Genomic DNA, 234,333 nt, shown 5'->3' with positions numbered 1-234,333 from the left:
ACAAGCCTGCTAACCTGAGCTGGGTCCCTAGGACATGGTAGAAAGAGAGTTGTTCTCTGACTTCCTTGTGAGTGGCATGGACATTCACACACATACACACAAGGGTGTAAGGAAGCTTCATGTATACAATGAATATATATATATATATACATATATATATTCCATTTCTCACACACACACATATTCCATCACTCTTACACATATACATTCAACCATGACTTTTATCATGTAAGCAGGTGTGTTTATATAACTTTATTGTATATGTGTAAAATTTATAAATGGTGAGTTTTAGAAACTTTCTGCTTCTAAATGGCTGGTCTTAACTTGTTACTCCCAGAACTATGTAAGAACAGACTAGCCTGATTCATTTGGACTGCCAACCACATCATTTCCTTCTTCCATTCAGCCTATCAATCCCCCGCCATCATCCATGCCTGAGACACAGAAATGCACTGAACATTTAAGGGCTCCGATCACCCACAGTGCCCAGCACAGATGAGACCTCTAAGTTAGGCAGTGATAGACCAGGAGGATAAAGAAAAGCGAGGAGGAACCAGGTTCTCAGACCTTTATTTGAAACTTAAACCTCCCAAAGGGCCTTCCTCTGTGCCATCCCGGAGTGCATCAAACTCTGCCACTGAAGAAGCTACATGTGGGTACTGGCATCCCAGAAAGACGAAAGGCGGGGCCCAGGGAACCCGCCCCCTCTCTCTTGCCCCTGGCTCTGGCCGATGACTCGGTGGCTGGCACCCAGCTGCAGTCGCACCCAAGAAGGGCATGAGCCCCTGCCCCAGAGTTGATTCCCCAGCGCCCGGTGTTGCCCAAGGCACAGGGTGACTCCTCCCCGAGGACCCTCCCCTTCGGGGCGCGCGTCACTCTCCCCACCCCTGGGTCCCGACCCCAGCGGTTTCTCGTGCCCGAGTCACGCTGGGACAAGTCGCGGCAACCTGTCCAGGAGCCGCGGACCTCGGGCGCCTTCAGCCCAGGTCCCCATGGAGCTGCGGGTCGCCAACTCCAATGGCAGCTGCGAGAACGGTGCGTGCGGCTGTGGGGGTGGGGGGTGGGGGACGTAGGCGGGCGCTGCGCTTCTCACCTTGTCCCCACCATCCTCGCCACCTCCTCCTCACCTGCTGGGGCCAGAAGGCTGGGAAGGGGGAGGTCAGCATCATATATTCCCACTTGGTTCCCAAACTGTCCGAAGTTCCGGGTCTGCCGGAGATGTCACCTCCAGTGGCAGCTGCAGGGAGCTGAAGCAATTGAAAGAAGAAAAACAGAGCGCACTGGGGCAGGTGTCCTGTGAAAGCGGTGGGATAGAAAACTCAGGGGTACTGTCAGCTCATTGCAGGCTAGCCTTACACCTGCTGACGTATCTTTCCATCACCTAAACCAGAGAGTGGAGGAGCAGAGAGGCTCCACATCCCAAAATGACACAACACATTTTGAAAAGGGAAAGAAAGAACTTCAGACAGTGTTCAGGAATTACTCTTGACTTTCTGGAATTTTCTTAACTATGTAGACCTTGGTCCTATCACCGTTTAATCCCAGAAAAAAAAAAACACTCTAATATGAGGGCAGTTGTTTTATCTTTATTTTTGTTGTGCTTAGACAAAGACGTCTAAATTGTACAGAATAGCTTAAAATGTGTGATCCTCCTGCCTCAGTCCCTCTCAGTCAGGAAATAGAAGCCTGTGTCACTGGGCCTAGATTTTATTTTTAAATGTATTTATTACTAGTGTGCATATGTCTATGTCTCTCTCTCTCTCTCTCTCTCTCTCTCTCTCTTTCGTGTGTGTGTGTGTGTGTGTGTGTGTGTGTGTGTGTGTGTGTGTGTTCTTCTCTTTTCTTTCTTGCAATGGAAACTGAACCTAGAGCCTTGTATATGCTAGGAAGGCATGCTAACACTGGCCTTCATCCCCAGGGCATATAGTTGGCAATTTCACTGTGCCCATTCTAGAGATGCAGAAACAGAGGCTCTGGCAGCTCTAATAATTTGCTGCAGCATATACCACAGTGGGGAATATGAACCACCTCCTGGATTCAGACTCCTGGCCCTATGTGGCTGTTGTTCTCTGTTTCATCTAGAACTTTCTCTGCTTTCGTCCTGTCTTTGAAGCGCAGCCTGTGTGGTGCTCTGAGTCCCTAACTTCTGCCCTTCTTCATCGAAGAGCTTGAAGCCAGCACTTAAATGTTGCCTGAACCTCACTCAGTCTTCAGAGTAACCAGGCGGGCCATTTTCAGCCTCACTCCTTATCCCAAGTAGACATCTGTGGTTGTAGAACATTCTAGAGACAAAGATAAGGGTTATCCTCCTAGTACCTTTTTTTCTGAATCAAGTTCCCTTGGCCATCAGCTCTCTGGTTATAGCTTTGCTGTACTGGGAGAAAAGTTCCACTGATGTCCTGAGCTCAGGGGCACTGGCTGAGGTGAGCCCTCTAGCTCCGCCCACTATCAGTGAGCCGGATGAAGCAGGGGAAAGGTGAGGGAGCAGACTTTCTTGCCCGCATTTCCTGAGCTCAGGGAACTCCCCAGATGAGGTTCGTGGACAAGGATGCCCTGAGCCGGTGGAACAGGAGCGAGCAGGGCAGAACCGGTCTGATTGGGAGGAGATGATGACTTCTTTTCTCATAGCAAAAGACACACAAACGTCCCGCTGAATTTCAGCCCCAACTCCAGCAAATCTGTTTTCTTTATGGGACCTCAGTTTCCCCAACAGAAAATACGCGGGTCAGATGGGCTGTTTCGTTTGGTTTCCACTTTATTGCTTTTTTAAAACAGCATACAGAACGGAGGATCCTCTATGACAATTCCATAGACATCAATAATTGTGATGTCTCATATTTGCTCCCCTTCCACTTTCCGCTGCCCTTCCAACCCCTCACTATTTTTTAATGAATGCCTCCTTTTCTTTCTTCTGGTACCTGGGTGGGAACTCCCTACAGCATTGCCCATCCTAGGCTAGAGCTCTACCATTGAGATACATCCAAGACCACCTGGGTTTTCTGAAGGGCTCTTGTACCGGTTCTCCATGACTCTGGGGACACATTCAAAAGTCAACTTTGGCTTTATTCTGCTCCACCAAACTGCTACTCTGCTGCAGATGTGCCAAATCTTAAGCTCCCTGGTCTTGGGTTTGGGAAGCATCTAGGCAGAGTCGGAACTCCAGCATGGTCTGAAAGGGATCTGCTCTAGGCTTAGGTCCCTGACACTGAGGTCTAAACACTTGCGATATATGGTAGAGCTGAAACAGGCAGAAAGGCCAATAGCAAACATGATTGTGGGAACTGAGTAAACTGAAGAATTTCAAGGGCAGGTCTGTCTGAGAGTGATCCAGCTGCTACTGCCCCAAGGCTGTCATGGCCAGAGAGATGAGCTGACCCCTCTGAGCTTCCAGTACAATCCCAACTCTGAATGTTCCTGGGAAAGCACCCCAGTTTTGGGACTATTTGTAATGGTCAGATCTTAATGTATAGACCACAATGAAGATGGATGGATCCTCCACGTCCCTGCCCTGTGGGCAGCCTGTTTATCATGGGGCATGGGGTTTACTTTTGGCTTCGCCTTTATTACAGGTCAAACAAAACCAGGGTGGGTATGGCCATAAACTTACCTTTATTACAGTGTCCCCTTAGGAAGATGATTGAACTCAATCTCTTCTACTAAGGGTCTGGAAATGGTCTCTGTGACTGCTTCACTGAATGGCTGTTAAGAGTCCGCAAGGTAAACTCTAGAGCAGGGGGCCATGTGCATGGTAGCTGGCAGAGTCTCGGTTGTGCCTTCTTATGTTGCCCAGGATGTGTATAGCTTTGTGTGCCACTGAGGGTCTGCCCTTTGCTCCCAAGACTGCCCTTGGTGTCTGTGCTAGTGAGACAGGTGGGCAGCTGGCTCTGGGACCTGAGGAAAGAATCAGGCAAGAAGAGTGACGTGACGAGACAGATCTGTATGGGACTTTGGGAACACTGATCCAGTTGTGCCCTGAAAGGGTCCACAGCTGCTGACCTAGAAATAAGTCCCAAAATGGTGAGGTCCCAAGGACAGGAACCTCACTCCTCAGCAGGTTGGCCAGGGTCTGGGTAGACTCTGTGAGGTGACTTCCTACTCCAACTACATCCGGCATGAAGGTGAAGAAGCACCTGAGTGAGCTTATTACTGGAGAGCAAAAGACCGGATGTTAAGAGGGGTCCCTGAGGATGTGACAATGGCTAGGTTTACCTGGCTGTGTTTAGCAGTGCGGGAGGCATCAGTACCACAGGTTGGCATTTCAAAACCAGACAATCTGTATTAGTCCAGGTTTCCTAGGGCAACTGTCTCTATAGAATGAATGTACATTAAAAGAATGTTTGAAATGAGCTTATGTTGCAGTAGTGACAACAGTTACATTGCTCCTCGGAGGTTGAGAGCTGGGTAGTTACAAGGTCCTTGAGGCTGGGTGCCTCAGAAGTCAGGGCACTTCCACACTGACTGTCTTGCCCTGGAAAGCATAAGAACCTGCTAGTTGCTCTGTCCATTGAGATTGAGTGTCTCAGCCCTCCCAGTCTGCTGCTCAAATCCCGGAGAGTTCTTGCAGAGCAGCTGGTCCTCAGTGTATGAAAGAACCCCAGAAATGCTGGATCTGTCACCCGGGAAGGAATCTGCTATAGGAGAAACAAGGTAAATGAGCTCCAAGCATGAAGAAAGGCAGAGTGAGCAAAAGGCCAGTAATCTTCCTTCTGTCGTGCTCTTTTTTTAACCTGGGCTGCCACCTGAAAGTGGCAATTTCCATGTCAGTTAAGACAAACAGGACAAGTCCTCAGGTAAATCCCTATCCCCCAGCGAATTCACTGAAAACTGACATTATAACCAACCACAATCTTTGTGTCCTTGAGCAAGTAAACACACAGGCTCCATTTCTTTGTCTGTGGAATGGGGATTTTAAAAAGTCACCTATTCCATAGGAGGTCCTATAATTTGCTAAGTCCATGCAAATGATGTCCTTGGTGAGAAAACAGCTCAAAGCATTGAGGATTGGAAATACACTTTCTCTTTTCGTTCTGGTCTGGTGTTTGGGTAGAAACATGAAGTCCAAGTCAGAGGTCAATTCCAGCATCCTTAAGCCATGCCCACATCCTCAGTGTTGCTTTCACCATGCTTTTCCCTCCAGGTTCCATAGTCAGCCTCTACTGCTCCTCTCAAGAGGTCCTCTGTCAGATTGTGAGAGGCATCGGCCCTGAAGAGCCCTACAATGCCACTTTGATCACCTGGCAAGAGAGGATCAGGAAGAAGTATGGCTTCTACATCGGTGTGGGCCTCGCCTTCCTCTCCTGCTTCCTCATTGGCACCAGTGTCATCCTTAAGAAGAAAGGCCTCATTCGGCTTGTGGCCACAGGGGCCACAAGGGCAGGTAGGCTCCTCAGGCTCTAGGGGATGGGCAAGGGGCACCTGTGGTGGATGGCTTCCCTTTCCAGGGACTCAGGTGATAATCTGAGGATGGGGCCTCCAGTGGGCACTGGAGGCTCATTGTCAACCCTACTGAGAATCCCCACTGCCATAGCTGGAAACCTTCCTTTACAATCCAGTATTTCCCAAGAATTCCATGATGTCTACGTTAGGGTAAAGACAGAGAAGCTTCAGGATCAGACAGGAGAATCAGTCGCTCCAGGCTTTACCTCAGCTTGAATTCTTACCAGCCAGCCCTCCTGGAAAGTCACAACTTCTCCTGTGAAATGGGATCACAAATGCCCCAGCCCACATCAGGTCATACTCTCAGGGGCCCATGCACATCCAGGCAAACTGCTGCCCAAGTGCCAAGTCTTGCTCATTTGGGAAGACTGGGTGTGATTCCCTGAAATAATCCTCAAGAAAGGAAATTACACCGAAAGGAATTTATACCATCTGTTGAACTCAATCAGGTATGGCTTGCCTGCCGTGTACTAGGTGCAGTGTGAGACCTGGGGACAGAGTCCTGCGGTACATCTGATCGAATGAGAGAGACAGACAGCCCATAGGAAACCATCCTGTGGTGTGCTGAGTACCTCTGTTAGGAGGGGTGATACCGGTTCCTATGGGCATAGTTTGGAATATGTAAAGCTCAGATCTGGGTGCAGAAGGGAAGTTTTCTATAAATGTTGATTCTTACATTGAGACCTGGATGGTGAACCAGCAGGGAAAGGGGAGCCGAATCAGAGATGGGAGGAGCAGCAAGTGCCGAGGCTTAGAGGTGAGACCAGGCTAGATGGGGACCGGAAGGCAGTTCAGGATGACCAGAGAGTGCAGGGGCCGATAAGCCAGCTCAACAGGATCATGTAGAGTTTGAGTCGCATTTGGAATGGGAACAAATGGGAATGAATCACATTCATGATTTGCAAAGGATCCCTGGTTGCTGGGTAGAGACTGGATTAGAGTCCTGGAGTAGAAGCCATGGGAGGGCATTACCATGGGCGAGAGGTAGGACAGTAAAGGGATGTTGTAGATTCCAGGCATAGTTTGAGGAGGTAGAACTCACCTGCTTTGATGTTCCCTGCCTCCCAGGGGAGGGTAGAAGGATGTGACTCAGGCTTCTGTAACTTGAGCAACCAGGAGATGATGGCAGCAGTGTTCTGCAGTGAATGCAGAGGGAGAAACAGGTTTGGGGAAGATGGCCTGTTCTTGTTCGGACCTGTTCATCGCCTGACTCTTTCCCACGAGACGCTGTGCTTTAGACACAGGCTGTTCCGATTACAATTCTGCTTTCTTGATTGCTGTTAGTGCAGCCTTGGGCAAGAAATGTGTTTTTCTATACCCCGGTTTCCTCATCTAGAAACTCCACAAAGAGCAGCATCAATTTGACAGACTAGTGATGGAGCACAGCACCTATCCTAGCTTGCATTTTATTGCTGTGATAAAACACTGTGAGCAAAAGGAAGTCAGGCAGGAACTGAAGCAGTAGGACAGGCCACTTACTGGCTTGCTCCTCATGGCTAGCTCGGCATGCTTTTTTTTTTTTTTTTTTTTTTGACAACACAGACTGCCTTCCCAGGGATGGCATCAGCTACAGTGGCTGGACTCCCACATAAAACATCAGTCAAGAACTATTCCACAGACTTACCTCCAGACCAATTTGTTTGAGGCAGAGACCACTACTGAAGGTCTTGTTCTCAGATCGCTCTAGCATTTTGAGTTGACAAAACACTAACCAGGACAGTACCATCCCAGCAGAGATAGAGCGAGAAGGATCGTGAAGTCAAAGCCAGCCTACACTACGTAGTGAGTTCATGCGTACGATCTCTCTAAACTCCTGTCGAGGTTGTCTAGAGCCACGGAACTTACGGAATGCCTCTCTATATTAAGGGAACTCATTGGAATGACTTACAGTCTGCAGTGCAACTAACCCAACCATGGGCAGCTGTGGATGGGAAGTCCAAGAATCTAGTAGTTACTCAGTCCCGTGAGCTTGGGTGTTTCAGCTGCTCTTCTGTATATGCTGGAACCCTGAAGAAGTAGTTCCAACAGATGTGCTGGCAAGTAAGTGCAAGCAGGGGAAGAAGAGTGAGTCTTCCTTCTTCCATTGTCCTTATGTAGGCCCCCAGCAGAAGGTGTGGTCCAGACTAAAAGTGTACCACCATGCCTGGACTTGGAACTTGCTCTGTCTGAGGCTGGCCTTGAACTCAGAGGCTTGCTTGCCTCTGTCTTCTGGGATTAAAGGCTTGTAGTACCTTGCCTGAGCCTAAATGTTTCCTGGCCACTAGGCCTCAAGATCTGGATCAAAAGCGTGTATCATCCCAAGTCAAGATCCAGAACAGAAGCCTGTGTCTTCCAGACTCAAGATCTGGAATCCAAGGCGTGCCCTCCATTTCTGGATTGTAGTTCATTCTAGATATAGTCAAGGTGACCACCAGGAATAGCCATCACACCTGCATAGTGAGATCCTCTGTTAAAAAAATGAGAGGGGGAGAGGGGCTCAACAGTTCGGTGGTAGAATGCTTGTCTAGTGTGTACAAGGCTCTGGGTTGGGTCATCACCCTTGATATATAAAAAGGAGGGAGACAAGTAGTATCTGAATAGTTATTCAGATGTCATGTACAAGATGATTGTGTCTTATGTAAAATGATCAGAAACAAAACTGTTGGTGTATCAGATTTATTATTCATATTTAGGAGTATTTTGCATATGAATGAGATATCTTGAGGATGGGACTCAAGTCTGAAAGTAAAACTCCTTCTGTCCCCCCACCCCTTTACCTTTCACAAAGAACTGAAGGTGATTTTACATGGCTAGTTAGTAACTTGGTGCATGAAAAATAAGTTTAATGCTATGGGATTTTCTATATGGTGTTATGTCAGCATTGGGATTTTGGTAGGCATTTTACTTTAGGGGGCTTAAGACCAGGGCTGCTCAGCTATAACATTTTTAGAAAGAGCCATGCCCTCAGCTCTAGTACCACAATCAGCATTACCTAAGCAGGTGGGTCTAGGCGGACCCACGATGTATTCCATGATGAATGACTGGGCTTGGGATATAGCTCAGTTGGCAGAATGATGACCTGGCTTATACAAGGCCCTGGGTACCATCTCAGCATCACATAAACCAGGCATGATACATGCCTGCAATCTAAGTACTTGAGAGGTAGAAGCAGGAGAAATTCAGGGTTGTCCTGGACTACGTATGAAAATCTAGGCCAGCCTGTGTAAGAGACTATGTCTCAAGGAGGAAAAAAGAAAAAAGAAAAGAAAAACACTGGGATATGTAGGGATACATTTGAGGCAAGGGTCATTACTGCCCTTCATTCATTCACACAAGTGTTTGGCAGGCAGTGACCTTAAGAAAAATGTCTGCTTATGCTCACTGAAGAACAGAGCAAGTGTGATTGACTAACCATTCAGAAAGATGGCGTCCCTAGGATCTGCCCTGCCCTAGTCTCCTGTCTCACAGTCTTCTGAGACTACAGCTCCTAGGTAAAGTGCATTTAACATGGCATGGAGAGTAACACTTTTACAGACCTAATAAGAACAAAAGAATTTGTGTTTAGAAAAATCAATGTTCTAAGAATAGCCACCTCTCCTCAGGTCTTTCTACTACCATCATCGTTGTCATGGTTGTTTCATACTGTTCAGCACTGGCTAAGCTGTGGGTTCTGAGCAAAGCACACAAAGTTCTTGATGCTCCTAATGCCACGAGGGGAAAGAGCTGAAGATGAACAGATGAGCTACATTTTTAAGTGACAAGAGCCGGGAAGGGGAATGGCCACCTCAAGGAGAAGCAATAGTAATTAGAGACCAGACTGGGCACCTCTGGGAAACAGCAGAGACCCCCATAGTGGGTTTGGATTCAGACCAACACTAGAGGAGAGCACACAGGGAGACACACAGATCAAGAGCTTGGGGGCAGGAAAGAGCTAATGATTCTTGAATCTGAAAGTACAACCAGAGTGTTTGCGGAGGTAGATGGGACAAAGCCTCTGCCTGTCCCCATAAGGATTAGGGCTTTGTTTGAAGGGTAAGTAGAAGACACTGGGCAGCTATATGGAGGAAAGTGGTACAATTTGCCTTTTTTCAAAACCACTGGCTGCCATGCAAGAAACAAGTTGCTACCGGAATAAGCATATGGTCACGGTATCTCGTAACAAAGCCATTGCTTCTCTTGGCCAGACATGATGGAGTAGGAGGTGGGGGCAGTTTGCTTTTTGGTGACAGAATCAGCCATACAGACTTGGATGCAGAAGGAAGGGGGAGAAGGGCCTCTGGTTTCTAGAAGTGTCATTTACTGAGTTTCATTTAGCAAGTAGCAGAGTTGCAAAGGAATGTCAAGAGTCATGTTGAGGGCAGAGATCGGGGCATCTGTAAAAGAAGCGACAGATGCTGATGAGTAGTTAGACACACAGCTGGATTCAAAAGACAAGTCCAAGCCACAGATAGGAAACAGGGCCACTGGATATAAATGCTAAGAAGCAAGTTCTGGGGGACAGTTAAGGGAGTCAAGGCAGGACCCCACAAGCTGTCACCAACGCTTAACTTTGCATCTATTCCCTTCTATAGTGAACGGAGGCTACGGTTACCTGAAGGACCCAATGTGGTGGGCTGGCTTTGCTACCAGTAAGTGGCTTCTTTCACTACCAAGAACAGTGATCTATTGATAGCTGGAATGGAGACGAAGGGAAAGGGAGATGAAATTGTCCTGTCTCTGTTATAGACACTGGGAGCCCAAGGCCAAGCTCCTTGGGAAAATCTTGTCCCTGCAGACATCTTATTCTGAGCAATTACTTTCTCAGCCCCCAAGGAAGTCCCTTCTGTAAAGATAAGGATACAGGTACAGAGGATTGAGGTGGAGCTCATGTGGGAGAGCATTTGCCTAGTGTGCACAAAGCCCTCGGTTCAGTCCTTACCTTGGGCTGAGCTAGCCTACTCACCACCTGTCTTCACACACAACACCCTGGCTGTGCTCTCAGCAGGCAAATGGAAAAGGTTCTTGCAGGGAAGGGCAGACTAGAAACTCAGACAATTGGAAAGTTCCTTTTGGTTCCTTGATAAAAGCCATTTCTAAGCTGCCTGTCTTGGACTATTATTGTCTTGGTTTTGTTTTCTTGCTGTGATTAAAACACTGACCCAGAGTGACTCCAGGAGAAGAGGGTTTGGTTGACTTCCTGGTTTCTGTGAAGTTACTTTAGGTTCTGTCCATCACAGAGGAAAGCCAAGGCAGGAACTCAACAACTGAAGCAGAGGCCACCGAGGAGTGTTGGCTATTGGCTTACTTCTCCTAGCTCACTCTGTGTTCTTATAAACCCCAGGGCCACTTGCTAAAATGTGCAATCAAAAAGATGTCCCATGGACTTATCTCCAGGCCAGTCTGATGTGACACTTTCCTTCTCAGATGAGAGTAGATTGTGTCAAATTGATTAAAACAACAATAACAATAACAACAACAACAAATACAAAACAACTAATCCACATAACTGTCCACAATTCCCCCGAGTAAAGACTAGTTCATGGACCAAGTGGTACTCAAAGAATCCATAATGGTAACTACTTCTTTATTGAATTTTCTAGAACCTATTTTAAAGGTAGAGATGAAAACATGTCAGCCTAAGATACATACTGAACAGAGTATGTACTGAAAGCTAAAGGACATTCCAAAACATGGCAGTTTCTCAGCTCACTGTGAGCTCAGGGACTAGGGCCTTGCCACCTTTACAGTACAGTGGGAGAACACAGCAGAGTGGGTCTGACCTTGTCTCAAGGAGACAGCATCCAGAAGGGATCTTAAGGAGTGCTGGTCTTGGGTTTTAGGTACAGTTGAACTGACCGACGCCATCTCTGCCCAGATTCATCTGGAATGGACGTGGTGCCTTGGAGTCACCCTGGCCTCTTTTCTCCTCTAATTTCCTAGTGTCTGCTGGAGAAGTTGCCAACTTCGGGGCCTATGCGTTTGCACCTGCGACAGTTGTCACACCGCTGGGAGCACTGAGCGTCCTCATAAGGTCACTGTCCCCTCTTTTGACACCTCTGGCTATTTCCTAGTTTCAGTTTCTTGAGAACCTGAATTTACCAAAGTGGGAGCAGCTACCCCAAGCTAGTCCAAGTCCTGGAAAGAAGGCACATGCTATTCGGAGCTCCAGGCCCTCATGGATGGCTGCCATGGGCCTCAGTATCCCCTCAATGAACCAAGAGCATGAGCCCCAGTGTTCTTTTGTTTATAGTGTGTATGTAGTTTTTGTACATGTGAATATGTATAGTTGTGTATACAGATGCATGTGCATATGTATATACTTCTGTGTAAGCTGTCTGTGGAGGGCAGAGGGCAGAGGTCATTGTCTTCCTTAGTTTCTACCTTAGTTTTTCAACAATGTCTCACACTGCCTGGAGCTCACCAATTAATTGTGTAGGCTGTCTGTCCAATAAGTTCGGGAATCCTCTGGTTTCTGCCTCCCCAGCACAAGGATTATAGGCATAAACCACCACAGCTTGTGTTTAGGTGGGTGCTGGGGATTTGAACTCAGGTCCTCAATGCTTGCCATCTTCCCAGCCCCAAGTACTAAGCCATGCTCAAACCTTAGCAGCTATGGATCCATAAGTCTTGGAGTCAAGCCTTAATTCTTCCATATGCAAAATAGAATGCTAATGATACAGACCCAGAGAGCTAAATGGGGCTACAACATATCCAGCGGATTTAGAAGAAATGAGCTCCAAGCATCCATGGTGACAATTTACAGAGGAAAAGTACACATTAAATCATCTGAATGTAATCTGTGTACTAACTTACTTAATCCTTCCACTCGTTCCCAAGACCCAGAGGGGTTAACTACTTTGGCCAAGGTAACTTTCCAGCAAGTTCTACTTCTTGGTCTATTTCTTTTCCTTGAGTGGTAGAGCAAACCTTCTTCCACTTATGTATGTCAATATGAAGACAATGTTGTCAGACCAGGATCCACCTACGGAGTATAATTCCAGACGCCAAGTGTTAGCAGCCCAGCCTTGCTAGACTATGTTGCCTCTCAGTAAAGACTTTGCAAACAACAGTTTTAAAAACCAAGACTGTTAGAGCTGGTGATCTAGGGTAAAGTACTCGCCTAATATGCCTGGGTTTGACGGCTACCATCCCCAAACCAACCAAACCGATAATTCAATAAAAAAATTACACCTCATCTTAACACCCCATTTCTCTCAAGCTATGAACATAGGTACTTCTGTGGGAGTCCTTAAGCCACATCTGAGGGATACTTTCATTTAGGGGCTACCTCTGGAGCTCTGATAAACCCCAGCCAACCACACCTGGCACCCACAATCCCTTCTGTGTTGTTTTTCCACTTGGTGATAATTTCGAAACATTTACAATTGTGAGGCAAGTAGATTCCTGACTCTCAGTGCATGACTGGCCTGACTGGTGTCGCTGCTCAGTCCCAAGCACTTCCCAAACCTGATGTGTTTACAAATTCCCACTCCTGGGATGTTTTGAGAGGCATAGGATCCTCCACCGCTTGGTGCTGCCTGTGTGAAATAGTTGGGGCTCTAGCCTTGCCCAATTTGCATATAGTCCCAGGACCACTTACCCTGGGTTGGCACTGCCCACTGGGATCTGAGCCAGTCCATATCAATCACCAATCAAGAAAATGGTCCACAGGCTTGCCTTCAAGCCAAGACTTTTTGATGCTACCCAGGGCAGCCAATACCTTTTTAGTGTAAACTAATGCCACCTTCGTAATGCAAGTGAGGCTCATTCCCAGCCTGCCCAGGCCCCCATTTTCTTCCTAGAAGAAACAGAAGGAACAGAAATGATACCACCAAGCTACAGGATCTTGCTCAGGAAAGACTCTGGAAAGCATAAAGGTTCTCTTTAACATAAAGGGAAAACCCACTAGCTTTGTAATAAGATCAACGTATTGTTCAAAACCTGCCTTTGCCGCTTACCAGTCAAAGGACTTTGCTGAATCATTTAAACTTCCGTGAGCTCAGTTTTCCTATCTGTAAACTGGGAGCAGTGCATGTGCTAAGTCATATAGTTGTCCAATTGACACCAACACAGTACCTCTTAAATACATGGCCCAAGACATAGTGTCTATCATTAACAGTGTGGTGATTTATATTGGCATATACACGTGAAGGAGAAGTAGATTCATATTCTATGACCCAAGGAACAGAAATGGAGCAGGAAATAGAAACTGCCAGGAAGAGCATTTGAAGTAAGTAGTGTGAATCTGCAATGTACTCATTTGGCTCGTTCCCTGCTATGGGAGCGTATGAGCCATGGTGGAAAAACATCTCCTAGCAATACTGCAGGACAGTGCGTTCAGCCGATCGGGAGTCGGACAAGAGCACTTTGAAAGGCTCCCTCAACTTGTCTTAGTTTGCTTTTTATTGGTATGATGAGACACCATTACCAAAAGTAACTTGGAGAGAAAGGCCTGACAAATTACAGACCGTCATGGCGGAAAGCCAAGGACTTAGAAGCAGAAACTAAAGCAGAAGTCACATAGGAGTTTGCTCCTCTTGGCTTGTTCAGTTTGCTTCCTTATACACCCCAGGACTACGCAGGGATGGTACTGCCCACTGCTCATCCACATCAATCCAGAAAATGCCCTCATAGGCTTGCCTACAGGCCAATCTGATGGCAGCATTTGCTAATCTGACGTTCCCGCTTCTCAGATGACTCTAGCTTGTGTCAACTTGACAATAAACCAACCACGAACTTTTGGATTTGGGGACAGTTTCCATTTCAAACATAAAAGAGATCTACATGCTTCTTCTGCTTCTCCAGCACACATTACAATCCCCTAGAAATGTGTTTCTACTTTTGAAAGTTTGGGGTTGGACGGAAGGAATCTAGGAAGCTCTTTACAGAGAGAAGTAAGTTCCAGACTCTTGTTCTCCATAAGTGTTTACTCGGCCCCCATGTGTCTTTTGGGGGCTGGGATAGGCACCCCCTTCAATCCCTTTCTCCCATCCTCCTATACAGTGCGGTCTTCTCCTCCTATTGCCTGGGAGAGAGCCTGAATCTACTAGGGAAGCTGGGCTGTGTGATCTGCATGGCTGGCAGCACAGTGATGGTCATACATGCCCCCAAAGAGGAGAAGATCACGACCGTTGCAGAGATGGCTTCCAAGATGAAAGACACAGGTAGGCTTCAAGCACTGGGTTTGCAGAAAATGCTAAGGGGTGAACTGTGTATAGACGGCCTAATTGGGCTCTGGCCATCTTCATGCTGCCCCCTTGAGGAAAAGGTGAACAACAGAAAGGAAGCTGGGTGGTACCTGTTAGCAAGGCTTCCTGGGTTGATGTGAATACAAAGTATTTCTTGTTCATCATGCCCCAGGCATGTCTCTAAACACACATTATTTTTATCATTTTATGCAAGACGATACATCATCTCATAAAATAGCTCTTCAAGATAAAGGGAATCCCATTGTTTGATCCTTTTTTTTTTCCAAATGAGGAAACTAAAGTCTTAAGAGTTTAGTAACTTGCATGAGTTACTAGAAGGTCTGAGGCTGGGACTAGAACCCACATGTGTCAGGTTAGAAGCCCGGGGCCCTGGATACTATCCGATTCCTTCACTGAATAACTTGTACCCATCTTTCCTGAAGGGTTCATCGTATTTGCTGTCCTTCTGGTGGTGTCTTGCCTCATCCTCATCTTCATTGTGGCCCCACGTTATGGGCAAAGGAATATCCTCATTTACATCATCATCTGCTCGGTGATCGGATCCTTCTCTGTGACAGCCGTCAAGGGGCTCGGCGTCACCATTAGGAACTTCTTCCAGGGCTTACCAGTTGTGCATCACCCCCTCCCCTATATCCTGTCCCTCATCCTGGGGCTTTCCATCATCATCCAGGTCAACTTCCTCAACAGGGCACTGGATATTTTTAACACCTCCTTGGTCTTCCCCATCTACTACGTCTTCTTCACCACAGTGGTGGTGGTCTCCTCCATCGTCCTCTTCAAGGAGTGGTACACCATGTCTGCTGTGGACATTGTGGGCACCCTGTCTGGCTTTGTCACCATCATCCTGGGTGTTTTCATGCTCCATGCTTTCAAGGATTTGGACATCAGCCAAATCAGCTTGCCCCACACGCACAAAAACACAACTCCAGCCCCTGCCCCAGAGCCCACAGTCATTAAACTAGAAGACAAGAATGTCCTTGTGGACAACATAGAACTTGCCAGCACACCATCACCACAACAGAAGCCCAAAGTATTTATGATCCACTCTTAAAGCCTGGAATACATGAGTAAGAGGAGACATCCAATGGTCCAGCCTGACCTCTTAAGATCATAACTACCTGGTTACTTTCAGCACATCTGTTGCCGAGGGCTATTTTTTTTCCTCTGATATACTGATTTATACCTCACTGCTGTTCCTAGAAGAAAACAAATCCCTACCCAATAAGGTAGGTGGCAGCACTTCCTGGAGATACAGCCTTGGTGACTAAATGCACAAGTTTCTGTCAGAGCCAGCAAGCCCTTAGAGCCTCTTCCCTCTGGTTCCCTCAACACCACCATGTTGTTGGTTGAATTTGACCTGCTGAATGTAGCCCAGCTCAAGAACTTCCCTCAGATATTGGTCATCAGGAAATCCTTTCTACCAGTTAGCCTGTCAAGCTGGACTTCTCAGTCCTTAGCCCCAGGAATGGAGCTTGTGAGGGACTGCAGAGCAATCTGTATGCCTCGTCATGCCACGGTGTATAGCAAGCACATGCCGAGTAGCCTGGTGTTTCTTGTAGACGGAAGCAAGACCCCAGCTGACTTTCTTACTGTGAATACCACCTGAAGTCTCAGGGAAGTTTCAACTGGCCTGTTCTCCAAGCACTCCAGCCTGGAGGTCACCTCTTGTCTGTGTCTCCAGTGGCAGGCACCACTACCCTTCCCTCCCTGTGTCCATCTGTCATTGACACATGTAGGCTGTAACCTTAGAACCAACAGCAGAGGATGCCTCCTAGTCCAGCTCTGTTGTTCAAACCCACGTTCACTTAGCAGCCTCTGGGACAAGAACAGCAGACTGCTGTCGTGGTGGCATTTAGCAAAATGCATTTTCTTTGCATCGAGAAGTTGACCATAATATGACTTGGAGAGGCAGGGGAGAGTATAAGAAACAGTGTCATGGTTGTCAGAGTGGAGTCATGGGCTCTCTGGAAACCTGGATGTAATGTTTGACCTGATTCAGACCCGAGAAAGGACCAGACCTGAAAAAGTATGGGGGAAATTCCGAGCTGTATCTAGTGGAATTGGATTCGCATCCCAGTGACCAAGTGGGAGGTCAGGCTTGACATAGCCTTGTTGGCCCAACTGGAACTGAGTTTATCTCCGTTGACAACTTAGCCGTCCACACAGGAAACAGCATGCTGTAGCTCCTTCCCCTGCTCTTGGGGCCACCTTTGGTGACCTCACCATTTGGCCAGAAGCAGGCAGAGAATAGCAGCTGGAGAGAGAAAATGGGGTCCTTTTCTTCCTAGCCTCTTATAGCCATGTAAGTGGAAGTGTAGGCTTGACACATGGACCATAAGAGAGTGAAGTTAGGAGCCAGTTTGAGGGAAAGGGGAAACTCGATCTTCAGTTCAGGTAGCACTGCCGAGTTCCCAGCCTACATCCTGTGCCCCCATCTGATCCCCACAGCCAGGTCAAACTGTTTCTAGCCTTGGACAAGCTCTTAGGGCAGATCAACACTCTGGGCCCCCGTACCCTCCCACCTCCAATCCCCAGTATTTTAATGAATGTGGATTTCTGACTGTGACTGAAATCAATGCAATACATTGGCTCTTGGGGGTGGTGGCAAACGGAGGGATTTGAGAGTGTGGGCTCTGGGGTCAGTAATAAAGACTTCGGAGTGTGTTTACTTGACAAATGTCCTGACCTTCCCTGAACATGGAGTAAATTCACTCTACTGGTCCCTCTCTCATACTGCGATGCCAGCTCCCGATCTCCAAAGCAAAGCCCTCCTGTGTCTTCCAAGATCTGCCCTCACTCAAGCGGGGAAGGTTGCTGTATTTCTGAGTACCAGTCACTCAGACAATGGCTACGTCTTTAGTAGGGAGCCAGGCGTGTGGCAAAAAGCTTATGAAATAAGAAGGATGCTGCTTCCCTAGCATCAGTGTGAGGGTTCAATGAGGTGCCTATCAGGGTATTATTACTGTGAGAGACACCATGACCGTGGCAACTTCTATAAAGGAAAACATTTCACTGGGGCTTGCCTACAGTTCAGAGGTCTACTCTATTAGCATGGCGGCACACAGGCAGACATGGTGCCGGAGAGGTAGCTCAGAGTTCTGCATCTGGATCCACAGGCATCAGGAAGAAAGAGACACTGATCCTGGCTTGAGCTTCTGAAACCTTAGAGCCTGACCCCAGTGACACACTTCCTCTGACAAGGCCACACCTACTCCATCAAGGCCACACCTCCTTTAATGCCTCTCCTTATGAGTCTGTGGGGGCCATTTTCATTGAGACCTATACAGTAAAGCTCCTGTGGTTACCAGTAATCTTAGAAAACCTCAAAACTGAGGCTGGGAGGAAATGAGTGTGGTAGTGAGAGACACTAGCAGTATGAACTGACTCTACACAAGCCCAGGGACTTTAAAGTACACACAACCTGGCCTCCCTTTACCTACCTACTCAGCCCATGAGACCCACACTAAGTCTCTCCCCTTCATTAAATCACACCCCCTAGTGAAGAGAGGTGGTCACAGAGTATCTCAGCTGTCTTCTAAAGGCAACAGTGTAGAAGAATGTTCTAGAATCTAAAAGAGTATTAAAGCCTTTGGTGATCCAAGATCTAATGAAGCCAGACCATCTTGAGCACAGGTATGAAGCAGGCAAACCTCTCTACTGGCCATGGGAAAATGTGGGGCTTCACTGTGGCTCAGGTCATGGCCTACTGGGAAGACTGGTCGTCTGTGTGAAACCCCTAAGACATTCATGTCACATGCCTTAAGTGGTCCAGGCAGTGGGATACCGAAACAATTCACACGCAAAAGAGCTGTCCAAACAGATAGCATTTCCTAATGACAATTTGTTTTAATTAAATACAAACAAGGAGGAAAAAAAAACAAAAAACAAGAAAAAACAAAACAAGGCACCACGGCCCATTCAAGTATTTTGCATAGATGTACAAATATTGTAAACAATCAATAGGAGGACATGAGAGGAGAGGACTATTTCCTGTGAACAATCTCCCGAATCAAAAGAAAATTCACATTTGCCCTGGATCCCAGACAGACATATACACAGTCATACAAGAGGACACTGGGTGCATGACTTTGGGCTGCTGGGCTTGGGTTCTACAGAACCTCTCCCTAGCAGGCTTCCCTGGGAGAGGGGCACCTTTCCAGTTGGTGTCCCTGGCTTGTGTGTGGAGTCCTTTTGGGTCTGTCATGACACGCATTTGACAAAATGACTAACCTCCAATTTTAAGAATACAAGTCTCACGCCCACTTTGTCAAATAAGCAAATTCATTGAGCCCAGAGGAGACACTGAAGGATTACTGGAGCGTGGCAGGGAGCTACTGCAACAGAAGGGACTGTTGAATTGCAGAGAGCATCCAGACCCTAACATCTACAATGTTTTGGAGCAGGGGTTAAAAGGGGCTTTTCTCTTACGGGTGGAAGTCACCAAGGCTAGAAGGAATAGGAAGCAAGCAGGGAGTTGCAATGTGGAAGGGATTAGCCAAGGCTACACATCTTACAGAGATTGGGAGCTGAGGTTTACAGGTCAGAAATGGCTTTGCAGTTCTAAGGTTGGCAGGGGCTATGGCTGAGGGATGTAGATCAGTTGGTAGGGTGGTTGCCTATAGACACATGAAGGTCTGTGTTTGAACCCAGGACCACATGAAGCATGGTAGCACACACTGGCAGTCTGAGCACGCGGGAAGAAGCCAGCACTCAGGAGTTCAAAGGTCACCCTCAGTTTTCTTTCTCTACTTTTGAAGTGACTTGAAGGCCAACCTAGGATACTTGAGATCCTGTCTTAATTTTTACTTGTTTTTGTAGAGTTGATTTTTTTTTCTCGGTGTGGCCCTGGCTGTCCTGGAACTTCCTTTTTAGACCAGGCTACCCTCATACTCAAGAGATTCACCTACCTCTCCTGGGACTAAAGGTGTACACCACGAAATCCAGCTCCAAACCTTCCCTCAGCCCACTGGAGCCTTGGCTTCGACCTATTCCAACGCCTTCTGACATCTCTCTTCAGTGGCCAGGAACAGAGACGCCTTGGACAGTTATTTCTAGTCTTGCTCACTTTCTATGCATAAGAAAAGGCCTTTTCAGTCTTGCATGCCCTCACAGACTTGGTGTAGGTAGACCAAAGTGTTCTGTTGCAAGCGCCCCCTCCTCCCCGTGTGGTAATATTCTTTCATCTCCTAAGTGACAATCCTTTGGGACGAGCCCTGTCTTTGAAGCCTAGGTACACCTGTACGGGACCCTTCACAATGCAGACGGGAAGGGATTCCTACCTGTGACAGCCTCCCTGGCTTTTGGAGAGTAGCTGCCAGCATTTCTACCGAGTTAAAAAATCCTGCCCTCTTACGGTTCACAGTATAGTTTTATGGGATGGAGGTGGTACGAGAGTAACGAAAGAGAAAAAAGCCGAAGTGATTGCCAATGAGCAAGGAAATGGGTCTTTTTTCTGATGTGGCTCAAGGGAAAGAAAGTGGAGGGTTTCTAACTTTGTGGTGAGAATCGGGGTGGCCTCTGTCTCTAGGGCCCAAGCTGTAGTTACTGGGCATCTGGTAAAGCACAGAAATGAGACACTGACACAGGAGATGGACCAAGGCCTTAAGTAAGATTTTGGATCACACTCAGAGAGTGTGAACGGCACAGTTACCCTGAAAAGAAAAGAGATGTTTTCCTGAGATCTTTCTACCCGCCAGCCATGTATGCTGTATCTCTCACTTGTCTCTGTGAGGAGATAGAAGGAGGCCTCGGGGTGGTAATGGGGAGTCAAAAGCTTGCCTCTTCCTCTGGAGGGTTCCAAGAGCTAACAACCGCTCGCTGCGGTTGGCAGGAAGGCCCCTAGAGAGCCCTCTGGAGTGCTATTAGCACCTTTTTTGGGGGTGGAAGATGGCCTCTTCGAGGCCAGGCCTGGCAAATGTGTGAAAACTGTTCTAGGAGGCAGAGCACCAAGCAAGAGGAGGTCCATGCCAGTCCCATTCCCACCTCCCAGCATCTTCCAAGACAATCACATAGGAGCAGTAACCAGGAGAGAACTGATGGAAGTGCTTGGTTGAAGAGAGTTAACTGTGACTGTCAACTGTGATCTGTTCATAGTCAACAATCTCACCTCAGAGCTGACCACCAGGGAGGGGCTGGTGCCCCTGCATAGACGTTACTAATAGCCAGGATTCCAAACATGTCAGTCCCCCCTCAGTATAACTGTGGCTGTCCTGGAGAACCTTACTTAGATATAGGTCAGGAATAAGGAAGGAGGCCCCTTATCCTGTTTGAGGCCATAAAATACAAGTACACGCAGAGCTGTCTGTCTGTCTGTCTGCCTGCCTGTCTCTCTCTCACTGTCTCTGTCACACACACACACACACACACACACACACACACACACACACACACACACACACGCCCACTCGGCTCAATGCTCTTGCGATCCAGTGCAGAAAGTCCAGTGGCTACCCCATGAGGCAGGATCCTGATTTGGAGGTCACTAGCATATAGTCACCAGCAAGTCAGGACTGCAGTGGTCCACCACCAAAGCACCATAGGCTAGGGATGCTGAAAGAGGAGGAGAAGGGGACACATGGAACACTGGGATGTACGGCTGGGGATTCTAAAAGTCCTTAGCAACCTTTGGCATCACGGCTCAGAGGGGACACAGGCTGACCGCTCCCCCCTGCTGTCTACACTACTTACAAATAGTACCTGTCTGAGTCAGAGTGACCCATGTAAATATGGGAGTGGGAATGTGAAGAATGGCGGGGGGTGAGGGAGCATGGCTTGTCACATGCAGCCACATAGCCGGGAACAGGCACCTTGACCAAGCCTTGGGGCAGGGATGCAGCTTCCTCGGGCCATAAAAGCTAAGAGACAGTAAGGCCCAGCCTGGGAGGCCAATCACTGAAGCTCCTGTGTGTACCTGCCAGCAGAGGACCCAGATGGATACCTTCTCCAAGCTCGGCACAGGAGGACCCCAGCTCAAGACTTCCCTGAGCATTGTTGGTAGCTCTTGGCTAGCGGGCTGAGGGAGAATCTTCCCCAAACCTCCTCCACATGTTTCCCTTTCCTACCCGGGCTGTATATTGCACAGGACAACACTTAGAAGCCATCGGCTATGAGACCCTCTGGGTCTCAGAGGAAGCAGGAGGCACTAGGGCAAGAAGGGAGATTCTGGGGATGAGGTGGGTTCCAGAAGGCTGCAGAAGCTTCAGGGTGGCCAAGCAGGCTTCTTCCTTCTGGACCTTCCATGGCATCCGGAGTCTTCAAGCGAAACAAGAAACTTCTAGACACGTCTAGATCTTGGAGCTGGTTATCCCTCCAATCCTCTGTGATCGGTACTCAGGAAGCTAGAAAGGAAAAGAAAAGATGTGACCTCAGCAAGTCTGGACTGCAGTGGTCCGCTGGCCAATGGAACATTGGGCAACTGGCCTCTTGTTCTTGACAGCCAAGAACAGAAGTGGGACCATCAGAAGTCTGTCCCTGTGGCTGCTTCGGGGCCACCAGCCCTTGCAGTGAGAGCATTGTGTGGCCACCCTGAAAGCTGGAAACTCAGCCCCTCCCCCTAACGTCATGTTTCAGTACAATAGTTTCCTAGTGCTTCATGGGAATATGGGTTGGCAGCCAGCTCCCTTGCCTCACCCCTTCTGCCAAGACTAAGCTAAGGACATGACAGCCAGAGAGAAGCATGAAGGACAGGGACATATGTTGACAGGATTGTATAAACAAATGGCTTTGGGCTTCATAGCAATATAATGAGGTTGGCCCCGGCTGCCTCTTAGGCCTTTTTAAAAATTACCTTGAACCACCTTGCTGGCCAATCTTAAGCCTTCTTATCAAGTCAAGGATTTACTCAAAGTGGTCTATCTGTTCAGGTGCCAGCGAAGCCACCAGAGCTCAGTGACGACTTCATTCTCATATAAATTCAAACCTCCCTTTGCTCATGGGAGGTAACAGCCAAGCAGACCTCCAAGCAAGGCTGTGTGCACTTCTGCTTCTGTTCTAGAACCTCAGTTTAGACCACGAGAGCACAGAAACTGCTTTCTCAGCCACACGCTTCTCCTCTGGTCCTTCCGCGGACTCACCTTTGGAACAGACACTGCTGGAGGCCTGGGAGGCTGAGGACCAGTAGTAGGGGGATGAAACAGGGAGGTGCCTCCTGGCCTGGGAACAGTCCTTTGGCCCGGCACAGGATTCGCTGGGAGTGCCTTCTGAGGTGGTCGAGGCCTGGAGAAATCCTGCAGGGAGCAAGAAGTCTTACTTGAGGGGCTCCTTTCGAAAGAAAAGATGCCTAATATCTTATGCATCACAAACAAAATAACCAGATTACATACTAGATTGTCCATGTTTAAAGGACTCGCCTGTGGGTGGGTACGTAATGTGGTCACATACTAAGGAAAAATAAGACCTTTTTGAAAAGCAAGTTAGCGGTCTCTATTAAAATTAGAGTTATGGGCACGGTATGATAAGGCATACTTAATTCCAGCACTCAGGAGGTAGAAGCAGGTGGGTCTGTGAAGTCAAAACCCTGTCTCAAAATTAAAAAAAAAAATTTTGAAAAGGTCATTTCCTGATGTGAAAAATCCTACTTCCCGTTGACCATGTTAGAGACTGTTAGCTCAGGGGCAGACGGCTGTCCCTGTGCACACACGGTTTATAACACCAGAGAACCTAGAAACTTCCAAAATGTCCACAGTGGAAGAAAAATGTAAACTTAGTCAGTGACATGGGCAACAGCATGTGCAAAGGGCAGAGCAGGGGATCTGGGCTCATGAGGACAGCCGCCTGCGAGACAAGGTGACATGGACCCAACTGAGGAGTGTGTACACAAAGGAGACCGCCTACGGAAATGAACAGAAGTGGGCGGGTATCTATGATGCTGGTGAGGTTTCCTTCTACAGTGTGACAGAGAGATGCCATACCTTTACTTTCTCTCATGCTACCTTCTGTGGGCCAGTCCGGCCCTACTTCAGCCTAAGTTACTCGGGAGGGAAGAGTGCGGCTCCTTTGATCATCTGCCCTATGAGTGGTATTGATGGGTTTTCTGGCCATGTTGGGAATCACGGTCATTCCATGGAGACCTCTCCTTGAGGAAGTGAACTTAGCCCACAAATGCTGTTGCCTGTAGTCCTACCCCAGGCACAAGGGATCTTGTTGTCTTGTTGATTCCTGTCTATCCAGCGGGGTGCCCTTACCTTCCATGCCCTACAGTGAGAGACAAGATGTCCATCCACGATCTCTACTCACTTTCCCTTCCCTTGCAGATTGTGAGATGTAACAAAAAGTATTGCTATTTTCCAGAAATAAAAACCAGATTTCTCCTCAAAAAAAAAAAAAGAAGTGGGCGGGTATGATGATTTGGGAAAACAGAATGAGAGGGGTGGGGGGGTGGAGTGTGTGTATGTGTGCATGACAGTGTATGTATATGAGTGTGTGTGGACATGTGTATGTATGTGAGAAAGAGTGTGTGTGTGTATGGTGTGTGTGAGTGTGTGTGGACATGTGTATGTGTGTGAGAGAGAATATGTGTGTATGGTGTGTGTGTATGTGTGAGAATGTGTTCATGTGCAAATACACATGTGTTTGTGTGTGTGAGAGAGTGTGTGTGTGTGCGCGTGTGTGCATGTGTGAGAGCATGTTTATGTGCACTACACATGTGTGGGTGTGGGTGTACATGGGGCTCCTCTAAGCCTAAGTTTATTTTAACTAGTTTATTTCTCTTCATATCTTTTATCGCTACTAACATAAATAATTTACCAGACTTTTATTTTTTGTCTCTAGCCATCTCTGGCTAGAACTAAATAGAGGTGGGCAGGGCACCTTTTCTGTCTGATTCATGGAGACATCACAGGCTTTGGGGGACAGCTAATACTCAGGAATGAGGCAACCCAATACCATAAATAAATAAGCTAATCAAATTTCTCAAAGCAGATACACATTTCTATATGACTTGAATTTTTTAGAATAAAGAATTGTGCAGTTTTGAGCCGGGGTTTTTCTACATAGCCCTGGCTGTCTTGTAACTCACCATGTAGATCAGGCTGGCATTAAACTTACAGTAATCCATCTGCCTTGGTCTCCCGAGTGCTGGGATTACTGGCATACACCGCCACACTTGGTATTTGTGTTATCTTTATCATTTATATATGTGAGTTTATGCCCTGTATGTTCAGGTGCCACAGAATCCAGAAGATCCCAGGGAACTCACTGATGTCAGTGCTGGGAACCGAACCCTGGTCCTCTCCAAGGCAGCAAGTGCTCTTAACCACTGAGCCATCTCCCCAGCCCCACTACTAGATTTTTTTTATAAAAAAACAAATATATGCTTTTTTGTTATTAGAAAAACAAAACTTTTAGGGTCAAAATCATGGCCTGCCCCTGAGCTGGTAGGACTTGAGAGAAGCCAGTTCCTTGACCTGCCTAAAAGGGGAGCTCTCGAGTTCCGTGATAGACACAAGGCGAGTATGCAGGGGGGGCAGACACACTGCAGAGTTGGTTTTCCTACATGAATGACTTCTCAGGGCAAAACCTGAAGCTCAGAAGGAAAAGTCAAAAATGCCTGAGGCCAGAAAGCCACTGCACACCCTTGAGCTCTACCCTTTTCAGGAGGGGTGCTGATCTGGGAGGGTACAGGATGAAACCCCCAGTGCACCAGAGAGCTCAGGTCTTGCAGGGAAAGACTACAGGGTATAGGCAACAGTGCAGAAACTGCAGAGTGAGCCCCTGGCAGTTGTTATCTGTCTTGGAGCCTTATCGGAATGTCTGCCCCAGGCCTCCCAGCACTGAGCCTCCTAAGGAAGCCAGGCTGATACCAGAACCTAATCCTTGGTGGGAGAATAAACAGAGCCAAGACTTAACAGCACAGAGGAGGATTTTTCTACCCTGAGCAAGCAAGGAGAACGTCATGAGGATCTGTTAAACTATGCCCCTCCAAAGGCAGCATGGCCAACTTTATCCAGAGTTCATTCACATCCGCTAGGCGTACCTCCCTGAGCATGCTTAGTTTAAGGTCATAGTTTACAGAGATTAGAGCTGGCCCATTTTGGGGTATGCCTAGCTCATGGAGCAGTGTTTAAGTGATTAGGTAGGAATGAGTCTGGTTATGCTCACCCTGCACCATAACGGTTCAGATGCACCCTATCCCTCCTCTGCATGGATCTGTATGTCACGCCCTGGCCGCACACACAGGAACTTGTGAGGGGCAGTTTCCCAGCACAGAACCCAACCTGATACCCTCACTGTCTCATGCCCTAGGGACCATCCCAAACCTGAAGCTGACCATGTGGTTGTTGTGATCAGAGAAACTTTGGCCCCGGGGAACCCTTTGGACCATACCAAAAGAAAGCAAATACAATTAGTTCTAGAGGCTACCACACTGGGCCACTGCCCAAGAAACGCCTATGTCTTCACAGGGGAACTTAAACCAGAGTATACATACTATAGGGACAAGCCACTGTGTTATAGCTCCAAGTTGTGAGTGCCAGCTACACAGAAGGGGATAGTCTAGACCCATCGCCTCCAAGAGAACCCCTCAGGCAAGTGAGGTATCATGTTGTGCCCTTCAGTAAGACTTTTTGTGAGTGGGAGCTAACTAGTGGGTACACTTTGTAGGGCTGAGTACAGTAAGAGAGGCACAGAGTACTAAGATCAGCCTTTCTAGGTGAGAGAAGTCCCTTGGGAGAAGTGTTACCTAAGGTCACAGCTGAGGGTGAAGAGGAATAGGCCAAACAAAGGGATGTGCGTGTATATGAGGAAAAACAGCATCTGCGATGACCTGAAGTGGACAAGGTCTTAGGGAGCTGAAAGAGGTCAGGTTGGGGTACAAAGTGGGAAATCAAATAGGAAATCAAATAGGAAAAAAGCATCACGTGGCTTAGGGACTGTCCAGGAGAGGAGATGATGATGATGATGATGATGATTGATCGATCGATCGATCCATTGATCGATAGTTATAGTAGCAGCAGCAATAGTATTTTGGTTTCTCAAGACAGGGTTTCTTTGTGTAGCCTTTTCTGTTCTGGAACTAGCTATGTAGAACAGACTGGCCCCAAACACAGAGATCCACCTTCCTCTACTCCTAACCACTGGAATGAAAGGTGTGCACACCTACCTCCGGTTTGGGAAGATGCCCATTGGATTCACCAGAACAAAGAAAAGATGATCAAATCCAATCAGTGCATCACCCCAGTGCCCCTCATTGGCCTGTTATGAGCAATGTTCCCAGCCTAGGGTCTCAGAGAACCCACTTACCTGGGACAGTAGGCAGTTCGGTGCAGGGGGCATGGGCCGGCTTGGGGGAGGTCTTCTGGCTGATTCCTTTCTTTCTATCTGAGCTCCAGCTTCTGGTGAGCTCCCAGCAGCCCTGTTCAGATGTGCTGGCAGTGGTGCAGGATGGGATTCAACTCGTAGGTAGTCCGGAGGGGGCCGGGGAGGAGGGTGGGAGGGCTTCCGGAGAGTTTCAGGGGTGTTAGTCACCTGTATGAAAGAGACAAAGAGCAGCTGAGATGAGGAATCCTCTCTATGTGTGTCTCAATGAGGTGACCAGAGCCTCATTGGAAGGCAGAATAGACATGCTGACCTCCGGATTCCAGGCTGCAAAACCAACTGACAAGCCCCTAAGATAGCTTTTCTTACCAAGCCCATGGGCACACATAAGCACTTAAGAAAGCCTAACAGGGATTAAGGGAAATCAATCAAGTTCAGTGGTGCAAAGCCCTTACCTTTCGCTTGCCCTGGGGTGTCTGCAACTTGAAAGTTGGGTTGGCGTGGCCAGTTCCACCATTCTGAGACACCCTGAAGGGACAACTGGAAACAAGGAAGAGGGGACAGGGGAGAGGGAGATCTTTAATGGTGTGTGTGGATAAGCAAATCCGACCTAGACCAATGGACAAATCTAACCAACCCTCCTCTGGAGAAAGTGGGCTGATCCTTTAAAACCCATCTCCTAAATTATAAATAAGTACACATATGGCCACTGGAGAAGCCTTGCACAAAGCAGATCCCCTCCCTCCCCAATAAGAAGACAGAATATCACTAACCATCATGTACCCCGACCCCCACCATCATGGATATAGAATGATGCAAGGCAGAAAAAAAAAATCCCTTCCAGTGCAAGTACACTTAACAGAACTCTAGAGAATACGCCCCATCAATATCTCAATGAATTAATCATTTGTCTTCTTGGGTTAATGTCTAGTTATCTCTGTGACTGATTGAGCTTATCATCCCTTTCTGTTGCCTCAGCTTCCTGCACTTTAAAAATAAGACATGAGTTAACCAGGCAGGGATGGTAAATAGATTTTATGTCATTCCCCCAGTTTGAACTGGCTAAGGACTTTCTATTGGGAAGAATTCGAGTTGACAACCAGGCTCAGTAGAAATCGATCACAGCCATTACCTAATAACGTTTGCCATGGTGACCGAGCAGGACAGAAGGGGTGAGGGTGGCATGTTCCCTGCTGTCACCATCCAAGAATTAGACCCATCACCACCAACCTTCCCACAAGGGCTGGGCATAGCGCCCCGTCGCACCTGAACTGTTGCCGCAGCTTAAAAGGGAGAGCTGAGGGCTTGCCCAGTTTGTGGCTCTGTCTGTAGCAATGACACAATAGCACCAGGACTGCCAACACGAAGAGGGCAGAAAACACCCCAGCAATCACAGGACCCGCACCTGCCGGAAGTCAGCACAAGTGAGAGAATTAGAGGCCGTTGGTTCAGGTTACCATAAACTGACAGAGCCTCGGTTGTCCTTCAGATATTTATGACTGATTTCAAACAAACTCGAACACACGAGACATGCACGTTATATAGTATCGGCGCCCTAATACTAGCTTAAAGAGCCAGGCCCATGCACACGCTTTTAAAGACAGTCCCCACAGGCATTTCTCTTCAGCTGCAGAGATTCTTCCCAAAGCAGTTCAGACCCCGTCAGTTTCCGTCAGCTTCCGGCTAATGGATTTTTATCAAGTCAGCCTGCATCACGATTTTCCTAGACACAGAGCAACGGCCAGAAATACTGGCTCAGACGCCTTAGGACTAGAACTCTTTCCCTCACGGTTGGGCCCAAAGCCGTCTCCATGGTTCCACGAGTCATAAATTTAAACAGACATGGATGCCCGCATTGGTGAAGCGCCCCTTGTTCTTCCTTCCTGTCTGTTTTTATTTTGCTAGAGCCCAGACTGGCCTCAAAGTTACAGCAATTCTCCTGCCTCAAACCTAAGTGCTAGCTAGCTACTACCACACCCTGTTTTTACCTTTATACCTTTTTAAAAGTACTTTTGCCATTACTCAAAAAACAAAATCTGGAAACCACAGGGGCTGAGTTCCCGAGGCCTCCCCTAAGAACTATAAAACTTGTCTGTTTTCCCATTTCTTAACCTTCATTTAACAAAAGGCAAAATAACCAATAAATGCACCCCAGGATAGTGTCCCTAACAGGACTAATTACTAGTTACTCCCCCAAATAATTGTGACTACCCAATGACCTATCGTCTCCCTTAATATCTCACTCCCCCTCCCTCCCCTTAGTAAAAGGACAGGAAGATATCTAAGCCCAGGCCCAGGCCCCATAGGAAAAACTGGCATCCTCCCACTCAGCGTCTTTCTCTTGGGTCTCTGTAACAGTCAAACCCAACCTGTAGGCCACAGTCTCTACGTATCTCCTCACAGTTACGAATAAAGCCTGACACTTTTGTAGACAACAGTGCCATACTGCAATGTCAACAGGCTGGAGGTTCCTGCCAACCAACCCCTGATCCCCATGGTCTCCTCTCGCAAAAGCAGAACACTTACTCTTAGGGGGCAAAGGCCCACTGTCAATGCTGCCGCCATCTCCTGGGGTGTTACAGAAAGGTGGAGCCCAGCCAGGGAAGCAATGACAGTTCTTGTTGTTGTTGCAGACCTAGAGTGAAGGGCCGCAGATGTATCGGCTCCCAAGATTGCTGTCACCTCCCACAGGGCATGCCCCCACGACACCCAGGACCCCAGACCTCTGCACGGACACACGTACCCCATGACCATTGCACTTTTTCCCACAGCCTTCCGTCTCAAAGAAGGAGGTGTTCCTGCATTGCCCCTCGAAGCAAATCTGCAACAAGGAACAGCAGCCATCAGAGGAGCAGCAGGGACGTGGGGGAGGCTTACGGGGTGGGAGGTTTGTCCTTAGGATGAATGGGAACCCCAAAACGTAGCTCTGGTTTATATATTTTAGTGAGACACACAAAAGGCCTCCAAAGGCGGGGCGGTGGGTAACTGAATTCTGCTATCGCCCTTGTGATTGGGGAAGGAATAGCAAACATTGCTGAAATGTTACATCCAGCAATTAGGAGATGTTTACGGTCTAGCATCATGCTGATTATATGCCATCCAACAATGAATGTGTTCTAATTTTAGTATCATGCCTAAAAATCATGAACGTGGCAGGAGCTTACTCTGTGCTGGGCATATCATGGGGGTTCCTCTGTGTTCATAATTTTACTAACACAATTAAATACGTGGGATCGGGAGCGCCCTTTTCCTTGGGTTCCCTGACTCTCAGTCCGCTTCTATTTCGTGTAATAGCTTACGGCATGGATGATAGTGAAGCCCGTATTTACTCCTAATCCACAGTCTATAGGGTGCTTATCGGTGGGATGCTATTACCCTGGGAGCCACGCATCATTCCTCCAGAGCCCACACTTCTCAATCTCTGTCTCTGCCTCTTGGTTTCTGAGTGAGGTTATGGAGGGACTCACATGGTTGTGGCCACACTTGGTCCCGGTCATCACCAGCCCTGGGTCCAGCATGTCACCCTCCCCTTCTTCCTCCTCAGGACCCCGGTAGACATGGGTGCCCCGACAGTGGATCCGCCTCCCGTTCAAGGTAATGGTGGTGTCAATAGATACTGCGTTGGATTCCAGGGGCCTGGCCTGGGTGCTCTGACACTGGATCTTCCCACACTTGGCATCCCTGGGCCGGGAAAGAGAACGGTATCAGAGGCTGGGGAAGAGCTGGGGCATTGGAGAGCTTCTGTCTGAGCCAAGACAGCAGGCTTCGGTGGAGCAGAGCAAAGGACCAGAGAGTGGGCTGGAATCCAGCAGACCCAGAAAAGGAGTGTCTTAGCAGACCTAAGCCAAGAGCTCAACTTAGGATGTCCGAACTCCAAGGACAACTGAATGACATGAATACTCGGTCATCTTTATCCCACAACCATTTCCCAAGCACGCCAACCATGAGCTGGGTCTCCTTCTGCCTCCCATTCGTCGTTGTTCTAAGGGTTGAACATTTTCAATCCCTATCAGTCTTCCCTCCTACACAGCTTCCTTGACTTACATTATTACCTCTTTCTGTCCCAGCCTGCAAGACCCCTGACTGCAGCATCCACGGGAGGAATCCAGATCTTCCAGCGGTGCCTTTAAATCTCTCGGGGTCTAGTTCCTGCTTTCCTCTACCCACGCTCAGTTACATGGCTCCCTTTCCTTTCCTTTCCTTCCCACACACTGTAGCTATCTACTGTACTATCTCTACCCCGTCTCTGCCTAAAGCACTGTTTTACACGCTGGTTCGACTCCTCACTGCTGCAGAACTCAGCTAGAGAACTTCTTGGGGGAAACCTCCTAGGCCACTAACTATTACTCCATTACCACCTTGCTCTAGACACTCAATTCAGCACCTTGCCTGTGGTAAATCTGCAACAGTGGTGGGCAGAGGGGTGAGTGGGTGGCTGGGATGAACGAATTAGAGATGGTTTCTTTGGACCAGGCATAATTTTAACACTCAGCAAAAACCGGTCTGTGATCCACGACGCTGATGAGCTGGAACATTGTCATCTCGGATCACAGCCATCTCCTGCCCCACTTTTTATATGAGAGAGAGAGAGAGAGAGAGAGAGAGAGAGAGAGAGAGAGAGAGAGAGAGAGAGAGAGAGAGATAGAGAGAGAGAGAGAGAGATATTCCTGCTCTTTTCTTTCCGGAGCTGGGGACTAAACCCAGGGCCTAGCGCTTGCTAGGCAAGCGCTCTACCACTGAGCTAAATCCCCAACCCCCCTGTCCTGCTCTTAAGAGAGCCGCCAAAGCAACCTTGATCAGCTTCCTAGGAAGCAAAGCTGCCCACTCCTCTTTGTCCCTTCCTTAGAGCCAACTGGACAGGTAGAGCACAGAGACAGACTTTAACTGAGTTGTGTAAAAGCCAGTGGGAGGCTGTCCACACCAAGTCAGGTGGGAATGAAGAAGACAGAGCAGGGCTCACTTGGTCACTCTTCCTCCCACTCTTCCTCCCATCGGGTCAGCGTTGTGGTCTCACCTGGGGCTGCACTTCCTGTATTTGCCATTCAAGCCTTTGCCGCAGTTACCATAGGTGTCACCAGCAGCATTCACCCTCTCGAAGCAAAGATCAAGAGCAGGCCTGGCTCCTAGGTGTGGAAGAAACATCTGTCAGCGCAGAAGCCCGCCAGAGGCTCCCCGTGGCAGAGCTAGCCCTGGCTAATGGCGTGACACTTCCACATTCTCAAGAGTGATTCAGGGAAAAGGTTTCATGGAAGATTTGTGTCTTTGGCAGCGGCATGCTAAGCCGGCTCATTAATGAAGAAGGGCTGCCCTATTTCCGGACCGTAAAAGATTAATAATTCATGTCCCAAACATTAAAAGAACTAAAACACATCTTTGGAAATTTTTTCTTCATATCTACCTTGTTTTCCCTCTCCTATATCACGGGAAAGAAACCATCTTTAGCAGTGCGTCTATGAGAAAAATGAATCGTCTTCTCTATCTTCTACAGCCCTCAGATTTGATTCTGGGGCATCTTCTTGAGAGAACACGATAAAGGATGGAGGTCTCTTCTCTTCTCTTTCTGCTCTGCACTTTGCGGTTCAACTTGGTTTGTTGTACACAGAACTCAGCCCCCACGTGACTTGAGGGCACAGCGGATGCTGCTGCAGCAATTAGCAACAGTGTAATGACATCTTTAACAACATCTTCACATCCCTGAGCAAGTACACTGGGAGGCTGCTTCTAAGGAGTGTAAAGCCCAGCTTCTGAAAATGGGGGCAGATGGAACCCCACACCTGAATGGGGTGGGAGCAGGAGGAGGCTCAAAATCTGACAACACTAAAGGGATTCTGAATGTGCACTGACCCAAAACTAATTACTACAGAATGTGTAATGAATTCAGAGCTCACCCATGTTGCATCCCGTGACTTTGCAAGAGTTTGGTTTTCAGCACAGCTGCACGCTGCACATAACCAATGAATGCCCCTGAAACCAGCTCAGACTTGAGGCTACTTTATATAAGGACTGGTCATGCTTTTATGCTATGTATTTTGTCCCTTAAGCATTGGGTTCGTTAAGGAAAACAAAGAATGTTTTCCCTGCTGTCAGTCCTCAGCAGAGAAACATCAGATTATTGTTAATATTAATTAGAAAGTTTGATTTATAAAGTAGCCGTTCGAGCTCCTGACTTTAGATTCTTTAAAACAAACAAAACAAAACAACACAGGAGCTGAGCGTGGTGCCCGCCTTTAATCCTAGCACTGGAGAGGAAGAGGCAGGTAGATCTCTGGGAGTTGCAGGCCAGCCTGGACTACATGGTAAGTTTCAGGCAAGCAGGCCACACACTGAGACCCCATCTCAAAAAGTAAAAATAAAAATCCCTGAACGAATCAGGATTTGGGGGTCAGATTAGAATTTCCCACAATTTCTGGTAAGGCCCTAAACATACTTCTGTAACTTTTGCACCACGTATCGATGTGGGTTGGTGTCCCCGTCCCTAACAACTATAAAATCATAATGTCAGTCAACTCTGAAAACCATAAAAGACCCTCAGTGTCCTACACTATCAACTATTTAGCCAAGACTTAATTCTGTACGTGAAAAAATAAACAAGCACACCGGTTTGTTGAAGTGTATGTTTGCTCCAATAAAATTATATATGGAAGATTATTTTAAGATAAATTTCGTTATGATTTATGATCAGTAAATGACGTTTGCTGTATATACCTATTTTCATTTACTCACAAATTGCTCATATCATGGAAAATCTTCTCAGGAAAAAAAAGGATACGTGGAAAAAGTGTAAGCCCTAATGTAATTAATAGAACCGGCAGGCACATTAAAATGTATCTCTAAACTGCTTTCTACGGGGTCCTATCTGTTTTCTCATCCCTTCCACAATGTCATATTAGGATAGGTGTTGTGATTACCACATCACTTGGCGTCTTTGAGATCTGATACATAAAGAAATTCCACTTTACAGCAGTTAAAATTTGCTTTCCCAGAATAGGACTAGAGTTAAACGTTTTTGGAGCCTAAGGGTCTTTTTCATTTTCTTTTCTTCTCCATTTCTGCTTCATTGGTGTGTTGGGGAGGGAGCATTTGTTATCTGTCTGCCCAGTGTTCAAACTAAAAGCTTCAAGGGACGATGAGAAATACTGTCACCCGGCTGCCTTCGAATGTCTCCCTCGAGCTAAGAGGATACGATGTGGTATTTGAAGGCATTCTAGGCCATGCTAAGTGGCCAGCGGGGAGACAGGCTTAGAAGTGGTGAGTGGAAGAGAGCGTACTCTCCAGGAGGGTCCTTACCAGGTCCCCACAGCTGCTGGCACTGCTCCTGATAAGTGAGGCACATGCCATTGTAGCAGTAGGCCTGGCCACCCTCGCAGGGGGTGCCATCCATCTGGTAATAGTTGGTGGGGCAGTGGGGGGACTTGCCCGTGCAGAACTCGGGGAGATCACACTGCCGCACCTGCTCACGACACTGGGTTCCAGGAGCCACCAGCTAGGTTGAGGAACGAGAGGAGAAAAGTAGTCATTTCCTCCTTGTCCCCCCGACCCCCTTTCAGCCAAGAGCTCATCGGCATCCTATCTGGGGAAGACACTTTTCCATTGCTTTGATATCCCAGCGCTTATCGCACGCTTTCAATGAGCTCAAGCCACCGCTGGCCTTCGCACAAACAGTGACAGAGTACCTTCAAAGTTGTGTCCACATAGACAAGCTCAATGCAATTCCTGTACACAGCAGTTGAGAAGGAATGGTTATGTAACGATCTGTAGTTTTCTCTGTGCCATTATAACCGCCTTTCGCTGAAGTGTTATTAGGACTTTATTTAGTTTGCACGATAGTCTTATATAATTAAAGAATCGAGACAGTATATTCAAAGTCACATGGTATGGTATGTGGCAGACCAGTTCCCGGATAAGGGTACATACATGCATGCACACATGCATGTACCCACACAGAGAGAATTAGCATTCATGCAAAATTTCAATTTACATTATTGTTCTATTCATGTAAGTTTTTTTTTCAAGATTTATTTGTTTGTTTCATGTATGTGAGTCCATTGTAGCTGTCCTCAGACACACCAGCAGAGGGCATCGGACCCTATGACAGATGAGCCACCGTGTGGTTGCTGGGAATTGAACTCAGGACCTCTGGAAGAGCATTCAGTGCTCCTAACCGCTGAGCCATCTCTCCAGCCCTCATGCAAGTTTCCAATGTACAACATTCTTGTTTTGTTCTTGAAACTAGCCTCCAACTCATTAATTAGCACAGATTGGCCTTGAACTCATGTCAATCTTCCTGGCTGAGCCCCTAGAATAACAGAACTGTAAATGTGTCTGGCCTCGTCCAGCCTGTGCCTCCAAACAACACAGCCTCACTGTTATGAAAAGCACGGGGCTGAGTGCTATGCGACTATTTATGTCATCAGACCCTCACGTGAAATTGTCCATGAAATTGATATTGCTTCTTGTATCAGTGTTTCTAATACTCATGCCAGTCCACAGACGGACAGACAGCTGAGACTCGGGCAGTTAAAAAATCCCCCAAATTCACACAGGTAGGGGTTGACGTCAAGGAACCCTTTGTGAGACTCAATCTGAGATACTGGAGTGGAGTGAAAGGTCACTCCATGCTTATTCTTCAGCCTTGGTCTGAGACTTGAAGGACTCAACTCAGCACAGACTTCTGGGGGCTTTCATGTCAAAACAGAAGGTGTCCAGGTTCCCCTGAGCCAGGCAAGGACACCTATGACTCAGGTAGGCCCTCCCCTGATTCCGAGTGACCGTGCCACCCACCAGCTCTTCTGGAGAAAAAACCCAGCAGGCTCCTCTGTTAGCCATTCCTAGTCTGAAAGGCTCAGTGAAAGAACAAATGAAGACCCACTAGGAGGAAGGATGAGCAGGGCCAGCAGCAACACAGAAGCCCTGGGACATGTGTGCACTTAACCACTACTGGTTCCTGTCTACCCAGAATTCCAGATTACAGCCCCCTCTCTGGCTGCTAAGAGCAAGCATGTTCAGTGGGGTACCATACGTGAACACCATGTGTTCTTGGCAAGCTGAGGGTGGGATAGGCCACAGCTCCGTTCTCAGACTTCTCTGGTTAATAACTCAGACTTTCAGATTAATAACTCGAAAGTTCAAATACCATAGTAGTAGTGTGTGTCTAACAAATCTGCACGAATGTTAGATGTATATAATTAGAAAAAATATGTATTACATGACCTCTAATAAAGCCCAGGATAACCTTTATAACAAAAAATATTAGTATGTTATATATGATGATGAAATTAAAATATTTTAGGTAATATTTTATAAAGACTATAATTAGTCTGCTATCCATTTGGGTCAGATTTCAATCTCCAAATCTGTTAGTTTTTTTTTTTTTTATATTTTGGGACTTCCTGAATTGTCAGATTTAGATTAAAAAGTTCTCAAATTCGGTGCTATATGACTATTAATGGTAATAATTTATTTCCCACGTCGGTATTAGGAGTGCGTGCTTCAGAGTCAGGGAGAACTGGGTTCAGGTCCTGATGGAATCTGGAATTCATCACCCATCTCCTAATGACCCCATTTTCCTTACCTTAAAATGAAGGCAGTAATGTGTACCCCATGGGGCTGTGGTGAAGACTGAATCAGTTAACATATTCTCATCCTGGTGCCCGACATCTCCCAAGATGGTCACTTACGTTCATCAAAATCATGTTTGTTTGTTTGTTTTTTCATGTATTCAAGTAAAAATGAAGCCTTCCTGGGCCTGGGAGCTGAGGCTTGTGATCTCTCCTACATATGCACATATATATGTATGTATGTAGCCCTATGTAAGATATATCATATATAGTTACATAAAATGATATACATACATATATACACAATATGCGTGTGTTCTTTTTATTTTGATTTTATATGTACATATATGTATATCTTTTATTTACATATCTGCTTATATATTTATATATTAACATTTATATAATTCTATCATACATATATTATATATATATATATTACATATTATATATAGTGTGTGTGATTTGAGCACAATGAGGTCCAGGATAGAAAACCGGTAGGCTTAGTTAAAGGGACATTCTCAGTTCCAAATACACACACACACACACACACACACACACACACACACACACACACACATCCTTTTTCCCTTCTCTTCCTCCCAGTGATGGGGTTGAACCAGAGCCTTGAACATGAAAGCACAGATTCCTACCACAGTGGCCAGTGGTAAGGACCACCCTCCCTGGCCTTGTGTCTAAAATTTTTGACACAGGCCAAAACCCAGCCATCACCCACTCGGCTGTCACCCCAAGGTCTGAGGCAGAGGAGACGCTTACCTTACACTGGTGGCAGCAGGAGCCATGGGCACACTCGGCCCCTTCCTTCAGAGTGCAGTTGGAGGCATTGCAGCAAGGGTTCTTACATTCCTACAAAGGCAACAGGCAGGGAGCTTTTGGCCTCTGCAGCATCAGGGCAAGAGGCGGCGCCCAGCAGGGGGAGTCCTTGCCTCCTCCATGGCCTGCCCAGCATGCTCTGCTTTCTGCTCCCTAGAAGGCCTCACTAGAGCATCGCATGGCAGTCCTTTACCAGGGTAATGAGCATTTGCCAGAAAAATACACGGGTGCTGCATCCTTGGCGATACCACAACTTGGATGGGGCTATGTGGTGGTTCAGAGTAGGTATTATCCCATAATTATGTGGTCGTACTGAGCTTGTAAAATCCTACCATCCACGATGTCCTTAAAAGAATTCCCCTATGCTGAAGGGCCAGGGCTGACCTTTGCTTTTAGTTCATAGTCCTTGGTCTTTCGCTAGATATTTTTTTAATTCTGCAAGTTACAGGGTTATAGTTTTAAAAGGAGGTCAGAAGGTGGCTCAATGGGTAGAGGCATTTGTCGCCAAGCCTTGACAATTTGAGTTTGATCCCTGAGTTCCACATGGTGAAATGGGGGGGGGGGGGGGGGACGACACATACACGCACGCACGCACTCACACAAACACACACTAAATAAGTGTTTTTTTTTAAAAAGCCAAAAGAACATCTCAGCAGACAGAGTATACCTCAGTCTCACAGTCACGTGTTGCTTACAGTTCACCAACTGTCAAGCATAGGTTAACACACTTTCTCATCCTTCAAAAAATAGACACGAAACAGTATAGTTCTGCTTTTTTTCTTCTTCTTCTTCAGAAAAACATCTTTCTCATAGGAATGACGGAGCTAGGGTGTGTGCTCTCCACACTCGTTCTGAGGCTCTGAAGGAGGAAAAGGCCTATCCACCAAGAGCTCTCCTTCCTCAGCAGCTCTTCCCTGAGAGCACTTCCAGCACGCCCTTCCAATCTTCTCTTCTCCGGGCTAAACAGCACGAGCTTGCTGTCTTAAGGCTCCTCACCAGGCTCATGGTCATGAGCTCATCCAGCTGTGTGGCCTCCAGAAATGAATTCACTGCAGCTGGAGGGCCCAAAGAGGCCATCTGGGGCTCCTCTTGTGGGGGAGGGAGAGATACGTGCCCTGGGATTATGGTCTGTGGCTAGAGCAGTTGCTCAAAAGGGTTCCACCCTGATCCTGGATATGACTGTGCTGACCACAGCTGCAGAGGCCATAGAAACGGTCCACCTGGCAGACGCACTGTCCGCATCTCACACACAGAGGGCCTTCGCTAGTCACGTTAACAAGTGCTGGCCGCTATGAAATCACCCATTGTCCTTTCCAAAGGAAATTATCTGTCAAACCGTCCTTTCAATAGGAACAATTTCAGTGTCCTTAAGCTCTGCAGACAATGCAGATTTGTCCCCCCCTCTAGTGTGGCCCTGACACTTACGTCCTCTTCTCCGCAGTCACATTCTTCACCGTCTTCCAGGTACCCATTGCCACACCTCCGGCCTCCATACAGAGTCCTCGTATCTGGCATGTTGGAGAGACACATCCCACCTCCTGACTGCAGATACCTGTCCAGCTCCTTCCTGTTGCACGAACTGAACACTTTGGGGAAAGGGTGCCTGGCAGAGAAGGAGGAGGCATTGGGCGAGCTGAAGCACACCAAACAGCTGGCTGTCCTGCCTGCCCCTCAAGAGGCTAAGCTCGTTTGAATGGAAACCCCACACATGCCCTCTGCCTCACCAGGACATTCATCAGTAACGTAACGTGAACTTAGAGTTCTTTCACCCTGAACCATGAGACGATGAACAGGACACACCGTTACTTTTTTTTTCTTATTAAAAATGAAAAAAAGGCGGTGGAGAAACAGAACAGTAATTTCTGTCTGTTCCATGAGGGAGCTGAGGTAGGTAAAGGGTGAGAAGTACATTGAGACGGGTTTCCATACTGAGAGCTCAACAGAACGCCAGATGGTTGGTTATTTTCTCATGATGAAAAACAGAACCAGAAAGCTCAAGACTACGTGTTTAACTTACTCATGGGCTAAGGAACTGATCTTTGTTTTCATAACCAACACCACCACCCAACACACAAATGCGTGGTCTTTATTTACCACAGTAGAATGTATGAAGGCACCACAGTCGCCAGCTACTATGGAAACGAATCAAAAGCACACCGGTCCCTTATCCGCAGCTGCCACCCCTGGTTTTCCTTACCGCTAGTCAACAGTGATATGAAAATATTGAGTACAAACATCCAGAAATGAACAAATCCTAAACGTGAGGTAACTTTTATTATCATTACTATTTCAAACATTCTAGTTTATTATGAGTTGGTGTTTTTAACCTCTTAATGTGCCTACTTTATACATTAAATTCATGTATATAGGAAAATCACACAGAAGCACAGCACGAGATGTAAATATCAGAAAACGGCTCTATCACAACATGGGTCTGTAAAGAGACCCTGGTAAGGCCCTGTGCTTAAGTCTCTAAAACAATTAAAGGTTAAACATTGAGGGCTTCCTCCAGTACTACAGTAGGCCCCCAAGGAATTTGCTACTAATCATTAAGCTATGACAGTGTGTGAATAACTTAAAAATAATTAGAGTAGGAATGGATTTAGCGATCAGCCATTTGTCTACACACACTCTATTGGGATTGGCAGAGAGAGAAGTGGGCTTAACCATGAACTCAAACTCAAAAGGTACGAGCTAGAGGCTTGGAACGGAAGAACAAATAAGGATTCGACTACATTGCCTTCCAGGGAGTGGCTCAAGTCCTGGAGAACGGTATGATGTACACATTCAAACACAAGATAACCCTGTTCTTTCAAAAGCTCTGGTTTAGGGGCTGGGGATTTAGCTCAGTGGTAGAGCGCTTACCTAGGAAGCGCAAGGCCCTGGGTTCGGACCCCAGCTCTGAAAAAAAAAAAGAACCAAAAAAAAAAAAAAAAAAAAAAAAAAAAAGCTCTGGTTTAGAAAGTCCTTTTAAGTGTTGGGAGTCTCAGTATCCTTGTTTCAGGGATTCCTTTAGGAGTAAATGGATGGCCCCCTTCTCCTCTTATTCTATAAACTACAAAGCTTCCAAAGAGGAAAGACCAAGGGTTATGGTTCTCATCAAAACAGGCCTTCAGCAAAGCTTCTCGAAGAACTGAGCATATGGGTGTGGTAGTAGTTGACGTGAGAGGGTTAAATTCACAAGCTCAAGATTAGACTGAGCAAGACTCTCTCACATGTGATCTCAAAAACAAAAACAAGATGAAAGAAAACAAAACAAACAAGCAAACAAAAATGAGTCTGAGCCAATTTTATAGCTGAAAACTACAAACTATTCATCAATCCAGGGCTCTAGATCCTGCTTTGAGGAATTTGGCGTCCTGCAACCCATCTGTCCACTTCTGCTTCATGTAAACATCATTTAAACTGTCTTCATCAACAGTTTGAAAGTTTCACTGGGTCCATCTAGGACTGCTTGGGTCAGGCTGACCCTGCATCTCTCACGCCACTCTTCTCCCCACCTGCACCCTTCCGGTTGACTCACCCCGTAGCAGCAGCCATGATGCACCCACCATCGGCTGCGCTGGTAGAACAGCAGTGTGCAGAATCATGGCTCATGCCAAAGTTGTGGCCAATCTCGTGGGCCACGGTGGAGGCTACACCGATGGCATTCTCGGAGTGGTCCTGTTCAGAGAAGAATTTCAAATTCAAGACCAGGGATTTCTTGCATGCTTTTTTTTTTTTTTTTTTTTTTTTTTTTTTTTTTTTTTGCTTTTTTTGTTTGTTTTGTTTTTTTGTTTTTTTTGTTTTTTTCTGAGACAGGGTTTCTCTGTGTAGTCCTGACTGTCCTGGAAATCACTCTGTAGACTAGGCTGACCTTAAACTCAGAGATCCACCTACCTCTGCCTCCTGAATGTTGGGATTATAGACATGCACCACCACTATCCGGCCTGCATGACTTTTTATTGAGTGACCTTGACAGTTCCTCACTGATTTCCCCTAACACTGAGCGTACTGGCTCTTCATAACTTGCTCTTAACAAGTCTAAAGGCACTGTCTTCATTAGAAAAGCAAATCCTCAAGACTGTTACCTGTGTTCTTAAAAGATGCAGACCTGTTGATGTAGCTCTTAAACATCACCTTGACTTGAACAGTAGATACGCTTGGCTCAGTGTTTCCTGAGAGCATCCCAGCAGAAAGGGCCATCCCAGACATAACCTGGTACAGGTATCATCAAAACAAATGGAGCTGGTGCAGTGATGTAAACCTACAGTCCCAGCCAACTGAGAGGCTGAAGCAGGAGGGCTAGCTGAGCCCAGATGTTTGAAACTACCCTGGGCAATGTAGTGAGACCCATCCCCAAAACCAAACAGTAGAACAAAAGCAGCCACAAGGCTATTTATAACAGGCACAGTTGCACCTGACTTTGATACTAGTACTCAGGAGACAGAGACAGGAGGATCTCTGTTAGAGGAGACACACACACACACACACACACATATATATATCCTGGTCTATGTGGTGAGTTCTGACATAGTGTTCTGTAGTGAGACCCTGTCTCCAAAACATAACAACAGAAAGTGTTTACTAAATATATAATTGTGTTCCTTTAATTATATCATTTAATGTTTATTCTTGTCCTAAGACCATAAGCCATGAAGCTACCTTTACAACTAAAGACAGGCATTAATTCCAAAGTCGCATGGCTTTGGAATTTACTCTAGAATCTGGGGTTTAACATTCACGTTACCTTGTCAATAAAAATACACGATGGGTAGAGGGATAAAATAACACATGAGAGCAGAGAAGAGGCTTGCTTCATATCCACTCCCGGTTAGAAGTCAAAATACAGAGGCTAGGGATGTAACTGTAGCGTACTAGAGTAGCATGCGTGGAGCCTTGGGTTCGATCCCAGCACCACACTGAACTTGGTATGTTAGCCAACTCTTGTCAACCCAGCACTCAAGAGATGGAATCGGGAAGAAGAGAACCTCAAGGTCATCTTCAGTCTGTGGTCAGCCTGGTCTACACAGTGAATCCCAGGCCAGCAAGAGCTACATAGCCAAGCAAACAAAACAAGAAACCTGCTCTTGCCAAGTCAGAATTTCAAAAGACAGCAATTTCCTCACTGTGACTCTTGAGACAGGCTCTCATTTCACAATGCAATACCTAAGGACTCAAGACCCAGACTTGAAACATTTCCACCCTACACACACACACACACACACACACACACACACACACACACACACACACACACACGCCGTCCTCCAGCTCCTGCTTTGTCTCCTCCAGCCCTTGTGGAATAACACAAGACAGACCTGGAGGTCTATTTTTACAATTGCTTACAAACGAACACAAACTACAGTGAATGAAATTTTACCCCTGGCTACTCTCCTTAGGACCTAAGAACTTCATCTGAAACATTTGCTCTTTTTTAATGCTTTTTACTTCTGCAACTATATATAAATATCAAATCAGTTTTTCCAAGCCGGCCTCCTCTTTTGGGAGCCATTGTCCCCTTAGGCAACACCACTGTCTTGTCTGAGACCTACCATGCTAACTCCTCCGGACTGGTACACAGAACACATGGCCATGAGGGGGGCCAGGCCAATGGTGGTGCCTTGGAAGGACCTGCCCCTGCAGGAAGGAAAAAAAAGACATGTAATTCAGGTGGGAGCTGAGAGAGTTGCTCCCCTGGGACAGGAGTGAACGGCTACTGTGCTGTGCACTGACCCCACTGACATTCCCAGATTGTCCTCAAGGGGACAAGCCTGGTAACCCAGCAACTGGACAACTTTCAGGATACCACACCTCTCACCTCCCCTCACTTCCTCCCTCAGTAGCAGAGAAGAAAGGTCACTTTCTCTCAGAATGTGTCCAAGGTCTCCAAAAGGAAGAAGGCAGGGCTTAAAAAGCTGTGCCCCATTCCTGATTCATAGAAAATGGTCAGAGACAGGGGTCACTGGGAAGGGTGTGGTCCAGGCTGTGATGCCCAAGTGAATCATGTCCATCTTCGCCGGTGGCCAGGGGCTCAGGCCTTACCGTCGGTGGCATGTGTCCTGGGGGCAAAAGTGGGGAAGCTGGACAGCAGCTGCGGGGCTGATGCCGTGGTCCACACATCATGAAAGGACCAAAAAAAGTAGCTGAGTCCCTTTCAGAGCCTCATAAACTGCAGCTGGGTGCAAGGTTAAGCTGTTTCCGCCTTCTGCACTGCAACGATGACCCTAACCTGTCAACGGCCAGTTCCCCCTGATTTAACATATCCCTCTCTCAGTCGCACCCACCCAGAGTAGGCGAGGAGGAATAAACGGCTGTTTAATAAAGGTTTGCTCAATGAATTCAATATATATAGGGGGCTGTCACCTAGCACCCTGACCCCATCCATGTATCCGTGTGTCTGAACGCCCTACTTGGCATTTCACAGGCTTGTCCTTAGCTCTGGGGAAGCTTTACTGTAAACAGATTCAAGGTGTTCAATCCACAAGTTCAGGCCAAATGTTTCAGTAAACAAAGACTTTCTCAGTGAGTGGCCAGTCCTCAAGTGACCACTGAGAGTCCAGGCTTTAGGGACAGGCAGATGTTGAAAATCCCAGTTATTATGAAAGGGTAAATCAAGGCACCAAGGATGAAATAATTCCTGACTTGGCTATGTTTAAAAACAAACAAATAAGTAAAGGAGTTTATTCCTCTATGTGCCTTTGTTGAACCCTCCTCAAGGCACCCCGGAAGGCCAACACTAATATACACTAATCACCCTTAGTAGGTTGTCACCTAGCACCCGACCGCATCAGTGTTCCTTTCCTTCTGAGGCTGCTGGGAAGCTAACACTGCACTTGGCCAAATGTTTCAGTATTTCCTCTCGCCGAGCATGAAGGTCCCTACAGTCTACCATTTTGATCTTCCCAGAGACTCAGCCCTGAGTTCCCAGAGAATGAAGGACCTGAGGACCCATCTCCTGTAGCCTGTGGTGGGAGGTCAGCTGACATGCTCAAGATTGTTTGTTTCAGGCTATTGGCTGTGACCAAGAGTCATCCACTCACCCCCCTAATGTACACACGCAAGTGCTTCAGCTGCTCAGCTGATGAGGGGTAAGGCTAATTTCCTCTCATGGATAGAAAACACATCAGAGGACTATTATCATTCTTAGGCTTTTAAACATTCTTTCATGGTGTTCTGAGTCTGAGAATGCCTGGTGATCTGGCCCAGGGAGCAGGGGAGGTCTTGGACAACCAACATTTGCCCCTGTGAAAGGAAGGGTGAACGTAGCACCCCTACGGCAGGAAGAGGCCCTACAGCCAAGGCTGATGCAACAGGACCAGAAAAGGGCTGCTTACGTGATTAGCTGGGCATTGTCATGGCTCTTCTGGGTGAGCAGCTTGCGCCTCCAACTGAGAAAGGACCAGAGGGTAGAGTACGGATTCTCTGAGACTTCACACTTATCCCCGTGTGTCCACACCTCCAAGCCGACAAGCGCGATCCGGATGCTCAGGGAGCGGTAAAACTGAAAAGACACAGAAAGGCCAGTTTCTCTCACCACCTGGCCTAGGAGCTCAGAGCACAGATGCTGGGATTGCTCTCTGCCCACTGGCTCCAGAAAGTGGGAAATACTGTCTTCGGAGAGATGCATTCCGGTGGTCAAATGGGGGTATCTTGGCTTACAAAACAGAGGCTTAAAAAAGGTAGAGGTAACAGCACCCTAAAGACATCAAGGTGTTCTTTGATGGACCTGACCTTGATGCTACTGTGTCAGTGATTGCGTGTTACATGTGCATGTGTCCTGTGTGTGTGCATATATACAGGAAGCCCAAGGTCCAAGGTTGGACCTGTCCCTGTCTCCCCCACCAGACACATAGTTACAGGCATATGCCACCATGCCTGGCTCTTACATGGGTGCTGGGAATTCAGGTCCTTATGCACCCAGCAGATACTTTACATACAGGGTCGTCTCCCCACCCCACCAATGACTTAAAGAAAAAGACCCTCATATACATGGAGGCCACAAAAGGATAGATCTCCTCAATCTAAAAGTGGTGGGTTCCTTCCTGGCTAACAATAGTAACTGGTGTCCCACTGCTCATCCAGCACTTGTCATGAACAAGGAAGGTGCTGATGTTTAGAGAGGTTGAGAAATTTGCCCAAAATCTCAGCAGAAAGACTCTGCAGCCAGAATGAACCAGGTTATGCCCCCAGGGCCCTCGTGACCTTCTGCTGCTGAAGAGCCTAGATCATGTAATATGTATATAACAATAAACTACACACATGCACACATGTACACACACGCACATACATGCATACACATGCACGTACATTCACACACACAACAGACACGCACACACACATTCAGATCCTTCACTTGCGCCAGGAAACTTCAGTCTATATGGGCTCCCGGTTCTTCTGTTTTTGCCCCATCTATCACTACAGAAAAACCCAAAATATCTGAGTTTGCTTCATTCAAGGGCTTTTGAAGGGCTTTTGGCTTTTCTTACAGTCCAGAGAAAACACTGTGGATCGGGCCCCTGATTCAGCAAATGTGTAAAGTCCTTCCAGTTTTAGCTTTAAAATGTTCAATCCAAATAGCTGGCTCAACAAATTTCAGAGGAGCTCATGTGCCTCACCCTACTGGGAATGATAAGCCTTGTGTGCTGGGAGGGCAGCCAGAGGCTTGGAAGAATGACCATCATCCACAAGACACAGGGTTTGCATCAACACCCAGGGTGTGCGGCTACCTTCTTTCCCCTCCGCATCTTTTCTTTCTCTGTTGTCGGGACTGTCTATTTGTTGGGTGTGTTTGCTGACATCTCACTTCCATTTCTCATCAGTACCTAGAGGTCGGCTCTAATCACCCAGTGCAGGAGGAAAATTCCTAGAGCCAGACAGCCAAGGCCTCCACCTTTCCAGTGTCGGTCTGGGACAATGGTTCCTACACAGGTGGCAGTAGCTTCCTGTCTCCTTGGGGAAAACATATTTTTCCAGATGTTAAGTGTTTGGTTACAGGATCGATAAGAACGCTATTGCTGGTGAGCTAGGAGCTGGACACAGGACTCTGCTGTGTCTCTAGGATCCTTCCCTCCAGGAAAGGCCAGTGTTTGACTTTCTCTTGTTATATATCAGTGGTCTATTTCCACAGATGCTGAGAGAAAAAACACAAGGCTGTGAACTTTTCATCTAGCGACTTCACAGCAACCAACTCTGCCTTTTAAGCACTGAAAGTTTTATTTATTTATTTATTTATTTATTTATTTATTTATTTATTTATTTATTTATTGTTTTTAGAGACAGGGTTTCTCTTTGCAGCCCTAGCTGTCCTGGAACTCACTTTGTAGACCAAGCTGACCTCCAACTCCAACACCTGCCTCTGCCTCCCCGGTGCTGGGATTAAAGGTGTGCATTCCCATTGCCCAGCTTGAAAGTTTCTAATTTCTATTTGTTACTGGCTGAACCACCTCTCCAGCCCAAGATCTGTGATCTGTGAACCTCTAGCAGGCGAAGAAAGCCTTCAAAGTTCTACAGTGTCCTGAAATGGTTATCAGGGTCTCAAAGAGACATGAGACCCAAGGGCTGGAACTGTCATCCAGTGACAAGCATAAAACCTTAGGTCTACCCACCAACACTGCCCCTTAAGAGGGGGCACGTGACCAAAGCATGTCAAGGCTTACTTTTTAAGGTCCACATTGCCAGCCTGTGGAGAGGGGCTGCCATTGCCAAGTTACCGTCTCTGTGTTTTGTGCTGGAACTTGCTTTCACCTAGAATACTTCTGGGTCTGAGAACACCCCATTTAGTAGAGCTCAAACTTCTGTGAATTTCCTAAGTGCATGTTTTAAACAACCCTGACTTCCTAGAAGGGGGGAATCCTCAAACAGTTCGATACATCAGCTCTAGAAAGATGGCGTCTTGACTTTTAAAGGTTCTGGGCACACCTGACCCTGGCCCACTTCAATCCTGCTTAAGTCAAAGAATCACCGGGCTTTCACCTGGAGGAACACATCCTCCACACTTTCTTATATTGGGCTCTTCCTTGTCCAGTGTTCCTCAAAAACCACTTCATTTGTGAGAAAGGTCATGGGGTCAGAGCTGGGGGCACTTCTGTTTCCAGCCATCTGCTGCCATGTGGCTTTTATATGGGCGGGGTCACAAGATCTCACTTTTGAAACGGAATTCCATCAGAAAACTATAAACATGACCGAAAGCCACTGATGTGAGTCAATGCTTGTACTTGATAAATTAAACAGCGCAAAACAAAGCTCCCACAGGCAGAAACCAACGAAAGACAAAACCCAACCCAAGAAGCTGAGTTGCCTGCTTCCGGTTGATAGCTGAGGGTCCCGAGGGTCAGCAACAGGAGCTCAAACGCGTGTGACCGTCTGAGGTGCCACAACCTCCCCCAGAAAGTACACACCTGGTCTCACCTTATCAACATAGTTGGCAATCTCCATGAGCTTGTGTTTGGTGGCATCCTGGTCATGCCGGTTCTTCTGAAACTAAATGGGACAAAGAGAACCAGGTGAGACAGACCCTTCCACAGTTCTCATCCAAGGGTCTGTGGTGTGCAGTCATTTTTCAGCAATGGTCCTTCCCACGACTCACGGAGGGAAGGACCTGACTGATCTCCATCCTGGCTCTCTCCATCTCCCGGCTCAAGGCAGCAAACAGAGGAGAGATAGTTATCTTCTTTTAACCCTTCAGGTAGTTATTTTCCTGCCTTTACATTACAGTGCTTCTGGCTACCTCACTGGTTGATCAGAGGAGGGACTGGTCTCTTTGCTTTGCTCATCAACCCCATAGGAGGCCACTGTCACACGCCTTACAAGGCTTTCTCCTGCATGTGGTCAGTTATCACTGATCTAATGGTTGCTGGACTACTCTACAGACAAGCTGTCGTGCTTAGCACAAAAGGGGACACACAGACATGAAGTCTTGATCCCACACTACAGGAGCTTCCGTTACAATGGGGGGAGAGCCAGAGATAACTATAACAGCAAATCCTCTACTTAAGAAGCACACAATTTAAAAGAGCTAAGAAACTCACTGAGAACTTGCACAGACTAACTGCAGTGGAAGGCCATGAAAATGTCACGGAGAGGGTGCTGCCAACAGGACCACGTGGCATCAGCAACAGGTTTTGCCTTCCACGCGATTCCAAGTGGCAGTGCCTTCTATAGTGAGAAAGATTCTTAGACTTCATCACTGTGGAATCAGACATTGCTAATCGAGCATGAGAGAGAAAATTGTGCTGTACTTGATTAGAATGTCTGCCTAGAGTCCCATGAGGAGGCCTCATAGTGACCACTTCTGTCTGAAAAAGGACAGACCTCTTTCACCTTCAATAATGAAGTAAGGAAACTTGTCAGGACGGGAAGATAAAACGATTTTAGAATTATAACCTGCCGCTGCCCCAAACGATGGACACGTCTTGTCTGCTGTTATTTTTACACAGAATCTGGATGCCTAGTGAATTTATTGTTAGGTGGGTACTCTGTAGGTTCAATTTCAAGCCGTCCCAGGTTTCCTCCCCCCAGATCCTCCAAAATACCCAAACAAGACAACGAATAAAAGGCCGAATAAATGCCCTAGAATATTTGTTTGGCAAAGGCTGAGTCCCAGCTCTGGTATACCATTTCCTCTCCCTTGTATAGATTCTAGAACATTCCTTGACTTCCTTGGAACTGACACTCACCAGAAAAGAACTCCATTGATCTCCTCACCTCGTACAGAGTTACATTCTAGGACCCTGCTGCACAGACCTTTGCAAAGTGTTTAATCTAGAAGTTTCTATTATCAAGGCCACCTGACTTCTAAACTGGTCCTGTGGCGAGAGTATTTCTATTTATTTAGTAAATATTTATCACAGCATTGGGATGAGATTTCAGGCTTCCAAATACATTAATCCTATCCTCAAACAGTAAGGCCCAATAGGGCCACTGTGGTTGAAACAGTGTATCATGTTTTCCAGAAGATTCCGAAGCCAGAGTTGGTGAGCTTATTCTATGAAGCTCTTCAGAGTAAACATTCTTAGGCTTGGTAGACCGTGGGATGGTGGGTCAGAACTGCTCAGTTCTGCCTTGGTGGACCACAACTGCACAGTTCTCCTTGTTGGCTTAGAAGCTTCCGGGATACCACAAATCAAAGGGTGTGGCCCTGCTCCAGAATAATACTCACAAAAACATGTGATAGGCTCACATGGGCCATGGTTTACAACCTCTGGTCTTAAGACAATGTGCTTCAATGCTACGCTTTCTGAGGCAACCCTGGACTTAAAACATGGTAAGCCAGCCTTTCCCAGAGACCTCACATCCCACTAGTACCGTCAAAGCCCATGACAGCCCTATGTCTAAAGAAATTCTCCCCTTCTCTGACATAAATCCCATCCTCTGCTCCCCTTACATCCTCTTTCACTTAATGAGTAATGTCCGGAACCACCCAAGTAGCTCTCTTATACTCCTCTTCCCCTATGGCCTGGACATGCTGAGAACGTCCTAGAAGCTCCCAACCAAGCCCAGTCAGAGAGCCACTGCTGGCTCACTTACTGCTGTCAGCTCTCTAGATGGCAAGGACACAGCCTCACTTCCCTCACTTGTTTTCCCACTCGAAGACCCCTCTGGCTGCTGTGAGTTCCAATCCCGGAGATGGGTGCTGTGTCTTAGCACCAGATGATGAATTACCAAGACTACGTCCGTCCCTTGATTCATCTTCCTGCGCTCTCAGACTAACGGCCAGGAGTACATTTCTGCCAGCAGAGCTCTGGGTTGCAAATCTTGCCTGGCCTATTCCAACCCTGACATGAATCATCCAAAGCCTGCAGCTGAAAGATGTTTGTGACCCCGAGGACCAAGAGATCCCCTTACTTAGCAGGAGGTATGAATCACGGCCCTGTAGCAAAAAGGGGTGAGGATGCCTATGTGACTGGTGCTTCTTAAGGGATACTTCATCCCCCACCCCCACCCCACCCCCCGTAACAGTAAGGTTCTCTGTCTGGCCCCACAGCCATGGAGGCAGCTTCACGAAGAGATTTTCCTTCCTGGTTTGCTATGAGTCTAGATGCCAGGAGGCAGACCACGCCCCATCTCCTCCTTCTCTGTGCCTGCTGGAGACTTACAGGTAGTGGCTTTTAAAACCCTACACTAAGGAGGACCCATTGGGCAAAAGAATGATACTTCTCCTTTTAACTAGAGCGGTGGGCTTTCTCAGTGCCTCACTCTAATGGAGTCCCAGGACATTTTATCTGATTAAAGCATCTCGTAGCTTAGGAAAAATGGCGGAAGACCTTGTACCAGACAACACTAAACACTAAACTTAAATGGAGAACTATCTGGGAGGAAAGGCCTTGCTTTCTCCCAGGAACCTTCACAAGACAGCCAAAGGTGCTGCTGTGGGGCAGGGCTAAGTAGGGTACCTGGCTGGCTTTGAAAACAACCTTACTGCTCCCCCATCTACACATCAGCCTGTGGAAAGAAAACAAAAATCCCAGAACCCACCCATGCCTGGCTTCTGGAAAAAATATAAGACAATCACTTTAAAAAAGCTAAACTCTTCTGAAGTAAACACTGTTCCCTCCCTAGAAAGCCCTCCACTTCCACTCCTCTGCCCGGTGAACTCCTCCTGTCTTTAAGAAGGCTCAAGGGCCTTCTCTTCCTTCCTCTAGCTCTCAAAAATCAGCTCTCAAACCTGGGCTTGAACTCTCCGCTGGCACCGCCCTGATACATACTGTGGGGCTCAGGGAAAGGTAGAGCTGTACAGAAAGAGGCCTTTGGGAAAGCTGGTAGGCCCAAGCAGAGAGGACATGAGACTATGACACAGTGGTGACCACCCCCCACCCCTTCATGGAGGACAGAGAGTTTTTGGCTCAGTGTTCAGCCAGAGTACAGGAAAGTGTGTTTGGCTGTGGTCATGTCACCACATGATATGGGACTTGAAGGTAATACGTAGTTAATGGGAATATGGGTGGTGGGTACATGGAAGGCCCCCCAGGAGAAAACAGAACTTCTAGACTCCAGGATAAGTTTCCATTCAAACTTTGTTTACACACCACCTGCCATCTTCAACATTGGCACGTCGGAGAGGCTCTACCAAGGCTCCAAACCATACCCGATCTATCGTGAGCATTTTACTCATCACCAAGGGCCCATTTCAGTGGCTATCGTGCCTAGAACTACAAGGGTTTTGTGCTTCCACAGAGAAGTTCAGAATCAGGAGCAGCTCTGGCTCACAGCTGCATCCCGATGCCAACCACTGTGTTGGTGCAGCACAGAAAAATCAGGAAGCCGCCCGAGAAACTGAGAGAAATGTTGAGCCAGGTGGACAGGTGTTTGTGAAATCTTAGGGCCTGTCCAATTCGAGGGAAATGAATCAAGGGACTGTCCTTCTCTTGTAGCTCAGCGCTTCCCAAGCTCACCTGCTATGCATCAAAACCACTCCGATGTCTTATGAGACCATGGACTGTGGTACCCGACCCTGACAATCTGGGGTTCAAGAGATCTGGAGCGAGGCTCAGAGATTTGCAGGATTTACATATGCTGCTGCTCCGGGGACATTTTGGAAGCACCAATGTGGTTATAAAAATAGATACACATCTGCGAAGATTGTATGTGGCCAGATGTGGCAGTCACCTGCTGCCTTTGTAAAGTGGAAGTCTACAAGATTCTCTAAAGGATTACAGACAGTCCTAGGAGCAAGTGTCAGAACCGTAGGACCATGAGATCCTGTCTGAGCAAACCATGCCTCTGTGTCCATGCTTGGAGAGCCTTTCTTTGGCTTTTTGTTGTTTTCGTTTTTTCCTTACTGTTTAAAATGACTAGAAGAGCCCTTGGTCAGATTTAAAGTCAAAGTTATACAATAAAACTTAAAAAGAGATGAATGTGTCCATATTTCCCCAGAGCACCCCGAAAGCTAAATGGATGTTTTCGAGGGAGAATTTTGTTTATTTGTTCTGGTCTGGTTTCTTGCTGAAATCCATTGCTGACCCCTTACCTCTGCGTAATCAGCCACCAGATAAAGCTCCACGTACTTCATAGAGTGTAAATCTTCCCGTTTCATCTAGGCAAGAGACAGAAGCAGGTCAGTGCAGGAGAAACGGCTGGTTCCAGCTCATCCCAAAAGCAGCTGAGAAACCGCACTGGTTAATAAACTGTGAGCTTTTTTCCTTCTTTTACTTGAGGTGCTAGGGACAGTCCTGGCTATAGCCCACCATCTCCATCTGCAGCTGGTTACTGCTCAAGGCCTTTCAGAGCCATGGGATTTAATCCTCTAGTCCACAAAAACGAAGAAGCCAAACTGGCCAGGACAGGCAAAATCGAGGCCAACACCCCACAAGGGACCATGTCGACAGCTTACTTCCTAAGTAACCTTGAGACCACAGACCTCCGTTTTCAGTGCGAACAAAACATAGTTTGTACATCGAGTGAGGTGGCTATTCCAAGAGAGGAAGTGGACATTTTTTTAAACTTTATACGTTTTTTTAAATCGGTATCTTAGAATATTTTAAATACAAACAGTGGTTCTCTTATGACAGTGTTTCACTCAACAATCCCAAGAGAGGGGTGTGGGGGCCCTTCCCCTCTTTCTTACCCATCCTCTCTCAATCTAGAAAACCTCAGAGTAAGGGTGCACAGAGAGGACAAGCTCCGGTCTGCCTGGGAACCTAAGAACTCACTCTGCGAGGTTGCTTTTTGGTCTGATGTGTAAACTGAAGGGTCCAGTCCTTAGAGGTGGGCCTGGAGTGCTCGAACCCACAGTTCCCCGGGGGCAGCTTGAGATGTTCGGATCTGTAAATACGGTGTTGGTTGTCGCTGTTAGGGACGGGCTCGATGATGTAGCTGAGGTTACTTCTCACTATAATCAGTCCTCTGTGGATAAGAGAAACGGAATCTCTGGTCAGTGCTTCTGGAAAAGTCCTTTGTGTAGATTCAGATGTTCATGCTTCTTCACTTCATATTGAGCCATGAGCCCCTCTGTGAAGTCCTGATGCAAGCTCAGACCCTCTGTGGGGAGATACACTGTGGGGAACAGACGCTCAGAGCACTTGTAGTTCCCTAAGTCAGGCTTTAGACTAGGACTCCTAAAGGCCAACAAATCAAGCATGACCCATGACAGTCATAGACCCCATAAATGATCATAAAACTTTATAGACCCAGAAAAGGTAACATGTGATCAGAGAAGGCACACTGGCCTGCTGGCAAGATAACCGGCCTCTAGATTTAGCTCCGCCACTCGATGCTCACATGCTCCTCAAGAAACATCCCATGACCCTGAGGCTCAATTTCCTCATCCCTAAAATAAAAATGATAAGGTACTAACTCATCAGGGCTCTTGAGTGATAAGTGAAAGACAAGTGCCCTTGTGCCTGGGAGCCAGGCGGTACTTAACAGCCAGCATTCCTAGTCATCAACAGTCCTGTGCCAGCAGCAATCTGGTGAGGCGACACCCATGACTAACCACTTAGAACAACCTTTCACCCAGGACTGAACTCAAAGGTATGTGCTGGGCTACTTGACTTCTTCACTCACTGAGATTTCACTAGGGTCTACATATCATTCAAACACATATAGTCTTATTGCTGGTATCCATAGGGGCTTGGGTCTAGATTCCTACAGAAACAAAAATCATAGCCACCCCAAACTATATATAAAATGGTATGTTATTGATACATAACCTACTCGTGTCTTCCCACATATTTTATATCACCTCTAGGTTACTTATAATACCAAATGAAATGTAAATGCCGAGTCAGGAGTGGCGATGTATGCCTTTAATCCCGGTACTCAGGAGGCAGAGGCAGGCAGATCTCTATGAGTCTGAGGCCAGCCTGGTCTACAGAGTGAGTTTCAGGACAGCCAGGGCCACACAGAGAAACCCTGTCTTGAAAAACAAACAAACAAAAAAAATCATACAACAGACAAAGGTAAATGCTAGGCTTGGAGAGATGGCCCAGCAGTTAAGAGCACTTTGCTTCTCTTTCAGAAAATCTGAGTTTGGTCCCAGCAGCCATGCCAGACAGCTCACAAACTGCTTCTGACTCCAGATCCAGGGAATCTGAAGTTCTCTCTCAGCCTCTACAGGCACTGCATACACATGGTGCACATGCGCGCGCGCGCGCGCACACACACATACACACACACACACACACAAGTAAATAAACAAATAAATAAATAAATAAATACGATTTTAAAGATATGTTATATATACTATATTGCTTAGGGAATAAGGACAAGAAAAAATTATATATGATGAGGAAAAGGTTTTTTTCCAAAAATATTTGATTCACAGTTGGTTAAATCTATAGAGGTTGAAGGCAGGAGCATAGAGAAACAACTGTACTCATGGTTGGCAGGAAGGGAGCCATTCTGAAGATCAGTCTGAGCATGGGAATAGTCACTGGGGGATCCGTGACCTATCCCGAGCCTAGGCAGACACCCACACATTAGATGCAGCTGCTTATAGTGCTGTACTACTGAAGCCTCTGTGGCTCTCTAGGTCCAGCGATGGCTTCACAACTATCAACGGAGTAACACCCACAGGGCAGCTCCCCGTCGCCTCATCCGCCGAGATCTATGGTGTGCCAACCTTACACTGTGATGTAGGAATGAAAAGACAGTAATGTCTGCCAACTGTGCACCACATGGTTAATTACCTATCAGTAGACTGTGTCTGAGGACGGAAGAGGGCCAAAGGCCTCCTCTGCCATCTCATCTCCTCCTGGGAACACTGCTGCAGTCAGGCCAATCAGGTGGTGACTAGCCACCCTCGGAAGAGTGTTGCTGGCATTATCAACTATGGCCATGAATAAATATAGTCTGCCCTTCTGACCCACTCTCCAAACTGCCACCTCCCGTACATAGAGATAAAGAAGACAGCCAGGCAATGGGTTCCAGATTCTGGGAAAGATGAGCCCAGGACTGAATCCCCAGGACCCTGGCAACAAGTCACTCCAGGTCGTAGCCCTTTGAGTATTCCATACCAAAGGCATTCTCGGCTCAGCCTCTGGTACCATGAGTGACCACTCAACCTCCACCCACCACTCTCCCCTCTCAGGATGCCCACCCAGGTTTTATCCTTTAGTAAGAGCCCATGATTCTCTGGGGACAGACACCACAGACTCAGGTGGGCAGTAGATCTTTCCTGACCCCATGCCCCGCTGACCTCATTCCAGTACGAGAAAGGCCATCAACTTCCTGACTGCATCCTGGCTGACACAGCAGCTGCCAGCTGGCCTATGGGGAGACACCTAAAAGCTAGAGTGGAGGACAAAGAGCAGGATCACAGCCATTTCCCTACTCTGCACAGGAAAGAACGAAGGCCAGGGCAGTGTGGGCATCCTGTTCCCAAGCTATCTTTTCATCCCAGCTGACCAGAGCCTCTCCCATCACCCCAGCTTCCTATAATGGCTACAACATTGGCCACGCAATGAGGTAAACCATAGGCCGGCTGGTCATCCTGTGTGCACCGATGTTACACCCAGTGAGTGGAAAGTCCCCCATAGGAATCAGTGAAAGCCTGAACACAGAGCCACAAGGCGTAGTTGGCTTGGTATGATATGAACAAACCCTCGGCCAAATAGGTCAGTGACCAACTGGAACTTGGCAGCAGGGCTGATAATAATCAACGTAGTGGCTATAACTTATTGAGCTTTTCTATGGACAAGGCACCAAGTTGATAAGCGCTTAATGTCTCATATCAACTTCTCTGATCCTTACAAATATTTTCCCCATGACCAGTCCAAATTCACACAAGTAGTAAAGAGTTCAAACAGGGTGGACCTCAGTACTCTGGTTCCACATCCTACAACCTTCACCCTGACCTTTTATTGTCTTTCATAATAGCCCTGGAGAATGGTTCAGAAAGTCACCCCCATTCAGGGAACACTCAGTGCCCATGACTTCACAAGTAACAATGGAGGTAGGAAGATGTCCACAGGGCAGTTCTCTGTTACCTCATCTACTATCATCAAGACAGTGTGCATATGGCTGTAGTGATGGTGGCAGTGAGACCAGTCAGGAAGTGTTGATTGATGTTGGTTGTAGGTGCAGCAATAGAGAGAGAAGCTTACTAAGATGCTAAGTCCTCATTTTCCAAAGGAGCAGGGGGGTACAGCCTCCCCAGGAAGACTAACACCCAGCCAGCTCACGCCAGTTACTTTATTCAAACATTATACAAAATTAATTAGGGATGAGAATTGAACGTGTATATATTTGGTTGTGAGCCTAGCCCCTAACGGCTGAGCCATCTCTCTAGCCATAACATGCCTTTGGTCCAGCAATTTGAAATCATTAAGAGTATAGATTGGTCCAATTAGCAGCCCCTTTTAAAATTTAGGTTTGACCTCTCTCGTAGAGGATTTGTAATACCATCACAACTATAGAACTTATAACCACCTTCATTTTGATAATTTAAAACAATGAAAACAATTATTATTCATTGAGACAGGGTGTGTGTGTGTGTGTGTGTGTGTGTGTGTGTGTGTGTGTGTGTGTGTGTGTGTGCGCGCGCCCAGGCTGACCTGGATTTGCTTTGTAGATTAGACTGGCCTCAAACTCACAAGAAGCCTTTCTGATCCTGCCTTCGTATTAAAGCCTGTATTTATTTGTTCATTATCTATGTACCCTTGAAAACACTGATATCAATTCCCATTTCTTTCTCTCTTCTTTGGAGATTAATGTCTTTGATAACTTAAATCAGTTTAAAAGCAATTATCATTATTTATTAAGACAGGGTTTCTCTATATAGCCCGGGCCAACCTGGATTTGTTCTATAGATTAGGCTGGCCTCGAACTCACAAGGAACCTATCTGTCCTTGCCTTTATCTCCCAAGTATTGAGCTCAAAGGCCTGAATTTATTTATCTATGGAGCCTTCAAAACATTTATATCAATTCTCATTTCTTTCTCCCTTCTTTGGAGATTAATATTCCTGTGGCTAAATATGCTTATATCCTTGTTCTCTTTATGTAATTAATTTTTTCTCTATATTCAACTGTATTCCAATTCCCTTTCATTTATTGTATAAAGTGCTAGGTTGAACTGTAATCATTTCTTCCGCGGAAGCCCGTGTTTATAGAGACTGGTTGCTCATAGCAATGTGACATCCATTTTCAAGTCAGCTCTTACACGTTGCCATTATTTCTCCTGTGAGAGCCTCACATTCTAAGGAGACAGGCTGGCTGCTCAGAGTAGCTTGAAATTTTATCCATGTTAGCGCTCATGAGCATGGCTTTGTTTTCTCGCTGGATAAAAACAAAACAACTCTGCCCCAATTCAACTCTGGATCCCCACATTGATCAGCAGGACATACTTTTCCTAGAGCAAAATGGTTTTTGGCAACAGAAAAGCATTATCTTCTAAATGAAATTATACTAGCTCAGTTGGTAGAGCATGAGACTCTTAATCTCAGGGTCATGGGTTCAAGACCCATATTGGGCGCCAGTTTGTTGTAGAAAACATTTAATCTCAACCAGAGGTTTTTGCCCTGCCTTTGATCATTCAGTTCCTGGATAAAAGACACACAACTTTTATTATTATAATAAGGCTTAGCACTAGACCTGGGCAAATATCTACTCTCTATGTGATTTGAATCTATTTCCCTATCAACAATCCCATTTTCTAATTTGCCATGTTCCATCTGGGCAGCTCTTACCTCCAATTTGGCTAGCCCTCATGATTATATTTTTATGATTCACCTACCCCATGGTGGTTTCCTCCTCTCTCCATCTTCTTCTCCCCTCGTGGTTCTCCTCAGACCCTAAGCCCAATGAACCTCAAACCCTACCCATGTCTCTTCTGCCCAGCTATTGGCATTTGGCATCTTTATTTAACCAATAATTTTAAATTAAGGAGCAAGGTTATTACAATACATAGCAAAAGACCAAACATCAACAAGGATGCAACTGGCCTCTCTGTGGAATCTAGCAGATGGCAGAGGAGGGCTCCACTCTCCCTTATCCTCAAATAGTGTTTGTTGACAGTTAACTCACCATGTGCCACATAGACTGCAGATGCTACTCTCTTTTAATTTCCATAGCACATTGTAAGGCAAAAGTACCGAACTCACTTTATCAGTGAAGAAACTGAGGTTCAGAGAGATTAGAATCAGAAGCTTTCCCCTGTGGCTAAAGATTTAATGGATACAGTCTGTTTCCTTGGGAAGCTGCATCCACTAGTAAGCTCTAACCCTGTCATCAGAGTTCACAGGACCAGAACTTTCAGGCTATTCAGTAATCTTCAGAAGGTACCCAGGTTATCCCAAGAAACTGCTTGCTGGACCAAGTATCTGCACTTGAGAAGGCTGGACTGATCCTATGACAGGCTTCAAATTAGCAGTTAAGGAGATTAGACTTAAATCTCTGTTTCCAAGAACTGGGCAATTCCAGGCAGGTTCAGGCCTCAGAGGCTGCCCTGCCACCTAGCCCAGGACAAGAAGAATGGGTCAGCAGCAGTTTCCAGACCTCCCCCAGTAAGTTTCCAGCCCCCACACCCCAGTAATAAAATGTCCGTAGAAATGGACCCAACAAATTAGCACAGAGGCTACTTTGGAATTCCCTAATGTGCTTTAAATTAAGTTTGCAAGATCACTTGGGTGTCTCTCTATTCTGTTAATGAGAGACCCCAGCATGCTGGACTTCTGCAAAATAAAGCTCTTTGCATTTACATACTATTTGAGTCTAGGGTAAGTTCACGGTATCTTCAGTGAATCATGGGCCCTTACACACTAAGCCCATGGGCAATGCTCCACCAAGCCACACTCAGAGGCTTCAGGAGCTCATGCTCCTGACTTTTTCCATGGCATGTGAGCAGTTGTCTCAAGTAGGCAGACTCAAGCTTGAGCAATCATCTCAAGTAGGCAGTCTAAATAACTCAAGCTTGGGATAACCACTGAGGTATCCCTTCCAGCAACAGGATTCATCGGGCCCCTCCCCTTCCTGCCCTCACTATAGCCCTTGGGGACTCACTCCAGTCCTAAGAACCACCGGTCCTCCTCTGGGATTACTGGAGATTGAAAAGAGTTGGCACAACCTAGCATTTACAGTGGATCCCAGATTTATTGATGGTGAGTTTCTGAGAATGAGGTTCTGGGGGCTCTTTCTTGCTACCAGACACAAGTCACCTTATTTCTTCCCTTCTCCATCATTTATCCTAAGAGCCTCCACTGATCCAATTTGCTAAATGTTAGCTCTGGCAGAGGCAGAGATCAGAGGTGGGGGACAGAGAACCAAGGAGGCAAAGAGCCAGGATGCTACTCTCCAACCTATTCCTCATCATTAAGAGAATAAGAAAAATAAATCATAGAATAAGATCATGTGGAGGAACCCAGGCAGGCCAGCCAGTCAGGAAACAAAAAGCTCATTCATGCTTAACCCACAAGTGACTGAAGGACTCAGTCAAATACATCTTCAAGACTTGAGAGAGGTGCCACTCCCAAGGAAGTCATCCCTGGGACACACAGCACCCACTTTCATCAGGAGAGATCCTAAGAAGTAGCAGTCCTGGGTTCCTCCTCTCCACCACTTTCCCAACCTGTACCCATACTAAAGGATCATAGGGAACTTCCAGGTCAGCACACAGAGAAGAAAAGCACATGGTGCTGAGTTTCTGCTGGGACAGAGCACAGGCAGAGAACACAGGCTCAGTAAGGAGACTTCCTGGATTAAAATCTTGTCTCTTCTGTCTCTTGACACAGCCCTCCCACTGAATGGCCATATTAATAGTCTAAAGCAGTGGTTCTCAACTTGTGGGTTTGACTCCCTTAGGGTTGCATATCAGATACTTACATTATAATTTATAACTAACAAAATTACAGTTATGAAGTGGTGGTGGGAAGGGAAGGGTAACCATAACATGAGGAACTGAATTACAGGGGCACAGCATTAGGAATGTTGAGGACCACTGCTCGAAAGTAATTAGGCAATGCTCACTAACAATCAGGGAAGATTCTCTGGGAAAGCTAGCAGCCATGGAAGCATACTGTATAAGTGAGGTACAAACCATTTTGTTGGAGAGCCACTCAGTGCATCTACATACAGAGCACAGCCCATGTATTCTAGCCCCTGGGTTTCGGTGATCCAACCAAAGATTGTGCTGTCAAGGAGATGGAGATAATAACCCTCTCACGTGAACCCTTCAGATGACTTCAGTATCACCACTCCCATCTTACAGGGCAGAGAACTGAGATTTCAGGAATGGATCAGCACCGTCTAAAGGCTTTAGATATACAATCTTGGGTTGGATCCCTGGAACCCAAGGGATCCTTATGATAGACCTTATGTAGAAGGAGAGAATAGATTTCATAAAGTTATCCTCTGACTTCAACATGAACGTTGTAGCACACATGCCTTCACTCCCAATCATGTGCACACATATACATACATGCATACATATACATATACAATAATAAAGAACTGTGTTAGAAGGCAAGTTGGGTGTGCATGTGGAGAGCATGTGGACGTCAGAGGACAACTTTGGGTGTTGTTTCTCTGCTATTGTCCATCTTGATTTTTAAGACTAAGCCTCTCAATGGCTTGGTGCTCACCAGTTAAATTAGGCTGGCTGGCCAGCAAGCCCCAGATATCCTCTTGTTTCTGTCTCACCCAGCACTTTGATTCATAAAAGCATGCACCATCCTGCTCTGGGAACTGGGAACTGAACTCAGATCGTTGTGCCTGTGTGCCAAGTACTTTACCAACTGAGTTACCTCTCCAGCTGCAAGCTTTTAAACCAAGAATGCTCTGCCTCTAGAACCTAAACTTGTCACAGTGTAATGGTCCTGCCATCCAAAGACTTATTCCACTGACAGAAGGAATTATCATTAGGCCTGCAGAAGGAAAGAAGGCGTGGTTTTGGGGGAAGGATCGCCCGTTCCCAGCCTTGGTTCCTTCTTCCTACTCTGCAGGGTCTGACACAAACTCAGGGCTCTAGAATGATGGTTCTATAGCCATTCCAGTCCATGGTGTGCACTTTTGGACATACTCTCCAGTACCCATCTCTCCCTAAAGTGCAGGATTAGAGTCCAGAACCAGCCAGCCAGCCTGTGAAGGCAGAATTGCTATGAGAGCTCCATATCTTGGAAGAGAAAACTGCTCTGACAGAATATGATCCATTGACTGGATCTGTAAGGGTTATGCATTGTATGTCATTGAAAAACTATAATTCAGTTCACCAGACAGTACGTAAGAGTTTAAGGACCTGTTAAAGTAATCTGACAGATTCGTGTGTACCTAAGACTTAGTCCTAACTTGGAAACACATCATAAAGCTGATCTATATGCATGGGATGGTCTCACTTATACATAATAGACAATACATCCCAATCAGGTATAATCCAACAGTGACCCAGATGAGAAATGTGTTTGTGTAGAAATAGGGCAGGACAGATAACGTTCACTCGTTTCTAGCTTACACTCCTGTGTTTGGATGTTTAACTCTGAAACTGCACAATAACAATTTTCAATAAGCATTAGGAATTGAAACCAACCAAACACCTCTCCAACAATAGATGGGGACACACACACAGGCTTATTCAAAGAAATCATGGCTCAGTACTGGCTAACTTTTCCATAAATGATCATCAGACCTTACGCTTATACTATGGGTTAGTTATGCCTCTGTGCAAGCAAGATGTCATGGTAACATTTACGGACAGATTTTAAGTGCGAGGAAGGCTGCAGTGTATGGATACCTGACATCCTCAGGGCAGGTGATCCCCAACTGGGGATGCTATTTGGAGGAAGCTCTGGAGACTTCAGGAGGTCTGCCTGGAGGAGGAAGATCTGAGGGGAGGAGAGTTCTTAGGACTACTGTCTCCACCACCAAGAATGTTCTACCTCACTATGGACCAGGGATCAACAGAGCTAGCAGTGAGGTTTGGGACCCTTGGAAAGCCAATCTTCCCCGTTCAAGTTGTTTACTTCAAGCATCTAGTCACCAGCTGGCTAACACAAATGGTTTGCTGTATCTTTGTTAAGATCCACAGTCACTGATTTACCCAATTCCCAAGGTGATTAGGGTCCAAAGTTATAAAACATTATATTATGTAACAAGATTCCTTTTGCCAGGAAATGGGGGACATAAGAAACTGGTAGCCTATGACTGTATCTGGAAACAGGGTAAAATCTGGGAAGCAGAGTGAGAAAGTGTCTCTCATCGTGCCCTTAAATGTTTATTAACATTTAGATTTATTTTACTGGGTATTGTTCCTTTAATGATAAACCGATCTACAGAGTACTCTGGAGAGAAGAGCTCTTCACAATGGCTATGGCAGTGGTTCTCAACCTGTGGGTAGGGACTCCTTGGGGATCGGAGGGGCATATAAAATGACCCTTTCATGGGGATCATCTAGGACCATTGGAAAACACATATTTACATTAGGATTCATAACAGTAGCAAAATTACAGTTATGAAGTAGCAGCAAAGTAATTTTATGGTCGGGGTGTCACACAACATGAGCAACTGTATTGCAGGGTGGCAGTGTTAGGAAAGCTGAGACCCACTGCTCTAGAGGTTCTCCTGATTCTCTCATGTTGAGCTCGAAGAGGCTGCCTAGCATAAATCCTATCCATTTTCTCCAAGCACAGGAGCACAGTACCAGGAGAGATGAATGGTTACCATGGAGACCTTCCATGGGAATACGAGCCTTTAGGGGCCTTGGGAAGCTATAAGGGTTGGAGCGCCACTCTCATTCCTGCCTCTGCTCCAGGGACCTAATACAGACATTGTGTATCCAAGTCTCCAGCTCTTAAATCAGCCTGGCCCCAACCTCCGTTCTTTAGCATGTGGAGGGAGGAGAGGGCTGGGAAAGAAAAGCATGTGGACCTCACCAGACGGAAGCGAAGCATGCAAACCAGAAACACATGGGTAGCTTGGTGAGCTTCCCCCATCAGCCTGACTGCTGGAATGATTTACAAGAGGCCAAGCCAAGTGCGTTCCCACTGCTCTAGACCCAGAGGGGAGAAAGGAAGGGGGCGGGGAGGAGAAGGTCACACCTGCTTGTTCCTTTTCCTCCTTCCTGGGACAAGTCATTGTTTACTCACTGGCCACAGGTGGCCCATGGCTGGCTATAAACACCACTGAGCAGTCAGTTGGCTTGGCTGGAGGAGGCCACTTGAGTGAAGGATATGAAGCCACTGCTAATCATCTCCCAGCCAAACCCGATTTCCTGCCTAATTCCCTTGGGCAGCTCGCCACACAACCTTTCAGGGATGGGAACCAACTCATAAACAGACGTGAGGCCTGCAGTCAGAAGGGCCCTCAGTTATACTGATGGGGTGGGAGTAGGGGTGGGAAGGGGTAAGCTAGCTAAGTTGTAGAAGGAACAAATCTTGTATGCTGGTAAAGAGCTGCAGAACTAATGACACGACCATACCGATCGTTGACAGATGAGGATACAGAAGGCCCCCAACAGGACAATGTTTGCTTATCCTCAACCAAGGTAGGGCATGGGCATACAGCAGACACCCAAGATGAATGAGAGAAGCAGCGACTGATAAAGGGAAAGAACACTTCCTACCAGTTCCTGAGAGGAAACCTGTATTCCCAGCCCTGCCTTTGAGAAGAAAGAATATGTAACTTAACATTAGCAGTGGTGACAGTCTTCCCCCAGCATGTACTTGGCGGTATTGGCTATCGCCAACCAGAACTTTCTTTTCCTGTTGTTAATCCTAGAGTCAGGAGCTGTGCACTGCAGTGCTCAAAACCCAGGCAATTTGTGTAGATAAAAGTCCAGATTTTTCAAATAAGTAAGTAAAGAAACGGGGCCAGAGAGAAGGCTCAGTAGTTAGGAACACTGTGCTCTTGCAGAGGACCCAAGTTTGGTTCCCAGCATATAGATGGTGGCCCACAACCATCTACAACTCTACTTCTAAGGGATCTGATGCCTTCTTCCACCTCCCACCAGACACACGGTGCTCCTGGCTCAAACCCAGCTGGTTTGTTTTAGAGACAAAAAGGCCACCCTTTTTCCAAGTATCATCTGGTAGGAACTTTTCAGTTGCCTGTGTCCTGAAAGTGATCCTCTTCTTTCTCCCCACATCTTCTCTCTTCCCATTTCCTGCTACACAACCTTAATGTCCTTCAACCACAGAGTGAAGAACACTCTGGAGAACACGCCTGGAGTCTACCAGCGTTGCTCTCTCTCATTGGTTTCATTTCTAGGAGCTCATTGGCCCAGGAGGAACTGCCCTCCACCCCCGCACCCATGGTTACCCAACCCCTGGAGATGGCAAACACTTTGCCAACTACTGTGCCTTTCAGTACAAGCCAACAAATAGCCCAGGGTCCAGCCACCTGGACCCTGCCTTAGTTTCTCATCCTCTTGGACCACTATTCACCTACCCATAGTGATGGGTATCAGACAACTCAATGGGCCCTGTGTCCCAAGACTAATGAAACTATTCACACTAGCTACTCCTCAGCCTGCTCTTCTAACTCATTCACTTCTTCTCTGTACTAGCCCACATAGACCCAACTTCCTGTCTCTTCACACTCTTGTGCCTTTCTACTCTACTCTTCATGGTTAGCGCACCTCCTTTTACTGTGATGCGTCGCCTGCCCGTTACACAGCAGGTAACATTTTAGTGACGCTAACCTTTCAGTCATGATTGTCTCTTGATTTGTGGGCCTTATCATTCCTAAGTAATATAACGCCTATCTTCGTTTGTTTTCAAGATGTCTCTTTCTGTAGCCCAGGCTGTCCTAGAACTGGCTTTGTAGACCAGGCTAGGCTGGCCTTGAGAACTCAGAGAATCAGCCTGCTTCTGCCTCCTAAGGTCTGGGATTAAAACTGTGAGCCGCCACCACCCAGCAACAATTTATATCTTAATACAACACATTTGTCAGGAAAGGTACACGCGTAGATTATCTGGGACTTTCCTGGCACCTCACAAGCTTGACCTCTTCTTTGCAAAGCCCTTGCCTTGGGTTAGCCCTGCTCACTGTAGAGGGAAGGAACCAGCTGTCCCTAGAAGCTTCAGGACCTCTTACCTAATTCCCCGGCAGGTGCTGAGAGTGACGCTGGACTCATCCACTTTCCTCACAGTCCCGTGGTAAAAGCAGTGATCCTAGCAAACAGAAAGGAAGTACTGGGTCAAATGGCACTGATAGATGTGGCAATGTTAATGTCTCATTGATTGACAGGTCACAGATTCCTTCCTTCCCAACCCCGACCTTACAGCTCTTACAACCTGCAAAATGCTTCCAAGCTTCCACTTTGGTGCTTATAGAAACCCAAGACATAGCACAGGCCAGGCATCACCAGACCTACTGAGCGGACAAAACAATGTTGAGGCTCTCAGGGACAAAAAGATTTGCCAAAGATCTTCCTGCTAGGTTGGAGAACCCAGGATTTTCAAATCTGACGTGTCAGCCTTAGGAAAAGTCTTCTGAGAGAGCCAGTCTCTCAATGGCACCTCTGTAACTCCCTGTAGTGGGCTGAATAGTATCCTCCTAAGGTTCTCCTAAGCTAGACTAGGACTTCATTTGTAAATAGGGTTTCGCTCATGTAATTAAATTAAGGTATGGCCACATGGGTTAGAGGAGGTCATAAATCTAATGACTCATTGCTTCCTGGATGGAAGGACACAAAGAATATAAGGGGACAAACCAGCTGAACACAGAGGTAAAGAATGGAGTGATGTAACGCAGCCAAGGAGCACTAAGGAATTAGGAAAGGAAGTACTCTGCCCTGGAGAGCTCACAGAGCACACAGCTCTTCCAACTACGTAGTTTGGACATTTAGCTTCCAAAACAGAGAGAGAGAGAATCTATCTTTCCTGTCTTAACCTCCAAGTTCACAGGGCTTTGCTAGGGCAGCCTCAAGCTGAAAACTCAGCTCAAGATGCTCTTCCTTCCCCAAATTCCTCCACAGCTAAACCCTTCTTCCTGGGTCCCTAGCTCCACGAAGCCTGATGCATTCTCTAGTCCTAGTGGCTCATAGGCATGTGATATCCCCCAAAACCCAGCCAGAGACCTCCATCTTTATGAACACTGCCAAGCACCATCATATGCAGGCCCTGGGCAAGGCTTTAGTGCTGCAATGAGAAAATGGACACCTAGCTCCAGTCCCTGGGGCTTATAGTCTTGTGAAAGGTAGCCATTAATAATTAGGGAGCTGCAGTGGTTTGAATGAGATCTGCTGGCCCCAGCCCAGGCTTGAGTGTTTGAACACTCAGTGGTCCTCGGTGAGGTAACTCAGGTAGGCAGTACAGTGTTGATTTGAGGTCACTGGAGGACAGGATTGAAGATTTCATGGCCTCGCCCACCTCTCTATACTTTACGATTGAAACTGAAGCTGTGCTCTCTCAGCCTCCTGCTCTGGCTGCCTGCTGCTTTGACTCTCCCACCATCATGGACTATTGTCCTGGAATCTTACATCCAAATAAATTCTTGCTTCTGTAAGGTGCTTCTAGTCATGCTGTTTTATCTCAATAACGAAAAGCAGTTGATGCAGAAGTCAAAGGCATACAAATATTTTTGTGGTACCAGGAAAGTTTGATTGCCAAGCTAATCATAGCAATTAGGAAACAAGCACAGTGTTTCTGAGAGTGCCTGGGTGCCAAGTCAACTGTCGCTCTCCTCAGATGGTTAAAACATTCTTCCCAAAGAGGTCAGATAGCCAAAAACAGAGAGGGGGTAAAACTGGGAGGAAAGCTAGCCATGGTAGCACATGCCTTTAATCCCAGCACTCTGGAGACAGAGGCAGGCAGATCCCTGTGAGTTTGAAGCCAGCCTGGTCTATAGAGTGAGTTCCAGGATAGCCAGGACTACACAGAGAAACTGTTACGGTTTGTATGTGCTCAGTCAAGGGAGTGACTATTAGAAAGTGTGGCCCTGTTGGAGTAGGTGTGGCACTGTGGGTGTGGGCTATAAGACCCTCATCCTAGCTTCCTGGAAGCCAGTATTCTGCTAGCAGCCTTCAGTTGAAGATGTAGACCTCTCAGCTCCTCCTGCACCATGCCTGCCTGGATGCTGCCATGCTCCGACCTTGATGATGATGGACTGAACCTCTGAACCTGTAAGCCAGCCCCAATTAAATGCTGTCCTTTATAAGACTTGCATTGATCATGGTGTCTGTTCACAGCAGTAAAACCCTAACTAAGACAAAAACCCTGTCTCAAAAAACAAACAAAAACAAAAAACTGGGAGTAAAATCAGTGTCTTTAAAGGGCTTCCTCAGCACCTGGAAACTAAGCAGCAATCATAAATGCTCACGTATTCCCTGCACGACAGACATTTCTAACAATATCATCTCCAGACTGGGCTGTTTCCTTGTGGGGGGGCATCCAGAAAGCAAACCCATTGGGGGAGGGGGTAATTAAACTGAAGCATTTTGCCCCAGCCAGGTCAGCCTTCGATCCAGGCTCCCACATATGCCAACAGTGTACATGACTTCTCTGACCTTCCACATCTTTAACCTCCAAACTCAGAGTGCCCTTGAGAGACCTGCATACAAAGGAGCTAGCTAGACAGCAAACATTAGTGGCTATATTTTCATTAGATTCTTTCACTAAACATAAAGCATGGCCTCTGAGGACACAAAAGCCTACCAAAGGGGCTGACCCAGATCCACGACCTTTACTATTTCTATTCTACATCCTATTCATCAAGCCATACAGCCATGTCAGGAAGCACAAGCCAAGCCCACACTCAACCTGGGTTCCTTCTCTGAATCACAGGTAACTTTTCATCTACCAGTGGTCCATTGGCTGGCAGTGCCAGTCATACTGAGAGTTCTACACCCATTCATACTGACACACAGCCAGGAGGGAAAAGAACAGTAGTCTCCCCTTGGTATCAAAGTCTCCTGGGCTTTATGCCAGTCAGATTCATGACTTTGCTTTATGAGCACAAAGGAAACCAACTGTGGTAGAAGGTCATCATCCCCCAGTGCCTAGGAAGGCAGGCGACACACACACAGCCCCCCTGTAGCCAAGGGTCTCACTGCTTTCCAGCAAACCTAGGAAGGCAAGTAACAACTGTACAGACCAACTTCTAGCCAAGGGTCCCTCTGTTTTCAAAGGCCAGCCTGTCATGTGGCTTCTCCATCTGTCCCCGGACCCGTGGAACTAGAGGCAGATTATCAACAACCAAGTTCTGACCGTGGTCCTTAGAACTGGGGAATGAGACCACAGACCCCAGTGTGTAGCACACTGACAGTGAGAAAGACCAGTTCTCCCCGGGACACAGGGCCAAGCCTTCAGGGCTCTTAGTGGGTGGGGTGACTGAGAGCCAGGTAAGCATTCAGAAATGTGGGTCAGACACCATTCCAAAATGCCGGTTCCTCACAAGGATCGAGAAGTTAGATCCAGAAGTAGCTATGAAGAAGCCTTAGCCCTCTTTGGCTAACGCAGTGTGCACACCCCCATGCTCTCCGCAATGGTTTGTTCTACAACTGTCACATGCTCTTTAATTTACAAAGGGCACTAGCATACATGTCAGGGGTATTTGCCATAGTCTTAGCAACTAACACTCTGCTCTTTGCTATTTGACAACAGTTGGTAATTTTTACTTTTATTCTGACCACAGCTACATGAGGCAGATATTACTCCCACAATTCTAAAGGGGAAACTAAAGGTTAGTTTAAAGGATCTCAGCTTCTGGACTAAGATCGGCTGTAAAGAGCTTTAGTGACTCAGTTAAGCAGAGATGTGAACCCCAGCATCTTGGCGCTGCACCCCACCCTCTACCATACCCAACCACAGCAGAATTGGCACCTGACTGACACTTCCCAAGGCTTTCCTACCTGCTACCACCCACTGGGACGAGCTCTAGTCTGAGCCTTGCCAAGTAAACATAGCCATGTTATTTCTCCCTTCTCAATCCCCTCATCTGTAAATTATGGAGTTAGAAATTATATTTATGAATCCCCATAAAAACCAGTGACTCCTCTTATTCTTCCATAGCACTGACTCAGCTCATCTAATTTTTGAGATTTAAAAAAAAAAAAAATGAACTCAGTATGATCCAAAGGGTTGATTAAGGTCATCCAGCTAGTGAGAGCCAAGACTGCAGCCCTGGCTTCAGAGCCCAAACCTTGTAAGTCTTGCTGTTGGAACACATTCCCAAACCTGTTCCCCCAGTAATCTGACCTAGATTAGGGCTGTAACCTACAGGTCTAGCTAATGAGTCCTGATAAAATTCCCAGAATGCCTGACTAGTTTGGCAGCAGAGTCCTGTTCTCAGCATGTAAGCCAACAGCTCTGATTTACTCCACTCCTGCTTTTCCTTGATTTCTTAGTTTCCAAATGAGAAGGCCGACTGGGAGCCCCCTGGGCCTGGGTGGGGACTTTGCAAGAATCCAGCAGTGGTGGATAGAAGAAAACAATGATCTTTTCCCAGGGTTCAGTAAGGATGTGCTTCAGCCAAGGAGGCCTTCAGGAAGGAGGGGGAATTCGGGAGACCAGAGCACATCCTCTTCCAGAGTTCTTCTCTGAAAGACCCTTAATATGTCTCTGCTTGGTGCACAGCTTAGAGCACAAAGAACAAGTCAGGCTCAGCCATGAAGTCATTGCATTCCGCAGCTTCTCAGGCTGAGGGGGCCACCCCAGGGGGCTTTCACAGCAGGAAGCATGAGCTCATCGTTAACTTGTGCCCTGAGACCCATTCTTGAGTTGTGGGTATGGAAGTAGGAGAGGCTGAACTCGAGGAGGTTGGTTCCGTAAAGTTGTAATGCCTATGGGCTGCACGCTTTCTAAGAAGGGGAAAGGAAGGGGTTTTGTGGAGATGTGGGCCATTAATGGACCGTTTCCCTGATCCAGTACAGTCTGTCTACTGCTGTCACTGGTCACACTTCCTACTTCTTTCCCATCCAGGAAAGTCTTGGGAAGAAGTCCCATTGACCTTCACATCCAGAACCTAAAAGAGCACCCCCCCCCCCTTCAGGTAATATATCCTGCTATATAGACCTCTTAGAGCTGTGGTTCTCAACTTTTGTAATGCTGTGACCCTTCAATACAGTTCCTTAGGTTGTAGTGACCCCGCAATAAAATGACTTACATCGCTACTTCGCACCTGCCATTTTGCTACGGTTAAGAATTGTAATGTAAATATTTTTGGAGACAGCGGTTTGCCAAAGGGGTCATGAGTCACACTTTGAGAACCATTTTCTTAGCTGCCTCCAAACTTGAATGGGCCATCCTTTTCCCCATTCCTGGGCGCCTGAAAAACAGGCTAGGCCTGTTTGTAACTGATGATGGCTGTCTTGTTAGATATTCACTCGCAGGTAGAGGTATTTGAAGAATGGCTTGCATGGAGATCTAGTTCCAGTTACAGTCAGTGGAAGCCTGAGCAGCGGAGCCTCTCCTGTTCTCCTCCGTGTCACACACCAGAAGCCAAAACATACTGGAGCCCATGCTCTTCTCCTCCCTACACCTCCCAAGAGCCTCAGGAGCCTCGATCTGGTCCAGGGATTCTCTACTTACTCTGAGCCTGTGATTTCTGAAAGAAATCTCCAAGGGAAGAGTCAATGAACCATGCAACAGGTGGGATTTACTATCTTAAATGTCCACCCGTAGGGTGTGGTGAAATAAATTAAGATGCAAAAACTATTCGCAAAAGGATGACTCTTTGACAAGGTGCAAAACTTTCCTACTAAAAACAATTCCGAAGGGGAAATGTCCTGTTAAGACAACAGCAAATTTTCAAAACTTGATGGAGCCTGGCAGTGGTGACACATGCCTTTAATCCCAGCACTCAGGAGGCAGAGGCAGGCAGATCTCTGAGTTCGAGGCCAGCCCCAGCTACAGAGTGAGTTCCAGGACAGCCAGGGCTACACAGAGAAACACTGTCTTGAAAAACCAAACCAAACAAACAACAAACCCCAGTCGAACTTAAAAGGTATAATGTAACTTTGTTGTTATATCATTTTGGTAATATAGATTAGTTTATGTTACTATAAATTTGTATGCACAGTGATTAAAACTCTGCAAAACCCTGTACTTTAAAAAAAAAAAAAGATTGATCAACATCTACTTGATGATGAGTAAATTAATCCTTTCAAAGATTTTTAATGTATGGGAAATTAACACAGGCCTAATAATAGGTGTACTTTGTAATGATTCATACAAATTTCAGTCAAGTTACCCTCAAACATTCTGCCTCTCTCTGCTTTGCCATTTTCTCTGGGGAGCAACTATGAGAAAACAGAGTTTGCTTCTGTTTGGGTCCTAGGTCTTGGTCAGCAGAAGCCAGATCTTCAGAGGGGGGGACCACATATTTATTTCCACCCAGCCAGGGCAGCTACTGATGGACACATGTCTATGTGGCTCACCTCAGATTTCAGCGTGGTGGTCTGAGGATTGCCACTTGCGGTGTAGCAGGTCTCTGTGTAGGCTGGAGCAAAAAGGTGCCTGAAAAAAAAAAAAATGAGAGGAGACATTTGAACCTTTATTGATGGATTCTATCTTCCTGGTGATGGCACTCCGTGACTTTAACTGAACCAAGAAAGGGTACCCTGACTAGAAGGTAGTGGTAGAAGGAAGGGGACTAAAGAACAGAAAGAAAGCTAGGAAGAAATCTGCCATTGGTCACTCCCTCTAGATGGAATTGACAAGACGAAATCAATCATCTTGGTTTGTTTTTCTGGGTCCTGAGAAAGATCCAGAAATTGCAAACACAGTCACAATATCTCCAAGTCGGAGGACCTGATTGTAAAACTCAACTGGTCCTTCCAACATGGGATATGCTAATTTTTAGCATAGACACCTCATTTTTCTTTAACCTCGGCTGAATGTTTTTGGGTAGGGTTGTCAATCAAGGGGTCGTACCTGGTCCTGGTCTATGTTTAGGCATAGCCAATGGAGTGAGTGATACTGCAAGGGCTGAACAAATGTCAGGGATAGTTGTTGTTCACAGAGCTGCTGATGCCACCTGCTTAGACTCTCTGTGGATCAGCTGTCCCGCAAACAACTGCTTCTGCTTGACATCACTTCCCACTTACCTTTTACCTTTCCTAAATGTAGATACTGTTTCTCTCTTGTCACAGACCCTTTGAAACTGAGGTTAAGGATTCCTCACTGAAGGAGATACAGAACAAGCTTCCTAGAGTTCCTCCAAAAGTAAAATGCAAAATAAAAGAACCAAACAGATGTTTTAGCTAACAGAACTGATCTCCGGAAAGGCAAGGTCAGGGAGCTAAGTTATCTCTGATTTTTAATGGGACAAACCATCAGAAATTTAAGACTGACAGAAAGAAATGCATATATATATAAATGTGAAAAGTCTAAAAAGGAATTAGTTGGAGGGCATTTCGGAAATATATGTATGCCCAAGTCCATTTTAATGAAAAACTCATCAGTGTACCCCAGGTACATGTATTGAAAACAACTGGCAAGGCAGAAGTCCACTGTCAGTAGTGGCTATCTCAAGGAAGGGCAGATGTTCACAAGGCAAGTTACATATTGCTGAAATAAATAAATACTTAATCAAATATTTATTTTGAAAACAGAAAACCTAACTCAAAACTACTTCTTAGAAGAAAACACAGGCTGAAGCCAGAATGGTGAGTCAGAGAAGTCTGAAGAGACACTAGGTTTGGGAAGAGGAGATATTTCCCAGAGGAAGGGACATGGCTCCAAAGCCTAGGCTGGACTCTTCCCATCCCAGGATGCAGTCAAGACAGCAGATGCCTCAAGAATTAACATTCAGTCTTGAGGAGAAACCACCCAAGAGGGATATGTAAACCCAGAAAAACACAAAATCCAGCTGACCCAGAGGAACACTCAGCCACATACAGACTTTGGATCCGCTGCCAGCTTGCAGGATGTGTCTCCCAGCCCATCTCCCCTAAGCATCCAGAGATTCAGAGGGTAGGCATTCACAGGTCTGAAGGAATTCATCCGGTAGTCTCCCAATGAGCCCAGGCCCCACAGTTATGCCTGCTTGTGTCTTCCAGCACGCTTACTAAATGGAAGACATAGTTAACTAGAGAGGGAATTAATGAGTACTTCAGGGGCTTAGTGCACGGTCTCGGATCTGAAAGACAGAGGCTTTGCTCTGACCGGTATTGCGCCTACGGCCAGTAGCTGGTTACTTTCTCTCTCTGCAGTTTCCTCTTCCCATGGGCATTAGACCTCCTGAATCAAGCAATTTAATAATACAGGGAGCGAGATGAACCCCAGTCGTGGTAGAAAGGAGCTGGGTAGAAATTAATGATTATCACCATTGCTTTTATTTTACTCTCACTTTTAAAAACAGGGTCTCATGTAGCCCACGATGGTCACAAACTCATTATACAGCCTAGGATGGGCCCTGAACTTCTGACTCTCCCGTCTCCACCTCCCGAATGCTGGGATTACAGGTGCAGATGTGTGGCAACGTGTCCAGTTTTATAGGGTGCTAAGGGTCAAGCCCAGGGCTTCATGGGTGCTGGGCAGTATTTTCTTAGCAATTGGGCCACATTCCTAGCTCCTCAATAGTGCGTCTAACAAGGCTTAGGATGTAAGAGAAATGAATGGATTTCACCCGTGTCTCTTTTTAGCTCTCCTCGACTGTTAATTCACCCATAGATCGCTTAAGAGAGGAGAGGACAAGCGATTAGCTCATTCCTAGAATCTATTTCCTGGGCCGCTTTCACGGACTGAGTAATGGACGGCTGGTTGAGAGTTCAGAGTGTAATGGCGTACCCTGGGTGCCAAGGAAGAGATGTAAATCTTTCCCACAGGAAATGCACTTGAGGTAAATACACTTTGAGCTTATTCCGGGTTTTAAGACGGGGTTGGGGAATCACTTATCCTACCCGGTGGCATCATTAAAATGAACCAAAATGTATGGGATGGGGGGGGGGGTGCCAAAGAGAGAAATCCAAACTGAGCCTCTGAGATAGGCATCCACTTAGAGACTCTCAGGCACACGTGTGCAGAAGATGGCTTCTGCAGCCTCTCTGGGGGCTTGCCCTCGTCAGCGAGGGGCTCTTGGAGACTCAGCATTTAAAGAAGCTTAAAAAAAAATCAAATAGATTTCTCATCAGACTACATAATCCCTTGAAAGCAGGGACCACAGTTGTCTTTATAGACTCCTCCTGGCTCCCAAAGCGGGCAACATACATTTATCCTGAATAAGTGGATGACTGAATTAATGAATTAATGGATAAATAAGCCTCCTATCTAGTATAAAAACCTACCAGGTAGCCATTCAACAAGAGAAACTTCCAGAGATCGAGAGCTCCTGAAACTACTCACTCCAGTTCTGACTACATGTCCTTTGTAAAGTCCTCACCCTGAATTAAAAATGACTTCTCTTGGGGCTGGGGATTTAGCTCAGTGGTAGAGCGCTTACCTAGGAAGCGCAAGGCCCTGGGTTCAGTCCCCAGCTCCGGGAAAAAAAAAAAAAATGACTTCTCTGCATTCAGTACTTGTTCAAAGGATCTGACTCTAAGCCGGGCTGTGGTGACGCCCGCCTTTAATCCCAGCGGTTAGGAGGCAGAGGCAGGTGGAGCTCTGTGAGTTCAAGGCCAGTCTGGTCTACACAGTGAGTTCCAAGACAGCCACAGTTACACAGAGAAACTTTATCTCAAAAAACTAGAAGAGAGAGAGAGAGAAAGAGAGAGAGAGAGAGAGAGAGAGAGTTAGTTTTAAAATGCAGGTAAGTGGTGGCTCAGGTGCTAACAGACTCCCTGTGTGAGAACAAGGACCTGATTTGCAGGAATCAAGTGAAAAAGCCGGACCTAGAAAGCAGCACATGTCTGCTAACCTCAGTGCTAGGGAGGCAGAGACAGGAGGATCCCTAGAATTTGTGGCTGTGGGCCAGCCCGTCTAACAGAAATCAGTGGGCTACAGACTCTGTGAGAAGGCCTGTCGAAAAGCATAAGGTGAAGACCAACAGAAAATGACTGTTGATCTCTGGCTACCACATGAATAGGTACACAAGCATGCTTACTCCACACGGAAAAACGCAAAGGAGGGGGCCGCACCGCAGACCTACTACATCAAAAGGAAAGGCTGAGGTACAGCCTTCTGTCTCAACAGCTCTTCCCCACCCCACCCCCAGGTAATCTTGATATGAGAACAAGCCTAGACCCAAAACCCTAAACCACAAGTTTCTGAAAAAACTTCAGAAACATGTATACATGGTCTAATTGTCCAAGACCCCCCACCTTCCTGCCTCCACCACATCCTGGATTGCTGCAAACCTGAGAAACCCAACGAGTTTACTGCCCACCCTCTTGAACGCTAAGTCATGCTGCTTTTGCACCTTAACAGGACACCTGAGGGGTAGGGGTCCCTACCGCTTCCCATTTTGTAGACAAGGGGCCGGATCACTTGTCAGGGACCTCAACCCTGTTGGAGCTCGATTTCAGCCTTGGGTTTGTGAACCAGACTCTTTAAGCACGGATTCTCTGAGATGAGAACATGAAACTGTGGCCTTCTATCATGATCAAGGCACCTTGAATACAAAGATCTGCACTAAGAGCCATGGGGTAACAGCTAAGCACAGGGCAGGAGCAAGACAGTTTAAAGTAAGAAATTCTGGCCTAGTTCTAGCTAAACAACCTTTTCCCTGAATGGGCTATGGATGTGGGCCAGGAAGGTCCCTCCTAGAAGCAAAGGGGTCATGTTTCATCACCATCTGTATAATTTTACCAACGAGGACAAAGCCCTGCTTTCAAAGACTCTCCACTGTCCCCTAGAGAAGGCTGAATATGCCCGTGTGTGCAGGCAGGGGGATTCTGGCACTCAGGACAAAAGTTGTTGTCATCTTCCCAGAAAAGAGACCACATACACGGATGCTGAGTGGCCAGATGTCTCTTCTCCAACTACATCTTCCTCTCATCTCTCTGATAGGGGGGCTGGCTCAGCATGGTGACAGGAAGCTGACTTACCACTGGCATGCGTTAGGGTTTTCAGGAAATGATTTTGAGTGGAGATCCAGGAGGAGGGAAAGACTATTCAAGATTCCCACCCTCCCTCTGCCCCACTGACGCTGATAGATAAAACATTTGTGCTGCACTCCCTTATTTTCAATCCTGCCCCTTCTGCCCTAAGGAGACCCTGGGCAGGCTCAGAGTAGAAAAGGCTCTGCTCTGTCACGGTCCTCATGGTGATAACAGTGGCTGGCTCTGCAACCCTAAACAGGGAGGGACAAAACCCTTGTCACCCAGACCCAAAGTCCCCAAACAAAACCTCCATCTTGAGGGCTAGAGAGATGGTTCCGTGTTTCAAATCACTTGCTGTTCTTATAGAGGACCCAGTTAAGTTTCCAGCACCCACATAGTGGCTCATAACTGTCTGTTTCTCCAGTTCCATGGGACCAGACACTCTGTTCTGGCCTCTGTAGGCACCAGGTATGTGCATTGTGAACATATAATACATTCAGGCAAATACTAAGACACATAAAGAAAAATAATAAATCTTTAAAAAAACAAAACAAAACAAAACAACAAACAAACAAACACAAAACACCACCCTAACTCTTCTGAGGCCAACCTAAGAAACTAAGTTCCATCCCATCCCACCCATCCCACCATCCCTCCCAGGCCTTCTCCCCCACAGCAACTTGGAATCACTAGACCAGCCAAGGCCCAAAGCTCATAGCTTGCACACAGCTCTGAGGAGCTTTTCCTAAGGCTTGCGGCCTTCAAAAACCCATCACCACTTCCCACAGAACTGCTTCCACTAACTACTGTTGCCGAACTATTTGCTGACTGAAGTGTCAGATGGTTCTCTTGGCTAAAACCCCCTCTCTGGAGGGAAGAGCAGAGACCTAGCGAATTCCACACAGCATCCTCGTGGTGTCCCGCTCACGGTCCCCCCAGCATCTGATAGGCAAAGTGGTACGGAGATGGTTTTCAAACTACCTTGAAAAACACCCTCTTCCCATGTGCCTGGCATGAACAAAATGAAGAAGCCTGCTCCTTCCCAGGCTGTTTTCCTGCTGCCGCTCCCCGTGTGTCTAGTCCTCAGAGTACCCAAGAGCCTGTGCACATGGAGTGAGAGCCGGATTCTCACTGTTTCTTGCCCTGGGGCTGGGATAGGGGGTAGGAAGGGGTGGAGGGTAGGGGGTTAGGGAGTGGTTGAAGGTGGGTCCTCACCCTGCCCGGTTAGTCATATGGCTGCCTTTTGTTTTTTTCCTCACACTCTTAAGGTCATGGACTCCGGTCCAATCCCTCTACAACACCAGGAAAGGTTTTAAAAAAGAAAACACGAAGCCCCATCCGGCCCCACTGAGAATTATATTCTCTGAGGGACTAGTAAGAAATCGGTGTCTTAGATCTTTTTGTTTCCCAGGTGATGTTTTGTTCAGGCTCTGGGGACAGGGATGATCCTGCTCTGTTAGGTTCAGCTCAACTTTTAACCTTCGGAGTTCCCTCCCTAGCCTTTTAGTCTGCTCTCCACAAAGTCTCCAGAGAACCTAGAAACCAGTATGGCTTTATGTGTGGGTTTTAAAATGAATCTAATGATGGTACTGAAGGAGCCAGGGTTGTCCCCGGTTTTCACACTGCACTAGGACATTGTCTACAAATACAGCACCAGCTGTATTCGAAGCCGTGTGACCCGAAGGCTTCTGACAGCACACCTCGGACACACCCAAAAGGCTTTGGATTGAGAGCCAGCTGCAGGAAGGTCCTTCCAGACCATGAAACAAGTCAAGGATGACTATGGTTCATTTTAACCTTACACAAGGACTGGGGAGGAGGAGAGAAACTCTGTAGAGACTCAGACTTAAGAAGACCTACCAAAGACTCTCTAGACTCCATCGAAGTGGCCTGGCTTGGAGCACTACTCACAGTGAATAAGGGTATCACTCACACAACCCTGTAAAATCGGATGTTCGCATGTTAAGGCTTTAGTAAACGACTATATAATTGCAAATATTTCCATTCAGTAGAAAAAAATCACCCCAGGTTTCCATTAAATGTAAACGGTGCCGCCCATGGCTCGTGGGGGAGAGGAAGCATTGCTGAAAAGCAGACTCTGAGTCACTCTAATGAAATGACCTGTGCTAGTTCACATTTTGGGCAGAATAAAGAAAAAAATAAATCACACATATAATTTTCTTTTATGCTGGTCCTCCAAAGGGAGAAAACAGTAAGGAGGAAAAGAGAATCAAGTTCCCCCAAATCAGCCTGCACTTTGCTTGGTCTACCTCTGACTCCAAAGGAATGGAAACAGAATTGCAAAAGCCCCATGGCCAAATAAGGCACTGCTAATTCCAGGGGCTCTCAAGCACCAGCATTCCTCTGTGAGGGCGCAGAAGGGCCCTGGAAGGCTGAAGGTTGTTCCTATAGAGAAGAACTGAGCCCTCCTCCCACTTGAGCAAGCCCCCTCCTTCCCGTTGTCTAGGGGACCAACTTCCAAAGCAACCCTAAGAAGCAAGATGGTACCACCCACCAGCCCAGCTCTCTAAAAGACAAACTTATGGGAATGTTGTCTTTCCACTCCTGTTAAGGACACCTTTAAACAAGGCATTAAAGCAACACCCCTCTTCGCCTGTATCTCCTGATTTCCAAAGACCTCCCATCCCTCCGAATAGCTCCTGAGTGCTGTTTTTTATGTTATGCCCAAAGCAGGTCTGGATAAGCAGGGTTTATCCTTCAGCCAGGAGGATCATTATTTAATCCTCTCCAGGTCTCTCCCCTGACCATGAGTTTGAGAGCATCCATATCCATTAGTACAAACAGGGCCAACATCTCAGGATCAGACAAGCTTAGCTGGCGAGAGACCGGAGGGGCCCAGGAAATGGCTCGATGATAAGAGTTTGTGGGTTTGTTTAATGAAGCTGTACCTAGCCCATCCTGGACATTTATTGGTCAAGAATGGTTCCGGGAAATTGACTTTTCTCAGAAATACCAGATTTTTAAAGAGCGAGAAATACTCCCTGGTAGCAACCTGTATAGTAACCAGTATTTGGCAAATAATCACAGTAGCTGTTGATCAGATTAGCTGAGGCCGCAGAGGCCTGCAGGGGAGGGAAGAGAAGACTGCCATACCATGAAGAGAGGCTTTAAGAGTGAGCCTTGGGGGGGGGGGGGGGCCAGTCTCCAAGAGACCACTGCATGCACATCAGAGTCCCCCCACCCCACCTGACAGCAGGTCCTAAAAGGCCTATCATCCCTGGATCCTGTTCAAACCGAGCCCGTGCCGTCCATACCCTCTCTACAAACCTTTGCACGGGATAGAATCCGTGCGTAAGGCATCGACCATAAGGAAACAATCTTTATGTCCTATCCTCTCTGCCCAATCTTTCCCTTTTACAGATAAGGACTCCAAGAAGAGTAAAAGTAACAGATCGTTATGCAAGTTCTAATCAGTTTCCAACCTCAGTACACACGAGTGTGTGAAATCCTGGTGGCAGCTAAGTTAGGAGCCGGCAGAGGAAGGGTGTTCATCCAACATCATTCCTAGTGTGTGTTAGAGGCTGTAGAGAGCCTGGGTTCCTCACGCCCTGATTTCATCACACACTTACTTGAAGGGCTTGGCTCCAGGACCTACATCTGCAACACACCTCACACCACAAATATTGACTAAGTCAGTCAGACTCCAGGCACTGTGCTAGGGGACTATTGAGACTTAAGCCCTCAAAGACAGGTACCATTCCTACCCAGCGGGGGCCAGCCTCTCTCTCAGGATGCAGATCAGAAGAGGTTGTCCAGGAAAGCACTTGAAAGCAGCTGAGTTAGGAACCTTAGCCATCGGGGAGGAGCTGACAGGCCTTGTGAAGGCAGGTTTTACCAGAAAGTCCCTAGAAACTCAGGCCGAATTTCACAACCTGCCTTCCTTCTTTTTAGAACTGGTATGAAAGCCAACTTCCATTTTCTTGTATTTATAAAACTATGAGGGGTTGGGGATTTAGCTCAGTGGTAGAGCGCTTGCCTAGTAAGCGCAAGGCCCTGGGTTCGGTCCCCAGCTCCAGAAAAAGAAGAAAAAAAAAAAAGAAAAAGAAAAAGAAAAGAAAAAAAAATAAAACTATGAGGGGAAGAGTGCACATATGCATTACGTGTATTCCCGTGCGTAAGTGGATGTGTGTGATTGTGTGGCTGCTGTCAAGTTTGTGTATATGTGCTGAAGTCAAGGCTGGCCTAGACACCAGGAGCTGAGAGTCTCTCGACCCACTCTTCCCAACCACATTGCTATACTCCAGTTCTCAGAATCTAGTCTGACCTTCGCGTAGGCCCTAAATCTAGAACTTGGTTAAGGCAAGCAATGAAGGGCTTCCCGAAACAGGGCCCCTGTGGCCCTGCCGAGCTTAGATCACTCTTTCCTTTGTGATTCAGTGTCTCTCCAAAGGAATTCTTTTTCCCAGAATTCCTTTCTCCAGAATGGTTTTGAGAAAAAAAAAAAAAGGAAAAGAAACTATGCTTGATATAATGCAGCCATTATAGCCACTTGGTCCATCTGGACCTCTCCCGAGGGAGGCTGATGCAAGAGGAGAATATGAGGTCCCTGCCAGTTTTCTCCAAACACGCTACCTGGGGGGATGGGAAGAAACCCATGGGGACCCATGGAAGCCATGGAAAAGACTGGACAAGAGCTTTCAGTCCTTAGGTCATAGAGACCCAGAAAGACCCAGCTTAGTCAAGAAGCTGAGGAGCGCCTAGCTAAGCTTCACCCACTCAAAGGTATTATTGTTTGCCACAAAAGCCAATATGAGACACACACCCCCACCCCTAACCCCCCAGCAGGGCTCCCAAGTGAAGTCCCTACTGCTGGAAGGGCAAAGGGAGAACACTGGCCTGCTGCTGAGAAATGAAGCACTTAGGATTCTGGAAGAGTAAGGGCTGGGGAGATGGCAAAGCAGGAAACTGGCTTGCTGTGTGAGCATGAGGGCCTGCCTGCCTTCATGTGTGAGCATGAGGGCCTGCCTGCCTTCATGTGTGAGCATGAGGGCCTGCCTGCCTTCAGATCCCACTCTTCACTGAAAGACAGGGAGACAGAAGGATGCCTGGAGGCTTGCTCACCTGACGGTCTAGACAACTGGCGAGCTCCCAGCCTGATAAGACCTTATCTTTAGAAGCAAGGAGGCAATGAGCTAGAATGACAACAGATACCAACCCCTGTCCTCTACATGTGCAGGGGGCTTCCCCCATGAATACACGCACACACACACACACACACACACACACACACACACACACACACACGCACACACACACTAAAGTTCAGACAAGGAGGGGGACCTGGGGGAGGCAGGTGTGGATGATGGAGACAGAAGTTGAGTTTTTGCAGCAATTTCCCTAACAGGTCTTGCTACAATCCCACAGAGGTGGTGACTCTCAGAATGACGACAGTCATTTGCTTCATCGAATGAGCAAAACAAAGACCTGAGCAAGGAGTTGACCTATTCCAGGTCTCACCGAGAGTTAAGGACAAACCCCGGGGACTTGACACCGATGTCTCACTCGTTACTTGATGGGGAAAAAAAAAAAAAATCACAGGAAGGTCCCTGTGTCTGTCCACCCTCTCTTTCAGCCCTCTCTCCCCATCTCCATGACACCCACTCTCCATCTCACAAATCATCAATCCATCCTTCTCTCCACAAGGGTCACACTAAAGTATACTTGGAGTTGTCTGCTCCATCTGCCTCTTCTACCAACTCCCATTGCTCTCAAAATAAACTCCGGCGAGGCCCTGCCCTTTGGGAAATCATCCCTATATGTTCCCCACCCCCACCCCAGGCCTGTCTTCATTTCCTTCCTCTGCTCGGTCCTAACCACAGAGAATGACTTCTTTGCATCTTTTACCCAGTCTTTGGGTCTTTGTTTTTCTTACAAGGACCATGGTACACACACATTTAACCATCATGAGCAGGCAACACCGCACTCTTTCCTCACTCCACTGTTCTAAGAAGTCCCGAAGACCTTCATCTAGGTCAGTAAGTCACTTCTCCCAACAGCACCTTCTGCTTTGCTTCACTCCAGCTGCTCACCTTGCTCTATGGTAATCGTCTAGTGTCTTCTCCACCAGACATGAAGCCCCTTGATGACAGGGGATGTCCTCGTCCCTACTTAGCCCAAGAACACCGGACACACAGCTGACACTCACAGTATTTGCTGGGTGACAGGACAGAAGGAAAGAAGGACAAAATGAAGAATTCTCAAAGAAGGCTGGGGAGATGGCTCCACAGATGAAGTGTTTGCAAGGCAAGCACAAAGACCTGAGTCCAACCCCCAGAAAAACACATTTGAAAAAAAAACGTCAGGCGTGGTGACACACAGGCTTAATCTCACTCAATACTGGGGACGTGGGAAGATCCCTGGGGCTCACTAGACAGATACTTTGGGAATTTCAGGACAGTAAGAGGTCCTGTGTCAAAAACAATTACAAATTTAAAAAGGTGGGTGGCACTTGAAGACCCAATAGCCAAGGACATTCACTAACATCCACCCACTTCCCACAACACAGAGAGGAGGGGTGGAAAGCGAGGAGGAAGGGAGGCAGGCAAAGTAGGAGGGAAGGAGGGAGGGAAGAAAGGAGGGAGAGAAGGAAAGAAGGTGGGAGGAAAAGAGTTAGTGAAAAAGAGATTCTCAATGAGTTGTCTAAACTCAATCCAGGACCCTAATGACTCCCATTAGAAAAGCCAGAGAGAGAGCTGTAAGCTAACACTTCCCCCTAGCTGAATTTAGTCAGGAACTACAACTTGCCCCCAATTTGCCTAGAACCTATTCATTTAGTATTTAGTAATCAGGAGAGCACGTGCGCATGCACGCACAGGCACACGCGTGTGAGTGTGTATGTGTTGTGTGTCTGTATGTGAGTCTGTGTATGTGTTTCTGTGTGAGTGTGTGTCTGTATGTGTATCTATGTGTGTGTGTGTCTCTGTATGTGTGTCTGTGTGTCTGTAGGTGTGCACATACACACATATGTGTGACTGAGCCCTAAATGGAGAGAATGAAAAGTTTACTTCCCTAAAATCAAAATACTTCCTAGATAAAATGTCAATTCCCTGACAATATTGCTCCAGTGTCCCCAATGCTGCTTTCAGCTCTCACAGATTTTTTTCCCCCAAGAACACTCATGATCCATTGCCCAAGCAGAAAATTTTAAAGGAAGAAAATATCCTCAAATGTCCAAGGAGCCTAGCTAAAGAGTTTAGTCATGGTCTTGGAGGTAGAAGAAAAGAAAAGAGAAGGTGATGGGACTTAGCAGTGCTCTGCCCAAATGTATATCCATTCATCCATCCATCCTTCCATCCATCCATCCTTCCATCCATCCATCCATCCATCCACCCATCCATCTACCCATCCATTCATCCATCCATCCATCTACCTACCCATCCACCCACCCATCCATCCATCTACCCATCCATTCATCCACCCATCCATCTACCTACCCATCCATCCACCCATCCATCCATCCATCTACCTACCCATCCATCCATCCATCCATCTATCCATCCTTCCATCCATCCACCCACCCATCCATCCATCCATCCATCCATCCACCCACCCATCCACCCACCCATCCATCCACCCACCCATCCACCCATCCATCCATCCACCCACCCATCCACCCACCCATCCATCCACCCACCCATCCACCCATCCATCCATCCATCCATCCATCCACCCACCCATCCATCCATCCATCCATCCACCCATCCATCCATCTATCCACCCATCCACTCATCCATCCATCCATCCACCCATCCATCCATCCATCCATCCATCCATCCACCCATCCATCCACCCATCCATCCATCCTTCCACCCATCCATCCATCCATCCACCCATCCATCCATCCATCCATCCACCCATCCATCCACCCATCCATCCATCCTTCCATCCATCCACCCATCCACCCATCCATCCTTCTATCCATCCATCCATCCATCCATCCATCCATCCACCCATCCATCCACCCATCCATCCATCCATCCACCCATCTATCCATCCATCCATCCATCCACCCATCCATCCATCCATCCATCCACCCACCCATCCATCCACCCACCCATCCACCCATCCATCCATCCACCCACCCATCCACCCACCCATCCATCCACCCACCCATCCACCCATCCATCCATCCATCCATCCATCCACCCACCCATCCACTCATCCATCCATCCATCCATCCATCCACCCATCCATCCATCTATCCACCCACCCATCCACTCATCCATCCATCCATCCACCCATCCATCCATCCATCCATCCATCCATCCACCCATCCATCCATCCTTCCACCCATCCATCCATCCATCCATCCACCCATCCATCCACCCATCCATCCACCCATCCATCCATCCTTCCATCCATCCACCCATCCATCCATCCTTCTATCCATCCATCCATCCATCCATCCACCCACCCATCCATCCATCCATCCATCCATCCATCCATCCACCCATCCACCCATCCAAGCTGGCAGGACCATCTTAGCCTTGTGCTCAGCCCCTTTTAATGACTGGAATCCCCAGATACATACTCCCCCCCAAGGTTCAATCCACATTTCTCTTCAGCAAGGTAAGATGGAAGAAAATATGCTTCCCATTCAAAGCAGACCTCAGTTGTCAAATATTCTTCAAGCACCTTTCTAGAAGTTTTACTTACCTCCCTGACCGCTATGCTTAGCCCAAGGCAAGAGAACCCAACTCAAAGGCCAAAGTGGAAGAACGAAATATCGAGTGGACATTTGAATCTCCTGGAAGCCCAGATGTGGAAGGAGAAACCAACCTTCCCTTCCTTTCCCTTTAACACATGACTAATGAGGTCAAACAATGGCTACTTAGGGGTGCTGGATTCCTAACAGATGATGAAGACTTGAGTCCTTGATACAGACCAAATATTTACATAGCATCTTCCCAGTCTTAATTCCTGCCTCGTTCTCCCATTCATCCCTTCTTTCTGTGTCATCCAAAGCAGCCCCCATTCTCAAAAACTGAGCTGCAAGTAAGTGCCCTGCACCCTGTTGGGGAATCCTCCTAGGACGCCATTACAGACAGAGACACCCTCTCTTCTGACCTTTCAGCGCTTAATTCAACCGTTCTCATCACTACACAGCCCCTAGCACAGGGCTGTAGACAGACACACCCAATCAATAGCCTCCTCATCAAAGAACAGAAAATTAGCTCAGGGTCAAAGGGGAAATATATCAACTGGTAGATAAATGGGACATCGTAAGGTGGTATATATATAGGATAGAATACTATACAGCAACTAAAAAAAATACCAAGGCACACTAAGCCATAGAAACCTCAAAAACACTACCCTAAGTAAAAGACCCAATTAACGGCCAGATGTGAAGGTACAGCCTTGTAGTTCTGGTACTTGAGAGTGGAGGAAATGAGGATCTGGAGCTCACGGCTAGGAGGACTTGGAGTTCAGGGCTAGCTGTGGCTAACGTCATAGTGAGTCCAGCCTGAAATGCATAAGAAACTATGTCAAAGGGGTGGGTGGGAATAGACAGAATGAGGAAAGGGGAAAGGAAGAAGGAAGGATGGGGAGCAGGAAAGAGGAGCAGGAGGAGGAGAGAGGAAGAGAAATGGTATATTGCATAATTGTTTTATGTGAATCACCCAGATTGGGCAAATCTAGAACAGCAAGTTGAGGTCTGTGGCTTAGACTGATGAGGGGAAGAAAGGGGAAGGCCTGCCTTAATAAAGCATCCCCAGTCAAGTGGCTCAAAACCCAGATGTTCATAACCATAGTATGGGGTTAGCAGGACCATGGTCCTCTGTTGGCTGCAGACATAAGAGAGAGCCCTTCCCAGCCTGGTTCCTAGCTCCTAGCTTCTCGGCTTATGGCATTAGAACTCAGTTCTTTGCATGTCTGTGTCCTGACTCCCTTTCTATATACAGAATCCAGTTACCCTGCTCATCTTAACAAAATGCATGTGACTCAATTTCCAAATAAGATTACTGTGGACTCAGGCTCCAACATAAGGATGTACCCAGATAGCGACACAATTCAATGGGTAACATTGAATAATGGGTTTTTCCTGGAACAAAGGAAATGACTCTAGGTAAGATTATGGTGGTCGTTGTCTAGCTAAAAAATATCCAACTATTTGTTTTAAATGGGTAAAGTAAATGGGTACATGTGGTTGGTATCAATAAAGCTATTTGAAATAAAAGTAGGAATGCTCGGGTTTCAAGAGATACCGTGGGTGGGATCTTGGGAAAGGGGATGTAAGGTATAGAGAGAGGCCAAAGGCAATTTGCCCTCAGATGTGCATGTGTTACCTCTAACTTCCCTTGATTCATATCTGCCAGGGGAGTGCTGTGCAAAGAGGTCAAGTGAATTCAGTCCAGCACTGCTTATAAAAATCTTAAAGAGAAAAAGGTAGACACAACCTGAATGCCCCCTGCTAAGAGGACATGAAATTCATCCAAACAGCTGGAATATTGATGACTCTGGATTGTATCAACTTGAGGATTTGGAATCACTGAGGAGATAAACCTCTGGGCATACGGCATATCTAGAAGTTTCCAGGAATGCTTATCTAAGGAACTAAGGATCCATGGGCTGAGGCCCTAGACTGAATAAAAAGGAAAAAGAAAAGAGGGAGAATGGGGTGCTCTGGAAAGATGGCTCAACGGTTAAGAGCACTGACTGCTCTTCCAGAGGTCCTGAGTTCAATTCCCAGCAAGCACATGGTGGCTCACAACCATCTGTAATGAGATCTGATGCCTGCTTCTAGTTTGGCTGAAGACAGCGACAGTGTGCTCATATACATAAAGATAAATAAATAACTCTAAAATAGGGAGGAGGAGGGGGGAGGAGGGGGAGGAGGAGGGGGAAGAAGGGGAAGAAGGGGAGGAGGGGGAGGAGGAGGGGGAGGAGGGGGAGGAGAGAGGAGGAGGAGGGAAGGAGGAAAAAGCTGAAGGTCAGCATTTGTTTCTCTCTGCTTCCTGACCAGACCCAAATGTTACCACCACATGCTTTATTTCATGATATCCCACCATGATAAGCTACATCCCCTCAGACGCAGAGCCACGAAAGCCTTCCTCTGTATGTTGACTCTTACCAGCAAACGAGAAAAGCAGTTAAAAACTGCAAGCATTTCATGAACCTGATCATTTTTCAGGTTCACGAAATTGTGATTTGTTAATTGTGGAAGTGGTAACAGCACCGGCTACTCTCCCAAAGGTCCCAAGTTCAATTCCCAGCACCGACACAGTGGCTCACAACCACTGTTAACTCCAGTCCAAGGGAACTTAATGGCCTCTTCTGGCCTCTATGAGTACCGCATACACATGGTACACAGACATGTATTCAGGAAAATATTCATACACATAAAATAAAAATAAGTAAACTCTCAAAAACTAAAATTAAATTTAAAAATACAAGATAACTGTGTAGTTATATGTGTAGTCAATATAATATCACGTAAGCATTTTTAAATGATCCTAGATGCATATGGAAACGTAACCATAATATACTCTCCCAGCCATATATACAAGTGAAATGGTACAGCCTTCAAATATAACCACCACATGATCATATAAATCAGTGCTATAGAAACATCTGTCAAGCACTTAAAGACTCTCACACCTGTTACTGCAGGGTTAATTTTAGTAACAAGAGATCAGAAACTTGACTCTCCCTTGATAGAAAAACAGTAACATCTGATCCATCATGATCCCCATGGACTCCTCTGTCTCCATTTATAAAGAATGAAAATAAGGCTGAGGTGGTAGCTAGTGGGGTACCACACCTATTCTGCAAGCATAAGGATATGATTCCAAATCCTCAGCACCCTAGCAAAAATCCAGGCATAGATATGCATGCCTGCAAATCCAACATTTTGGTTTGGAGACAAGAGGAAAGAGTTTCCTGGTCTGACAGATCAGCAAGCTTTCGGTTCAGCGGGACACCCTACAAAGTATAAGACAATGAAGATGACAGCTAGCATACCACATGGGACTTCTCATGTGTATACATAGGTTCATGTACCCATACATTCACCTGCACATACTATACACACACACCATATACCAATACATCACACACATACACACACACACCGCATACCAACACATATAACACACACACACAAACACACACACACCACATACCAATACATATAACACACACACAAACACACACACACACCACATACCAATACATATAACACACACACAAACACACACACACACACACACACACACACACACACCACGACAAATGTGGAAAAATACTGATGACAAGTGTCTTAGTTTGCTATCTATTGCGTAACATAAACAAAAGGGACCTGGGAAGGAAAGGGTTTCTTTCAGCTCACTCTTCATATGAAGGGAAGTCGAAGCATGAACTTCAAGCAGGAACCTAAAGGCAAGAACTGAAAGCAGAGACCATGGAGGAACGCGGCCTACTGGCTTGCTCTTTTTGGATTTCTCAGCTTGCTTTCTGATACAACCCAGAACCACCTACCTAGGGCTGGCACCGCCCATAGTGGGCTGGGTGCTCTTGCATCAATTATTAACCAATCAAATGTTCCACGGGCCAATCTGATGGCAGTGTTTCCTCGATCAAGGTTTTCCTTTCCTAAGTGACTCTAGTTTTTACCAAGAAGACAACAAACAAACAAACAAACAAACAAAACAACGACAAAAAACTAAGCTAGCACAACCCCCGGACAGTTGTTATTTTCAGGTCAACAGCCTGGTGAGTAGGGATGCTCGCAGTCCAGAACAGTCCTCAACTCCGTCCAAGTCCCCAGTTTCCCTTAGCTCTGCTAGGGTCCATCTGAGGCCACCGGGGCAGCTGACAGCTTCCTCCCATTCATTTTACCCTGGCTCCCAATGAGGGGCAGCCAGAAGAAATAAGCTGGAGACAAAAGACGAGGTGCACATCCTTCCTTGCGGTGCAGGCGGTCCTGGCTGCCTGCCCAGGGAAGAGATAGGGCCGGAACTGGTAAGCCCATCCCAACCGCCTTATCAGGCAGACTCAGGCCTCACTAGGGGAGTCCTGGGGACTGACTCCACAGGCCCAGAGAGAGGTACAGTTGGGCCCACACAGAACACGACTGTTACACTTGATGTTTGCGTGCGGTTAGGTCAACCTGGGCATAGCTCGAGAGCCAAAATGAGTTTCCGTCCTGGGGCAGTGGGTTTTAAGGTCAACTCTTCTTTTTACATTTGGAAATCAACTCTGGGGAATTCCCTCTTACATCATTCCTCACTGTTTTCCTGACCCTGCAGAATACAAATAATAATGGCTATTTATTGCACTCACAGCACACTGGGCACTGAAAGTTCCCTAAGGTCATTACATCATTGAATTCTATCCACGGTCATTGCAATTAGCTATGGTATGGATAAGAAAACTGAGGTTAGAGAACTTGGCAAAGCTTACACCTGGTCTTGTTTCCTCATACTACTACTGTGATTTTAAAAAAAAGTACCCCTGGAAAGGCAACTTAAGTGAGAAAAGCATTTATTTTAGCCTACAGTGCATGGGTATGTGCATCACGGTGGGGAAACCAAGCCAGGGGAACTTGGTGCCACTGACCACATCACATTTAAGAAATTAACTGGAGACATTAGAAAAAGTCTCCATCATAAGAAAGCTAAGAGCTATGAATGCATGTCACTGCTCAGCTTTTCCTCTACTAACACAATTCATAGGGAATGGTGTCACGCATGGTGGGTGGGCCTTTCCACCCCAGTACAATCAAGATAATCCCCCATAGGCTTGGTCAGAGTCCTGTCTTTTAGGTGATTCTAGACTCTGTCAAGCTGACAACACTAACCTTCCCACCTTCTACTGAAAATAGGAGCCAGGCTCTGGTCATACTAGTCTGAATTATGCCATGACATTACATGGGCACTCTAAATCCAATTAAGGCTTGGGAAGAGAGAAGGTGGTAATTTGATGAGAATGGTCTCCACAGGTTCATATATTTGAATGTTTGGTTCCCAATTAGCAGAACTATTTGGGAAGGATTAGGAGGTGTGGCCTTGTTTGGTTCCCGGTTAGCAGAACTATTTGGGAAGGATTAGGAGGCGTGGCCTTGTTGGAAGAGGCGTGTCACTGGGGTAGGCTTTTCTGTTTCAAAAGCCAGTATCTGGCTGCAGCCTAAAGTTCAGATGTGAGTGCTCAGCTACTTCTCCAGAGCCATTGCCTGCCCCCACATGAAAAATATGGAGTAACCCTCTGAAGCTGTGGGCAAACTTCCAATTAAATACTTCCTTTTATAAGCTGCCTTTGTCGTAGTGTTTTACCACAGAAGAGAAACAGTAACTAATACACAAAGAAAGGGAAAAGGCATGGTGAAGGTGCTAGACTAATGTTAACTAAGAAGAGGTCAAAGCTTATGAGCCAGGAAAGGCAAAATAATTTCTTGGTTAAGAGGCTTGGACTTTGGGGTGGGCACGATAGTTTACTCAGTAAAGTGCTTGCTGGACAAGCATGAGGGCCTGAGTTCGGTCCCCAGAAACCATGCTTTCAACACATGGGGAGGCACATGTTTGCAATCCCAGTGCTGGAGAGGAAGAGGCAGCTGGATCCCTGGGGATCTCCGGCATACTTGTTGAGCTCCAGAACGCAGACCTTGCCTCAAAAATACCAAGATGGATGGCTCCAAAGGAATGACACCCACCGTTGGCCTATGGCTTCTACACATACCACATGAACGTGCACAAATGTGTATCTCTGTACACGCACACACACACACACACACACACAAACACACACACACACACACACACACACACACACACACACACACACAGGGTAGGGGAGTGACAGAGAGACAGAAACAGACCAGCAGGTAGGCAGGCAGGCAGACAAACAGACAGGCAGACAGACATGCAGACCGGCTGGCTAGCTGACTGACTGACTGACTGACTGACTGACTGACTGACTGACTGACTGACTGACTGACTGACTGAGACAGAAAGACAGATAGATCAATTTGGACTTTGGACTCAAACAGATCAGACTCACATCTATCTCTTTGCCTCTCACCCTGGTGAACTTCAAACACTATAATATTTCAGAGACCCCTTTTGCAAGCCAACTAACATAGGTCCCTATATCTCATCCAGTGACTGTGATGCTGACATTAACCAGCTATGTAAGGGCTGTAAACCAGACCTATGATGTAGACATCTGTCACCATTATTAACATCCAACCACCATCCCTAGATACCCCTAAGGCCTTTAGCAGAGTGGACTCTTAGAAAGAGAGGTTCCCAGAACTTAAGACTGATAGGTAACAAACACACAGGTTTCTCAACGTTTTGTTCTTGTCACTATTTTTCACTGGTAATGCCTTGCATCATCAAGATTCTCAGAAAAGTACGTTCTAGAAGGAAGTGGTAGATGAAGGCTGACATAGGAGCTGTCAATCAAGGACAACTTAGTAGAAAACCCTGTCTGAAAAATAAAAAGTTAAAAAGAAGGCTAAAGACATAGCTCAGTGGATCAATGCTTGCCTGACAGGTGAGGCTGTCAGCTTAGTTCCCAGTAAAATAAACACACACACACACACACACACACACACACACACACACACACACGCAGAGAGAGAGAGAGAGAGAGAGAGAGAGACAGAGACAGAGACAGAGAGACAGAGACTCACAGAGACAGAGAGAGACAGAGACAAAAAGACGAACACACGAGAGACAGAAACAGAGAGACAGAGAGACAGAAACAGAGACAGAGAGATGGACACACAGAAAGACAGACACACAGGGAGATAGACAGATATACACAGAGACAGACAGATGTACAGAGACAGATGCAGAGAGGCAGAGGCAGACAGAGAGATAGAGACAAAGACACACACAGAGAGAGAGACAGACACAGAGAAAGAGAGACAGATGGACACACACAAACACACACACACACACACACACACAGAGAGAGAGAGAGAGAGAGAGAGAGAGAGAGAGAGAGAGAACACATCTTTATCTTTTTAAATTAACACAGGAGACTGGAGCAATGTCTCCAGCAGCTGAGAGTACTGGCTGCCCTCCCCAGAATCCACATGGTGATGTGCTACTGTCTATAATTCTGGCTCCAGGGCATCTGACACCTTCTTCTAGCTTCCATGGGTACCACGTATACACGTGGTTCACAGACATAGATGCAGGCAAAACACTCATACACATAAAGCACAGTAACAAATAATTTATAAATAAATTTAACACATATTGAAAACCTACTTGACATTGACCAGACATTGAACAGCACAGCTATAACCCAGCATCTCTAAGCCATAAATAAACACTTTTGTGTTTGTTTCCTAGGTTTGCTGGGTTAAGACCACAGAAGCTTGGTTTTTTTTTCCCCAAAAAGAATAAAATCAGTATTACTGTACCAAAGATCCAGGCTTCAACAGGAGAATCTGCCTCTACCAGTCGCTCTGGGCTCATTCATGTGTCATCCATGCTATGTGGATGTGGTCCCACCACCATCTCCTGCCTGTGATCAAATCCCTCTCTGCCTTACAAGCAGAGCCTCCAAGGCTCAGTATCAACACATCTTGGTCGTTCCCATTTTGGAGGCTGCCTGACACCCTGGGTGATTGTGCAGGGCATGCTTTCATAAGAACACTCGAAATTATTAATACCGAGACCAACTCTGGACAATAGACCCCCAAAAGGCATTGTTTCCAGTAACTTGGAAATGATGCTGCCATAGTTGCTCAGGCTGCTGTAACAAAATACAAATGGTGGAGTGGCTTATAAACAACAGAAATGAATGTACAGAAATGAATGTCTCACAATTCTAGAATAGCTGGCATGGGCCAAGAACCACTGTGCTATGTAGACACTGGTTCTAGCTGTACCTTCACATGGTAAGAGTGTTCTAGCTTCCTGGGGACTCTTAAAAGGTCACCTAACTCAAGTCATGAAGGGCAGAGATGACATGATCCAATCACCATACAAAACCATATAAAACATATCTGCCTTAAGGGGTTAGCGTCTCCATACTTGAGCTTGAAAGAGACGTAAACCTCCAGCCTATGGCAATCAGACAGACTGCTTATGCCCAAGTGTGGCTGAGAATAGTCTGACTCGAATGGAGATCCTATCAGACCCTCAGACATTCCATTTGTTCTACAATGTCAGGGCTTCTGCACAACATGGGAACTGTAAAGTGAAATAAATCTGTCTCGGAGCTGCAGTGGGAAACGACAACCCAAACAGAACTTCCGGGTCGCGCTAGGGCAAGGCCTCACCGCACTCCGCATTCGCATTAACGCATGCACCCATTCATGGCCTTGGAGTAGGGCCGGTTCTGTTCTTCATATTTCCCACCCAGAAAAATGTCTGTGGAAATATTCAGATACCCACAGGCAGCTCTCATCAAATTCTGTCGTTCCCCACCCAGCCGTCCAGCTGCTTCCTTGGCACCAAGTCTCACAGGATTAACTGCAGGGAACCAGGAGTCCAGCTGCATGCAGGCTTTGTGAAAACATTTAGAATACCTGGGATCTGCCGAATACTTGGTTAAAGTACGATCTCCTTTAATTCCTTGGGCCATGTGCATTTTAACTGAAATGTGACCCATATGCCTGTGACTCATTTAAATGCAACTCAGCAAAGCGCAGACTGCTAAGGGCACCGGGACACCAGCTAAGCCTTTCCCAGCGTCTCTTTGACCCAGGAAATTGAATTTTGCCAACAACCAATGGAATTTCCGACCAGACAGGGTCCAAGGGAGGTGTCCTTGCCTCTAGGTAAGACACTGAAATCTGTCCCCATCTGAGAAGATGCTGGATGGAGCACGGGAGCAGGAGTGCTGTGTCTGTCTCTTGTTTGAATCAGGCTGAATATTTCTAAGAGAACTCCGTAAGAAAGAAAAATTTGAGAGTGAGAGGCAGTAAGTAATCGAGTTGTCTGTTGAAAAGAACCCTCTGCCTGGCGACTTGCCATGCCTCTGTCCCACTATCATTAAACGATCCAACTAGGGCTAAGGGGAAAGAGAAGAGACTCAGGAGGCTGATAACAAGTGGCCGTTAGCGGGTGTGGTGGCGGCTCCTGCCTGTAATCTCATTACTTGGGAAGAGGAGGGCAGAGGCCTGTCATGAGCTTGGTCACATCCTGGGCTACAGAGTAAGATCTAGTCTTTAGAAAAAGAAAGGAAGGAAAGAAGGAGGGAGGGAGGGAGGGAGGAAGGAAGACAGGCAAAACCAAAACAATTCAGAAATGACTTAATTTTCTAGACTGACTCTCAAGTTTCAGGACAATAAAATCAATCTCCTGTCCTATAATATCTGAGCTAGGAAGAAAGCTTATTGTCAAAAAGCCATAGTGGATATTAAGGCTCCTAAAACTCTAACCCATCGAAAGCTATAATGGGTATTCAAACCCCTAAAGCTCTACATGCCCAAGTTCTGCCTTAATGACAGCATAGCACAGATATCCATTGTTAGTGATGAGCCTTGTACCTTAGGATCAAAGGACGAGACACTCCCCCCACACCATCCCCCCACCCCGTGTGTGTGTGTGTGTGTGTGTGTGTGTGTGTGTGTGTGTGCGCGCGCGCGTGCACATACATGCATGTTTTGTGTTTCTTAGTTTCTTTGTGAAGCCCTGGCTGTCCTAGAACTTGCTCTGTAGACCAGACTGGCCTTGAACTCCCTGAGATGGGCCTGCCTTTGCCTAGTGCATGCAACTCCAACAGTATGGGCTGCCACCGCCTGCCACACCCCTTCTTGAGACCAAATCTAAACATTACTATGGTTTGAACTCAAGTCAGGAGAGTATTATCCTCAAGAGAGAAGAGTCAGCCGCAGGGTGTGCCCAGGGGACGAGTGGCAAGACCGACATGGCCACCCAGATAGTGCTGACACTGTTTCTCCTTTGGTTGTTTTGGCTGTTTTTAAGACAGGGTCTCATATAGCCCAGTTGTGTTCAATCTCAAGTGTAGGAGAGGATGGCCTTGAACTGCTGACCCTCCCTCCTCCACCTCTGGAGTGCTGGGATTTCAGGCATGTACCACCATGGCCAATTCATAGCTGGCAGGGAATTGAATCCAGGGCCTCGTGCATGCTAGTCAAGCACCTGAGCTGAGCTCCATCCCCAGGCCTCACTTGTTTTTGAAGGTGACTTTGTAATACATTGGCTTTTGCCCACTGGGTCAAAAGCTCTGTCTTGGCATCAGCTTGAAAGGTTAGTGGAGCCTCTCTTAGAAAAAGTAACCGCAAGGCAAGAGAACTAGAGTCCACAGCTCCCTAGAGAAGTTTGTCTTCTATGATGACTTCAGCATAAGAAGAGTCTACCTAATTGCACAGCACATGAGGCTTGTCAGACACGGCCCCTAAGGTTAATGGCAGTCCTCAGTGAGGGAGCGAGTCACAGAGAAAAAATATTATGGATGTATGCCACCAAATTACAGGCTGTGACTCGGAGCCTGTCATTTCTACCCTGTAATCGGCCCCCCTTCTGTTCTTTCTGCTGCCTGAACTGATGAGACCTAAGCTAACAGTTCACCCCTACTTCAAGGACACGGTTTGAGATGTGGTTTCTCATCATCCTGCTACACACTGTTTGGGGTGGGGGGGGCTCTCCTGAAGCAGGAACTTCACTTTGCCACGCACACAGTGTCCTTTACATAGACTCAAGAGGCTCTCTAAGCCCAACTCAAACAAAAACCCCATTTGACAGATGAGAAGGTTGAGGTTCAGGAGGGTGGGCTGGTGTGTCCGTCAACTCTACGTTATTTCTTTGAGCTTAGGACTGTGTCCACCAGACGGGGTGCCTGGGTGACAAGTGACTGTCTCCTAACAACTAGGCAATGGTCCCAAGGTATGTAGCTTGTAAATGTTAGATATTATAGTAAATAAATTATAATGCTTCTCTGAGACTGAGCAGTATAGTTTTCATGACACTCGGGTGTATACAATAAATTTAACAGAACGGTTTATATGGTAAAAACCTTTTTTCTGGAGGCTGGAAATATGCCTTAGAGGCTAAGAGATTGACTACTCTTCCAGAGGACCCAGCTTCTATTCCTAGCACCCACATGGCGGTTTAAAACCTTCTGTAACTCCAGTTCCAGAGGATCTGATACTACTGAGGGTACCAGGCACACACATGGTACTCATACACACATGCAGGCAAAACACTCATGCACGTAAAACAAATATAAATATTTTTAATTTTTTTCTTTTTCAGCTACACTAGAAGTCTCTATCAGCTTCCCTGAGACTGCTCATTGACAGAATCCAAGTTCTCAGAGGAACAAGCAAGAAAGGACTAGAAAATCCCATCAGGCAGCAGTGCACTCCACCTCTTTATTTGCTCGGCCCTTCTATGTTTTATAGTGAGCATGCCCCCACTTATGCAATTTGCAAACAGCTGAGCAAGAAATAATAGTTGCTTTTTACTAAATGTACGCTAGACTCTGAGTTAGGTCCTTTCCACACACGCAGCATCTCTGCCTCCTCACGGCTCTGAGAGGCAGGATTGTGATTATAGTCCTGGGCCAAGGGACTGAGGCTTAAAGAGAGAGAACATGTCGCTGCTGAATGATAAGGTCAGCATCTGAGCGCAAGCCACACCGTGAAGCCACGTGCTCCCTTTCTCACAGGGTCATTTCTGTTTTGCCAGCGCTCCACAGAAAAGGGGCTGTGATCAGCTTATCCTGAGCTGCTTCCAAGTGGAGAAAATGTTGCCCCATGGCTGTTGACTCCGCTAAAGCTCCGCCCCGCCTCGTCCCATTTCTGACCCCTCCCCCTGCTCCCCTGTCCGCACCATTCTTGGCGTTGATTTCTCCATGTGTGAATTCCATTAAGGGCCCGCTCACTGCTATTTCGGGCTGTGCATTAGCACGAGGACTTTGAATCGATAGGGGGAAAGCCAGACACCTCAGAGTGATGAAAAGCAAATTTCAATCTCCTTCCCCTCACCATTGTCTCAGAAACCTTTGTCCATGGCTCCTGAGAGGCCAGAGAATCCAATTAATAGGGAGACACAAGGAAGTGGGACACCGATGCTGAAATCCTCATAATCTACAGGACTCTGAACTTGACTATTCCCTCCCTGAAACTGTCTCCCTCAGCTGTCTCAACAGCTTACTCCTTCAGGCCTCTGCTCAGATTTCCCATGGTCATTCCTAACTACTGTTCATCAACATCGGCTCCCTCCCACCCCCACCCCGCTCTTCCTGAGCCCAGTGTTTTGCTTCCTGTATACAGTTCTCATTATTTGATACACTGTACACTAACCAACGGTTCACTCCCTGTTTCCCCTCTCACTATAACAAGAGCTCCAGGCTACCAGAACTCTTTTCCTCACAGTTCAACTCTGGGACCTACACTGGGGCAATGACCATCACAGATGAACCCCTACAGGGAGAGCGGAGGAGTCCATTAAGAGTGGAAAGCAACAGAGCTTGGGAAACCCTGGCTGGAGCACAGGACCTAGATTCATTAGATTCCACCAGAAGGGAAAAAAATGTTAACCCAGTAACTTGAAAACTCAGAAAAACAGAATCCCCTCTCCTCACCCCAGAGGTGTTTTAAATCTGGGCTTGCTGGTGTTATGAATGAGAGGACGTGGGGGAAAATAAACACATCCGGAAGTTGTGTGCAGTTGGAGTGAATTCAGTTCAGTCACACGTGTGCAAAAACAAAAAGCCCAATTTGGATGAAAATAGCAGGAAGTCCTTCCCCAGGGACACCTGGTGAGATCATGCTGTTTGGCTATGCAGTTTCCATTCTGGTCAGGCCTCCAGCCTTCTGTGGGCTCAAGGAGGCCAGGCTCTCCACACAGGCCTCCCTGGAAGTTGGCAGTCAGCCACAGACAATAGGTGGCACCTATACGAAACCCCTGGCAGTTCAGTGGGTAAGTTAAAGATCAAACAGAGCCTGCTCACTGAAGCCCTGACTTCCTGCCTTCAATTCTTGAACCCATGTTAAAAAAAGAAAAAGAAAGAAAGAAAAAAAAAAAGCCAGGTATGGTAACAGGTACTTGTCATCTCAAAGATGAGGAAGGGGAGACTGGCAGATTCCTAGGGCTCTTTAGCTAACCAGACTAGCCAAATGAGGGAACTCTATGCCAATGGGAGATCTTGTTTCAAAATAAAGCAGGCAGAATTCCTTAAGAGTGACAGAGGAGGCTATCCCCTGACCTCTGAGCAGATATATCAATATTGGAACCTGTTTCTCTCTCTCTCTCTCTCTCTCTCTCTCTCTCTCTCTTTATCTATCTCTATCTCTCTCTCTCACACACACACACACAAATTAAAAAGAAATTTTAAAAATCACCATATAGACAACTCCGTGTGCTCACATTCTACGATTTGCCCACTCGGCCCATCCTTCACAACTACCCCAGGAGGCAGCCATCACTACTCTCCTTTCAGATTTCAGCAGCTTGCCCTAGGTCACAGGCTACAACTCCACACCCAACCCAAGAGCACAATTTCCACTCATCCTCGCCCTCTTCGTACAGTTGCTGGGTGACTTTAGGCAAGTAAGTGCTCTCCCGTTCTTGGCATTTCCGTACTTGGGCACAAGACCACAGCATTCAGTAGTCTCTAGGGCAGTGGTTCTCAACCTTCCTAATACTGTGACCCTTTAAATACAGTTCCTCGTGTGGTGGTGACCCCCCTCGACCATAAGATGATTTTCATTACTACTTCATAACTTTTATTTTGCTACTGTTATGAATCCTAATGTAAATTTTTTTTGGGGGGGGGGGGGGACAGAGGTTTGCCAAAGAAAGAGGTCGTAGCTCACAGATTGGGAACTGTTGATCTGAGAAATCTTCCTAGTCTAACTTCTTGTGATCTTCTGCAGAAGTCCCAATGCAGAAGGAAAGAACGAGGGTCCCCGCTTAGCTGACCCAGCTAAGGATCTGCCCCTGAAGGTATCATCAATTCAATGGAGTGCAGGAAGAGCAGAGTAAATAGGACAGACACCAACAGCAACAGGAACATTGAAACAGTTACTCCACAGAGCCAGTAAGGCAGCAAGCAGATCCCTAAGAGAGGCCAAATGCAACCTAGCCCTCCCTGGGCCTTGCAGGAGCACAGCATCACAGTCAAAGGGAAGCCCTGAGCAAGGAGGAGCTTCCCACTCTGGGTAGCCAGCCATCAAGCCAGCCCTATTCTAAGGCAGAAGGAAAGAAACATTCCAGCAAACCAGTAAAAGGCTGGTTTTGCTCTGGGGGAGGGGAGCCAACATGGCAGTGATGTCCATCTTTTTGGAGTGCCAAAAGCCAGTGTCCTAGAGGCAGAGGGAAGAGAGAGAGGGACAGAGTCCTGTTTTATGTAGCAATCCCCTCCAGGATAACTGTTAGCATTCTGTCTAAGCTCCACCCCACAGTTACCTGGCAACAGCCAGGTATGCTCCGCCCCCACAGTTACCTGGCAACAGCCGGGCATGCCTGACATTATAAAAGGGGCTGCTTGCCCCCTCCTCACTCTCTTGCTCCCTCCAGTTCTCTCTTGCTTTCTTGCTCTTACCCTCTTCTCCCTTTGTTCCCTTTCTCCCCTTCCTTTCCCCCTTCTTTCCACGTGCCCATGGCCAGCCTCTATTCCTCTACTCCTCTACTCTTCTATTTCTCTACTTCTCTCTCTTTCTCTGCCTTACTACCCTCTTAACTCCCCTCCCCATGTCCTGAATAAACTCTATTCTATACTATACCATCATGTGACTGGTCCCTCAGGGGTAAGGGATGTCTCAACATGGGCCCACTGAGGCACCCCCTTTCCTCAGATCTCCACAGAACATATCACCCTCTCCTTGTCTTTTTATCAACACAACATTGGTGCTGAAACCTGGGCCATATCCTCCCATCCACCTTGACTCTTTCAAGACAAAGGGTGGGTGCTAGAGAGTTAAAACATTCCATTCCACAGGGAAGCTCATTAAACTCAGGAAGTAAACAATCAACAACCCAGGGCTTCAAGGAAGTCCCTGAAGATGACCAGAATCACTAGACCCACCCCTCCCTCCTCAAGAATATATAAACAGAAAGGACTGCCTCTCACCCTGAGGCTCAACCCAGCCCAGCCCAGCCCAGCCCAGCCCAGCCCAGCCCAGCCCAGCCCAGCCAGCCCAGGCCCTGGACCAGGCTCAGACCATCAGAACTGCCTGTAAGCCATGTAGTGAACCTTGGGCTTCCAGTTTTCATGAGCTGTTACTCGTGCTGAGTGAGCCTTGGAGAGGCTGCTATCTTTTGAGTCACTTCTATGCCCATAGGGAACCCCTTACCCCCTATTACTATAAACAACCTCAATAAAAATTACTGGTTCACAAATTTGGACTTTGATGGCACCCTTACTTGGATCTGTCATTGGCAAGCAGATGTTTGTCCACATCTCCCTAGAGTAGTGTCATAAAACACTCTGTCCCTGTACCGGCTGCCCTCTCACCACACTGGGGATTCCACCGATCCTCCTCTGCAAGTGTCCAACGAGCCCAAATTTGGAATAAATCCTTCTTCTCCCATTCCACCGAAGCCAAGCAGCCATTCCCACCAGTTTGGATGGGGGAAGGCCTTGCTCTAGCCCCTTCTTGGCAGCGAGGCTTTCATTACTCATCAGCTTCCAGGGTGTTTTTGAGACTGCCAAGAGCAGACGGGCAGCTCTCCAAACCAAGCATCCTTATCTACAATGTCGATGTGGATGATAAAAAAGTGGGACCATTGGTGGAGAAATTATAAAAGCCTTCGGAGTCCCTGGCCAAGCAGAAAGAGCTCTGGGAAGCCAGGTGGACTGGGGTTGAATGCGCAGACAATCAATGGACACAGCTAGGCAGGGTCATCTATTCAACCCTGCATCCATGAATCGAGACAGTTATGAGGGACGGCGAATCAATGTGGAGATATTTCTGAACTAGGCCACCGCCCAGCATGAATGAGGTTAGGGAAAAGCTGGTCGTGGAAGCCAGAAGGCTTCAAGCAAATGCACGTCTCAGCAGAATCTTGGGTAGATGAAAGAATCGGGGTCAGAGGTGCCAAATCCCTGCCCAGCCTGCTGCTGCTCCTGGTCTCCCTCTAATCGCCTTCATTTCCTGCCTACACTGAGCTGGAACTAAGAGAGCAGCTGCCTCCAGTCCCTTCCCGCCCTTCACACACACACACACACACACACACACACACACACACACACACACACACGCTTGCCCCCAGTGAACTCCACGAAGCACCGGAAACGCAGCCTAAGGAAGTCCAAGCAGGACGTGAAGTATCCCGCCAATCTCCCAGCAGTCAAGAGACCAGGGAAGAGCTCTATTTTGGCAAGATGCCCCCACAAAGGGACCAAGGATGTCGAGCTTGGGGCCCACACCGCTAAACTTCTTCCTTTCCAACTGTGACACCTGCGTCCGACTGGCACCGAACGTGAGTTCATCGTTTTGTGTCAGACGACAGAAGGGAGAAACCCACTTACTCGTTCTTCTCCAGGTCCAGGATCAGCTCTCGCCCTTCAGCCATGACCCTGAGCTCTGCCGTGAGTGGATGCTAAAAACAACAATAAAAGCATGTCAGTTCCTGGAAGCAGGGACCTAGGCTCCCAGGCGCCCCGGCCCCTCCGACCCCCCCTCACCGGATCTGACACAGTGCCAAGACAGGGATCCTCCGGAAGCCAGCGAGGAAAGGTCACTAGCCTTTCTTCTAGCCTGAGCTTGGAGTGACCTCAGCCCCCAGACAACCCGAATCTCCCCCATCTGCTTTCTCCCAGAAGCAAAGGAGAGAAACTGGAGCTGAGGCTGAAGGCTGAGCAGGTGTATGGAATCCTATGAAGGTCCCCAGATGTGAACTCCAGGAGAGTCAGACCCTGGAGTGCGGTGCAGGGTGTCACCTGTGATCGTGTAACCCTGGGCTGTTACCAAGCCTCCCTGTGTCTCTTCCATGACCCGAGATGGCCATAATCAGCCTTCTGAGGACCCTTAAGGACCAGACGAACAAAGGGATGTAAAGGGTGTGTCACAGTGCCGAGTTCAGAGGAAGCTCTTACCCTCACACTGGGTACCATCTTAAAAACTAGCCAAGTGAGTTCTCTTTTACGTTTTGCTTTCTTTCATTTGGGCCTTCAATTTGCAAACTCCAATCATCTAAGGGATGCCAACCAAAAAGGCCCACAAATTAGGGTTGTATACTAAGCCCAGGGTCGGGTGTATTTTACACATAAACGGGTTGTCAACGGCCAAACACACCACACACCCAGCCCAGATCATCTAAGACACACAAATGGCCAGCAAGCATGAAGAGCAATGCTAAGCATCATGAGTAAGCACTCTCCTCTCCCCAGGGGGGGAGGTGGCGAGACAGACAGACAGACAGACAGACAGACAGACAATATTTTTTAAAAAGAGGATATCCTAAACAAAACCCAAAGTGACATAGACCATTTAAAACTGCGAATCGCAATGCTGTGGAGTATACTTTAAAATGGTCACCCTTGGACCCTTTGCCAGAAAGATTTAACTGGAACCCTCTGAAAAATAATATCACAATGTGGACCAACATTTTTTTAATCTTTAAACTAACTCATCAATATAAGGCCATCTGAAGGGAGCCAATGACACTTGTTATGTCCTTTTTTTTTTTTTTTTTTTTTTGCTGTCCATGTGTGTATTGTGCAAGAAACCCAAGACGTCAGGCAAGCTCAATATAAACTGGGCCACACCCACAGCCCAATCACATTCCTTTTCTTAACCCCTGCTCCACTCACTCCCAATTGGGATCTTAGCTGTGGACTTGGGGACCACCAAGACCTCAGATGAGATAAGAACATTCCCAATCAAGTACCTTGCCCAATGCCAGCTAATCCTCCTGTTGCCTCATCTTAAGAGGGGACATTGGAAATTCAGGAAACAGGGAGACAGATGCATGCCCAGGCGTTTCCACTAAGAGACTCACTTCCCAAATTCTGAAGCACTGATTCAGCACACGGCCAGTGCCTCCCCACCCCCCCAGATGTGATTGCCTCCCACTTGTGGTTTTTCGCCCTGGGGACTTCTGGAGTGAGAGCCCTGCCCAGTCCAGTCACATTGAGTATCAAGGACGCACAGCCCCAGCAGGCATTTGAGCACATGACAACAGAAGTCCAGCAAGTCGTTACCCAGGCCTGAGGCCATCACCCATGTGATGGCCCACACACAAAAAAAAAAAGAATATTGGCACAGAGCAAGTGATACCATGTGCCCCCCACAGACACATTACCTGATACATGAGAACTAATGTTTATTTTTATGTAGGTAATCCAAAATTATCTGTTTCTGGAGGGTGTGCTCCAACACAGAGGTTTAAAATCAGATGCTCCCTGTTTCCAAGAAACGGTTCGAGCAAAACAACGAAACTGCATGCCACAGCTCTGCGAAGCTTCCCTGTCCCGATCTACCACAGACAGTTCCTCCTGGAACTTCAGCACCGCCGGAGGAAGGGTCAACATGTGCCCCCTGAGAAGCACTGGAAGGTGACCCCACTGTCCGTACTTCCCTGAGAGAAGGGCTCCAAATCCTATCTGTTTAGAACGAAATTAAGCAGCTACGCACCGTCTGACAAGCTCGCCTGGTGCACAATCGCCCTCCTCAAAAATCTCTATTAGAGGGGTTGGGGATTTAGCTCAGCGGTAGAGCGCTTGCCTAGCAAGCACAAGGCCCTGGGTTCGATCCCCAGCTCCGAAAAAAAGAAAAAGAAAAAAAAATCTCTATTAGAGTTCATAGACAGTCGGCGTCTAAGCAAGGTTTAATCAATGAATTACTCAAGTGCAAATAAGAATCATAGTAAACTAACACACCTCTCTCTCTCTCTCTCTCTCTCTCTCTCTCTCTCTCTCTCTCTCTCTCTCTCAACAAATATTTATGGTGCCAGGCACTGGGCTGATAGTCCTTGTAGAATACAATGAGCCACGTACTGGGCAGACAATGGCTGGGAACAAAGACAGGATCTGGTCCTCCGCTTTGTTTCTCAGGCCCTTCCTGAAGATACCCAGCGTCCAACATCTGGAGGCAACAAAGGAGCCTCTATAAAAAGTATCATACCCATTCTTTGGCAATAATGGTGGTGGATGAAATATACAAGACCTTACATTTCAAAAAACATAATCTGCCCGAGAACGGTCATCCATTAATTTGTCTAACGCTTCCTTGAAGCTATTTTCAGCCTTTCCTGCTCGAGGATGAAATGAGTCCATGAATTTTTTTTTTCTTCGCTTTTAGGGTAAAATGTTCCCTACTTTTATTGTCTTGCGATTTCTCTGTATGTTCCCTTACTAAGCCCAAGCTGGCGACATGTCTGGATGACTCTATAGTCACTTAAGGAATTCTGGGCGTTTCTCGTCTGTTTATCTTTCCAGATTCCAAGGCCACAATTGTCTGAAGTTGTTCCTGACACTTCTCTCCCCAGCTTTAATCCTGCTCCTATCTGTTGCCCAATAAACCACAGGCCATTTGGCCCCTAAGAGATCACAGAAACCAGTCCTTCAAAGTGGGCACAGCAGCGTATCCGTGCAATCAATCCTGGCACTGGGAAGGCGAAGCGAAGCAACAGAGTCTCTCAAGTTAGAGGCCAGAGTGGGGGAGCATAGCAAGATCCTGCTGAAAAAGAGTGTTAGCCCTTCCCCACAGCTCTGCTCCTCTTTATTCCCACTAAAACTCATTTATAAATGAGGAAGCACAAGTAAAATGGAAAGTCACACAACACATTACTGTCACGCAACTACCGTATCTCCCTTCTGAGAACATCCTGAATGCGAGTTCTCTCTGTGGACCATGTTCCAACTGCCTTCACTTTTGCTACTGTTCTGGACCAAGGAATCTGTAAGATATTTTGAGCTATATAACCTACTCCTAGCTCCCTATCTTGCTTCTTATTTAAAAAAAAAAAAAAAAAGGAGTTGGGGATTTAGCTCAGTGGTAGAGCGCTTGCCTAGGAAGCGCAAGGCCCTGGGTTCGGTCCCCAGCTCCGAAAAAAAGAACCAAAAAAAAAAAAAAAAAAATGCCTGGATACCGTGACACACAGTGTAATCTTTAAATCTCCGAAATGGAGGCAGGTAGGTAAAGATTTACATACAGGTCAGCCTAAGCTACAATGGAGACTACCTCAAAAGAGAGCTGGGTACACCACATGTTGGCGCCCTGGAATATGCCTGTAAGCCTAGATCCAGGAGACGGAGACACGAGTTCAGAGAACCTGCCTCAGAAAACAAAAAAGACAGAAAAATAAACAAGACAAAAATTCCAAGCAAGAGCTATGACAAAAATCACACATTTGCACTTAACCTGTGCATTTTTAAAAGATTGTGTTTGTGTGTACATGAGTGTTTTGCCTGCATATATTATATATACATATATAACATATTATATGTATATATTAGCACCATATGCATGCCAGGTGCCCTCAGAGGTATCTCCTGGAACTAGAGTTACAGATGGTTGTGAACCATCATCTGGGTGCTTGGACCTGAACCCCAATTCTATCAAGAACAGCAAGTTCTCTAAACTCCTAAACCATCTCTCCAGCCCCAATTCAATTCGGTATTACTGTGAATTTTCATTTCCTTAACTAAAAGGGCTTGGGAATGGGTCTACAAGTTCGTCATAGAGTGAAAGAAAGTCCCTGCTAAGATATTCCAAGTTGACACAGCGAGAGGGTAGGGCCAGAAGCAGAAACAGAAGTGGTGGCGATGCGTGGGTGGCTCCAGGCCCCAAGAAGGGAACTGTCACTCCTGCTTCTCCAACAAGGAGCTTGGGCATCTTACCTTTCCTCCCCTGGGGCTTTCTGAAGTCCTCCACTGAGGTATTATGAGTTCATGTTGTAGTGGAGGGCTGTCTTCTTTGCTTCCTCCTGCCAACACAAGACAACATAACCATAAGAATCCCTGACCTCCACATCTCCCGCACTCAGGAGCAGGCATATTGTTCAAAAGTCCAAGTGGTGCTCCAAATCACTTGGAGGCAGCCATTGCTTCCAGGTAGGTGCTCCTCCCACTGGTCTCAGCAGACCTGCTGGGCGCCATTGTGCCTTGGTGACAAAGTGATAAAGGTTAGGCAAACAAGGTCTGAATCCCTGCCAAGAGTCAGGAAATAAGCAGACATTCTCAGGTGATACTTAGCTGCCCTGGAAAAAAAAAAAAAAGTAATAATAAGATTGGGCCACAGGATAAAGGGAAGTTAGCAGGCTTCCTGTTTTAAACAGGATGGCCCAAATGGGTGATGTTGAAGACCTGAGGAGCCAGAGGAAGCCAGTTGTGCAAAACTCTGGGGAAGAGCACAGAGTGACAACTGCAGACACGGGCCTGAAGGAGAACTAGTCTACAAAGGCCGGGGACATTGGTAAATATGCTATGCAAGGATGGGCAGTCTGTTAAGTCAGGATGTTGGTAGGAGATGCACTAAGTGAGATGGCTGTGGTTGTAATAACACAAAGGTATGAGGAGGGTCTGGATCTCATTACGAACGGATCTGGAAGGTTCTGGTGTCTTTAGAAAAAAAGATCACAAGAGCGGTATGATCTGTATTAGTTTTGTTTTTGTTTTGAAAGGTGACTCTGCCTGCTGGGAGAATGGGGGAAGGGGACAGGGACAGAGGAGAAGCAGGGAGGCAGGCAGCAAGGCTGGAGACGCACCAGAGCCCCGGTGAGAGATGACAGTGGCTCTAACTTGGATAGCATCATGGAGGGTAATGAAGTGGTGAGGCAGGCCAGGGATAAGCAGTAGGTTGAGCTGGGTTTGTGACTAAAGAGCTTTAATTTTCCCTTTGGAGTTGACAGTCACCTCCCTGGGAGGTCTTTCAGGGCCACAGGTAGGAGTAAAGGTGGCATCGACTCCCAACCGACCAACCATTAGCATTAACTTGGCCTTCCCAGTATTGACTTCAAATATGTATTTCACTACTTTGGCTCCAAACCTTCTCACTTCCAATCTTCTCTTCTCTTCCCTTGGAGGTAGGCAGAGAATTCCCAAGAAAAGAGGCCAAAACCACAGAAGAGCCATGTTCAAGGATGGGAAGCCTCAACACTACCTACAGATCATCTTTTAAAAATTGAGAATTTCCTGGTCCCTAAGCAGACTAAGTCTCTGAAACAGGATAAATCTGAAGACTCCCAGAGATGTCACCAAGGACCCCGGTGTTCCGGTTCTTGTAACTCACCCGGCCCCATCCATCGCATGAGGAATATGAAAGATGGCTGAGCTTTTGTGGCACACATCTGTAACCCCAGCAAGACGACTAGAGTTCCGGGGCCATCTTGGCTATATAGGAAGTTCTCAGACAGCATCTGGCTACATAGAATCCTGGCCCAGAGAACCATTAAACTAAAAAGGAGCCGGGCAGCACTCAGTAGAGGCAGGCAGATCTCTGAGTTCAAGGCCAGTCTGGTCTACAGACCTAGTTCCTGGACAGCCAAAGATACACTAAAAAAAAAAGAACAAAAACACCAACACCACCACCAACAACAACAACAAAACCCAAAACCCTGTCTTTAAAAAAAAAAAAAAAGTAGCTAGAGTGGTTGGATTACCATTGACTAAATTCCTTTTCAAAAATGTGATTAGAAAAAATCTCATTGGTTTGGTTTCATTTACACTGGTACAAATCAGAAGGGACAGATACATTTACATGTCTATCCAAGACATTCTGAGTTCCTAACCGTATGCTGCTGTGCCCGGGGCTTCATGTTCAGGGGAGAACAAGTCAGACATACAGTCCTCTGTACAGACTGATGAGTCTGTACTCTTGAACAGAAGGCCCTGTACGGTGTATTGGAGAATGACTAAATGTCTCGGGGTGGTGAAGAGCACTGAGAGCAGTCTCAAGTCTTGACAAACAGTACCAATTAAGAACACGACACTGCTGAAGAAGGGTCGCTCACAACTTGGAAATACGGCCAGACGCACATGGAATCATGCTTTCAGCATCAGAGCCTGAGCACCGTTTAACAAAGGGATGGGTGACTTGGCTAAGAGAATGTTATCTCTGGCTCTCCTATTAGCTTTTGGTGGGAAGGCCTTGTAGTCCATGGAGTTTAACATTAACTGTAGACCTATGACAAAGATTCCAGTGACTTCAGGATAGGAGAGAGATAACCAACAATTGCTTGATTCTGTCTCACCGGAAAGGACTTCGCTGAGCCAATCCCTTTATCCCCAGAGGTCTGCTAATGCTTTTGACTGGCGTTAGCGGCCGCTTTGGCCACCTCATAAATGAAGAAAGATCTTTGTCACATTTGTATAAGAGCCTGGAGTTTAACTTTGGGGATATTATTTCTGTGGCCCTTTGGTAGAACCTTTAGAGCCATGTAAAAAAAATCATAGTTTGGGGAAAATGTCATGCTTTGGGAAGTACCTTTTAAAGTGTGTGTGTGTGTGTGTGTGTGTGTGTGTGTGTGTGTGTGTGTGTGTGTGTGTGTGTGGTATGTTTCCAGATTCATCAGTATATAATCATAGAAAGGCAGGAAGAGGGAAAGCAAAGTATTAATAGCAACTGCTCATTTGGGGATCATGGGTCACTTTACAACTCATAGATTTTTATTTCTTCCCAGGTCTGCAGTGACTCTGCCTCACTGACTGTTCTTAAGGCCCCGGGATTCAGTGAAGTTTACTTTCCTTGTCTTCCTTCAGTGCAAGTGTTAGGTTGGAAAATCAAACTTGAACAGGACCTGGCTCCCTCTTCCTCAAGGAACCCCATGCCCAACAAAAGAACCTACTCCTTTCTGTGAAACCCAGTTTCCCTTTAGAGACAAGAGCGTTGAAAGAAGGCTTCGTCTGCTGGCTGGAGGACCAGTTCTTGCAGGGATGGGGCGGGGGCTGCAGCCTGCCCAGCCCGTACATACCAGGGTGTCTCTAGCTTGATTTAAAAAACGCTGACGGGGGGCTGGGGATTTAGCTCAGTGGTAGAGCGCTTACCTAGGAAGCACAAGGCCCTGGGTTCGGTCCCCAGCTCCGAAAAAAAGAACCAAAAAAAAAAAAAAAAAAAAACGCTGACGGTTGGTACAGCAAGCACCCCTCTGGAGTCAGCCCAGCTCTCCAGCCACTGCAGGGCTAAGGCTTAGTAAGCTCTCCCCGGTCAAAATGACAGAAGCCAGGCATTGCCCCTCCGGGACCGTCCCTTCCGCGAAATCCTATGAGAGCCTCTGAGGGATGCGGCCCGGGAAGGAGTGGTGTCTGGGAAAACAGTTGTGAGAAACAGACATTATCCAGCGTCCAAACTGGAAGCGCGGAGCCAATCCCATTTTCTTCACATATGGGGAAACTGAGACCAAGAGGAGGTGGGCGATGGGTGAGGTGGAAAGAAAGCTCCTGTTTCCAGTATCCGGAGATCTTCGTTGTGGGGCATACCTAAACACATCTGGTTTTTCGTTAGTGAACTTCACCTTACGAACTGCATAATGGGTGCGCATCGCCCTTTATGGTCTTTTAGTTGGGTCGCTGCCAACGCAGGGATGCTAACTGTACTTCAGAGATAACCAGTAAACCTCCCTACCCTATTGGAAGCTTTTGATTTTCTATCCCACTGGTATGCATTTGACCCCCAGCAAGAGTCAGGGAGCGGCTCCCTTACCCATTCTGCATAGGATGCTTGGGGTGCTCCTCTGGGGATGCTCTGGGGTTGCTAGAGCAGCGGGCGCAAAATAGCGATGAGAGAGGCGGAGCGGAGATGAGCAACCATGAGAAAACAGCAAAGACCGGGAAAGCAGCGGAAAGAGAAGCCCAAAGTAGGAAAACAGGAGGAGATGGAGAAAGGAAGGCAAGCAAAGAGAGACACAAAGCCTTCTGATTGCTCAGTGAGCGCACCAGCTCCACGACCTCCCGTGGCTCACCACATGAGAACAAAGCCTGGGCTCTTAGGCTTAGGGGTGGCGGTGCTCATGCCCCGGGGAGTGGCGGAGAGCTCAGGGATAGCGGTCATTGAGATTCTGGCCTGCAAGAGCGACTCTCAGACACCCCCAGTCATCACCACCACCCCAAATCATCCCCCGACCCCTCTGTGCGCTACCACTTACTTGTGGTCCATTCCGGTTCGCATGCCGCCAGCGGCCACTGTAGCTGCAGAGCGAGAGCCAGCAAGCAGAACCGGGCGACGCCCGCGCGCCCGGGCATGATAGCAATGGCCCTCTCACTGTCCGCAATCACACATCCCCTGCCATTGCCTGCCCCCGGCCTAGCGGCGGCGGCGGTTTTCAAGCAAACGCTGGCCTAAAAGCCACCCAGCCCACAGCCCAGACGCTCCGCCCCTAGCCCCTCAGGGCTCAGCCTGGAGAGGGAGGAGTGGAGGCGCCACGCGGAGGAGGGGGGTGGTGGTAGCTGGAGGGACAGCAGGGGAGGAGCGAGCGAAGCCCCCTGGGAGCATCGCTGACTCAGGTGAAGGGCACCCAGGGGGAAGAGATGGTCCGAATTTCTGAAATAATTCATCATTTTGGAGACCTGGAAGATTACAGGGCTGGGATTGAAAGTGTTAAATCCAGACACACACACCCCCCCCCAACCAACATCACTGAGGCTAGTTTACTTTATCCTACTTTATGCTAAGCTCTTTGGGTGACTCTTTCTAGCGCTGCCTTCCAGGACTGACTACTCTTGTAGGCAGGCTCTGAAAGAGTTAATTCCAAGGCACTGAAATAAGTGCTAAAAGAAGTTGTTTTCTTATCAGGACTCCAATCTGGGCCTTTAGTCCATTCCTTCTGACAGGGGGGAGGGGTGGGAGGCGGTGTGGTTGTGGATCCGGCATCCCAGAGGACAGGGCTTCTGTACTCCAGGAGAGCAGAAACCAAACACCAAGCCCAAGAAACAGCCTAGACACAATTACGGAGAAGGGAAGCCTTGGGCTGTGTGGTGGGGACGAAGAGGGGGCAGAAGAGAGCAGAATTTGGGATGGAATTGATGAAACCCACAAGTAATGACTATCACTAAGAAAATTACAGTAGCAGACACTTAGGACTTGCTTTTATTGACACTCTCTGCGTTCTAAGGCCTCTGATACCTGATCTTGTAATGAGTCGCTGTGGACTGGAAATGTATCTCTGCTGGTAGAATGTTTGCCATGCACTCATGAAGCCCCGGATTCTATCCCCAGCACCTCATAATTCCAGGAGTGTGGTGCACCACTGTGATCGCAGCACTTAGGGGGGCGGAGGCCTGAGGATCAAGAGTTCGAGGTTATTCTTTGCTATGTGGTAAATTTGAGGCCAATCCGGACCGCTTGACACAGTGTAGAAGAACAATGATAATTAGGCTGGTCTTCTGGAGGGGGTAGGTATTAGCATTATCTCTGATATCTCCCCTCTGGGGAAGGGAATCGAACCTGCACAAAGTTAAGTCCCTAACGTCTGGGTTTCGATATTACAAAGTCCGGTGCAACATGCCTCAGTTGATGAGCGATGAACAGAAGAGGAGATAACCAGAAGTAATCTGTATAGAATTGGTTAGCTCACTTTCAAGGGGGAGGTTCTAGAAGACTAGTCTGGCACTTACTCTTGTCAGTTCCTTTCCCCACCCCCCACCCCACATCCTGAACCTCTCTGGGCAAAGCTAGGTAGCATAACCAAAGATGGCAGGCCGGTAACTCTCAAAAAGAATGCCTGGGTGAGTCTGCAAGGATTTCACTGGGGGAGGGAGATCAAACCATTCTGACCACTGGTGTGGACAGGAACTGTGTGAGTTCTCTCCATCTGCTGCGATGGAGAAGCAGATAGTGGCTTAGAGAGTTGCCTTGTCACCCGGGGCCGCAAGTGGTGTGACTGGTCTGAGGCATTAGAGTCATCTGTCTGTCCTGGAAAGCTGGCGTGTCAAGTCCTACGTGTCACCAGGTCAGATTCTGATAAACGTCTGTTTGTTTGTAAACAACTGTGTCTTCACCTGGCCCTGGCCGTGGGAGTAGAGAGAGCAAGCTCTGGTGTCTTCTGAGGAAACCCATGCTATATGTGAGCCAATACTCCTGGGCTCATTAAACCTTATTATCTCTCTGTGGGTACCATTTCCACATACAACTGGGGCTTGGGTTCCGACATACAAATGAGGGGAGTGATTTTGCTCATCGAATACTATCTCCTCATTCTTCAGAGATCGTGTTTTCACATGCAAAAATGCAAAAAAAAAAAAAATTCACCAATGTCTTCCAATGGCCCTCAAAGCCAGCTCGTACTAGCATAGATTGAAAGTCCAAAATCCCATCTGAACAGCGTCTGAATTAGGAATGTCTGAGAGAGGAGTGGCTTGCCCTCAGGCAAAACTATTCCTCAGTCCTAGGAGCTTGACGAGGTATGAGCATCCTAAGGATGGCATTTCTTTTTGTTGTTTTTCCTTCTTTTTTTTCAAGGTAGGCTTTCTCTCTTGTTTGACTATCCCAGAATTCGCCCTGTAGCCCAGGCTGGCCTCAAACTCAGAGATCGACCTGCCTCTGCCTCCCGAGTGCTGCTGGGATTAAAGATGTGCACTACAAAGGAGGGTATTTCAAAGAGAGTAATAAAAAAAGAAAAAATGGAATGCAGGTACCAAGGAGTCCAGCTTTAGCCAAGCCAAATGTCTTATCTGGCCTCCAGGTGACCTGGCATGGCAGCGTCATCCTTCAACCCCACAGCTCTCTGTCAGAGCCAGAATATAGGAGCAAAAGGAGGAGAGGACCCTGCATCCTAAAAAAAAAAAAAAAAAAAAAAAAAAAATGCCCTCAGTTTGTGGTAGGAGTGGAAGTCCTGGTGAACTGTGGAAGGTCGCTGGGTCCTTGTTTCCTACTCTTCAAGGAGAAGCAGGTAGCTGACAGTCACTTATTCCCTGACTGTACTCCTAGGATCCCTTCTGTATCCTCAGCTTCTGCTGAACTGGCTAATGGAGACAGATGAATGGCCTCTCAAGTTCTCTCTACTATTTGCAAACGAATAGGTCGAGAATGAGCCAAATCAACAGGGTGAGGTTCCCTTGCAATTCCTCTCTTTTGTCTCTTTCTGGCATTTAAATGAGCAACACCCAGAAATCTGGATGCTTCTGCTAGGCATCTCCACAGCCTAGGGCAGACCTGCTGTGGGTGGGACACAGGAAGTGTCCCCACCTAAGGTCCCAGTGTAGGAAGGTTTGCCCCCCCCCCCCCCCCCCCCCGGCTGCTGGCACCATCCAGAGATGATCACTTCTTGAGGTTGCTGGCTTCTTCAGTGGGTTCATCTTTCTGAATGGACCATTGGGAGGTCCATTTGGCTTAGAGGAAGTAAGCTCCTGGGGTTCTGCCTTTGAAGACTATCTTCTCCACCCGGACCCTTCTTTGCTTTCTGGGGGTAGGGAGGCCATACTCTGAGTTCCCCTCCACACTCCCTTCATAATTCTGTCTTGCTATAGACCTCAGTGCCAGGAAGCCGAGTGACCATGGAAAGAAACCATGAGCCCAAATAATTCTCTCCTCCTAGGTGTTTATCTCAGGTCTTTGTCATGGCGACACGAGGCTAACACGGGTATCCAAGTTTGTTTGCGGCTTCTGCTTGGCACAGAACAGTGGAGCATAGTTCATAATGTGGTTCTGACTGCCAACACTGGTTCCTAAGATCTCCCCAGAGTCACTTTGGTTTTTATTTGATGGATGGATGGATGGATGGACAGACAGACGGATGGAAACAGTCAAGGTTGGCTTTGAACTTGTGGACATCCTATAATACTGGGATCACAGGCATGAGTTATCAACTCATCTTGAATCACCATTAATGTTCATATTTCTATCTCTTATGTTCACGATAAAATAAGTACTTCCTGGAACTAAGACATTTTCGATTCATTGGGTTTTTTTTCCTGACTCAGTCCTTGCTAGAATCACCTAATTTCTGCCTTTCTGCACTCTTCAGGGGACGCTTGGTTCTTTATAAACACACTCCTCACAGCTCTGGAAGCACCCACCCATTTCTCAGCTCCTGAGTCGCCATCGTTCCGGGACACTCAGTTTACCAGCACCTAAATCTGCATTTTGGTAAGCGTGCTATGCTAAAATAACTGATCAGTGCCTTGTGTCACACAATTTACTGTGTCTATTAAGGTGCCTTCGGGGCTAGTTTCTGGTTAGACTTCTCCAGCCTGCAGATGGCTACCATTTTGTTTTGTTTTTGTTTTTTCCAATATTCTGCATTTATGCCCCATTTCCCCACGTGCACAGGGAGGAGGGTTGTAGGAGGGGTGGGAGTGAGGGGAACTCTGATGTCCCTCTTCTTACAAGAAGATGAGTCTTGTCATACATTGAGAAAATTCCATTTGCTGGCACTGGATTTGCTGTGTATTTAAGGACCGTGTACCCTTAGATACCTAGAGCAGAAGGGGCCCAGCCAGGTGGATTAGCAGGTGAAGGTGTTGACCTCCAAGGTTGATGACCTGAGTTTGATAGCCAGGATCCACAGGGTAAAGGGAGAAAACTGACTCTGTTATGTTGTCCTAAACACACACACACACACACACACACACACACACACACACACACACACACACGGTGGGGGAAGAGAGAAGAAGAATTTCTTAAGAATTAAAAATTGAGGGCTGGAGAGATGGCTCAGCGGTTAAGAGTACCCGACTGCTCTTCCAGAGGTCCTGAGTTCAATTCCCAGCAACCACATGGTGGCTCACAACCATCTGTAAAGAGATCCGATGCCCTCTTCTGGTGTGTCTGAAGACAGCTACAGTGTACTTATATATAATAAATGAATAAATCTAAAAAAAAAAATTAAAAATTGAGAGTAGAAGCCTATGAGGAATTGACGAAGCAGGCAGGTTCTTTTTTTTCCGGAGCTGGGGACCGAACACAGGGCCTTGCACTTCCTAGGTAAGCGCTCTACCACTGAGCTAAATCCCCAGCCCTAGCAGGCAGGTTCTTATAGTAACATGATACCAAGTTCCCAGGATCTTAGTATGTATTTGAAGACTAAAGCCAAGCACAGCATGGGGCCTCTTTTTCTCTTCTTTTGCAACATGTAAGACAGTTTTCAATGCAAAACATTGGACGCAGCATAAACTGTAGAATTTGAGTCACAAGGCAGACCTCAGAGTTTCCTGGAGAAACTTTCCCTGTAGTTTCTGAGGTGCTGTTATGAACGATTCAGCAAAAAAAAAAACAAAAACAAAAAAAAAAAACTTCTTTCCTTTACTGTTACCATCAAGCCTGGGAACATGATGGCTGCTGCTTAGAAAAAGAAAACAAAATGAATTGAAAAAAAGAGTGAACGAAAATGTGGGGAAGTGCATAGTGTTCCTAGAAAGGCAAACTTTTTCCTCCCCCTGAAGCAGGGTCTCATTATCCCAAGCTGGCCTCAAACATACTAAGTAGCTGAAAATGGCCTTAAACTTCTGCCCCGAAACCCTCTACCTCCAAAGTGCGCTGGTACTACTGTACCAGGAAGGACTTCACGTATGCTGGTCCAGCACTCTACCAACTAAACTCCATCCCCAGAAAACTTCTTAAACAAACAGAACAACTGAAAAAAAAATAGTATAATAAGAGGGTAGAAAAGTGTCTCAGTGGGTATAAGTCCTTGCTGTGTGAGCACAAAGACCTGAGTTCAAATCCCTGGACAGGAGATCTGGAAAGACAGTAGGTGGCTAAGAACAAGTGCTGTTCTTCAATCTGTGAGCTCCACAGTCTGTAGTTCCAGTTCCAGGGCATCTGACGCCCCCTTCTGGCCGCCGTAAGAACCTGAGCGTTCTTGCCATTTTTCTCATACAAACACATAGATACATAAAAATGAATCTTCAAAAGAAGGAAGGAAGGAAGGAAGGAAGGAAGGAAGGAAGGAAGGAAGGAAGGAAGGAAGGAAGGAAGGAAGGAAGGAAGGAAAAAGCATAGTGCCTGGGTTGGGAAGAGTGTGGAGACAGATACATCCCCAAATGTCACTGGTCAGCCAGCATAGTTGCAGTTCAGTGAGAAACCCTGTCTTAAAAGAATAGAAGGGGTTGGGGATTTAGCTCAGTGGTAGAGCGCTTGCCTAGCAAGCGGAAGGCCCTGGGTTCGGTCCCCAGCTCCGGGAAAAAAAAAGAAAAAGAAAAAGAAAAAAAGAAGAGTGCTCGCTTTGGCAGCACATACACTAAAATTGGAACGATACAGAGAAGATTAGCATGGCCCCTGTGCAAGGATGACACACAAATTCGAGAAGCATTCCATATTTTTACAAAACCAAATTTACACAATATCTTTCTACAAACCCAGCACTACAAAGGAAAATAAATGGTAAAGCCCAACATAAGGAGGCAAGCTACACCTAGAAAAAGAAATAAACTAATTGTCTTGGCAACAAAACAAAGAGAAGAAAAGCACACAAACATAATCTGACATCCAAGTATGAATATAACAGGAAGCAATAATCATTATTCCTTAATATCTCTCAACATCAATGGTCTCAACTCCACAATAAAAAGACATAGATTAACAAACTGGATACGCAATGAGGACCCTGCATTCTGCTGCCTACAGGAAACACACCTCAGAGACAAAGACAGACACTACCTCAGAGTGAAAGGCTGGAAAACAGCTTTCCAAGCAAATGGTCTGAAGAAGCAAGCTGGAGTAGCCATTCTAATATCGAATAAAGTCAATTTTCAACTAAAAGTCATCAAAAAAGATAAGGAAGGACACTTCATATTCATCAAAGGAAAAATCCACCAAGATGAACTCTCAATCCTAAATATCTATGCCCCAAATACAAGGGCACCTACATATGTAAAAGAAACCTTACTAAAGCTCAAAACACACATTGCACCTCACACAATAATAGTGGGAGATTTCAACACACCACTCTCATCAATGGACAGATCATGGAAACAGAAATTAAACAGTGATGTCGACAGACTAAGAGAAGTCATGAGCCAAATGGTCTTAACGGATATTTATAGAACATTCTATCCTAAAGCAAAAGGATATACCTTCTTCTCAGCTCCTCATGGTACTTTCTCCAAAATTGACCATATAATTGGTCATAAAACAGACCTCAACAGATGCAGAAAGATAGAAATAATCCCATGCGTCCTATCAGACCACCACGGCCTAAAGCTGGTCTTCAATAACAATAAGGGAAGAATGCCCACATATACGTGGAAATTGAACAATGCTCTACTCAATGATAACCTGGTCAAGGAAGAAATAAAGAAAGAAATTAAAGACTTCTTAGAATTTAATGAAAATGAAGGTACAACATACCCAAACTTATGGGACACAGTGAAAGCTGTGCTAAGAGGAAAACTCATAGCTCTGAGTGCCTGCAGAAAGAAACAGGAGAGAGCATATATCAGCAGCTTGACTGCACACCTAAAAGCTCTAGAACAAAAAGAAGCAAATACACACAGGAGGAGTAGAAGGCAGGAAATAATCAAACTCAGAGCTGAAACCAAACAAGTAGAAACAAAAAGGACTATACAAAGAATCAACAGAACCAAAAGGTGGTTCTTTGAGAAAATCAACAAGATAGAAAAACCCTTAGCCAGACCAACAAGAGGACACAGAGAGTGTGTCCAAATTAACAAAATCAGAAATGAAAAGGGAGACATAACTACAGAATCAGAGGAAATTCAAAAAATCATCAGATCCTACTACAAAAGTCTATATTCAACAAAACTTGAAAATCTGCAGGAAACGGACAATTTCCTAGACAGATACCAGGTACCGAAGTCAAATCAGGAACAGATAAACCAGTTAAACAACCCCATAACTCCTAAGGAAATAGAAGCAGTCATTAAAGGTCTCCCAACCCAAAAGAGCCCAGGTCCAGACGGGTTTAGTGCAGAATTCTATCAAACCTTCATAGAAGACCTCATACCAATATTATCCAAACTATTCCACAAAATTGAAGCAGATGGAGCACTACCGAATTCCTTCTATGAAGCCACAATTACTCTTATACCTAAACCACACAAAGACAAAACAAAGAAAGAGAACTTCAGACCAATTTCCCCTATGAATATCGCCACAAAAATACTCAATAAAATTTTGGCAAACCGAATCCAAGAGCACATCAAAACAATCATACACCATGATCAAGTAGGCTTCATCCCAGGCATGCAGGGATGGTTTAATATACGGAAAACCATCAACGTGATCCATTATATAAACAAACTGAAAGAACAAAACCACATGATCATTTCATTAGATGCTGAGAAAGCATTTGACAAAATTCAACACCCCTTCATGATAAAAGTCCTGGAAAGAATAGGAATTCAAGACCCATACCTAAACATAGTAAAAGCCATATACAGCAAACCAGTAGCTAACATTAAACTAAATGGAGAGAAACTTGAAACAGTCCCACTAAAATCAGGGACTAGACAAGGCTCCCCACTCTCTCCCTACTTATTCAATATAGTTCTTGAAGTTCTAGCCAGAGCAATCGACAACAAAAGGAGATCAAAGGGATACAGATTGGAAAAGAAAGAAGTCAAAATATCACTATTTGCAGATGATATGATAGTATATTTAAGTGATCCCAAAAGTTCCACCAGAGAACTAATAAACCTGATAAACACCTTCAGCAAAGTGGCTGAGTATAAAATTAACTCAAATAAATCAGTAGCCTTCCTCTACACAAAAGAGAAACAAGCCGAGAAAGAAATTAGGGAAACGAAACCCTTCATAATAGTCCCAAATAATATAAAATACCTCGGTGTGATTTTAACCAAGCAAGTAAAAGATCTGTATAAGAACTTCAAGCCTCTGAAGAAAGAAATTGAAGAAGACCTCAGAAGATGGAAAGATCTCCCATGCTCATGGATTGGCAGGATTAATATAGTAAAAATGGCCATTTTACCAAAATTTTACAGATTCAATGGAATCCCCAACAAAATACCAATCTAATTTTTCAGAGAGTTAGACAGAACAATTTCCAAATTCATCTGGAATAACAAAAAACCCAGGATAGCTAAAACTATCCTCAACAATAAAAGACTTCTGGGGGAATCACTATCCCTGAACTCAAGCAGTATTACAGAGCAATAGTGATAAAAACTGCATGGTATTGGTACAGAGACAGACAGATAGACCAGTGGAATAGAATTGAAGACCCAGAAATGAACCCACACACTTATGGGCACTTGATTTTTGACAAAGGAGCCAAAACTATCCAATGGAAAAAAGATAGCATTTTCAGCAAATGGTGCTGGTTCAACTGGAGGTCAGCATGTAGAAGAATGCAGATCGATCCATTCTTATCACCCTGTACAAAGCTTAAGTCCAAGTAGATCAAGGACCTCCACATCAAACCAGATACACTCAAACTAATAGAAGAAAAGGTGGGGAAGCATCTCAAACACATGGGCACTGGAGAAAATTTCCTGAACAAAACACCAATGGCTTATGCTCTAAGATCAATAATCGACAAATGGGATCTCAGAAAACTGCAAAGCTTCTATAAGGCAAAGGACACTGGTTAGGACAAAACAGCCACCAACAGATTGGGAAAAGATCTTTACCAATCCTACAACAGATAGAGGGCTTATATCCAAAATATACAAAGAACTCAAGAAGTTAGACTGCAGGGAGACAAATAACCCTATTAAAAAATGGGGTTCAGAGCTAAACAAAGAATTCACAGCTGAGGAATGCCGAATGGCTAAAGAAATGTTGAACATCTTTAGTCATAAGGGAAATGCAAATCAAAACAACCCTGAGATTTCACCTCACACCAGTGAGAATGGCTAAGATCAAAAATTCAGGTGTCAGCAAATGCTGGCGAGGATGTGGAGAAAGAGGAACACTCCTCCATTGTTGGTGGGGTTGCAGACTGGTACAACCATTCTGGAAATCAGTCTGGAAGTTCCTCAGAAAATTGGACATTGAACTACCTGAGGACCTAGCTATACCTCTCTTGGGCATATATATACCCAAGAGATGCCCCAACATATAACAAAGACACGTGCTCCACTATGTTCATAGCAGCCTTATTTATAATAGCCAGAAGTTGGAAAGAACCCAGATGCCCTTCAACAGAGGAATGGATACAGAAAATGTGGTACATCTACACAATGGGATATTACTCAGCTATCAAAAACAATGACTTTATGAAATTCATAGGCAAATGGACGGAACTGGAAAATATCATCCTGAGTGAGGTAACCCAATCACAGAAAAACACACATGGTATGCACTCATTGTTAAGTGGCTATTAGCCCAAATGCTTGAATTAACTTAAATGTACAGAACACGTGAAACTCAAGAAGGATGACCAAAATGTGAATGCTTCACTCCTTCTTTAAAAGGGGAACAAGAATACCCTTGGGAGGAAATAGGGAGGCAAAGTTTAGAACAGAGGCTGAAGGAACACCCATTCAGAGCCTGCCCCACATGTGACCCATACATATACAGCCACCAAACTAGATGAGATGGATGAAGCAAAGAAGTGCAGGCCGAGAGGAGCCGGATGTAGATCTCTCCTGAGAGACACACCCAGAATACAGCAAATACATAGGTGAATGCCAGCAGCAAACCACTGAACTGAGGACGAGACCCCCGTTGAAGGAATCAGAGAAAGGACTGGAAGAGCTTAAAGGGGCTCGAGACCCCACAGGAACAACAATGCCAACCAACCAGAGCTTCCAGGGACTAAGCCACTATCCAAATACTATACATGGACTGACCCTGGGCTCCAACCTCATAGGTAGCAATGAATAGCCTAGTAAGAGCACCAGTGGAAGGGGATACCCTTGGTCCTGCCAAGACTGAACCCCCAGTGAACGTGATTGTTGGGGGGAGGGTGGTAATGGGGGGAGGATGGGGAGGGGAAGCCCATATAGAAGGGGAGGGGGGTTATGGGGAGGTTGGTCCGGAAACCAGGAAGGGGAATAACAATCCAAATGTAAATAAGAAATACTCAAGTTAATAAAGAAAAAAAAAAGAATAGAAGAAGAGAGTTGACGCCTCCCTCCTCTGGAGTATACAGGGGCATATGCACACATGCAAGCACACAGATACCACAACATACATAAACAGATAAATAAAACAATAGTACCCCAAACGCCATACGCATCCATCTTGTACAGATATCTATTGTCCATAAAAAAAAAAAAGGTTTGAACTATAATAGTTCAAATAAAAAAACTAAATTGAAAAGTAGCTCATAGGAGAGAAAGGGCAATGGTTAGTGTACAAGCCCAGAGCCAGAGGTGTGTCTTTTAGAGCTACCCTGTGCCACCCTGACACAGGGGCACGTTGACTCCCAACTTCTGCCCTGGAAGGCTTGCTATTTATGTATTGCTGGGGCTGGAGAGATGGCCAGGAGGTTAAGAGTACTGACTGTTCTTTTTTTTTTTTTTTTTTTTTGGTTCTTTTTTTCGGAGCTGGGGACCAAACCCAGGGCCTTGTGCTTCCTAGGTAAGCGCTCTACCACTGAGCTAAATCCCCAGCCCCAGTACTGACTGTTCTTGCAGAGGACCTGGGTTCAGTACTCAGCACCCACCGATGGCTCGCAATCATCAGTAAGGGATCCCACACGCTCTTCTGGCCCCCAGAGACACCAGGCTTCCACAAGTGATGCACATTACAGTCATGCAGGCAAAACGCCCCACACATATAAAAAGAATACAATTTAAAAACTGGATATTCTTTATCTTAAAAAAAAGGATATATATGCTAGTTATCAGAAACACCACTTCTCCGTGTAATCTTTGTGACACTTCATAATTATATTTCTGGGAAATGATCCTAAAAACAACAGACTCTGCAGTTCACTCAGTGATTTATGGGCTTGACACGCTCGGAGTGGGTTATTTATAATAGTGGAAATATTGGAAACAACCTAAAGATCCAACCGTGAAGGAATAGGTCATAAATTACATAATTTCCGTATGATGGATTATAATACAGCTGCTTAAAACATAGAGGGTTTATGCTCTGATGTTCAGACAGAGAAAAATGAAAGGTCCGGAATTATATCTAAGCAAAATCTTAGCTAAGCAAAAGAAAGACAGTTTTTTTGAATAAAAAAAACTGGAAAGAATTCTGCTGAGATGTTAGCAACAGTTACATCTGTGCGGTGGTAAGAGTGTGAATGCTTTGTTCTGTTGGGTTATTTTTTAAATCTCTCTTCCCCTCTCTGTCTGTCTATCTCTGTGTATGTCTGTCTGTGTCTGTGTGACTGTCTCTTTTCTTCCTCGCCACTCTCTAAATAGTGCAACTTTAGTGATTGAGGAAGAAGTAGATTATAAACATATAAAGAAACACAAGGAAAATCTATCATTTCTCTTTTTTTTTTCTTTTTGTTTCTAAGACAGGATTTCACATAGGCCAGGCTTTCCCCAAGCTCATTATATGGCTAAGGATAACATCAGACTCCTCCCCCTCCTGCCTCTATCCCTTCCCAAGTTACTCGGCATGAACAGCTTCTGTCTCCAGCAAGTTTTACACATGTCCCCTCTCTGAATGGCTGACTTTCTCATGCTGACCTTGAGAACACTGAGCTCCAGGTAGACCTGTTTCTCTCGCATTGATATAGGGCTATTATGATTCAAAGACCACATCATTATTAGAAGCCATTATGCCAAGGGTTAAGTCTCTTCTCTATAAAAGCTGCGTGGCCTTGAACGCAGCAGCCAATTTTTCTGTGTCTCTCTGCCTCATCACAGAGGAGGGTGATGTCCGTGCCTTCTTCCCGTGATTGCACCTGAATCTGAAGGACCAGGAAAAATTCAGACCCACTAGCAAACAGAGTAGAGCCAAAAACGTAGGTTAGCCAGTTCAGTGACTCTGCTCCAGGAACTAGCTGACCATAAAGTTAGATTAAAATCTTAAAGAACAACCTTGAGAAACAGGAAGCTTCCCTTTGTGATTTTTCACTGGTATTCTCCACATTTTCCAATGATGCCATCCCTCCCCCCTCGGGTTGTGGCTTCTTCCTTTAAATACCCCTTCTCCCAGCTACTCAGGGTCGAACTGCTCTACCCCTGTGTGGGATATGAGTCTCGACCCCAGTGCACTGGTTCCTATCAATAAACCTCGTGTAATTACAGCAAGGACAGTCTCTCGTGAGTTCTTGGGGGATCACGTCATCCCAAGACTTGAGTGAGGGTCTCCTGGCTCTGGGGTCTTTCAAATCGAGGTTGTGAGGTAGCACTTCTCACAGAGTAAGCAGTCCCTGGATGCTGCCTAGTACTTCCTGCACTCTGCTGCAATCTTATTCATCCCCGACTCTGATTTCATAAACAGTTTATCCGAGAGCAGTTTCTGTCCTCTTCACTAGGATCCTCAGACCCTGCATGGTGCATCCCCCTCTATCCTCAGATACCAAGCTTCGGAGTTTGGGGCTTGCCAGCCTCTCAGACAAATAGAAAGTCTGCTGACTGCTGAGGGTGACCTGAATGCTCATTCTGCACTGCATCCAAAAACCCAAATTGTTTTATTAATTAGTGCAGAAATCCAGGAAGGCCTGCCCCTCAGGTCCAACCTGGCTGGACCTCTTCCTCCACCAGCCTTCTTTCTCCATCCTCTTAGTCCTGGCTTTCCTTTATCTTTCTTTCTGAGAGACTCTTGCCCTCTGTTAATTGCACGAATGGTAAACTTACTCTTTTTTCTTCTAACCCAGCAGTTCTCAACCTGTGGGTCATGGCCTCTGTGTGACTTGACCAACCTTTTCATAGGGGTTGCCTAAGACCAGTGGAAAATGGAAAACATAGTTATTTATATCGCCATTCATACCAGTAGCAAAATTGCAGTTAATGAGGTAAAAATGAAAATAGTTTTATGGTTGAGAGTCACTACAACACAAGGAACTGTATTAAAGGGCTGTGGCGTTAAGAAGGTTGAGAATTACTGTTCTAACCCAACCTCTGGCACTTGAGAAACTTTCCTATTTCCATAGCCACACACACCACCAGCCATTTTCCCTGCAGACACAGAAGTAGGTAAAGAGGGCCTGTTGTTCCTCCTGGCTGGTTCCTTGAGAAACTCTTGGGAACTTTTCAGGGACCACTTCGAGGTAAGAAATTAGCCTTATGGATGCTCACAGCCAACCACTGAACTGAGAACGAGATCCCCAATGAAGGAGTTAGAGAAAGGACTTAAGGAGCTGAAGGGGTTTGCAACCCCACAAGGAGAACAACAATATCAACCAAACAGACCCCCCCCCCAGAGCTCCCAGGGACTAAACCACTATCCCAAGAGTACACAGGGATGGACCTATGGCTCCGGCCTCATATGTAGCAGAGGATGGCCTTGTTGGGCATCAATGGGAGGAGAGGCCCTTGGTCCTGTCAAGGCTCTCTACCCCAGGGGATGTCAGAGCAGGGAAGTGGGAGGGAGTGGTGGGTGGGTGGGGGAGCACACTCATAGAAACGGGAAGATAGTGGGTTTCTGGAGGGGGAACCAGGAAAGGAGATAACACTTGAAATGTAAATTTAAAAAAGGAAAGAAAAAAGAAAGAGAAATTAGCCTCAGCCCATCCAAAAGTTATAGCAAGAGCAATAATAACCCTATATGCTCAAAGAGATCCCACTGGCCTGTCTCCTAAGAAAATTTAACAGCTGGGCCTCAAGTTGGATCCTGTTCTGTCCCTAATATGCTCTTGACAACCAAAACTGGTGGCCTAAATTATTGGAACCTACCATTTTGTAAGACTTTGACAAAATTCCTGCAGTGAAATTGCAAATAGTCCAGAGTTCTCCATCTCTAAACGTTCTCTAATCTCCACTAACACTACTGTTTCTAAATGTTAGGACTGGGTTTTTTTTTTAGCTCAAACTTCTAAACAGAATTTCCCAGACTTTCTCTCACTCTTCCATTGAGTGGACAAGTCCTGTCCCTGCCAAACTTTCTCAAAGGGGCTCCTACCCAGGCTGTCTCTCCACACACACTTCTCCACACACATCCATCCACCCACCACCACTGTCTTTTTTTCCCCTAGTCCCTAAGTTTGCTCTCTGAGTGCCTGGGAGATGAACAGCTGGTCCATAGATCCTGTTTTCCTTTGACACAAAAGGTCTTGTTGAGGCCTGGGGCCTCCTCCCTTCTGGGAAGCCCCTAAATCCAGCCCACAATAAGAAGACAGTTCTAGTCCATATGGTTTCTGACGTTTTTTAATTATCCAGGTGTTCTACCATTGAATCTTATCTGCGTTGTGGCACCGAATGGGAGCGGCCAAGATAAAACAGCAGCAGCCAGGATGGAGCCACTGTGCAGGATTCTGAAGACTTAGGACTCACCAAGAAGCTGCCTCTGGAGACGGGATTTGTCCTCCCACTTCAGACTCCAACCCGGTAATCTCAAAACATCTTCCAGAAACCCTATCCTGGATCAGGTTGGCCCCCTGACTCTGTGACAAAGGAAGAGGGGAGATAACACAAGAGCGCAAGAGAGGACATTACACTCCCAAGGACAGTTAATGGGTAAGCTATCTCCGACTATTATTTATCCCACAATACAGAGATGTCTGCAATAAAAACAGTTAATGGGAGGCTTACCCATGGAAAGGACAGAGAGAACCCTCTGCCTAACCAATAATTTCAATATAATAGTTTTGTCAGGGTTCCTTAAGTCAGTTTTTAGGGGAGTTGTAACAGATTTAAGAACTTTTTTGGTTAGATGATTCTGTATACTGTAGAAATACTGTCTTTGTCTGTAAGACTTAACTGAAAATTTACAAAGCCTCAGATTTTAGCAGTATACACACAGATATTGTTAATGTATTACATTATCCCACAAGCGTAGTTAGGACTCAGCTTTCTTTTGATAAGGCGGTATCACACACTATCTCTCATAAGCCAAATGTATAATTGCAGTTCACCTTGCTAAACAAAGCTGACATTAACTACGAGGTTAAAATGTTTCCACTGACTTTGTCCTAATGTTCTCCTCAAGGTGGTAATGGAGGAGAACTGATAGCTAACTTCTGATTTTACGTCTCGAACTTTTGAGCCAAATCACTGTCCTTATGTCTTGGAATAGGCAATGAATGGTGATGAAAAATTCTGTTTAACTAATTCAGACCCTAAGCCTCCAGAGGACACCACTCCCCCAACAGGAAGTAGCCAGATAGGAAATGAGAGCCCTAATCATATACAGGAAGTAGCCAGATAGGAAATGAGAGCCCTAATCATATACAGGAAGTAGCCAGATAGGAAATGAAGGCCTAAATCATATGTATGTATGTATGTATATATATATATATGTATATATGTGTGTGTATACATACATATATATGCATATATATACATACCATCTCTCTCTATATATATATATACCCTATATATACACCACACACATATATACCATATATAGATATAGATATAGACATAGACATAGACATAGACATAGACATAGACATAGACATAGACATAGATATAGATATAGATATAGATATAGATATAGATATAGATATATGGTTGGGATGGGAATAAAGGAAACCCTACCACCACAAAACCAGGGTCACAAGGTAGGGCCAAGGTTTCAGGAAATGTGCCAGCCATGAAATTCTGGAAAGCAGATAACACCTGCCACACATCCTGGAGCCCTGAGGTTGCAGGAGCAAGCCATCTGACTGACCTCCCATCTAGCAGTTCTGAAAAGCAGTTTATCCAGAGAAGTGTGTGCACAGGTATTGTATACATTATCCCACAGGTATAGTTCTCTCTCTAGTAAGGCTACCGCCACACACTACTGCCTCGCATAAGCCAGGAGTGTAACCACAGCTCACCTTACTGAAACAAAGCTCACGCTAATCATGAGGCTAAAATGTTTTCATTGACTTGTCTCAATGTTCTCCACAAGGTTGGAGAACTTTTCTCCTTTCTCTCGATCACAAACACTGTTCTCAGCTCTGTGTTCTCCTAAACACTAGGTATTAACTTCTTGGATCAATAAAAGTCTGCTTTGGCCATTTGAGAGCAAACTGAGTCTTCTACCCTTTCGTTTTCTTCCTCTTACTTATTTCTTACAATATTTATTAGAGGGTTGGGGATTTAGCTCAGTGGTAGAGCGCTTGCCTAGGAAGCGCAAGGCCCTGGGTTCGGTCCCCAGCTCCGAAAAAAAGAACCAAAAAAAAAAAAAAAAAAAAAAAAAACCAAAAAAACCAAAAAAACAAAAAAAAACCCAATATTTATTAGAATTTTTGATCTGATTAATCTTTGATCTGACTAATTTCTATCATTGTCCTTGTCCTGTTTGTTTTCCCACTTTCAATGTCTTGTGCAATTCCGTTCATTTCATCCTATGTAATCTTATTTTGTTTCTCTTTTTTTAGTGTATTAACTAAGTTACTATTTTTTTTAATAGTTATCATAAACTTTGGTAAATGCATTCACATTTAATGTAAGTCTATTTTCAAAGAGCTCTAAACCATTTCACAAGTTCTATGAGAACCTTATAGTAAGTAATACAAGATCGGGGCTGGAAAGACGGCTAGAAGCAATGAGTGCTCTTGTAGAGGACCTGGGTTTGGTTCCCAGCATCCACATGGCAGCCAGCAACCATCTATATAACTTCAGTTCTAGGTGATCTGACACCCTCTTCTGGCCTCTCTGGGTACCATGTACGTAGGTGAACTATTTACACACATTTAGGCAATTAGAAGTCCAGAGAGAGTGAGCTAGAGGCTGTTGGACGGCTGGAGCGGAGCAATGCCTAAATCAAAGGAACTTGTTCCTTCAAGCTCTTCAGGTAGTGATTCTGACAGCGAAGTTAAAAGAAAAAGTTAGAGAGGAAAAAGCAAGTTGTCCCAGAGAAAACTGCGAAGAAGCAAAAGCCTGGTGAGACTCGTAGAGCTCTGGCGTCCTCCAAGCAGAGTTGTAACAGCAGAGATGATGACTTGTCCCAGATTGGAAAGGTGGGATCTGTCAGTGTTCGGGACTTTAAAGGAAAGCTTCTAGTTGATCTTAGAGAGTATTGGGTGGACTCAGAAGGTGAAATGAAACCGGGGAGAAAAGGTGTTTCTTTAAACATGGAGCAATGGAGCTGGCTGAAGGAACAGATCTCTGGTAGATGATGCAGTCAGAAAGCTGTAAAACCTGAGCTGGATCAAACCTGTACTGTGGTAGCTATTGTAATCTGCCTTTTTACATTGGCTTTTGTTTTCTAAATGTTGTTTTCTAAGCTGATGTATATGTGGATTGCAGAACTATTTGTAAGGCAAAGGCTTTTCTTTTTTCCTGGAGCTGGGGACCGAACCCAGGGCCTTGCGCTTGCTAGGCAAGCACTCTACCACTAAGCTAAATCCCCAACCCCAGGCTTTTCTAAAATGCGCATTATTAAAATGTTCTAAGTGAAGCTAACTGCTTTATTAAAGAGGATTGCTTTGTGTCCCCTACCTAGTGTAAAAATGTCAGATCATTACAATCTTAAAATATAAATAAATAAATATAGGCAATAATCCTCAAAAATAAAATACAATTCTTCCCATCCCTGGATTTTGTTACTCATTTCATTTTTTTATTTTAAAAACTTAATTATAAAAAATTGGCAGGTAAATAAAAACATCACACACACCACAGTCAACCATGTCTTATGAGAATTACCCATGCACTCACTCATGCACGCTCACGCATGCGTGTTTTGATAGTTTCTGAAGAGAGTTGGCTGCTGGTCTTTGTTTTCTCTTCAGGTAAGCGATCTTTTCCACACTTCCCCCTACTCGTTCCCTATCCCCCTCCCCAATATGACTTCTTTTAAGAATTTTTCCAAAAAAAAAATAAATAATAAAATAAAATAAGGAAAGAAAAGAATTTTTCCATTCCCAGTGTGGAGGCACATGTCTTTAATCCCAGCAAATGAATGTCTGAGTTTGAGGCCAGCCTTGCCTACAATGTGAGTTCCAGGATAGCCAGGGCTACACAGAGAAACCATGTCTCATAAAAACAACCCCCCCCCCACAACGAAAAATTTTTTTCCTTGCCTGATTTAATGAAATTTGAACGTTGTCATCACAGGTGTGCTTTTTGGTTTGAATTGAAATGTCCTCTCACTTGAAAGTGACAACTGTGTCTTTGTCCGTGGGGTGGATCAGACCCAGGTCTAGGGCACGCTAAGCAGGCACTCTACCGCTGAGTTACCAGCACCAGGAAGCCCCTTGATTTGAGCGTGCATCCTTCTGGGTATTCTCTGAACTTCTTGGATCTGTGCTTTAGCGACTGACATTAGTGTGGGGGATATTGTCCACTGTTATCGCTTTACATATTTCCTTAGTTCCCCCTTTCTTCCAGCACCCCTCTTAGACCTTTCATAACTGACTTGAATATTTTGTTTTTTTGTTTTGAATATTTTGTTCTTGAATATTTTGTTTCGGACTTCTTCCACTGGTCTCGGCCATTTGAGGGTGACTTTGAACGTCTCATCCTCCTGCCTCTATTTCCTGAGTTCTGAGGTTACAGGTGTGGACCACTGCACCCGGTTTATGGGGTGCTGGGAGTGGAACCCAGAGCTCTGTGCATACTGGGGTACCAACTGAACCACACCCTTTGCCCCATCTGTGACTCTCTGTCATTACATCCTGAAGCTCAGAACTTCTCTCTACAAGCACATCCTGTCTTTTAAGAAGCGTCATTCTGTGGATGTTTTCTTAACAATAACATTTCCTTTTAACTCTTGATTTCTATACTTACAGTTACATTCACTTTGTCTATCTTTTTTCCCCATTAACTCCTTTTCCCTTTAAACCCATTAGCATGGTAATAGATTTTTGAAATTCTGATATGAAAAACCCAAACCCATATCCTATTTGACTTTAGACTCTGTGTTTCCTCTTAGTATATTTTTATTTTATTTTATTTTTTCAGACTGGTCTCATGCAGCTCATACTGGCCTCAGGCCTAATGTACATAGTCAAGGATGATTTTGATCTTTATTCATCTCATGTTAGCATCATACATGTGCACCAACACGCCTGGCCTTACCGTGTAGTTTATTGAAAGGAGAACATGAAGTGCTAAATAAAAGGAACTGCAGACAGTTGGGCAGTGGTGGTATGCGCCTTTAAACCCAGCCCTCTAGAGACAGAGGCAGACTGATCTCTGTGAGTTCAAGACCAGCCTGGTCTACAGAGTGAGTTCCTGGACAGCCAGGGCTATACAGAGAAGCACTGTATTAACAAAACAAAACCAAAAAATGGGACTGCAGGAAATAGGCCTTTAGTCTTACTGTACAAAGTGCAAAGCAAAGGAAACACTCTGTTTTCATAGGTCTCTCTCTCTCCAAGGTGCCTGCCTGTACCCTTGGGCTGTGACCTTTGCTGGTACTTCTGTGAAAGGTCCACTTGTAGGTATGGGACAGGATGGTTGCAGGAAGCAGGACTGATTATTTCCCTTCCCCTGGGTGGAAGGCTGGAAGGAGCAGGCCTCTTTCAGATGGGACAGGCTCTAATAACTAACACCCTGGGGGGTCAGTCTGTGGTAAAGTAATGTCTCTGTGGGTCAGACCTCAGTACAAAATATTGGGGTCTATTCCAAAACAGTTATTTTCCTCTCCACCTCCCAAGGTACAAGAGGATTTTTCTCCGACACATACTGTGGAAGGTAAAGATCAGAGGCGTGTGGGACTGCAGACGACCTGGACCCTCAGGGAGTTGTATCCACAAAGCCTCAGAACAGTCCGTCAATGACAGTTCACCTTCAGTAAGCCCAGCACAAGATCTAGGACCTTCCTTCTCCAGTGCATTGTGACACTATGTATCAGATCCGCCTGTCTCTCTCTAGGGTTTGTCACATTTGAGGTCACTGCTCTGACAGACAAAAGAGTTACTGAGAATTAAGTTTTGGAAGCCAGTCGCTTAATAGGGTGGGGTGGCCACTCCTAAACTCTTACATGCCAGCCTGGAAGCAGGAAGCCAAACATTGTTAGCGGATAGGGATGCAAAACGGACCTAGGAAGCCAGCTTCCTGCAGCTGTTTCCCTTCTCCAGCTAGCAGTCGACCTCCCTCGGGCATTTTTCCTTCTGTCTTGGTAAAAATCTTCAGATGACCTCAGTCTTTTTCATAGACATTTCTTTATGGTATCTGGCTGGATCCTTCTGAAAAGCCATGCTGAGGTGGGTGTTGGGATCCCATTTTGGCGATGAGCAACTTGGCATTCCAAGTAGGGTAATAACTTCCCCAAAGTCCCAAGGCCAAGACACAAACCCAAGGAATAATAAGTAAAACTCTCAGTGGGTCCCCTGCACAGGCTGAAGCGGAGGTTCATGTGTCAGAGCTGAAATCTTTTGCACTTCTGGCCACAGCTAAGGGACCTCTGAGTCCATAAATTGTGCATCGATCTATAATAAAGTACTTTAATCTGCTTGAGTTCTGGAATTAGAGGCACTGCCATCGCACCTGGCCTCAGCTATATCTTTTTTTTTTCTTGGTTCTTTTTTTCCGGAGCTGGGGACCGAACCCAGGGCCTTGCGCTTCCTAGGTAAGCGCTCTACCACTGAGCTAAATCCCCAGCCCCAGCTATATCTTGAAAAGGGAAATTATTTTATAAAAGACAGAGGCACAGACCTAGGAAATGTTCAGTGTCTGGGGAAGGACTCGAGATCGGAGGAAGGCAGTGGGCTATGGTAAGAGAATGTAAAATCAGAGCATTGGATGAGCTCGAAAGGGAATTTTTTTTTTTTATGTTAGAGTTAGTGATCTGTGGGCCAATGTTAAGTAACACAATATTAAAACAAACCAAGCAAAACAAAATGCTCTGTGTGTGTGTGTTTGTGTGTGTGTGTGTGTGTGTGTGTGTGTGTGTGTGTGTGTTGCCTCGTCAAGGCCACGTCAAGAGAAAGCTGAGTATCTCCTTCTGAGTTGGATGTGTTCTTGATAAAGATCTTCCTAATGCTCAGCCTTACCCTTCCTAACGCTGTGACCCTTTGATACAGTTCCTCATGTTATGCTGACCCCCCCAACCTCAAAATTATTTCCACTGTTATTTTATAGCTGTAATTTTGCTACTGTTATGAACTGTAATGTAAGTAGTTTTGGAGAGAGAGGTTGCCTAAGGGGTCTTGATCCCCAGGTTGAGAACCACTGATCTAGATCAAGGAGGATTGGAGAGAGGAAGCACAAGTCTGTTCCGGCTGCATCGTGGATGCCAATTTGCGCGTTCTCAGCTTGATTATTGTAGAAGGAGGTGAGAAGAGTGTCCCTGGGTTCACAGATGTTACTACTGGGCTTTGCTGGTTGGGATCCAAAAGAGCTGGCAGGATCTGAAAGCTTTTCAGTTTCTCTAAAGAAGATGATATCCACCAATATGTTGTCAGAAAGCCCTTAAATGAGAAAGGAAAAAGCCCAGGCCCAAAGCCTCCCAAGACTCAGCTTCTCATTACTCCATGTTTCCTGCAACACAAACACCAGCTATGAGCTTAAGAAACAACGCACTAGGAAAAACAAGGAGGAGATGAAGAGGGAGGAGGGTAGGTAGGAGAGAAGAATGGTTGGAGTCCCAGGTGAGGAGCTTGTGCTTCAACAAGGGTTGATCGTAGCTCCGTTTCCTATATGTAGCAGCCTCTATACTATCCTGCCCAATTCATTGTCATGGCTGTGGGTTAAGTCATCTATACTCCAACCTACAAATGGGAGGATCATGTTGTGACTAGACAAAAAGGATGGACTGACATTGCCTTCAGCCACCGTTTTTCCTGTCAGAGTGTTGTCTGTCTCCAGGGAACGTAAGGTTGCTAAACTTATGTTTACTATTGATAGTTGTGTTTCTGGAAGGTGCTAGAGTCCATAGGAAGTGGGAGGTTAACTCAGAAGGGAACTTATTAACACAACCTCCATGAAGCTGCCATCCATGATGGGGTGGGATTTGGGGTGATGCTGCCGTTTGGGGTCACCTACCTTCCTAGAGTGTAAGCTTTCACCTATGTTCTGGTAGAAAGCACAGTAAACTCAAAGTTCCACACAGTTGGACTCTAGGGGACTCTTGGTTCTGTCACCAGTGTCCTCTGTGAGGGGAGTGGATGGTTATTCACGCCTCTCTGAGATGGTTCTCAAACTTGAGCTTAAATCAGAATCACTTGGAAAGCATCTCCCTCAGCGGCAAGGGAAGATGCTCAGGACACATTGTCCGGTGGTGCTGATGCTGTTCTGGGGTGGGGCGGTGAGTGACTGATGCCGCCCCTGGAGAATCCCTTTTCTTTGACTGGATGCCACTGAGAGAGGTACTCTGTGCATCCTTCTCATTTCTTATCAGTTATCAACAGTTTAGAAATCAGATTTCTCTTTAAAAGCCTGATTTTGGCCTTTCTTTAAAAAAAAATCCAGTAATGTTAAGCCTTCTCTAGTGATCACTTGCCTGGCTCAGTTCTAGCTATTCCTTTTAGGCAGGAGGGAGACCTGCTTACCATTGCGTCACAAACCCCATCAACCCTACCCTGTCTCACTCATTGCTTTTGTGGGCATTTGGTTCTTATGTCTCTGGAAAAGATGGTGGGGGACTTTTGCAATTCAGGATTCTATTGCTGTAACAAAGCACTATTACCAAGAAGCAAGTCGGGGAGAATAAAGTTTATTCAGCTGAGACTTCCACCTTGTTGTTTATCACTAAAGGAAGTCAGGACAGGAAACTCACACAGGACAGGAACCTGAAGGCAGGCGCTGATGCAGAGGGCATGGAAGGGTGCTGCTGACTGGCTTGATTCCCCTGGCTTACTCAGCTTGCTGCTTTGTTTTAGAACTCAGGACCGCCAGCCCAGGGATGGCACCACCCACTATAGGCTGGACCCTCCTGGTACTGATCATTAATGAGAACATTCCCGATAGCTGGATCTCATGGAGGCATTTCCTCAAGTGAGTCTCCTTCCTCTCTGATGACTCTAACTTGCGTCAAGTTGGCACAAAACCAGCCAGTCACCGAGACATAATGCAAAATGTGGAGGAGAGACGTAAGCATAGCTGAAAAATTCCCATCCCCATTTCCTACGTGATTAATTCAGTCACCCAGCAACATAACCTAGGCAGTTAGACAGGACCCCATTCTCAGTGACATGTGATTTAATACTCTGCTGTTCTCATATTCCAAATTTCTTAAACATGTTTTATTATTTTATTATCTTTGAGAGTCATATAGTTATACAATGTGTTTTGATTACAACCACTCCATCTTCAAGAAATTGCCATTTCTTGGTAATTTCTGTTCTTTCTTTTGTCTCTCTGGTTCTCTAAAACGTATTTGTGAGTGTGTTGTGGGAGCCATGCACATGCCGCTGCCTGTGCATGGAGATCGGGAGACAACCCCCGGGAATTAGTTCTTTTCTCCCGTTATGTGGGCTCAGGAAGATTGAATTCAGGGCCCCAGGCTCGGCAAGCAAGGGCCCTTACCCCACCCCCACTCAGTGTACCATCTCACCAGCTCCAGTGCTTAAAAATTCTTAGACAATGGGTCCTGCGTTTTCATTTTGTTTTAGTACTCACAAACCCTGGACCTGGTCTTGCAGGCACACCCACTGTCTGAGCTTGAAGGTGACACTTCTTACAAGCAGGTCACGACAGAGGGTGTGCGTGGAATTCCAGGATCAGATCATCTAAGGAGTACTACTGAAACTGTCTGCTTCTGCAGACGAGATACTTATTTCATTTTATTGCTGTGTCCACCAAGGTCCAGAAAGAGGAAATTAACTCCCCTCTCCCAGCCCCGGGGTCACGGACAAACCCTGAAACGGAAGCCAAATTGGAAGTCCAAAGTGATGAGTCCGCAAGTCAGTCGATACTAAGGCCGCCAGTGAGATGAGTCTGAGCTGTCGCGCATACCAATGTGGAGACTGTTAACTGAGCTCGGCCAACTCTGCTTCATCAGGTTGAAGCAGAGGAAGTAGATAAAACCCGAGACTGTGGGGGTGGGATGAGAGAGCACGTGCTCTGGAGAGCGGCAGAGGGGGACCTGTTTTAGGATGACGATGGGGGAAAGGGAACCAAATATGAACTCTGCGAACTTATCAAGCTTCCTTCTGCCTCCACATAAACTGCAAAGGGGAAAGGAGTGTGCGCACTCGCGCAGGGAAAGCCCCACTCATGCGCTCTCGCCCATTACAAAAATGTCAGTTAAGGTCGAAGGAAGCCCTTGATTTCAGAAGGCTCCACTGAGAAGTAGCTCCGTTGTTGGTCCATTTCCAGTGGCCTGGTTTTCGGTTCGTGGCTGCACACACCCAGCAAGAAAGCTGCAGCTCCACAGCTGGCTGGGTATACACTGAGGATGAAAGCTAGGAAACGAGTTAGCCCTACGGGGCACTGCAGCCCTTCTCATCTCCTCCCATGGCTTGGGTCCAGGGGATCCTTCTCTCCCACCCAGGTTTCCGCTCAGGGATAGTTAAGGAGCCAAGGGCTGGATGGAGAGTTGCGTCTCTCACTCAATGTTGTCTTGGTGTTGGCAATGCTACCCCAAGATGGACCAGTGAGCATCTTGTCTCGTGGAATGTCAGCAGTCTTTAAGATGTGTGTGGATCTGTGCTTGTGTACGTGTTTAGATGTATGGGTGTATACAAACATGAATGGATATAAATGCTGGAGGAGAAAGTTGCGCGCACTGGTGTATTTACTCTTCATCTAATTCCCTTGGAGCAGGTTCGAACCTGAAGTTCAGTTGGCAGCCAACAAGACCTGTAACACTCCTGTCTCGTTCCCTGATCCCTATTCACACAGCACGTAGATGCTCGTGCAACTACACCTAGATTTTTAAGGTGGGTTCCAGAGATCTGACCTAAGGTTCTCGTACTTGTGAAGTGAGTCTTCTCGCCCACTGAGCCCTGTCCTAACCTGAGATGTTTTTACATTTGTGTCTAGCGGTGTTCTTGCCACCACATTCGAAGAGAATCGTCTGAAACTAAGCCAAACAGTAGCAAAAGACAGTCTGAGTTCCAATGATGCTTTTAAACCTGCGACTTGAGTGGTCTGAAGTCTGTCCACTCCTTAAACTTCTTATCTATATAAATCAAGAATTTTCCCTTCTTGTTTACACTACTTCGAGATAGGGATCTGTCACTTCCGTTGAAAAATGTGTCACTAATAGAAAGGATTCCTTTATTCTCATTTCCCATGCTACTGGATGCTGGAATTATAAGAGCGGACAAGATTGAGATGGCAAAATATATTGAAGGGCATGAAATATTGAAAATCTTAACTTGGCAATTCTATTTCTAGAAAATTATCAAAAAGGGAAAAATGATTCTTCAAAAATAGAGCTTCAAAGATATTCATTATGGAATGACTTCTATTCTTCAACTTAATAGTGAAGTACCACAGAGTGTATGTGTCACTGACACTGGAGCCAACTTGAACACATTCCCAATTTGGACACAACATGCATGGGCACCCATGACCTGCACTCCAGAGATGCCCTGTTTCTTTCCCTGTTGTGTAGCAGTTTCCTCTTCTACTGAAATAATCTCTCTTGCAGAGAAGCTACTTAAAACAGAAGATAAACAATTAAAAGCAAATAAAGAAAAAAGAAGATAAACAATTCAAAATAGCTTCAGGAAGTTCCTGAAACCAACCAGATTCACTAGGCCCCTCCCTCCCAAGAGTGAACAAAAAAAGCTTCTGAGGGTCTCCAGACTGCATCTCTCTGACAAGCCAAGCTGTCTGGAAGAACCAGAGACCAGCAAAGCAGCAGCAGCAAGAAGCAAAAAGCAATGGAGCTGCCTTAAAGGTGAGATCAACTGAGCCTCCTGAAAAGGACACTCTCCAACCCTGCAGGCTGTGCAGCACAGGCTGTGAAGTGCAGGCTGTGTGGGGTGCTTCAGGTTTCCAGGTTTGGTGGTATGTCAGTCATTTTAGGGTGGGCTTTGGTGATATGGCTGTCTTTAAGTCATTTCCTGTAAGTAACCCCTCACCCGTATTCCTGCAAGTAATCCCAGTAAAGCTCACTGATGGAGCGACTTGGACTTTGGTGGTATCTGTACTTCCTGTGAGTGAGTAGACAGATGTGTGTTACATCTCCTGTCTTATCACATAACACTCATACACAGGGAGTCCCTCCAGGGCAGGGTAACTATTAGCCTTCTACCTACATTAATTAATTTTGATTCTTTTTATTGTATATACAAGGAGTCACAATGTCTAACTCTGGGCATTTGGGAGGAGGAAGGTATGGGGAACATCTTTTGCTTAATTTTGTGTTTGTGAGCACTCACTGTGTTTTCTAGATTGTTTATTCTGTATAGTATTGCATTATTAGAGTGTGCCTCTGAACATTTACCTGTTTGTAAACATGTGGGTAGTTTCCAGATCGGTGATATTGAAAGCATTCTTCTGGCTAACACATATGAACATCGGGGGGGATATAGATGTAGACATGGCATGGTGGGGACATGAAATGCTGGGGTTTAGTACACTAGCAGCTCTAGAAGAGGTGGCTCAGCAGTGTATCAAACTGATTCTGCCACTTAACACTCCCGCAACAGGAGCTCCGATTTCTACACCCGCGCATTAAGACTTGGTACCGTCATTTAAGAGAATGCCAGCTGAGGGATGCAAGCCTGCTGATTCGAGCATTCATCTGGGAATGAGAGACTGGAGGATCTGTAGTTCAAGGCCACCCTTGGCTACATAGGGAGTTGGAGGATTGATGAGACCCAATTGCAAGAAAACAAACAAAATTTTCAGCGTGCGGTAGGTGGGTGCTCGAATCAAACTGTCCTTTTGGTTTCTACTCTCCTGGTGACTAATAGGATTGTAAAGTTTGTCATATGTATTTTGGCTTCTCAGAAGACTGCCCAAGCCGATTCCCCAGTCTTGTACGGGGCACCCTATTTTATTGCTTTGCTGGAGTTCTTTAAACATCCGGGCTACAGCCATGTATCTAAATACATTCTTTTACTTTCTCAGAGAATATTTTTTTAATTAAAAATATTTTAGAAATTTCCTTTATTGGTATATATTCATTGCACATGATATTGGGTTTCATAAAGAATTTCTTTTAAGTGTAAAATAGTTTACCATAGAAAGCATCTTAATAGTAATACAGGATTTATCATTTTTCATATATTTTTGAAACCCATTCAGGAAATTCCTTCCTACCCCAGAATCAGAAAACAATGTTCTATTTTCTTCAAAATAAAAATTTGCTATGTTCATTTGATGTTTATTTCTTCAGTCTATTTTCAATTAATTTTCAAGGTTTGAAGTCCTATTGTGGGTGCGTGTGTGTGTGTGTGTGTGTGTGTGTGTGTGTGTGTGTGTGTCGCCACGCCATGGAACATTTTACCATTTAAGGGATGAATTGACATTTGTTTGACTTCACACAAACTGTTGGAAATAATTGTTCCCTTTTTAAACCCCGCTGCCCTTCTGTCAATGACATCATGTTTTTGCAAAGCTGGGTGGCTTGTGTTCAGTAATTTCTGTGATTTTAAAAAGTAGGAAATGAAAATGGAGTTCAGTCTGAAAATAAGAAGTGAGGGTGTGTACTGGGTCCAACAAGAACACAAATCTATTAGTCAGTGTGCGTTGGATTGAAAATACAATACAACATTGTTTTTCCATCTATGTAGATCATTTTTCAAATAATTACTATGCTGTTAGGATATAAATATTAGCCAAGATTATGGCCACCTGGTTATTTGATAAATGAGATTGTAAAGTCTTCCTTTTCAATTAGGGGTGCCATAAAAATTATCAGGGTATTAAAGGGTGAGAGAGTTTGGGAATCAAATAATCTGGGAATCACAAAATCTTGGGCCACCCTCATGAATCCTACCTTGGAGTTCATGTTCTTCTTTTATGGTCCTTTCCCTCAAGTACAGCTCGGGTATCAGGCAGGATGGACCGCAGACACCCAGGAGCGTGTGTGCATGCATGTGTGTGTGTGATTTCTCACGTCTGTGACAAAACACCGATCACAAGTAAGGTGAGGAAGGAGGGGTTAATTTCAACCCACACTTCAAGGGTTCACTCCATCATGGCCCGCAAGGAGGATTGATGAAAGCTGCTGGGTGACAGATGACTATGAACGAGGCAGCGGGTCCTCAGTCAGGAAGCAGAGAGAGAAAAAGGCTAGTGCGCTCCTGTGCTAAGTTTTGTGTTCAGTCTGGGAGTCCAACTCATGGACTGAAGCCCTTCACATCCAGCCTAGGTTTCCCACCTCAGTTCAGTCTCTCTGACAACCCTAGAGGCTTGTCTCCAGGGTGAGTTTAATTCCCATCTAGTTGATAATCAATGTATGTGATTATGTTGCTGGTGACGGTGACCCTGACTTGCAAAGAGATTCTCTCTTTCTTGTTGACCCTTGGAGAAGCCAGGCGCTCTAGTGGGTCACTCACAATGGCCTTTCTTGAGTAATTGGCTGTTGCTGGGATCAACTAGGATGACAAGTTCTAGGCTATGATCATGAGCCCATTCTTGGGAAGTCTGCTTGTCTTTAGCACCGTGTGGGTACAGAGCAGAGAGTCATGGGAAATCTTCGGAGAACAGGGATTACAGGAGACCAAAAGATAATCAGTTTTACCTGGGGGATTGACCCAGAGCTGCAAAGGAAGTGGGAGGGAGCTGAATACTCAGTTCCAGGGAGGTGAGGTCGGTTGGGCATTTGAGGAGGCGGGGGTGGGTGGGTGGGTGGTGGTGGTGATGGTGGTGGTGGTGGTGATGTCAGCATCAGAAGAGCCAGTGAGAGACAGAAACCAGAAAGGATTTTTTTTTCATTTTTTTTTAAAAGATGGGGTCTCACTAGATAGCTCTGACTGGCCTGTAGCTCACAGAGATCCTCTGCCTGCTGAGTGCTGGGGTTAAAGGCATGTATAAACAAACACCAGCTCATCAAGGAAAGGCTTCTGAGTCAGCCAAGGTGATGGGTTTTCACTCTGAGAATAATGAGGAATCCCAAAAGGAAGGAAGAGAAGGATATCTGGCTACCAATGCTTCTTCAGAAAAGGATGGTGCTTGGCCGAGACCATTACAAAACTGTTATTCTGTGTTCTCTTATACACTAGATTTTATGACGCTCTAGGAACTGTAGAGAGAATATATCTGGGGATCGAACCACCACCTCCACTAAACAGTACTTTTCGACTGTTCTTCACGATGCTCAGGAGAGCTAGGAAGATAGCTCAAGTTACTTTTCTCAATTGCTTTAAAGCCTGTATCAGTCCAGTGACCTCGACTACCAACTCTGTGATTGTCATGACGATATGACTTCACTATCACCAGGGCCTTGGCATCCCATGATGGGCCCAAGATATTCCTACCATTATGATTGTGAAATGCATGCTTACTTTAAAAAAAAATACAGATGAGGCTATCAAGCAAGGATTCAGATGGTTGCAGGGTTTGTGAGCAGCTAATTCTGACCCATGTTTATAAGCTTGTAAGTTGGACAGACAGACAAAGCTGAAGTGGACAGATGCTGGGGGCGGGGCAGAGGAAGAGGTGGCCAAGTTGGCATACGACAGTGGGTGCTGCCTGATGCATGGCATTTAAATGAGTCATGCCACTTCCTGGGGGCCAGGGCCACTTTCCATAGCCCTACAGCCTTTTATAGGCTGAGTAATTCTGGTGCCCTATGGGGACCATGATTCAGAGACTACAAATCGGAGGGCTTTTCCTGATGGGTCAAGAAAGAAAAATCCAACTCAAAAGAGAGAGCAAATGCATTTGATGAGCAGTGCTTTCCTTTGATGGAGACGGGGCTTTGAAGCCAGGAATGGTAGAAAGCACACAGAGAAAAGTAGCACCGTGATCGTCTTGACATCTGGCCCAAAGAGGGGCCCCAGAAATCACTTGAGTCCATCATCACCTCCTCAGTCCTGAAGCATAGGGATCAGCAGAAAGTGCACGGCCTGTCCTCTGCACTCTCTATAACCAGAGATCCCCGTGTCAGGGGCAAACAAGATTTGCCTGAAAATGAGCTTTGACACAGACTGAGGCCGAGGAAAGGCAGCCTCCCAAGGTCAGCGTTCTTGGAGGGCTCAAGGTTAAAGATCCCATTTAGAGCAGAGCTTATAAGGAAAAAAAAAAAAAGATTTTCTGTCTTCTTCAAAAAGCCAGACTCCTTCACAATAGATGAAGTCATCATTAATGCCCTTCATTTCAGGATGGCATTTATAGTCTAATGGAAGCCTCTGTGGGCAGATTTTCAATCCTAGGCACGTGGATGACTTCTCAATTAGCAGAGAGAGTTAGAACTGTGATTTAGAGAGGTTTTACATCAAGGAAAATTAGGACCAGGTAGACTTGGGTTGGACTCGTGTCTCTCCCTTGTGCCTTTTGAGTAATTACTGTGGTCAAAATTCCTCAGCTGTAAAATGTCAAAGGTACTTTCAGGAGTAGAAAATAACGTGGGAGGGCTGGGGATTTAGCTAGGGCTGGGGATTTAGCTCAGTGGTAAAGCACTTACCTAGGAAGCGCAAGGCCCTGGGTTCGGTCCCCAGCTCCGAAAAAAAGAACCAAAAAAAAAAAAAAAAAAAAAAAAAAAAAAAAAAAAAGAAAAGAAAATAACGTGGGACGAATCCAGCGCTGCACACTGCACATCCAGAGTGTTTCAGGGGAGGCAGGGAAGGCGGTGGTGACGATGGTGAGCGTGATGATACAGGCAGCTCTTGTCACCGTTTTGTTCTTTTTTTTTTTTTGGTTCTTTTTTTCGGAGCTGGGGACCGAACCCAGGGCCTTGTGCTTCTTAGGCAAGCGCTCTACCACTGAGCTAAATCCCCAACCCCCACCGTTTTGTTCTAATGCAACACAAAGAAATCTAAGATCAGACTCAGATGTACTATACGGCTGGGAAGGCAGGCTGGATCCTCCCATAAGTCCCATGTCTCCATCCACCAAACGAGACTTTTCATGCTATCTCCTTTCCAAGAGCAGCCAGACTTTATTTCTAATGTCATTGGCCCTCCATGGGGAACCATAGTTCTAATTATGTGCTCTCCCAACCTCAGCTGTACCCTCACCCTTCACTGTGTGAAATCTCCTACCCCATAGCTTTTTTAATAAATACTGCTTCTCACCATGCCCCGTCACAACCTTTGGTTTAGCAGTGCTGATGATTATGATTTGGGACGTAATGGCGGGGATCTGGGAAACATGGGGAGGAGAGATGAGAGCCATGCATGGGGTGTCAGTGTCAGTGTGGGCCGATTACAGCTCATCCAGGACCAAAGAGATTTCTGTGTGTGTTGGGGGGGGGGGGAGTAGAGATATGACTAATGTTTAGAGCAACCACAGTAAATTCTTTGTTGACTAAATGAAGTCATGTCACTACAGAACATTGATGTGTAAGGCAGATGGTGTGGATCTTAAGGGGGAATCCAAGGATGAGCAAAGGACAGCCCCGTCGTCAGGACTGCCCAGCTCACTCGTATCTACTAAGTGTAGACCAAATTCAAGGCTGACTACTTTGGACATCTGATCTTGGGGTCTTACAGCTGTAGGTGAAAGAATGTGGTAAGATCATAGCCAATAACAGAGCTGGGAGTGCTTTGCAAATGGGAAACTGCTTTGTAAAGATCGCTGATGTTTTTATTCAACTTGGGAAGAATAAGGTCCAGTCTGGAGGGCTGGCCATGCCAAGTGCTGAAGCCACCATCCTTTGAAGGAAAAGGAATGTCCCTTAGAGCAAAGTGCTGTTGTCTCTTTCAATAGATAAAGAGATGTCATATCAGAGGTGCCAAGTTCTCAGCCAAGGCTACCACGGATTTAGCGAAGAGCAGGAAGAGAGGTAAATCCACACAAAGTGGCGAGTTGCTATGGGACAGAAACCCAAGGGGGGGTCAGAGGGGAAGAATGGCGTCCAGTATACCCAGCTGAAAACGACCAAGTGCCAAATGCAGAATCCTGACCAGCATCTCACATTGTATGCGAAACTTAACTTGAAATAACTAACGGGGATCGTGTAAAAGCTAAAACTGTGAACCATCAGGAAGAAATCTTGAAGGCCAAGGACATAGCTCAGTGACCCAAACACTTACCTTACATGCATAAGGCCTTCCTTAGGTTGGATCCACAGCACTGGGCCCACTGAGAAATCACGAGAGAAATTCACAGCCTGAGGTAAGCAAAGCCCTCATACACAGAGAAACAGAAACTGTAACAGAGAAAATTGACGCTATATGCCATTAAAATAAAAAAAGAGTGTTTTTACTCTGAAATATGTTATCAAACAGTGCGAGTGAGAGCCATAGCCAAATGAAATGTTTGCTATGGGAAAGCAGAGTCTCGCACCAGACACAGGGAAGGGGCAATTAGAATTGGATAAAAAGAAGGCAGCTCAAAAAAAAAAAAAAAAAAAAAAGTCAAAAGATTTGCACACTACAGGAAAAGGTGCTCAGTGTGAATAGTTACCGGGGAAACGCCATTAGAATGTCATGAGAAGCTATTATGTAGCACTTAGAATGATACACATTGGAAATCAATCCGGCAGTTTGTTATAACTTACGCCATAACCCAGCAGTTTAATGCCTGGGTATGCATATGCCTCCCCAAATTTATGACTAAATGTGCGTAATAACTATATTTGTAGTAATAAAATGGAACTGGTGTAGCTCAATGGCTGGACAAATGGTAGGTCACCACATCAAAGCACAGCTCGGCAGAAAGAATCAGCTATTCCTGTTTCCCTCTTTGGTGATGTTAGAAGCAGAGTGCTGGATTGGGTGGCTGGAGGAGGGGGAGCAATGGAGACAGCGGCCTGGACCAGAGGCAGGTGATCTGATGACTTGGTTCTAAGCACAACTTGCAGCCTCCTCCCACTCCTCCTCACATCCCCTACCTTCCTTCCTTAGGAATCCATTCTCTCCGCCTGGTGACTAGGGTGTGGGAGAAGTGTGGGGTCGGGCCTGAGTCTTTCACATCCTCCTTCAGACAAGTCACAGGAACGAGGCTAGGACAACCCCAGCAGCCTCCAGGCATCCTCATAAGTACTATTCTTTTCAAAAGTTGGAAGGTTAGTTAAGGAGGCTGGGGCTATTCTTAGCACTGAACTCTATAAAAAGGAAATGCCAATGTCTATCGTAGATGGCTGTATTTTTACAAGGGTTAATTCAAGCTTCCCTTTGAGAGTTCCCAGTCTGCAGAAATCCTCCATAAAAATATCACCTCAGGTCAGACCCTCAAACCCCCTCTTAGCATTGCTAAGATTCTTTGGGGACTATTGGAGTCAGGGGCTGACTGGAATAATGCAGATTGCATCCACTTGTCTGGGTACCCCTTCCTGAGATGTCTCTATCTGTTCTATCAGCAGAAGACAATATGAGGGATCTTACAGACAGACATTTCTGCCGCCAAAGGAGTTAGTAAGTGACAAGCTCTAGTCAGGTTCACCTGTGTGCCAGCCCTATTAGGAGGTCCCTCAACCTCTCTGAACTTCTTGCATGTTGTGGGACCCACGAGCCAATGCCTGGTGTGACTACTTAGCAAATTTTCAGCAGAGGTTAATTCATCATTGTAATTATGTGTCCAATACACAGGGATTATGAAAAATGTATTCCTGCCTTCGAGAACTTCATGCTGTTATAGGCAGCATACAAACAGGGGGTGGGTCAACAGAAATGGCGACAGCCTGTATTAGAGAAACTACTGCAAACACTGGAGAGATGGCTCGGTGGCTATGAGTGTGAGTACCGATTTCACAGACGATCCAAGTTTTGCTTGTGTCAGACAGGTCACTTCTGCCTGTAACTCCAGCTCCAGGTGACCTGACACTCTCTTCTGGCTTTTGAGAACACCTGTATTGTGCGTTCATGTGCACATACCCACACACAGACAGACACACATGTAATTAAAAATAAAATATTTCTAAAAGAACATGCCTTTTGGTTTTCACAGAACACTAGTTCCCTGCTTTGGACTTTGTTGGGGGCCAATTTGTTTCTCTCTCTCTCTCCCTCTCCCTCCCCCTCTCCTCTCTCTCTCTCTCTCTCTCTCTCTCTCTCTCTCTCTCTCTCTGTCTCTCTCTCTCCCCCCCCCCCTCTCTCTCTCTCTGTGTGTGTGTGTGTGTGTGTGTGTGTGTGTGTGTGTGTGCTGAGAATTGAACTCCTGGCCTTGAACATACTAAGCATGTAGTCTCCCACTAAGCTACACATCCAGCCCCTCAGGGGTTTTAAAAATGTCTGTTGCTTTTGACCTAGATTCCTTCTTGAAATTTTCTTAAGCAAACAAACTCATGATGGAAGACAGCCTGGCTGTTTTTATTCAGAGTAGCAAAAAAAAAAAAAAAAAAAAAGGGAAAGAGTCTAAATGTCTAACAATAGAAGTTACTTGTAATGTAGATATAACTAATGACTATTTCCACAAAGCAGATCACAAAACCATAGCTACAATGCGGGTTCATTCTGAGGCTATGGCCCAAAGTATTGTTTTTATTAAGGATTGATTATAACCAGAAACTCTAAGAAGGAAGCCTGAACTTTTCCCATATAAAAACACAGGCACTGAGATATTTATGTACACACATATAGAAAACATCTATGACTTTGGGTTAACAATGGTTTTTTGTGTAATTTTTGAGAGGACTTTTTGTTTAATTTATTTTTATTTCTATAGAGACATATATATATGCAAAAAGTAAAGGAAAGTGAATCCAAAGTGCCTTTGGTTTTACTTGGCCTCGACATTTATTTTTTTCTATTCTTTCTTCTCCCATCCCCCCTTTCTTTAAAGACAGTCCTGGCTGTCCTGGAACTCACTCTGTAGACCAGGCTGGCCTCAAACTCACAGAGATCCATCTGCTTCTGCCTCCAGAGTGCTAGGATAAAAGGCATGGCTACATTTGACATTCCTAAGAACTCCATATCCTTTATTTAGCTTTCCCCAAATACACTGACTTACGACACGGCCAAGTTCTTTCCATCTCAGGCTCAGAGTTTTTTTCCCTATAAATGCACAGGTCAGAGATAGCAAACTGCTTTTACCCTGAGAGCAGCTCGGCATATCAGGAGCTAGCAGGGCCACCTCTGCAAACAGAAAGGATATCTGATAGAAAGGGAGAACTGGTAACGACCAGTTATATCTTCTGTGGATCTAAGACTGAGAAGCAGCATAGGAGAGCTACACAGTTCCCGAAAGTAGAATAGAAAACCGTTAAGCTTCCTTAGAGCCTTACTGGTCTGGAACGTCTTTAGGCCAAAGGGTTAGCCTCTACTTAGAAAGTCCTAAGTGTTAGAGAGATCAAACTTCATACATTCAGTTTTGGCAAAATACCACAGATTCTAAGACATAATTTAAAATTTACTGATTGTGGGCTGGAGATGGCTCACTGGGTAACAGTGCGTGCTGCTCTTGCAGAGGACCTGGGTTCGGTTCCCACCACTCACATGATGGCTCACGACCATCTGTAACTCCAGCTCCTGGGGATCTGGTACCCTCTTCAGACCTTTACAGGCACCAGGCATGCATACAGTACCCAGATACACACGCAGGCAAAACACTCATGTACATAAAACAAAATAAATCTTAATTTTTTTTCACTGAAGAAGAAAATTCCCTACAGCACTGTCTCGGTTGTAGTTGCACCCGTTGCCTACCATGCCCAGATCGAGAGATAAACCTGCAGCTGTTAATTCAACTTCTTCACCCTGAAACAGTCTGAAAGCCACAGCTGTTGCGGGCATAAACCTGGCCTTGACTTTGACCTTGATCCATGTCTCAAGTTTCCGTTGAATTCTCTGAAAACCACACTTCACAGAAGTGTGTGCTCCTAATACCCACTCCCCCGATGACACAGAATCAACTTTCATCTTGAGTCAATGGCCCCAGGTCTACACAGGGCTGACACTATTCCCAAAGTCATATGCTAAATTCAATCATTAGCCAAGCTTACCCACTTGGCAAACAAACATGGATTCTTTGGCAAAAGTCAGCAGTGGGCTCTAGAGGCTATTTGGAGGAAGGGACAAACTAGAGGGCTTGACAGCATCTCAAATTAACTATGCTAATCTGTCATGGCCTCCACAGAGAATAGCAGGCTGCATTCAGGGGTCTCGGCAACAGCTGTGCCTTCCAAAGCAAGACACTGTTCAGAAAGATGATCCGAATGTGGGCTGTGTGCTTCAGTAGGGTTTAGTGGGACTTTCCAACTCAAATGGCCCTTTGTGCTTTTAAAAGTCGGGACACTGACCTCACGAGTGGCTAAGGCATGATGTCTTGGAGGTCTTGATTTACATTTGGCTGGTGGCCGGGACTGAACTGTCAAAATGCCGAGATGACTGATAGACAGTGCCAGGCTTGTTCAGGCTTGTTTTTAGTGGCGTGGGTGGATTCTAGGACACTTGCTCTGTCCAGGTTTGATAAGCTAAACAAAGCCAGACTGTTGGAAGGGCTGACTCCAGGGTTCCTCTCTGGATGCCAGGATGTAGAGTCTTTAATCAGTCATCTCTTTGTCTTTATTTACATTCAGCCTCCGTATCTACTCTGGGGTCTACTTGAGCACTGCTTCTTTGTTCCAGGAAACAATCCTGCTCAAGACTGGCGATCAATCTTGTATCTGTATTCGTCTCCTCTACTCACCTTTCTAGAGCCATCTGCTTTGTCCTCCTTCTTCAGGAAGACACTTTGCAAACAAGAGGTGATTCAAGATTCCATACTGCTCTGGGCTATCACGGTAGATATGGGTGTTAGAAATAGAGTAGCTGTACCCTGACATTTAGGCACCGTCATTAAGCTTGCTCAATACATCTAGGAAGAAACATGCAGTGTTTTACCTGCCTTCCTCCTCCTCCTTCAAACCAGAATGGAGAAAGGCTGTTTATCTCTGGGGAGGAGCTGAGGTTTTATGGATCCTGGGGTAGTCCAGAAGTCTTAATTTCCACAAAGCATGTGGTAGAAATGCCAGACAGCTCGAGTCCATCAGTAGACCCAATGCACAGAAAGATGTCAAGAGGGGATAGCTAAGTGATGCACCTGTCATGGAGAGCACAATCACCCAAATAAAAGGTGCAGCTAAAATGCTTTCAGGGCCGCATAAACAGCAGCGGCAAAACAAAACTAAACTTCCAGACAGATCTGAAATAAACCAATGAAAGAAAAAAGTGGGCAGGTCATGATGGTGCGCAACTTTAATCCCAGCATTCAGGAAGTAGAGACAGGAGGATCTCTGAGTTTGAGACCAGCCTGGACTACAGAACAAGTTCTAGGACAGCCAGGGCTACACAGAGAGAAGACTTATCTACAAATGGAGGAGGAGGAAGAGAAAGAGGAGGAAGAGGAGAAGGAAGAGAAGAGGAGGAGGAAGAGGAGGCACAAAGAGTGAAGGAATAGAGGAGGAAGAAGAGAGAAATGACAGAAGAGAAAAAATGAGTGAGTGAACGAACACCTGGGATAGCAATAAAGCCTAGTACAAAGGCAGGGAGAACCAGAGTTCCATCCTTAAATGTGCACATTTGTTGGGTGGCCTTGAGCTGACGTTATCTCCCCTCTTTAAGGCCTCCTTTAACTGGACAAAGGCCATAGCAAATAAAGACCTCTGGAGAAACCTGTTAGGAGAACTGAGTGAGGTAGTGACGCTATCAGCTAGGAGAGAAGAGTAAGTCAAGTGCGGCTTCTGTTGACTGCTTCCTCAGTTATCTGTGGGGTGTGCTTCAGGTACCTTGCTGGGCTCTAGGAACCTTTGACCGTAGGAGTCGGCATGGGGAAGTCAAGGAAACGGAAGAATTACAGATGGAAGTGATTTCAATAAATACATTATTTTTTTAGTGTCTCACACATGCAAAGCTCTCTGCCATTTGGCTATTTTTATTATTTTTTAAGTCTCTCTCTCTCTCTCTCTCTCTCTCTCTCTCTCTCTCTCTCTCTCTCTGTGTGTGTGTGTGTGTGTGTGTGTGTGTGTGTGTGTGTGTGTTCGTGTTCAAGTCCACCCTGGGCAATTTAGTGAGACCCTTGTCTCGAAATAAGGCATAGGGATAAGCAATAGCTCAACGGGTGAAGGCGCGTGCACAGTGGTCAGTAGACAACTCGAGAGAGACAGCTTGTCCTTTCACTAGTAGGTCCTGGGAATCAAACTCAGGTCATCAGACTTGGCAGCAAGTGCCTTGAACTCACCCTGTAGCACAGGTGGACCATACACTTGAGATCCTCCTGCCTCACTCTCCAAGTAGCTCAGTTAATGGACCAGAACCACATGGACAATGCTAAAAATAATGAAAAAATAAATAAAAAGATTTCTCAGTTTTTATTTTTCAGTGTAGGAATCATCCTGGGAGGATTTTGAACCTGCTGTTTTCCTTCCTCTGCCTCTACGTTGTTGGGAGCAATTCTCAGTTGGGCGATTTCCTTGAGCTTATGTGTGGAAAGGCACTGAAGTGTTGGTCCTTAAAAGTGGCATAGGCAGGGAAGGAGAGTGGACATTTGGCTGGTGTTATCCAGAAGTTTCCGAACACCATTTGTCAATTGTTTCCTAGTGGGCGTTACGATCAGCTGGGGAGCCTTGACAAGATGTAGCTTTTCAGGACTTGGCCTTTAATATTCAGACCCTGGAGAAACAGGATGTTACTCTTAGAGACGCCTAGGTACTACTTAGGGCAGACCTGGGGAGCACTACTTCTCTGCTGCCCCGTGAATTTCACTGCCTGTGAGGCTAAGAATGCAAGGCTGCACCCGTTGTCCTGCTCGCCAGTACACACGTCTTTCTGGTCTGTAGAATAGAGCACTGGTCTTGGTTGATCCCAAAAGAGCTTCGACTCTAGAGGGAGATGTACACACCTGCCTTGTGTACAACACAAAGCAGGAACTGGGCTCAGGCTGTGAGGGCTTTTGCATGCATTCTGGAGGACAAAAGCCTGTATTGGGAAGAGTCTGGTCCAGCTTCACGTGACAGAGAAACCCAAATCATTGCAGATTAGTGTGGCTGGATGTTTCTTTTGCTTTCATACAGTGTTAACAATCCACCCAGTTCAGATGTGGTGCTCACACTTTCAGAATGAGGCCTATGCAGTCCAAGATGGTTGCCGAGATGCCAGCCATCACTACCTGATTCCGGTAGGAAGGTCACAGTGGCAAAGAGAAGTATGGAACCTCCCTTTAAACATATTTTGGGACTATCCCTTGGTATCTCAGGAGTCCAGAACTCCACTACTTGACCACACCCTACTTCGAGAACGGAAACAACATTTTTTTTTCCAGCATGGTCACATACGATTGAATTGTAGGGTTCTGTTACCAAAAGGGGAAAGGACTGCAGTCACTGGTGACAGCTGGGATGTGTAAACTGAGACCTGAGGACTGAGCTGGGATTAGGCAGAGCTGGGACAAAGCATGGTCCAGGACGGACTAGGCTGGTTTCCCATGAGATCTGCTCACCACCCTTCATGTTGTAGTCCAAACTGTACCTGAGGCAACTGTATCTGCCCCAGCTACTCAGCTCTCCTGTCAGCCATTCCAACCTCACATCCCAGCACAGAGAAAATCCTCCTTTTCATTTGTCAGAATAAGAGATTGCCTGGAGATTTCATCATAGAGTTGGTAGAGCGCAGCCTTTTTCCTATCTTCTGAAGAGGACCTTTGATGTGGTTAGATGGTTTGTAAAAACAAACTTGAAGACGTTCAAATGGTCCAGTGCCAATGGAAGGTGTAAGAACTGCTATAAGCTTATCAAAAATGTAATCCAGCCAGGTGGTGGCGTGGCATACACCTTTAACCGGAGCACTCGGGAGGCAGAGTCAGGTGGATCTTTAAGTCCAAGGCCAGCCTGGTCTATAGAGTGAGTTTCAGGACAGACAGGGCCACAAGGAGAAACCCTGTCCCAAAAAACAAAAACAAAAGACGAAAATAAAAACACAGCAGATTAGCACTACAAAGATTCTGCGCTCAGATGGAGACTAATTCTGTGCACCTAAGGAACAGTAGTCCTTTTGACAGAGACCTGGGGTGACTTTGTGCTCTCAGAGGCTCCTAGAGAGAGGGTCAGGGTTTGCAGCTGCTTGAGTCACAAGAGGTGAGGGTAGAGATTCTGACCAGGTGTCCACTACCACATGGGACCTGGGGCTAGAACTCAAGAGTTTTAGGCTTCAAGGCAAGCCATCAGACCACAGAGCTGTCTCATAACACAACAATAAAGTTTTATTCAGATGTAAAGACTAATGAAAGTATGTCATCGGAAGGAAGGTAGATGGATGGGGAGATACTGTACGAAGCAAAATAAGCCAGATTCAGAGACAAATGTCACATTTCCTGTCATGTGTAGAACCTAGATTTTATCATGCGCACTCGAGCGCGCGCGCGCACACACACACACACACACAGGTTGATGGGGAGCAAGCATGAAATTAAAAGGGGACTTTCAGGGAAGAGACAGGAGATTAATGGAGAAACTGAGGAAAGTGGAGTGTGAATATGGTCAAAGCAGGCAGAAATGTCCTTAAGAGGGGTTGGGGATGTAGCTCAGTGGTAGAGCGCTTGCCTAGGAAGCGCAAGGCCCTGGGTTCGGTCCCCAGCTCCGAAAAAAAGAACCAAAAAAAAAAAAAAAAAAAAAAAGAAAAGAAAAGAAATGTCCTTAAGAAATCTTTCACTTGGTACAGTGAACTTCCCCTAATACATTTTTCTTAAACATGTCAAATGTTTTCCCTCAGGCAGAACTCTCCTGACAGCTGATTGACAGTTAAAACCACATCTGCCTGCATAAATTCTTGGATACACTGTCATTGTTCATTAAAAACCCTGTTTAATAGCTGGCAGTGAATTACAATAATTACAAGTTTTAATTCTTTAATATTTGAAGACTGTTAGATACAATTTTTAAAAAATTTGGTCAGAAGCTGCTTTTGTTTAGCCAAGCACTTAAGGTAAGTATTGCTGGAATCCATGTGTGAAATTCACCACCAGTAGTCACTTACCAGCATTTTCCAAAGTATTTACTGGGTGATGTCAGTAGACATTGTTAAAACAAAAGAGGCATCTCAAGCAGTAAGTGTGGAACCCTAAGGTGACATTATGAGGACTATCTTTCAAGTGGTTCATGACACCAGCTTCCAAAGTTGTCTGATCAAATTTAGCCAGAACATCTGAAGTGCTGGGGTCTAATTAGCGCACCCTGAGGAAATCCCTCTCTCCTTTCTAACTTGGCTTCTCAGGAAGGCACCATTCCTATCTCCTTGCAGTACAAAGGGTTTTTAATTTTCAAATACTGCACTTAAGTCTAGAGTCCTAAACACTTTGAGTGACGTCTGAAGCATAACAAATCCAACAAAATCCACCTTAACAAGAACAAACAAGACAGTGAGGCGGTCAGTCAGGAACCGCTTGTGTGGCTCTGAACACTGGGATTTCCCTCACTAGTGATAAACTGATACCCTTGGGGGTAGGTGTGTCTGTTTAATCTGCTGACCTCTCTAGTCATTCTTTGGTTTGAAACTTGTAAGGGAACAGGTGTGAGTACTTTGTGGGCTTGCATGATTATCTGAGGTTGGTCTTGCCTAAATAATACACAGGTTTCTAATCCAATTTACACTGTGGTTCTTTCTATAAACAACCTGAACTCCTGACCTCTGATGCCAGCATGGAGAAGAGGTTATCAAGAGATTGCTTAATCCTACCTACTGCCTAGCTACTGTAGATGAGGCAGTGGTTAAAGGCATTTTCTGCTCTTCCAGAGGACCCAAGCTCGGTTCCTAGCCCCTATGTTGGATGGCTCACAACCTCTTATGACTCCAGCTCCATAAGATCCTATGCCCTCTCATGGTTTCCACTGCCATGGCTCACAATGGCACACACACAAACATATCACCACTGAATAATAATTCTTTTAAAACACAACTGTGGAAGAAATCAGAAGTGAAAGGCTACCCTGGAAACAGGTGATTTGGATAGTTAACTATGAACTTTACCTTTCTGTTGTTTTACACCGTGATTTCCTCAACCAATCTGTCTGCAAGATAAGGTCTATGATGAAAGCCTTTTAAGTGAGATGGGATAAAACAGGTCAAGCTGGGGGCTGGGGATTTAGCTCAGTGGTAGAGCGCTTACCTAGGAAGCGCAAGGCCCTGGGTTCGGTCCCCAGCTCCGGAAAAAAAAGAACCAAAAAAACAAAACAAAAAAACAAAACAAAACAAAACAAAAAAAAAAAAACAGGTCAAGCTGTTGTATACATTTCTCTGAGACATTAACTGTTTAATAGGTAGTTATATAATAATGTTCCTTTAGTTCACACATAAAATGACATATTTTTATCATCCAAGGAATTCTGGATTTGTTCTTTACATCAAAATTACCTGTGGTAAGCAATTAAAGAATATCAAAGCTGGAGAGATGGTTCAGTGGGGGAAGCTGCTTGCTCTGCAAACTTGAGGACCTGAGTTCATATTCTCAGTACGTATGTAAAAGCTAGGTGCAGGGGTGCACATCTGTAAACCAGAACTAGGTAAGATGGAGACAGTGGGCTCTGGGCTCAGTGAGACATGATTGAAAAAGATAACCATGCCATCCTCTGGCCTCCAGGCCTGCATTCATGGGTGCACACACACACAAGAGTATCAAACCTGAAAAAAATTATAGACGTGAAAACATTCTATCCACAACTTAAGGGTGCTGAAACACATCACCGACAGTAATTTTTAGTTTAGTAGCAAGGCTGCAGGATTCCAGCATTGAATGATACACACTGAACCCCACTCTGTTCCATTATGGGATGATTATGGTTCCCAGTCGATCTGAAGTTCTAAAGCAAGTTTTCCTGGACATACTCTTGAGTCTTAAAAAATGTTCAGAGGTTTACCTCAGGAAACAAACATTTTCCCCAACAGCTTTGCAGTAATACTTTGCCATTAACTATGAGACAGCGACAACACGGGCTTCTTTCAAAAAATCTCACCTCTAACATCCAGCCACTGGAAGTTCACATTTATAAAGTTGAAGTAAGAAGACTTCTGTTTATACAATTTACACAGGTGCCTGAGTGAAGTGTCCTGATTTGTGGCAATTTCCCACCAATTCACTTTCTTCCTTGTAGATATCTTTTAAAATGATCTTAGCTCCGGCCATCTTACTCTACTCCGAAGGGGTCTACTTCATTTGCAGATGGATGCTTGCCAAGTTGTGACAAAACAAATGGCATTTTCGTTGGTTTTCACTGTGAGTTAAGTGTACAAGTGTCTAGAATTTTAAGTAAATTCCATGGTTTCCGATGAACCCAATAACCCCTTTGAGGATTATTTAAATCATATGCAGACTTGCATAACAACATTAGAATATACATACACATCTTTTATGGTACAATTTCAAATCTCTTGCAAACTGTGATGGCTTACACTGGTTGTTTACCTGACAGGATCTAGAATCACATGGAAGACATATTTCTGGCATGTCTGAGGAATTTTGTGTATCAGGTTAACTGAGAAGGGATGGCACACTCTAAATGTGGATAGCATCATCCATGGGCTGGGGTTTTCAACTTACAAAGAGGAAGCAAGCTTAACACCACTATTCATCTGCTGCTTCCTGAGCACAGCTGGAATGTGGCCAGCCACCTCATGGTCCTAACGTCATGCATTCCCCCATGATGCACTGCACCGTCAAACCATGAGGCAAAATAAATCCTTCCTTGAGTTGCTTTTCTTAGGTATTTTGTTGCAGCAATGACACACGTAATTGATACACGAATCACCAGGGCTCTGCACCACTCTGCTGGTGGCTGATAAGTATCTGCAAGTGGCATGGAAGCTACCACCCCAGCCAGCGCTCATCTCCCTCCTCTCAACAGAAAACATTTAACGAGAGCATTTTCATCTGTTTATTTAGTTACAACAACAATATAACAATGCATACCAAATGGGAAAGAGTTAAAATGATGACAAAATGTTCAGTAACAGAAATGACTATATCTGAAAGAACTGCCCAGGTGTCATTAAAATACATTTTAACTTATAATTGGTTATTAGTGTAAATTAAATTTAGCAACTGAGTTCTAGTCCATGTCTACAAGTTATCAAAAATATTTTCAAAATGTTACATAAAAACTGACAACATCCATAAATATATAAACACCAAAAATTTTTCAGAAAAATAAAATAATGTACCCTGAGATAAAATGCTAATCACACTTGCTGTGCAGATAGATACTCACATATGTCCTCCACGCCGCGGGGGCTTTCAGTATTTCGAATTTTCCAAGATAAAGGAATGCTATCACATGTTGGTGCAAATTTCAGCCACGATAGTAACTACTTTAGATTTTAAGATCCCTACGCTGAGGCATCCGGGAGTCCAGGGTCACTAAGGAGAACTTAGGAAGACATGAATGGCACTTGGTTCTGACTCCTCAGATCATGGCTGAAAACGCTCAGCAAAGCATTCTAGGCTTTTTTTTCTCACACCAACTGACCCAGATTATATTTTAAGAAATGTTTATTTTCTGCGCAAATTTGTTTTAAACTATAAATTCCTGAGCACTTTTTCTTCTTCCTCCTCATCGCTGTCAGTGACATTGACTTGCTGGACACCAGAGGGAGCTGATGCTGGGGCTGTGAAGACATTCTCCAAGGCTCCAATGTCCAGCGGAGGCATGGGATTCAAATACTCTTCCCCACTGTGGCCATGACTGTTGTAGTAAGGAGGCCCATCCATGCTCTCACAGCTCCGAGAATCTTCACTGTGTGTGTGCTCGTCTGGATAGTCTCTGAAAGGATAGTCTCTATTTAAAGCTGAAAATATAGCCTCATGTTTTTGGTACCTGTCTTCATAATAACCAAGACATTCTGGCATTGAACTGGGAAAATTTCCATAGCCAAAAGGAGGCCGACTATAAGGGCACGTGCTGTGACAGAAAAACAAACACAAACAGAAATTACATCAGATCTTGCCCACAGTGCGGGCTCACAGATTATGAGTTAACTGCATTCTCTTTAGGGCTTAGAAAGCATTTCTTTGACATCTTCCCACTGCCTATCGATCCCCACCCAAAACAGCAAAGGCAGTTTGGATGGCCACCGCCCACCCCCAACAGGATCACTGCTTCCTGGTTTCCAGCGCCTTACCTTTGATGACCAGGACCAAGACAGTCCCACCCTGGCCTCTGTACCATCTCACAGCATACGGAGTGTTGGAAATGGAAATACAATTATGTGACAATGAAAAGGGCAGGCTAACGTGTAAACTGTAAATGGCTGAAAGGGAAGGGCCGCTCAATACAAAGGTCTGGAACAGAAACCTCCAGCTTGATTTTACAAGGGACACAGTAACAAACCACACAGAATATTCTCAGTACTAGCAGGTATTAGAACTGATGCCACACTAGGCTTTCAAAGGGATTTTGCAAACAAACAAAAAGCACCATGGAGCAAGACTTTGAGAAAAAACTTCTGTAGTTTTACAACTGACTTTTGAAAGGCAAAGCTATTAATCTTGTTGCTCAAATCCAGTTGCCAATTCTCTTTAGGGATTAATCTCTTCTGAGGTGAACAGGAATTACACAGAATTTGGGCTCATGAGCGCCATCTAGTGACAGCTAACACAATGATCACATTCATTTGTAAAACTCATGGAATGCCAGTCACTCACTACCCTGGTACTAAAATCAAGAAAACTATAGACCCATATTTTGGATAAACATGGGACTTAATTTTTATAAACATCATAAAAATTTCTCAATAAAATACTCGTGACCTATATTTATTGGTACATGGAAAAGATCAAACTCCGTGATAAAATGTAATGTAAGGATTCAACATATACAAACCAGTAAGTATAACACAACATCACAATTCAGGACTGTGGTATATTTTCATCTCCGTACACAAAGAGTGTGAAATAAGATTCAATATTTTTTTCATGGCAAAACACTGTTACCAAATGATATATAGAAGGAAGTCTTCTAAATACTAAAGGCTATGTATACAAACCCCACAGCCGATATGACATCGAGCAAGGAAACTACAAGCATTTCCTCAAAGGTTATGAACCACAAAGGTACCTCATTTCACCACTCTTACTTAGCACAGCACTGAAGAGTCGCAGCATAAGTACCAGGAAAGAGAAACTAGAATATCTAGACTAGAAGGTAAATTATCCATATTTGCATGTGGCATGATTTTATATAGAGAAAAATCTAAATTCCCCATCAAGAAGTTAGAAGTGATATATAAATTTAGTAAAGCTGGAGAACATGCCTAGGCAGACAGAAATTGGGCTTTCTCTGTGCAGTCCTGGCTGCCCTTGAGCTTAGTATAAAACCATGGCTGACCTCAAACTTGCATTCTCCCACATCATTACCATGTGCCCTAGGATTCCAAACACAGGCCATACAGTGAAATTGCTGGAAAGGAAATTAAGAGATCAACCCATTCACCAAAGCCACAAAAATAAAACATGGACAAAGAAAACGCAGTCTTTTTACTACACAGTGCTGGAACAATTAAATCTACATGGACAGCAGAACAACACTGCATCCCATTCTCTTGCTGACAGTGGAGCAAAGGCCTACACAGAGAACACGAAATCATAACAGCACTGCAGGGAGCAGGAGGAAAGCATGCATATCTTGTTGTGATGCAGGGGATGACTTGGGTTTAATGACAGGACCCAAAGGCACAGACAAAAAAACAGAAAAATGGGACGATGAACTAAGAAGTTCTCACACAGTAAAGAGTGAGAGTACAGAGTGGGAAAAACACTTGAAAATTATTCATTCAACAATGGATCAATATTTAGAATACAGAGCCACTAAATACCAAAAAAGGAAATAATCAAATGGGTATATGGAAGTCCCCAACTAGGTAAGACACATTCCAAGCTGAGGTCACTATACTAGAAGATACTTATATTCCCATATTTCTTATTGCAGTATTCATTCACAAATACACAACCAATCCAATGCCCTCCAATGAATGAACAGATGATGATGCTGTGGTATCACTACACACTAGAATTCTATTCAGTCATCAAGAGAAGTCAATACTAAAAACTATTTGCAGCAACATGAGTAGAAATGGGAACTATGTTAAGTGAAAAAAGGCAGACAGGAATACACAGGACATGCTATCAATCATTTGTGGAAACTAGTAAGGTGGTCTTGGGGAAGAACAGCGGAATCTGATGGCTGGAGACTGGAAAGGGCGGAGGGTATGGCACTAAACCACAGAGTGGCAGATACTGGTTCTTTTCTAGAGCAACTAGGTAACTACTGGTTAAGACAATCTGTGCTGCATTTCAAATGACTGAAGAGTAAAATTCCAAGCACATAACACGATTACTACTTAGCGATGGAAATGTTTTATTATCCTTTATTTCATACTGTGTAAATGCACCAAGTTCCATAAAGTTGTACAAATATTAAGTCCCAAATACAAAGGAATGCTATTGTTAAGGCTTCACTCGTAGCTTCTGGATTCCTCCATCTAGGGCAGGGCCTACACACTTGTATTTTTCAAGTTCTAGTGTATCTCAACCTTTCTAATGTTGTGGCCACTTAATACAGTTCCTCAGGTTATTGTGACCCCCAACCATACAATTATTTCATTGCTACTTCATAAATGTAATTTTACCACTTATGAAACAATGCAAATATACAATATACAACCCCCAAAGGGGTTGCAACCCACAGGTTGAGAACCACTGTTCTCTTGTGCAACCAGCATGCTGCCAAGAGCTGACTGCGCACTGGCTCAGCAGGAAGGGTGACAGAGACACAGCCATGCTAACACCATGGATCCATTAGCGTTCTTAATGTCACTAGAGAGAAAACCAGTTTTATGTACTCCTTCATGGAACATACTACCTATGAGATATCACTACAAAAAGGAGGAGGAGGGAAAAAGGGAGGCGGAAGTGGAAGAGGAGGGGAAGGAAGAAGAGGAAACAACAAAGAACTTGGATCTACATGTCGATGCCTCAGGATGTAAAACGCCACATCCAAGATGTGGATAAGCTCTTGTTTCTTAGTAAATACACAGCACTGAAGAAGGTGGAGAGCCACTGGCAAAAGCCGAGGAGACAATCCAATCAATGCGTAATTTGGTTGGCTCTTGATTTACACACAGCTTGTAAAAAGGTAGGTTTGAGACGATAAAGGAAAAGCAAAGGCAAAAGAATTGTTGGTTACTAAGGCACATGAAAATTTCAGTCATTTCATGAGCCTGTAACTAGTAAATCACGTGTCTGTGTGCGCGTGTGTGCGTGTGCGTGTGTGTGTGTGTGTGTCGTACATTCACTCCCTCTGGGGAAGGACGGCTGTATTGCGGTGCATGTGTGGGTTGGCTCTCTTTCCATCATGTAGTCCCCGGCTATGGAGCCATCTCCCCAGTACTGAGTCTTGTTTTGCTTTCGAGTTGGGGGTTTGCATAGGCTTCCTTCATAAACATTTCTGTTCTGCACAGTTGAAGTTAAAAGCATCCTGAAGTCTGAACCTTTGTGAACACTAACAGGAAGAAACAGATTAGATTTGGGTTTTGGGTGTGTGGATGAAGCATGACACTGTACTGCACTGTATGTGAGCTACATGAAACCTGATTGGCTCTAAAATACATCCTTGTTCCCAAAGTAAAGGGAAACTGAAGACGCAAGAATAGTAAAATGTCAGCCTCTGAAGCTAGGTGCCAGCATGTGGGGCACATTATGCTACACTGTTACCTTTTTTGCATATGACATTTTCTGTAACAAATTGCAAATAACACAGTCACAAAAGATTAAAAATTTCTCCTCCACGGTGAAAGCACTAAGAGTCATCCTCTGTCTTTACATTTACTAAATTGGACCTTTGTACTCACTGAGCTGGTCACTAAGTCCCCAGTGGCCACTGTAGCTGGTGGCACAGGTCATCTGCAACTCTAGCTGAACCGAGGGTATCAGAGCTCAGAACTCTGTTCTTTGAGGAGTTGGGGAAATGCAGGAGGCAAGATGACAGCACAGAACTCCACACACTCCTCCTCTTCCATTGAACTGCTCTGGCCTATATGGCACAAGTTTTTTGTGTCTTCTGCTCCAAAATAAAGTGCACTTTAGGAGTCATGGAAAGGAAGCCATTGGCTCGGAAAATGGCTCAGGGAAGCAGGTCAACCAGCCCTTGCTACCTTTGTTTTAGGCTCAATTAGTGGGTTGAAGAGTGCCCTTTCAATAGTCATGTCTATCTAGGACCTTAAAATATGACTACTTGGAAATAGGGTCTTTACAGATGTGACTACATCAAGTTGACATTGTATTGAGCAGAATATCATTCCAATTACTTGTGTGCTTATAAAAACAAGATGTATGCAGGTATGAAAATTTCAAAGAATATTATGTTTTAAAAAAGCCAAGAGGAGGGCTGGGGAGGTGGTTTAGTAGGTAAAGCACTTACCGTAAAAGCATAGGAGCGATTCAAGCCCCTATAACCTACTTAAAGACCAGTGTGGCAGCACAAGGCTTATGATCCTAGGGAGGGGAAACAAGCTGAAGGTAGAGACAGGAGAATCCCTGAAAGCCCCTGGGCCAATCGCCCAGCTTAAGCAGTGGCAAACAACGGAAGAGACCTTGTCTCAAGTAAGTAGAAGACACTGTCCAAACCTGAGATGGTCCTCTGACGTCATGTGGTCGTGTGTGCGCACGCATATGCACACAGACACACAAACACTATACAATACAAAAAATTGAAAAACAATAAGAAGACACACAGAGACAGGCATGCAGAATGAGAATGGTGAGACAGCCACAAAGCCAAGGGCAGTTGAAGATTGCCAGGAAGCCAGGAAGAAGGATTCTTTGCCAGAATCTTCAGAATAAAGCACAGCCCTGTCAATAGGTTAATTTCAGAATTCTAGACTCTAGAACTCTAAAACTATCACTGTTGATTTAAGCTACCACATTCTTTTTTTTTTTTTTAGGGTTCTTTTTTTCAGAGCTGGGGACCGAACCCAGAGCCTTGCACTTCCTAGGCAAGCGCTCTACCACTGAGCTAAATCCCCAACCCCAAGCTACCACATTCTTGTGTGTTGTTCTATTAGCCCCAACAAACTAATCTGTCTAAAAGCATATTTCAGCAACTATGAGACAGTAATTAATTTATACTGTTTAAGCCACTAAATTTACTAAAGTTTGTAATAATGGCAATGTTGAGCTATCTGCTTAGTATTCAAATTTTAGATTTCTATCAAACCTACAATTAACTATCTATAAAATAGTCAATTATATAAATTGTCTATAAATTCTATCCTTTAGACTCCTAACAACTCCTTATATCTGTCTGTCAGATGTCTTCCCTAACGGCAAGTTTCTAACTTGCATATCTTTTTTTTTTTTTTTTGGTTCTTTTTTTCGGAGCTGGGGACCGAACCCAGGGCCTTGTGCTTCCTAGGCAAGCGCTCAACCACTGAGCTAAATCCCCAACCCCTCTAACTTGCATATCTTAACTCTACTCATACCTAGGAAGAAGTCACTACTCACTGTATACTTAAGTGTCCCAGAGAACTAGCAGTTTTCAGAAAAGCCTGTGTCACTTTCATTTCCACCAGCAATAAAGGTGGGTTCTAATTTCTCCAACAAGCTAATTTAGAACATTACTTGAACAGATTCTAGCCGGGGCATCTGGAGTTACATCCCTGTGCTTTTACTGTGTATCTCTGTAATGACTACTGAGTCCTGCTGGTCATGAACTTACTACTTGCTATACAGTCGTCTTTTTTCAAGAACATCTACTTGGATTTTTGCTAACTTACAAGCTGAACTGCCTTTTATTGCACTGAAAATGTTCTTTGTATGTCTTGATATAAGCTATGCACACATGATCTGCATACTCACATTTTGTGAGTTCTTTTCTCTTTTTTTTGAATACCTCTTGATGCAAAAGTTGTTTTAATTGTGATATGGTTTAATCTTTTTTCTTTGTTGCTCATGTAGGACCTAAACATCACCAAACCCAAGTCATAAAATTTACCCTTACAAGAAACCTTTATGATTTCACATAATAATTTCATGGGTTTAGCTCTTATTCTGGGTCTTCAACCATTTGAGATTATTATTTTTTTTTTTTTTAGTGAGAGCTAAGAGTACAATTTCTTGTAGGCATGTGGCTATTCCTATCCAATTGTTCCTGTACCGTTTGTTAACCACTTCTCTTTCACCCTACTAAAGGGTCTTGGAACATCCTTGCTGAAAATGACGTGAGGATAGATTTCTTTTTTTTTTCTAACTGAATTCTACCTCATTACTCAGAATGTCTATCTTCATGCAGGACCACACTGGGTTTTTTTCTATGCTTCTTAAAAAACATTTACCTTTTACAGGGATTTTAGGCTCATAACCAAACTAAACATTAGTACAAAGAATTCCTATGTAATTCTCCCTCCCAGTGTGCACAAGATCACTACAATGCATTTTGTAACAGAGTGGTCTCTATATTAAAGAAACACTGGCCAATATAGATGCTACTCCTCGGAATGTTGAATGCAGGACACCTGCTCACCACAGTGTCTTACCCAACAGAAACTTCACTGCTGAGCACATTCGTCCCTCCCTTGCTGATGCCTGGAAACTTCAGAGTAAGGCTTTGTCTTAGCTTCTCTGTATACCGTATTTTTGCACCATCACTTTGCTGGATATAGCAATCTGTTTTGTTTGTTTGTTTTAAAGAAAATAAAATTTGTTTATTGTTTGCATATGTATAGCCATTTGGCTTTTACACACCTATGTAATGCATGTACATATGTACACCTATGTACACACCTATACATGCATACAGTTTCCACAGAAGCCACAGGACAGCAACAGATCCGCTGGGACCAGAGTTACAGAGCATTGTGAGCCGCCATGGTGGGACACTGGAAGAGTGGCTGGTGGTATTAACTGATGAGCTATCTCTCCAGTCCTTGGATATAAAGCAGCCTTGATTGGCACTTATTTACAAAGGTTGAAATACATCATTCCATGTTTACCTAGATTTTAGGGTTACTTGCAGAAGACCTGATATTAAGTTGATATGTTTGCCTTTGAAGGTGAATTGGCAATTTTCCCTTAAAGCTCTTAATAGTTTGTTTCTTTGTAATTCTGACATCTTGACTATCTATCACAGCAGTTCTCGACTGTGGGTCTAAACCCCTTTGGGAATACATATCAGATATACTGCACATCAAATATTTACATAATACCAGCAGCAAAAATATAGTTATGGGGCTCAACGGTTAAGAACGCTGACTGTGGTGTTGGGGATTTAGCTCAGTGGCAGAGCACTTGCCTAGCAAACGCAAGGCCCTGGGTTCGGTCCCCAGCTCCGAAAAAAAAAAAGAAAAAGAAAAAAAGTAAGATTTAAAAAAAAAAAGAACGCTGACTGCTCTTCCAGAGGTCCTGAGTTCAAATCCCAGCAACAACATGGTGGCTCACAGTCATCTATAATGAGATCTGATGCCCTCTTCTGGTGTGTCTGAAGACAACTACAGTGTACTTATATATAAAAAATAAATCTTTAAAAAAGAAATAAATGCATTCACATTTTAAAAAATTACAGTTATAAGGATGCAATGAAAATAATTTTATGGTTTGGGTCACCACAACATGAAGGACTGTATTAAAGGGTAGCAGCATCAGGAAGGTTGAAAACCACTGGTACATTATATATTTCAAGACTTTCAAGGTTAAGTACAAAACTTTAAATGCACCAAGACAGGATAGAAAAATGGAAATTTTTCCTTAATTGCCAAGTACTATGGACTAATTTTGTAAATGTATATCATATGTCATGGTTTTCATAATTGTTATTATTACATATGGTATATTATTATAAGAAAAAGTCTTTTTTTAGACAAAAGGGGAAATATAGGCATAAAATTTTGTACTGTGTAAAGTTTGCTATTGTGTGTTATTCAAATGCAGACTTCTCTGCCCTCGTATCTTGTTTCAATCTGAACATGGCTTTATTATGCTTATTCTAAGCTGGTCCTGTCTCGAGTTTGTATAAGCATTGCTCCTCATTCATTCTCTGCCTTGCCAGTAAAAGCCAATGAGTCAACGAACCAATACAGAATTTTAGAGAAAGAACTAGTTGGGGCTTCCGATTCTACTAGGAGGGGTGGAGAAAGAGAGAAGAAGTAGAATAAGGAGCCATGAGGGAGGTGGAGAAAGAAACATCAGGAGAAGAGAGCAGAATCAAGAAAGGACGGAAAAAGCCAAGCTAACACAGGAATACTGTCTGACCAGCGGGAGGGTTAGAATGGCGCAATCATTGCTCAGTGTTTGGATCAAGGCAATTTTAATAAATCTTCGTGTCTCTGTGTGGGTATTGGGGAATTACTGGTTAAGAAAAACGGCCACCAGATTAACTCACTGCTTATATTTATAGTAAGGAAAATTCCCTTTACAATGTTGCTTCTATATTCTCTCCATCTTCTCTCCTTAATTTCCATCAACAGGAAAACTACATTTGCACATATTATAAACCCTACTTTTATCGAGTTTTATATCTACTAGATAAACCAAGAAATGAATGGGCATTAAGCAAATACTTACATCGTATATATTAACACTATTATTACCACTTCTGGTCTCTCCATTTACCCTGTGGGTTATCATCTAGCTTCATCTCCTTTCTCTGAGACAATTACACATTTACTAGCCATCAAGTACTGCGTCTGTCAATGTCTAACATTCCTATGTATGGCAGTCCTCTGCCCCAAGGGAAAACCAATGTTCCATGTGGTTTCTTTTAAAATCAGTTAAAAGCCATAGAATGAATATATATGTACATATACATATTTTTTCTAGACAGGGTTTGTCTGTGTAGCCCTGGCTGTCCTAGAACTCTCTCTCTGTAGACCAGGCTGGCCTCCAACACAGAGACTCGCTTGCCTCTGCTTCCTGAGTGCTGGGATCAAAGATGTATGCCACCACCACTTGGCTAATTATGGTTTTTTCATATTATATAATTATATTTAATGGTATTCTTCGTTTGGATTCATGTTATTACAGAATTCATTTAGTTTCAACATAAAGAACATCCTTTAATTGCAGGGTAGTGGTGTACATCTTTAATTCCAGAACTTGGAGGAAGAGGCATGCAGATCAAGGCAACCTGGTCTATACAGTAAGTTCCAGAACAAGCAGAAGTACATAGTGAGACCCTGTCTCAGAACAACAACAAAAAATAAATAAAAACACAAAAAAACCCTCATGAAAAATAACAAAAGAACACCTTTTAATATGTTTCAATCCCTAGCCCTGTAAAACATTACACACACACTTGCATATACACATCTCATATATGTCTTTATCTCAGGTTTTGATTATATATGAGAACATGTTTATCTTCATTGAAAGTTAAAATGCGTCAACTAAAAGATTCTTGGTGAGCAGCTTTATTCTTTCTTTGGGTATAAATGCTGACCTCCACTGCTTCTACTGGAAAGTCAGTTGTAGATTTTCTAAGAGTTCTTTTGTATTTGATGATCCAACGTTCTCTGGCTACTTTCAAGATGACTATCATTCAGCAGTTTACTGTAATGTGTCTAGGTGTAAGTCTCTGTATTTATCATACAATTTCCCAAGTTTCTTAGTGTACAACTTTTTCATGTTTATCCTTCAAACTTTATTATTAGTTTGTGCATGTGTCTCTACTGTTGGGTGTGTGCATATGGAGGTCAGAAGAGTAAGGAGTCAGTTCTCTCCTTCCCCACTGGGTTGGGGATCTAGTAATTGATGTCAGGCTTGTGGGGTGTAGGGACAGGACAAAGGTAGCTTTTATCCACATGACACCTCACCGACATTTTAGTCCCAGTATTTTTATGCTCCCTGCTCCTTTCTGTGCCTGAATGTCACATATATTGCTGTGCTTGATGGTGTGTCTGTACTCAGGTAGCTTGGAGGCTCTGCTAACTTCTTCATCTTTTGTCCCCATTCTGTTCTGTGTGTTACATCCATCAGTCTACTTTCAAGTTTGGTGAGATTTTCCTCTGCTGGATTTTTCATTTCGGTTTATCATATTGGTTAAAACTTCAGAACTTCTATTTGTTCTTTTTTTTAAAGCCATCATCAGTGTTTTCAATTTAATTTTAAAACATTATCATAGCTAGAAAGATGACTCAACAGTTAAAAGCACTTTCTGCTCTTCCAGAGGACCTGGATTCAATTCCTAGCACCTACATGGCAGCTCAAAACTGTCTTTAATTCAAGCTCTTGGGAATTCAACACCTTCAACACAGACAGAGGTGAAGGGAAAATACAAAGTAAATTGTTAAAAATGATGATCCATGTCTTTTAGCATAATTTTCTTTAGTTATTTAAAAATGTTACTAATGGCCTTGTGGTTTTTATCAAACTTAATTCTAGACTCTCATAATTTCTACTGGTTTTCTTTTCTTTTTATCCATTTGCTCATCAATTCATTCACTTTGAGGTAGCTCAGGCTACTACCTATTAGGTCTAATAATTGTTATGAACCCTAGGCTGGCCTTGAACTTATGCTCCTCCACTCCAGCCTCCTTAGTACAAGGACTGTAGGTACATGGCACCACATCCAACTCAGTTTTGCCTCTGAATGGACTGCGTTTTGTTGTTGTTGTTGTTGTTGTTGTTGCTGGGGTTTTTTTAGTTTGCTGAAAACTGTATATTTGGCTAATAAATATTGTTATAACTCAATAACATTCTCTCCTATTTCTCTAAAGCCTGTTCCTCTAGGTTTCTGCCTCTCACAGACCATTGTTCTTGCAATACATATATTCTGCATATTTTTACCATTTCACTTAAAGCTTAGTTCAATTCCATTACTGTATTTTAGTTGAAATATAACTCTTCATTAATGATTCAAAATATGTATTTTTAGTTCCTTGAGAAAATTTCAATTATCTCAAATTCTTGTGATATTAATCTTATTTGTAAGTTCTATGAACTCTTATTCTGTGTGTGTGTGTGTGTGTGTGTGTGTGTGTGTGTGTGTGTGTGTGTGTATACAGGTGCACATTAGGGCACACAAAGCACATAACTGAGTGTATGTGGAGGTGAAATATCAACCTTCAGTGTCCCTCCTCAGCAGCTTTCACAATTACTGAGACAGGGTCTTTTGCTCAGACCTGTGATTTGTCAATGAGGCTGGGCCAGTGATCACCTCCCTCGTGCATCCACCTGTGTCTGCCCACCCAGAACTCAGACTGCTCGCTCTACTGACAGAGCCACTTCCCCAACCTCCAACTTAAATTCTTAATGGCTGCTTTTCACACGTTTTAACCACTTCTTTTCCCCGCTGGACGTTCCAATTTGCCTAGGTAGTGGAATTGTTCATCTAAAATAGTTGCCCATGTAACCTGCAACCAATCACACATGAATTTATCAAATTAAAAACATCTTCATCAAGTAGATTGAGGGAATTTTAGATTCTAAATCACTGTGTAATGATGCACTTTAGGAATCACACAGGAACCCAGGCAAAAACATCTTTTTCTCTATATTTTATCTGATTTGGATATAAGTTTCCTATTTTCTTTATTAAAATTGAAAAGGCTTCCTATAGTTTTGGTTTATGGGGAGGTTTTAGTTTGAGACCATACATGAGCCAAAGACTGGATGCCTTCTTTTTTTTTTCTTTTTCTTTTTTTTTCTTTTTTTCAGAGCTGGGGACCAAACCCAGGGCCTTGCGTTTGGTAGGCAAGCGCTCTACCACTGAGCTAAATCCCCAGCCCCGACTGGATGCCTTCTTATACAGGCATTTAAATCCAACTCTGTAGCCACTGAGACCATTTCTGAATGTGAAAACAATCTCTTGGATGGTTCCCACTTGTGGACCATTTTGACTCTTAAGGATTATTTTCCTTTCTTACCAGTTCATCTAAGTATTAAATGATTCGTATTTAAATTCAATGTTTCTAGGTAGCTACAGCAGGAAGCATTCTATAGTAATTAAAGTCATCATATGTGGAGGCTATAAATGTTCCTTCTTCATAAACGTTCCATATGACTATAAAGAGTACATGATTTCAATAAAATCCTAGGTCTACCACAAACACTTGTTCAGAAAAATTTTAACCTATGGGGGATTTTTTGTTTGTTTGGTTTTGATTTGTGTAAAATGTTATAACTGATTGCTATGTTTTTATAAATAAGGAATCCTCTCGACTGTGTTCTGTACTACACGTGTACTGTTTGAGTATATTTTCTCTTTATTTGAGGGTAACAAGTCCGCATTTATCTTTCTTATCATTTTCAATATTTTTCATTGCAACATTCAATGAACAACAGAATGAAGACTACGTATTTCTCTTGAGTGTAAAGATAAAAACACACTACAGTGGACTGAAGAATGGCTCACTGGTTAAGAGAACATGCTGCTCTTCCCAAGGACCAGAACTTTAAGTTTTTTAAATATAATGAATACACAAAATATATGTGTATTTCTATTTCAAACATTCAATACAATTATTGTATTGGAGCGCTTAGGGAAAATATTCTTTATAAAATTCCATTATCAATATATAGACAAGGAAAACTAAATGGACATCAGTTAATTTTGTCCATTTTCCCACACTAAAGTTTCCATTTAAGAAAGCATAAATATATTAGTCATTCCCTGGGAAAACGACTCATCAGATACATATGGACAAAAGTCAGAGAACAATGACAAAGGATTGTAAGTATGAAATAGATCTCACTTTCCATTTTGAAAATGAGTATTACCTTGATATTTACATTTGATAAACTGTATTGGCATTCCTAAATCCAATCTAATTCAAGTTTAAAAAGTACAATATTTAGGCACTTTATTAATTATTCCTAATTAGAGGAATTGTTTCTGAACTCTATTTATTTTTAAAACCTTCTTATAAAAAGTTTTTTAGGGCTGGAGAGATGGCTCAGCGGTTAAGAGCACTGACTGCTCTTCCAGAGGTCCTGAGTTCAAATCCCAACAAGCACAGGGTGGCTCACAGCCATCTGTAATGAGATCCGATGCCTTCTTCTGGTGTGTCTGAAGACAAAGACAGTGTACTTATATATAATAAATAAATAAAGCTTTTTTAAAAAGTTCTTTAAAGTATCAGATAATCTGCACATTAATCCTACAAGCCTTGCCTTGGTAAGAAAGCTAAACTTCCTATTATTCAATCTAACAATAAACCATTTGAAAGCAAACACTGCAGTACTCCACTCACAACATAAATTATATCTACATAAGAGCAACAGAGAAGTAGAGGGTATTTGCAAGGTGAAGTTTCAATTTGCTTTCCCGAGATTTCCCTATGAAAATTCATCTTATTGCTCATGATTTACATGGCAAACTCTCTGGTTTGGTAACAGAGATGGAAAGAAGACGTGTAACTTAACTAGTCGTTCTAGCTCTCTTGGCTTAAAAACCTTCCCTTTTCCACCCTCGTTATTCAAAATGTGGTCCATAATCAAAGAGAACTGGCATCACTTAGGAGCTTATTAGAAATGCAGACCCTTAAGCATGGTGAGGCTATTCCTGTACCCTAATAGTCAGGATCTGCATTCAACAAGATGCCACACGATTCATATTCATAAACACAGCTGGGACAAGGGGGTCACACAACTTCTCATAACTGTTTCCTATGAAACCACATTAACAACACTAAACCATATTCTCACAGGGAAAGTGCTGGCTGGAGTGGAGAAACAGCTGCCCCCAAAGGATGCTGTGAGTCCTCTCTAGTTCTAGCTCCCTGGGTCTTCATGTGGCCCCTGCTATCAATTTGAATGGACTGTTTGGTTCTTACTTGGCCTCTAAAGTTGAATGGAAGCCTGAGGAAGTCCAGTTTTCACCAGGAAAGAAAAGTCCCCCAGAGTAAAACTTCATTAGGATTAATTTAGGTAAGAGGTAGAAAACTGTTTGTTTACCTTGACGGGAAGTAATGAGGTCCAGGTAGGAAGTAAGGGTGATGAAAGGAGAACCGAGGTGGCGTCCCAAACAGTGTGGCTGGATGGCCAAGGGGCGGGGGCTGATAGACGTGTGAGTGTGGAATGGGAGTAGCTGGGGGTATTGGGGTGCTTCGGGGACAAGTGGAAACGCCGGCATACTCCTTGGGAGGCTGGATAGGCGAGGTTGCAAATCTGGCATGGGCAGTGCTTGCACCAGCTGGAATCCTGTTGGTGCTCTCCAGAGAGACTGGAGTGGGTCTCTTCACAGAGCGACTGGTTCCCGAAGGGAGCCTGTGAACGTCAGTTTGGGAAGGCCCAGAAAAGCGCTGAGGTGGGAGTGATGGGCGGGGCGTCAGGCTTGGAGGCGGGACGGCCACTGGGCCAGTGCTGGAGACGCTGGGCTGGAAAAGTGTGATGGGGCTTGGGCGCTGGACTGCAGGTGTGGGCAGCTGGATGGCAGGTGGGGCTTCACCTTTAGAAATAAAAACAGCAGAGTTAAGTTAACCGCTATTAGGATCCCTACTGGTATCTACCACATCATGAACATGATCTTTGAAAGAGAGTTCACTATCCACCCTCGCCTAGTAGTGGTATCATATTAAACCACTCTCCTATTTATAGTATTCTGACAATTCTGAAGTCACCGTAATTTCTTGTGAATTTACATTTTTCTCTTACTGAACTAACCTCTAAGTGTCGTAAAAGGAGAGAACTTCTGTTTTGTTCACTACTGTGAACAAGCTCTGCTTCTGCTTAACAGAGAATAGGCATGTTCTGTTCTCAACAAACTTTTGGATAGGTAAATAAATGAAAAAATTATTATTGATAAATCAAAAGAATGAATGCATTGAAATATTGATTTATAAACAGAAATAATGTAAAACTACTGGAAACAGTTATCATTAAAGAATAATCACAGGAGTAGGGAATAAGATGCACAGGTAGTAGGAAACTAGATGTTCATTTCATAGTATTTGGGTTTTGGTCAATGTGATATATATTTATTTTATTTTCATATAAACAAGTTTCAAAGTAGCACTGTGTATCATTTTTCCTTCATTTTGCCTACTTCTTTACATTTAAAATTATACTTTTTAGTTGAAAAAATTAATCAAGAAAATGGTTCGCTTTACTATATTGAAAGTGAATATAGCTGGAAATCTCCAAAAGGAATAGGATTTATCATGGGTTAGCCCTTTGTGACAGACTTGGACAGAATCCTAGCAGGGCATGATTGGAAAGGGCAGAATTCTTAAAGGTTAAGTAAAAGTCATATGATTTATCCTTCCATTTCCCAAGAAGACACACTGCTGGCTGAGATGCTATTATACACCAAAAATGCACGCAGACTAAGTTGAATTAAGCTTTCATGACAAACTACACACGGAAGCCTTTGGAACAGAGTCACCTAGGGGTCTGTTAATGAAACACGTTCCAAGTACAGACGCTTCAGTCAGAAATGTCTCTCAATGGCCCAAAATGCAGACCTTCCTTCATCTTTATTAGGTGAGACTCCCACTTCCTGCCTTCCCTTAGGAGAGGCAGGTAAAGCCCTTCCAAACCTCGGCAGGAAGAGCCCCACCCATCCATTTCAAGATGGTTTCCTGCCCAGTGAAATACAGCAGAAGGGTGGAAATGATGCTGCCCTGATCTTTTTAGCCCAAGATTAGCCTCATGCTCCCAATCACCCTACCTCTGGCTCCTGAGTACTGGGATGGCAAGCATGTATTGTCATGCTAAATTTGGCTGCTTATGTTTATTACCAGGGTCTAACCAAGAATATGAATTAAAAATAGATCAGAGGGGTTGGAGAGATGGCTCAGTGATTAGAAGAGCACTTGCTGTGCAGTCACGAGGACAAGAACTCAGATCCCAGCACTCGTATAGTAAGCCAGGGGCCTCACAAGCACCTGTAACTCCAGTTTCAAGGATTCAACAGTCCATTTCTGGCCTCTGTACATAGGCATGCACAGAAACACATGCATACACACTTACAAATACATACACACAAATGTTTAAAGAGTTAAGATTTGATTGAAGGAAACAATTAAATCTAAGCAGATACTTCCACACTAACCTGCTAGAAGGAGGCCTCTCGACAATTACAAGGCCAGGCAAACTTGTAAAATCCTTAAAATTTTATTTCTTAAGTTATTACCACACTCAAGACATTAACCTGACAGTCTATGTTTGACATTGAGCTCTTTTCCCTATACCCATCAGAAGCACTTAGTTATCAGAAAAAAGATGGGTTATGAGAACTTTACAGAGCAACTGATCAAGTTTCAGTCATTGAAAGGGGCACATTATCTTTTCCAGTGTTCTTTCTAAGATGGTTGTGTAAAAGAGAGGGAAAGAAGACCTAGAGTGATAACCATGCATTCATTTAATGACAAGTAACAGACATATATCAACTACTCTATTTTGTTATAGAGTTATCCAGAAACACTTTAAATGTTAGAGTTCAGGTTGATAAGCAGGAAGTTAAAAGTGTGCGACCTTTAGCAAGTCAGGGATATGGAAGATCAAAAAAAAAATGCACAGAGCTCTAATGACTCAAACAGTTGTTAAGATATAATAGAAGCTAACCTTAGAAATCAGCCAGTGGAGTTTGGGGTTAGCTCAGTGGTAGAGCGCTTGCCTGGCAAACGCAAGGCCCTGGGTTCGGTCCCCAGCTCCGAAAAAAAGAAAAAAAGAAGAAATCAGCCAGTGATTTGGCTTTTTTTCTGGTACACAGCAAAACTACAGTGGCCTAGGCTCCCTGGCATTTAGAGGCAGCTAAAGGCTACCCAATACAATATAAGCAGTGTCCATCACTGCTGCAGTGAGGGCACTCATGTGGTCCTCCGTGTTCTTGTGCCTTGTGCAGGTTTGAATACATGAATACAGTGCCCTAGAAGGCCTCATTCTAATGTCAAAGCTACAAACGCAGAAAGAGGCTTCACCCATTAGCCGTCTTTTGAAAGAGACATATTCAGCAACCCGAAACATCCATATGTGAGCAGAAGACAAGCTTGCTGTTGAAGTGGCCAGAGCTGTCCAACCATTACATGAAATAAAGAGCAGCTTTAGACACACAGGGGCAAAGGAGAACAGTCCAAAATCCAATAACCAATCCAAGTATAAAAGCAGAACAGCTGTAGAAACAAAACTTCCCGCGTGTCTCCATCACCCAGTTCCAAAGAAGAAACCACTGCAGCTTTGTGGAGTTAATGAGGAGACCCAGAAAGTGGCTTGGGATAAAGAGAAGTGAGAGGGGGAAGCTGAGAATTGGGAAGGTATTTAGGTCATTGTCAAGAAAAGTGGATTTCTGGGGAAAGAACAAGGAAATAAGAAGCCCAGGAAGATGAGGCGAAACATGTGAGGCATCCTCGTGAGAACTTACAATGCCACACCACTTTTCTTTTATTGCTGTTGTTATTAAAGTAGATTTTTATTGACTGCTGACACATTTTTAATGCATTCACCTTCCTCCCATGAGCCACTTTTTCTTATGCCCTTTCTACAGCTGTGATCCTCCTCCTATAAATCCCTTCCCCACACTCTTTGTCTTTTAGTTTTGCTCTGTGGCCTAACAAGTTTAATCGGGGCCACTTATGTGTTTGTGGGCTTGGAACCATCCACTTGAACCTGGTGGGCTCACCAGTGGGTGCACAGACTCCATCACTAGGCAGTCAGTGGCTCAGGCAGGGGGCCTTATGAATATGGAGCCCCTCCCTTCCATGCCTCTTGACAGTCTCAGCTGCTGTAGGTTCAAAGTCAAATTGGTTATGTCCTTCCTGGAATTATACAACTTTTCAAGGAGATTTCTGGAGAGTCGAGGAGACTTTTTAATGGATATAGCAACTTCTAAGAATGGAACTTAAGACCAAGAGAGACCTGCTGATTTTTGGATTAAAGCAGTAATAAAGTAATGAAGTTTTCTTTCTTCTTGTTCTATTTAAGAAGTACATAAACTAAATGGTACATCAATGCAAAGATTGGTAGTAAATATAGCTAAAACATTTAGAGAAAAATGTATGAATTCTAGAGAGTAAAAAGATTGTCAACAAAGTGATGATATAACCAACAAAACCGAGCTCAGGCTGGACAAACGAATTAGAGAGAACTCAGTAACAAAAGAATGTGTCTATGTACCAAGTAGATTTTGAACAGTAGGTAAAAGAAATGTACGGTCTACAGAAGTTCCAAAGCCTGTATACAAATGTGAATACTGATATAAAATGAGGATGCCGGTATAAGTGGCACACAAGACATCTGGTAAGACATACATGAAGAAGAATCAAGACGACAATGCTATAAGCACTTTCAGAGACTAGAAGCCAAAGAGCTTAGAGTGTGATATTAAGGCAAAGCAAATGATACACCGTACACAAAAAGAACACCAAGACAAGAAACTGCTATAGAGTTTGAACAAGGAATAGAAAGTTGTTTATCTGTATGTATCTTCTCTACAACTACATTATGAAATCTTTGACAAGACACTCTATTGAGACATATTCCTGTTGTCCCTAACAACCTGGGCCATAGCAGGTACCTGATAAATATTAGGCAGTAGATGAGTCAGATAGGAGGCTTATAACTGTGACCCTGAATTCACTCAGAAGATAGATACATTTTAATGACATGAAGTGTTCTGAGAAAGTGTGGTGCAGGGCAGATGGTTGCTTATTAGAACAAGCAGGAGGCTTGGTAGAGTAGGCAGGAAAATGGAGTAAGCTTGACTGAGCATCAAACAAAAGGAAAGATTACAAGAATCTATGAATTTGGTGTGAAATATTTAATAACACATTTCTAAATTACTAATGGAATAATGAGATTTTATTCACTTTTTGCATTAGAGATGCTGGTTAAGGGTAGAAGAATACTAAAGGTAGAAGGTCAACTAAAATAAGACATTCATAGAAAAGTTGTTGTTTAGACAATAATGCTAAAAACAGAGAAGAAAATCATACTCAATTATAAAGTTGTTAATTGGTCAAATTAAGAGAAATCTATCAAAATCTTATGTGAGAAAACTAGTCTAAGTGTTTTAAGTCAGTGCAAATAAAAATTAGGTAGTAGGAGGTTGGAGAGAAAGCTCAGCAGTTAAAAGCACTTAACTGCTCTTGTAGAGGACTCAAGTTTGATTCCCAGGGTAGACATGTTTCTGAGCCTACAAATACAATAATGTGTATTATTCAAATGCTGATTTCTCTACCCTTATAACTTGCTGCAATCCAGACATGGGACTGTAATGCTATTCCAAGAATATCTTGTCTCTAGTTTGTGTAAACATTTATTCTCTGATTTGTCAATAAAAGCTGATCAGCCAATGGCTGGGCAGAAGAGAGAATAGGGTGGAACTTCTGTCAGTCAGGGGAGAAGAAAGAGATGGAGAGGGAGAAGAGAGGGTTCAGAAGGAAGGGATCCTGGAGGTATAATGGGAAAACACTTGAAGCCCAGAGAACGAGACCAATACTAAAACACAAGTATCTTGGGGATTTGGACTGAAAGGTAACCAGATTAGCTTAGAGGATTAGAATAGATCAATGACTGCCCAGTTATTGCGTTGTAAGTTAATTAAATAAACCTAGTTTCTGTCTCATTCCTTTGGAAGCTAGCCAGAGATAGGAAAAAACTGTCACTTTTAAAATTACTTTTACATTCCAGCACCCATGTCAAGCGGCTCACAGCTATAACTCAAGCTCCAAAAGTATCTGACCCCTCCTGGCCTACTCAGGCCCCTCTAACTAGCACACATTTGTACACACATACACACAAAACTTTTTTTAAAAAATTGGGTATTTGGAAGGAAAATGACTTAACAAAAACCAAGTGACTCTAAGGCAACCTGATTTGATAAATTCTTCACCAGAAAGAACAAAATGATTGAAACTTAGACTAATAGTTCTCACACTTCCTAATGCGGTGGCACTTCAGTACAGATCCTCATGGTGTGATGACTCTGACCACAAAATTATTTTGTTGCTATTTTATAACTAATTTTGCTACTGTTATGAACTGTAATATATTTATATCTGATATACAGGATATCTGTGTACCCAAAAGGGGTTGCAAGCCACAGGTTGAGAAACACTGGCTTAGACAGTAATAGTTTCAAAGGCAACCAAAGAGTTGTAAAGACTCAACACAATCCTTCCTACCAATGATCTTAGGATTCCTGAACCTAATTTTCACATAAGAAGTTTGAGAATCCTAGATCAATACAATATAATAGTAAGTTTACAAACTGGCAAAAATAGGTCTCAGGTGTCATTATCAATATTGTAGAGAAACTCAAAGGTAAAGCATAAGATATTAAATAATGTAGATAAAAGTAGATACTCCCAGAACAATTTTGCTAAGTCTACATCACTTCTATGATAGTTAACTTTAAATGTCAACTTCATACAGCCTGGAATCACTTGGAAAGAGTCTCAGTGAGGGACTGTTCGTGTTGTGTTAGCTTGTGGGTATGTCAATAGGAGAGTGTATTAATTGATATAAGAAGATGCAGCCCACTGTGCGTGGTACCATTCCCTATGCAAGAGGTCCTGTTAAAAGTAGAGAAATCGAGCTGAGTGTGCACCAACAAGAAAAGAAGCAGCATGCATCCATGTATTCTGATCTTGTTGATGTGACTAGCTGTTTTAAGTTCCTGTTGCTTTTACTTCCCAGAGATGAAACCTTGAAACCTTGAAACCATTATCTAAAATAACCCTTTTCTCCCCATAAGGATATTTTAGCACAACAGAAACAAAATAAGAACAACTTCTTTTATTCAAATGGTGACTTTGAACACACTAGTGTAGTGAACCTACTTTCTGTATTTAAAAAGTTGATTGTTGGGGTTGGGGATTTAGCTCAGTAGTAGAGCAAGTGCAAGGCCCTGGGTTCGGTCCCCAGCTCCGAAAAAAAGAAAAAAAAAGTTGATTGTCTATATAGTATCATAAATGCCAAAATTACTAGATGAATTATTTCTGTAAACGAAAAAATATGCCTCACTACTTTGATGTTTCTTTCTCAAGAATAAAATATATGTTTAAAGAACAAAATTACCATGATTTTATGCTTAGAACATAAAACTAGTTGAAAGAAACAAAGAAGGTATTTTAAAATCATTATCTGCAAATTATAGTTTATAGTAGATTTTAGGTTTACTATAGGTTTTTCTGTTTGTTTCTTTGTTTTTTAAAGATTTATCCTATATAAGTACACTGTAGCTTTCTTCAGACACACAGAAGAGGGCATCAGATCTCATTACAGATGGTTGTGAGCCACCATGTGGTTTTTTGGGAATTGAGCTCAGGACCTCTGGAAGAGCAGTCAGTGCTCTTAACCACTGAGACATCTCTCTAGCCACCATTTCTTTGTTTTTTTTTTTAAGACAGAGTTGCTCTGTGTAGCCCTGGCTATCCGGGAGCTTGCTTTGTAGACCAGGCTAGCCTTGAACTCATAGAGAGATGCCTGCCTCTACCTCCCTAAAGGTATGTACCACTATAGCTAGCCAATAACTATGGTTCTTTAATACTTGTGGTATCATCTATTAACTAGCTTTAATAATTTTACGGTTACTTTAGAATGTGAAATTTCTAAACTTCCTAGTTACACTATCACCTCTAAATAATATGATATGGAACTGATGGAAATACCTAAGCATATTTCAAAGTTGGGTAACTGTACAGTATGTTAGTAGCAAGTAAATCTCTTCACTATGGATTATACTTATCTAAAAACAATTCTCAAATTATATTTATAAAATGTTTTGGCTTATCATTTGGGATCCAAGAAATGAATCTTTACCATTTCTGGCCCTCACAAGAAATATCATTGTAAACAATTTTTTAGAGTAGCCAACAAAGTCTCATTATCACATTTTTGTTTACTGTTGTATGTTTCTGAGATGTTTCCTGTAATTCTGTCTACCATATTTAAGTAATAAAATCATGATGCATAAACCCTACCAATATCAGGGGGAAATCTTTAGTCTTCTTCCAGCCCATATCTTTGCACAGATGGTGTAAAAGTGATATATTGTATAAAATCTCAACTGCTTAAAATAAGAACATTGATAAATCTGTTCATGAGAAACATGAGCATTTGAAAATGGGCAAAACAGATGCCAGGAAAGTCTGGGGTGCGGGGAGGAAGGGACAAAAAGAAGCACGTACTAAAGTAAAAAATAATATCTAAAACCAAAACAAAGAGATGGTAAAGCCCAGTTTGAAGCACAGTCTTACAGTCAACACTAAAAGTGCCTGACTGTATTGCAAAATGGAGGCTACAGATCAACTTTCTACAGCGTACACTAGTATCTTGAGTGCAGCTTTGTTTATTCCATTGGCTAAATGACACAGTTTAAAAGACACTGAAAATGGGAGCTGGAGAAAGAGCCCAGAAGTTAAGAGTACTTGCTCTTGCTGAGGACCCAGGTTCAGGTCTCAGTGTTGAAATACGACTCTAGTTCCAGGGGATCTAACACTTTCTGATCACTACACACACTATACACAGAGAGAGAGAGAGAGAGAGAGAGAGAGAGAGAGAGAGAGAGAGAGACAGACAGACAGACAGACAGACAGACAGACAGACAGACACAGAGAGAAAGACAGAGAGAGGCAGAGACAGAGAGAGAAAGAGAAGGAGGGTGGTGGTGAGGGAGGCAGGATGAGAGACTCATATAGGAACATATAGGAAAACAAACATATATATAATAAAATCTTTAATAAAAAAGTACTGAGAATGCAAAATATTACTAAGTCCATTTTCATGCTCTATCCCTCTCTAACTCATAGGGCCAGCTTTATCATTAGGAGACTAAAACAGGCAGAAACTGGCAAGAGCAACTTTAAGACAGGCAGCAGTAATAGTGAATGGACAGCACTCTCCCTAAGAGACGGTTGTAAACGTTTCGGAGGAACAAGCCAATAATGAAACAGGTAGCCAAGATTTGAGAATCTCAGTTTAAGACCAGACTGTAAGGAACATGAACCAAACAAGAAATGTATAGAAAATGTACAGCTTTCATCGCTTTTCTGGAGCAGTGGCCTTACTAATATCACTGAGAGAATGTCTCAACCCCCTCTAGCAAAGTGTTCTTCTATGCTGGAGGTTACACCATCCCTACTTTCTATGTAATTACACCAGCAATTTCTTCACTATCTGACTAATCTTGGCTCTCACCCTAAATTTCTTAGAGAGTCAGAGTTTTCTACATGGATCTGCTATTGCTCCTTCTCCCATTTAATGTTTCATTTTATCCCTTCTTGATTTTATTTCTTTACTATTGTTCTAAATTATAAATTTAAGAAACCAAATTTCCACTTAAGAGATAAAATTTTGATGTAGGTATTTACAAATTATCTACAGTAGGACCAACTCACCAACTGGATGAGTGATGGTGTTCTGAAGGCCGGGAATTACCACAGAGTAGGTAGGTGAGCGATAAGGATAAATTGTTGTAGGATTTGTAGAGATAATATTCTGTGTGGTACCAGAAAATACATTGGAAACACTTAGAGGGAAGCGTTTTCGCTTCCCTGGACGAGGCTGATAAACCCATCCTACAGAAAAAGAGAGACTTTTAATATGAATATCCAAACTCTGGCTTTTTCATATAAAAACACAGCTCACTTAAAAGTTTTAAAATATGGGTTGTCTAAAGGTATAGTTTCCAGCTCCATGATACTATTTCTGTGAACAAATCCTGCACTGTGCATTTTAACATCCACATAGCTGCTAACTCTGTTAATGTAACCCTTAATAGAGAGGAAAGTCAAATGCCTTCTACACAGGAACACAGAGTGATTTCATGATAGAATCTACACCAGTCATTGGGTTTGAATCCCAAAGTTTTTCCTCTGTGGAAGAAAAATACCCCATAAGACATTATATATCCCCTCTGTTTATGCCTGATTTAAGGAATCACTCTCTGAGGCTTGGCAATTGCTAAAACCATAAACACCTTAATTTCTTCCCAGAGTCAGAAGTGTGGCACTATCATGTATACGATCACTGGTTCTGTCTAGGTGATACTTCATAATCTTGCCTCTTAAAAGTATTTCTGCTTATATTTAAGAAAAGATTTTCCCACTATGCACAGTTCTGTAAGCCACAAAGAATACATAGTTCCCAACCTTTATCTCAACGTCCTCACTGCTGAGGAAGAATCAGTTGGTCCAAACTGTCTCATGCTAGGAATAAATCTATTAATCAAAACACGGGACTATGTTCTGATACCCATAAGATATTAATTCCTGCATTTTTGTTATCTTTTAAGTGGGAAGTGTTTGTTGTTGCCATGATTATTTAATATGTCTAGTATATTACAGAATGGAACCATGGAGACTTACAGTAAATGGTAAAACTAGCTATATATGTCTGCTTGTACATACCTATATGTAGATGTGTATGTGTGTGTGTGTGTGTGTGTGTGTGTGTGTGTGTATGCTTGTACATACCTATATCTATTACAGTAAAACCAAATATCTCCTGACTTACAGTAGCTGGTAAATATGAAATCAGATATTTCACAACTGTATTCTACTTAAAATGTATGCTTAGTATTAATTCAATCACTATTATGTTAACCATTATTTTCTTTCTCACACAGAGATTAGGAGATCTCAACCTAACTTAATCTTTACCTAAATAAATTTAAAAGAAATTGGAAAGAGTCTTGCTCATTTCATTTGATTACCAGGAAATTCCTCTCTGTGCTTCTCTTTAATCTTTTGTGCTTCATCATAATAAGGTTTCTTTTGTTCTTCACTAAGTTTGTTCCACTCTAACCCAAGCTGGACACTGATTTCTGCATTGTTGGCGGCTGGGTTAGCTTTGGCTAGTGCTGGTCGGTGGATTCTTGCCCAAACCATAAATGCATTCATGGGTCGCTTCACATGACCATTTCTGTCCTTACTGAAGGGAGTATCAGGTATTCCTATATGACGAAAATTAAGAGACTAAGTTAACGTGCCATATATGCAATTTTAAAGTGAAGTGTATCTATACTTATAAAGGACCTGAAAACATACACTATAATATAGCCAAAGTACTGCCAAGACTCCAAAATTCCTCAGTCCCTGAATTCAGCACTCTATGTTGGAACTTAGAATGACTCCTGAGAGTATAATATTGTTGAAAATATTGTGTAGTAACGTTAGAGACACATCGCATGGCTATTTCTTTGAGCTTCATTAATATCTCTAACAGTAATTAACATTTAGTTTCCTTTCCACTAATATTAAGGAGCAGACAACTTACTTATGCATCTAGTTCTATGTAGGTGTTAGTTACATAAGAATTTGAAGGAAGTCATGTACAGAAGCAGCTGTAGCGTCTTAGAGGCAAAGATGTTTATGCTAACAATTTTTCACTAGGAAGGTGAAATTCCTGCCACTCTGAATTATTAAAACTATTTTCATGTTATTCTCCTGGGAGAAAAATTATATATATATAATATTATAAATATTATATATATATATATAAAATGACTCTGAGTCATGGTAGTTAAAATTCTTCTAAAGGTAATTCATTAAATTTGCATCCCTGTGCAGTTCGTAAAAGCACTATCTATGAATGTTTCACATTGGTTCATTTTAGGGTCACTTAGTGGGCATGCAAAGGATATGTAGAATAAACCATGCTGACTGAGGGTGTAGCTCAGCTGGTAGAATATGCCTAGTATGCACTGAGCCCTGGGTTCAATTCCCAATAGCCCAATAGCCATATAAATCATGTGTAGTAAGTGGTATGTGCCAAGAAGGACTTGGGAACATGTCTGTGCATGAATACAGAAAATAGAAAAGGGCTATTTAAGTTATTTTGAAAAAACATAGAAGTGGGTAGAATCGGCACTGAAAATTAAAAAATGTAAAAGTTCATGAAAACATGAATGATAATGACTTCCCGAAACATTCAGTGACAGAGTTCTTTGTGAACTAATCCTAAGAACTTTTTTGAAATATATTTGAAAATACTAGAAAGTATTATTTGGTTATAGTCACTTCTTTTAAATATATATGTATATATAAATGCTTATTTATGCTTTAAATATATCTTTTAAATATAATCACTTCTTTTAAAAACATCTTGGCTTATTATTTTTAATATTTGTAAAAAGCTTTAGCTTTTAGAAAACCAAAATGCTGTTTATGTTTTCTCCCAGAAAAGTTACTGTTCACCTTTAACTTCTATAGTCAATATAAACAACTACCATCATTTTTCTAGAAACACTGGTATTGTTCTATTTCTTGATATGCATAAGCCTAAGAAGTACTACAATAGGAAGTTTGATGTTATTTTTGTATAAGCTGAGGAATCTGTATTATCTAACAAGGCATTCTGTTGTGTCTATTTTCTAAATCTGTTTACTAAGTCTTACAGTGATTGTTTAGAAACTTTGTGGAAATACTGAGGTGTATTTTACTAGTATAAGGGCAAATCTATCAGAAGCAGTCCCTGTGCAGGTTAAGAATCGTACCATGATTCTATTTTTCGAGCTTCAGCTCCTGAACTACTAATGTGTCTGTGCAACATAGACCTAGTTGTGCAAGCCAGATTCCCCTGGCTTCTAATACCTGCATCTGAGGGAAGCACGGTGAGGGGTACATCTTTGGTTTCAATTTTTACAGAAGGCTCCAGCAAGGACTGCATTTTAATAGGCACTGGTGTCAGGGGGACCTTGGACAACCGTATCAACTCAGAAGGCGGAGGCCCCTGAAACTGGATACGGGCTCCTGGAGGGACCGTGTGGAGAGTCAAAGGGAACCTTAGGTCTTGTTGGTGCGGCCCAAAAGCACTGGGTGGCTGGGCCAGGATGGCTTCCTTGCTGCTGTGAACCAGGCCATTGGATGTGGCCTCCGTGCCCAGCCTACAGTCGTCCCTGAGTCTCTCTGGCTCCTCGGTCTTGATGACTCCTTCTCCGATGGCCAGCAGGCTCCTGCCTTCCCCGCCTTTCAGCGCATCCCTCGAGGCCTCCTCTGCCTCCAGCTTGGCTTTCTTCTCATCCCCTCGGCGCCCATCGAGGGCCTTCCCGGTGCCATCCAACTTGGCGGCCCTCGAGGCTCTAGGGCCGGCCTCGGTGGTCCTCCGAGATCCCACCGACAGGTCCAAGCCCGCCCCCAGCTCCTGCTTCTCGGCCTTAACAAGCAGCGTCCGGGGCTGCATGGGGCGCAGCTCCGGCCTGCAGGGGCCTCCGTCGGCCGCGGACTGCGGAGGCAACAGCAGCAGCTCCGGCCTCAGTTGCAGCAGGCGCGCCTGCGCGGACGAGGCGGCGGCGGCGGCGCCCTCGTCGGGAGCCTGAGGTAACAGCGGTCCGGGAGGCAGCAGCAGCACCTGTTCCGGCTTCACTTGCAGCAGGCGTCGCGTCCCCGCCTGCGCACCTACCGCCGTGGCCTCCCCGCACGACGAGGCCACTGCGGCGATGGCGGCCGCGGCCTGAGCCGACGGCGACTGGGAGCGCTCTGCGGCCGCGGCCCGGAAAGTGGAGGCCTCGACGGGCTGCGCGGGCGGAGCGGGGCGCAACGGGCGCGGAGGGGTGGGCCGCGGCGGTTGGCGCGGCGTCGGCGGCGGCGGCTCCGGCCTGGCTCTCTCCATGGGGGAGGGGGCGGCCAGCCAGGTCGCGGCCGGGATTGTGAGCTCAGCCGTTTGTTGGCGGCCTCCCCCTCCCCCTTTCGGTTAAGACCCTTCCAAGGCCTTGGCTACCCAGAACCCTACGCGCTCCAAAGACGGGCTCGCCTCGCCCAATCATGAGAGGCCCAGCGTCCCCGGCCAGCCAATCACAGGCACGTCCCTCGGCTCCTCCCACCCTCCACTCTAGCCACGTGCGAGAATCCTGGAATCATCCGCCATAGCCCGGGCCGAAGCTCTTGTGTCCCATTTTCCACGCCTCTTCACTCTCCCTCTCTTCCGTATTCTCTAGGCCTTGTTCTTGGTTACCCCGCCCCCTCCCGGAGTGCGACAATGGCGTTGCCCAGGAAACCCTTATGCTCTTCGCCTTTACCAAGGATCTCCGAGGATGAAGGCGTGGACCTTTCTTGCGGACTGGGCCCACGGCTTCGTGTCCTCATTAATCCCGAGTCTGTTAGGATCTTTTAGACCTTGTCAAGTATGGGAACATCTTGGACCTTATCACCGATCGCATTAATTGATCTTACTGGAACTGCTGCTTGACTAGGTATAACTGTTTACTGGTTGAATTGTCAATCACTCTACTTCCAAAATGCGACCCAGGTTCATCCACTTTTTGAGGTTCCACCCGCCATTATCCTGGCCCAAGCTTCCATCCTTCATGTCTTCCGTATGGATGTTGCAGTACTCCTGTAGTCTTGCTCTTCACCTATGTCTCACTACTCTCTGACTGCCAGTAGTTCTGAAAATACAAGTCTAACGCTATCACATTTCCCCCAAATCTTTCTGCGGCTCCCACTTGTTATGAGATAAAAGTCCGAAATTCTTACCAGGCAGAGCCTGATAAACCTGGTTAGTAGCTTAGGCTCCACCTACAGGTTGGTGTGTTTGTTTTTTGAGTTATCTACACTTTGCCTCCAGCTGCCCGTCACACCATTCTTTTTCATCACAGGACGCTTTAGCAACTCAAGCATTTATGTCTGTAACTCCGGCTTATTTTTCACATTGGAGCAGAACGGGCATTTCAAGAGAAAACAATGACTCAGCATCCGTTCGAATCTCTTTTATGCACTCACACCTGATCATAACCTTTGAAGTGCTTTCTCTGTGTGATTATTCTGCGCCTCTTCCAGATGATTGTTACCTCCTTTGGGGGAAGAACTGCTTGTGTTTTGCTCATCACTGACTCCCCGACTGTTGAGTAATTGTTCCATAAATGTTTATTGAATGAGGAAATAAGAACTACCACAGCCTAATAGCAATACTATGTATATTAAGGGCTCATTTTAAGTTTTTTTTTCCATGTGTGTACCTCTTCTTTTAACAAGGAGTGTGTTTAGTTTTCATTCAAATTTACCAAGTAAGTGAGAAATTAACAACATTTAGTACATCACTAGACATCCTGACTAAAAGTTACAGCCCTATCTTGAGGAAGATGAAGAGTATATCCAAGGCCATCAAAAATGAATTCTTTCTAAACCCTCTGTTGTCAGTTGTGCTAAATATAAATTCATACACTACACATGGAAGAACACAACATAAATGGAAAACTAAACCTGTGGAATGTGCTTAGGAAGCTGAGGCAGAACGGTTGTCACAAGTGTGAGGCCAGCCTGAGTTATATGTCAGTCGCTGGCTGCACTATGAGATTCTGTCTCAAATGGACCAAACCACACTAAACAAAACTGGATTTTTAAAAAAGCCTTGCTAGGTTCAACACTCTAGCATCTCAAAAAAAAAAAAGTACTTAGCTTAAAAAATAGAACTGCCCCAAGATATGTGACAAAACAAAACAAAACAAAAACCTAACAGAATGGAAAGGAAAAGGACTACTCAGGCATTACATTGATAATTTAATATTTCTGCAATTTTTAAAAATTACATTTATCTATGATATGTGTGGGGGATGGTATAATGTGTGTATGTGTGTTGGGGTCAGGGAGTTATGTACATGCCACAGTGTGGGTCCCCAGAAGCTCAGGTTGCCAGGCTTGGTAGCAAATGCTTTTACCCAGTGAGCCATCCTGCTGGCCCCTCGATATTTCTTTTTCATTAAGTGTTAACTACTGGAATAGCACATCAGAAAGACTTCAGAACAGCTGAGCAGTGTTGCAGGGATCTCTGACCCCTGAAATTATTGTGTTTATTAGGGAAAAAAAAGTCTTTTAGTTGTGGTGTGGCTCAGTCTTAGTACACACCTTTAATTCCTCTGGCTGTAATACAGACACACCCTTAGTACACACTTTTAATCCCAAATAATGAAGATAAAGCTAGTTTGTAGAAGGAAGCACCCATGTTTGAAAGTGATATCTAATTGAGGGACAGACAAAGTGACAAATCAGAAAAAAAAATTGACAGAATAGGATATGCCCAACTCTCTCAAGAAGAAAGAGAAAAGTGAGGTTACTTAGAGTATCTTAGAGAGAGGAGGCAGTTTTACTGGAACAGTTGTACAGAGACAGGTTAAAGAGAGAATAAGCTAGACACAGGTGAAGACTGAACTAGCCAGACAATGAGAAGGAGCCAGAAACTTGTCAGTTAGTATGAGGCCAAACAGAGCAAAAAGTCAGAGGCCAAGAGAGAAGCCATATTGAATTAGTTTAGAGAAAGGAGATTGAGGCAGAGTGACTGAGTTGAACCAGCCAGCCAGAGTTCAGGAAAAACAAGAAAGAGTGAACGTATTCAGCACTAAATCTCAGAGGCTGAGATTTATTATCTAGAGGCCTAGATAAGACTGTATAGAGACTAAAAGCTTCAAGGACTAACCCTAGGTTAGCAGACTGAGGCAATAAACCTTAGAGATGACTACTACATCAGGTTAATAAAAGCAACACTCTTAGTCAACAAGAATGCTGTACTCAGTAGTTTAATACATATATTCTTTTGAGTAGGACCAAAATGTTCTATAGGGAATGAATGCAGTGTCATAAAACTAGCAACATAACACCAGTGAGGATCCAAGTTATACAGTCTCTGACCACATGAAATTAAATTATAGGTCAATAAATAGCAGAAGGAAATTATAAAAGTCTGACAGTTTCTAAATAACTGATGGAGGTTACAGAAGAAATTGAAAAATCAGAAAATTCTACCAAATCAAAGTTAATGGAAAATAATTGGAGCAGTTCAAAGGGAAATTAATAAAAGATTCGAAAGGAAGAAATATCCTTTAATTTAAGAAACTAAAAATGGGCCTATGTAAGTGAAATAGAGGGAGTAAAAAGTATCACAGAGGAAGTCAACAACAGCAAAAAAATAAAGCCAATGAAAATTTTATTTTGAAAAGAAAAAAAAATTTATTCTTTGATCTTTCAAAAGATCTAGGCCACCAATCTTATCAAGATAATAAAGAAAAAAAACGAAATAGAATGCAAGGTTAGTAATTAAAGTGGGAACATTCTGTACACTACAGAAAGACAAAAGTATTATAAAATAATATTGTAAACAACCTGTATCAACAGTTTATCCGACTCCTTAGATGAAATGGGATGAGTCATGAATGGGATGCACAGCGGAATTACTGAGTCATAGAGAAAAATGAGATCACTTCATTTGCAACAAAGTGGATGGAACTGGATATCATACTAAGCCAGATTGCACACTGTGCCCATTTTCTCTCACTTGCACAATCTGGATTGAAAAGCAAAGAAACACGAAAATAGAAGGATGTTTCACTCAGAATAAGTTTTTATTCATCGGAAACCATCTTTTGCTTTGGTGACGAGACAAATAAGTTTTATCAGGTCAGGGTGTGTTCCAACATTGGAAAGGCAAGTTGAGAAGACGAAGGGGCAGTGAATTGGGAGGAAGCAAGTGAGGGAGATTAGGGGTGGGTGATTATAATAAAAGTATATTGCATACTGGTTTGAAAATGTTATCAGAAGAACTATTATTTTGTGCAATTACTATAAACTAGTGAAAAAAGCACACTCAGAAGTATAAAATTGAAGTATATCCTCTATATTAAGTAAAGACATCAAATTATGCTGGGCATACGTGACACATGCTTGCAGTTCTAGCACTCAGGGGACCTCCCAAGAGTTTGCTAGGTTAAAACAGTTTTTACAATAATTTTGAGACAATATTCTTTGGACTGTATTATATCGCGCGTGTTTTCTAATTACGAGTTGAAAGCCAACTAGGGCTATATAATGATACTGTGCCTCAAGGATAGTAAGCCTCAAACTGGGGCCATAGTTCAGTTTGTAGAGTGATTGCAAGAGACCCTGGACTTGAATCCTAGCATGCATATGGGGTGAGCATGGTGTCCTGCAATCCCATTACTCTCACAGTGGGAGTAGGGAGGTCAGAAGTTCAAGGTCATCCTCAGAAGCACAACAAATTTGGGAGTTATGGGAACTCTATCTCAAAACATAAGAAGGTCGGAATTTGGGGTCATCCTTCATTATATTTGGAGCTCAAGGCCAAACTAAGCTACATGATATCTCTTCTTTAATGAAAGTGTTTATCAATAAAAGAATCCTTAGATGAATGTGATGTTATCGGCAGTAGTATAAAGACACTGGCTAACAACATAAACTTCCACCTTCTGTCACTTACTATGAAACCTTGAGTAAGACACTACATCTCTAAAAACTGTTCCCTCAGCTATATAGTAACCACGTATTCTTAACTAGAGGGCAATAGGCACTATACAGTAAAGGCTGAACCCAGCATCTGGTCCCCACTAAGGATCCAATGTGGGGCTCTTACTATTGGTGAAGAATAGAGGTCAGCTGATAATGAAGCCATTTTCAAGCCTAGTAGAGTGGGAAGATGAAGAGGAATCTGGCCAAAATTCGAGGTGGATGTGGAAAAGGCATTGCTCCTCTTCAGGCTTGTAAAATAGAGCCTACATATAGTTATAAAGTCAAGATATGTGGGGTGTCCCTATTCAGGTAACGCTATTCTCCTTAGTTCTGATCTTTTACTGCAGCTTCTCATTTTGAAATTCTTCAAAGACAGAACCATGTCTTCCAAATACTTTAACGGGAAGATCACATTCAGATTATGTCTGTGATGAGTCAAACCCAAGTGAGCGGGAGTTGCTGGTGTTGGTCATCTTTAAAACCAAAATATCTTGGAGGAAAAAAAAAAAAAACGATTTCCTTAAATGGTATAAATTCACATAATGTTCATGGTGGAACCTCTGAAAGTCTTTGAATTCTCTTCCCAATTTAATATTTCTTCAGTGGTGGTGTTATAATTAAAACTTTAAGGTTAAATTATCAAGGCCAGGAACACTGAGAAAGGCAAATAAAGCTTACAACTGAGTATAAGATAGGCAAGCTACCAGATAAGAAGAGGGGCCTCTAGGAAGAGCCAGTCTGAGCAGGCTCTGGCTGGTTCCCATGAGGCACTCTCTGAGCAAGATATACTAGGTATCATTGCCCTTTTCCCTAGTAAACTCCTCAACTTTATGGGTAGTTATATTTTCATGATAGTCTTTCAGCTAATGGGAAGAGAATGGATTGTGAGTAAAGGTGCTGTAGTTATTATTTTGTTGTTGCTATGATAAAATGCCATATCCAAACGCAACTGGTGGAAGAAGTGTTTATTTTGGCTTTTGGCTCTAGAGGGCTAGGAGTCCACGGCAGAGAAGCCTAGCAGCAAGTGACAGGCAGGAAGGCAGCAAGTGGCAGGCAGGAAGGCAGCAAGTGGCAGGCAGGAAGGCAGCAAGTGGCAGGCAGGAAGGCAGCAAGTGGCAGGCAGGAAGGCAGCAAGTGGCAGGCAGGAAGGCAGCAAGTGGCAGGCAGGAAGGCAGCAAGTGGCAGGCAGGAAGGCAGCAAGTGGCAGGCAGGAAGGCAGCAAGTGGCAGGCAGGAAGGCAGCAAGTGGCAGGCAGGAAGGCAGCAAGTGGCAGGCAGGAAGGCAGCAAGTGGCAGGCAGGAAGGCAGCAAGTGGCAGGCAGGAAGGCAGCAAGTGGCAGGCAGGAAGGCAGCAAGTGGCAGGCAGGAAGGCAGCAAGTGGCAGGCAGGAAGGCAAAAGCAAGAAGCTGAGAGTTCACATCTCCAACCACAAATAGAGAGCAGATAGCCAACCAGAAGTGAACCTATGAACTCTGAAAGAACATCTTCAGTAATGTGCTTTCTCCAGCAAGGTTGTACCATCTCCCCAGATAGTACCACCAACTAGAAACCACGTGTTCAAACACTTGAGCCTCTGGAACAGTTTTCATCCAAACAAACACATGCACACGCGTGAGCGCTCCTCTTGCATACACACACACACACACACACACACACACACACACACCTCTGCCGGCTGTAAGGAAGGAACCATCAACGACCACTCCGCAGACGGAGCAGCCCCTCTGCTCTGGAGGGTGTAACTACCTCCTACTTTTGCTTTCTCGCCTGCTAAAATAAACCTTGATTACATGCTTACGTTACCCTCTCCCCATGTAATTTTTTTCCCATAGCTAAAATTAAAGAGGATGTCTTATTGAATTACAAGTGGGAAATAACTGGCTCAAGCAATCCACAAATCCCATACTGGATTTTCTTTTCTCTTTAACATCCACATGAATATGCCAGCCAAGTAGGACTCAAAGCAGGTTTCCAATTCCATGTTTTGATTGTCGTGAAGATTTCAAATTGACTTGTTTAGTAGCCCAGTCAATTTGTTCAGAAAAAATTAAATTGAAGTATATCTGCCTATGACTATCTAATTAGGGTCCACACTAACTATGAGGCACAGAGTTGCACAGGCCTATAAATAGCTCCTTGTTACATGGTATAATTTAGAACTCATCAAGCGTGCCTCTGCCTCCATATTAATTATATTTATATTGTTCCAGAATGTCTTAGCACCTTACCTTTTAAAAATAGTTTTAAAACTGTGATTTAAGACCTGGAAAACATGTTGTGAAGAACAAATTCTTTGGGTTTTGGCTTTGTTTGTTTTTGCTTTTTAAATCAAACTCTACCTTTTAATCAGCGCTGCATATCTGAAGGATCTAGGCAGAATGTCAGTTGCCCTGGATGCTTCCAGGTTCTCTTTGTTCTCCGTCACACCTCAGCCAAATTAATTTTCCTAAAACATTACATACCACAAAGCCAAGATCCTTAGCTCATACTTTAGCTTAAGTCCGAGTTGTCTTGTGGTTTGTTCTTGTTTTTTTTTTTTTTTCTTTCCTACAGCCTGCTTGACATCTCTCTTTTGTATCTTCATATGCCCTTCAGTCCACCTATATAGCCTTTAGAGGAGCAAACCTCGCAGACTGGATGCAGTTTATAGATGGGGCTTTATTAGATTGGCTTACACTTAGAGTCAGGTGGTGGTAGCAGCCACAGCACCAGTAGGGCAGTCCAACAATGGCCTTCTGCACTAGTAGGGCAGCCCAACAATGGCCCTCTGCACTAGTAGGGCAGCCCAACAATGGCCCTCTGTGTGCTGGAGAAGCTGAAAGCCTGTGAACCTAAAATGTCTCAGCAGTCTGATTGTTGAAGCCTGAAAGCTCCAAGCAATGTTACTGGTGTTGAAGTCACATTGGAAAGCCACAAGAACTAGCATCTGATGTCACAGCAAGATGGCAGCAGCAATGATAGATGCACATATACCGGAAAGAGCCACCACAGAAAGGTGCACAGCTCTCTTTATACCTGGGCTTCCTTGAAAAATTCTACCCTCTCAGCTCATCCTCTCCAGAAACACCCTAACAGAGAGCCCAGGGGTATGTCTGAGGTAAAATTCTAAGCCCCATCAAGTTGACAATCAAGAGTGACCCTGTGCAAATCCTCAACCATTGCCAGAGTCTCTTTAGTTCCCGCCAACTGTGGGAATTGCTTTTGATCCCCCTAAAAACCTAATAGGATTTGAATGAGTTTTCCTAGTATTCTGAAAGCATGCCAAGGGCTCGAAGTTGAAAGGATATAAAGTACTCCATTTCTAAGTTCAGAGACATCGGAATTCACTGGTAGCCAGACTTGGTGGCATGTGCCTTTCATCTTAGCACTCAGGAGGCAAAGACAGGCAGAGCTCTGTAAGTCTGAGGCCTCCAGAACAGCCAGGCATACATAGAAAGATTCTAAGTCTGTCTCAAAAAGAAAGGGGAAGGAAGGAAGGAAGGAAGGAAGGAAGGAAGGAAAAGAAGGAGGAAGGGAACAAAGAAAGGAAAGAAGAGAGGAAAGGAGGAAGAAATGGAGAAAGGAATGGAGGAAAGAAGGAAGGAGGGAAAAGGAGAGAGGGAGGAAACAGAAAAGGAAGGAAGGGAGGAAGGAAGGAAGGAAGGAAGGAAGGAAGGAAGGAAGGAGAAGAAGGAAGAAAGAGAGCCCACAGTTAGTTTGTACACACCCCCTTGCAGGTTTGGTGACAAAAGCAAACCTGGCCAATATTCTTTATGTTACTTTTTGAAACCACATTTTAATTTATTTTTGCAGGTAGGAGTGAGCAGGAAAGTGAGAAGGCAACTCACAGGACTAGGTTCTTTTCTTTTAACTTGTGATTGTTTCTTTGTGAGTTTTCACATCAGGCACCTCAGTCCCCTCCCCTCATATCTGCCCTTTGCTCTTGCAACCACCTCCATGAAATAACACACACACACACAAACCAGAGCATAGAAAACATCTCGTCGTGGAAGCTGTAGTATGTTAGTATGTTACAGTATGACCCACAGCAAATCCCTCTGTCCATACATCTTCATGTGCAAATCCTCATTGCAATGAGTCTTTTATCTGGTTCAAAGTCTCTGGTTTCTGAGACACTGTCAATCAATATTGGAGGACTCTTCTCGGTTACCCTGTTGTTGCCTGTGTCATGGGGATCCTGCAGCTTTGGAACAGCAGGACTGGCCCTTTAACACATCTCAACCATTCGTGGATGATTCAGATTCTGAGGTGGGCCAGTTCAGAGCTCTGGATCTGGGCCTGGGTGGTAGTTGAGCTGGTCAACCTGGCCTTTCCTTATCCGCACCACCAAGGCAAGCTCTCCAGTACTTCTCCATCTAGGCCACCCAAAGCTGTCCTTGGCTCACCTGCATCCGCACCTCCAGTGCCAGCTCCACCTGGCCGCTCAGTCAAGGTGCAGGGCTCACTCTTCAGGGTGCTGCAGCCTGTGAGGGGTTGGACCAGCTCTCCCACTCTCACATCCTGGGGGATAGCTCAATTGTGCCTTCACTATCAGGGCCAGCCTCATTGTATTACCCAGGCAAGGTGCAGGGCCCATTCTCCTGAAGGTTACAACTTGTGAGGTGGCAGAGCTAGGAGTCCTCACACCCACATCACCTTCAGGGCCAGCTCATCTGTGCCCACTCCACCAGGGCCGCCAGCTCTACTGTGCTGCCCAGACAAGGTGCAGGGCTCACTCTCCAGAGCACCGCCTCAATCTAGGGGCAGGGCCAGCCAGCTCTCGCTCTCTCACAACCCTGGGACTAGTTCTCCTGTCAGAGGCAGTGCCCCTGACAGGAGGAGTATGTCACCCCTACACCCACACCTCCTCATAGCAGACAAGTGTCAGGACAAGCTCCCCTTTCCTACCCTGGGGCTGGCTCACCTCCCACCCCCTCAGTCAGGGCCAGGCCTACTGTGCTGCTCAGGTGAGCTACAGGGTCAGTTCACCAGCTTTCAGGACCCCAGGGGCAACTCTCACCTTAGTAGGTTTGTGTAATTCCATGTAGTTTAGGGGCCAAACTCAGATTTTCAGACTTGGAAGCAGGTACCTTTACCCATGGAGACATCTTGCTGAGCACTGGTCATAGATTTTTTTTCTTCTTTTTCTTTTCTTTTTCTTTCTTTCTTTTTTTTTTTTTTCCAGAGCTGAGGACCGAACCCAGGGCCTTGCGCTTGCTAGGCAAGCGCTCTACCACTGAGCTAAATCCCCAGCCCCGATTTTTTTTAATGTAGTCACTAATTACCAAGAAATAAGAAAAGAGTAGTTATTGAGAATACTTATATTATTTTACATGATTTATACCCTGACGAATTAAGAATTAAAAAAAAAACACAACTGTTACATGTATGCAAAAAGTTATGATCTTGGTAACTTGTTAAATGTTTATCAATTGCTTCCTGTATGCCAGGAACTTTACTGATACATATTTTTTCTTTTATTTGATATTTTTTATTTACATTTTAAATGTTATCCCCTTTCCTGGTTGGTTTCCCCTCCAGAAACCCGATATCCCAACCCCCACGCCTGCTTCTATGAGGGTGCTCCTTCACCCACCTACCCATTCCCTCCCAAGGTATGAAGCCCAGAGTGTGCTGTATTTTACCAAGCCTTCTGCCTGTAAGGTCTAGGTCTGCTCAGGGGAGACCCAGGAAGAGCAGGGAGCTCTTTCCTAATTTGCACTGTGCTCACCCTGAAGCAAAGGTAAGAAAAGGTTATCTCTGCCTGAGACTCTTGGCCTGCATATGAGAACACATTGTTGAACTGCTGAGGACTAAACTTAGAAAGGTAAAACCATGATGAAACAGGGTAGTAGAGAGGACCATTACTGGGAGGCAAAAGGACTGATTTCTGACTCCAGGTCTAGAACACAGATTCTAGAAAGACACTTCATTAACTGCCCCTCCCAACCTTTTTCTTTTATAATGTTGAAAATTTCTCTCTTGACTCACCTATAGACTCACTGGGAGGAGTGAGTGAGAGACCCTGTGTGAGAGAATGGTTTGGAAACTCTTTATTTTTCTGCCTGTGAGGTGGTAAGACCTTGTTGTCCATTTACATGGACTTGAAATCGCCTAGGAGATACACCTCTTGAGTGTGTCCTTAAAGGTGTTTCCAGAGAGGTTTGACTGAGGAGACAAGACTGCTGGGGTTGGCCTTTTACTGTGTATTATAATGTTAAGTGAGGGGGTGGGTAAGGCCTGGAGTCCGGATGTAACCCCTGTGATCCTGCCCCCAACTTTATTCTGATTGGTGAGTAAAGAGGCCGACAGCCAATAACTGGACAGAAGAGACATAGGTGGGGTTGAGGTTTTGAGGGCTTGGGTGAGAGAGGACCATGAGGAGAAGGAGAATAAAGAAGCCACCATGGGGATAAAGGAAGAACATGTGGGAGAAAAGAGAAGCAGCCATGGGTTAAGAAATAAGAGCTTGGCCCTGAGGGCTGCCCAATTGGAGCTAAGAGCAGCCCAGATGAAACATAGTGAGTAATAACATGGAGTTATTAATAGGGAAATAGATTCTAATAGTATGGAGGGTAGGCAGCTATTAAACTATTAAGGCTTATTGTAAATTTAAAGGCTGTGAGTGCGGTTTTTATCCTGGAACTCAATGATCAAGGCAGGGTAGAAGCTCCAGGCTAGGATTTAAATAATTTTTACTACACAAGACCATCCTGAAATGTGGATCTCACAATGCCATGGGCCAGGGTCCCAAGAAGAATAAAAAGGAAAAGGAGAAAGGCTTAAGCATCCCCGCTTAATCTCTCCCTTTTGCACTGCTGATGCAGTCTGACTAGCTGCCCTATGTTCATCCCCATGGCGGACCCTATCCCTTCAAACGTGAGCCCAAACTCTTCCTTTCTAAAGGTTTTCTTTGCCAGGTGTTTTGTCACAGCAGTAAGAAAGGTGACTGGCAGGGGTTGGGGATTTAGCTCAGTGGTAGAGCGCTTGCCTAGGAAGCACAAGGCCCTGGGTTCGGTCCCCAGCTCCAAAAAAAAAAGAACCAAAAAAAAAAAAAAAAAAAAAAAAAAAAGAAAGGTGACTGGCACAGCCTGGAAGTTGTCAGTATTTATTACCGTTCCAGACAGTATCCCTTCTCACGTAACAGATATTTTATGAATTTCTGATCCATAATGATATGAAAACTCATTTGCTCTCAGTACTTCTCCAAAATCTTATACAAGCAAATAACTTAGGCAAAATGTTCAATCAATACTACAACAGGAGATTCCAGGAACCTATGAAACAAGCTGTCAGCCTCGTGATGGGTCTCCATTTAAGTATCATTTTGCCAGAGACATTTCCATGAGTGATCCCAGCTCACTGGACAGGTCAGTGACTGCAATATACCTTAAACTATCATCTCAGCGGACCATGAACCCCATTAGGCAGGCACCACTGGCATTTCTTTGTTTCACCAGATGGACATGTAACATAGTAGGAAATTAAGAAACATTTGTCCGGTGATTGAGTAAATTCATGGAATAAATATGACAAAGTCTAGTGGACTAGGAAATCGTATCTGATTTCCAATTTTTGTTCTCCTAACCTCCTAACTTCTTTTCCCCAGGCCTTAGCAAATAAATCCTTCTGGAGTTCTGCTGAATAGAGCAGTTGACTAAATATATCCACTTAAGGACACACAATCAATGGGTATCTTAAAATAAAATCAACTCATTCTGAGCTACATAAGAGATATCTTAAAATACACACACACACACACACATACGCACGCACGCACGCACAATCAAGGCTCTGTAATTATTCATTTCTTCTAGAATATTCATTCCAGGTTTCATAACCTTGTGCATTCTGGTTTGTCCCAATGCTTCTCTCTGTTTGGAAACTACGACAGAAATAATCAGCCTTTCCTGGAAGCACGTCCATGACTCAGACAGAAATTGGGTTAGAGTGGTTCAGAGGGAGAAGGAGGATCTAGGGGCAAGCTAGTCCTTCCTCCCCTCTTCCACCCTGGATCTCATTTACATAATGCAGCTCTTACTGAAATTGAAATGAGTCAGTATGAAGGAAGACAGACTGAAATACGACTTCCATACCTAAGCCAATTACTTCTCTCTCCATTACCGTGGCCTTTAAAGTAATAGAAATAATAAAAAATAGAGGCCAGTATGGATGTAGGCCATAAATACCTGTCATGTTCAGACTGCTTTCTGTCTTTTTAACAGTGGGAAAATACACATAAAATTTAGCGTCTTGGCCATTTTTAAGCAGACAGTTCAGAACAACTACATAATTGTGAACCAATCCCCAGACGTCTTTTCATCTTATAAAACTAAATTCTCCATCCATTAAACAAAGAATCACTCCACCATCAGCAACCACCAGTCTACTTTCTGTCTCTGTGGACTTGACTACTCCTGACACCTCACTTGAGTGCAACCGCATGCCAGTCGTGGTTTTGTGACTGGTTCATTTCATGTGGCCTGGCATCCTCAAAGTTAAGCCATGTCATAGCATGTCAGTATCTCCTTACTCTTTCAGACAGAAATGTTATAAATATATGCCACATTTAATCCTGCCTATCAATCCATTATTTGATTGGGCCACGTTTTCATCTTAGCCATGGTCATAGGTATACAAATATCTCTTTGGGATCTAAACCAGATTGCATATCCAAACAAAATCTAACATCCCTTCAGGATGAAATCCTGCAGAGATTAGGGATGAAGGGAAGATATCTCAACGTATTAAAGGCCATCTGTATACGACAAACCTATTGCCATCTTTGTGTTAAATGGAGAAAAGAATCAGACATTCCCTCTATGATCAGGAACAAGACTAGGGTGGTCATCTTCACCACCCCTATTTAGTAGAGGACTTGAAGTCCTACCCAGAGCAAAAAGACAAAGAAGGAAAGAAAGGAATGCATACAGGAAGGGAAGGTGTTAAAGTCCCTATTTCTGTATGACATGGTTCTCCTGAGAGACCTCAAGGACTCTAAGAAATTCCCAAAGCTGATAAACACTTTCAGGAAAGTGGCTGATTACAAAATTAGCATACCCAAATCGTTAGACTTTCTAAAGAAAAAAGGGGGTGGGGCAGACCTTAGTATAAAGCTAACTGAGGGGCTGGGGATTTAGCTCAGTGGTAGAGCGCTTACCTAGGAAGCACAAGGCCCTGGGTTCGGTCCCCAGCTCCGAAAAAAAGAACCCAAAAAAAAAAAAAAAAAAAAAAGCTAACTGAGAAAGTGCAAGATCTATATAACGAAAATTTTAAGTGGGGCAGTGGTGGCGCATGCCTTTAATCCCAGCACTTGGGAGGCAGAGGCAGGAGGATCTCTGAGTTCCAGGCCAGCTTGCGCTAAAGAATGAATTCCAGGACTCCCAGGGTTACAAAGAGAAACTTAGGAAGGAAGGAAGGAAGGAAGGAAGGAAGGAAGGAAGGAAGGAAGGAAGGAAGGAAATCTAAAACACTGAAGAAAGAAATTGTTTTTAGTTCTTCTGAGTGTAAACTCTATAAAGTAGAATTGTTAGATCATGCATTAATTCTGTTTGGTTGGTTGGTTGTTTTCTCTCGAAACGGATGTGAACACCTCTACCTTTACATTCTCCATGCGCTGAGTTTTACAAGGTAATTTTGTGAGTTCAAAGCTTTCTTGTCCTCCCTTAGAATTCTCTGAGGCGGGTTCGTGTGGAGCTTAGTGAGTGGGTCCTCTAGCAACACCCCCATTTGAGGGTAGGTAGCATCTAGTTTGAGTTCAGCTCGAACCCTAGGGATCTGGTAACTCTCTCAGTTTGCTGTTCATTTTTCGTAGCATCTCCACAAGCCACCGTATAAAACGTGTACATACGGTTAAACCTTTGGCTCATTATCAGGTAATAAGGTGGGTGGCAGTAACTGAGGAAACAATATGACACTAGAAGTGTAGCTTTAATCCCTATTTTTTAAAGTTTCTGTTTACATTTTCATTCACAAGATGGGTTGTTCTGACGATAAAGACATGACTTTGCCGGACATGGTGACACACACACTGGTGTCTTTTATCCAAGTACACAGGAAGCAGGGGCAGGGAGATCTACCTAACAAGTTTCAGGCTAGTCGGGGCTGCATAATGAAATACCATTACCTGTCCCCACCCCTCAAAACAGGAGAGCTAGCCTAGGAAGGGCTATCACCCAGAATCACACAGCGCTTGGAGGCTCAGTAGATGCAGTCGTCTGTATCACGGCTGGGCTGTGACTCATCTGAGCGTGGCAGGTGACACACGAAGCACTGTTTATCAGTTGCTTTGTCAGTCAGTGCCTGCACTGAAGTGCTTCGTGTCATTTAATGACCCATCCTCTATCCACGTCAGTGCTGGATCTCGTAATATCTCATTCTCTTTCATAACACGACCTCCAACTTTGCAGCCCCAACCTGTGATTACAACGCTACTTCTGCCCAGCACAGACTGTGCCTTCTGCTGAAAGGCTTGCCCCAGGGGATAGGGGTTGTTCTTTCATTCTGCCCCCACCCACCCAACTGGAGTGCAGTTGGCATACATGGGCTGGTTCTGAGTTCTCTATACAAATGCTGTCTCTCCAAGATATGATTCCTGTGGAGGCTTGGGTGGGAGGGGAGATAGGTGGACTTTTGACTTTTGGCATTTAGGCTAGAAAATGCATGCTGAGTTACTCTGCTGGGACATTTTGGTATCACCCTGACCCTCCATTGCTATTCATGTTTCTTGGGTGTATGAACAGCTTTAGGTCCCTCTGTCCCTGCCATCTGTCTCCACCTTCATCTAAGATTGCCTAGTGCTCCCACGGACTACTCCTAGCTCCAGACTCGCCCTCTAACCTATGAGACCCTTACTGACCCCACCATGACCTTTCCTGGGACTTGTGGGCTATGAGGGAAGGCAGTGAGGTTATCCCACCCTGTATATAGAGTAAGCATAGATCGGAGGACAACTTGGGAGAGTTGGTCTTTCCTTTCAGAGTGTCCAGGTCATCAGGCTCCGTGACAAGTACCTTTTCCTGCCTAGCCATCTTGCCAGCCCGAGGCAGCTTTTAATGGTGCATTATATATTTTTCCACTTTGCAAAATAGGTTGCACAGAGAGGCGCTATTTTATTTTCAGTACCATCTGCCATAACTCTCAGTTTGGGTCTTCATGGATGATGAAACAGCTATGTAAAAATGAATAGTGAAATTTTTATAATAAGTTCTATAAGCTGTTCTCAAAATAAGCTTAGGTCTAGAGAAAATAAACCAAATCCTAATGAAAAAAGTAGTTTCTGAATGGAAGTCTCAGAAATAGAAATATAACAAAACCATGTTGGCATTTAAAAAAAATACTTCAGAAAAAAATGCTTATTGTTGGAGACAGTCAGACGCCAGGCTTAAAAAAAAAAAACAAAACGTCCTGGCCTCTTCTGAAGATAAGAACAACCAGAAATATGTAAGCAGAATTTTGCCACTTTAGTAAGAAACGCATAAAGAGAGATGAGTCATCAGGAGGTATGGCCTTTAGCTGCCTTTTCCCTTCTTCTGCCTGTCTGGGATATAAAAGCAATGATCAGAGCTCCAACCACAGAAGACGGAAGGCACAAACCAAAGCTAACGGGTCCAACCTATTCACGTGTAATGCAGCTAGGTAAAGCCATGCAGTGAGTGAGTACATACTTGAAAGATGGACCAGATGTCTGTTTGGACTTTAAGATAATTTGGTGAGATACAATTTTTCTATATGTATATATAGAAAACATATCCCTATAGCAACCACTAGAATCAGTACTTGTTAACATTCTCCTACCTTTGCCTTTTCTGGCTACCTGTGTTTGCCTTGCCAAATACTTCTAGTCTCCTATATCTTCCATAATTTCCTACTTTACTTTTCTTTTTTTTCTGTTTTCAAGACAGGGTTTCTCTGTGCAGTCCTGGCTGTCCTGGAACTCACTCTGTTGACCAGGTCAGCCTCGAACACAGAAATCTGCCTGTCTCTGCCTCCTGAGTGCTGGGATTGAAGGCCTGCACCACCACTGCTCACCCTAACTCTACACTTTTGAGTAATGAATATTCCCAGTAGGTTGCATTCCTGTTCCAATTCTGTACCTCCCCCTCCTGTGTAAGCCCATAATACTCCCCTGCAGTACACTCTCCACACATGGCTACACTGTTTCAACAAACACAGAGTAAGCACTGAGTTGCTGCTAAGAACAGAGGACTACGGACTCCTCTGCTCTAAACGGAAGATCGGAAGATCGAAACTGGCCCCAAGGTGCAGGAAGCGTCAAGAAAGAGGAGCAGAGCAAAAGCTGAACCACAGTCTTATGGTAACGGGGTGGCCATTGTAGTCATAAACACATGCAGCTGTGGCTACAGGCACTAGACCTGCACCAAGAAAATCAAGATATGAAAGTAGGGTGAGAAAACTAGTTGGGGAGGAAGTGGGTCATGAGGGGTGCGAGGAATATAAAGATGATAATGGAGAGTGAATGTGATCACAAAACATGGTATGTGTATCAAACTGACCTAATTAACTAACAGCAAAAAGACACTGCGCCACCCAGTGGTGAAACTTCTCAAGCCACTTCCTGGGATTTGCACTGAGGCTGTTGGGGGATCAAAATGCCTCTCTGGAGAAAAAAAAACAAAACAAAAACCAACCAAACAAACAAACAAAAAAACCCCAAAAAACAGTGGTAAACAAAAAATGAACTCAATTAGACACTGGTGATTGGTGACTGCTTGCAATTAGACCACCGCCATGAATTTAAAGCAGTTTTGAAGGTAGTACTGAGTCAAGGTTTGTAAACTGAGTTTGGTTTGACTTTGAAGTCCTTTCTTTGAAATCTGGAACAGCTTATTGGTTTGTTTGTTTGTTTGTTTGTTTGTTGTTTGTCAACGTGACGCAAATCAGGAAAGAGGGAACCTCAATTGAAGAAATGTCTCTGTCAGATTGGCCTGGGGTCCTATCTATGAGGCATTTCCTTGATTAATGGTTGATGTGGGAGAGCCCAGCCCACTATAGAGAGTGCCAGTCTGAGCAAGTGGCCCTGGGTTGTATAAGAAATCAAACTGAGGGGGTTGGGGATTTAGCTCAGTGGTAGAGTGCTTGCCTAGCAAGCGGAAGGCCCTGGGTTCGGTCCCCAGCTCCGAAAAAAAGAAAAAAGAAAAAAGAAAAAAAAAAAAAAAAGAAATCAAACTGAATCTGGCAGGACACCACACGCCTTTAATTCCAGCACTCAGAAGGCAGAGGTGGGAGGATCTCTATGAGTTCAAGGCCAGCCTGGACTACAGAGTGAATTTAGTTTCAGGACGGCTATAACTACATGGTGAGACCCTGTTGCATTAAATAATAAGAGAGGATGCACCATGCCACGCTATCACTGGCTATTCTCTGGACCTGGAGGTGGTCTCGCCACCTCATGGCTTGTCCCATGCAGCAACCACCCATCCTGTGGTTAGCTAACACAGATCCCTGTAACCTGATAAACTCAAAACTCTGGAGGCTTGTAATTTATCAGTCAGATTTATATCAGTAAATTCTCAACCCACAAACACCCACACAATGAACTCAGAGCTAACTGATATTAATATAAACTGCCCACTTAGATTGGACAAATTGCCCTGTAATAATCCATCCCTTATATGATATTCATAGCTACCTGTGGCTATTTAAAGCCACGCGGATCTGGGCTGTCCTTCTCTTCCTCCATCTTCCTTCTTTCTCCTCACTCTCCTATCTCTCCCACCTTTCAAAAACTCACAACCCGCCCTCCTCTACTGTCCAGTCACAGGCTCTAGCCTTGTTTGTCACTTACCCTCACCTGCTTACAGACAGCAGTCTACAAGACCCTGTCTTAAAAAAGAAAGGAGAGGGGCTGGGGATTTAGCTCAGTGGTAGAGCGCTTGCCTAGCAAGCACAAGGCCCTGGGTTCGGTCCTCAGCTCCGGGGGGTGGGGGGAAAGAAAGGAGAGAGAGAGAGAGAGAGAGAGAGAGAGAGAGAGAGACAGAGAGAGAGAGAGAGACAGAGAGAGACAGAGAGAGAGAGAGAGAGAGAGAGAGACAGAGAGAGACAGAGAGAGACAGAGAGAGACAGAGAGAGACAGAGATAGAGAGATACAGAGAGAGAGACAGAGAGAGAGAGAGACAGAGACAGAGAGAGAGACACAGAGAGAGAGAGACACAGAGAGAGAGAGAGACAGAGAGAGAGAGAGACACAGAGAGGAGAAAGAAAAGAAAGCCAACTGAGCAGCAAGCCAGCTTTCCATGTTGGTTCCTGCCTCCGACTTCCTACCATGGCTTCCCTTCATGGTGAGCTGTAAGCTAAAAGAAACAGGCTGACTGCTGTGTATGTATTTTCCTCTCATATGTGGACTAAAAAAGATGTGTACATAGAAAATGGAACTGTTGGAGAAGCAATGGGATCAGGTAGAGTATGTGTGAGGACTAGGAGAGGACAATGGGGAATGGACATAACCAGAGTATGCTACAGGCATGGAGGAAAAGGAAACCCACTATTTTGTAAAATCACCACACACCAGTGAAAACATCCATACATCAAACACAGTAGAGCATTGGCGGGGGCCTGAGTTCCTAGAAGCTCCCATGGTGAGCCCTACCTGATCTGTGGCAGAAACCAGGAAAGTAAGCACGAAGTTTAAATTCAAGTCACAAAGCACTGGAAACCCCAGAAGCACCACAAAACCACTGGGGATTTGATAAATTGATGGAAAGAACGTAGGAGTTTCTGGGAAAGTCATTACTAGGATTTGCTGTACATCTGCATACAAACCTGTGCAATGTTCCTACTCGGTGCCATGCTAAATTACCCTAGTGTGCAGTGTTTCTACTATGCTAAATTACCCTAGTGTGCACAGTGTTTCTACTATGGTTTTTTTTTTTAAGTTTTTAAGTCTCTTAAGGCATGCAAGAGGTGTGGCAGAGACGACTTATTGGTTAAGAGCACTTGCTACTCTATCAGAGAACTGGAGTTCAACTCCCAGCACACACATCTGGGGGGAGTGTGTGTCTTACAACCACCTCCAGCTCCAAGGAATCAATCTCTCTCTCTCTCTCTCTCTCTCTCTCTCTCTCTCTCTCTCTCTCTCTCACACACACACACACACACACACACACACACACACACACACACACACACCAGTCTCCTTGGGTACACATGAATATACATATAACAAAAAAAGAAAATCTCTTTTAAAAGAAAAAAAATTTTTCTACATGGAGAGGTTTAGTGAAAGAAGAGAAGAGGAAAGGCAGTCGGCCAGGGCCATGTGGTGGGAAGGGGGAAGGGGGCAAGAGCAGCGAAGAACAAAGAGCAAGAGGGAGAAGTAAGAGCGAGAAAATTATTTAAGAGAAAGAAGATACACTAGTGCCTGTATCATACTTGAAAAGATTCCATGAGCACCCTGGTAATTGGCAATTTCAAACGTATCTGATTTTAACGTATGGAGAAGACTGTGGCCCCCTGGAGTCATACTTGAGTCAGTTGTAAGCAATCCTGTTTGTGTCAGTGCTGTTGTCTTGTGCTGTTTGTGTCTGTGTTGTTGATCTCCAGTGGCTGCAGGCTTTGGCTAAATCGATAGCACTTCCTTGGAGACTAGCTGAAGGTAGCAAGTGCTCTCGCTTGTGATTGTGCTTTTCGCTTTGTGACTCGCAAACAATCTGGGGACAATACCACCAGAATAGGGTGTCTTTCACTAATTCCATAAATCACAGTTTTAGCATCCATTGATGATCCATGTTGGAATTAATAATTTCAAAGATGTTTACAGACAAAACAAAACAAAACAAAAAAAAAAAAAACCAAAAGTGGTTCTCTGAGCCCACCTTTCTGTGTTTGAAACTAGTCGGCATGCTTTTGTAAAGTGCCTCCCCTCATCAACGGGCATTGAACTATAGTTCTATATAAGAGACAAGAAAAAGACCTTGTTCCCTTTAGTAATTACCAGTGTAAAATGTGAGTGTGACAATGACCTCCAACACTGTCTATGAGCTGTCCTTTGAGTATTGTTATGGTGCATGGGCCTCTGCTTTTTCCCTGTATGATAATCAGTTAGTGTTGTTTTTACTGACACTAAAATCATCTCGAGTTTGCTCAGTGGAGGCCCTCCTCTGGGCTTATTTTGTTACACCCTCTTATTACGCCTAGCAGTTCTTTCCCTTCTGGCACAACAGGAGTCCCAAGCTCATTTTGTGTTTTCTGTGACACTTCTACCAGTTTATTCTAGTGGAGAGTGGCACAGACAACCACAAATTGGATGCCTATTGCTTGCTGGGTACCATTTCATCAGTGCCCAATGGGTGAAGCTGGGAAATGCCTTTTTAAAAATACCCTGAGTACAAGAGTGGGGAGATAGCTCTGTAATTTTAATGTGTTCCCCAGGCAAGTACAGAGATCCAAGTTTGGATTCCTAACATTCACATATAAAGTAGGATGTGGAAGTTTATACCTGTGAATCCCAGTGTTAGGAAGGCAAAGGGAGGGGGCTCCCTAAAACTTGCCCACCACCTAGTGAATTCTCCGTGAATGAATCAGTGACAGCCAGGTTCAGTGCAAGACAGTCTCAAGAATTAAGAGGGAGAGGGATTGACGAAGATCCTTGATGTCCCCCCCTCTGACCTCCACATGCACATAAACACAAACGGGCATAAACTCATAACCCACAAAAATCTTTTAATAGTGATGAATACAAATTTTAAATTCACCTAATGGCATATGGCAGGGTAACATTCCCTATTGGAAAACCTGAGAAAGGAAGGTCACATCATGTGCCTTCCCGGGATCAAAGTTATCACCCTTGGTGTCAAGTTACTTTCCGGACTGAACTGTCTTACCAGCATTTTCTTTGTTTAAAACCACACTTTTGAAAGAACCAGTAAATAACCCTGGGAAAAATAAACAGGGTCAACGGAAGAAAAATACAAATTTGTACAGATGATAGATTTCTATTTTATGTTCCTTGTTGAAACTTACCTAGAAGAATCTGGAAGGTCCCCCGCGTCACCCCCTACCCCGGAGCTATAAAGTGATAATTTACTGTGTTTCATCTTTGCAAGGAATTGAGAAATGCTTCTTGGAAATACTTTATAAATGCTATTTAGAAGTAAGAGGCAAAAAGGTCACAACTACACTTTCAAACTTGGGTCACAAAATAAGATCTGATCGCTTCTTAAGGGTGATTTGTTTCTGGTAGGGAGCAGAAAGAAACAGCAACCAAACAGAACACAGCCTTCTGGCAGCCCGCCAAGGTGAAGACAGGAGAGTCAAGAGAGAAACCTCCACCGTGGCTAGAGCGGTTCCGACAGCGACAGGAACTTCCGGGGTGGGGCCCGTCCATCGCTTCCCTATGGCTAATGTGGGCTTTCAGCACAGCTAGGATCGGCAGTCCTTTGGCCGCTACTTCCGTTACTTTAAGACGGTGCTTGAGGTTGGGGGTGGCTATGGCCAAGAGCAAGTTTGAGTACGTGCGGGATTTTGAGGTTGACGACACATGCCTGCCCCACTGCTGGGTTGTGGTGCGTCTGGACGGCCGGAATTTTCACCGGTGAGCTGGCGGGGCGGGAGACCGCGTGGTGCGCTTGCACTTCCGGGAAGTGTGCCACTGATAGTTACCGGGGAAACGCGGCAGCCAATGAGCACTCGGTATTGAGCGTCACCTGAAGGACTTGCTCTAAGAGCAGGCTTTGCTGCTCGGTGGTTGAAATATTTAAAAGAAGCCGGCTATTGCAGTTGGTGAAAAGTCCGTGCTACCTAAGCAGAAACCTGTTTGCAAGAACTTTGTGTGTGTGTGTGTAGGTGGGGGATGTTATTTCTGGGTTCCCTACTTAAACTTAAGCCAAATGTGCAACCCTTTTGTTATTTCCGAGAGCTATTAAGAGGCCTGCATAAGCCTAACTGTGATCAGGAGTTGACAGTATATCCCTTTCTCGTCGTCGTCAGCTTCACATTACCTGGACTGGCTGCACTAAAGTCAGGAGGAAAAAGGAAGAGAATGCAAACTATTGGGGACCTAATTTCAATAAAGGACCGTGTTATTAGTTTATAATCAGTTTATAGCTGTATAAGTCATGGAACTATAGTAATGTTTATAGAGCACTTAGTAAGAGCCAGGTATAATTACATTTTGATCTCCTAATGATTGGCACAACCTGGTAGGGTAATCTTCTCTATTCACCCAGGAAGATGAAACTTCACAGGAAAGGGGATTGAAGCAGTTGTATCCCTTTTTGTCAGTTCGTCAAAGCAAGAAAGAGAAACTTGCTATTTTTTCCTATATATGCCTACGCGTAAGTGTAGGGTCAACATTGGATGTTACTCATCAGAGCTGTCCGCCTTGTCTTTCTTGAGACAGGGTCTCTCATGGAACTTCCTTGGAACTCACCAAATACTCTAGCCCAGTGGTCATCTAGCCCCAGGAATCCTCTTGTCTCAACCTCCACAGAACTGGGATTACGAGCAGGTGCCACCAAGCCCCTACCCCCCCCCCCTTTATGTTTGGGGCCAGAACTTGGACCTGACAAACGGTTTACCTACTGAGCTATTTCTCCATCTCTTTTAACTGCCTCTGTAGATGGTGTTGGTAATGACAGACTCTCCACCATTTGTGCCCTTCTCTTTTGTCTATGAAGGTTTGCTGAGAAGCACAACTTTGCCAAACCTAATGACAGTCGAGCTCTCCATCTGATGACCAAATGTGCCCAGACAGTAATGCAGGAGCTGGAGGACATTGTGATTGCGTATGGACAGAGTGATGAGTACAGCTTTGTGTTTAGGAAGAGAAGCAATTGGTTCAAAAGAAGAGCCAGGTGAGTTTCAAAGCCAGCCTCCTATTAGGTTGTTTTCTCCCGTTCTCTGTTCCTCTGTTGATCACGGCAATAGCTGAGATCTTAAAGATTGTGGGTGATGTTGCATTTGCAGAGTGCACATGTCCTATGTTGACTGTTTTCCTTTCCTTCTAATTTTTTTAGATGCTTTCTTTCTCTAATTCTTTCCCTTCTGTGTCCAGCTTCCAGACTGACCTATTGAAGATTTAGACTATGAACAGAGTATTACTGATTCATGGGTAGCTTTGCCAGGGGTTAATTAAAGTGTTAAACTTTTTAACTAAGAAAAGACATCTGATAGTGAATTTGGTAGTATATCGAAACTCTTAGAGCAATCAATATTATATGATAGGTAGGTTTTTAAAATAAGGGTTCCCTTTCTTCCAAGACTGAAAACAGTACCACACCCACAAAACAACAATAACAGAATCTCGAACTATAAATGTATACCACATCCTATAGAGAAAAGTTTTGGTGTTAGTGAGTGTGCTGGCTAGTTTTATGTCGGTTGGACACAAGCTAAAATTATCTGAGAGGTGGGAACCTCAAGTAAGAAAATGCCTTCATAAGATCAGGCTGCAGGCAAGCATGTGGGCATTTTCTAAATTGGTGATTGATGCAGGAGGGCCCAGCCCATTATGGATGGTGCCGTCCCTGAGCTGGTGCTTCTGGGTTCTATAAGAGTCTGAGCAAGCCATGAAGCACAAGCCACCCTCCATGGCCTCTGCATCAGCTCCTGCCTCCGGGAACCTGCTCTATGTGAGTTCCTGTCCTGACTTCCTTCAGTGATGGACAGTGATGTGAAAGTAGCCAAAATAAACCCTTTCCTCACCAACTTACTTCTGGTCACGGTGCTTCATGACACGAATAGTAGTGCTAAGACAGCGAGTAGCTCAAAGTAGAGGCTGACTCCATTCAAAACATGCAGCCAAATATTAAAAGTTTTTCTTGGCTAAATACATTTTATCTTCTAGCTGACCAGGAGGTTTGTATAATCTCCCTATTGTGCCCACAGGTCCTACCTTGGCGTGGAATTAATGTCAAACGCTTTCTCTTTTCTTGTTCCACCCAATGTGTCTTGCAAGTAAGTTCATGACTCTCGTGGCCTCCCAGTTCGCCTCCAGTTACGTGTTTTACTGGCGTGATTACTTTGAGGACCAGCCCCTTCTGTATCCCCCAGGATTTGATGGAAGAGTCGTGTTGTATCCTAGCAACCAGACTTTGAAGGACTACCTCAGCTGGCGGCAGGCAGACTGTAAGTGCCACCAAGTACACAGTCTGAGTCATAACTACCAAACCTGTACGTTAAAGCTATGGGTCTCATACAAGTTTGCCTCGTCGGTGTGTTGCTTAGAGTTAAGTGACAGTTAAAAATGTTTTTTTCCTTTCAATAGAGTCTTTCTTTATAGCCCAAGCTGACTTTCAATCCTGCCTGAACTCTACAAGGCCCGTGCTAGAATGTGTATAGCACTACACCAGGCTGTCTCTCATACACTAAGTTAGGAGATTTTTATGGGAAAAGTATCTGTAGTTGTTTGCTCCATGTGTGTATGGATGTGTGCACATGTGCATGTTTGTATATGAGTGTGCATGCATGTGCTTATGTGCGCTTGCCTGTACAAGCACTGCAGAGCCAGAGGAAGAAGTGGGATGTCCTGCTCCATCACTGCTCCGCCTTATTCCCTGACTGAACCTGGAGCAAGTCTGGCAGCCGGCAAGCCCTAGAGATACTCTTAGATCAGCTCTGGGGTTCCAGGTGCACGTGACTATGCCCAGCTTCTTACACGGGTGCCGGGATCTGATCTCAGGTCCTCCAGCCCGCACAACAAGAGCTCTTACCCATGTAGCCATTATTTCTCCAGCCCATGTTTGCTTTGTAAATACAGAACATAAGGCAGTCCTGCATTTCCACGCCATTTATGCAGAGCCTGCGTGGTAGCAGCTCCCTTTCTGCTTTGCGACAAACTCATGAAGTCACAAGCTGCACGGCCCTTGATAGTCTCTGCCATTCCCCTGGAGTTACCTTGGCAACTGTTTCTAGGATGAACACCTAAGTCAGCGGATTTGCGTTAGGCATTACTGACATGACCATGTGAAGTTGTTTTCAGGGAGTAAGTTTACATGCCTACCCCTTTTACTATCTGTTCTCTGTGTAGGCAGACTGGGCAGCCACTAAATGACTCTGAGATCTTTGTACTCGAAAGTGGAGAGAAGCTGGGTTGTGGTGTTCCCGGAAACATAGTCTCTATGTAAAACAAAGTGGATATACAATATACGCTGTACAGTGGGTATATAATATTATATGTTCATAAGGATAAGATTCAGTATACGTAAATGTTATTTTGTTTTTCTCACAGGTCACATCAATAATCTTTATAATACAGTTTTCTGGGCCCTTATCCAGCAGTCTGGACTAACACCAGTGCAGGCCCAGCAGAGACTAAAGGTATAAAGATGCTACAACAGAAACACAGTTGAGGGCATTTGCTCTGGTCTCTCATAGCATTTCTGGAATGTTCCCTTTTATTCCTTAGCTTCCTTTACAGCTCTGTTTTGAACGGAGATAAAGATCAGTAGCAGAAGCTCTCGCCTTGTGGGGGTCAGCAGTATTAGTTATTACTTCTCTCGGGGCCACCGTGTCAGCGTGCTTACACTCGGCTGCTGTTGCGTCTTGGCTCCTCACCTCTGTAGATGGTGCATGCGCTTTTCTCCTTAGCCCCTGAAAGTCCTCTTCCCTCGTGCTGTATCCTATTGGGCTCCTATTAGAAACCCCTGAATTAAATGAGGGCGATGGCTGAGAGTCACATAGCTGTACTCTGTATCCTCTCTGCTTTAGTGAAGTTTAGGATAATGGGTCTTACCTCAGGCTTATAGAAAGTGCACAGAGAAGTAAGTTCTGAGTAAGTACTGGCCTGCTTTCTTCCATGATTCTTCAGTGAGGTGATGTACTGTGACAGGCCCTGATACAGTGTCTTCTACATTGCCATTACTGAGCTATTCATGGTCTTTACTAACAGTATCAGTGGTGAAGACTTACATATTAATACCAGTAGGAATGCCAACAGCCATGTCCAGTCAGAGCCAAAATCAGATTTTGCTTCCTCTTAGAAAAGACAGTTGGGCAGTGGTAGCACACACCTCTGTCTTTACTCCCAGCATTTGGGAGTTGAGGGTCTGGGGCGCGGGCAGGCAGATCTCTGAGTTCAGCCAGCCTGGTTTACACAGAGCAAGTTCCAGGACAGCCAGGGCTCCATAGAGAAACCCTGTCTCGAAGAAAACAAAACAAAACAAGTAGTAAAGATAGCTTTCATCTACTTTTTCTTCTCCGGAATGGAGATGACATTGTGATCAAGGAAGAAATACCAACACCAAGTTGATGTGCACACAAAGTTGTTCTTTTCCCGTTAGCTCCTACTAACCCCACACAGCCTGGGCAGTGCAGCCAGGGTTTGCACAGAAGGGGATTTCATCATTTAGACTCCTAGATTAGAATATTAGGAACTGGGGTGTAGCTCAGTAGAGTGGTGTGAATTTTAATTAAAATGATACTCATTAGCTACTGTGAGAGGAGCGCTGACAGTCCTTCCCCTGGGTGGTGGGTTGGTAGGAAGAAGACCTACTGAAGATTTTTTTTCTGTGTTTCCTCAGGGAACTCTGACAGCAGACAAGAATGAGATTCTGTTCTCCGAGTTCCACATCAACTACAACAATGAACCACATATGTACAGGAAAGGGACAGTGTTAGTGTGGCAAAAGGTAAGGCTACGTGTTGAGAGAAAAATGGTGCATCTTGCCCACCATCCCATGTGTGGCTCCGGTGCTGGTGACTAACATGTCATAGATACGTTCCAAAAGAAGGCCCTGTGCAGGAAGAGTTCGTATGCTCATCAGTCAGTAGTGGCCTGGGATCTCTTAGAGTAGATGTAAATAGTATGTTAAATTCGTGCACTTGTTTTCTGTGTCCCCTTTTAATGGGTGGAGTACGGAGCTGGAGAGATGGCCCAGCAGCTAAGATCACTTGCTCCTTTCTAGAGGACTTGGCTTCAGTTCCCAGCACCCACATGGTGGCTCACAACCATTTGTAACTCCAGTCCCAGGAAATCCAACACCCCCTTCTGACCTTGGGCACATGTGGCACACCTATTTTGCATTCATAAACCATTATGAAAAATTACTTTTTCCCAGGCTGGCGATACCTTTACATGGTTCATCCCTTCAGGACAACTGAAGGACTGAGCACTAAGAGATGCCATAAAACGAGAATGGAGGGAGCAGATGAGAGGTTCTGACTTTGAGCAGTCTTACTGGATTTCTCAGAAATTCATACTTACCCTACCATTCTCAGCTATTGGCCCTTAGACATAGTTATTTCTTTAAATTCATTTCTTTCTTTTTTTTTTTTTTTTTTTTTTCCGGAGCTGAGGACCGAACCCGGGGCCTTGCGCTTGCTAGGCAAGCGCTCTACCACTGAGCTAAATCCCCAACCCCAATTCATTTCTTTTCATGTTAGTATTTTATGAGTGAGTGCTTTCAAGGATTAAGGGCTACCTTGAGAGCCACACATCCCACTGACAACCTCAGTTCATTTGTTAACCTTTTCTTACGTGTTTGTTCTTTAGCCTTGGGTACTTAACCAGGCAGAGGAAAGATACCCTTAGTTCCACAGTTATTGCTAACCAGGAAATAAATTCTCTTCTTTGTTCCAAAGTCCACTGTATTAGTTGGTGCCTCTGGAGAAACAGAACAATAGGATGAATATAAACATTTATATAAGTTATATATGTATAATTATATGTATGTATATAGTAACAACAGCTGTCTCTCACCTAAGAGGGTAAGAGCCCACTAGTTGCCTTGCCCTTGAGCCTTAGCAATTGCAGCCATCCCTCGGGGACTGTGTTACACTAGATAGGCTGAGAGCCCTGTAACTGCACAGTCCTCCAGGCACCGAAAACCTGGAAGGCTGCTAGGGTTGCTGGTCCTTAGTCAACAATGGAAGCTGGTTCTGGTATCAGAAGATGCTGCCCACACCTTGAGTGGGTCCTCCCACTTCAGTGAGGAGTCCCTCCTACTCAGATGATTCTAATTTGTGGCAAGGTGACATGAAAACCAACTGTCATAATTACTTTTCAAAATACAGTAAAGTAACCTTTTCCCAAGACTTGTTATTGAAAAGTTTGTGTTGCCAAGGACCAACCCAGGATCAGAGGAACTCTACCACAGATCTGCATCCACAGCACTAGAAGTGCTGGTTGATTCTGGTCGTTTTTGAGGCACGGTCTCACTGTGTAACTCTGGCTGGCCTGAAACTCACTGAGCAGATCAAGTTAGCCTTGAACACATAAAAATCTGCCTACCTTTCAAGTGCTGGGATTAAAGGTGCGTGCTCCATGCCAGACTAAATGCATGTCTACATAGAGAGATGGCTACCCTGCCGATACATAAAATTCCAGCAGTCAGTGGCATATCAACGAAAAAGGTGAATTTCTCCCATAATTCTCTTTGCACCCCTACCTTCTCTCACAATGTTGTCCCTGTTCTGTCTTCTGCCGGTAGGTGAATGAAGTCAGGACACAAGAAATTAGGCTGCCAGCAGAAATGGAAGGGGAAAAGATGGCCGTGACTCGGACCAGAACCAAGCTGGTGGCTTTGAACTGTGATCTCATTGGGGATGCCTTCTGGAAGGAACACCCAGAGATTCTGGAGGGAGAGGACTGATCTTGCGTGGTGCAGTTCTGGCATACTTAATCACGCAGGGCTACCCAAGTCTCTCCAACCTCAGGTGGCCCGAGCATCCCTGGCCCCAAGAGCACTGTCAGGAGGACTGGGGTTGGGTGGAGACAGACGAAGGAGGGATGTGTGGGGGCGGCGTATCTTGTTCTGCTTAAGCAGAATACCTTAAAAAAAAAAAAAAAAACATGTTAGAACATGACTTCTTTGGCTCTTTTCAAAATCGTGGTCCTATTTTTATAAAGGAACTATTCATACTTTGCTGGAAGAGTCATTTTTAGCTGTGGCATAAGCCTTACAAAAACCTGTCACCTCTTTCCACCTCTGATAGAAGAGAAGCCCAAACTTTACCCTCACCCACTTAACTAGAGAATGCAGTGACTGAAAAGCCCCACTTTTGACACCCAAGTGCTTGCACTTATCTTTTAGCACGCAGTTAAATATGGGTTGCTGCCTGCACGATGCCTCCAGATTGAGAAATCCCAGGGAACACTCGAGGCCCCGTGCCAGTTCCCAGGATGGCAGCTTCGACCGAACTGAGCACAGGAGGGATGGTTTGGGTACCCTGTACCATTCCAGGATCGATTTTTCTGGGATTGTTATCATAATCATTGTCTTCTCTTACCGGGAACCTAGTTTGCAATCGCTTAACTCTTTTCAAGAAAAGGTATTTTAGGGAGGTATATGTGTATACATCCGAGAGGGAAATGTGTTTGTGTGAATGAGGATGGGGAAGCAGCTGCTCCACGTACCCTGGAAGAACGGCAGTGGCAAAGCTGACTTTGGGTTAGCCTTCTGGACAAGCATTTTCAAATAGCCTCAATGCTGTCAGAGCTGTACCATTTGAACTCAGGAGCACCAGGAGGCCTGATAACTGTGGTATGATCTAATCCTAGCACTTGGAGGTTGAGGCAGGAAGATCAAATATTTGAAGCCAAACTGCAAGACGTGGCAAGGCTCTCAAAAGGGGTAGAGTTGGGGTCGGAGTCACTGGTGATAGCAGAGGTTTTAAAATAGCTCCTCCCACCGATGGCAGGATGGGAACTGGCAAGGGGCAGAGATGGGGATGGAAATCATTTGTTCCCAAGGTGCTGGATTCAATGTGGAAATCATGTTTCCCCTTGACCCTGTTTTATATCTCAGAGGGAAAAGTTTATTTGGCTCCATTAGGAATTAATTAAAAGACAGCCCATGTCCTGCTGCCTGGTCTTGCATTTGCAGGATTTTCAGCCAAGAAGAAAATGTATTTTTGAAAGAGCAGCGTCTGGCCTCATCCCTCACTAATTGACACCCCATCTGCCGATGCCGTTTTTTCCTTCCTGTTCTCCCCACTCCCCAGGAAGAAGCAATACAGCTCATGTTTGGTAACTGCTAAAATATTTTTAAGAGGAAAAAAAAAGGTATAATAAAGACTTCAGCTCCTTGGCCTACTTCATTGGTTCTTACAGAATGAGTCTAACTTGCGTGTTTGTCTTTGAGAAAGCTAGGATGCATATTCCCACATAGCAGACAGCCAGAGGCTTCTGGGTACAATTTTTAAAATGTTCATTCGAATGCTTAATTTGAAAGTGCCAATATAAGGCACCCATGTGGATGTTTGGGACTCTGCAGTGATTTTTTTTTTTTAAAGCCCAAATGCTTCTGGTACAGGCTGTGAACATTATAGCACTCTGGGCAAGCTATTCCCTCAGCATACTGAAGAGGCAGTAAGATCATTAGCTCTTGATGAGCAAATTTAACTTAATGATAAGTTGATAGCATTTTATAGCAAAGTTGGGCGAGTAGGGAATAAAGACCCAAGTTTCATGACAACCACTAGAGAAAGTTTGTGCTTTCAGATCCAGGGAAGTCTACCTCTGGGCTTGTCCTAAGACAGTCATCTAATGGTGGTTGTGTAGCTTGGAGGTTTCCACTCAGGCAGGGGGTTTTAAAGCAATAAGCCGGGTTAAATACCAGTGCCGTCAAGTACCATTACCCACCCAAAGCTTGCTCTTCATTTGATCTTTCTGCCGTGAGCTAAGTTTCATCTCTGTCTTAAAGATACTCAAGTGCTCTTTGGGGCCACATTTTCAAACACACAGGAAGTAAAGAGGAGCCCAAAGCAGCACGTGTAGACTTAATGCTGGTTGATACTATGAGAAGGTGGTAGCAGTTAGGAGAATGACTGGCTGGAGGTGGCAAGAGGCAAGACAGCTATGCTGCATGAGGTGGGACTATCTACAGGAGACTTGCCTTTTAAAAACCTACTTTTGGGGGCTGGAGAGATGGTTCAGTAGTTAGAGCGCTGGCTATTCTTCCAAAGGAAGACCCAGAACCCACACGGTAACTCACAAGGACTACAATTCCAGGGGGTCCAACACCCTCTGGCCTCTGTGATTGCTGTGATTTCTCATGACAGCAAACATAAACATGAAATATATCTTTTTTTAAAAGATCGATTTATTTATTATATATAAGTACACTACAGCTGTCTTCAGACACACCAGAAGAGGGCATCAGATCTCATTACAGATGGTTGTGAGCCACCATGTGGTTGCTGGGATTTGAACTCAGGACCTCTGGAAGAGCAATCAGTGCTCTTAACCACTGAGCCATCTCTCCAGCCCCAATATGAAATATATCTTAAAGAGTTTTGCTGAATTAGAGCTAAATAGTGTTGGTTCTTCGGATTTTGCTGTACTCAGGAAAACATCAATGGAGTTAGTCTTGTTTTCTTTGATACCAAGGGTTCTCCAGTCTTGGCAGGGAAAGGAGGTGATTGGAATCACCCACCTTCTATATCATCAACCAGCTAATATGCACTCACTGTGTACTCTGTAACCTTCCTGCCATAGTTCAGACGACAATGAAAACCCAAGGAAGCTCAGTAATTTGAGCCCAGACAGGCTAACCCGACACACGTCAGGAATATACTCAACAAGAATGAAAAACGGGGTATGTCTTGTCTTCTTGTCTTTTGCCTCCAGCTCAATCTGAACAACAGAACATCCTGGGATTTTAAAATGCTGATCTCGGGGCCTACGCGTTAAGCTGTCTGTCTATACGTATCAGTGAGTTTTTCTAAATGGTTAATTTTTACTGCCTCCGGAATGTTGGTTTTGCTTCCGAGTAATGTGTCCTTCATTGTTAGATCTCAAATTCAGAAGAGACAGTAAATGTCAATGGGAGGGGGGAAATGAGAAGTAAGAAATAGCATCTAGTAACAAAAAGGTCAGAGAACAGCCTCAACCTGTCAGCTGTCTGTAGAGGCGGAGCGAGGTCTAGGCAAGTCACGCCTCTCACCACGCCCCTGCCTTGCGCCACGCCCCCTGCAGTTCTCCAGAGCAAATCTATGCTGCCCCCTGGTGGCAGCAACTGCGCAGTGCGTGCCCCTGGGCCGCGGCTGCGGCTGCGCAGTGCCGCCCTCTGGCGGCCCGGTTCCTTTCTCCCGCCCATCGGCTTCGGCTTGCGGGCCTTTCAAACATGGAGGAGCGCGAGTGGGGGGCGAGGTCGGCTCGCGCCGGCAGCCCAGCCAGCCCGCCCAGCCCGCGGCTGGACGTCAGCTCCTACAGCTTCGACCCGCTGCTGGCCCTGTACGCGCCGCGCCTGCCGCCCATTCCTTACCCCAACGCTCCCTGCTTCAACAACGTGGCGGAGTACGAGAGCTTCCTGAAGGGCGGGCGCACCGGGCGCGGTCGAGCTCGGGGCACGGGAGAGCCGGCCTCGGCGGGAACCTCCACCGGAACCTCCACGGGAGCCGGGACCTCGTCCAGGGCCCGTCGCCGAGCCGCGCCCACCCCGGATCCCGAGCGCATCCAGCGCCTGCGCCGGCTCATGGTGGTCAAGGAGGACACGGACGGCACGGCCGGGTCGCGACGCCAGGGCCCGGGGCGCAGCAAGAAGGCACCCCGCAACGTGCTCACGCGGATGCCCTGTGAGTGCTGTGGGGGCAGCCGGAGGTCTAGGGAGGGCTTGCAAAGGGCGTCTGCGGGAGTCCCGAGGGCCGTAGGGGCGCGGGGAAGATCCCCTCTGAATCACAGAAGCCGTGCATGAGTTGAGGAACAGGGAGAGTGACGACCCACGGGGTAAAGATCTGCAGACTACTGATGTCCGGAGGAGTGTCCCCCAGGTGGTGAGGAGCTGCAGAGGGGCTGCGGAGTGATGAGGCAAACGAAGAGATTGTGGGGCTTGTAGACAGTTTTGGGGGATGGGGCGGACATCAGAGGTCTGCAGAAATGATAAGAGGTCTTGGGGACCACTGCAGGGAGTTGAGGAGATGTACAGAAGTTGTGTTGGAGCACAGGGGCAGAATGAAGCTGAGTGGCATTTGAGGGTCAGGCGGAGTAGTGAGGAGAAAGATACGTCCACATATAGCACAAGAGACGTCTCATATCCCGACATGGGAAGTGACAGCCCCGCCTGGGGTGCCGTTTCCATGCAGGGACTTGATCACCATATGTTCACATTACCTAAATTGCTAGTGTTGAGTGCGGCAGACACAGAATGCTACCAAAACACAGGTGCGGTTTTACAGCCACTGGCTGGCTGGAGCAGATCTGTCAGGCTCAGGTTGTCCGTGTGTGCAGGTTGTTTTAAATTCTGAAGGTGTGTAAATGGCACAAAAGAAATTCTTGCAGCTTCCTAATAGATCCTCAGGGTGAAAGAAGCCTTAAAAAGCAAAGGTTCTAATGTGCTATTTAGATCTTGTTTAAATGGAATAAAAACAGCCTAGGGTTATATCAAATAGTTATGACATCTGCCCTGTGAACACAGTGACCTACTTAGCCAGTCAAAGCTTCTGTAGCCTGCTAATTAAACCGTTACAATGTTAAAGTGACTTCTTTTGGAATAGAAGGTGTGAAGTCAGCAGATTTTGTTTTGTTATGTTCCTGGAAATTTGTTTATTGAGAGAGAGAAAGACCCTGAAAAGCAGTGCAGTGCTGCTGGTGCCTTTGTGGGCTGACATACTGTACCAGATCTTCCCTGCCCAGCCAGGATTTCCCAGAGCTGGCTCGCACAGCAGTAACAGAAAGACAGAGCGTGCCTGGCTTTGGAACAAGCAGCTACAGTACCTTCTATTTGCCTGTGTGCGTTGCCACTGTTAAGTTATTGAATGGTACCCAAGTCTCAGAGCGTGACATTTATTCCCCATTTATTCCTGTTACCTCCTTGCTAGCAAGATTGTTACGGGAAACACTTGAGGAAGATTCTGGTTTTACTGTGCTGTCAGGACTGTGTGAGGCACAGCCTCACCTGGCTCTCGTGATTAAGTTCATTTCTGGAGTTAAGACCTCACACTACTGGCCCTCGTCATTGAAAACCTGAAGCAGATGGAGCACCAGGAAAGATGGGTGGGTACCACAAAGGACAAGCTCCATGACTAAAGCTCAAGGATTAGGTTTGTTAAGGAGTTTCTCCAAGGGGGAATGGGGGACACCTTTAGGATTTGAGGTTAGGGATGGGCGTGGATGAAAACACAGTCTTCAAAATTCAAGGTATTTAATATACTTTATATGCAGTAGAGGTTAGCCCTTTTCATAATGGATAGGGTTCACTTAAGTTTGAACACTGGCTTCTCTTCCTTTCTGACTGCTTCATTTTAGGCCAGTTACACCCAACGTGGTTAATGAAAGCAGTGTCTGTCTGGCTCTGTAAGGGTTAATTTCATCAACATTTGAAAGCATTTAGGACAGTGACATTTTCTAATTAGGAAGAAGTTTTCGTCGGCATCTAGAGTCACTTCCTGTGGGTTGTCATTATTTTCAGGTTGACATAATTAAAGGTCAGGATGCCGTAGCTGCTTGGACTGAGCGCTGGCTCAGCTGTTGGCTAAGCAAATGACCTTGAACAAGCAACTTTGATGCCTTTGAGCCTCCTTGTAAACCGGACTGAGATCTCTCCTGAGTGCCACCGTGCCTTCCAGTACTTGGGGTAGGCGTTGTTAGATAAAGCTCGCCAGAGGAGAAAGTTAACTTTGTGGTCAGTCTTTGTTGTGAGCGTTCCTTTTTATTTTGTTTTATTTCAATTAATTAACTTTACCATCCCAACAGCAGTTTCCCCTCTGTCTTAGTTAGGGTTTTACTGCTATGAACAGACACCATGACACTGTGACCAATGCAGGTCTTAAAAGGACAACATTTAATTGGGGCTGGCTTACAGATTCAGAGGTTTAATCCATTATTACCATGGCAGGAACACGGTGCAGGAGGAGCTGAGGGGTCTACATCTTCTGAAAGCTGCTAGCAGAATAGGCTTCCAGGCAGCTAGGATGAGGGTCTTATAGCCCACACCCACAGTGACACACCTACTCCAACAGGACCACACCTTCTAATAGTGCCACTCCCTGGGCTGAGCATAGACAAACCATCACACCCTCCCTTCTTTCCTCCTGGTTCTTCCTCCATCCCCCATCCATCCCTCTTCCCTTTCTTTTCAGAAAAGGGGAGGCCTCCCATGAATGTCAGCCAGCCTTGGCATATCAAGTTGCAACAAGACTAGGTGCGTCTCCTCCCATTGAGGCCAGAAGAGAGAGCCCAGGGTCCCAAAGAGACAGCCCCTGCTCCCGCTGTTAGGATTCCCACGTGAAGACCAAGATGCTCAACCATTACATATGTGTGGAGGGCCTAGGTCAGTCCCATGCGGGCTCCCTGGTTGGCGGTTCAGTGTCTATGAGCCCCTGTGAGCCCAGGTTAGTTGATTCTGTGGTTTTCTCATCGTGTCCTTGTCCTCACTCTGAATACTTGTTAGTATTTTGTTTACCTCTTGAAATGACTACGTTGGGAACACATGAGCATTTCAGTCTCTTAATTGGAAGCTCTCAGACCCTTCCAGAGCCCTTCTGTAGTCCAAACTGCCCAGGAACAACCCTCATGTCAGGCAGGGATTGGCCACTGTTATCTGTGTGGTCCCTGAGCCCAGTGGTGCCGTGAAAGGCCTTGTTACCATTCCTGGGATTGCCACCAGGGAAGATGGTCAGTGTGCCCTTTTTGCTCCAGCACCACATTCTCAGAAACTCTGGAGCGGTTAATCAACCAGCCCCATCTGCATTTGGAGTCTTTCCTCAGGAACTATGGCTACTTTTAACACCTCATGTCTGCCCAGAATACTTTGTTTCAGACCCTTGGGGCATGTTACCCCAGGTTGTTGTCAGTCCGGTAACAGAAATCTCCATAGCTATCATGCCCGTCTGATATGCCCTCACTTCTATTCTGGAGACCATCATACTGACAACTACCACCATGTCAGACTGGCACTTCAACCCTACGATGTCACCCTAATGGCTCCACGAGATACTACTTTAACTCAACAACCTCTCTGGATGATCCCATCCACCTTGCGGATGTCCTCAGTCAGGGGCAGAAGAATCACCTCTACTCATGACAGCCAGAAGTGTACCCAGTAAACCTGCGCACCGTATGACCGAGTGCAGTTAGCGGCTAGCAGACTGGGGTCTGTGCACGTGCATGTACACATCCCTTGTTTCACTGTCCTCCTCGGTGTTACCCTCTTCTGCTGGACACTCGGCCTCCGTGAATCCTCAGCTGAACAGCCTCACTGGGTGTGGTCGTTGTCTTGGGCAGAGCAGGCAGACCTGGTGACATGAAGAGTGGACAACCTCCTGAGGATGCTGGAGCCCCAGGCATGCCCAACAGTAGCTAACTGGTCACAGGAGAGTTCCTAAGAGTGGTTAGGAACAGACACTGTACAGGCTGAGACTGAAGAACTGAAGGAGTACTGCCATGACAGAGTCTGTGGATGGAGAAGGGCAGCCAAGACCTGTGAGGTGGAGGAGTAGCGAACAATCAAGCTGACTGTGGAGGAATGGATGGACAGGAGAGCAAGGAGCTGACTGAACTAGGGATCTGTCTGTTCATGGTTTTCATCCGAATACAGCAGGAGAATCCTCAGCCTCTTGGTAGCAAAAGTACTCGTGCGTTAAGGCATAGTGAGACTTAAACAAAAACGATAGATTTAAAGCAAGCTTACCAGGGGGCCTGGCTTTTACAGAACCTGGAGTGGCAGTAATGAGCCGGATGTTGTAGTTTGTAAAGGGAGCCAGGAGACCTGAAATGTGCCAAGCATCAAGTAAGTCTGCACTGAACTATGCTTCAGAGATGGAGAACGCCAAGAAGGTGGTCGGTCATGCTTGGCCTGAACTTCTTGCTGACCGCAAGCAGGGCAAAGCTCATCTGGAGTTGGATGGGTGTCTCAAAATTAGTGGCAGGAGAGGAAGGGATTTGGGAAGAACTTTTCTTCAAAATGATGCATTTTTCCCCATAGTAAGTTTTAAGAGTCTGCTTCATATGCTTCCGGAGTTTGCCATGGGAATGCTGGGAAAGAACGAAGTCTCAGAACGGGAAGCTCACGTTTGCCTTGACAGCGGCTTTCATAGGTGATGCTACCACCTACAGAGAGAAGCAAACGACTCCTAAGACTCCAGCTTGTGGGATTTTCGGAAGAAGAAAAATCAAATACTACAGATAGAAGAGTTACGATACCCGGGTTGCCCTTTGCTTAGTTAGGATGCGAGCTTGCTCTCTGTTTCAGGAAGATACAGGCCCCTTTTTTGTTCAGCCTAGAAAGGGAACTTCCACTTTGTGGAAGAGACGCTGCCTGTTGGTGTGCAGAGCATCTAACCAGGGCATTGTGGCGAGCTTCAGTCAGTTGAATTACAGAGACATTCCCAAATGTGGTCTAGAAGGTTACTAGCTCAACTCTGTTTTACAAATGAAGAAACTTGGACTTGCAAGGGAAAAAGGTCACTTGCTGAGGTTACTTTGAGTAAGGGTCTGCATGCTGCTTACATACCTGATGTTGGAAAGCTGTGACATGCATAGATACACACACACACACACACACACACACACACACGCACACACTCTCTCTCTCTCACACACACACACACACACACACACTCTCTCTCTCTCACACACACACACACTCTCTCTCTCACACACACACACACACTCTCTCACACACACACACACACTCTCTCTCTCTCTCTCACACACACACACTCTCTCTCTCTTTCTCTCTCTCTCTCACACACACACACACACACACACACACACACACACACACACACTAAAGGTTCAAAGCCATTGTCAGAAAACAAGCTAATGACCAGCAGTTTTTTCTGTTTCCTTTCTTATATTTTTGGCTGTGAGCTTAGCCAGCCCCTCAGCTTCCTTCTAAGGCCATTGATCCTGTCACTGGGCCTCCGACTGTACCGTGTAACCTCATGTCCAATATGACATATAAACTCCCACTTTTCACTCGTTGAGTCATTTCTCTTCCAAGAGGATTTTCCTTCATCTGTCATGTTTTTTCATTCTACACCCACTCATGAATGAAGAAATCAGTTATCTAAACTGGTGTGTGTGCGCGCGCGTGTGTGTGCGTGCGTGTGTGTGTGTGTGTGTGTGTGTGTGTAATATATTGGGGTTCTTTGGTTTGCTGGTTGGTTGGTTGGTTTCTGAATACTAGCAGCACGTGGAGATAAACTGACATGAACCGGGGAAAGTCTGTCATTGCACCAGGCTCCGCAGGGGAAGCTCTCAACATGAAAACAGAATCTCCCCTGCCCATCACCCCTTCCTTGCGTGCTCACACTGCTGTGCTCGCACGATGCTATTTTAGGGCTCTCAGCAGCCAGACACTCAGCACGTGCGCCTCATACCATCGGGTCCCTTTCGTCCTGCTGTGAAGATATACACCGAAATACAGTAACTCCAGGAGCACACCCAGAGTGTACATCAAAAGGCCATTCTACAACAAGTTCTGTCCCAGGTGCCATGAGGAACCCTAATATCATATATGATAGATTGAAAAATAAAATTTTGGGGGGAGGATGGGGAGGGGAACACCCATATAGAAGGGTTAGGGGATTGTTGGCCTGGAAACTGGGAAAGGGAATAACAATTGAAATGTAAATAAGAAATACCCAATTTAATAAAGATGGAGAAAAAAAAGAAAAATAAAATTTTTAAATTCTAGAAACGATATAATTGAAAAGACTAATTCATCCTAAAGGCAGCTATAGCAATATATTGATTAAAATAAAGCAAATGAAATTATAAATACTGATACTGAAACAACTTTACATTTTATAAACAGCTATACTTGCACTCACAGAAATCTGCCTGCCTCTGCCTCAAAGTACTGAGATTAAAAGCATGTGCCACGGAACAGTGGCTGTCAGGCCAAGGTAGAGGAAGTGGGGAGTTGTTTCCTGTCGGCTACATTGTTTCTGTTTTAATAAATGCTAACTGCAGTCCTCAGTTACCCAGATCATCAGCACTGCTAGCCTTCTTAGAAGCCAACAATATTGATTGCAAAGAGTAAAGCTGAGTGAATAAAGGTAACAGTCCACCAGGGAATGTGTTGAAAACTTTAGGACTCACAGGCTCAAAGGTCAGGACTTCCAACCTCTAAAGTGATATAAAATCTACCTGAAATTCCCTGGGACCTCAGCTGCAATTTGTTCCCGAGATTCTGTCCAAACTCCCAGGAGAGCATCTTGTCAGCTGTTCTGACCCTGGACCTATCAGTGGGACAGACAGGTAATGCTATGTACAGGACACCCAGTGTAGTGAGAGAAGAGCGCTTCCTCTTTTAGGGATTCTGTTCATGGCATTGGAGACTGCCTGTTTCAGTAGCCAAGTCTGCAATTCCATTCATGCTGCCTTTATCTAAGTTACCTTTTGTCTCAGAACTAGGGTCGTGTCTGGGTTGCAGACTGGCTGTTGGCTAGAATACACAGTCCTGGGTTTGATCCCCAGCACCACAAAAACAAGATGTTTTCTTCACAGTACTTACTCATGTGTGAAATTTACATTTACTATTTTAAAATATTGAGATTTCAGCTGACAGGAAGTCTGTTATTCTTGGTTATAAACACAGTACTTGGTACATTGCTTAATACACAATAGGAAATTAAATTATGTCTCATGAATAAGGTGTTTGAAACCTTCAAAAAAACAAAAACAAAAAAAAGCATGTGCCACCACATCCAGTTTACAACTTTAAACTTTTATGGCACATAATATAAAATTACCCAAACGAACAGCTATCTGAACCCATAGATATAACTATAATGCTTATATTTTTAAATGTCCATTTTTGTTTGTTTGTTTATGTTTTTGTTTGTTTATGACTTTTCAATAGTTTCTTTTTTAAGGATTGATTTATTTTATGTATGTGAGTACACTGTTGCTGTCTTCAGACACACCAGCAGAGGGCATCAGATCCCATTACAGGTGTTGTGAACCACCATGTGGTTGCTGGGAACTGAACTCAGGACCTCTGGAAGAGCAGTCCATGCTCTTAACCCCTGAGCCATCTCTCTCCAACCCTTATTTATGGTTTTGTTTGTTTATGATTTTGTTTGTTTGTTTTGAAACAGGATTTCTCTGTATAGCTCTGGCTGTTCTGGAACTCGCTCTGTAGCCCAGGCTGGCCTTGAACTAGCTCTGCCTCCCTCTGCCTCAGAGTGCTGGGATTAAAGGTGTGCTACCATGTTCTGCTTAAAATATGTTTGTATTTTAACGAATATTCAGCTCCCTAAAAAGCCATTTTCTTTGAGAGGCTAGCATATATTTAAAAAGTAGTATGGTGCCCTCATATAGGAACAAGGCTTTTGGTTTATGAAAAGGGTGACCCAGGAGTGCAGTTCAGAATTAAACTGAACAACACAGGACTGAGAGAAGTCCAGCTACTGGTGTGTGCACTCCCCTTTATTTCTTTTTTTACCTACAGACATTTTTTAAAAAATAATGGTGCATCTTAGAATCACTGTCCTCATCAAACAGAGTAGACATTTATAGATAGTGAAAGATTTAGATTTGAGGCGCGCATGGCGGCTTCTCTGCAGTCTGTTGGAATCTGGCCTCCTGAGTGCGTTGGCTGAGTTCATCTTGCTGCCCATGGAGTGCCTTAGTGAGGGAGAGGGTTCCTCAGGTGGGCCAGGGGGCCCTGGTGCCCCGGCGGCCCTGCGGCCTGCCAGTGAGGCAGGCGTTATCCAGCGCTGACCTGACAAGGCTTTCTTGTTGCAGTGCATGAGGGTAGCCCTCTGGGCGAGCTGCACCGCTGCATCCGAGAGGGGGTGAAGGTGAACGTGCACATCCGCACTTTCAAGGGACTCCGCGGCGTCTGCACTGGCTTCCTCGTTGCCTTCGACAAGTTCTGGAACATGGTAACAAGCCTTCTTAGAAACCCGTGTGTCTGAAGGGCGGGAGTAACCTCGTTAAGCAAAGGCCTAGGAGTAATTTCTCAGAATTATACTTTGTACACCTGACAATCACAGAAAATAGCTTTTCTGCTCATTTCCCTTAAAGCAAAGGCGCTCCCTTGCTCCCAGGCATATGGGGCAGTGTATGGAGACTGAGGTTATTTTTTAATCTCACATCTGTGAGAGATGCTGGAGTGCTGCTAGGATGGGATTCCATTGCTGTAAAGAGACAACATGACCACAGCAAGTCTTATAAAGGACAGCATTTAACTGGGGCTGGCTCACAGGGTCAGAGGTTCAGTCCATTATCTTCAAGGCAGGAGCATGGCAGCATCCAGACAGGCATGATGCAGGAGGAGCTGAGAGTTCTGCATCTTGATCCACGGGTAGAAGGAGACTGTGCACCACACTGGGCATAGCTTGAACACATAGGATCTCAAAGCCTGCCTCCATGGTGATACACTTCCTTCAACAAAGCCACACGCTCCTATGGCCAAGGATTCAAACACATGGGTCTGTAGGGACCATTCCTGTCCAAACCACCACAACATCAGTGAGGCCAATTTCAGAAATAATGACTAAAGCACATCCACATAATGGAAAATAATCTGCCTCCCTCAAGTTCTACCTGATTAAATATCGAACATCAACCCACATGATCCTCTTTAGCTCTTTTAAAAACAGCACACAAGATAGCCTCCCTCCACCAATTAAAGAATTAACCTGTCCTATAGACCTAAAACCTTAAAGAATACTTATGTCTTCCTTTAGTAATTTAGAATAGACTACCCACCAGCCATTCTTTTGCTTGTTTGATTTTGATTGAGTTTCTCTGTGTAGCCCTGGCTGTCCTGGATCTAGCCCTGCAGACCAGACTGCAGACAGTGAACTGCTAAGTCCCAGTATGTACTCCTGATGGAACTCACTGTGTAGACCAGGCTACCCTAGAACTCACAGAGATTGACCTACCTCTGCCTTCTGAGTGGTGGGATTAAAGGTGTGTGCCACCATGCCTGACAGCCATTCTTTATTTCCTGTGTCAAAACACAGGATGACCAGCTTCTAAGGAATGTGACACCTGGGGTCTGACTGCTGGTCTCCTAGAGTGAGCACACAGGTGCCTGCAGTTGCGCGCTCTCTCTCTCTCTCTCTCTCTCTCTCACACACACACACACACACACACACACACACACACACACACACCGTAGCTAAGCCTGGCCTCAAACTTACAGCCTTCCACCCCTGTTCCCCTTTATGTGTTTTTATAGATGAGCTCCTGGTTCTTTTTTATAGATGGAACCAAGTCCAGAGGAGTTCGATCCATGTCAGTTCCTACTGATGAAGTTCAAGGCTATATAGCCCGAGTCTTTATGGCCTCTAAAACCTGACTTGTTTGATTGTTTGAGACAGGGTCTCTTTATTATGTACCTCAGGAACTAGTCCTGTAGATCAAGCTGGCCTAGAATGTCCCTAGGCCCTCCTGCCTCTGTCTCCTGAGTGGTGGGAATAAAGGTGGGCATCTGGCTTGAAACTCACCTTTTAATTGTTATGGAATTTAGATCCTAGGGGCTTCACCATTTGGTAATCCCTCTGAGCCTCTTTTCTCATTTCTTAAAGTAGGCTAGCACACTGTGATGATTTTTTGTTGAAAAGAGACAAGTTTCTCTCTCAGGATTTCTGGACAGCCTGGAACCCATGATGCTTCCTAGACTGGCCTTGAACTTGTGGCAGTTGTCGTCCTGCCTCAGTCTCCTGCCTGAGGTTACAGGGTGAGCCACCATACCTGGGAAGAGAGAATTAAAAAGAGTATATTTATTGACAGGAGTGGTCATAATTGATGTGTTTTTAGATTTGTGGGGTGAGTTTACATTTTCAGAGTAACTTCCATTGCACAGTGTCATAGATCCTGACAGTTTCCTCTGAGGCTGATCTTGCTGACACTGTTCAAGTCACTCTGGTGAACCCCAGGCTTACTGAGACTGAGGCTGAAGAAGTAGTCATGTTTCTTAGTGTGTGGTCTGCCACTGCCCTGAAGCAGAATTACCTGAGAATTCTGTTGAACAGTGCACGTGGGAATCTCTAATTTTGGACTGATGAAGTGGCTTAGGCAGGCAAAGTCGCTGGCCACCAAGCCTGGTGACAAGATTTGATCCCCAGATTCCGCTGGTAGAAAGTAAGAACCGAGTCCTGTTGGTCATCTGACTCCTATGCCTGAGTGGTAACACATGTGTAGAGTAAAAAGTCTGCACTCACATCACTTCCTCTGGGGCTTGAAAACTCACCAGTCTCTGAACTCAAAACCCCACCAATCCCTGGGCTCACCTTAAGCTCGGGATTTGAAATCCCACTATTCTTCACCCTGAAAACCTCCACTCTGGAAAACTGCTCCCCAGGAAACCCCATATAAACCTGCTTTGTAGGGTAAAAGCTCCTACTTCCTGGTTAGAAAACCCACCAATCCTCATCCTGGAAATCTTCACTCTGAAAACCCTGCCCCCAAGAAACCCTATATAAAGCCTGCCTCCTGGTCAGTTCTCTGCTGCTTCTCACCCAGGCACAGGCAACCACACTTTTGTGTCTCTTTCAGTAAATCTCTTGTGAGATTTGTTGCACTGTTTAAGTTTGTGATACTCCTTGGCTCCTGACAAGGTATTCCTTGGATGCCTTTCCCCTCAGAGCTGCAACACAATGGACAGTGTGCACCTTCTCCCTGCATACAAATGTGAAAATAAGTGAGCAGTGTGCCAGTGCACACTTTTAACCCCAGCAGGAAAGAGGCAGAGGCAGGTGGATCTCAGTGAATTCCAGGTCAGCCTGATTTACATAGAGAGTTCCAGGCCAGCCAGGTCTATATAATGAGATCCTCACTCAAAAGAGGGAGTAAGAGGTTGGACGAAGGGAGGGAGATGGAAAAGAAAAAACAAACCAAAGAAACACAAAACCTCACATTTAAAAACAGAGCAACCTCATGTCTGAATTTTAATAAGCTTCCTGCATATTTATGTGCACTGAAAGTTTAGAGTATCTGCCATGCAGAGGCCTTGTCCTTGTCAAAGAAGCTCCTTTAGTCTACCAGGAAGAGCTTGGCAGTCCTGGGCAGCTGCTGTCAGACCTTACCATCTTGGGTCCAGGCTGTGTCACTCACCTGTTTAGCCCTGCTCTGATTAAATAGTCTTCTGCCTTTTTGCAAAACCTCCATAAATAATGTCTGTTTTTCTTCCCTTTGGGCTCTTCCTCTAGGCCCTCACAGACGTGGATGAGACCTACCGTAAACCTGTCTTAGGCAAAGCATACGAACGGGATTCTTCGCTGACTCTCACTAGGGTAGGCAGCTCCCCCTGACCTCTTGAGTTCCCATCCTGCCTTCTAGCATAGAAGCCATGATGACAAGCCCGCTGCCTTTATCAGAGCCTTAGCTCCTCACCTCATGCTCCCAGCAGATCCCAAAAGCACCTGCTTCTTACCTATGTCTGTGAGCCACAAGTTGCCTCTTCAAACGCTCTAATGCCTTTCAGCTTTTTACCACAGAGATACTGGTATTTTTTACCAGTATCTTCTCGTCATTATCTGAATCAGTTAGAGAAATTAGAAAGTGACTGCTACCTTTAGAAATGTCATGCAAGATGTGCCTAAGGATCTGACCTTGTCAAGTGTGCTGACAGTTACATTGTAGGCATTACCAAGGCTGATAGTTGTCACTGCTTTCCTTGTAGCTATTTGATCGGCTGAAACTCCAAGATTCCAAAAAGGAAGCGGATTCCAAGTCTGCAGTGGAGGACTCCACCCTGTCTCGTTACTCCCAGACATCTACTTGGAAGGTGGCTTCAGTGTGGGGACGAGGAGACACTGACCGAGGCTCACACAGGCGCTCCCGCTCCGTCCCTTCTTCCCTGCAGGCATCTGCAAGGGAGGAGTCCAGGTCTGAGCTGTCAGGGAGGACTACACGGACAGAAGGGTCCAGTGTGGGAGGTACCTTCTCCAGGGCCACCACCCTTTCACGGGGCCAGTCCCGTAAGAAAAAGCGAAAGCCCAAGGTGGATTACCAGCAAGTGTTTACTCGACACATAAATCAGATTTTCATTCGAGGTGAGAATGTCCTGCTGGTTCATCTTGCACAGTGAGCAGCTCAGCCCCACTTGACCTTTGGGTTTTAGAAATAAAGTGCATGAACTGTTCCTATGCTATATCCTAGTATCCCAAACAGTGTGAGTCGAAGTGGTTCCCGCTGGTCCTGCCCATGCAGAGCACAGAGCTGGCTCACCCTCTGGAAGGACAGGTCAGCAGTTCTAACCAGGCAACAGCCATTCACAGGACATGCTCTGACGGGCTGCCACTGGCTGCTCCAGAGTCTCAAGTGTAAGCACTTTGCTTTGACTTAGGGTCCCAGTACAAGTGGACTCCACTCCGTGGAAACCTCAGGAGTGTCTGAGAAGGAATAATTTCATTTCCAAAGGCTAGCGCTCTGAGCACAATGAGTTTGATCTTACGATGATCGTGTTCGAGCCGTGTAAATTGCCCAAGATCCCGCAGCCATATCTTGGAACTGATCTTCTACATCATTCTCTCTTGATCAAGAAATGAAATTTTTTATCCTTTGAATATTAATAAGGTCTAGGAAAGTTACCAGCTTATGAAGGAGTTAAGCTCAGCTAGGTGGTTGTTCCAAGCAGCAGTGGTAAGCTCTCTGCTCTGCCCCCTCATCCCCTGGGAAGGCATGCAGAAGCTTGTCGCCCTCACCAGAGGTGGCCTCTGCACATGGCACACCAGATGGGACTGTCCCGAACTTGTGGCTTGTCCTCTCCGACTCCTGTGGCATGGTGCTAGTGCATGTGACCTGTGCTGTCACCCCATGTGTTATGTGTGACCTGTCCTGATGCGCCCTTCCTGTCTGACTTCAGAGAGTTCTACATGAACTCAGTAATGCACATCTCTCTCACTGCTGGGAGTTGCCTTTCCAGGCGGGCCTGGCCTTGTGTAGAAAGTCTCAGAATGGTGTCACCGAAAGAGGGGTCATACTTTATTCCCTGTGTCAAGCCAGTGAGGTTCTTAGAAAGAAAGATGGGTGTGTCCTAAGGGCCCTTGACTCCCATTTATGCTTGAGTGTCAGGAATACCAAAGGACCCGGGTTGCTCCTACTTGAATTATATCAGCGTATGCTTTTCAGTCACTAGTACAGACTGGCCTGCATCTTGACATAGACTGTTAGGCACCATTGACTTACAAACTTTTGTTTATACTTGCTCTGTCTTAGATAACTTATGTTCAGAGGGAGAATGAGAAGTAGCTAGTTAGTCCAAATGTATGTTTGAATAGAACATTTCCCCTGCCGGGTCTTTCAATAGCATTGGTAAGCCCTCTGAGAAGCAGGGTAAATCAAGTTTAGAGACTGGGACACTTGGTTCTTCTGTTAGCTGGACCACTGCCTCATCAGACAATGAAAAGTCAGCAGACGTGCCTCAGTTTCCCCATCAGACACCTACCTCACCAGGGCACTGTGGCAGAGTTTCAGGAAGACATTTTACAGCCTCTAAGCATATCTAAGTGCCGTGAATACATTTCCTTATTCTAGAGTATAGCTCTGTAAAACTTCTTGTTCTGTGAGTGAGGCAGGTGCTGTATAAGAAAGCGATCTTCCAGCTGTCATTTCTGGTCCTGTAGCCTCCATCAGAGGACTATGAGAGCTTCCTGGTCTGTCTCTCCTCTAGAAAGAAGCAGGAGTTCTCAGAGGAACACCTTCATCTAGGAGAAAGTGACTCTCTCCGCTGCTGCCCCACATCCCAGGCCTGCTTTTCAAGGGTATCTGTTCTGGTACTGCAGGGAGAATATGCAGCTAAAAGCACAGATCCCAAAGGGGATTTCTGGGCTTGTCTCTTCTCACTTTACCTGTTTTTATTTCCAGTTGTATCTACATTTAAAGGCAGGGCAGGTGCACTGGAAGCTCTGGTAAAGACTCAAGCTCAAAGCTCTTTATCCTGTAGTCTAAATTCTCCTCGGCCTCCTGGGCCAGGTCTGTTGTTCAGTTGCTTTGCTCACCCATCAGTCTGGAGCGCCTCTCAAGCCTTGCTCCCTGTGTGGCTCTGCACCCCCATCTGCCCTGTCCCCCTTAGGTAGAAGCTAGAATGGATGCTCTTTCCCCGACTGTGTAGAGATGTGCAATCCAAAGGAATTGAGGGGTTTCTGTCCATCCTAGTGAGCTCCTGGTGCCAACCTCATGTTAGCATACAGCTTCTCACATTTCTATAAGGTCTGATTTATAATTCCCCTCAACATGACAACTCTCTGTGAAAACTGTCTTTGAATTTGTGTTCTAATTTGCGTAATTCGGACAATGATTCAGAAATGAACACTCTTTAGGAAATGTGCAGTTTTGTGCAAAGCATGGCAATTATTTTTTAGAAAAGTCAATTTAATAAACTATTGCCTCTAGTTTTGGAACAATTTTCAAAAATAAAGAAAAATAGGTCCTAATAATGTTCTGCTTCTCCAAATATCACAGATATCACAGGTCATCTGTGAGTCACTGTAGTGACTTGGGGGATGGGGAACTGTGCTGGGTGCTTCATGGTGGTCCCTGTGCTCTGTTCATGAGACCCTGAGTTCAGTCTCTGGCCTGGATGAATGAGTGAGTCAATGAGTCACTGGCTGAAGTTTTCCTTCTGAGAAAAAAAGAACCCAGGAAAAGGGGTTGGTGAGGTCACCTAGAAGATGCATCCCTTTCCACTAAGGAGTCGCACAATTCAAGAACGGAATAGAACCTCTTCACTTGTGTTCTGTGGGGGTTACAGTTCTCTTACGGATACACTTTACTTTTGAATAAATGGCTCTGATTGTTCAAACTAATTTCTAGCCATCTGAATAATTCACAGAATATAACTATTTTTATTTTTTTTTGAAACAGTCTCACTGTGTCTGCCTGTCTGGGCTGGAACTCACTAAGTAGACCAGGCTAGTTTCAGACTCACAGATCTGCCTGCCATTGCTATAACTAAAGAGGTGTCCTACCACCCTTTGACTCAGCCATTAATGTTACCAGCTTGGCCACAGTTCTTGTGCTCAGCTTGAAGAGAAATTACATGTGGGCAAGTATTACCATCTGAACAGGCTGTTAAAGGTTCATGCTCAAATGTAAGGGAGACAACACACAGGACAGGACAGGGCAGGACAGGGCAGGACAGGGGCCCTGGGTGCTGTCCAAGAACTAAGGAATACAACTTAAATAGAGAAAGGGAGCCTGGTTATACAGGCCCAGTCAGCCCATTGTACAGAGGCCTAGATTTCTCCGTGTGTCTCGGTGGCTGGGTTGATGGAGTGGTCTGTGTGCTTCTGTCAGTGCTTTTGCAGAAGCTGCTGGCTGTGCTCATACCACCAGGAATATCCTTGTGTTGGTCAAGTTCAGACATGATCCATATAGGTCACAGGAAAGCCGGGGAGTGGGGGAAGGTTACATGTGGGAGTACTGTTTGAAAGAAGTATGCATTAAATGGGCAGAGTTAATGTAGAACCATTTCTGTGTCCACAAAGCCGTCCTTATACTCCATATCAGTACAGCTGTCACCTGGGTTGTCTGTCTTAGTGTCTGGGAGGCCTGAGGTTTCCCTTAGGACCAGCAGGTGGTTTGTGAAATGCTTAGCCAGTTAGCATCTGAGGCAGGGATCTGAAGGAGTCTGTGTCTTGCTCTTTCTTTGCCTGCTGCCCATGAAGGCAGAGAGCTTTCTGGTGTGGGTGCCCATGAACTCTTGCTGGGAGCTGCTGTCGGATCAGAAGCAGCCTCATCTGCCTTGGCATAGAAAGAGTGCTCCTTCGGGCTGTCAGGTCATGAGCTCTGGGCTGCCCTTACTCCTCATCAGCCTCACAGAGGTCTGTGCCGACACTTCTGCCCTTTAAGACAAAACAATAGACCCAGCATGAGTGGAAGTGGGTGTCTGTTTGCACCATTCCCGTGACAGCCATGCAGGCAAAATCATGAAATACACTTGGTTCTGTAAATTGCTTCTTTAAATGTCCTGTAGATTTTTTCCTGTAAGAAAAAAATTAAAAGTATTCAAAGACAGCTAGCTGTCACTGGTGCTCCCCCAAAGGGTTTCATCCCTTATGTGCTTTTTATGAATGAAATGGTTGCGGTGCGAGAGTTAATGGAAGAAAGAGTCTGGTGGTATAGAGTAGTTTGAGAGATGTCTTCATTTTTCTCTTCCTGCCCCGTATCTGAAATGCATGCAGCCTACTGTCGGTAACCTTGTTCACCTGTATCTCTCTTGCCCAGAAGGCTTTCCTCAGTGTTTGGAAGTAAAACCATCTCCTCTGGCCCGTGTGGGAAAGGCTCTTAAGCCTGCTTTCTGGCAAGCCTTACTTTCTGGCAAATTGGTGGATTTCAGAAAAGCCTTGGGGGGCTTGGGGATTTAGCTCAGTGGTAGAGCGCTTGCCTAGCAAGCGCAAGGCCCTGGGTTCGGTCCTCAGCTCCGGGGAAAAAAAAAATGTATAAAAAGATAAGCCTTGGGCTCCTGTCACGGTTCTCTGATGAGGGGTTGGGCCTCCTTACCCCGCCAACGTCTTGAGTATTTTTCAAATGTCTGTCATTTCTCTTGCACTTTCCTAATAAAAGTGAAAGCCCTCTGTCAAGAAAAGGGGGCAAGAAAACTCAGCAAACCTCAGACGCTTGAGGTCTGTAAGCTGCAGCGTCCTGGCTCCCTGAGAACACTGTCTGCAAATACGGGCACCCCCAGGGAAGGCTGGGAGTTTGGTTCCTGGCAGCCACTTCTGATTGAGTCCTTGGGAGCAAATGTCTGATGCTGTATTTTCAGAACTGTGAGGAGATGACTGGGAACTCTTGGGGTTGCTTCAGGTGATTGATCGCCTGATTTCAGAGCAGCTGGTCCCCTTTTCTGTTTTCCCCACAGGAAAGCAAGACAGCCACGCCCTAAAACACGCACACGTGTAATCCCTCAGGCAGGTCCCTGTGAGTTCCAGGCCAGTCTAAGCTACAGAGGGAAAGTGTCTCAAAAAACTAAAATGACAGCAACCAAAAGTAACTTGCTTATTCAGTACAGACATGTGAAGACTCTGTCTGGCAACTGTGTCCCCTCTGCACCGTGACTCCGTGATTTTGTGGGCAGGGCTGAAGCCGGATGACTCTAGGAGTGCTGATACGGCAAGGGATATAAGAACCCCCGACTAACCTCATCTATCACCCCTTGTCGTTAGGTTTGGGACCCTTCTCGTTGAGGGGCCTGCTGCTCGACCTTTGCAATGTTCTGCTTTTGATATGTGTCAGATGGGAGTCTGGAAACTATAATAAATATGATTGTATCCATTTACTTGCTGCTTGGTCTCTGCTAACTTGGGGGGGGATTCTGGAGAAACTGGGTGTCTATTACCAAGAGAAGACACACATCCAGAGAGTTAAAATATTTCAAGCAGGGGCTGGAGAAATGGCTCAGCAGCTAAGAGCTACACGGTCAAGGATTGGAGTTCAGATCCATGTACCACGTAGCAAGTCAGGCATCCCACACCCTCCTGTAACCCCAGGGGTAAATCTTGGTGGGCAGCAGGAGACGCTGGAGCTCACTGGCTTCCAACCAGGCTCAGGGATGTGACCCTATGTCACGTGAAAAGGGAAGGGCGAAGGAGGACATCTAGTGCCTAAACATGGACACAAATGCATGCACACACAGACACACACACGTACACACACGTATCTTGGGCCTTCTTGATACCGAAGCCCATATCTGGGGTTCCATCTTTAAGGTAGCTTTGTCCTCCCAAATTTGAATTCTCTCAGCTGCAAGCTGCCCTGTGGATTTCTTCTGCCTGGCCTTCACTGGCATTGATCTATTCTCCTCGCGATCAGGTGAAGTCCCTGTTGATTCTTATCCTCTCTG

At 45.1% G+C, this 234,333-nt stretch overlaps 5 protein-coding genes, 2 long non-coding RNA genes, 1 other non-coding gene and 1 pseudogene across 29 annotated transcripts; 7 read left to right on the top strand and 2 right to left on the bottom strand.

Annotated features, from left to right (window-relative positions):
* Positions 1-912: 912 nt before the first annotated feature.
* Positions 913-17,618, top strand: Nipal4 (NIPA-like domain containing 4). Its single transcript, NM_001106995.1, is given in 6 exon segments — positions 913-1,035; positions 5,138-5,377; positions 9,987-10,043; positions 11,335-11,425; positions 14,398-14,558; positions 15,026-17,618. Coding segments are annotated over 6 exon segments (1,221 nt in total). The 5' UTR covers positions 913-992; the 3' UTR covers positions 15,655-17,618.
* An 811-nt stretch (positions 17,619-18,429) lies between these two features.
* On the bottom strand, positions 18,430-110,195 carry Adam19 (ADAM metallopeptidase domain 19). 3 transcript variants are annotated; one of them, NM_001160228.1, is given in 24 exon segments: positions 18,430-20,973; positions 21,002-21,940; positions 22,676-22,828; positions 26,841-27,065; positions 27,311-27,395; positions 28,122-28,260; positions 29,382-29,490; positions 29,599-29,676; positions 30,323-30,536; positions 31,870-31,978; positions 34,143-34,338; positions 37,187-37,276; positions 38,669-38,846; positions 40,767-40,906; positions 42,778-42,862; positions 44,560-44,726; positions 47,633-47,704; positions 52,191-52,256; positions 52,873-53,065; positions 65,181-65,257; positions 71,464-71,542; positions 101,428-101,498; positions 105,742-105,827; positions 109,983-110,170. In NM_001160228.1, coding segments are annotated over 23 exon segments (2,763 nt in total). In that variant the 5' UTR covers positions 110,080-110,170; the 3' UTR covers positions 18,430-20,973; positions 21,002-21,886.
* A 1,294-nt stretch (positions 110,196-111,489) lies between these two features.
* On the top strand, positions 111,490-137,938 carry LOC148002834 (uncharacterized). 10 transcript variants are annotated; one of them, XR_015631548.1, is made up of 7 exons: positions 111,490-111,785; positions 113,799-113,920; positions 124,990-125,286; positions 133,530-133,644; positions 135,415-135,530; positions 136,247-136,498; positions 137,253-137,934. It is a non-coding gene; the product is annotated as an uncharacterized LOC148002834 (long non-coding RNA). The 10 variants fall into 10 exon arrangements; XR_015631544.1 differs by having other exon boundaries at positions 111,510-111,561; XR_015631543.1 differs by having other exon boundaries at positions 111,510-111,561; positions 135,991-136,498.
* Positions 115,992-116,098, top strand: LOC120095500 (U6 spliceosomal RNA). Its single transcript, XR_015632483.1, has one exon. It is a non-coding gene; the product is annotated as a U6 spliceosomal RNA (small nuclear RNA).
* On the top strand, positions 127,492-127,978 carry LOC103693316 (activated RNA polymerase II transcriptional coactivator p15 pseudogene; annotated as a pseudogene).
* A 16,540-nt stretch (positions 137,939-154,478) lies between the features above and the next one.
* Positions 154,479-184,159, bottom strand: Sox30 (SRY-box transcription factor 30). Of its 3 annotated transcripts, none has more exons than XM_087574461.1 (5): positions 183,954-184,159; positions 180,194-180,433; positions 178,878-179,057; positions 169,495-169,987; positions 154,479-155,515 (listed from the first exon to the last, which is right to left on the bottom strand). In XM_087574461.1, the coding sequence occupies exons 2-5, from the start codon at positions 180,378-180,380 to the stop codon at positions 155,134-155,136; spliced, it is 1,242 nt and encodes a 413-aa protein (XP_087430587.1). In that variant the 5' UTR covers positions 180,381-180,433; positions 183,954-184,159; the 3' UTR covers positions 154,479-155,133. The 3 variants fall into 3 exon arrangements, with proteins under 3 accessions (XP_087430587.1, NP_001414119.1, XP_087430588.1); NM_001427190.1 differs by lacking the exon at positions 183,954-184,159 and adding an exon at positions 182,073-183,146; XM_087574462.1 differs by lacking the exons at positions 169,495-169,987; positions 183,954-184,159 and adding an exon at positions 182,073-183,437.
* On the top strand, positions 182,682-184,419 carry LOC148002833 (uncharacterized). Its single transcript, XR_015631538.1, has 2 exons — positions 182,682-182,798; positions 183,416-184,419. It is a non-coding gene; the product is annotated as an uncharacterized LOC148002833 (long non-coding RNA).
* Positions 184,420-205,021: 20,602 nt separating this feature from the next.
* Thg1l (tRNA-histidine guanylyltransferase 1-like) lies at positions 205,022-213,680 on the top strand. 8 transcript variants are annotated; one of them, XM_087571619.1, is made up of 7 exons: positions 205,335-205,436; positions 206,049-206,156; positions 206,326-206,502; positions 207,606-207,775; positions 208,878-208,966; positions 210,169-210,276; positions 212,077-213,680. In XM_087571619.1, exons 3-7 carry the CDS (start codon positions 206,381-206,383, stop codon positions 212,236-212,238), a joined length of 651 nt encoding a protein of 216 aa, XP_087427745.1. In that variant the 5' UTR covers positions 205,335-205,436; positions 206,049-206,156; positions 206,326-206,380; the 3' UTR covers positions 212,239-213,680.
* Positions 213,681-215,697: 2,017 nt separating this feature from the next.
* Lsm11 (LSM11, U7 small nuclear RNA associated) lies at positions 215,698-233,769 on the top strand. 2 transcript variants are annotated; one of them, NM_001173384.1, is made up of 4 exons: positions 215,706-216,163; positions 224,283-224,422; positions 227,699-227,782; positions 228,172-228,633. In NM_001173384.1, exons 1-4 carry the CDS (start codon positions 215,713-215,715, stop codon positions 228,577-228,579), a joined length of 1,083 nt encoding a protein of 360 aa, NP_001166855.1. In that variant the 5' UTR covers positions 215,706-215,712; the 3' UTR covers positions 228,580-228,633. The 2 variants fall into 2 exon arrangements, with proteins under 2 accessions (XP_087429920.1, NP_001166855.1); XM_087573794.1 differs by lacking the exon at positions 227,699-227,782 and having other exon boundaries at positions 215,698-216,163; positions 228,172-233,769.
* The last annotated feature ends 564 nt before the right edge of the window (positions 233,770-234,333 follow it).

The sequence above is a fragment of the Rattus norvegicus genome, chromosome 10 (genome assembly GCF_021556685.1).
Source record: "Rattus norvegicus strain SHRSP/BbbUtx chromosome 10, alternate assembly SHRSP_T2T, whole genome shotgun sequence".
Lineage (NCBI taxonomy): Eukaryota > Metazoa > Chordata > Mammalia > Rodentia > Muridae > Rattus > Rattus norvegicus.
The sequence above is the reverse complement of the archived record's forward strand: the minus strand, read 5'-3'. Positions and strand labels throughout refer to the sequence as shown.

Excerpts from the sequence above, each read along its gene's own strand:
- Sox30 (NM_001427190.1), bottom strand. The coding sequence starts at position 183,090 with ATGGAGAGAGCCAGGCCGGAGCCGCCGCCGCCGACGCCGCGCCAACCG. Across the intron at positions 180,434-182,072 it reads CGTGCTTCCCTCAGATGCAG|GAATACCTGATACTCCCTTC; the intron begins GTATTAGAAGCC and ends TTCGTCATATAG. Across the intron at positions 155,516-169,494 it reads CCTCATTACTTCCCGTCAAG|CACGTGCCCTTATAGTCGGC; the intron begins GTAAACAAACAG and ends TTTCTGTCACAG.
- Lsm11 (NM_001173384.1), top strand. The coding sequence starts at position 215,713 with ATGGAGGAGCGCGAGTGGGGGGCGAGGTCGGCTCGCGCCGGCAGCCCA. Across the intron at positions 216,164-224,282 it reads CGTGCTCACGCGGATGCCCT|TGCATGAGGGTAGCCCTCTG; the intron begins GTGAGTGCTGTG and ends TTCTTGTTGCAG. Across the intron at positions 224,423-227,698 it reads TCGACAAGTTCTGGAACATG|GCCCTCACAGACGTGGATGA; the intron begins GTAACAAGCCTT and ends CTCTTCCTCTAG.
- Adam19 (XM_087571624.1), bottom strand. The coding sequence starts at position 110,079 with ATGCCCGGGCGCGCGGGCGTCGCCCGGTTCTGCTTGCTGGCTCTCGCT. Across the intron at positions 42,863-44,559 it reads GACAATGCCCAGCTAATCAC|GGGCAGGTCCTTCCAAGGCA; the intron begins GTAAGCAGCCCT and ends TCCTTCCTGCAG. Across the intron at positions 27,066-27,310 it reads CACCCCAGGGCAAGCGAAAG|GTGACTAACACCCCTGAAAC; the intron begins GTAAGGGCTTTG and ends TCTTTCATACAG.
- Thg1l (XM_087571619.1), top strand. The coding sequence starts at position 206,381 with ATGACCAAATGTGCCCAGACAGTAATGCAGGAGCTGGAGGACATTGTG. Across the intron at positions 206,503-207,605 it reads TGGTTCAAAAGAAGAGCCAG|TAAGTTCATGACTCTCGTGG; the intron begins GTGAGTTTCAAA and ends GTGTCTTGCAAG. Across the intron at positions 208,967-210,168 it reads AGGCCCAGCAGAGACTAAAG|GGAACTCTGACAGCAGACAA; the intron begins GTATAAAGATGC and ends GTGTTTCCTCAG.